The following is a 247,311-nucleotide window of genomic DNA, read 5'->3' as shown; positions in this document are numbered from 1 at the left end:
AGTTGGATCGTGAGCGTCGTGAACCAAGACCAGACTCTAGGGCGTAGGGAGAAATGGAGGACTTCCGGCCCTTCTGGTGTCGGGCAAGCTGTTCCTTCTCTTCGAGTTCCTGCTCGACCTCGGCCATCTCCTCGCCCACACCGTCGTCTGGGCTCATGGCAAGACCCTCTCTTATAAGCTTGACACCGAATACGAGGAAGAGAGCGGCGGCCGCGAAGTGGGTGAAGCGTTCCGAGAGGAGTGCGGGGACGGCGTGGCCCATCACGGCAGAGAGGACTGTCATGACGACGAGAGCCGAGAAAGCAGCAGAGAAGACGAGGAGGCGGGGGTGTCGCATAGCCATGAGGGCTGCAACGAGGAATGTCTTGTCTCCGATCTCTGAGAAGATGATCATGGTGAAAGCGAGTATAAAGGAATGGAAAGGCTGTACGGCGCCGGCGTCGACATCGTCAAGTGTGGAAGAGGGGGTCTTGGGCGGGGTGGTGTCTAGAGGATCCTTTGTGGAAACGGAGCCTGGCACAGGAAGCGGATTGTCATGGATGGAGTCGGGAAGATCGGTGGGTTTCTGTAGTCTGATCAGTGCTGAATCGTCAGCATAAAAGTGTTGTAACTAACCTCAAGCCCACCAGCACCGAGCACACGAGTGGTGCTCGCGGTCTCTACTGCCTCTCCGCCCAATTGCTTCTGGTCAGCAGGATGCGGATGTGCCTCCTTTGGTGACGCGGGAACCATTTCCTTCTTCTCGCCCGTCTTCTCCTCGTGTGCCAATCGCTCCTTGTCCTTTGCTGACACTCCGCCCTCGGTGCCAGTGGTGCCCGTGGCCGGTTTGCGCGCGGGATCTTGCATGACGCTCTTGTCGCCATCTTTCACGTCGTCTACCAGAACAGTTTCTGAAGAAGCGCCAGGCTTCTTTGCCGATCCAAGATCTTCTACAACATTGGGGGCTTTCTTCCCTTTGTATTTCGGGTCGTCGTCCACGTATGGCCCAGCATGCGGCTTGCCATCGAGTCCGTCGAACGGTGCATCTTTGGTGCCTTTCGCAGGAGCTGTCGGGGCAAGTGAGGCATCAGGCGAATAGGTAGCTTGGGTGTAGGCAGGTACGACGGCCCGCGCGGGCAGCCTGTCGTCCGATGTATCTACTGCGACGGATGTGGCAAGAACTCGTAATGCGGGTAGGAGGAGGAGCAAAGTGTGCGGCCGTGGCTGTCGTAACCTCATGATGAATGTGATTGAAAGGTGAGCAGGGGTGCAATGCGATGTCGAGAACCGTCAGCGGCGAAAATGAAGCGCCCAGCAATAGACCAAAAAGGCTGCAGGGAGTGACGAGAATGGAAGAGGTTGTTGTGAAGGGAACGTAAATGTGTTGTCAAATTATTGAACAGAACGGTGTAGGGTTCACACCAATGTTTGAGCGTAAAAGCAAGTTGAAGACGACAGAGATGCGCGCAAGGGGTGCGTGCAGACAGCCCACGTAATATGTCCAGGGCTGCGCAAACTCAAGGAGTGCTAGTTAAGGGGTCTCTCGTTCAGTAAGCCTGTGGAGAAGCGCGGAAACATGCTGCAAGTGCCGTAGTTCCGTCTCCAACTCAAACACTTCGTATTCACCTCTCTTGTGCACTCTGGCCCCTTCTCCGTGCTGAATGCTGAGGCCCACCTGAGCCCGCGAACGGCTAAGGCGATCCCGGGCTAGTCACGTGAGTGCCCGTCGAGTAGGCAGCCTTAGTCAGCCACTATCGCGGAGCGTTGGCGTAAACAACGGCGGGACTCGCGTATGCACACCAGTAGTTCCGCCCGACGGTCAAGACTAAGCTGAGTCTACAAGCCGCATCAACACGACCAGCAACATACCATCCGCAGACCACGTCGCATGTAACACCAGTCGATATCACGCGTCCTACAATACTACAATGGACGACCGCAGGAGCGTGCGCTCTATAAGCCGGCGCAAATCACCTACTCCCCAACCACCTTCCAAGGCAACTGCCCAGCAATTGGGACGCGCATCGCGAGCGAGAAGTTTGCGCAGTGCGAGTCGCGAAGTTGAGGGATTTGTCGACATCCAGAAACCCGCCCGCCGAAGCGCGCGACAAGCAAGCGTGACTACAAATGATGAGAGCGGATACGAGCCACAAAAGGCGCGCAAGACAAAGCGCAACTCCGCAAAAGAGCTACTGGGAGGTTAGTAGTCACTTGCTCTCACTTGACCACTTGCGCCAGAACCGTTCCTGGCTAGGCAGATCCCCAGGCTAATTCATGTACATGCGCCAGACCTCACAGTCGTTGAGGAAATGGATACCCAGATTGACCTCGAGCAAGACAAAGAAGCCCCAGGTACACCTACGCGCACCGATACCGAGCCCGAACATGCGTCCTTTCAATCACCCGGCGCTGCATCCCAAATGTCTGGGACCACGGCGATCTCCTCTTTCAGTATGGTCGAAGCCGAGTTCCTGGAGCCTAGGTTTATCCTGAAGCATTTGCGCAAGTTGTGTGACTCTGCTGAGGAGTTTTTGGAACACATTGCGCCTGATGGAGGAACGATGGCAGACGACTTGCAGAACATACGAGAGATGCAGAAACCGGGCTCGACTTATACGGAAGATTATCTGGATCTCAACGACGAGTTGAATGTGCATTTGAAGCACTTCAAGAGCGAAGAACACAGCTACATACATATCAGAGCGCTTCACCGCGCTCTTTTCAAGACGAGTGACGATGTCGCGGCATCGCAGAGCGGGCTGAATCTGATTCTCTACCTCGCCAATTTATTGGTGTTGGCGAAGCAGATGATCCATTCGAACCGGGATGATAAGAACATCTGGGATGTGCTGCGACAACTGGATAACACTTTTCCAGCCCAATTCATGCAGGACCTCGACTATGGTTTCCAGCCGACAGAAACAGGCCAGAGTGGGCTATACCAAGAAACACTTGATCTTGCAGTAGAGTTACGGACCCAGTTGGCAATACTTGTGCTTCAAAGGTCCGCCGAAAGCCCCGAATTTAATGTCGAAGAAACGCTGGATGAAATTTTCCTCCATCCTAAGTCGTCTGATGGTGTATGGGCGATCCGTGGGTGGAACATGCCAGTCTTGGGAGATGACGATTCATTTTTGTCCCAGGATTTTGAACGTCTGGTTAAGAACCGAGTGCAGGAAATCCAAGAATTTTTTCGCGAGGGATCGTCTATTGCTGAACTGGACGACCTAAAATCAGCCTTTCCTTGGGAGCCAACTATTCTTCGCCTTTTAGACTGGGTGCGTCTTCGACGGAGGGAACTCAAAGCTGTTATCGACTCTCTTGGTGGATCAGTGGAGATTACGCGGAACGTTAGACAAGCTGTGGAGGATCCTCAGCCTGTTGTCGAAAAAGATCAACGAGAGTCACTGCGCAAAAAGCGAACTTCGATAGGTCGCGACCGAAGACGTAGCAGCCGCAAATTCGATCCAAACGCCGGTGTCGATCTGCATGCTCTCAGCAAACTGAAATCGAGAGAAGGTGATTCGGGTGTATATTTAGAGCCTACAGCTTCTCGGCAAAATCGGGAGAAAATTCCGCCCCAGCAGCCAATTGAAGGAGTGCAAGTGCAAATCGAGCAGCCGGAATTGGAAGATCAACAGCAAGATGGACAAGGAAGCACGACTGAACCCGACACTGATTCTCAACTGGATGTTGAAGAGAGCTCTGAAGCGATCGAAGGAGTGCAACATGAACAGCCGGAGAGAAACGACCAAGAAGACGATTCAGAATGGCAAACATTGATTGGTAGCGAAGACCAGCAACCCGAGGGTGAGCACTCTGAAAAGCGCTTGGAAGAGAAGCACATCGACCACCAACCAGCGGTGGAAGACGAAGAGGAACACCAGATAGAAGACTTTGAAGAACCTCAACCATCAGCTCCGCCGCAGAGTCCTGCATCTCTACTCAGGGCTCTCAAGGCTTTACAGAAGCCGCAGAAAGAGAACCGCCCAATATCAATCTTCGATCGTCAAACGACAGCACAGCGCATCGAATTCGGTGACGGCTTCGAGGACACACAGCGAACAGCCGGCCCGTCAAATACAGCCAAAGGAAAACAAACCGCGGAACCTTCCCCACGCAAACGTCGCCGTGAAAATTCGGACGATTCGGACTCCGACGCTTTCGAAACCAAAGACCGTGGCGACCATGCCCCAGTGCGTCGTCGCGCGATGCCTTGGGCAAAAAGACAGCGCACTGAAGGACCACCAGCACCTACATCCTCCGGTGCACCACCGAGCCACCAACCCCCTCCCCGTTCTACACAGCCACATACCCGTCCCTTGTCTGAACAAGAAGAATCCGTCTCTGAGGCCTCCTCTCCCTCCATGACCGAAGAGCCCGAGCTTCCACCTTCCTCCACATGGCGCGACCAACGCAAGCTCGCGCAAGAAAATCGCGCTCTCGAATCCACGCAGTCTCGCAACAGCCGCAATGAGCGCAAATCCCGCGAAGCATGGTCGAACGAAGAGGAAGAAGCTTTGATTGAATACATGCGCAAATATCCTAGCAAATATTCAAGGATACTGCAGTATGATGAGCAAGAAGGGGGTGGCGTGTTGCGAAACAGGAATCAGGTCAATCTAAAAGATAAGGCACGGAATCTGGCGATTAATATGATACGGTACGTTATATACTCACTCCTCCGTTGGGTATGAAATGGCTTGCTAATGGATAATAGATCAGGAGCTGGTCTTAGATCAGGGTTTGAAAACATCATACACCCCGGCGAAAAACAAGGGAGAGCTCTCATGGCTGCTGGATGGGTAATGCACAATGATGGGTCGTGGGAGAAAGTCCAATAGAACCAGGATAGTTCCTTGGCATGTGTTTGGATGTGAATGAAAGGACACAAGGACGGCGTTTATTTGTTGATTATTCTTGATACCCCATGGTGCGTCCGCTATATCAGCGCTTTTTATCCAGTTCAATCGTACAGTTACAGTTTCTCCTCTAGCTAGCAAAAAAATTAAAAAAGTGCAGTTAAGGAAGAAAGCTTTGTGGTAAAATCACACACGTTCCCTCCACCTAACTCCCCATTCCCCTTTTGCAAAACTACTCTCTACAACAACACCTTTCATAACAGCCTCGCACTTCCTCTTCTCCGCCTCGTCAGGTACGGTGAAACCAAACGCACACCCCCGTCTCGCAGCTTGCCGTACCTTCTCCCTCTCATCAGCCTTCCTCTGCCCTTCTCGTCGTTTAAGTTTCATCTCGTCAGTCTCGTGGATCCGTTCGGCCCAGCCTTTTTCTCCGCCGACGCTGCCATTGACGTCGTTTTGGTCTTGTGGTGGCCGCACTTTTCCACTGCCGTAGCCGTACTCTACAACGTCCGGAACAGGGTCTGCTGACTTTGTCGGCTCGAGAACAACGCCGCCTTCAGCTTCGTTGTCTGAATCTGACACCGTGTCCTCCTCGTCGCTGGTGTAGTCCTGTGATGGCGGTTTTGTCGCTGCTGCTGCTACTGCTGCTGCAGATGCGGTTGCTGTGGTGGAAGCAGGTTGATCGACCATATCTACGCTCTTCCAATCCTCAGGTTTCTCAACTACGAACCTCGCTTTGCGATTCTTGCGTCGTCCATATACTTTCTCGGGATCTTTTTCGCGTTGGAAGACTATCTCCTCTACCGTGCTACATTCGACGATGATCCTGTGATCTCCTTTGATGCTATTCTTGGAGAACTTCTTCTTATGTCCATTCTTCCCCTTTCCACCTTTGCCACCTTTCTCCTCCCCCTCCTCATGCGCATTGCCCGTCTCCGCAGTCCTCTTAATAGGATCTGCTCCTGCATTCTCTTTCAAACTTTCCGGACTCGCGCCATCAAGGAGCGCAGCAAAGGTAGCTTCGATCTTTCGGTCGATAGGGCCCGGTTTGTTATTTCGGCATCGTGTGGAACAGTACTTGACTTCTGTTGCATTTTGCGTTTTGCGGCGCTCACTGATGACGCGGCCGCAGCTATGGCAGTAGGGCACTGTGTCGCCAACGGTTAGGTAGAGGGGTGGTGGGGTTACGGCGTGCTTAGAAGGCCGGGACCAGGAGTCCATCCACGACATCTTGCTGAAATATTTGGCGGGTTGTTGTGGTGATGATTGGTATGGCTTGTTCGAGATTGGAATCCGACTTTGAGCTCGGGTGTGTATTAGGTAGACGGTGGTGTTTATGAAGTTGGGATATTTGAAGGTACGAGCGCACGACGTCATCAGCCCTCTCCTGGTACGCGGGTGCATGCAGGTACGAATTGTGGCTCACGATGGCGCGAATGAGGTGAAGCTTGTATCGTGTCCATTTTTCTGCTAAGGTTTGGAGTCTTTGATGACGTATTTGAAGTTTCCATTATGGTGCATGGAGCACGTGGATTCCCAACTAGACGACTAGTGATGGTCCCTTTAGACGTACCTATCGTACCCATCTTCGATTCTCACAACTGAAACTACCGAGTCGTCTAGTTCACTAATATGCATCGACGTTTTGTCAGCAGTCATAGGCTATCTCCACAAACTTCCCCAGTCGGTCCTCGGATGTACCCCATCATGCCTCATGTCGGTTGCCGAGCTTAACATTGCACACCATCTCGGTAACCGACACGCATCGCAAGATAAACAGTCTCCATTCCGCCGAAAAGCATGGCTCAGATATATGTTCTTCTTCGGCGCTCCACCCTTTGCCGTTTAGATAGGGGACCCGGAGATTTGCTTAACCTTGGGCTCTATTCTGCGCAGAACTTCAGGTCACGTCTTCCCCAGGGCATAAGGTCCGTTACAAAGCGGACAAATGGAACGTCCATCGCTATCAGCAGCGACTCCAGTGCCCCATTCCCCCTTCGCACAGTCACACCAACACTTCAACTTCTTCGCTAAACACCGTCGTCCTTTGAGTGTGCGCCATCGCTGTAAGAGGGCGAAGCTGCAGCCAAGACCCAGAACATCAGAATCCATGTCGCCTGCATTGGACCCCGCGACGGGTGAAACCGGCACCAAAGGATCGCGTGCGCATCCTATAGAGACATCGTCGACCCCGGAGCTGGGTCGCCCGAGACGGACTACCGCGCAAAGCGATATTCAGGATACCATACAACATCCGGGCAATGTGCGCATCAACGTTCAGGGGGCTTTCATCGTAGATGAAGAGCAGCCAGGGACGCCGCAGAGCGAAGACTACGAACACGATCCGCACGACATTAGACTGCCGAACCACACTTCGGTAGTTAGCCATGTAGCCGTCGATGTGAGTATATATGCATGGTCGCGTGCGACTGGTTGTAGCACGCGACCAAACCCCTTACAGAGTCACAGCATGCTAACGCGCTGCGCGCCCTCGTAGATTGGAGGCTCCTTGGCCAAACTTGTATACTTCTCGCGCGAACTCGGTGACGACTCGACTGGCGGACGTCTAAACTTCTTCAAGTTTGAGACTGACCGGATAGATGCATGTATAGAGTTTATGCGCAAGCTGCAGGCCGACCAGAAGCAAGACAATGGATCGAAATCGCCAGACTTGTGCATCATGGCGACTGGTGGTGGTGCGTTCAAGTACCACGACAAGATAAAGCAAGCGTTGGATGTAGAAGTCATAAGGGAAGACGAGATGGAGTGCTTGATCATAGGTAAGAACTTGGTGCTGTCTGTAGTCGAGGGATTGGTATGCTAACACCGACATGTAAAGGTCTCGACTTCTTCATCAACGAAATTCCAAACGAGGTCTTCACCTACAGCGAAGACAGCCCCATGACCTTCATGCCACATCCTCCCGATCCGCCGAATATCTACCCTTACCTCCTCGTCAACATCGGTTCCGGTGTATCCATGATCAAGGTCTCAGGACCCCGGCAATACGAGCGTATAGGCGGTACATCACTAGGAGGAGGAACACTCTGGGGTCTCTTGTCGCTACTTACCGGCGCCCGAAGCTTCGACGACATGCTACGGCTAGCAGAGAACGGGGACAACGGAAACGTCGATCTACTCGTCGGCGACATTTACGGGCAAGCGTACAACAAGATCGGGCTGAAGAGCACACACATTGCATCTTCGTTTGGCAAGGTCTACAAAATGAAGCGTGCAGCGGAACGGGAAGCTGAAGATGGATGTAACGGCGATCTCAAGCGCAGAGAAGAAGCAGAGCACGTCGAGGGTTCTTCAGAACTATCTCATGATCCTGGTTCCTTCCGCCCAGAAGATATGGCACGTTCGCTCCTTTACGCTGTCTCGAACAACATTGGTCAGCTGGCGCATCTGCACGCTGAGAAACATGGACTGCCTAGGATATACTTTGGAGGCTCCTTCATTGGTGGTCACTCACAGACGATGAATACTCTGTCCTACGCTATTCGCTTCTGGTCCAAGGACACCCGACAGGCTTATTTCCTGAGGCACGAAGGTTATCTGGGTGCTGTAGGTGCGTTTTTGAAGCGGCAACCGAGGAACTGGGGGAGGAGGGAGAGTGTTGTTGGTTCCGTTAGGCCGGCTTCTAGTTCTTGAACTTTGACACCTTGAACTTTTTTTTGAGAGCGGAGGTATCATAGCGAGCATATAGACGTAAGCAGATTTATTGTAATATCGTCAATTCAACATATTGATCATTTTAGCCAGGCGGCGCCGTGCTTGATTGACTGTTTCCTAGATCTCCGCTTACGAAGACTACGAGGACGGCTGCGTATGCTGCTGTTGCCGCGAACAATTCTGCTCTTCGTGCATTCGTCAAGAGACCCACGCTGCCAGCGAATAAGGTGGTGAATGCCGCAATTAACCCTAATCTCCAATCCGACGACGTCACTTTGTAGAGCACGACAATGGCGCCTATCAACAGTACCGCTGCTAAGAAAGTGCTGAACCATGCTACGAAAGAGCTAATGGCTCGGTCCGAAGCGTAAGCTATCCCATGGCGGGAACGCTTCCGATCTGGAAATAGGAAGGCTAAATGCTCTTGCGCGAACGTCGTCAATCTATCCTGGTCCTCCTGGACTCGTAATGCGACTAGATCGTCGATGTCGTCGTATAGTCCGGCACTATGCCCACCGAGGGTAGGAAAAGGCTCGCCTTTGCCTTGAGTCTGGTTGTAAAACTCGGCTTGGAAGGCGCGTAGAACTCCTTTAGACGGTCTCGGAAGTGTTGCTAATGTGCTCTCGAATAGTAATGCTTCTCGGTAATCTTTCAAAGTCTCTCGAATTTGCTTTACCAGCTCCCATCGTTCTATTTGCTTTGCGTTGTTGGCTTGCGCTTCCTCCTGGAACTTCGCGAAATGTCTTGCGCATTGCTTCGTGGGCATATCAGCTATAAGATCCTCCTGGTCGAACTTGCGTTGCTTGGTGTCGAGCTCTGCGAGCTCACTTTGTAGATAGAGGAGGTTCCTAGCAGCAAGTTCGTCATAGCGCTTGTAAATCAAAGTTGTGCGATCGCGATCGTTAGCGATGAAGTTTGCGAGAGATGGAAAGCCGGAAAGGTAATGCCGTCGTGCTTTGGGATCAGTCTTATCGTCCGGCATGTCCGTACAAGATCTGCTGGATGAGTTTATACAGCTATACCCTGAGGTTGAAGATGGCTGCGCATGTGCGTGTACTGCTTGACCGGTCGGTGGCTTGGGCTGTGCTGTGACCCCGCAAGCGTATGCACAGCCCCGATCGAACACCTGGCAATCATCACTACCGCCGCTGTTTTCTCCCAAAAGAACTTATCAGCGCTGTGAAAACTGCTTCATCACGGCTATCTCACACATCTGCGGGCTCGCGAGTTCCGCCTTGTAGCCTGATATGGAAAGCTATGCCTATACTCCTTGGTCTATCTATAAGGGTGTCGATACGAAGTTCATAGATATCGACATCAATGGAGTGCCTATAGTAAATATGGAGATCGTCAAATAGAATTCACTTCTAACGTCAGTTTAGGATGATGCTTATTTCGCGGCTGCAAAAGAGCGGCAAAACTTAACGAAGTCGTATCAGCCTTTCATCCCAAAAACGACCTTGATGAACCAGGAAATGCGTAACGAAGCTCGAGTCAACCAACCTGCATCGTCTTCGGCCGCATGGAATCATGAATGGCCATCAGAATCGCCTAGCTATCACCTGCCTTCTCAGCATAACACCGGCGATATCGAAGTCACAGCTGTGCCGCTGCCTCCAAGCATATCAGAAGCTACGGTCGAACCACGTAGACCGAGGAAAATGCGACTAGGCTTGCCTATCACAGTTCACAACCAAGATGTTCTAGCTACAGTATTAGCTTGCGCAGATACTGGCGCAGATGTCAACATCATGTCGGATGATGTGGCAAAAAAACTTGGATACTCAGAGTACAATGTGCTGCCGGAGAGGAAACAGTTTACACTAGCCAACGGTAAGATTATAGAAGCTATAGGTCAGATCGAATCGGTGTGCTCTTTCGGCACTGAGACAGTCGTTGGCGACAATGACTTGTATTTTCTACATTCTGCTCAAAGCTGCGACCCCCATCATCATGGGTCTCAATTTCTTGGAGCAAACCAAGACCATGACCGAGCACAGGGACAGACTCGTGCGGGTTCCAAGACCAGCATACCAAGCGCTTTCCGTATGCTCTTTGGACAAGCCAAGGCGTTTGTTGACTTGCGAACTGGACTCCAAGCAGACACTAGCGACTCCAGACTCTGGATCAGAGATTGACCTAATGTCGTTCTCTTTCGCATCTGAACGTGATTTCAAGGTCTATCCAGGGGAGGAGATAATCGAAGTAGCGGATGGTAGCATATCCATCACTAGCGGGTTCGTACGTACAAGCCTTGCTATCACTCCGACGAATGTGCCAAACCTGTCGACGATACCAAGAAACTATGTCACCGTCGACTTCTTCTTGCTGGATAGTCTATCTCATGACCTTATTGTGGGTGAAGATTCTTTGGATCGGCTCCAGGTTTTTACGGACCATCAGTCTGCTCTCGTTTGCCTACCTGATGGCTCAGGACCTCTGGGTTTAAATCGTATCCGGCATCTCGGGGCAATAGATCGCATTGTTTCCTGGATCAAGAAGAAGATCAGAGGCTCTGGCTCTGACAATGACAGTACGTACATTAGCCGATGTAAGAAGTCACATTGAAATTACCAGCTAATCAGTCACGTCATAGCAAACATGGACACATCTTTCGGTTCTCAAGCGATAGATCAGCATGAGAATAATCGTAGAGAGCGCGAAGCAGCTCGGATCGCAATTCTGCCAATCGACGAACAGCAAATCGCTATAGACGCTGAAGTAGTCAGACAACGAGCCTACAAAGGTCAAATTCGACTTCCAAAGTTGATCTTCGATGAGACTGTCGCTTCAAGGGCATCACCGCCGCCGTTCAACTTCGGCTCCCCATCCACCCCAAACAAATTGGGTGTTTTCATATGCGAATACCCTGGTTGCACAGCTGCACCATTTCAAACACAATATCTTCTCAAGTAACTAGCGTCCAACAAACCGATGGCTTTGACTAACGAGCGCAGCTCACATACCAATGTTCATTCATCCAATAGACCACACTATTGCCCAGTGGCCGATTGCCCAAGAGCCAAGGGCGGAAAAGGCTTCAAGAGAAAGAATGAGATGATACGACATGGTCTTATCCACCAGAGTCCAGGTTATATTTGTCCATTTTGTCCTGATCGTGAGCACAAGTACCCGCGACCAGATAATCTCCAGCGGAACGTCAAGATAAAACTTCATCCTGCTACTCCGAGGCTTCTTACTGATTTCTGCGTGCTAGTCATGTACGTGTGCATCATACAGACAAAGACCAAGACGACCCTCAACTTCGGGACGTATTGGCACAACGCCCTGAGGGCGGAAGCCATGGACGTAGAAGAAGGATAGAAGGTGGAGGAAACTGATCAGAGCGCTTGTGGTAGATATGGCGAGGATGAGTGTGTTCATGTACATAAACTCGCGCCATCGCCATCCAGAGATATGTCATGCTTTCACTTCAAGTGGTACATTATGCGCGTGTATAGAATATTGCATGAACTTAGACGCACAGCCTAGGCGAGATGAACTGCTATCGAATAACTGCTATCGAATCCTTGTGTAGGGCTACTTTGGGCGAAAGTGGCGCAGCTGCAGCAAAATGATTTGTTGGAAGGTGCTCTCTTTCGCTTACCCTTACATATCCTGTCTCAATAGGGAACCGGGCAGTTTGTACAGCCTCAAGATGAAAGAATCTAGATTGGAAAAGCACTGCACGCCGAAAAGATGGTATCGTCTGCTGGTGCCTGGAATGAACTGTCACTCTTCCGCAAATTCAATCTCAAGCAGCGCGTGATTGACAGCGAAGTATGCATGGCTTAGGTATATTGTCTTAATGCACTGTTGACAGACTTGCCTAACGAGCCAACCGCCTTACTCTACGATCTTGAAAGTCGCTACTTTGTCTTCGTCTTGCGCGATCATCTTCAACAGCCCTGGCGGTTCTCCGAAAACCCACCCTTCCTCCCTCATCTTCTTAATATCCGGCTTCTCTTCTCCTTCCACGGCGCTTCTCGAAGACAACTTGTTCACGTTATGCAAATCAATAAGATCCTGCATCTTACTAACAGCCTCTTCGCTTTCATCTGCTCCCTTTTCCCTATCCAACCCCAGATCGTCAGAAAAGCTGAAGCGCGAGATTTTCTTGCCTTTCAAGCCTTCCGGGTTTTCCAAGGAGCCAAATGACCACCATCGAATCGAAAGATCGCCGGGCCAGACATGGTAGGTGTCGCCGACTCGTAGAAAATGTTCAAGCTTTTCTTGGAGCGAGGTTGAGTCGTCGCCGAGACTCGACACAAGCCGTTCAGCAGAGAGCTCCCACGCAACTTGTACAGAACCTTTTCCTACCGGAGGAATTGTGATGAAAGTGAATCCAGGGGTATCGGGATCCTCAGGGCGTTTGGCAAGATCTGGGTCGCCCGATATCCGGTGGAACGTAATGCGCTTTGTGGGCCGGAGGTTAAGCACTTTTGCAGAGCCATCTACTTGTCGGGTGGAAGAAAATGCGAGTTCCGGTGAGTGCATATCGCCCTTGCGGAACGCATCCTCACGAGGCGTAGTGTCGAGACATGAGTACTTGGTCAAGATAGTAACGGGTCTATCTGGGAAGACCGAGGAGGTTTGGTGGATGGTGGCGATCAGTTTTAAAGGTGATGCCGAGGGGTTAGAGATTGAGAGAGTGGCTGGTGGACAGAAGTTGAACTTAAGGCAGAGCTCGACTCCGTGGTTTTGAGACGACATATGAAACTATTTGATATGGTGTTGTAGTAGGAGACTGAGAATGCACAGGTATGCACAATAGAATTCAACCGACCCGCGTACGACTAGCAACGGGAAAGGCTTTCTCAGGATTGCTTGACAGAGGTCTTATGAGCGTTCGCGTAAGCACTAAACCGGGGTTCTTCAGTCATGATTGGGTTCAAGCGTACGTTTGGGTAGTCTATGCGAATAGAGGAACGGCGCCAAGGAGCCATCGGATTTGACTACAGATCCGGGGCGGAGACATGGATGTTCAGGAGAGGAGAGGGAAGGATGCACGGTATTCTTGTACTATGGCACATCTACTTGGCGAAGCGGACTAAGCTACACATGAGGGACATGCAAAAGTTACCAGCACCGCCTACGTAAGTGTTCTCAACAAAAGTGCCATCATGACGTCATTCCTCGCGTCCGGTGAGCCTTGCACCCTACTTTTTAATTTGCCTTTCCGAGAATTTAGGCAGCCCAAAGGTGGAGAAGAGCATTTGATCAGGCCTAGGCTAGGCCAAAACTAGATGCGGTCAAGCGTGAGGCAGTTGCATGAGCGTTCGTCGTTACATCGCAAAGCCCAGTTCGTATCTAGTGCGGAATTTCATCCTACTTGTATACAGCTCCAACTCAGAATATTGAGCAACATATGGGCTCGTAGACTGACCGGGTGGCAATATGTTAGAGATTGTCTTGCATTTCTGTAACAAAGTGTCATGAAGGCGATCCTTCACGAACCAGAGCTTCTGAACTTCAGAAACACTGGCCTCTTTGTTAGCAATGGGAGGCATGACGCTGGCGTCTTCAGCCTCATGCATCCGCAAAGAGGTGAGCACAGCCTCCAATCTTGCCTTGCATGATCATGCACGACACCAGCCACCTAGTGTGCTGTTGGCCAGTTCTCCAAAACTCTTCGCAGGCTTTGTTTTCTTCTCCCCTGCATCGTGGGATGCCTCTTGGAATGCCTCTCGGGTGACTTTAGCATATGACCTACGGGAAGCAGCCTTCTGTCTCTTTCCCGTACCTACTTTTCGCAGCGGCCGTGCCGTCTGTCGAAAGTTACTTACCATTTTACACTTCGCCCACACACTGTCGTTATCGAGTTCAACTTCTTTGCAATCCCTAACTAGTCGCGCGACCATATTTCCTTAGTCACACGACTCACACCGTTGAAGTGTGTCATTTGGTGGAGAACTTCGTCTCTACGACATCACGAGTGTTGGTGAAGATCTTTGTGTTTTCTGCCCTATCCTTAATCATGGATCCTTCTCAAGATCCTCTAGATTCATTGTACTCTTATTTAATCGATCCAGATTCGTGCTGGCAGGGTCCATACGAAGCCTCGACAGTCCAAGATACAGACACATTCAACGACCAATTATTCTCACCATTCGCATTCGAAACCGAATTTGACCCGCCAGTGCATCGCCCTCATATCAACATCTCGGAGTACATCGAAACCGTCGATCAAGATATCGCAGTGTCAAGTGTTTATCGTACGGCTTTGAACGAATCTTCAAATCTTAGCACCGTCCAAGATGTCGACGCCATCTCGTTTACACCTTCCACTCCGCTTACGCCGCCCTACGATGCGTGGACAGATTGGCTGGAAGCTCCGGCTGCCGATCTTTCGGCAAACACACCACCATATTCTCCGATTGCAGATCCGCCTACGCAATCCGAAGAATCAAATTTCATATGCCAGTCTTGTCCAGAATACTTTCACCGCCGTTGCGATCTCAAGTAAGTGGAACTCCATCACATTCTCAGGTATCAAGCTGACAGTGTTGGAGCAAGCACATCAATCGAAAACACAATAAGCGTGCTAAGTGCCCGTACGAGGGCTGCGCGCAGAAGCCGTTTGGTTTCGAGGCGGACCTACAGCGACACATTGTAGCAAAACACAGCGCTGAAAGGAAACCTGAGATCGAGTGTGTGATTCACGATTGCGTAGAGAAGTTTTCAAGGAAAGACAACATGCTGAGACATGTGAAGAAGAAACATCCTGGAAATGAGCCTTCGCGCTGATGTTGGAACAGGAGCACTTTGCGACGAACTTTTTTACTTAATTCTATAGGAACTAGCTGGACTAGAGCCTGGTAGTACTAGAAGCTAGCTGGACTAGATTCTAGCTGGACTAGACACTAGCTGGACTAGATAGATGGATGTCTTCATTGAAACACATGTTCGATTCATGTTTGCTATATCAACCGGGTATAGTATGGCACTAGATGAAGCTTGGTATGACATCTCGCGAGCTCATTACCAAATTTACCTTGTGAATGTACTCAAGCTCGCCCTCTACACCAAGGTCATGTTGAATCCAGGCTGTCTGTACCAGTCCTTTGGCTTCGAGTAGACTATTGAGGTGGGGAACCTGTTCCAATCTCGTGAAGAAGTCAAGCATGACCAACCGCTCTTCGTCTGTGTGAGCCTCGCAGCCGATAACGAACATGGTGAAAGATGGTGGAGACGTTTTCAGTTTGGCGAGTATGCATAGTGCATCTTGCTTCCAATGGTCTAGCCGTATTGATTGGCCCGAGAAGTTTCGAGACACGCGCTCGAGGTATATAAGGCCTGCTAGTCTGGTGAACTGCAAGCAATAGTACTTATCGCCTTCTCCTTCTTCATCCCTAGTGACGAGATCAACGCCGTTTAGTCGGGACTTGAGGTCATTTAAAGACTGTTGATAGTCATTCGAATGATACAGTGGATCAGAAGCGTATAGTCGTGTTTCGAAGACCTCAGCGAGAAGTTGAAGTAAAGGGTGAGCATATATTGCGATACTCGACATGTCCTCTGCGAAAGCGATGCGAGCGATACGATATTGCACCGAACAAGTGTGATTAGCAGCTTTGAAACCAAGCTCGTGTGAGGTTGCCCGAATCATGTAGGTGCGCCAATGACGGAAGCTGAAGCGGGTAAATGTGACAAAGTAGTAGAGCCACCCGAGAATGATAGCTTCGTCGCTTCCAACGGAGTGTGCTTTCTTATCGACGGTAGGAACGATGTTTCTCGCCCCGCATAAATGGCCTATCCAGTCGCAGTCGAGATCTGTCTATCATCATGATGATATCACGTTAGTCTTGCACCATTCTCTTCAAAATGACGGCTTACTTCTACTAAACACAAAACAAGACCGGTGGCGATGTGTTCGATGCTGGCGTCCGAGTCCAACCCAGGGCTCGTGGCGCTTACGAGCGCCTCTATTGCTGCATTTTTGGCACGAGCCGCATGCATCATATCGTTTCCACGATGGCGAGAAGCCAACGCGACTAGGGACAGTAGTAGAGCCATTGATGATATGGAACGCCCCGATAAAGCCATTCGTAACAATAGGCGTCCGACTTCATTTCTTTCACGACCCACAGAAGGAAGAATCCCGACGACTACGTCTTCGACTACAACTAGTTAGCATCGGGCAAACTCACTTTCTGCAAGTAGACTCACAATACTGTACTAGTTCCGCGTCGCTAACCGCCACCTTCGTTGTTACCGAAGCCACGGACCGGGTAAGCTTAGGCAACGCAAGCTGATCCCTTTGGACATGCTCACCCTTGACTGAACACTTGTTAAATTATGCCACAAAGTTTACTTCAAGAGATCCTACCTCCGCCAATAGTAGCTTTAGCAAGGATGTGGAGACGGATATCAGTAGACGAGACGTTGATCCACTGCTCAGATTGACGCCGAATTCTTGTGTGTTGTAACTCTCGATGTACAGGTTCAAGAAGCCACTTCTTGTGATCATTGTTCTTGACCCATGAGAGACGGATGCCATAACCACCGCATACGCGCTTGGATTTCGAACACTTGTTGCAAACTGGTACAGCGCGGTCACATGAGACCTTGCGATCTAAGGACGATATCAGTATCGCGTAGTATACGAGCATTCACGAATCCAACTCCTACCCTTGCATGTCCAGCAGCCCTTTGTTGCAGTCTTTGCTGCAGTCATTGCTCCGTGCTGAGCTGGGAGCAGGCGTCGACGTGCACCTTCTGGGTAAGCGTTGCGAAGAGATCGCGACGCATCCTATGGGAAACCAAGGATATGAAGGTATGTCAAGCAAGCCACTGGAGGGACTAGGCACGAAGCAGAGTCAGATGTTACCAAAAGCATGATAGAGCCGAAGGACTTGGAGATCCTCGCTGAAGGAAGCCGGTGGGAGATCTCCTGTAATGCGCCCCGCCCCGCATCTGCGACGACCAGCGAATCACGCCAGAGGTCGCTAGTTCTGTACTATACCCGAACTGGACGCGAAGCAACCATCTGCGAGCTTTCTGTCAGCCTCAGTCACCGCCAAGCATCCAACGTCGTAACCCTTTTCCATCCCTTATGTCTCCGAACAGAATTGTGGTCAAAATTTGCGAGCTCTGCATCGTTGATTATGAAGCCAGGCTGGTATGCACGTTTCCGCCGCACCAAAACGGAGGGACAATATGTCTCATAGAGATGATATAAAGAACCTCGCCCGGCTTCATAGCATCGACATCAGTTCACTACCAACTACTCCAACCTCAAGATATTAAGACACTCAAACCATTTCAACTCTTAAAGCAGCCTTAGCTATCAGACCAACATGCCTTCCTACCTCGTCACCGGAGCGTCTCGAGGAATCGGTCTTGCATTCCTCGACCACATCTCCAGCAACCCGGACAACGTTGTCATCGGTCTCGTCCGCAACGTAAAAGACACTGAAGCCAAAATCGCATCGTGGAGTAGAAGCAACGTCCACCTCGTCCAAGGCGATCTCACCAACTACGAATCACTAAAGAGTGCCGTTGATGCCACATCCAAAATCACCAACGGAAGTCTGGACTACCTCATCGCAAGCGCGGGTCTTGTGTCTGGTGAATTCGATGAGTTTTCCGTTCTGTAAGTCTGCTTGTCATTAGTTATAGTTCCAGTATCTCTAACGATACAAAAGAGGCAAAGACCCGGCCAAAATGGAGGCCAGTCTCAATCAGCTCTTCAGCGTCAACGTCGTTGGCAACATCCATCTCTTCAACCTTTTCATGCCGCTCGTTCTCAAAGGAAATGTCAAGAAGGTCGTTACCATCTCCAGTGGCATGGGTGATACGGAATTGGTACGCAAGTACAACATATCCGAGGATGGACCGTATGCAATCAGCAAGGCGGCGGTGAACATGGCCGTTGCGAAGTTCAGTGCTGAGTACGCCAAAGACGGAGTGCTCTTCCTGAGCATATCTCCAGGAGTAGTAGGAACAGATGTGTATGCTGATCGTAAGTCTTGGTCTCTTCAACAAGAACGATGAATGCATAAGCTGACCAAAGACTTAGTATCGGAAGATGATCAGCGGAAGCTCGGAATCATGTCGCAGAAGTTCATGGATTACTCACCAGACTTTAAGGGGGCTATCACGCCAGAAGAGTCGGTCAAGGCTGTACTGAGTGTTGTCGAGTCCTCGAGTGTTGCTAATGGAGATGGCGGTGCTTTCTTGTCGCATCTTGGCAAGGGCGAGAAGTGGATCTGAGGGAATGAAAATGGAAGATTTGAATGAGAATGGGGTAGGATCTTGTTTCGTTGCAATTTTGAAATTCGTTCGTTAGTTGAATATATACATGGAAAGTATGTTCAAGAAAGCATGAGCACCATCGGTATCAGCGATAGAAACCGCGCCTCGTTCTCATCCTCATCTTTCTACAAGCACTTGCCTGGAATGCTTGCTGTCGCGTTCTTGACGAATCCCTGCAGGAAACCGCCACCGCCACACTGCAGACCCTTGACAAAAGCCTTTGCAACGATATCCGCACCAGCTGGGCTAGTGTGGGTGTGATCTTGCGGGAAGATCGCATCGGTCTTTGCTTTGCCCATAGTCTTGAAGATATCCGCCGTGTACGCTCCGTGGTCAACATACATGGCATTGCTTCCCAACGCCTTAGCGACGTCCCGCGCGTAACCGACGAACCTTCCACCATCGGTGTACACGAAACTACCGCTCTCCCATGGGTTGTTTGGTGTTTGACTGCTAACGATGACCTTGGCGCCCTTGGCAATGAGCTTCTTGCCAGCCTCGGTAAGGTAGTAGTTGTATGTGTGGACGGTAACTGCTTGACCGTTGTATGTAGACTGGCATGTCTCAGAGCCAGTACCAGGGCAGACCGAACGTCCGTTGTCGCTGCTACCGAGGCCACCGCCGTCGTTGTGACCGAATTCCATAATGACGATGTCGTTTGGCTTTACGAGGTTGACGATCTCGTCGAAGCGGCCTTCTACGGTGTAGGAACGGGAGCTGCGGCCACCGATGGCTTTGTTGACGACTGGGAGAGAGACAGAGTATGGGAAGAAGACACCCCAGCCTAGTTGCGATGGTTAGTAGTGGCCTTCCGGTGCGTTGATGCACAGCAATGCGTACCTGTAGTGACTCCGCTTGCTCTCGCCATCGTCGAATCTCCTGCGAGGTATACTGTCTGCGCACGCTTCTCAACATGGCTGCTAGGCGCACCCAGAGCCGTAGCAGCCAGCGCGACTACCGACAAAAGACTTGAAGTATGCATGATGAAGAATTCTGTAGACTGGCGACCTTGAAGTGAGGAATACGAAGATGATGCAAAGCTGGTGAAACCAAAATCAGTGTACAAACACCCTGTCTATATACCTACTCTTAACCGCCACTCCCTCTGTATTGAGTACCATCCAGCCGGACGCAAGCAGAGATTCTCCGTAACCTCCATCTCACCATAGTATCATAAGCAACGAAGTACTACCGTGATCACCATGAAACATACCATATGAAGTCTAAGTACCCCAGATTATATTACTAGCACTGCGGGGGCAAGTCCGGATACGGGACCGCTTCCTACCTAGCTACACATATATTGTATCTCGTGGTACCGAGGCCGGCACTTAGGGCTCATGCAAGCCTGCAAGGTTGGGTTTGGCGTAGATTGTTCCGGGGGAATACATGGGTGAGCAGCTGACGGGCACGGACGAATTGGGCCCGAGGCGTCAGGGGAAGCCGAACGTGCTTGGCACTGTTGTCATGAGGCTCCGCTGTGTTCCGCTCGTGCGAAAGGTTGTCGGTGGTGGAATGCGATGTGAGTTGTAGTCGTATATGACGATGCTAGGATGGGTAGATCATCTGGGCATGCATGTCACACATCGCGCTAGCGCTGGGCGGGCTATCTCTTTCCGAATTGCCCGGGCCATCAGCTTGGCGCTAGAACATGTGTCTTCGGTCCTCAAGCTTCAACTAGCATTTTATCAAACCGTGCCATAGTAATCTTCTTTCTCCCAAGCCACATGCTCCAAATGCTTCAAACATCTCCTTGCACTCCTTAATCTTGTCTTCTCGGCGCCCGAGCTTTGGTCTGGACCGTTATCGCTGAAACATGAGCTTATTCTCTAGTCGCCGAAGCAGACGCTCTCTCCGTTGTACGCACTTGAGCTTCAGGCCATGACTCAGCGAAATGTTTGTCTGTGACGTGATTGCAGATGTCTTTGCGCAAGTCTTTCTACCGTTGAATGGTCTCGTCTCCAGTCCACACCATACCACTCATCGCTCGAGGGGCAGGGCATGGAAGTAGCTGCCACGTCTTCTCGCGAACTGTTCTATGGAGAAAACGGTTGCACACACACGCTCTTTTCGAAGCCGCTGAGCTGAGACGGTCGTTGATCTTTCCATCTCTTCTGGTGAATACCGTCGTTGTTTCCAGTCTCCTACCCACCTACACTATCGAATTTCCGTCGTAGTTCTCAGTCTTCAATTCTCCGGCCTGCTAGATGTCTTTGACATCCCCGTACCGTCCTTGGAATTTTATGAGGTGTCCAAGCCATTGTCAGCAAGTATGCACAACGTTCATCAGGTTCCGCTTCTTATGTGCTAGATTTGGTGATTCCTGAGTGTCCTTCAGCAAAGCACTTCAGACGTACTGGAACGTTCTCGCGGTGTTCAACTGCAGAGAATACAAAGAATGCAACATTGGTTGTAGTGACCTGACAACTAGGGCCAGGCGAAGACGTTCAGTACGCCGGTGGTCTAAGCTACGAGCATAGGTCATTGTAGTTTCTTGAACCGTTTGCGGTTGCCCTTTTCAGTTGTAATGTCGTGACTGCGTCCTTTCTTGCCATGAAGTCGCAGTTCTTTGAAGGCAGCACCGTCGTGCCTTCCATTTTTACCGTCTCGAAAACAACATCACCCACAACGACACCGCCTGAGTAAGTCCTTCTCATCCACGCACGCCTCGTACCACGCTACAGCCATGCTAACATATCCAGATCGACAGAGATTCGAACAGGTTCGTGCTCGGTGGGAGACGATTCGGTTAGCTGAAGGCCAAGCAGCGGCGATGGTAGGCTGGAGAGAAAAGCCGGCAGCTCACCAGGCGGTGAATGGCGAGCCTCATGAGAACGGCGCGACGAAATTTCGGAGAAAGCTCAGCTATGGCTTCGCGTTCATCTCAAACCCCCTCTCGCAGCGAAAGACGATCCCAGCTCGCCAGCAGGTGAGTGTGCCGTTATTGGCAGCTACCGAGCCCTCCGCGTCCGACATTACTACCGAGGAGCCTATCTGTGAACCTCCACTCTCACCAGTGCTGCCTTTCACGCCACCCAAACTCTCTAATGGTGCGTCCGAACAGCCCGTGACAGTCCCGCTGAGCAGGACCTTGCCCATGAGCACCGATGTCGACGTCACACCCAAACCATTACCCCGATCGCGCACACTGAGCTTCATTCCACTGCCCGTCAGGTCTGAGCCTAGCTCGTTCGTCGCAGACGTGGAGGGGGCAGTGAAATCCCATTCCATTGCGGCAATGCCCCGGCCAGAGCCTAACTCTGCACCTTCGAAAATTCCTACACCCAGTCCGCCATCAGTCGAGCGCCGTCGCTCTAATTCACGTCTACATGTCCATCAACACGCTTCATACCGTGCTTCACAGCAGATCAAACACATCGCAACAGCGCACGCGTTAGCAGCCGCCAATAACGGTTCGCCGGTGAGGCATTCATATCAAGTGCGCTCACGTACAACGCCCAATCTCGCGAAGGACTCCAACCCGTCACAACCAGCGCGATTTATGGCCCCAAGACGACCAGGACCTAAGAGGACTGCGAATGCTTCAATAGCTCAAAAGCCAATGCTACAAGAGAATATACCTGCAGGTAGGCGCATCACGCACAGGCGGTCGCAAATTCAGGAGAGAACGTTGAAGAGAGAGTCGTTGGCAGTGCCTGGTACTTTGAACAACAGGAGATCGTTTGTACCAGGGGCACTACTTCCCCAAAGTAGGGAGCCTAGCTTCGCGACCCCATTGCCAGTAAGAAAACGGATGAGCTCACAGTTCGCACAACAAACGCCAGTGACGGTCAAGCGAATACAGCCGCAAGAAGAGACAAAGATACATACGCCGCCCTCGCCACAGGTATCGGAGGTCACGATTGACCAGCCTCGTGATATAGGTTATTCAGGATTAACCCCAGTGACAACCGAGCTTGTCGAGCCAGTCATGCCCCGATCACACACGGATAGAGGTCTGCAAAGGAAGACACTAGGTACACCCAATGGTTTGGGCGGCGTATGGCGGTCGTCACGCGCTTTGGCATTGACGACACATGAGGTGAGCAAACTTCCACGTTCTTATACCTTCCACAACTTTGGAGCCAGGCGGGAAGTTGCTCCACCAGTGCCTCGAATTCCAGAGCAGTACAGAACAGTATCATTTCCAAATTTGATCCAACCAGTACGCATGGACCAGAAGGATACCAATCAATCTCACCAGGACTACATCGTATCCGACACGAACTCCTGCGAGTCGATCCCCGAAGAGACCGAGGATGAGAAGAACACTACTCCCGACTATCCGCCTTACTATCCTGGAGGAGGGCTCATAGTGTCCGTAGAATCCAGCGGATCTAATGCCAGTTTTGCGGCATTCCCCTCAGTACCAACCACAGCACCGGAGACTGCGAGAAGCACGTCGGGTTCTTCATCAACCAGGCCATGGAGTGTCTCGGAAGAAGGAACGTTGGAAGTTGCTGACATTGAGAAGGTCAAAGACTACATGCCACCACTTTACTGGGCCGGACGTTTCCAAGCCCGATGCGACAAGTGGCGTACCGATGCAATGGACGCCGAACTGAATCCAGACTACCAACCAGATGGCCTCTTGGGACGATGTAAATTGAACCAAGAGAAACTCACAGCGTGCTACATATTGGGACAACTGCGCGACCTATGTACCTCTGATCAAGCAGCGGATAGTCTATGGGTATATCGATACTCTCTTGAGCCAGTTTTCATATCTTATTAACCGTACCCAGGAGTTTGAGTACAAATACCGAAAAGACAACAAACTCCTTGGCAACCCACTCGATATCCCGCCGATGTCGCTTCGTAAACAAGAAGAGAATGCGACATCGGCGGGGACGGCAGCAGGAACTGGACCGTTTGGACGGGCTATCAGGAGATTGACTCCGAGAAAGGCTAGTCTGGTCAATTTGATGAAGGGCAAGGGTTGGAACAAATCCGATGAGGCGAAAAGTGAGGATGTAGCAGAAAGGAATCAGGAGACGGAGTCGGAGTGCTCGTGAGGCAAACGGAGAGTCGACGATGTTACGACGATACGGATCTTCTGAATCAAACGATGTTATAATACGCGATGACAAGGATAATGCAGAGAAGCACAGCATCACGAACTGAGAAGGTAGCGCCTGCGAACGAAAACGTGCATATCTATAGCATATAGTTAGACGTCACATGCAGCTTAGGACATTCGTACCAAGTCTTTGCATTAGTGCTTTACCTAGTCCTTCTTCTCTGGTTTTGGTGAAAGTTCCTCGACGATGTTGTTAGGGTCCTTCCAAGCCAACGCAACGTATTTGGTGTGACTTCCTCGTGCGAAGACTTCGCCTTTGTTATTACTGAAGGCGATGGATGTGAAAGCTAGGGTTTTGCCGACTGTGTGACATGTCAACCAAAAGTCCTTTCCGGGTAGCAGTCGTGACTACAGAATGCTTACATTTATCACACGTCACTTCGGCTTTGATCAAATCCCCGATCTTGCCGCCTGAAGAGAGGTAGGTCACGTTCAAGTCAGTGGAAACACCAGTTGCGAAGAGGCCGCGTGAAGCTACTGCTAGGGAGCCGCCGAGATCGACCATGCTGGCTATGGTGCCGCCGTGAAGGATGTTGAGTCTGTTTGTATGCTCTTTCTGGATGTCCAGCTCAAACTTGACACGTCCTGGGACTGCCGAGGTTACTCGTAGCTAAACTCAAGGTCAGCCGTGAGCCTTTCGAATGATGAATACCTACTCACGCCATCTAATAGTCTGAGAAAAGATGGTTTGTTAGTGCTGTGGACATGTTATCAGGGTACGAGAAGTACCTTGGCTCCAGGCCGGAGTTGGCTCGGAAAGATTCCCAGACCTATTCAGCTGATCAGGATCGATTTTCGATATACCTATATCACTCCATGCGTACTCACAGATCTCACAAACTTTAATGCTGGCATATTCGGTCCTTACTCCTAGATGTGCGAAGAGTGATGTCGTGGTTCCGCTCGGCAGTTACCTCACGTACCTCGGAAGCTAGACAGGGGTGGAGCGGAATTTGTGGGGTCAGCTTTCCGCTTGCTCGGCGCGTCATCCAAGTACTTTCTTTGGTTGCTTGCCTGCAACTTCACTTTGCGCAGACTCAAGGCGCGACGTACGCGTCTCTTTTGCTCGATCTCGCGATATTCTCTCCTCCGAATATGATAATACGGCGGTAGACCGACATATTCTCCTCCACATCCTTCCACGATGTCGGCCTCGTCGTCTGCGCAGGCGCTGGAATACTTGGAGGGCCTGCCTATTGCTACGCATAAGAGGCTATATGAGCAGCCCTCGACTGTGTTGGCGGTGTACCGCTGCATGCTGCCGCATCTTGGTGAGTGCGTACAATGCAGCCGTATAGTAGAGCTAACAAAGTCGCAGCCAAATCTATAGTCATGGCAATGCTCTACAGACCCTCGTCCTTCCCCGTAGCCGACCTCGACGCATGGTTCAAGCCCTCCGCCCGCAGAGAGAAGGAACAAGCCGTCTTTACTCTCGAACGCCTGCACGTTATCGCCCAAGTGAAACAAGATGACGGCACTATGGCATGGACAATCAGCACAGGTTTCCAGAAGAGCCTACGAAACGCCCTCGAGGGCTCTGGTACGCACCGCTCGTTTGGTGTCCCAGCAACTAGAGAAGAGAGTGGCGGAAAGCGATTGAGCGTAGATTTCCTGGACGAATATTCGAGATCTCAGTGGGAGGGTATATTGTACTATCTGGTTAGCGGTGCGGCTGGACTCAGCAAGGACAGTATCTCGCGAGCCGAGGTCGGTCCTGGAACAAAGAAGCTGCTCCATACTGGTGATCTTGTGAGGACTATACATGGGAGTCCGAGGATCACGAAGGATGGTTTCTCATTTGTGCTGCAAGAGACGAATGCACAGGTCTGGAGTTTATTGATCGTGTATCTGAAGATGACGAACGAAGTAAGTGTTGAACCTCACCCCTGCGACGACTGTCCTCTTCGGAACCAGTCAACACCTCCAGAAAACGATTCTAACATCAACACCAAGCTCGGCATGTCCGAAACCGAAGTCCTGTCCTTCCTCTTCATGCTCGGCTCCCTTGAACTAGGCCAAGATTACTCCACATCCACACTCTCACCTACACAAGCCCAAATGCTCGAAGATCTGTCCTCAATGGGCCTCATCTACCGCTCCGACAAGAACGCACGAACCTTCTACCCAACCCGCCTCGCCACAACCCTAACCTCCGACTCCGGCAGCGCCATGTCCGCCTCCTCCAACGACATTGCACAAGCCAACCAAGGCAACGCAGGTCCCTCGGCCGCCGCAAACAAGGGCTTCATCATCATCGAAACAAACTACCGCCTCTACGCCTACACAAACAGTCTGATCCAAATTGCCATTCTGAGCTTATTTACCAAACTCCAACACCGCTTTCCCAATCTCGTCTCGGGTAAGTTGACAAAGGAATCTGTTCACAAGGCTGTACAGTCGGGTATCACTTCTTCGCAAATCATCTCCTATTTAACTACGTATGCGCATCCCCAGATGCAGAAGACGGTTCCGTATATCCCGCCTACGGTCATGGATCAGATTCGGCTGTGGGAATATGAAGGCGAGAGAGTGGAGACGACCACGGGGTATCTGATGCGCGAGTTTGGTAGTGATGCAGAGTATAGGGATGTTCTGGGTTATGCGAGTGCGCTTGGGGTGTTGGTTTGGCAGAATGATGCTGGGAGGTGCTTTTTTGTGTCTCATGTCGAACAGATTAGTGCGTATTTGAGGAAGAAGAAGGAGAGTAGGGAGAGTGCTAGGGCGGGGAGGTAGGGTGTGGAGGGGATGAAAGGATACAGGTGGGTGGGTAGGAGCATTGACATGGGGCGTTTAGAAGTAGCAGTTATTGGCGTTGGGGGGTAAGTTGTCGATTGACCGGCGTCTGGGGTTACACGTTATGAAGTCGAGTGACACTGTGGGAGAGATATATACCATGATAAGCATTTGTTACTTTTCGTGCTCGTGTTGTTTGAGAGAGAGCAATCTTGGTGCATTCTTACGACCTTGGCTAAAGGATATTATCGTGCGAGAAGAGTGCCCTACTTCCTACGGCCCGATCAATGATCTTGGACATGCATAACCTTTTATTCCACCACTTCGCCAGGTTCATCATGCTGAGCCTCAGGCCCTCTTCTTCAGTGTCTCAGGTTGCGCCAAGTCACCCGAAACCCTCTTCTTGCTCTTTTCCTTGGGGCCTTCCATGCGTCCACCGGTTAACATATGCGTGAGCGCCGGCCGCGCTCCGTCCTTGACTGCGAGCTTCTCTTCCATCACCTCTAGCATGTCATTAGGGAATTTGTTGTACTAGTGTGGTTAGCAGCAGTTCACTCAAAAAGGCCTTTTCGTCACGTACCTTTATATGTACGCCTGGTACGGTATCGAAAGGTAGTCCAAGCTTTTTCGAGTGGATAAGTTTCAGCGCTCGAGCAAGATGAACGTCCTCGTCAAGGTCTTCCTCTGTGTACAGGCGGCCGTGATCGTCCAACAGCTTGGTTGCTAACTGTCTTGCCGCGTCGTCCATAGTTGGTCGGGCCTTTCTCGCAGCCTTGGAGTCAAGCTTCGCTCGTTGTTTATCCGTAAGTGGACGTTCATGCGTCTCCTCTTCCAAATCTGGATTGAATGCCGAAGAGTCATTCTCGTCGGAATCGTCGTCGGAATCGGATTCTACCGGGCGCCGAATGCCAACGAAATCTCGCCATGCATCGTAGTCGCGCCGGGTCATTCCTCAGAAGTCCCCTTCATCATCGTCGCAGGATCCGTCTTCCTCTTCTCCAAGAGCGATCGCTTCATGCGTGCGAAGTTCCTTTACTGAGATTGTTGCACCGCGCTTTCTGGAATTCGTCCACTTGATTTCACTGAAACTTTCTGGTCTCTCCCTTAGTCTTTTGGATTTCGAATCGACGATATTCTTGAGATCAACGTGCAAACCCTTCTTAGGGACTACCTTACGCCACTGCGGAGTTCATCTTGTGCTTCTCGCTGCTTTTCCTGGGCTTGCCGTTCGTTCCCTCTTTAACAGTCTCAAAAGCTCTTGATTGGCGGGATCTTCTTAGGCTTCGCGCACTTCCACATGATACTCTTTGAGTATTTCGACAGCAAGCTTACGGATCTCTGGGTCCTGAGCTCTTGTGGCCAACTCAACCACATATTTGTCGGACTTCTTCGACTCCCGATAACCACATAGTGAGTTCTTAACGAACATCTTAACGATTTTCACCGTTTAGAAGTAGCAGACATTGGCGTTGGAGGCTACCATGGATTGACTGGCGTCTAGGTTGCACGTTTGGAGTCGATGTATCGGTCTTCTCTGAGTAGTGACTAATGCGATATGACGTTCCTCATTTTCTGTGTTCTACTGATTGTGTAGCGCTTACGGGAAAAAACGCCTGCTGTTGACTGTCTCCTCACAGCCCAAATGGATCAAGGCTGCTCTTACCTTGCATTGCTCACTCTTACCCTCCACTATCATCCCCACGACAACCGAGATATCCATGTATCAGTATCACTACATCAAAGAGAGAAACTAGACACCTCTTAGGGTAGAGTAATTCTGCCTACTGCATTAAAGTATATTAGATTTGTATAGATATAAATAGAAAGCTTAGAAGACTACAATTCTATTTATCTCTATAAGTTTCCTTATTAGAGGATAATGTAGACTATAAGATATACCTTGTTATCTCTATATCAGTCTAGTGTTGTCCTTGTATGAGGTGGTATTTTCAGTCCCTTGTTTTAAAGTCTCGCGTCCCAACAAGACTCTGAATAGTCCAATCGCTTCAAAGATACACGGATCCGACTGCGCCTATGGGTGGTCTCCTATATTGGAGAACTTTAGATAGTGCAGAAACAGAGATAACTATCTTATCTATTAGGTAATTAAGAAAAACTTCATTGTTTCTTTGTTCTAATGCCCTTACCTCGTGTTGACTGTCCGTTTATTACATTACTGTGGAAACTACATCGGCTTTGAAGATCAAAATCATGTTCAATCGGCACACTACTTTCCTGTATGATCTGGACGGAAAGTCATCGAATTCAACAAGAAGTTTGGTCCTACCCCGCTGAGCATCTACATACTGGGCTGATCGTCATTGTGGTGCACATGCACAGCCTGCCAGACAGAGTGCCACGTACGCTGACCGCGGAAGGCTAGACGGTTTTGGGTTTTGTATTCTTGAAAACGACACATTACCACGACACGCCCTAAGTTACCCCGGGTATTTTACCATCCTTTTGCATTTACATTCCTGTACCAAGACGAGCAAGGGTGACACAAGAGTGCAAAGTCAGAAATGGAACAGAACACGTGATGATTGCGAGGCTAGAACGGAAAGCCAGTCATCCAGTCCGAAGCACTCGCTTATCCGAGTAGTCTTTCATCACGGTATCGATGAGGTTAACCCGCAATGACCATCCAGTGTTCGATAGCACCTTGCCCTACCGACGCTCCTCGCCTTCGTGACAAAACCACAATTTACTGGCCAGTGTCATCCTCAGCAGAGCCATGGCGTCTGTGGGATATTGCTCGTTTTCGCGCAAAACGCCTAATTGAAACTTACCGGTGGACTGCATAATTGGAAAAGAGGGGCATCACTCCAGACCAGTCGAGTGGAAATAGCTTGACGCCACGGCTGATGCGCCCTCAACGTATGCAAGGTGATGAGAAATCCTTCTGCGTTCCGAACACGTAGTCCAGCGAATTTGCGAGGCATACTCGAACACGGCAGTAAGGCAGACCCTGGCAAGGTGGAAGGGCAATAGGGCTACACTTCGTCGGGCACCAGTGCAGACTCAATGGTGTGCTGCGGTATCAACGTCCTTTCCGATTGGCATGGCACTGGAAAAGTTCGACAAACGCAGAAGAGGCAATGCAGTGTGCATAGGAGCGAGATTGTAATCACCCTGGAAGTAAGCTGACTGCAGGGAAAAAGAAAGCACACGATGGCGATAATCCGATCTTCGAGGAGACAGACGATGCAGAAGGCAAATCCATGTTTCATGAGGGGTATCGGTGTTATTGGGTGTTGTACCTAGGTATACTGAATTTCGAAATACTCAGAGCAACCAAGATGTCTAATGGAAGTGTTATGATATAGAAAAATGCTGGATGGAAGTTTCAGGATATGGGAAAGTGACAGTGGAGCTAGAATGGCCGAAAGGACTTCGCAGAAAAGGAAAACGCTGCTGTTGATCCATGGGTTTCGATGCGAATGCCAGCCTTACTCAGGCACTGAGGTACTACCAAGTGGAGTATCGGAGCCTAGGGTGGTCGGTAACAAGAGGCAGAGCTTCCTAGACTAGTGCAATATCCTTCGAAGCGCGCGACAGGCCTGTTACTCGCATCCACCGATGAGGAGCACCTACGACTCCTCTTGTAATTATACCCTGAAGCGTTACAACAGCGATTGAAGGACGTTCTTGACGACCACAAGATAGCAGAAAGGTACCCTACTGGACTGATAACCGAAGGTAATTCAAAGAAGACTGTGAGCATGCTTGAAGGCAGAAGCCCAGTCCTGGGTTCGGCGAGCTCACCACCGTTAACCTACGAATCCAGACCAAGATGACAGCAGAGCCTAGGAATCTTTCTGGTGGGGCGGGATGGTCGAATGGGGACATCTTCCAGTTGATAGCTCTACTCATAGGCATTCCGGCAGCCATAGTAGCGGTCATCATGCTGGCGATGTATTACAGGCGAAGAAGTCTGGGAAGGAGAGGTAGGACACCTTTTCCTCAGAATAGTCGGCGACAAAGGCCGCTCGGAGCATCTTCTGCGGCACACACAGGTCATCTCCCAATCGCCGATGTGTGACTCATGCTGGGCTTTGAAGGCAAAGACCAGTGATGAGACTGCTATGCCACACTCAGTGTCGGTAATGGGCGATTGTGTAGTTCCGCCTGGAGCTGGAGCTGAAGGTGGCGAATGGAGTCTACTGGCCTGTGGATAGGATTGGAGACAGAAGTGGTGGTGTGGGTCGATTAGGCTGACTATTACCTACAGACCGCGTTCTTGGAGAAGCAGCCGGTAATAGGGATACGAATCTGTTTGAAGGTGAAGACAGCCTGTAGAGTGTTCTACCTGTGGTGATACTAACGAGTAGTCAGATGCGGTCCATATCCCTGGCTCGACGATGGGTGTTGCAACAATAGCATGCCCTCGACGAATATGGCATTCAACTGTACGGCAAGGACGTATGACATGGCCATTGACCAGGTCGCTGCAGACGAAGGCGCGATGTGTTCCGGCCGAGGCATTGGGAGGTTTTTTGACTGCACAGACTTCGACGTCAGACATTCCGCTTGCTAGGAGGGAGACTGGGTCTCAGCAAAAAGGAACAGAGTTTCGTGACGAGGTCGATGCTTATGTCGAGCAAGAGCGGCGAGACTGGCTTGAGGAACTAGTATGATGGAAGATGGTTGCTCTGAATAAATCTCAAGTGCTATCATTGCCGGGAGACGGCGTGAAGAGCAGTAGAAGGTGGGAACTGTAGAGGGTGAAAGGAGAGTTCTAATTCAATCATGGAATAAAGTCAATCATGACAGCAAGAGAGATGAACCATCGTTTTGCGGAAGCAGTTGGAATAGAATATGATAAATAAGCGTTGCGTTTGGCTGTGATAGAAAGACACAAGGGGGACTGAAAGAAGGCAGTCATTGCCTGTTCCTAGGGAGAATTGAGGCTGCCTCACTAGTTCTTGGCGCTATCCGCATGAATGCTGACTGCAGCCTTTAGTGGGGCTAGCAGCGACTGGCACCAACTGATTAGACGCCCTCCAAGAGGCGCCGCCTCCAAAACGCTAACACGGGTTAAAAACTGGATGACCAGGATCAGCGATGACGAAGGCGGTGCTTGGCTAGACAAGTTGAGATTGACAGCATTTGCTTCACCGATGGGACATGGATGACCCTGATTTACTGAGGCTAATTGAATTCATACAGTAGTTGCTTCACCGATGGGACATGGATGACTCTGATCTACCAAAACCAATGGAGTTCGTCCTGCGTGCGAGCCTATTCGACTCAAGTCAGAAGTGCCAACAAACCAGACGATGCATACTTCAATATCTGCTCATGTTACTTACCGACGCGTCAGTCCGGTAATGTCACTTAGAGATGGAACTTGGAAGATAATACACTCGTGCCATGATTCGCTACACCTCTCACAAGGATCTTGCAGTACAATGTCAGTCGTGACGAAGATGGTAGTGACGCTTATAAGTTTTCTTTCTCTAGGTTGTGCTTGCTCGCTACCTTGAGAACCATTGGATGTCCAGCTCTGATCAAAAAGAACGAGCTTCCTTTAGCCATCAATCGCTGATTTTCTGTGATAAAGCATACCGTTGACTGTTTCTCCAGAGCCTCACCTTACTCAGGAGACGGCGCGACCAGGATTGCCGGTAATGCTAACGACGACTAGGAGCCTATACATCTCTGACTACACGATACTATGTATCGGTGATGCAATATGATTGTTGACGATCGCCTTGGACTTCAGCGACAGGATTGTGTGGTTTAGGCCGCTGCTGCGGCGATATGACGCATTGCCATACGTAGGTATAGCAAATTTCATCCTCCACAGAAGTTACAGCCTACGCTGTCTTTCGACAAGGAAACTTACAAGGACAGATAGTGTTGTAGTCTTCTAAGTTTTCTAGATATATCCTTATTGTTCTTAGTATGCTCTATTGTAGTTGCGCACTGCTAATGTTTTTTTCACATCAAGATTGCCATCCAGCCTTCTATTCGATCAGTACGGAGGATGGGACGGTCAGAGTAAGAGACGTGGTGACATCAAGCCAACCGAGTGAAGATTAGTGACACGATAATATCCAGCAGCTCCAAATACAACGTGGACAACGCATAGATACGGCGTAAGACGCCTGATCTCCAGACTAGTCAACAATCAAGCCAAGCAAGCTGGGACGACCAGCTTGGTTTGGCTTAATAGCTCTCTCGAAATGACCAGACTGAATTGATTAGATTAATAGAAGCCACCTTCCTAAGTAGGTAACTAACTAGCCTAATTAAGTAATAGATCTACAAAATTCTTCAGCTTGGCTTGATTGATCCAAAATTTCGGGAAAAAATCTTGAGATTGGCTTGATTGTTGACATCTCTGCTGATCTCCACACCGATTCCTTCTCATTCGGCAATACTTGAATCAACATCCCAACCATAGTCTGCCTGTATCAGGTTCTCGGCCTTTCCAGATCAGTTGCGCAGTAGCGAGAATGGTTCAGGCTGGTGTTTCGTGGGATCCACAATGGTTCATCTTAGCGTGCAATGTAAATTCATACTTCAATGAAGTATCCTTGCCTTCGTCCTAGCCAAACACACATATATGCACGTTATGGTCGTTCTCATCTCTGAGCTTCCCGCCCAACATGTGGCGCAAGCAAGGTTGCTCTCTTCCCAAAGTTAACAAGTGGATTTCACAACCACAGTACCACGCCGAGAACCACGGTAGCAAAGAAAGTCAGGTATGAGAATGAGTGACTTCAGGCAATCGCTATAAATCAGCAGCACCTCACATCCAGATTCTATAAAGAGAACAAGAAACCTTCTATACAATAACTTTGAACCAATGGAAATTCACCACCCAAACTTCTCCACCTGAACATCAACATCCCTACCCTTCCAAATCAACCCCGCACACGTATTCCTCACATCCCTCACCAACCCATCCGGCCCACTAACCACAACCCCACTCCTCGCACCCTCCTCCTCCGCTTCCACCCACTCCCCAACAATCCCACCCGCATCCGGCCTCCCCGCCAGACTCGTCGGCGGCGAAATAACCACATCAGCGCCCCAATCCTCCAACTCCTTCAGCTTATCTTCCGGAATCCAAAGCCTATGGTCAGGCGAATGTGTTATCCACAGCAACTTTACTTTTCTCAGAGGAGTCTTTGATGACGAAGAACAAGTCGTCTCGGAGTCATGTTGTGATGATCTAGGCTGTAAGAGAGCGTAGAGGAGGGGATAGGCAACTGCTATGCCGGACCCGCCTGCGACCAGTATAGCTGTTGAAGAGGATTCCAGGAGATCGAGGGCGTGGGACGAGCCGTAGGGTCCATCGAGGCGGATACGCAGGTGTTGGGTTGAGAGCTGGGATTGTCGTGCGTGCTGGAGGAGGGTGTGTGTGAAGCCTGATGGGGCCTGTGGGCGAATTAGGAGGGAGAACCAAGCATGCTTTTCTCCTTCCTGGTCATCATCTCGCGTTGACATTGACGGAGTCTGTGTGGTTGGCGCGGCGGAGAAGATGGTAAAAGGGTGAGATTGGATAGCGTGTTTGCGGGACAGACTCGGTACAGAGATGAAGATGTGTTCGTTTGGTTTCCAGCCTTGCTTCATGTTGTTGTTGCCCAGGACCCCGGCTATCTTATTCTTGGTATCGACTTGCCAGTTTGCGGATAAGAGGAGTGTTTCGTCGTCTTCGAGAACCGTGAGCGTAGCAGCATGTGTGCTAGATTTCAACCACATGCGATAAACCACGCGGTCGACAATCCAAATGGCAAGGGACACGCCCACGTACGGCCGCGAAGTATGGTGATGGAACCATAGGAAGACCAGGCCAGCAACTTGGAGCACAATGTGCAGACCCAAAAATACCTCGTACCACCTCTTCCTGAAGCTGCCCAGACTCGTAAAGTAAATCACCTCATACGCGACCAGCGCTGCCAAACCCAACAGCACCACCCGGTTGAACAGGAATTTCGCCAGCGTGAAACCCAAATGTCGCAGCATGCCATACCATGTGGCCACCATGCCGAGGAAGTGCAGGAACGCTTCCAAACACACCAGCTCCCCTACTCTTCTATGCAAGATATTCAGACTCTCGTACGAATATCCCGTCAACCGTTTTATCGGCTGGTTCTTCGCGGCGAGGAGGTAGAGGAGCGGGAGGTTTGCGATGAAGATGATTCCGCAGCGGTCGGCAAAGACGAAGAGGTACATGAAGGAGAGTGGCATGCGGTACAAGTTGTAAAAGATGTTGAGGGCTATCCAAGCGACGACAAGTAAAGAGACGGCGTTTGTAGGGAGGGTCTTGTTGACGACGGGGATGCGCGGGGGTTGGTATTGGAGGAGAGATTTGACAAAGTAGTATGGAGTCCATACTCCAAGTCTCTTTCGTTGCGGTCGCGATCGCTCGGGGACGGGAAGGAGAGGGCTTGATTCATCGGCATGGGCGGAGTTTAATTTCTTCGCGGCGGCGGTGGTATCCGGGGGTGTCGCGTTTCCTTCAATCGTACTGCTCGAGCTACTCCAAACTTCATCTTCTTCGTGCGCGGCCCCATCAGCTTGCTTCGCTATCCGTTGCCTCTTCCGCCTGTACAATACAACCTTCTCCCCCCAGTGCCACGCCGTAAACACTCCCAATACACCCAGCAACACCAGATTATACGTATTCAGAAACCTCCGACTGAACAATATAGCCTCGACCAGTTTGCGGAACCGCGGGTCTTTGCCCGGGTCATCAGGATCGGTAAGGTCGCCGCCGCCGCCAGCCGCTTTAGAGGCGTCGTAGTCGTGTGCGAACCACGGGGTTTCGGTTGACGCAGTCGCTGTCAGAGCGAATCTGAGGGCGTCGCGTAGCCATGGCGGTGTCGTGTCCATGGTGGGTGATGTTCTACATGTGGGGTGCAAGATGTTTGGATGAGCAGCGGCATGGCATGGCATGTCAGATGGTAGTGTTCCAGTTTCCCCACATGCGACCCGCGTCATCTACGCACGCGCGTGCGCGGGTTATCATGTGGCTGCCGATAAGCTTATCGAGAGGTGCCGAGGCATCCATAGTTCCATTTCGACGGCATGTACTCTTGCGAATGGAAGCTCCAGGTCCAGATTTACGGTCTTCTATACGACGGTGCTAGAGAATAGAGAAGAAGGCTCTGTAGTCGACACGATTTTATTCAAGATGACGTCGATCCATGTCCGTCTACTAACTTCACAACCATCAACATCTATTTGTTTGCCCAGTTGGCCTTCTCCTTTGCTGCAAATGCCGTCATTCCAATCTTCTGATCCTCGCTTCCAAATAGTCCATGGAAAACCCTCCTCTCATACTCGACACCCTCCCGAATACCCAGTTCCTGACTCTTATTCACGACTTCCTTGGCCGCCTTGACAGCAATCTGGCTATACCCCGCAATCTTCTCCGCCGTCGCAATAGCACCATTTACACACTCCTCAGGCGTCTCGAACACCTTGCTAACAAGCCCCCACTCGCTAGCCTGCTGCGCAGTAATGTTGTCGCCGGTAAGAATGACCTCCATAGCCCTCGACTTTCCAATCGCCTTGGTCAGACGCTGTGAGCCACCCGCACCGGGTATGACGCCTAGTTTGATCTCGGGTTGTCCAAAGACGGCTTTGGGGCCTGCGTACATGATGTCGCCCATCATGGCGAGTTCGCAGCCTCCACCCAGCGCATATCCATTCACAGCCGTGATCAGAGGCTTCTTGAGGAAGGTGATGAGGTCGGACCAGGATTCTATAAAGTCTTTACCGTATGCGTCGCTGAAAGTGAGGTCCTTCATTTCTTTGATGTCGGCACCTGCTGCAAAGGCTTTTTCAGAGCCGGTGAGGACGATGGCGCCGATGGACTTTTCGGATTGGAAGTCGCGGAGGGCTTGGTTGATTTCGAGGATGAGTGGGGTGGAGAGGGCATTGAGGGCCTTGGGGCGGTTGATTTGGACTTGGGGGCGTGGGTCAGATACTATTTTTCATAGAGTATGGCGATGGCAACATACTCAAGCCAACGCCAGGCTTAGCCTCCGACACAAGCAGATGCTCGAATGACCTCTGCGTGGCATATCCCCTTAGGAGTCTGGGTAGACCCGTTGACCGGAATTGAGACGCCGCTCTTGGTGTTGATCGTAGTGCCTGCATCTTGAGTGTAGTGAATTGAGCTCCGACTTGCAGTCCAGCTCAGGCAACAAGTATTTACATCGGAAGAGTGGATGTGTGAGCTCAGAAGCTACCATACAGGTGGGTAGTATCGGCACCTCGGCAAAGTCGCGCAACGCCCGCCAAAAGATGCCCGTCATCCCACCTTGCGCTAGGGGAAGCTACGTTGGTCCAAGCGCCGGGGCGGCGATCTAAGCCCCAGCCTTGCGACGTATTGATGTTCGCCGTTGAACTTTTGACACGATACCCTCAACAAGAACGTCGCCTCTTCACTCACCCGCATCGCCCCGCGCGCACACACTCGACTCCCCGCCGTCGCCATCTCCATCTTACCACCCCACACCTCCAAGTGAGACAGCGACAGCAGCCATGGACTCCCCCGAACCAGACACCCCTTTCAGCGCCGTCACGGCGCAAACCACAAAATACGGCCGCATCTTCCAGACCTACCTCGACAAGTCAACGCCCTACACTCCCTACAGATGGGGCGGCACAGGCTTCCTCTTCTTCCTCTTCGGCCTGCGCATCTTCTTCGCACAGGGCTGGTACATTGTTGCCTACTCGCTAGGCATCTACCTCCTCAACCTCTTCCTCGCCTTCTTGTCCCCCAAGTTCGACCCCGCGCTCGAGCAGGATGAGGGCATGGAAGACGGGACCGCGGGTGCAAGTGGACTGCCTACCAAGGAGGATCAGGAGTTTAGGCCCTTTGTGAGGAGGCTGCCCGAATTCAAGTTTTGGTACTCAACCACAAAGGCCATTGCCATTGGATTCTTCTGCAGCTGGTTCGAGATATTCAATCTGCCGGTTTTCTGGCCGGTGCTGGTGGTGTACTGGTTGATTCTTTTTGGGTTGACGAGTAAGTGGGAATCGGAGATGCATTCACACGAGTATTGGGCGAGGCTAACAGCGTTCTAGTGCGACGACAGATTCAGCATATGATCAAGTACCGCTACGTCCCTTTTACCGTCGGAAAGACACGGTACTCCGCCAACTAAGTCGTTCGACTTCGACCGACCGTCTACTTTCACTTCGTCGGATTATGGTCCTCTATATTGGGAGGGAAGGCTATTATTCAAGACATGGGCGCTTTTTTTCTTTAGGTCGGCAATAGACTTCGGGCTCTCATGTCCGCAACTCGGGGTTGCTATGCTATAAGGAGAGGGTGCTGGCACGATAACGGCTGATGTGTACACGTAGCAGGAAGCATGCCAAGATGCTATATCTTTAATATTGAGAAAAGATAAACACCATTATGCACGCGTGCACAGTTGAACATGGCACGCAAAGAAATGAATTCTAGGTATCTAGCAACAAGATCGACTAATTTGGGGGGAGAACAGCTCTGATGTGCAAAGAAAAGGAACGATGGATAGCCCACCCATGCTATGAGACAAGGCCACAAACAAGAGGCCGAGAGAGGCAGGGAACCAAGCCTACTCCATACGCAGAGCTGGAGCCTCCAGTTTCAACTCAGCCAAACTCGTTTTCCTCAGCCGCGGCGACCCCACTTTGACATCCTCATGTCCAATCCCCGCCTCCTTTGTGCATATCCACGTCGACGCATACATATTCACACTTATCGAAACGTTAGCAAACTACCCTCCACCGCTACCAAGGATCAAAACTTACCGATCGATACAACTACCCGGCACCCTAACCGCCACCCTCTTAGCCCCAAACCCATTCTCAGTAAACACCTTGATATACCACGGCTCCAGCCCCGCACTCCTCAGCATCACCCTTCCCTTGACCTTTAACGCGCGATTCAGTGCTCTAATCTGCTTGACCGCCTGGTTCCCCTGCGGCGGGAACCAATCCATACTATCCATGACGACGACAATGGTCAACGTCGCCGGTCTCATTCTACTAATCACCTCTGAGATTTCATCCGTGTGGATGCGCAGGCCGTTGAAGGCGGCTGGTTTACTGAGCTTGACGTGGGATTTCGGGGACAGGTAGGTGGGGTGCGAGGTGGGTGTGTAGTGGCCGAGGAGGGTGAGGAGGTAGTAGTGGTTTGATGTGGAGAGGAGCGTTGTGTTGATTACGGGCTCGAAGGTGTTGAGGACGTATTCGTAGATTGCGTTTCCGCTGCTGCTTTTCAGGGCGTCATCGGAGGGTTCTTCGTGGAAGGCCATGTAGTCGGCCGCCGAATCCTTTTTCGCGTGTTGTTGTGACGGCGATGATGGCACGTCGAAATCGTCCGTCTTTTTGAAGTCTGCTTCGATGACGGCTCGTTGGGCGGGCGGTACGCCGAGGGCTTTCCAAAGCCACTTTTCGTTTCCGAGTATGGCCCAGGTGAGGATTTTGGAGTGGAGAACGGTTTTGATGGAGCGTTGCCAGATTTCTCGTTGTTCGTTTAGGGTTTGTGCGGTGCAGAGTTTGCGGACGTCAGATGTCATGCCTAGGATGTGGAAGAGCCAGGCTGACATTGTGATGGCGTTGCCCGAACCACCAGAGTAGTATAGACCCTTTGACGAACGAGCTGAGAAGACGGAGGGGCCATTGTGCAGCCAGAACTGGAAAGCTTCGGACGAGAGGTGAGGGCTGAGTTTCTGGATCAAGAGGTTGTGGAAGTCCGGGTGCTTGCCTTCGCCAAAGAGTTTCCAGACGTCTTGGTAAGGAAGGGCTGTGAAAGCGGCTACTTTGAGCTCGAGAAGGTGGTTTTGGCTGGGGTTAAGGTCGACGGCGTGGACACGCCGGCAGTTTTCTAGACAGAAGGCTAGGATGTTGTCGCCGGCTGAGCCAATAGCAAGGACGACGTCGTTGGAAGTGGGTTTGAGAAGGCGCATATCTGCTACGTCGTCTTCCCAGGTGAAGGCGTAGATGTAGGAGTTGTTGAAACGGGTATGCTTGGGAAGGGCGGAATCGTAATGGATGCGCCAGTGGTGATTCTGGTACCATGTTGCTGGAAGAGGTAGACTGGATTGGAGGTTCACGACTGCGGATTCGTAGGCTTTTGAATGTACTTCGACGTCCGCCTGTGTAGCTCCTGTTTGTAGGTCAAGAGCCGTAAGGTAGGGCGATTCGGTAGCGGCCGCATCGATCTCAGCAAGCTTCTGTGTAGACGCGCCATGTTCTTTCGAGCAGCCAAGCCAGATGAAGTAAGGGAGCTTGATGCCAGTGCCGAAGAAGTTGTTGCGAGCATTTATACTGAGGACCGTGCCAAACCGGTACTCAAGATAATCCTACGAACTGTCAGAAGTTGTTCTTGTATCGCAGAGAATCGACATACTCGTCGCGCAGGCTCAAGATTTACGCGGTCAATTTCAAACCATGTCCGCCAGAATACACGTGAGATCCACATGCAGTGACGATCGATAGCACCGCCCATGTAGTTTCTACCCATGAAGTCGACCTGGTTCTGTACGTAGAAGTCGACAACGCCGATAACGCCATTAGGACTCATCAAGCTATCAATCGAGTCGATGACGGGGTAGAACTCGGGTATCATGCTCAAGGCATAGCTCATGGTGACGAGTTCAGCACCACCGGCATCTGCGTTCTCGTCGAGGTCGCGAACAGTTTGACCTTGAGAGATTATCTCCTTGCGCTCGTAGGCTTGCGGTTCGTGTTCATGAAGGCGAAATGCACGCGCATCCTGGCAGATGACCTTGACATTTGTCCAGCCGAGGCGGGCAAAGCGTTTCCTGGCCATCTCACACAGTGAAGGAGAGAGGTCGACGACATCTGCGATCATCAGTAATGCTCTACTTGTTGATTTCAGCCTGACTCACACACTGCGCGGAAGAAGCTTGCTACTGGTACGAAAGCATTCATCTGCTCAACACTATACTCTTGTTAGGTAGCAAATCTCAAAGTTGATGACTGTGCGATTACTTGTGACCAGTTCCTCCGCCAATCTACTCTTGTCAGCATACCAACCAACCCGAATCCTTATTGCTACGTACATCAACCCAGACAGGGCGCTGCGAGATCAAGTTCGCTTCTGTACGGTGCTTCAGTTGCGCAGCGACCAGCCCCAACATATCCTCACGACCCCGAAGAAGCTTAAGGCGCGTGGCATCGTAGACATCAGCCTGAGCTTTGTAGAAACTTTCCTATCCATTCGGTTAGACAATATCCAAACTTCCTCTGTTCCGTCAATCTCACCAAAGCATCCTGCTGGCTCCCAGATCCGTCGCCAGTGTGCGGCTTCAAGAAGCACCCATAGATGAATTTGAGGTATGCTTCAAACGTGCTCGGCGCCTGCTCTTTACTCCTTGGCCTGAACGCAAGAGCAAAGACGACGGCAAGAAACACGCCGACGACACACAGAGTAACAGTAAGTTGGTGAAACGGGTCACGCGGAACAAAGGTTGAAAGGCCCAGCATAGCTGCGACGTTGCAACAAGACAAGACAAGACAGCTCGAAGCAATGATCAGACAAGAGACGAAGGGAAAGAGGTAAACACAACAAAGCAAAAAAGAAACCCCACAACCACAATGGAGGGGTTATATGAGAACGCATTCCGAGAGACATGGGCATCATTCCGACTTCGGGTTCGTCATACTGCATGTCCAAATGATGGTAGACCAGTCACCCCATTGGGCGAGGCATCGTCTTCATGTCTCAGACAGCTATCAGCCAATGGAGCTCGCCACATGTTCTGATGATCTCGAAAAACGGCGCCTGGCAACCTGCCCGCAGATTCACCAATATTCTACCATAATGTTACGGAACTGCCTCTCGTAGACAACCCCGCTAGAGGCGGCTATGCAGGGTCTGGTAGAACCGAGAGTTTCTCCAGATCTCAAAGGGACGGAGACAACGGTCGGCCTATCAAAGAAAGGTGTTGTTGCGCGTGGGTGTGAGGTGCCTGGTGTTGAGGTAGCATTGTAAGGATGGTTGAGGTTGGGTGGTTGGCATGGGAGCCAATGAGGAGTGGCGAGGGAGGGCGTGCCAAATCCACTGACGGGAATGCAGGGACGGGGTTGTTGCGCTTCGAGAACGTGTGGGCGTAGCGCGACTCCACGACATGGCTCGGCCTTGTTGCCTCCATGCAAGTCACTTTGGATTATCTGGTGCGCGAGGCGACGATCCGGAGGATGTCGGCATCTGCGAGCCTTGTGCAATCGCATTAGCTAAGATCTGAAGCTCAGGCTATCAATCACCGTTGGGGGTTGAGACCAGGAAGATATCCGTCTTGAGTTGGGCTTCGCGAATGTCTGAGATGATAATCATAAGCAAGAAGCAGATGTCGTTGAGGCGTAGTGCTTGTGTGATGCTCCAGCACGCGGTGATTGTCATCCACCCAGGTCCTGCAAATGTCAGCTTTCATTCTGTCACATTCTTTTCGGGTGACTGTCGTGTTGGAAACTGATTCAGTCATCGTGAGTATCATGATAGAAGTAGGCGTACTGTGTGCGGCCCTCGTTCTTCATGAAGTGTGCTGTTCACGAGGCATCCAACCCAAAAGTCACGCTAGATGACTGCGACCCAACCTTGTTATTCGTAATCGTCATTCCCGCTATGGTACTATGCTGAAGGTCTAAGTATTATTACAAGCCTGGCATTCGAGTGCAAGCCACCACCATTCAACCACACCTTAAGCGTAGAAGTTGACCGTGTCCTTCTTCTTAGCCTGCACCTCAGCAATAGCATCAACGTAATGCTCGTGACTAATCTTCTGGTGACCAGTCCGGAGAGCGATCATACCAGCCTCGACACACACAGCCTTCAGCTGCGCACCACCGAACTCGTCGGTACTACGCGCCAACTCTTGCCAGTTGACAGCGTCGTCAACCGTCATCTTCCGCGAGTGGATGCGCATGATCTGTGCACGAGCCTCCTCGTTGGGTAGCGGGAATTCGATCTTCCTGTCCAGACGTCCAGAACGTAGCAGAGCGGGATCCAAGACGTCGACTCGGTTCGTCGCAGCAAGGACCTTAACACGGTCGTCTGAGGCGAAACCATCCAACTGGTTCAGCAACTCCAACATGGTTCGCTGAACTTCCCTGTCTCCGGACTTCTCGGAATCGAATCGCTTTGTACCGACGGCATCCAACTCATCGATGAAGATGATTGAGGGGGCCTTTTCTTTCGCCAGAGCGAAGCAGTCACGGACCAACTTTGCACCGTCACCGATAAACATCTGTACGAGTTGTGGACCGGCGAGCTTGAGGAACGTGGCGTCGGTTTGCGCAGCGCAGGCTCGCGCGAGAAGAGTCTTTCCGGTACCAGGAGGGCCGTACATCAGTGCACCTGTAATGGTTAGTTGTAGTCGCGGAATGAGCGTAGGAACTACTCACCCTTTGGCGCCTTGATGCCAATCTTCTTGAATCGCTCAGCCTCCTTCATAGGCCAGACTACAGCCTCGACAAGCTCCTCAATCTGCTTGTCCAGACCTCCGACATCAGTGTACTTCTCAGTCGGCTTCTCGTCAACTTCCATAGCCTTCACCCGACTGTCGTACTCTGCGGGTAATGTATCGAGAACGAGGTATGAGTCCTTGTTCACACCAATGAGGTCACCGGGCTTGAGCTTCTCGTGATCGACTAGTCCGATGAGGGGCAAGAAGATGGTCTGTCGCGTAGAGGTCTTGATAACGGCCGACTTGCCGACGCGGGTGGCGTCTAAATCGATGTTTGCTCCCTCCTCAGCGGCTTCTTCGGTGACGTCCAGATCGAGAATCTCGACGACGTTTCCAACGAGATAGGGCAGTTGTCTGTGAGATGTAAGTCTGTTGTTCGAAACACCGCCACGCGGGGCCGACAGCGGTCACATAGATGTCATACCTATTGTTCTCGATCTTCTCTAGGTTGTCCTTGATCTTCTCGTTCATTGAGGCCTTTTCGTGTGTGAGTCGTTGGTACTCGCTCTTCATGATGCGCATGTCATTCTCCAGTAACCGCCTTCGTGCAACGATGTCTCGTGTGCTTGAGTTGAGGATCTCCTCGTCGAGCTGCTCCTCCTCTGGCTCTGCATCCTCCATCTCTGCATCGCCATCGGCCTTCTTTCCTTGTTTGTCTCCGTCTTTCTTATCATCGTCCTTCTTCTCTTCCTTCTCGTGGCGCTCGATGTCGTCGAGATCTTCGAGTGTAGACATGGTGGCGGTCTTATCTGGGTGACTTTACGCGGGTGTGGTGAGAGGAGATGGATGAGCGAGTGCAAGAGTGGTTGTGGAGAGTGACGCCGATAGTGAAGTTGTTGTTGTGCGGCGGTGATGTGGAGCTGTAGAGGCAGCTATGGATTACGAAGGTACGCACGGTGAGCACCTTAGCTCCGATTGTCTTGGCATCTGTCACGCCGATCCGTCGCGAAACACGTTGCAGCAATAATAGTGTATTACAGATGTCGCGTTCGTCTGCGAGGGTGATTGCTTGATGAGCTATATCTGGTATATGATGTGCGCATGAGATTAGGGTTCGACGGTGTGCTTCTCTACAACGAAAGCGCGTGCAAGTATTCATTCAAGACGTAGTCGCTGGTGCCTTTCGAAGAAGAAACTATACCGACTACCTCCGGATTCCTGTGCATAACTATAAATGACTCCTGTCACCCTCATTTTTATACTGCATCACAGGGAAGAAGTGAACATCTCTTTTCACGGTAATAGTTCCACCTACTACAGTAGAGCATATTAAGAACAATATGGATATACGTAGGAAACCTAGAAGACTGCAACTCCACCTGTCTTTATAAGTTTCCTTGATGAAAGGAAATACAGGCTGTAAAATAGAAAGTGTTAGTTCTGGGCCATTCTAGACTGTTCCTTGTATGAGGTGTGTTGTTCTTAGGACATAGACAGTGGGGCAAGCCGGAGCACTCAACCACACTGCGTTTTTTGTCGGGTTATATTTTACATACGTCTTCAAAATCTCATCCATCTCCCTCGGGCACCTTGGCCTAATGGTAAGGCGTTGCTTTCCGGTGGCAAAGATTGTGGGTTCGAGTCCCACAGGTGTCGTTTATTTATTTTTTTGCATTTTTTTTGGGTAGTCCGTCTGATCATGGACCGACCTTTGCGATTGCGCTTGTTGTTTTGGGCTTGGTGGTCCATGTCGTTATCGCCATCGTCGTCGACTGCGACACTGCTCGTGGATCGACTCTTACGCTTTTTGCAGTGAGTTACGGCGACATCTCCGTCACTATCGAGAGCACCTAGTCGCTCGTCTGGTGCCTCCGTTGCTTGGAATTGATTGCGGCTGCGCCTGGCAGAAGTAAATCGCGTTCCCAACAAGACTGCCTTGACGACTGACGTAGACTTCGCCAATTCGACAGGGAATGCTGTGTCTTGAATCATGTTTGCAAGAGCTTTGGTTGGAGTTTCGTCTGATATGGCGGCTCCAAGCAAATCGTGTTCGGTCGCGTATGCAAGCACGTACTTCCGCACGTCCTTGCGCTCTTCCGTACAAAAAAAATGTTAGGTCACTGCATGGCATCGGTGCTACGGCTCGGAAACTTCATGATCTATTCTACAAGGTGATGTTGGATAGTCGTTGTGATTTTTTTGGTCGTTGCTATGTTGAATCTCGTCTCTTTTTGCCTCTCATCGATGCAAAGTACTTCTTGCTGCTACAACAAATTGTATTAGAGCTGTATAAATATATACAGAGAGTCCAGAAGTCTACAATGATTAATCTTTATAATCGATCTTGTTAGAAGCTAGTGTACGCTGTAAGGTAGAGCTTATTATCTCTACCTATTCGGTTTTCCTCTGGTATGAGGTGCGAGGACATTGGGACTAGCACAAATCCAGCATAGCTTCAACAATGTGGCTGAACGAGATTCTTCGTATCCGACTTGTAGCTCCAAGATATGGCCGAGGTCACGTTAGGTGGTTGAAGAGCATACCCGTGCTAATGCTACTTCGCAACCACCCGACCTCCGAGCTTCTTCGCCAGTACACACAAGTCTCCAAGCTCTACTTGCACTTAGTACTGCTGCATCCTAGCGCAATTCTTGTGCACCACAAGTCTCATCTCGCCTTGTTAATACCCAAGAACTGAATGTCATGTTCTCGGCAAGAGCACTCCGGTGCGCTCATGTTCCGAATGTCGCCCGGCGTACTGCGCTTCATCCATTATACAAAAAGGTCGGTTTCAGCGCGTGTTCGAAGTCTTCTACAACGCTAATCAGACGACTAGACTTCAATCCGTCTGAGTTCGTCATCCAGTACTGGCGCGACTGTAGGGAAAGAGCAGAACACTCAAGTTGACGCACAAACCGCATCTGCCAGTTCCACAGCCCAAAAGCAGCGCACCCAAGATGTTGCGGAAACCAAAACTCCCCAGCAAGAAAAAGTCGAAGCACTCAAGCCCAGAACAGACCGTCTCGACGAATACCTTGGTGTAGAGAACATGAACAAAGCCAAGGAATTGAGCACATTCACTAAACTGCTAGCCTATGAGCTCAACAAGATTTACGGTCACCAACGCTTTCTCAAGAGACTCTTGAGAGGCATGTACAGAGTGCGAGATCATCCCTTCACGCCTCCAGGCGGGCGAGTGAACATCCCTCGGACAGAGTTCCGTGAGGACAAGCTCTATGTCGACTCGCGACTAATACCGAATATTTGGTTGCGGGATAATTGCCAATGCGGAAGTTGCATGCACGACACTACCAAGCAGCGACTGATTGACACGTTCTCTATACCCAAGGATATCTCGATCAAATCACACTGGATCGAGGGTGAAGGAGAAGATCCCACATTCAAGATTGAGTGGAGTGACGGCCACGAGAGCAGATACCTGCGCTCTTTCCTGGCTCAAACCACCACTACTGAGGACTTCAAAGCCATTCAGCGCCAAGGACTTGTCGAACTCAACCTATGGGATTCAAGAATCGCCTCCAACCCCCCAACACAGGCATACCACCACGTGATGAGCCGCGATCCCAAAAAACTTCTGAGGAAGATCCGCACACATGGATTTTGCTACGTCGACGGAACACCTTCTGAAAATCCTTTGTTCACAAAGATGTTACTGGAGAGGATTTCTTTCATTCGTGAAACGCATTATGGGGGCTTCTACGACTTTACTGCGGATCTAGCATCAAACGACACAGCATACACCAACATCGCTCTCGAAGCTCACACAGACACGACCTACTTCTCCGACCCCGCGGGTCTGCAAGCCTTCCACTTGCTCTCGCACACCGACGGCGAAGGCGGCGCGAGCTTGCTCGTCGACGGATTCAAAGCCGCAGAGGAGCTGAGACAAACAGATCGGAAAGCATACGAAATCTTGTCCACGGTGAATGTTCATGCACACGCAAGTGGAAACGAGGGTATAAGTATACAGCCCTACCGCGGTTTCCCCGTCCTAGAACACGACACCGCTACCGGTGACCTCCTCCGCGTTCGGTGGAATTCTTCCGATAGAGCCTCCATCGAGCTGCCCATCGAAGAAGTCGAGACGTGGTACGATGCAGCCCGAAAATTCGACGCCATACTCAAGAAAAAGGAGAATGAGTATTGGGAACAGCTTGTCCCAGGGAGGGTACTTATCTTCGATAACTGGAGGGTGTTGCATGGGCGGAGTAGCTTTACAGGGAAGCGGAGGATTTGTGGAGGGTATGTCAACAGGGACGATTGGATAAGCAAGTTTAAGATGCTAGAGTTCGGCAGCGAAGACGTGTTGAAGGGGTTGGCTGTGAATTAGATGTGAAAAAGGAAGAAAAAAAAACTTGACAAGGTAGAAATACTGTACACAGGACATGTTTTCAGGAGCTGGTAGTGGTGTGCAAAAACGTGATGTCTGGTTCATCAGAACTTATATACACTCTGGATACCACATTGACCGTTCCCCTACGAACCCCTCGCAGCCCTTTCCTGTTCCAGCTCCAACTCGGCTTGGCGATAGTACTTGGCCGTGTCCACACCGTGGTAAGGGTGGTTGACAAAGTTTGGCCACGTGAGGACATGAGCAAATGTAGCCGCGTAACGCGAGTTCCTGTGCGCAACACCCTGCATGTACTCGGTCATCTCAGTAGTTCCGTACAGAGGCTCGCCCTTCTTGACTTTGTCGACCATTTCCCGCATGTCCATTTCGACTTCGCGGCGGTTCTCGCGGGCGCCGTAGAAACGCACTAATGTACGTGTTAGTATCCGATTCTGCGCACAGTATGGAAAGGGCACGTGTGATTTGAACTGGGTGGGGAAGTGGTGGACGTACTGCATGACCTCGAGTAGGCGAAAAGAAAGGCGCCGGTGACACCGACGGCACCGCTCAGTCGCATGATGGGAGCGAAACCGCCCTTGCCGACCATGGAGGGTGAGACCCTCTCCCAGTAAAGCATCAGTCCAGGACTCAGGGCTCCGAGCGCGGCACCGTAAGCCCAGTCCGAAGGGCGGGTATACCGCATGACTCGTTTAAAGTGTCTTCATCTAGGGTCAGTATGCGCGTGCGTTGGATATGGTAGAGGGGGCGTACGGGTCATTGTCGATGAGCTGCCATGGGTTAGCTACTGCCGTCAATTGCAGAGGGCGTGGGAGCGCAATTGACTCACAGGATACTCTCCCGTGGGGATCTTGTCCGGCACAACAGCCTGGTGCCTGACGTAGGCGTCCTGCGAAGACATGTTGGTGTTGACTTGGGTCGTCTCTACTGCCGAGTATCTTGTTGTTCGCGAAGTGAGGTTCCGACAGGCGGGCGGCAAGTGCCGCATGCGGGCTTTGGCCCTTAGTGTGGCTCTGAGCTTCGGCGCGACGCCATTGCAACTACTTTTATTTCCTTGGCGCGTCACACCCGCAACACCCATTCTCGGAACTTGTCTTTTGCGACAACAATGCGCGCCGGCTCCTTTACGTGCGCACTACAACCATCCCGACCGCGAACATGGCTATGAAAGTTGACGATATGGAGGACGTCAAGCCAACCGGCTTGACCATGGCCAACGGCGCGTCCGATGCGCCCACCGATTCGTCAAGCGTACACGCCCGCCCTACTGTCGCCGACTTGCACGGGGAGAACCATTTCGCGCAGGTGGCGAGGAAGAACTGGCTGTCCGCCAAGAAGACACCCAAAGTGCGACCCGAAGTGGTCAAGAAAGAGCTGTGGGACGAGCTGGAGAATGTCGACTTTGCATATTCGTCGCTCTTGATTCTGGAGAACCTGCAGCTGCTGGAGAGATATCTGTGGCCTGGCTTTACTGACGAGGCATCCAACTATCATGTCCTGCTGGTGGCGCTCATGGTCAATGTGAAGAGGAGGGAGAATCTGACATCCTGGGGTGAGTGCATGCGATTCCAGGTTATCGACAACACATGCTAATGGCCGCAGACCACTTTGCTAGCAAGCCCGCCGAGTTCTCCTCCTTTTTCCGCCGCATACTGTCCATGACCGTAGACCCGTCGCAGCCAAGCAAGATCCGGACACAGCTCATATCCTTTGTCATCGGCGCCTTCCAGTCGTTGGACAGCGGTCTTGTGCGAAAAGAGTGCGCCCCTCTCGTTGGCATATCGATATGGCAAAACCTCCACTCCGACGCCGTGCGCGAACAGTATTTCGAGGAACACAGCATGTTGCGCAAGGCATGGAGAGCTGCGTCCAAGCGGTTCGATGCTGGCGATGAAGCGCTACAGGCCAGGCTCCGATTCGAGCGGTCATGGATATATACACTTTTGCTCGACTTCATCGACCGGCTGTACAACACCACCAGCAGGGACGAGGCTAGGGATAACATGACCTACTGCGAGCGCTTCATGGAGCTTCTGGTAGACCTGCAGAGCCAGCTGCCAACGAGGAGATATGTCAATACGCTGCTTCAGGACTTGAATATGCTGCCAGCTATCCGATTGTCGCCAATGTACACAGACGAGGACAATGGCCTTTTCCGGGACCTGTTCGACTTGCTGTGCCACTTTACCAACTTCCCCATCGAGGACCAAACAGGGAGGCAACTGTTCAAGCTCGAGTACGATCAACAGCATTACGACACTCTGGCAAAGTTGCAGCGGACGGGTTATGCTGCCTTCCAGGAGAAGCTTCAGCTAATGGCTCTGGCAAACTACAGTAGCATTGGGAATCGGGAGGAGCTGGACGGCCATCTGCGCACACTGAGCGATAGTGAGCTCGTCGAGCTTTGCTCTCTCATGGGCCTACGGACAGAATACTCCACTACCACTTACCTGGTGCGGGATCGAGCTTTCTACATGGAGACCCTGATCGCGCTTGTCGAGCAGCGCCCTACCTTCAAGGACAACGTTCGCGAGATGCCAGTATTGCCAACTGAGAAGGTTCTCTACGAAACCACATTCCTGCGAAACGAGTCTTACGACGGATCAAGACCGCTCGCTATACCTAAGCTGAACCTCCAGTACCTGACCATGGGTGACTTTTTGTGGAGATCCTTCATTCTGTACCGCGCGGAATCATTCTATGGTATCCGAAAGGACATGGAGGACGTAGTCAAACGCGTAAAGCCCAAGGGCAGAGGCGTCAACACCAAGTTTGGCGGTGTGTCCAAGATGTCACTGCCCATAATGAAGCCCGCCATCGTCGATGTTGCACCGTCCAAGGTCGGCGAGGAGCACCCCGCATACGTTCGTGCTGAGATTATACTGGATGTCAGCCGCCTTCAATACCCAGTACGAAGGGACTGGGAACAGCTCAGGCCAGATGATGTCGTCTTCCTGCTTGCTGTCGAGGGTAAAGATGACGTACCCATGCGCAACGGTCACCGCGAGGACATCACTACTGGGGAGCAGCTCGGCCTCCACCGGATGAGATGCGCCCAGGTGGTTCACGTTCTGGATGACAAAGGACGGCCTCTTCGCGAATCAGCCCACGACAATGGGTTTGGACCTCGTGTACGCCAACGACGACTCCTCGTCAATATCGACGCCAAGCAATACAAGACCGACATGGACCAGACTGCCGAAGGAAGGCCTAACGTTTACGAACACATCAACCTCATCGTCCGTCGGAAAGGACGGGAGAACAACTTCCTGCCTATCCTGGAGTCTATCAAGCGCCTGACGCTCTCGGACATCCCAGCACCATCTTGGCTTCAAGAGGTGTTTCTAGGATATGGTGATCCTGCATCAGCAACCTACAAGCGCCTTCCGAATCGACTGAACAAGATAGATTTCCGCGACACCTTTCTGGACTGGCAGCACCTAATCGAGTCCATGCCCGGCAAATCCATCGAACCCCACGAAGAAGCACAGACATCCTTTGGGCCTCCATACGTCGTGGAATACGCTGCTGCATCCGAACCAAAACTCGCACCCCCTAAAGCGTCCAAAAAGCGGCGTCGCAATCAGGTTGAGGTAGCACAACCTCTGCATGAATCGCTTCATGTATCCTCGTACAAACCACCGAACATGGGGCCTTACCCCGCCGACACACCGAAGACGAATGCGGTCAGGTTCACGCCAAAACAAATTGAAGCCATCACTTCGGGAACGCAGCCTGGTCTTACGGTCGTGCTCGGACCACCTGGTACCGGCAAGACGGACGTTGCGACCCAGATTATATCCAATATATATCACAATTTTCCGGACCAGCGGACTTTGCTCGTTGCGCATAGCAATCAGGCGCTGAACCAGCTGTTCCAGAAGATTGTGGCGCTGGACATTGATGAAAGACATCTGTTGCGGCTGGGTCATGGCGAAGAAGACTTGGAAACCGATGTGAGCTACAGCAAGCACGGACGTGTGGAGTCGTTCCTCGAGAGGGGACAATACTACCTCTCTGAAGTTGATCGCCTAGCGAAGAACTTTGGTGCGCCTGGTGCGCATAGCAGCTCATGCGAAACAGCAGACTACTTCAACCTTGTGTATGTGAAGCCAGCGTGGACGCAGTACTGGGACTCCATCACTTCCGAGGACGTAAGCGTCGAGCAGATTGTCACCGAGTTCCCATTCAAGGACTACTTCTCCAACGCACCACAACCTCTTTTCCCCCAGGCCGCAGACCGCGAAGAGATTCTTGAGATTGCACAGGGATGTTACCGCCACATCGAGAAGGTCTTTGCCGAGCTGGAAGACATCCGTCCGTTTGAGATTCTGCGAAACCCACGCGATAAAGCAAACTACCTGCTCATAAAAGAGGCTCGCATCATCGCCATGACATCAACCCATGCCGCGATGCGCCGACAGGAGATTGCCAACTTGGGTTTCCACTACGACAACGTCATCATGGAAGAAGCTGCTCAGATTACCGAGATAGAAAACTTCATCCCGCTCGCGTTGCAAAATCCGCGGGAACAGGAGGACGGTGAGAGAGAGTTGCCGCTTCAGCGCATTGTTCTTGTAGGTGATCACCTGCAGAACAGCCCGGTGATACAGAACCTCGCTTTCCGACAGTACGCAAATCTTGAACAGAGTTTGTTCCAAAGACTGGTTAGACTGGGTGTGCCGACTATTATGCTCGACCAGCAAGGTCGTGCCCGCCCTTCCATTGCGGAACTGTACAAGTGGCGATACCCCGCCCTCTCCAACCTGCCTTCCCTCCTTTCAAACCCAGAGTTCCAAACAGCGAATCCCGGGTTCAAGCACGAATTCCAGTTCATCGATGTGGGCGACTACAAGGGCAAAGGGGAAGACCAGCCGACGCCGCACTGGATGATTAATCTGGGCGAGGCCGAGTATGCGGTTGCGCTGTTCATGTATATGCGTTTACTGGGTTATCCTGCACACAAGATTAGCATTCTCACCACGTATGCTGGTCAGAGGTCGTTGATTAATGATGTTTTGGGACACAAGTGTAAGAACAACCCGCTTTTTGGGCGGCCGAAGCATGTTAGTACCGTGGATAAGTATCAGGGTGAACAGAACGATTGTAAGTCGCTATTTTATATTCTAGAAGAGAGATGGACAGACCGCTAACATGATGTGTGTTTGCAGATATCATTTTGTCACTTGTACGAACGCGCGCCATTGGCTACTTGAGAGACATCCGACGCCTCACCGTCGCCTTGTCGCGTGCAAGACTCGGTCTGTACGTCCTCGGTCGTCGCTCCGTCTTTGAAAGCGTTTTCGAACTCAAACCGGCGTTTGACGTCTTACTCCAGCGCCCGGATAAACTCACCTTGGTCACGGACGAGATGTTTGGTGAGACGAGGCGGTCGGTTACAGAACAAGCAGAAGGAGAAGAAGAGGTGCAAGGTGCTGCTGTTATGGAAGATGTAGAGCATCTGGGCAAGTATGTGTATGAGATGACAAAGGCAAAGGTGGAGGCTATCAAGGCGAATGGCGGGCAGATGCCGAGTAGGGAGATTACTATGGGGGAGGCGGGTGTGAATGGTGGCGTCAAGGGTGAGGACCACGATGACGACGATGATGATGATAGGCCGGAGAATGTGCTGGTTCCTGAAGAAGTACCCGAGGACTTTGAGGACGACGACGATGATGATGACCAAGTCGTGGTTTAAAGCGTAGGTGGGGTTCTTGACGTTTGTGGTGGATTACATTGCGCTCGCTGGGTTGCATTTCAAAAGGCGTAATTTGTACATGTAGTTTGCCTGCAAAGTTCTTCTTTTTGGTGTGTTCGTGTAGTAGTAGTAGGAGGGGGATGCTATGATCAAGATACCATGATATCGATGCCAGTGTGGCATGCATATTTCTATTCGCTGCTTTGCTTGGGTGTATGGCATTGATGTGCAATGATCCTATACTTGAAGTGAAGTATCTCGGCTTAGTATCTATATTTGATATGGAGCTGGAGATTTAGGATTGAAATGAAGCGCTCGTGTCTGAACTCAGAAAGAAATAAAGTGTGTTACGATACATTCATCGTTCTTGAATCGCGAATAACTTTGTGGATTGCGTGGTTAGATTCGCAACATCTTCTTCAACACCAAACTTATCTACTCAGATGAGCGACATTTAGACCCTGTATCACAGGAGTACTATATCTCTGATTGAGAATGATTCGTCTTCACACGCCTGACCATCCATCATGCCGTGCACATAACACTCGCCAATAAACTCATGATGGCCATCCTTACGGGTTCTCAACACATAGCAAACCTTTCCTCCTAGAAGAAGACAGATTTCGTCATCTATTTGAGCGGCTGCCGGTCCCAGTCCAATAAAGCCTCGACTAGTTTCGAACAGCCTTCTCCCGAACGTTGCCATCTTTGTATCGACAAGCATCCAGCTCTGCCTCCGACGTTCTTCAGCAGTCAAATATTCTCTGTCCTGCCCAACTAAGTCCCAATCTATGGCAAATCCCCGCGATAAGTCAGAATCGCTTAGAGGGTTTCTTCGTCCGATATCAGCTACGATAGTGTGATTGAACGCTTCCATCAACGTCTCTCCGGTGAAGTACAGTTTGCCTGCGTTTTCTGGTATCCATGATCGCTCCATGTCGAGCCCTCTATCGACTAGACTCCACTCGCATATACTCGATACTCGGGTTATGCGGTCAAGTACTGATCCTTGAAGACATAAATGCGAGCCGTCAACGTAGCAGTGTCCATTACTCGTCCCGCTAGCATTGTAGGCACTCTTACTTTCTCTGTACTCATCTGAGTTTAGAACCTTCTCAAAAGGAAACAGGGATGTTCGGAACGTCCAATCCGGTGTCCAGGACGGTAATGTCATGTCGTGTTGGTGCGCAAAGGCTGTGCCTGGTGCTGATCTCCATACCTCACCGAGGACATCCAGAGAATGATCGGTCGACTTCGAGATGTAGAAACGGACGATGTCACTGTAGACCGCCGAGGAAGGTTTTGTATAATCCGGAACTATATCGTCCCCGTACACGTCCATGGCCATTCCTAGGACTGAGTATAGCTTGTCGCGAGGATCTTCACATTCGTATGCTCGGATAAGGTTCAGGACGCGTAACAGCGAGATGTTTGCACCATCTTCCCTGTCTTTCCGGAAATCGTCAAGCCGGATAGCCGAGCCTTCGTCGAAATGAACACTCATACCGGAGCTTTGGTAATGCGTGGTGTGATGGGTGATCTGAAGGGCTGCTCGTATATAGGTCCAGTCAATCCTACGGCTCCCGCAAAATAGGATCGTACGCGCAGGGTTGGCAATGGTCCCCTCTTGAACTATCCATGCTCTTCTCCACCAAGGCCGAAGACATATCATTCGTAATGCTTCCAGCGCCCTCTGTTCTTGCGAGCCGCAAGGACCAAAGAAGAAAGGGTCGTCAGAAGAGATACTCGTAACTGCTAACTCCTCGGATGCATCGAATTGTTCTTTTAGTTCATCAAATCTCACCTTCCATTTCTTCATTGTATCGAACGCTAGATCGCTATCATGTGCAGCTGGGCCAAGCCAAATCGCAACCATTTCCGCTGAACGGTATATTGTATTCATGAGTCGGACTTGGCTGCTGCGCTCATGAACGTCTGCCTGGTTGATACATATCGAGTCTGCCCAGAACATCATGTTTCTTTCTCTTGCGAAGATGAAAATGGCATCAATAGCCTCGGCTAAGTTTGCAGTAATATGAATCTCGGCGCCATTCGCAAGGATAACTCTTGATAGATTCTTGCATCCCCATGTGTACGACAGCGCCACATATGGCGGGGCTTTCTCTACCTCGACTGTGACTATCTTGCAGATTGGAATGGGACCGGGTAGGAACTTGACCAGTCTAATGGCTCGGTTGGATTGGAGAGGCTCATATGAGAATCTTCTCATTTTCTCGATTCAGGGCGTTGTTGACGGGTTCTAGCTTTCACTCATATCAGGCTGGATGATTGGTAGCGTTTGGCTGTCTTCGTCCGTATGTCCTTCGAGAATAGCAGTGGTAGCTAACGAGATTGCTGGGGCTATCAGTGGCCAAATTACACCATGTTGCGTAGGAGAATGTATTGTAGAAGAGAAACGGTGCGAGAGGTGGGAGATTGGGACGGATTACGGTTGGATCATGTTGGTGGGAGGCGCAGCCAGGTTGTGGCGGAGCAAGGCTGATTGATAAAACTCATTCCGCCTTTGCAACACCAAAACTTCAACGCCTCGTAACTCCATCACCATGAATCCAGTTAAGGACATAATTGCAGGTACAGAATCGCTAGAACCAGAAAACCTTGTATACGCGCAAATTGCGAGATATTTAGCCTACAATGCTAGCTAGGCGACACAAAGGCGCATCAACCTCAAGTTGTCCCTAGCGCGATTTCGTGACCCAGTCAAAGATACTATCAGGCTTCCGTGTATATATTATTGTCAACCGCCCATACAATCAAAGCCCAGCTACCACCGCGGAAGTGTTGAGTCTCGAAACCAATAGCAAGCGTATCTTCTCCCAAAGACCCATATGTCCTTCGCCACCACCCATTGGTATCATCTTGCCAACCACTCTCAACCTGTGCTCCAACAATTCGGCGTCCAGGGAGGCACATGGACACCTCATTCTTTAGACACACAGGCATACCATCACGTTTACTCTCAGGGTCCCAGTCCTCTCGATACTCTATAACTTCATTACAGAGACTTTCGTGCACATCATCAGGGCAGATTCCGATCTTCCATTGTGGGGTGCTGTGGGCTTTCACCCATTTGTTTCTGCAAGTCAATCAGTCTCACGTCAGCCATTTGATAAGAGAGACGTTTGCTTACAACTTCCACTTCTCGGTTTGGCCTTCTGTTTCAGTCATCATCTTTGCCAGCTTTCGACGTCGATCCCACACTCCCCTTAGGTCTTCTCGGACGTTCTTTAGAGTCGCCACGCATTGTTGAAGGGCCTTGTCATCATCTTCGGCGTATACGTGTATATCAGCCAACTTCAAAATCGTCGATTGGACGGATATCTCTAGGGCTCGAGCGCCGACCAGACGATTGGATCGAGCGGCAACCTGGAGAAGCTGGGCAAGCTCAGCTGCATTCCGAAAGTCTTCTGTGATAGACAGCGACCCTTCCGGATGCTTGATTCTGATGTCAATATTGGCATAGTGCGTTATATGCGCCAGGACTGGTATAGGCGTGTAGTGCTCAAGGAAGTCGACCCAAGCTTTCTGAATATCGATTGTGTGGAGCCGATGTTGCAGGTTCCGCGAACTGCATCCAACGACGACGACTTCATGCGTTTCCCTGATACTACCGGACATATTGGAGGAACCCATCTCGAAGGAAGATGCAGCTTCGACGGACACCGCTTTTCCGTTGAAGTCTACCGAAAGCGTACTGGCAAACCGGTCGAGTTCCTGCTTTGTATCGGCCGAGTAGGTACTTACGGCAAAGAATGTGGATTGACGAGTTCTTCCAGTGATGTAGTACTGGCCGTACCTTGTCTTGAAGGTTCGTGCGTTGTCCTCCCCGTACCAATTCAGCCGCCCAAAACAGGACTCTGCTTCGTCAGAGAGCTCAAGCAAACGCTCATAATGCTCAGCAGGCAGCGTAATAGTGCAACGCTTGATCACTATCATGGACGTCTTGCTACATTGAGCGGTCTTGAGTGCCTCAAGGGAGGCTTTAAGATTGAAGACAGTAAAGACCGATGCAAGTGCCCGTGTGTCAGAGGTCATGTATTGGAGTAAAGTTTCCTCATCGCGCAATATCTTGCTGCTGATCTCCAGAGTGTGCAGGTCCGTACTTGGAAGTTCAGAGGAGGGATGACATGGCCAAAAAGGCGAGCGCAGCAGTTGCTGTTTGTGGAGATCGTAGCCGGAGCCAATTTTCATATAGTTGTCGTCCCACGGTATGCTCCCGTGTTCGCGAATATTAGACGAGAACATAGAGTCCATAGTGGGCCTCAGTCGATAAAGAACTAAGCGAATGTGAAGAGATGTTATAGCTGTTAGCTCTAGTCATGTCTAAGGGGAAGGACAGTCTACTCGCATCCATATCGACGATCAATGACGTCGGCCTCACCTTGCGTCACGAGCATGAACAGCGAACCGCGAACTCTGAGATGCGAGTGCCTAAATTTGGGCTTAGCTTCGCTCAGAAAGCCATCGTGTCTGTCGCCGCATATCGAGGCGTTCACCGGCCCATATCTCGCTCAGCACTCAACGCAATGGTGTTGTAGTTCGTGGTCCGGAGCTACACATTCTAATTTGTGCGGGGTAGAGAACGAATGAGCGCGCGATGTGAGTGCACCGGTCGTGAAGACGCGTGCTCTGCAAGCCACCCCAAACAAGCCGTCTGCAAGCCTTCGTGAACATATTTTATTGCAAGCTTCCTTGTATGCATTGAGTTTATTGTATTGCGGCTGACCAGCCCTCCAGCCCTGCGATGTCTGACCAGGCGAGTCCGCCCCACATGTGGGATGGCACGGCCGGGCGCGTCCCGCTTCCTTCTTTCGCCGCAGATGTATACAACATACCCAGAGAAAGTGCAGTTTGCAAGCTTGCAAACCATGCTATTCATACGTCAAGAGCAGCCTCCTAAAGACGGGTAACTTGAGAGGACGTCGCTTCCCAAATTCCGGTGGTACACATCGCTCGTAACACGCAGCCACAATGCGGTTGCATACGTCCCTGATAGCCAATCTTGGTACAGAGATACAGCATGAGTGTAGTCCGTCGAGTCTTCTAGGTGAGCAGGGGGAGAAGAACTCCTATCATTCATCTTGGTCATGGCAGCCTATGGGGAAGAAGAGGACGTCTCTTATGCCAGCACTCGGCGTGTTGTTTGATGCAGGCAGACGACACAGTAGCATTGAAGACATGTTTTGAAGAAGAAAAAGGCAGGAAAACTCTACACTTCTCATCAATTTAAATGAACTGGTTCTCGAATAAGAGAACTCGGCGCTTACGCGTACGTGGAAGTTGTTAGCTTCCTTCATCAACCCGATTCGAGTCGAGTTTCCGGTTACTAGCACTAAGAGCCACGCCTGGTGCTGATGAAATGTGCAAAAATAAAAATACATACAAGAGCGGGGATTCGCTAGTGGTCACCCACCTGACTACTAATCCGCCGGTACACTGCTTGTATATGGCTGAGCGGACGGGAAGCCTAATTTTCAGTGTCCTATGGTCGTATGTACTGGTTTTCACATCCGCTACTCTATAAACAAGGACGAAACGTTGTGAAAAATGTAAAGATTTTGGTCTTCAATAGTAACAGGCGCCGCAGAGATGCCTCTCTATGCCTGAATAAAGAGGATGACGCTGACGCTGACGTCGACAAGATCAAGAACCATAGTCCTAAGTTGCATTCAGCGCTGCTGAACCTCTGGAATCACGCAATCCAGCCAGCCTTGCAAGCATTAAGACTCCTAAGGCACGACCCCAGGCCCAAACCATTACCTCGCGTAAGGTGGGTTGTCAGTGGCATTGCATCATTGCTGCCGCTCCACGCTGCAGGACCACACACTCCCGGGTCAACTGACTGATAACACTATCAGTCATGTTGTCTCTTCGTGTTCTCCAAGTCTTATGGCGCTAGACTCGCTTTGTCGAAAACCTCAATTTGCGATACATGATGAGAAAGCAAATGTTGTTGTGGTGTCCATGCCAACAAGCCCTCGACATACGCCTTTGGCTTTCGCTTAAGAAGTGGAGGCAATTGTGACACATGCCATGTTTTGGGCATCCACTGTCTGCCTCGAGCAGCCAACAAAGAAGCGAGTGTTGTATGCATTAACATCCTGCACAGTTGCTCACTTTGCGTGTCACGGTATAGCAGATGAGAACAATCTATTGCAAAACGGGTTGATTATCGAACAAGAAGCAGACGAAAATTTGAGTGTTGCCGACCTTGAGAGTGTAACGTGTGAGCATTCTAGAATTGCTTAGCATACTACGAAATGTTAGATCCGTAGCTATCTCTGTAACGGTCTTTTCATGTTGTAATAAAGCATCAAAGTTGTCATTTTTTCTGGTTCACGGAACTCTGCACCTGCTTAGTCTCTGTGGCTGCTGCTACACGATAACGCTTTCTTCCTCCCGCGTTAATCACCTCGCCTCCTGCTTCATAATTTGTCTCGTACGCTCTTCCGTTGTTATGAGATTAGGATAGAAAAGGAAGGCAGCCCCCCCTTTATTTGCAAGTAGCTCGCGCTCCCGCCAAATCTTTCTAACGCTCTTCTACTACACACTCTTCTACTGCACGACTTGCTCACATCGGTGCCTGAAGCCATCTGATCTTTACTGCAGATTGCCTTCTTAATCATCGCTATCCTCATTATTCTCGTCCACTTCTGTCACTGCGCGCCCAACTTCCACCACACTTTCTCATCGGCCATGGACTCAACGACCACTGTGGACCTCAGCTAGTGCCGAATACTTCCAGGTATGACTCGCTCTTCCGTAGCGAAAGATGAAATCTAACCCAGAAATGTAGGCATCATGTCATCACCGGTCCTTGTCTCGATCCATACTCCTTCCTTCCTCGAAACATCCCATACACAAGGGTAGACAGCGTTCTCAAATACTCAACCTACGGCCTGTCTCCAGAACGGTGACAATGACTGTGGTTCGACTATCAGGATTGCGGTATGCCTGGTGTAAGGGATGTTCTGAGGCAAGGTAGGGACCCCCTGCTCAACCTCAGTGAAGAAAATTGTCATCCTTCCGACAGGAGTCCCTCGACAAGAGGGATACCATTTATGAAGATATATGTGCATATAGAGAGGCACTGAAGGGGGTCGGGTCTTTTCTAGTCTTTCCACCGCGCTCTGCTCAGTCTTTATGGCTGACAAAGAAAAACTGCAGGGCGATTCAATCTTTGGATTGTTGGGACAATGGTTTGGTGGTCATCACTGCTAGTACCATGGTTGAAGTGAGTGGTTACTGGGCTATGCAGTCCCAGAGTTGCGGTACCATTGAGGGGTTGAGGGGGGCCGCGTGAGAGCCTTGGTACGCTCGTCCATGAGATGACTGACGAGCTATATTTAGGTGTTGCGGCCATGGTTAGAAGTTGGGTCAGGTCCTCGCTGGTTGCTTGAATGGGTAATCTCCAAATTTGTCAGGTGCAGTGGGTGCATGGACCTTGCTAGCTTGCATACACTTGTCATAGCGAATTGATCCCGTGTTTGTATTCTCAATGCTGGATTAGATGACCGGAAGAGCCGACTTTACTGTGGTTCGAGATATGACTCCCCTTTAGACCGTGGTACGTCGTTGTTGAGGTGAATCCTATTAATGAGCCGCACTTTGGCTATGAGAAGAGCGGAGGTGCATGGTCTAGAGCCATGCGCTCATGTCGTTATTCATTCACACTACAACCCACGAACCACAACGCGACATGTGTATCCCGCAGCCCTGCATCATCAAGGGCCTAGTCCCGGCCCTGTGCCGTGCTAACAGAGCAACTCAACAACAGCAAAGCCATAACAAACGATGGGAGCAATTTTCTGAGCCATATTGAGACCTTCTTTGAAAAGCAGGGAGGCAAGTACACCCTTCATCTAAGGCTTATTAAATATTTATACTGTATAAAGCTTACTAGAATCAAGGGAGACTTGATTTTCTCTAATATCACTTGCTAGTCCTTAGGCTCTTGTGCGAGCTGTTATAAGTTATTATTGTTTATTATATTCTTCTGTCTATTGCAACTTGTTGTGTAAGCGTGGATGTGTATAGTTTAGGTATGTGTAGGTTTGGACGTGTGTACATCACGGAAGAGGGACTAAAAAGTGGCAAGACACACGGAACAGCGACGATGTGGAGGAGGCTATGTGTTAGAGGCCTGTTATTGGCGATGTCGCACTAGATGAATTATGGCTTAGCGTGGGAAGGACAGGAAACTGTCCACGGTAAACAAGAGTAATACTTCCACAAACAGTACCGTGGCAGATGGCGACTCGGACGAGTGATCTAACTCCCAGTGTCCTATGGTCGTATGCGTTGGTTTTGTACATCTGTTGTTTTCTATACGTGTTGTTGGATTCCGCCAAGCCACTAGGTACTTTTCAACGATCATCCCCTCAGTCACCAGCGTTAAGAAAAGCAAGTTCCGGTTGAGCATCAGAATGGCGGCACCGAGATCGCTCAACCTCTTTGGCTCAACCGGACGTTATTATTCCTTCAAGAGGTTGATCCAGGAAAGACCGCACCTGGGTCGTGTTTGGTTAGCGTCGTTCGGCCAACCTCCCATATTGTATGCCTCCAGACACAACTAACAATCCTGCAGATCTGCAAGTGATGAATTTGTATTGAAAGACATACCTCCGAACATATTCTCAGCATTTAACGAGAATATCCGACCAAAACTTGCTCAAACACTCCGCATACGACTACCAGTGGACACCATCCCAGATCAGTGCATATTCGTGTATGAATACCTGGATGATGACTTTTCAAGTCTGGTTCGGCGTCAGATCCCAATGCGAGCTCGGAAGGAGATTCTTAAAGCTACTTTGCGGGGCATCGCAGATATGTACGACCGCGACATTGTTCATCCAGGTGAGTCCAATGATTCGGCTCTTCATACAGTCAATAAAAACGACTAATCTTCTTTAGATGTCAAACCTGACAACATTCTGGTTAATCACCGTAATGTTGACCAAGACGTTGTGGTCGAACAGGTACAGATCTCTGATCTTGAGAATGCAGCCCATCTCCCGAAGCCTAGGTGTATTAAGGGTATGCTAGCTGGGAATGATGACTGGCGCTGCCCTGAAGGTCACTTCAAGGGAGAGCTCAACAAACCTTCTGATTTATACTCATTCGGACTGGTCGTAAGTGCTTTGATCTGAGGAAAATTTTCTTCATTACTAATATACCAAGTGCATCTACGCTGTTCTCGGGTGCGTTATACTAGGACGTGATGATGATTTCAGACTACACGTATCGAAAGGCGCACTACCTGCATTCATTCGCCTGCAGCGCCAGATCTCATATTTTGTAGACAAGGACGGGTTGAATGGGCTCATGAAGCATGTTGGTGATGAGGAAGCGAACTGTGAGATTCTTGCAATGCTTTGGGAAGAGCGAGCAGCAGATTATATCCCATATGTGCCGTTCTCAGAGTGGGCAGGTATCGACTTGGTATTCAAAGACTTGATCCAAGGATTGAACAATCTGGACCCCTCACGGAGACTCACAGCTTGCCAGGCATTAGACCAGCCCTGGTTTGAAGGCGTCGAGTCCGCTTACTAGTAGTACAACGATAGCGATGGAGATGATGGCACACAATAACTTGCTTGCAGCAGATACGCTGAGATGTTCGGTGCATAAATTTAAAATAGCATTGAGCTCCCCGGTTATAGTACCGTGGTTTCTTAGACTTCCGCGGTAGGAAGACGACGAAGGCATGGCTACACGCTGCCCACGTTCTTGCCGATTTGTCTCTCCAGAGAACAACGAGGCATCATGCCTTTGGGTTGCCATAATCCACAACAGCAGTAATATCGTCCGCGTTACTGTCCATGCTTCTCGTTACTGTAGGTTTTAGCTCCGACATCTGTAAAATATCGTCCACACTTAGATTCAGTCCAAAGAAGCGAACATTCAGCCGAATCGTGTATTCGAGAGCGCCTTCATGAGTCTGAACGTGGCGTGTAAGGCTGAGCAATGCAGCGATAAGTTGCAGCATCGTGGCCTTGCAAGGCTGCGACAAGGCTGAATGAACCGAAGCTTTCTACGATAGAAGCCTGGAGTTACTTGTTATACTCTCGAGCTTCAATAGAGTAACGCAGTAGTAGAGTAGTATACTAGCAGTAGTAGTAGGAGTAGTGGTGGTGGCGGTGATTTTGTAGTAGCGAGGCAGTGTAGTAGTGGGGCAGTGTAGTAGCGGGGCAGTGCAGTAAGGCTGTGCTTCCCAAACCAAAAGCTCTCCTTTATCGACTGGAAATTTGATCTTGTCTTTTGATAAATTCCTGCTACCTCTGAATTCTTTCTCTGCTTGCATGCGGTTCAAGTGTGTTACGTGGTGTCCACAAATTGCACCATGTCCGGGGCGTTCGAGACAGCGGCTGGTGCGTTTGCCGTTGTTGGAGTCGTCGACGTCGTGTTACGAACTGGTCGCGAAATCTTTGCCTTCCTTTCTGAGGTGAAAGACGCACCAAGTAACATTGAAAAGCTATTGAACAGCATCAACGACACAGTACAATTATCTCAGGCTGCTAAGGCATGTCTCAAAAGTCTTGACACTGGTCACTCTTCACTACCTAAGGCTGAAACTGTACTGTCTCTGGAATCCGCTATCAAAGCTCTCAATCGTGAGCTGCAAAGTCTCAAGGGTACGACCGCAAAGTTCAGGGGAAGCAAGACATGGAGTCGAGTCAAATACGTTCTCAACGATGCCAAAGTAGACAAAGCGATCAGAAACCTGGAATCGAACAAGCTACTTCTTTCTGGTGCTTTGACACTGGCATGCAAGTATGTCTGGAACACGCGTTGCGAATCCACTACTACAGGGCATGGACTGTGCTGACTCTGATTGCCACAGTGAACTGTCTGCACGTGGACAAGTGGAGACTGTTCAAAGTATAACCAGCCTCTCAACGACTTTATGCACCAAAGTGGACACTCAGACTCAGGAGATCAAGCAAAAGCTCGATGCACATCATCAAAGCATTCTCGCAATGCATACCAACCAGGAGCGAAAGATCGTGTCCACGCTCAAAGCTCAACATAGCTCGCAGAGCAAGCAAAACGCGGACGCTAATCGGAAACTCTTGTCTAGGCTATCTTCCGCAAGCCTCGAAGTCATCGCTCGCCAAAAGGAGTTGAGACGTCTAGCTAAGCAAAATTCCCGCCATAATTTGACTGTTGACAAGAGAGTAGCACTCTCCACTCAGACTGCTACACGCCAACACGAAGATACCAAGGAGTCAATTTCTATACTTACGTCCGAGATCATGCAACTAAGAAAATCACTCGGAATTCGTGCTGCGCAGCCTATCCAGTATCATCGTAACATTCTCTTCTTTGGAGAGCATCGCGATATGATTATGGCGTATCTATTGCCCCTCCAGAGTGACTTGGACGTTGCACTTGAAAGTCTAATCGTTGACCACGGTCAAGAAATTTCAGTGGACCATGTGCACTGGCTTCAGATGGAGTTTCGGCGACTTATTGCTTCAGCAGCGCAAGAAAGCGCGACTCGCTTTCCAGAATCAACAGCGACATCAATTGATGAATGGTGTTATCCATTAGAATCAAATAGCAGTAGCTCGAAGATGAGTGTCGAACAGCAACTCCAAAGACCTTACTCAGGCCATCAGGAGGAAAGCCTCCACGCCAATCGGACGGCTGTCATGCCGCGCTCACACGTAACTTCATCGAATCAGATGTGGTCAACGAACACACCTTCTGGAGATGTCTATATCTCTTTACCACCTGCACAATCGGCTGGGGGCCATGATCAGACCGGGACGGAAGTTGGTCTGTCCTGTATGATCACTCAAAATCGCTCGACATTTGCTGTAAACGCACGATTCCGCCGCGTTTCAGATGGGACATCTCAGCCAAAGGTGCAAACACAACTCAGCGTGTTCAACAGGGTTGAAGGTGTGTACGATGTATATTGGCAACTTTTTAGGCGTGGAACCATTGCCGAGATTGACTTTGCTTATCGTAATGGGACGATCTCACCTTTCCATGTGGACGAACAAGGCTCCAACTACTATTTCAACGTATGTAACTCCGTCATTCTCCCCGTAGCGAGCAGCGAATTCGGGGCATTATGCTAACAATTTGGATGCTAGACTGCTATAAGGGAGGTCCGGGTCGATGCACTTGTCTATCTCTATACTCATGGCATTCGTACGAGCCAAATCATCCATGCTCTTGACCCCAACAAGTCGAAAATTTTCTTGAACAATTTTCTGCTCTTTTCAGAACACCAAGTCACACACAATCCAAAAATGCGAGAACTGATAGAACACATCAGTGAAGAAGTAGGATTTTCTGCTACCACGTTTGCCAATGTTGCCCTCACACTATCTATTCAGGCATATGCTCGAAGAGACTGGGGTAAAGCATGGCCACTGTTCGTCACCTGCATTGAGACGCTACAAAAGGAAAGACCTGATCTGCTAAATGGATTGTCGGCTGAATGGCTCAATGGCGATAATACGATGCACAACCGGATTTGGGAGTACGTTCCACCGCAACAACTACTCTCGCTGTTGTTTACTGCTGGAGCGGATAACGAGAAAACATATACCGGAGGGCGAAATGCTATAACGTATTTCATGTTTCTTCGACTTGGTCGAACGGTTCAAACAAACCCGAATGCCCATTTCCGGACGGATGCAGACTTCCTTAGTGCCTTGATCGCGTGCAACGTATCACGCACTGGGGCTTTTGTAGAGGCTCAGCTTAGCAGTTGTTGTGATGAATGGTGTGAGGCACTTAGACCTCATGGAAATGATATCGCAGATGCCGTCGATGAAGGACATGCTAGTTTGCTTCTCGAGGCATACGAGGACAGATGGAAGGTTAATATTGGTGGAATTATCAAGAGAAAAAGTAAGAGAACAGGGTACTACTATACTGATGATGAGGACGATGATGAGAACGATGATTGGGATGACGATGATTGGGATGACGATGATTGGGATGACGATGATGGGGATGACGACGATGGGGATGACGATGATACGGATACTGTTGAGAACAGCGATAATAACTAATTAGTCTAATAATCTGTATCGTTTAACACTCTTCTCTTAAGATAATTCAATAGCTTTGAAGAACAGCAGTCACAAAGAGTATGATCGGGATGATTCTGGAGAAATACTAATGGTATGCGTGGTAAATAAGGACAAGTAATACTGAAAGACAAGACAGCTTTGACACTCGCAGTCACCGTCTGTTAATTGCTTCCAAGGGAACCTACACACACATGTAGTCATCAAATAGGACACTGCTCTACGACAATAAGACCGCTACATACGGTAACACATTCCACGATTGCTTACCCCACATGCATCCGGATGCGATAACGATAATGCAGGTGCCCAATTTCCTAATGCTTATGCCACGCCCAACGTCGGATCCGACTAAAAGACGGAATGTGAAACCGATAAGCGAAAGCCGGTCGATCCCAATGTCCAGATGGCGTGACTCGCGCATCATCACAACAAACGGGACAAAAAAAATGTCTACAAGGCCCCACATCCGTCCCGTCAGAGAACTAAACTAGGACCTGAAACACATAACCCCACCTGGAACACCCAAAGACCAGGATACGCCTGTGTCGCGGTTCTGGAACAATACTTGTGCCCCATTTACAGGTACAAGCTTGCACAGTTGCAAATGTCCCTGTTTCAAACACTTGTCAGTTTACCCATTTCACACACATAATGCACCCCAGCACATAACAGACCCAAACAACGGGCCAACGCGTTCCAAACACCCAGGGCTCAACCCGCCGGCGCGGATACGGGACATGAGGAGAAACTAAATGGGAGGAGCACATACCGTTTGATGAGTTCCTGACACGTCCCCATTTTTTGGAACAAAGTCGGGTCGCCGATAATCCGAGCCGCGTTCTTGACCTCCCGGCACGTCTCGTCTAGCCGGGTGATGACGCGGACAATAGTGCCTTCCATGACATCTGTCAGGTCCGTTATGCGATTGAATGACATACCCCTCGCCCACTCATACACGACTTCGACCATGCCGAAGCGGGGTTTGCTGACAAAGTCGTTCGAGTCATCTGCGGAGAGGATGACCTGATGCAGAGTTTGGATCTTGTTGACCTTCTCAGAGATCTCAACGATCTTGGCGACACCGCGTTCCAGATTTGCTGTTAGCGTAGGCTCTACGTCGGTCTTCTCTTGGAAGACAAAGGCCGAGAGTAGTGCGACAATTTCTTCCGGTTCGTACTCGGCGAGGACGTTCTCCAAAACGAGTTCGGTAAGGACCAGCTCGTCGGCCGAGTGGATCTGAAAGCTGTCAGTGAACGGATAGGCCTGGTTGAGAGAGACAGGCATACCTCGCAAGCTACCTTGCCCTTCAGCTCCACGCGAGAACCTTCATCAATAAAGCCGAGATCCTTGAGTACGTGTATGCGCTGTTCATAGTCAGGGAGTAGCTGTAAATTCTGATCTGACATGAGCTGGCGGAGGGCAAGGATGTTCTCTTTGATAAGCCACTGATCATGCTCTTGAGCAAACTACGATGGTTAGCTTGGGTTGAGGACACAGCCAGCCACGAACACGTACGTGTTTCAAGAAGTTTGGACACTTCAGGCATTCTTTGCTAACCGCATTCTGACCCTCCTTCATGCGGGCTTCCGCCAGTTCGCGGAACTTGAGGCTCTTGATCTTGCTGTAGTCGTATTCATCCCAGTCTTCATAGTCCCAAGATCCACACAAGGGCAGGAACTGATCTTGGGCCAACTTCAAGGTATCTGGCATATCTGTTAGCGCCGGATTCAAACCGTAGCGCACCCACTTACCCTTGGATACCTTCCGACCCAGGTTCTGAATGGATTCGGGCACATCGATGATGGTCTTGGTAAAGCATTCGATATCGTTCAGGGGCACGTAGGCTGCCTTTAGGATCAGATCCTTGGGGTTGTTCGGTAACTTGCGGAACCACTTTGCAAAAGGACCGACATATGGCAAGAGGTCGTCAGGCTTGCGATCTTGGTGCTGCGCCACCTCTAAGACTTTGACCGTGGGCTCGTTGCCTTTGCTAGTACCATCTTGCATTAGCATACCCGCGGTGCGTTTATTGTCCTGGTCAAGTTAGCAATAAGTCACTCTAGGAGCGGTAATTAGCGACGCACCCTCTTATAGACAATCAATCTATTCTTCGCCAAAGCCCGTCGTCCAATAGGGTTAATGAGTAGACTCAGGTGCATCTCGTTAGTGAGTCTCTTGTAGTCTTCACAAGACTGATGGCAGGCCTCTAGGTCGATGTCGCAGGTATCACAAGGCTCGCGCTTGATCTTCTCCAGCTCAGCCTCCGAGACTTTGACCTTGCCTTGATGTTCAGGTAGCAGCGCTTGGGTGGCATTCTCGCTGAAACTTCGCTTGATCATCTCTTCGATCTTCAAAGCCTCTACACGCAAAAGGTTGAGCATCATGTTATACGTCAGACGAAACTGTGATCTGAGCTTAGTAGGCTCACCCAACATCATCTGACGGAGTCTGGCTGCCGGTGGTGCCTCGTCGGCTCCGGGCGCACATATGATTACAGTGCCGACTGTGTCGAGTCCTCTTCGTCCTGCGCGACCAGCCATCTGAGTGTATTCGCCAGGGAGCAAGTCGCGGAACTCTCGTCCGTCGTGTTTGCGGAAACCAGAGAACACTACGGTTCTAGTGGGTAAATTGAGACCCATCGCGAAAGTCTCCGTGGCAAAGAGAACCTTGACAAGTGTCTTTGCAAACAGAATCTCTACAACCTCTTTGACGATGGGTAACATTCCACCGTGATGGACAGCAATGCCTCGGCTGAGCAACTCTCTTAGGCGCTTGATCTGAGGAAGGTCACGGTCTTCCTTGCTCAGTCTAGCCAGCGACTTCTCGATGGTCATGTGTATCGCGCTCTTCTCAGCAGCGTTGCAATAGTCGATGTTTGAAAGCGCCTCGGCATTCTCCTCGCAGCGCTTCTTGGAAAAGACGAATATACAAGCCGGCAACAGGTCTTTGTTTCGAAGATGCTGTATGAGGTGGACCCAGATATTCCGATCTTGCGCGGCTGTTGTTCGACCTCCACCACGACCGGTTCTGGCGATGTTGCCACGACCCCTTGCAGCCGGTGGTCCTCCGCCTCGAGGCGCACCACGCCCGCCACCTTGTTGACCTCTTCCACGTTGATTCTGGCCTCCCCGGGCGGGCGGTCCTCCGCGACCACCACTGCCTCTACCAGCTTGGGCTGCATTCGCAGGAGCTTCTTTGATCTTGTCTTTCCCGGACAAGACATCGTTTGCAGCTTTCCAGCCGTTGTCGATGAATTTCTTGTCTGCTGTAACGATCTTGTGGATGTCTTTTCCAGCCCAAAGATAATGTTCGAGAGGAATGGGACGCTTTGGGGTGGAGATGACGTAGATGTCCTTCTTCTTTGTGCGACCAACCCATGACGCGAACTCATACGTGTTGGGGACAGTTGCGGATAGTAGGATGAGAGTCACATGCTCTGGCAACATGATGATGACCTCCTCCCAGACAACGCCACGCTCCAGATCATTGACGTAGTGTACTTCGTCAAATATGACAAACTCTACATCTCGGATAAGATCCGCTCCCCGATACAACATACTCCGGAGGATCTCGGTGGTCATGATGAGACAGCTAGCTTCGGGTCTGATCTGCACATCTCCAGTAAGAATGCCGACATCGTCGAATGTTTGGCGGAAATCGCGGAACTTCTGGTTACTCAAAGCTTTGATAGGAGATGTGTAAATAGCTTTGGTCATGTGCTTGGCAGCGAGTGCGATCGCGTACTCTGCGACCACTGTCTTGCCAGCGGACGTATGTGCGGCTACGAACACTGAATCGCCATTCTCAAGATGGTAGACCGCTTCTTTCTGGAAAGTATCGAGCTCGAAGGGCCACTCGCGCGCCATATCCGGCACGAGTTCCTTGAAGTTGGTGATGTCGCGATCGATGTCAACCATATGAGCCCACTCTCTTCCGCCTTTCCTTCCAGAACTCATGGCAAGCGGGCCGTGAGGAGCCAACGCAGGGAACTCTACTGGTAGCAAGGCGTCAATCTCGTCGTCTCCAGGCTGGTCTTCGTCAGGTTCTTGGCCGTTCGCGCCGGCCTTCTCGGTGGTCTCTTCGTCATCGGCATCCATATCTCTGGGGGCTGCACCCGCCTCTGCTAAGGTGTCTTCGACCTCTTGCGCAGCCTTGGCATCTGTGGTGGGCTTTTTCTGGAAGTCGAGCCCACGAGTAAACCCAGGCGGTACCTCCAACAGGCCCCCTTCAGCACTGAAGTTGATGACTCTGTCAAGGCCACCAACCCGTTTCCCATTCGCATCCTCTTGCTGTTGAATTGCCTCATCTTCGATTGCAGCTACCGCTTCCACTCCATCAAGACCGCCAGGTGCGAAAGGAAAGAAGCCTGCTGCTCCACGCACGAATTCAGCTCTGTTGGCAGGCTTCCTGAGAAGAGACGTCGAGTTCTTGGCTGTTGCCGAGTTTGCTGGAACTGTGACTTCTTTGTATCCCGTGACACGGCCCTCTAGCCCCTCGCGCGTGAAGCGGATGATGGTTCGGGTCTGGGTTGGGGCGATCTGGAACAGGCTGCGGTAATTGGTGGGTGCATCCCAGCGCTGCTGAAGCTGGTTCAACCACTGCGTGTCGAAAGACTTGGAGGGTGTCAGGAATTCTTGCTCTAGTTCCTTTTTGATGACATCTTTGGTTTTGCGTTGTCGCTTCGGTGGCCGTTGTTCGCCAGCTATGGAGTCTATCCCATCTTCGCCGAGGCTACTGCTGTGCAGCCGCAGCTTCTCCAATTCTCCAGACAAAGCTTCCATATTCGCGGGTTGAGTACGAATCTGGTAGATTGCTATGCCTGGCCAGGTGCGGGATTGTGGCGCGCCGAGTGAGAAAATGGATGACGTTGTTTGTTTGAGACGCCAAGCCGCATCGGGAGGACCCACTTCCCCCGCTATACACGGGGTGACAGCATTCGGTGCTTATATCGTGTGCGATCAACAATCTGTACCTGCATATGTATTACGAGGAACATGGGTCTTATCAAAATTTGGATAGCTCCGAGACATTGCGAGACAGCCGAACCCGAATAACTCTGGTTTGTAGATCTCACGAGCACATGACCCGCAGACAGAGCATATCAGGGTACGCAGAGAATATATTGTAGCCATTTGCAATCGCACATGGCAGGTCACCGTGATGTCGTAACCTAACGCAATTGCCTTGCTTGTGAATGATTCCCCAACGCCGCGCTATGAATGTCCAAAATCAGGATGCTACGTTGTGTAGCTGTTCAATCCCACAAGTCGTCCATATCCGCCATCGCTTCCATCTCGTCCGCAAAAGGATCGTCTTGTGTAGGCGCGGGTCGCGTTGGGAGTGTCTTTGGTACGGTGGTACTAGGTTGGTTGCTTTCAGCCAACAACGCATCTAATTCGTCGTCGTCGGGGTCGCCGCTTGCTACTGCTTCTGCCGCATGATCTGCTGAATTGGAAGTAGGATCCTCCCGCTCTCCTTGTCGGCTCGGGCTGTCTTGCCCGACATGCTCTACGCCCTCCATCTCCTCGGTGCTTTGTTGTGGAGTCTTGTCCCGAGTTGCGTCGTCTTCGTCGGCGACGTCGTGTCCCGTGTTGCGACGTGGTTTGCCTTCATCGATCCAGTCTTTCCGCATCATGTGCATACGCTTTGTATGTCCAACCTTTTCGATGATGGCCAGGGCGTCTGCAAACTTAGCGCGGGGGTAAAGGTCGTCGAGCCACAATTGATACATGTTCAGCATGCGAGCAATGTCTCCATACTGCGACTGAGTTAGCCTGGTACCGCTTACTCGTGCGGAACAACCATACCTCGTGGCCTTTGCCTTTGAAGCGAAGGCGCTCTTTTGAGATCTTGCGTAGGCGGGGAATGCCAGGATCGGACAGCAGTCTTTGGTCGTCGAGCTTCGGAATAGGAATGCGCTTCTTCGTGATGACGATCTCTTCATCGACGCCTAGGGCGCCGGCATTGTCGCTTTTGTTGCTCTTTCGGTACTGTGGCTGCGTTGGGTTCTCCGTCGATTGAATGGGCTCTTCGGGATTTGTGACATCTTTGAGAATGTCGTCGAGATCATCGTCAGAGTCATGAGCGCGTACTTGCAGGCTGCTGTCTGCCATTGTGAACCTCTTGAGCCTTTGCGACAGGTATCGAAGGTGTCCTGGGTTCTAAAGTGTTGAGCGCGACGCGTTCGACGCGTTCAGCCACAAGCACAGACACTGCTTGCACTTGCCGCTTGTGGCGCAACTTTAGCTTTGTCCAGGCAAGGGTCCAACTCGACTTTGGAAAGCAGCTTCTGTATTCAATCACCGCCTTTTCTACCCAAGTATATATTACAACAACTATCGTCTCGCCGACTCATCCAGTCTACTGCGACTATAGATCCGTGGTCTGGAGCTCCTACTTCGCCAACGTAGTGGTGCTATTCCCTTTGCGCCAACGGGTCGTGAGCTCGTGATCGAAGCCCAACGCGCGCCAAACCTCTTAACATGTCGCCGCCTAACGTGCTTCCCGCCGACGCGGTAGCCCCAAGACTTGACTACTTATTGCGACGTGCCCGTGACGTCAAGCAAAGTACGGCGATTGACCCTCCACTCCAGGTTTCCGAGCTTGTACCGGAGAACGAGCCTCTTCTCGGCGAGATCGAAGGAGGGAAAGAAGTACGGACGCTTGCTGTCGAGAGTGCAGCTAAGAGTGTTTTCTATGCCAACCTTGTCAGTTGCTACGCTGTCGTCTTAATTCTACCAGTCTGCTCACATGATTAGGGTTCGACTCGGATTGAGGAGCCGGCCTTTGTAACTGTTTGGAATCTACTGGATATCCTGCAGTATTGCGGGGATCGAGGTATGTTACTCGCCAGTACGGCTGCATCTCGACTGACATTCTTAGACCTCTGCTCTCCGCAACTCGTCCTCCTGCTCATTGAAGAGTTGCTTGACAGCCAGTCAATCTCAGGATGTCGTGTGGTATTCAACTTTCTCGAGTCGAGGAGAGAAACCATCATCGCGGTATGTCATCCCTACCAATCTCGTTGCCCTTTCTCACCTTGTTTCAGATCAACTCCAAGAATAAGGACCTTGTTATCTTGAGATTGTGCAATGAGCTGCTCCGCCGGCTATCTCGCGCGGAAGATCCAGTCTTCTGTGGGCGTGTCTATATATTCATGTTCCAGAGCTTTCCCTTGGGCGACAAGAGTTCGGTAAACCTGCGGGGAAACTTCCACGTCGAAAACGTAACGACATTCGAGGACTTTCTGAAGGAATCAAAACCGGAAGAGGACTCTATGCAAATCGATATCGACGGGCCTGCTCCTGCTACCAAGGAAGATTCGAAGTCAGAGGAGCCAGCCATCCTGTCTGGCGATATCGACAAAAGCAAAGATGCGAAACCTACCACACTTGATACCGAGTCTCTCTACCCCGTGTTCTGGTCTTTACAGCACTCTTTCTCAAATCCACCAAGGCTTTTTGAAGAGGACAATTTCAAGCAATTTCAGAAGAGCTTGGAGGCGACGCTAGCCAAATTCAGGGAGGTGCCAAAAGTCATACAGGCCGGAGATTCAGAGCGAAAGAAGGGACAAAAATCACGGGAAGGCGACGACTACGATGCATTCGCCAACTCCTTTAATCCTAAATATCTCACAAGCCGTGACCTGTTCAAACTTGAGGTACGCAAGATTGCCACTATCAGACCTGCGCTATGACTGACAATTTGCAGCTGAGTGATCTCGCCTTCCAACGTCACATCCTGGTCCAAGCACTGATACTCATCGACTTCCTGTTGACCCTGACCGAGGGGTCCAAGAGCAAGCCATTCTACCAAAATGCGCAGAAAGCGATGCAGTACAATTTCACACTCCGCGAGGAAGACGTAAGTCCCCATCATTTGCCACATTCTCCTGCCTCAGTCACGCTCCCATGCTCGCTTCGCCATCCACGATCATCATCTTCTCGGCTGACCACAAAGCACAGACCGAGTGGGCATTGGGCATCAAGACCGCCATCGCAAATTACCTGCAGGAAGGCCCAGATGGCAAATTCTACTACCGGATGGTGGATACCGTGCTTTCCCGCGACAAAAACTGGGTACGATGGAAGATGGAGAACTGTCAGCCGTTCACGCGAGATAGAGTGCCCCCAGCAGAATTCCAGCAAGCCAAATCTGGGGCACAGAAAGCTGTTGTTGCTAAGAAAGCCTCGAAGCCTATGGGGGTACCTAGTACTTTGAACTTCCTCCACAACAACGATGCAGAGAACGGACTCTCTCAGCTACGACAACGTGACAGGTATGTGCTCCGCTCGTCCGACTAACATTGATTTCAGCCTCTGACGTTCAGTCAGGTTCAATGTGCCAAATGCAGAGTCATATGCAAAAAAGGTCAAGATGACCGACTTAGACCTGGAAATGACTGACGCAGAGGAGGAGAAGCGGCAAGCGGGGGACAAGAAGTCTAGCTATGTCTGGCGAGGCCTTCGTCTTGCTTCAAAGACGCAGCTAAGCTCCTTTGATAGAATTGAGCATTGCAAAGGGCTGGAGGCTCTTCAGCCGGCCACCTCTTCCATTGAGGCGACGGGTGTTGACGCTGCACCCACTACTTCGGATGACCAGGGGGTAATTCCGCAAGACGAGCATCAGAGCGTCGAGGAGCAGCGGCCCGACCAACGCAGTCAAGTGACTGCGGAACCAGCGGCGTAGTGGCAGTGACAGGGGCAGGTTGTCGCCTGCACCAGCTAGGTGTGAATTATCGATGGCCCTGAGGGACATACGAGCTTTTCCCCATGGGTTATCGTGCAGTATGGGGAGCATTGTGGCGCTTTCCCATCGAATTTATCTCTGCAAGCGAAGAGAACATGGGGTTCTTCTCCCCGAGCCACTCTCAGCGTATCGATAGATCGGAAGCCATCCACAGTCTGAGCGACCGTACATCCGGTCGCCAACGGCGCCCCTCAATTTGCAACGCCACGAGGGGACGTCAGAAGGCTGGGTTGAGGCGCAAGCAGGCTGTGGAGATGAAAGGTTCCACCTTGGTGAATAAAAGTCTTCACAATATAGCATCGCGTGGGCATGTCCACCATTCCCGGGTCTCATTCTGATGTAACAATAACGATCGAGAGAGCTCTGGCTCTCATCCCTGGTAAGCATCGTCATGCTTCCAGGCCTTTGACAGGAAATGTTGTGATCTCAGATGTGCCGTGGTGCGCCGGGGTGGGGCCGTCTTCAGGCTCATTCAGTGTGTTGTCAGCACAAAATCCACCTACGTGGGAGATGCTGCATCCTTCCGAAATGAAGGGACCTGTACTACCTGACACCACCGTTCAGCGCAGTCCGAGGCTTTCCAAGGTTCTCTGCTGTGGTCTGGCACGCGGTGGGACCACCTCATCATGTCATGACAAGTTGCGAACCACAGCAAGGCCACAGGCCCAGACTGCTGGCAACGGATCGTAATCATATTCAATGCATTATGTTCACGAGATGGACCGAAGCATGATGAAAAGAGGCAGGCATGTTCTGCCGACAATGGACAGGCACCCATGCGCTCATCAAACCCACAGACGTGTTGCGTCCCCCCACCAATGACCCGCCAGAATATCCGCGGTTTCGCTATCGCTCGCTCCTGTCATTTCCACAGGCCGTCCTCATCCGCCATCCGGGCGGTCTTGGCGTTGTTTTGGAAATCGACCGCGACGCCCTGTTCGGCATTGCGTTTTGGAGATTGCGTAGGCGTTGGGAGAAACTGTGCTTTTCTTCGTTGCGAAACATGCCAAACGCTGGCGGTTACCCGCGTGCTTCACAGCCGGACAGCAAAAACAACAACTTCCGGCCAGTTCAGGCAATGCGACCGCGCGAGGCGGACGGTGTACATCATTCGTCAGTCCATAATTCGTCACGGGCTCAGCGCGCGGTATCGGCTAGAGGTTCATCTGCTTTGGACACGGGCAATGTCGATCACTACGGAACGGCGTAGCATGGGTGGCTTGCGCATCGCCCAATTTTTCCCTGCAGTGCGGCCGAAAGACAGTCGTTGCAGCCTCGTCTTCGATGCCATTCGCGCGCTCCAGGACAGTTTCAGCGCGCTTGCTTGGACACGCATTTCCAAACACGTTACGATAATTCACCGCTGTCACCCAACTACCGACAGCCCACCAGTGTTGCACGCAGTCGCACTACAGCGAGAACAGGCTTCGAGAAACAGCGCCTTTCAGCATTTTCCCGGCGCGGGCCGAGCTTTTGGCCGTTAGATCGTTGTCAAGCCCAGCCAGATCTGTTGCTCATTGGCGACCCCCGCTGCTATTGGCGACGGCGTCATTGCTAGGCGCTCGACTACTCACCACACTTGATCAAGCAGGTGTGCAGCAGGAACACGCAAGTAGCTAGACGCGGTTCCTTGGTTTCCGGCAAGCATCATGGGTCACGGCTGAAGGTGACCAAGGTTCGTTGTTCATGCATCTGAGCGGGCGCGATGGGCGGCTCAAACCACACGCAAGGCTGATGCAGCGCGTTCCTGACGCATACGCAATTTGCGGACCGTGGCCATTAACATTTGACTTGACAGCTGCCAGAAGACGCACTTGGAAGCCACCGGTCCAGGGCGGAATGGCCCGCCATAGCACAATTTCGTGTGAAAGTCATGGTTCGACGACAGTAGCATCATGGTAGCATGGAGTACACGAGCCTGGCGGCACCAAGTCCGACCTTCACCACCACACCACCATCTCGTCCGCACACAATCCACACTAAAAGCAGCATTGACAGCGACACCCCGCAACAAGCCGTGCAAGCGTTGCCGAGCCCTGTAGCATCCCTGTCCTCTCTCGCTGCGGGTTCCTTGGACTTCCCGCATCGCATCTGGCCAATAATGGCGCCGCCGCCTGCCTCGACGTTCGACTGCGAGACGCCACGGATTAGTCCTTGCTCGTCGGCCATTTTTCTACACGGGCCCTGGTCTATGCATGTAGCCTGCAGCCCACCATGTTCACGCACCGCTCGCTCCCCTTCTCTTTCGAGGGGAGGGCACCCTGGCATGCAGCACACCTGATCCAGAGCCTTTCGATTCGCCCGTTCCCGCTCCGTCTCTCCTTCGTAGTAGGCCCACGTCCCGAGCTACCGTATCCCTGTGCCCTGAGCCTTTGGGGTCTGCTAGCCCTCGACGTTAGTCACGCTTCTCGTCGTGTAACAAGCTGCTTCCAGATCCTCGAAGGATATCATGTTTCCCTAAGAGGCACCGCTGTCCATGCGTAGTCTGACCCTAGTCTTTCGCACTTGTCTTAACCTCGATTTTATCCGGATCGTCGACAGTAGAGTACCGTCAAGCCTTTCTTGTCTGAATGATCTGATTCCCCTCCCCTGCCGCTATCGCTGATATAGCCTCCGACGGTTCCTGACCCTCTTTACAAAGGGCTACCCACCGCTGACTATCAGACGACGCTTTCACTCTTCTAGAGCAAGCCGGCTGTTCATCACCTCGCTCTTGTCAAGCATCAAGCGCCCACTGCCAGCGTCTATCTTTATTTGGCTCACAGTATCACCTCCCTGGTAGCTTCTATTTCAAGCTTGAAGTTGCACCAAAACTCCGCGCCCCAATCCTACTCTCGGTGCGACATCAGCATTCAGCCTACTCGCATACCCGCCCTCCGTAGGTTCATCAGCACGACCACCTCGAACTGTTAGTTCGTAACGGTCTTGCGACTCTAACGCGCGCTGGACTCGACGTCAAAGCATTGCGACTACCTTCTCTCTTTATCGCTGATCACCCGCATAAACCCCGCACAGGGACCGGGCGACGATCGACAGTTCACCCCAAACTCCATCAGATCTTTACTCCTTGCGGAATCTCGTGGTTCGTTCGAACTTCGAACGAAGTCGCCGACATCATCAGTGTTGAGGCCTTCCTAGTGACCAAAGCAACTAGGTAAGCAGCGGTTCAGTTCGTGCCCCCTTCTTCGCTAACAGCGAGGCACAGGAGAGGTATCAGCCACAGAGCTCAGCCTACATCTACACCACTACAACAGTTTCAAAAGCGCCAATGGTCGACGGAAGCTTCCTCGTTCCTTTGTCTCCTCCCAGTTCGCCACACATGTCTGCGTATAGCACGACTTCAGCAGACAACGAGTGGCAATCAGCAGAACTCAGAACTTTGGAACACACTCCACCACATTCAGATAACGACATGGCTATGCTCCAAGCCGAGGTCTCCGGACACAACTTCGACTTGAAGCGGCCGTCAATGCGAACACATAAGAGCTTTCCCTACCTGCTCGACGGAAAGAGCCACCTGAACAGCGGTAGCAACACACCATCTGGACTCGATGAGATCGAACAGCATGACATCCCAAATGTAACTTTTGGAGGCTCTGCTCCTACTAGTCCTATCTCAAGGCTGACGCCACCTTCCACCAACGACGGTGGCAATGTAGAGAAGCGCGAAGAGGAGGACGATGATCTTATCCTCGACGATAAGGACGACTGCGACGAAGACGAAGAGAAGGGTGAAGACCGGCAACCTATGACAGCCGCAGAGATTCGCGCGGCGAAGCGAAAGATGAAGAGGTTCCGACTTACCCACAACCAAACTCGGTTCCTGATGAGCGAGTTTGCTCGTCAAGCACATCCGGACGCTGCTCACAGGGAACGACTCGCTCGGGAGATCCCCGGTCTCAGCCCCCGTCAGGTCCAGGTTTGGTTCCAGAACAGGTAAGCCTACCTTCTACCGCCGAAGCAAGGAGGTACTAACACTGTGTAGGCGAGCGAAGTTGAAGCGATTAACAAGCGACGACCGTGAGCGTATGATGAGGTCTCGCGCTTTACCAGATGACTTCGACATGGCATCAGCACTTCACTCTCCTTTCGGAAACTCCCATGGTCTCGGCACACCGCTGGCTTCCCCTGGATCTTACAACCCAAGCTTCTCTGAGAGCAACATGATGAGGCCGCTGAGCATAGATACCTTCAGACGAGGACCGCTTGACTCGCATATGTCGCCAACTGGCATCAGCCCTGCTTTTGGCGGGTTCACCTTCACACCACCTCAATCAGCGACCGACACCATCTCACCCGTCTCAGCTCACGAGGGATCCCCCTTTGGCTTCCATTCAACACCAATCGACACTAGCCCTAGAACGTCCAACCCCTTCTCCATGCCTGTCAGCAACCCAACCGCGTATGCTGCACAACATAGCATCCCTCGCCTTTCACTTCACGCCGACCGAATCGCAAGGAGCCGTGCAGAGTCTCTACAGTCACCTTTGAGGACTAGCATGAGCTATACTGGCTCCCATGACAGCTCCGATAGCCATGACAGTCGGTCCTATTCCAGCTCAATGATGCCGTACGGTATCGGCTACTCTTGTAAGTTTTCCTCGCCCACGTGGCTCATGGTCCTGCCTTCTAACACTTCCAGATTCCCCAGTACCAGGCTTCGGTACATCAAGCGGCAACAGAATGCGGTCCTTCTCCAACGGCGTTCCCCGTCGCATCGAGCTGAGCACTCACTACGCCCCTCAACGCAACGGGTCTACGCCACAGACCGCCCACTTCCCTTCCTTCTCTGGCTCACCGCTCGTCACCCCTTCGAGCTACGGAATGCCTCAAATGAGTGCACCGCACCACATGTCGTCGTTTCCTAGCTCATATATGCGGAACGACTCGGCGCACAATGACTCGTATTCTGCCGTTGGCTCTGTGCTGGGAGAAGTCATGGAGAACGCCAGCCAACACAGCGACGACCACCATAACGACCAGTACTAAGCAAGCGCGCGATGTCGTTTTGTTTTTGTTTGATTCTTGTTTGATTTGGCCGGTGCGAAGATTATGAACCTACAGCGATTTTTGTGTCTTGTGAAGAAAAACGGGTACGGATATATGTTTCGACTGGGTGGATGACACTGCTGCATTCCAATCTTCTCTGGCGATACCAGTCTCGCCTTCTCTCTCCTACTGTACGAGATTTTTTTGGTTTGGTGGTTGTTTCATCACACAAGTTCATCACCACTTTACGGCAACTTGCAGGCGATTACCCTCTTCTACTTCAAAACCCCCCTTTTCAACCAGCTTGAGCTATGGCAGCGCAGTATTGGTATTACCGTTCTATGTATCATCTTACAATTTACCCACATACATTCCTTGTGGCAATATCAAATGTTCCAACATACACTTGTACACACTTTGTCTTGGTCCTGTCGCCACTGTGCTTCACAGCCACATCCACGACACGGAAAATCTTGCCTGTACAAAGCAACTACTAAGGAGACAAGAACCACATGACGCGGCCGATCACATATACCCCACATCTTTCCAATACAATCTTGCATGGCGGCTACACCTCACCTACTGTGGATCTGCTGTCCTGCATGTGCCTGACTAACTGATTACCCACACCAACCGTTGACCGATTGAAAGAGAGATGGTGGCGCCAGCAAACATGGCAGCATCGCCAAGTAAACCACCGTCAAATCGTATGTACCTCTATATCCAAGCGAAGACTAGCTGAACCACCCATCCAGCTAGTCGACCCGATACCTGAGGCGATGTCGGAGCCTCTAGCAAAACGGACTATTGTGGTATGTGGAGCCCATGCCCAGCGTTCAAGCAACTTGACAAGCTCTCTTTGCAACCGTCGGCCGGACGGTGGTGGAACGCGATGTCACATCAAGGACCGTGAGTTCTGTCGCAGTGGTACTTGCTCCGAGATTCCGGGCGGCGGGAAAACTGGCCTGGAGCTGGGCGGATAGATCTAGACGGTGCAAGTGGATACTCCGATGTGAGCGTACAGGAAGTGTACTTCCCGCGTACAGCGCGGGCAAAACAGGCAGGCTGATTTCTCTCCAATGATGTGTGTGTGTGTCTGTGTGTGTGTGTTGATGACATGTGTAGGGCGTTTTTCTTCTGCTCCTCATTCCTGACACGGAGTTGGATTAATGCTCATGGCGTTCGTCACGCACACATGGTGATCCCACACAAACTCGTTACGCGTTGTTCATGCACACTAGAATCTTCTCCAGTCGAGAAAAAGCTTCCACCACCCCTCCACCCCTCCTCCCCATATCCACCAAGCCGGCCTCCATCCGAACCGCCACCTCCCGTCGATCCTTCCGCGCCCTCATTCCCTTAATCAAAGTCTCAAACCTCCACATGACCAGAATCTTGTTTATATTGCATCCTCGACCTATCCTGTGAGCGAAAGATGCGAGGGCAAACCGAAGAAAAGGATCTCCACACTTTCTACCCCAGACTTTTCTTAACCTGCTTCTCTTGCATGTCGTCTTGCATGTGTGGATACTTGGCAGAGACAGACTTGCAGGCAGCTGCAGTTAATTTCGGCTTCTGAGGCTCAGGAACCGATGGGTGACATGGATTGTTGTGCATGTGTTGCTTCTAGTGCCGTTCATGGGCTTCTGGCGACTGTGCTTTCGCTTTGTGGGTAGCGCAGGGCAAAAGGGCAGGGTTGGACATAGGCTAGGACGTGGTAGCGTGTGGTGGGGTGCAAAAGGTAAAGTGGTGTGATAGGACTTGGAGGAGCAATGGAAGATTAGAAAATCGGTACCATGCTTGATAGCTTCGCATATCATGGCAGGGAAAGGCATGGCAAGTATGGCTAAATTGCTATGAAGCACGACGAGTACTACGTACGTGTACCACTACTTACCTCTGGACCACGAACCTTGCTGGGTTCGGATGAAGGGTTCTTACTGCGGGAAGGCTTTTATTGTGGAGAGAAAGATGTGGAGGTTGTGCGATGGTAGTACGGTAGGGAAGCAAAATGTGTAGAGCATAACGGTTGAGGGACATGATAGTAGGATGCTTCCACTCCTGTCCTTGCGCGTCATGTGCATGTACGTTCATCGTATGCTCGTATGCTGATGACGATCGAGGATTAGCATTTTGCGGGGAAGTTGCATGGTACATCTTGGTGTTTGGATAGGCTTCGGTATTCGTCCGGCTGCAGAATACACATCAGCGAAGAAAGTATGGAACTATCGCCAAGGATCATGATAGCTTGAACAGGGAGGGAAACCAAGCCAGTCAGCTACGTGACACCATGGATATGAATCTCTTACACCGGTTGGCGTCTTTGAGTGGCTGAAGCAGGTGTTTCCGCTAAGGAACAGAATGCTAGGTGTGGATCTTAACTTTGTTAGAGTTATTAAACGGCTCCTGCTGGCATTGTTAGATTGAGGAGCCGCGGTACTCTGCAAGCAAGAACAGATCTTAGGCTTAATCTAGGCTGGGCATTGCCGGGGTAAAGGCTACGCGGGCGAATTGGGTGATTGAGAGAACGCCTTCTTCCAAGCGGTGTCCTTCGAGAAGCTCATGGTACATGGTTCAGCTAAGGCGTCGTGTGAATGGGCAAAGGATATGCTGCAGCTGCTGGGTACGGAAGCATGAGCGTGTGATCTAGGATGATCGGCTGTTCGACGTGTGCGATGAGGCTCGCCGTGCATGGCCTCGCTGGCGGTGTGATAGGCGCCCTCTAGAGACGTTCCTAGCAGCTTGTATCGTGAGTTAAGCTCGCTAGCTTCGGCCACTTATCGACAAGGGCCCGAACATGTTACTCCAGACGAAAGGAAAGGTTACCGCCAGGATCCGCGACTCAGGGCGGACCACACCGAACCACAAGCGAGAGCAACCTTGGAACCTTGAATGACAACGCAAACCGGCGCTGAAGTCGTCGTAGCTCACCCATGGGGTAAGGCCGCCGCAATGCGGTACGCCATTCCGACAGAACCCTCGAGGGCTACCGTTCACGGTTCACGTCCTGCGGAGCGCATCATGTGCGGACGAGCGTTGGCTAGCGTACCCTGTCGCTGCTTTTGCGCCAGACGCTCTCCACCTTCCTCCGCATTTCCTTTCACAAACGTCCTCGCATCTGGGCTAACCGCTGAGCTTACCGGACTGGACGTTAGGCAAAGGCGCTACCAATTTTATTGTCCGTCAGCTCGGTGGTGTGGTGCAAGGTACACATGAATCGCGCCATGACGGTCGCGAAGGAGTCCGGAACGACGTGCCTGAAGATGCGTAAGGGTACTGCGACTACCTGTTATCCCGGCTGAATACCCGCTGGTTCGACAGGAACTTTTTAGCCATTATAACATGCGGAGAAGGCTCAAGGCACAGAACAGCCCAAACACCCTATTGGTACTTCAAGAGCCGAGCAGGATTGTGCAGTGGAGCGAGGTGAACAAGACTGAATTTTTGGGGTTAGAGGGTCAGAGCTGCGTCGCAGTGTTGTTGTTGATGTTCGTGGTTCTGAGCTCCGCATGTGCGATTGGCTGGGAATACGTCAGGGTCGCTTTCCTGTTCCGGCGCGGAGTGAATTGCCAGTGTGGGAAGCGATTGGTGGAAGACTCACGTCACGTGGAGGCTGCACTGCCAGCATCTCGCCCCAGACGTCAGCAGGGATGCAATGTCTTGCGGTAGCGCTGGCATCATGATGTAAAGATACGTACCTAGGCGGCGCCTCGGTCGAGAAGCGAAATGCAGTAAGGTATTGGAAAGGGCTGATACGCATGACGAGCGTGAGCCCGTTGGGCATACTTGCTTCTCGCGACAAGTTCGCTCGTGGTGGTGGGTCAGGCTCTCGCGCCTTCGAGCATGACGATGCATGCCAGAAGAAGCAAAGGGCGGGACGGGATGATGCAGACAACAAAGACGGGAAGGCACGAAAGCACGACCTTCCAAATTTCTTCTTCCACCTGCATTATCATCTCCACACACACATGCAACTTCCTCATCTGCAGCCACGGCCGGTACCTGTAGCAAAAACAAAGGATGCACCACCACGGCAAGTTCATGCGATGTCGATTTTGACTCCAACTCAATCTCATGCCATCAACGCCAAAGGATTGTGAGGCGCTTTTAGTGCCCGAGGGTGGTTCCTCAGCCGTTATGCACCTGCGTTGATACGGCGCAGGGCGATCATCGAAGGATACGAGGAAAAGCCATGGCAGTCAGCGATCGGACGACGGCAGGCTTGCGCCATCGACAAACCTTCTGGCCCGCTTCTGTCCTGCATTCGGGGCACCGGAGCAGGATTACGAGAAGCGGAAGCTGGCGCAGAGTTTAAAGGCTGAGCTTGCCCCCAAGGATGCAGGCTTGGGGGCAGATGCGTTCAAAGAGGAGGGTCTGCGCACAGCCGGCGGCTTTTCTAAGCAGGAAAGTAAGAGTGGCACTTCGCCGAGGTTCATGTGGGTGTGGCTGACGATGAGAGGTGGAAGTTTTTGGATCCCGCTCATGGTCAAAGTTTACGCTGATGTGGCCGTGTGCGGCGCTCGATGCGACATTCGTTTCCTCCTTCATCTCCCCCACACCCCCAGAATGCGAATGCGCATACTCCGGAAACCCGAGATTATAATGGGGCGGATGCGATTGATGGAAATGCGATGAGAGAGCCAGCGCAAGAGGCAAGTCGGTCTGCGCAAGCATGACTATCCCCGTCTGTCGCAGCACGCAGCACAACAGGACCGGACGTCATGCTCCATTTTGCATTGAAATGCGCGTGTGAGTTCAGACCTGAAGTCTGAGGCGGCTGCCAATTCACGACTTGGTAACGTCGTACTAAACCGCCGACCCACTGTCATCGGTACCTGGCGGCTTTACGGCTCGTTGCATTACACCCGCAGCAGGGTTTCAAGATCGGTCGTGTTCGTTCCTTTTGCTACCACGACATTGCTTCTGCTCTGCTGCCGACGCACGTAAAACCGTCGGCTGTGCGCTACTAATGCTACGCGACATGAATAAGAAGGATCCCGGCAGCTGCGATCGGCTGCTGAAGGAGCCGAGTTCTTGTGGCACCGTTTCGTGTGAGTCATGGATGGCGGATGATTGTGGTGACCGTTGAATGCATAGGATGGAGTATGTGGCTGTAGTCTAGACGATGCGCAGGCGGTAAATAGACGGCCTGAAGGAGTCATAACGTCAGCCTTTGCAAGCGTTTTGCCTACAGTCAATGAACAGATGACTGTGTGGCTAGCTCAAGGTTTTGGCTGCATCCTGTTGCGATGTATCTGTTCACTGCTAGTACTACCACTGCCTCTTCTCTGGACCAATCTAATCTTCAATCCCTAAGTATCCACGTTGTCCTTTTTCTTTTTGCGAAGTTGAATGGACCACTCGCTTACTCTACAACAGTTCCTGGGTCGTGATCGTCGCTACTATGGGAATCCACTGGTAACACATCCTCTACGCAGGCAGTATCCGCAGTTATATGGTAGCGATGCGGCCCCACCCCTCGTAGTAGCCTGAGGTTCAGCCCACTACACCTCTCGTTTACTTTGAGATGCGCTAGTCGAATTTCTCTAGCTTAGGACAGCAAGCCGTATGTTCGAGAGATATGGTAGCGCTGTGGCCCGAACTGCACTCTCGCAATCCCATGAGCGTGGAGTTGGCGGTAGACCACTTCATATCGAGTGCCTTTCTTGTAAACTTTCAGGTTTGTGGCACTGGGAACCGTCGAATCCGCAAATTTGGCACCACAGTAGCGTCTCTATGGAAAAGGACCTCGATATTTCCACCATCTTATCACTTCGCATTGCCTCCACCATTGTCACGTATCCGCCATGTCAACCCTGTTTGCCATTCACTACTTCTGCTCGTACTGCGACAGGGAGGTGCAAGGTGCCACTCATACTCTCGCGTCACAAACGAGAACCATACATAAATATCCTCTCGATTGAGAATCTTTCTGGTTCATGTCTTCGGCTGGGCAATCCCCGCCTTTGACAAAAGTGTCGATGCATCGTCCAGTCAACCGGACAGAGTCCGTGTCAAGCTCGAGGCCCTTGCTTGAGTCAATCGGGCCTTGTGGTAATCATAGAGGTGCACAGAGTGGTCTGATCAATCGTTATCGATTGTGGCGATGATACTCGAAAATCTCACATGACAATGGAGTTAAGGCGGAGATGTCTTTCACGTGAATGGCCATCGCCGCGAAACACGCCGTCATTGTGCATAGACGCGCAGCAAGACGTCAGTGAGTTTACATTTTTTCTTCGATCTGCGCAGGAGGGGTGATGCGATTTTACACTGTATGGACGGCAAGGCCTGTGCGGCATTGTGGTACTAGGACTGCTTTGTCTGTGGATGGTTTCTTTGTCGCAGCCACGACTGTGCTTCATTGTGCTACCGGGTGTATCCTAAGAGACACAGGGCTGAGCTATAGCAGTGGGAACAAGAACCCGTTCACCTGGTCCCATGGTGCGCGTAGGAACAGGGCGTTTGGCATTGGGTAGACGCACATGTCTACAAGACGGCGGGGTTTGCTCAAAGTATGGATTGCATCTGCTGTCGCCGTCCAACCCAGCCCAGCGCAAGGCACCCCACGTACTAGAGGCTTGCCTCCGTTATGTGCCAACAGCCACGGCCTGCTAGTCGGAGTCACGACGAGGTCATTGGGGCGAGGTGCAGCATTGCGAGTCTTGTCTCGCTTACTGTGTATGTGATGACGGGCCCAAGTCATGGATTTGGTGAGGCAGCGTGGGCGGCCCCTCCGCTCTTGCCTGTTGTATCCGAGGAAATCACGACTGCGTACATGGCAACCACAGTTTGTGCGCGCCCGTCAATAAACCAATCGTGAACTGACTGGCCCGTGACTCTGAGCAAGCAGAGTCATCAGACAAGCCTGGCTTGATTGGCGTGGGCACTCCAGGTGTTGGGACTGAGCTTCAAGGACTCTCGGCTAGGCCAACATCCTTGTTGCGGCTTAGTCTGGCACTCAAACAATTTTCGAAAGAGCCCAACCGCCATCCCTCCACACACCCGTCTCTCCACTGCGAGAACATCCCATCACGACACACGCAGCGGACTCAGTGATCTTCACAGGAGCCGCCCGTCGATTTCACGAATTTATTCGGCGAAATCCACCTCTCCCGAATCCGGAACCTGTTCAGAGACTCCTTCATTGAAGCGCTCGGACAGCCCTCAACACCCTTCCTAAAGGAGTTGACCTCTTGCCTTCCCTTCGTCACCGCGGACGACACTCTTTTCTGCATCCTCCCGAGTCGCTGTCACAGCAACTCATTAATTCCGCAGAGTTCGTCCCCTCGCTCGAATCTGGGATTCCAGCGACACCAACGTCATCCGACCTCAGCTAGGTAGCGACTGCGCAGCCTACCGACCGCCTTCCCACATCCACCTCACCTCACCCACCACCGAGTCCATGAGTAATCCCGCCTCGAACTCGCAAACCCCGCCGATCGCCGCTTCCTCGTCTACGACCGCGAACAACTCCTCTACAGGATCGTCCGCCACCGTGGCCGCCGGTTCGGCTCAACCCACTGCCCGCAGCTCCTACGCCAACGCGACCAAGCCCACGATCGTGTCTAGCGCAGCGCCGCCCGTGGCAGTGGGAGGTCCACAGAGCGCGCAGCATGGAAAGAGCTCCTCTGTATCCCCGGTGAATGGCAACGGCGCCATCAAGCCTGCTATTCCCGCTATGCCCACCATCGTGAGTGGCGGCCCTAACGGCAGCGCCCACGAGCGCAAGTCGTCCGTCCAGATCAAGCAGACCCCACCTGTTGCGACTGCAGGTGGCCCGCCCTCTGGCATCAAGTTCGGCTCGCTCGCTGGCTCACCAGCGCCTGCCCACGCCTCGCCTGTAGTCCAGGGAAGCCTGAACCCGGCGCAGGTGCAGAACCCGCGCGTTGCCTCGCCTGCTCACTCACCTTCACCCATTCCCACGCCCATTTCCGGAGGCCCCAAGCCTGACGGACTGCCGACTCGACCAAACTTGGTCTTCGGTGGCCAGGGCGGTGAAAGCACTGAGCCTAACGTGAGTTTGCGCCCTTCTTGCTCTTATATACTGTTCCTCCGTCTCAGTTACTGACTCTGCTACAGGCGCGCCCTGCTATGCCCCCTCAACCCAACTCCCACTCCCTCCCGCAAGCCCAACACTTGCGCCGCGAGTCGTCTCAGTCCGCGCACAGCGACATGAGCAACGCAAACATGGGCCGCGGAGGCTCATTTGCCAACCGAGGCGGTCGCGGTGGATACACCCAGGGCCACTTCAACCCGCAGATGGCAAACTACTCGCCACAGCCACACCGCGCCATGCCTCAGATGGGTCGCGGTGGTCAAGCCCCACCGTTCCACCCTCAGGGTCAGATGCCGCAGCGCTCTCCCTACACTCAGAACCGTAGCCCCGCTATTACCCCCGCTACGATGCACCAGCAGCAGCATCTTGCCAACCCTGGTATGCCATTCTACCCGGGACAGCAGTATCCTCCACAGGCTATGTACGGCGGCATGCCTCAACCAGGCTTAGATCCCTATAACAACTTCTACCCCCAGAACTACGGACTACAGCAGTCGATCCACTACCCAGGTGTCCCTGCTAGCCCTGGCCGTGGCTACCCTCCCCAGATGCAGTCACCCTACGGAGTTGCTCCCTACGGTCATCAGCCACAGGCCCAGAGCATGTCACGCACTCCTTCCAACATGTCGGAGCGGCCATCATCTGCTGTTCCTCAGCCTTCCACACCGGCCATGACTAACGTCAACCACATCTCGCACACGCACACCCCGAGCATGACGTCAGCAAGCCCAGCGCCCAGCTCCACCTTTGAGCGCCCGAAGCGGGCAAGCAAGGCTATCACTATCAAGACTGTTGATGGTGAAGTTGTCGACTTCAAGCCCAAGGGTGCTTCACCTGCACCGCCTGCTGTCGCATCCGCTGTACCTGCAGCTCCTCGGTCTCCTGCTATTGCTGCTACGCCAACTCCGCCGCGCGCGCCAAGCGCCACCGACGCTACGAAGGCTGATGGCGAATCCAAGAAGGCTGAGTTTGTCAAGCAATTCCAGGAGAAGCTCCGTCTCCAAGAAGAGGCCGAGAAGAAGGCCAGGGAAGCTACTGAGGAAGAGGCCAAGGCCGAAGCCAACGCAAAGCTTGCTGCTAAGGAAGAGGCAGACGCTAAGGCTGCTGCTGAAGCCAAGGAGAAGGAGGACGCTGAAGCTGCCAAGAAGGCTGAGACTGACGCGGCCGAGAAGAAGCGCCTCGAAGATGAAGAGATGGAGCGCATGATTGCTGAGATGGAGGAGGAAGAGAAGAAGCGCGAAGAGGATGAGAAGCGTTACGCGGAAGAGAAGAAGAAGAAGGCCGAGGCTGAGAAGGCCAACGCTGCTGAGAAGGTCAAGCAGGAAGAGGAGCGTCTGCGCAAGCTTGAGCGGGAAGCCGAAGAGGCTGAAGCTGCTCGCGCAGCAGAGACTCCCGAGCAAAAGGCTGAACGCGAGGCCAAGGACAAGGCTCTCTTCGCAAGCCTGAAGAAGAACACCATGTTTGGTCCTGGTGCCTCTCAGACCGAGGAGGCAAACCCAGTCGAGGCTACTGCTCCTGTCGTTGCACCCGCACCATCAAAGACTCCCACTGGTACCAAGCCCAAGCCAGCCGCTCTCAAGCTCGAGACCAACAAGTCCGTTGAGCCCGCGCAGCCAACTGCTGGTATGCAGGCGCTCAAGACCGCACGTTTCCTCGAGGTTCGTGCTGAGGTTCAGTACCCTCAGGGCGTTGCTAGCCCCAACCCCGCTCTTAACAACAGCAACAGGAGCAAGGGACGCCAGTACGACAAGGACTTCCTCTTGCAGTTCCAAGATGTCTTCAAGGAGAAGCCTTCGGTTGACTGGGACATGAAACTCAAGGAGACTGTCGGTGACGAGCCTCAATCAGCTCGCGGCCCCCCGTCTGCTCGAGTCGGTTCTATGGGTCCCCGTCAAGGATCTCGTGGAGGTGCTGCCGGTGGCGGCATGGGCAATTTTGGAGCACCTGGTTCGTTCCCGCCAGGAGGGCGCACACTCCCGCCAGGTACGACATCCGAAGAGCGCTTCAAGCAAGCTCAAGCTGGACGTAGCTCCTCTATGACGAACCCCCTTGCTCATGTCGTTCTAGGTGGAGGTCGTGGCGGTTTCCCTATGGGTGGCGCTCCTGCTATGGGAGGACGCAACAACTCCTACCAGAGCGCCCACCGCGTACCCGATTCTCCTCGCGTTGGCAGCTCTCGTGGTAAGGGCGCCGGCGGCAGCCATCGCGGTCGCGGCGGCCAGGGCGGCGGCCAGGACGCCAAGGCAATGCCACTGACCGCTGGTAAGGAAATCGAGGGACTCAAGCGTTCGCAGACTGGTTGGGTACCTACCTCGCTCACTCAGCCTCAGGCTGTCCAGGCTCAAATGAGTGCAGGCCACTTGGCTCCCGATATGGTACAGCGTAAGGTCAAGGCTGCTCTCAACAAGATGACACCCGACAAGTTTGACAAGATTTCCGACCAAATCCTCGAGATTGCTGGACAGTCCAAGGACGAGACTGATGGACGCACCCTTCGCCAGGTCATTCAGCTCACTTTCGAGAAGGCTTGCGACGAGTCTCATTGGTCTTCTATGTACGCCAAGTTCTGTAGCCGCATGTTGCAGACTATGAGCACCGAGATCAAAGACGAGAACGTCCGCGACAAGCATGGCAACCCCGTCGTTGGTGGCGCTCTCTTCCGCAAGTACCTCCTGAACCGTTGTCAGGAAGAGTTTGAGCGTGGTTGGGAAGTCAACCTGCCTGAGGCGCCAGAAGGCGAGAAGGAAGCCAAGCTTCTGTCAGACGAGTACTACATCGCCGCTGCTGCCAAGCGTAAGGGTCTCGGTCTTATTCAGTTCATCGGAGAGCTGTACAAGCTGGGCATGTTGACCCTCCGTATCATGCACGAGTGTGTGCTCAAGCTTCTCGACTTTGAGGGCCTTCCCGATGAGGCTGCTATTGAGTCTTTGGTTAAGCTGCTCCGCACTGTTGGAGCTACGATGGAGTCGGCTGAGGCTGGTCCCAAGATGATCAACATGTACTTCGAGCGCATCGAGAAGGTCATGAACATGGAGGGTCTTCCGTCGCGTATGCACTTCATGTTGCTCGACACCGTCGACATGCGCAAGGCTGGCTGGAAGTCCAAGGACATTCTCAAGGGTCCCAAGACCATTGCAGAGATCCATCAAGAAGCCATGGCGGCTCAGCAGGCCGCCGAGATGGAGCGTACACGATCAAACCAGCGCGGTGGTGGTGGTCGTCTTCCCATGGGTCGCGGCGACGCTCGCTCGTTCTCAGGTGGTGGCATGCAGCCTCCTCCAGACACTGGCAGCCGTGTACAGATGGACGACCTCCGCAAGCTCTCCAAGGGTGCTTCTGGACGCAACCTCAACAACCAGTCCCTTGGCCCGTCCATGCTCGGTAGCCGCAGTGGTAGCGGCCGTCGCGGTCTTGGCCCCGGCATGATGGGCGGTCGTGAAGACTCCAACGCCTCCTCGCGCACTGGCACACCACCAGTCAAGAAGCAGGAAACTGCCCACGCGAACGCTTTCGAGTAAGCTTCCATTCCTCATGACATTCAAAGTTTTTACTAACAACTATTGCAGTGCGCTTGCAGCTCTTAGCAACGAAGACGCCGGTGAGGCTGGCTCTGCATCCAACGCGGCAGACGAATCTGCAGCCGACACGGAGGCCAAGCCTTCCGAGTGATTACCTCTTTTTCCAACCATTCGAGCGCGTGACGGTTCTTATACCCATAGACCACACCGCACGCGGTAATCTAATCGATCGCCTGTTTCTTCGTTGCTATAGAAAGGGGGGTTGCATCACAGCGCGCAGTCATTGTTTGCATGCATTTCGGACGCCCGGGGTTTTCATCAAAAGTTTCCTTGTTGTCGATGTGCATGCGCATGTTTTCATGTTTTTTACGGACCATGATGGCGGCGTTCTGGGACCTGCTTTGCAAGATGGATGGATGAGGGACGGCCCTACACCGCTGACGCTTCTTACGAGCGCTATGGGTGGTTCTTTGGGCACGATTGAGTTATTTCTCTTGACCTCGGTTCGTTCATCACCTTTTTCCTGCGCTGCTAGGGTAGGGATGGTCAAAAGACGGGTAGCAGGGAGTCTACCTTTTGTCCACCTGTGGAGGTTCTTTGCCTCTAATCCTGCACTTTTTCTCATGTTATCCTTTTCTTCTTCTCTTTCTTCTTTGCTTGCAACTCTTCAGAGAATGCGGTGGTTTGGCGATCGCATATGGTGTCCGCCCATGACAGCAGAACGTCCTTGCTTAGGCATGTCGTTGCTCAGGCATGCACACGTGCGACGATGCAAGAAGAGTACACAAAAAGATCTTGCAAATGCGCGAAAACGATGATGTACGGATGATGAGAATCATTACGGACTTCTTGTTTGCGATATCGATCCAGATAGAATGAAATGTGCTAAAAATGTATTCTGCCCTGATGGCGATGTTGTGATGCTGTGATACTGTTGCCTGGTCGGACCATCTTTGCGAACCTTGGCAGGTCTAGATTTGGTGGGAGACAGGTGCCCTGCCAATGATGTGACATGATGCAAACATGTCGATCCTTTCTGCGAGATATTCGCTGACGGCACGAGCGTTGCGCGTCTCTCAGCCCGTTGTTCACAAATGAGGGGCAGAACGGGTGGGCAGAGGGGTTGCTGCAGGGATAAGGAGGACAAGAGCGGGTTACGTCATAAGGACAGAGTAGCAAAGGGAAAACACATATGTAAAGCCCAGGAAAGTTGGCAGGCTGAGCACTTTTACACTACACTCACAGCGGGCCGAACTCTCAACCATTTTAATCAGTTCAAGTACAAATCTGCCATTTCCTAATCAGATTCAGAATCACCTCGTGATATATAACACACACATACACACACATCAACCATGTCGGACCAGAACAACCAGCAAAAAGGCTTCTTTGGCACCGCTGCAAGCGGTCTCGGTATGTTCCATTTACAAATTCTTTTCATCTATCCTCTGGCCCTTTTTTCCTTCCCACCAGCACCGCCGTACTTGGTAACGTCAGAAAACAAGCTAACAGTACAGGAAACACGCTAGGCGCAGCAACGAACACGGTCGGAAAGGGCGTCCAAGGCGTTACTGATGCTACTGGCAACGTTGTTGCTGCCGGTGGTAAAGGACTTGGCGATGCTGTGACAGGAGTTACGCAGGGTGTTGGGGATACTACTAAAGGTACGTTTACTTTCCCGCGTGTGGGTGGTTGGGGGTGTTTAAAAGAGAGAGAGGGAGTGGGGGTTGGGAAAGGAATGTGGGGAGAATCCTTGCTGACATGAGATAGCGGCTGGTAACTTTGTTGGCGATACGACGAAGGCTGGGGGTAAGAGCGTGGGTGCTGAGCAGAAGGGTCAGAATCAGACTGGTGGGCAGTAGAGTGTGGCGTGTCTCTTGAACATGCGGGATGAAGTATACATGACAGGATGAAAAGCCAAAGAGAGATATTTAGGTTGGCTTGATGTCAATCGATAATGACGAAGATTGATCAAGATAAGATCTTCAGTGTTTGAACAGAATGCAGGAACTTATGCCGACCTTTCCAAAGTACCAAGCGTTGGGCATCATGAGACTGACCGCTTGCACTAACCTGAGCACCTCGTCAATAGTACAAAAGCTGGCTCTTCTCTTCCCCTGTTTGTCTTTCTTGTCATCCGCCTTCTCAAGAATATTCTTCAAAAGTCGCTCTCTATCCACGTATGACTGGGCTTCGGAACTGAATTCAGAGATACACATCAGAAATGCCGCATGGGTTTTGCGCGTGTATAAAAACTCATGACGCTGTTACCAATGAAGTGTCTGTTTGGAGCCACTTCAAAACAACCTTATTCCCAAAAAGACAGCTCTTTCTACATGCTGTCGAAAACCGTGCGGCTTCTGGTTATGAGGACGCCTGGCGACTGCAATTGCGAAAAGTCAGCGAAAGATACACCTAACACTGACATGTATCTCTCCTCCGCCCTTTTTCTTATCCTTTATGATACAGTACTTCTCAAAACAACTTACTGGCCGCACATGATGCAGGAAAAACATTGTTCATTATGAATCCAGGGCGATGATGCTTGAACGGCGTCACATCTCACCTAAACACCGCGCCGGGTATAAATATCTCTCTTTCTTCGGCCTACTCTTACCTCTATCATCCACTTCCTTCTAATGTTTTTCCAAAAGTTACCGCTGAGTTTATCATGGAGTTTTCTGCTCTCCGCCTTCTCAAATACAAATATCGGTTGGACATGTTTCCACCTGCCACGAGGTCTTCCCAAAATCGAGCACATGTATATCATGAGAGCTTGTGGTCTGTCAAAAACTATACAATACGATTGAATGTTTGTTTCGTCTTTCGTACAAAGCAACATGCGTAGGCTCACATGCCCTGCGTTTTCGACCTCTTCTCATCCAATGTTTTGTTATTAAACTCGAAGAAACCATTTCACACGCAAATATGAGCAGTAGAAGACTCTTCTCATCTGCTATACGGTTAGAATCGATATCATAGGCAGTACGTGCCGTCCTTCCCTGGTCAACAAACCCAAATGGCTATCATGACATGTCGCTTTTGTGTGTCAGAAAATGACCATCGAAATCCACATGAGGACCAAGCGTCGAGCTGCTTGCATATGAAGCCTTCTTCCTGGGGCGTTGTTCTCTTCCTTTATCTGAACATCTCAAATACATTTAACCAAACTCGCCGAAGACCAACGCATGGTTCCGGGCTTCCACGTCTTCTCAAAAATCTACATTCATGCAAGCCAAGGCATGTTGAGGGCGTCTCAACCTCAACGTCAAATGTAGCCACCGGTATAGGTCTTTCAATCGAAGATGGAGTCAACATGTGTTGCTACTGAGTACATTTATTCCAAAGGTGTGGCGAATACAATGATGTGTCGCAAAACCCACATTCGAAAGAACATACCAGACTGAAGTCATGATGATATCTAGCGTTTCGAAACGAACATGGAGAAGAGTTATGAGAAGCTGATTGGAACTATCTCTACAACCTCTAGCCTAGTTCTGCCAAGCAGATTCACAAAACTACTAGATAACGCTTCTTGGATCTACTGGGTAGAGCGCTAGTGTCGGTATACTTCTTGCATGCAAAGCAACGCTTCTGTGTTGTGACTTGCTTGGGTAGCACAGCTGTCAAAACCAGAACACCAAAACTATCAGAACAATCCACATGTGGTTTTTCTCTTGCTGTTTTTCATCATAATCGAAAAGCTCCTGTCTGCCGATATGTTTCGTGAGACCGGTCGGTCTACAAACCAATTTATAACCTGTCCATGACACTTTTGAACCGAAATATCTGAAACATGCGGTAGACAACTGTAAATAGCCTACAAGACACGCGATGAACCCCAAAACCGGCTCAAAAAGCATTTGAAGACTTTCATGGACCTGTGGTTTGTTAGCAAATCAACAACAGCAGACTTGATATCTGGTTTGTCTAACCAAATCGCTTTACTTTCTACCATGAAAGCTACTTCACTTTATCTCAGTATCGACATATCGCTTCAAATAATACAGAGTCTTTTCTATGGCTGGCATGTCGATTTGGCATATGGCAGATATCTATGTAGTGTATTCGCGTATGGTCGCGGTGGCGGTAAGCATGACCTGGATCGAGCACAACAAGATCGGTAGCGAGATAGCATGGTAGAATGTAATGTAATTAAGCATAGTATGAAGTAACCCCTGAACCCCCCCAAGCCGATGATCCTTCCTCCGCCTGCTACATTATCCCCTTGTCCGCCTGTAAATTTAGATAAGTTCTTTGGGTTCCCTTGCAGTCGCTTTCGTTGTAGGAGTTTAAGCGCATGCAGTTCTATAGAAGAAATGGTCAGTCTCGTACTCCATTAGCGAAATGCCATACCATGCACTTACGCATCTCATTCGCTCAGCACTTGTGGCGACCTGCATATTTGCCAAGAGTGATGCACTCGTCAGGATACCATCCCCTGCTGCACTGGCAATGGCCCAGAGCAACACCTCCAGCGAAATTTTCGCATGCCAGAGCGCATCGGTTGCCCGGATCACCGTTAGTTCCTGCTTTGCCGCAAGAAGCGAAGCCTGAAGCGCAGAACCTGTCTTTGAACCAGGTGTTGACGTCACCAGCTCCTTCCTGGGCTGATCTTGCATCGATGGGCAGATCTGAAGGTGCTCGTATGTGAAGAGGTTCAGCTGGACCGGCGGCAGCGAAGCCAGCGAGAGTGCCGACGGCGGCGATGAGGGTGAGGAACTTCATTGTTGTTGGTAATAAATAGTGTTTGTAAGAACAAAGGAGTGTGAAGACGTAATGAGTGAGTGGTATCTACACTGGAGAGGATGCGATAGGTCTTTTATACCAGTTCATGCTCATCTTCCGTCTTACCCTAAACAGTGTACGGAACCGGAATCCAAGCACGTAGAAAGTAATCTGATATCTTCGAAGCCATGGCAATCTGACATTCGAGTCATTGACTACCAAAGGGCATACCCGACTAGTACAGTCGGATGAACATCTTTGAGCAGGGGTTATGGTAACAATGATTTCTTGTCTTATCAGGCTTCGCGAATTTGGTTATATACATCCTCGTAGCGATGTCAAGCTGTCTTATGTCGGCAGGTAACACTACTGTTCGCTGTGGTAACGGAACTTGGGTTTGTCGATTATGCTATGTTCAGATACCTGTAGGTGGTCTTGGAATATCTTCTATTGGGGAAGAAGATCTAAGCCACGGTCGCCAGCTTCTCTAAGCATCTCTGCAAGGGCTTCCAAATCAGACTATTGGATCTAGATGCATTCTTTTCGACTATGATAGGCAGCAATGTTGGACTTTCAGTAATCACAGGCGTTACCATCGTCGTTAGCACTTCATCTTCGGGGTCGGCCCGCATGCTCTTACTAGCTGTAAGAACCGTGCATTTGCTTTAAAAATCTCTCAGGGAGACTTTCAAGAAGTACAAGTATCTTGGCCACAGCTAGTAGATGGCGATCGTGACTACATACCTCGCACGCAACGACGTTGTTACTATCTGTTTAGGGATGGAAGGAGAACATGCCGAGTTGCGAAGACATGATTCTGTATCTAAGTTAACAAGCCCATGATTTTTTATTCATATTCAATGCGCTCAACTATTCTGTGTTTTGGTGAATTTTTTAGAAGTTCAATGTCAAAGTCGCCCAGGTAAGCTAAACCCCCCGAACTAGGCATGTCATAACTCCGCCCCGAGGTCCGATTCTAGCCTTTAGTTTGTCGCCCTAGCTTCCTCTTCTACCACACTGATCATCGCAAGAGTTATCAGCATACAGTCATCTTTTAGTATAAAGAACAACTCTAGCTCATTCGGGAGATAGTGTGCTCTTCGGAACGCTGCCCATTTGTTATTGTCTTCTTCCTGCAGCCCCTTTCGGGTGCGCGGCCTCGAAGAACAGTCTTGGAACGAGATCTAGCACAAAACTGATCGCGCCAAGTTCGAATTTCCGGATACGGCATTACTTACAGTACCGTCAGCCTCAAGGAAGGGCTTGGACCGACCGCCCAACTACAGCTTATCTACCAAGTATTTGCACTGCCTTCCTAACGTATCACGATGAACGGTGTAGGGAATCCGAGCAAAAGCCGCCGAAGATAGTAGTATGCAAGAAGTCCCACGTATAGCACTAGACAAAGACACAAAGTACTGAGGTATTGAGCAGATCTTCTTGCTATAGGGGAGCGACATTGTCAAAGAATGCCTGAAGAAGATAGTGTGAAGAAAGGTGCACACTACGAGCCGAGTCCGGGAGCGAATACGACATCGAGCCAGCGCTGACAATCCCGCTACGGCCGACGTCCGCTAGGTATTCGGTACGAGCGTTACGTCGAGCTGACGACTACTCCTCGATCAAGAGGAGAGTGGCCGAAGATTGACAACTGGGCGCATTCGATACACCACCGCGGAAGTGCTTTCGTGTTTCCTGTATCGGGGAGATACCGGATCTGCCTTCGCTTGCTTTGGCATGTCTCGAGCTCAACAAGGAGGCAGCAGTATTACAGGCTGCTCAATCTTCCATAAGAGTAGAACTCCGGCTCCACTCAGGTTCCTATAAGTGTAGAATGGCGCGCTCGACTACCGCCATAACGGGTGCGCATGCTTCCTCTCACAGGCCGCGATCGCCCGAGACCTGGCGAAATGGATCCTGGCGAACGTCCTTGAAGCATTACACGCGTGTGAGATGATTTTACAGGGACGACGATATCGCGGAAGTTGAGTAGATCGTCTTGTTGCCGCATCATAGATCCGTAACTGACGAGCAAGATCTTGAGCCGGGATATCCACTTTCCGGAGTTGTGTCGTTGAAACATAGCAGTCAATTGACAAAGCCAGGAGATGCCATTGAGATACGAACCTCCCACAGCCTCCAGATCAACGATGATGTAGAGCTGCGGGAAGCTCGCGATGGTCCGTGCTAGGAGGTCAAGCCATTGCTCGATGGAATCAGCTGCGCGAAACTGCGCACAACTCAGCGCAAGTGAGCGTTCTGTATGCTGTGAGATGTTGTGCTGTATAGCCTGACATATCAACCCTTTGATGATATCTATCGCTGATGCGGAAGTTGCGCCATCCGCCCGTACCGACTTCAGGGCCCAAAGTGTGGGCACGGTCCGATTGCGAAGATTGGTGATGACGTCGACGGCGAAATTCTGGACTTGGAATCGCGTACTGTACTCGCCTTTCACCATGATCATTGTCGGTGATGATGCTGACTCCCAGGCGGTAAACTTCGGATTTAACCAAAATTGCGACCCTGCGTCTGGTCTTGTTTGACGACCCTTGGTACGAGCACTCATAAAGGCGCGGTATTGCAAGGCTTTTAGCGGGTCCAGCGCATTGGCACCCGAGAGGAAGTCCATAATTTGGTTCAATTGGAGATCAGTCAGGCGCTGATTGGTGTCTAGATTCGCACTTGTTTGGATCGACTGGTATGCTGCGCATCGTTAGGACTAGCGCTAGCGACTGCAAAAGTGACCTACAGATGAGTAACCCTCGCATTTCCTGGAGTATTTGTTCTGAAATCTGAAGCCTCTTGTTCAACTCCTGTACTTCCAGGTGCATGTCGCGCTGCTCTGCTTGTGCCCCTGCATTCGCTAATACTTCGATCGTTTTGGTACACTCCCCTACCTCTTGAATCAAGTCGCTATAGTAGAGCTCGGTTGGCCGACTCAGAGCTTCCCACGTATGGCGTAGTTTGCTTTGCTGGAACCAACGCTCAGCTCGGAGAAAGAATCGAATGATCTTGCTATAGGTCTCGGATACTGCCTGTTGCATGCGGGCGGTGGGGTAGAGAGCATTAGCGAACTCTATACGTGGCAGCACATCCGCGATCTGGCTCAACCCTTTAGCAAGGACTCTAAGTTGCTTCCCGTGGTTCTCGACTAACTGCGCTCAATTATCAGTCCCTGCTTTGCACACAATCGGAAGCAGTACTTACGACGAAGAGAAATTTCATCGCTCCCCATGCTAGGCTGACGTACTCAGGATGATGCTGGACAAGAACATCGAAGATCTGACCGTAATGGCAGATGCGTGACGAGAGCTGCGACAACCACTTGGCGATCTTTTTGTCCTCATGTTGCTGTTCATACTTGGATCGCGCTTCGTTGAGAATGATTTCCAGGTCATTGAGGCTTCGAAGTTGCTGCACTCGGTCGAATCTGGCGCAGGTGCGGGGATCCAGCTGGAAGACGGAAATCGCCTCTTTGAAAGCATCTTCAGCTGAGTTGGTAGAAGAACTCGCCTGTGCTTTCGAATACCAATGACTTTGCGACTGCATTGATGATGGTCAATCTCAGATCATGCAGACCAAGGCGAATTTATCATTGTCTGGCTGATGAGATGTCACGTTGTAGAAGCCTACGACGAACGATACGTCAGAAAGGCGTTGAGGCGCAGTCGTCTAGCCCCCATATAAGGTGTCGATCGCATGCAATCAACAAGGCTCCCGCGAACAACCCCGCATCTCTGTGCAGATACCTTCACAAGACACACTGCATCACTCAGCCCATTGTAGCAGAGCACCATGGAGCAAACAGGAAGGGAACAGCTACAACAAGCTCCTCGCGATATGGTTGACAAGCCTCTCGACCACGCTTCTCGCCCCGCGCCTTGGACCCTCGACAACACACGTAAGGTACAAATGGGAGGACAATGGGATGCTGGATCTCTAGACGTGATAAGAGGTTATGCCCCTCTTGCACGGGACGCGGAGACTGCGAGAGGGTTGGATTGGCAACATCTGAGGCACGAAAGCAAAGAAGAGTTCACGGGACACCAAGACGATGCAGACCCTCGAAGAATAGATATGTTTCGCTCTAACACCCCAGATAGTCCGAGAGAACCTGATCTTGTTTCGATTCCAGCGCAAAAAGAAAACCCCATGGAGTATAGAAAGCGAGGTATGAGATTTGATCGTCCTGTAAGCCATATCAGACTTGAACGGGAAGGAGAATGAACTAAGATGTGCAGACCAAAGACCTCTCATTTGAGCAGTATTCTCGGCCAAAAATCCCACCTAGAGATGTTTCATGGGAAACCTCAGATGAAGAAAGCACCACGAGCTCATCAAAATCGATGCGGTACCGACAGCCACCAAAGCAGCAACGTTCAGTCCCGTCACATGGCATAGCCTTCGGTATAACCCCGTCGCGTGCGAAAAAGAACGATAACCCTTCGGAAGCAATATTGGCCGAATTAGAGGCCCTCAGAACGGAGAATGAACAACTACGACGGAGGGCTATTGGAACACCCGCTCCTACTCAGCTCGCGGTACCTGCGTATACCGGCAAAGTCTTCCACATACTTCAAGGAAAGGTGTATCTGGACGCGCCACGTTGGGATTCTGACGCTGGAGGATCTCACGTCGTGTTGCGGGCCAGCAACCCGGTTCCGAACATGGGGTACTATCTAGAGCGACATCCCGAAATAGCCTTCGCTATCGACAAAGGCTATGACGAGCGTCCACCCGAGGACTTTCGCGAGCTCGTCACCACGGACGGTTTGTACCGCTCTCCGAGACCAACGACCCAATCTCTCTCGCTCATTGCTCCTGCGATGCTGGACGCAGTCGACCAGTTGATCCAGCACATACCCAGGTTTGACGACTACTTCCCCAACTTCGATCTTCAGGAGGAAATTCCGGCACCGTATATGTTCATGTACTACAGCGCACCGTTTATATCTGAACTATTACCTAGACTCGACATACTCAGTCAAGACCTAATCAGACAACTGAAAGCGACTATCGAGCAGAGTCACGGCAGCGAGTACGAATCAGCGAAGCTGAAAGCAGAGCAGGGAAGGGTGACGCACAATCACCTTCATTATCTGTTTCGTCCTGGGGACGTTCTCGTCAGCAACGGTGCGGATGGCCACGCTCCTCAGGCATACATTGCTACAGGCTGGGTCCAACGTCGGGCGGCTGGCTCCGGCAACAAACAAAAGAAGTCGTCCTCAAAGCACGGGGACCGTACCAACGGTGGACCCAGTCGCAAATCAACTCAATATATCTGGGACATTCCAGTGTGGTACTGGGATTTCGACGGCAGCTTTGCGAAACACCAAACCCGTATAGATATTGTCATGTCTCTGGGTTACGAAGAGGATTCGATCCGAATCAGGGATCTCAACATTTACCCCATCCGATATGCGGACGAAGAGATTAGAACGCTGCTCGAGAAGAGGGGCAAGACGTTTTGGTCTCTTCGGCACAGGAAATTCATTTCTTACATGCGCTCTGAGGGAGATGAGCTTTACAATGTATGTCCGCGAAAGTGGAACTCTGTGGAACGTTCAAGTGATTAACGAAGTGACTCTAGATCGAGGACAGATATATGGTAGACACCGAAGCGTACAAAATGATATGCCCTGATACGAAGATCGCACAACAACATCTCAGAAACGCGTTTGGTGCTGTGGCTATGGCTCTCGATGAACCACCTGAAGAACGCGACGTGCTTTTAGTGGTTCCAACAACCATCATGGCCCACAATCTAGAGGAGAAACAATGGAGTGAGCTTCTCGTCGACCGCATTACCGATGTGACATGGAACAAGCAGGCCTTCAAGGACCTTGTTGCTGAACCAGAGACTAAGGAACTAGTTCAGGCACTGGTCATGAAGCAACTGAACGCCAAAAGGTCGACTGACTTCGTGGCTGGCAAAGGAAATGGTCTTATCATGCTTTTGCACGGAGCTCCTGGAACTGGCAAAACGTTCACGGCTGAGGGTGTCGCTGAATTTGCAGAGAAACCGCTGCTTCGTGTGACTTGTGGTGACATAGGAACAGATGCTGAGGTTGTCGATCAGCGACTTCGTGCCACGTTTCGACTTGGGAAGTTGTGGGATTGCGGTACGTTGTCTCCCATTTCTTTGACTACTGAAAGCTGCTAAAAAAAGTATAGTTGTGCTTCTAGATGAGGCGGATGTGTTTCTCGAAGAGCGTGATATGAAAGATCTCAAAAGAAATGCCCTAGTATCTGTATTTCTCCGCGCACTCGAGTACTACGATGGCATTCTGATACTGACCTCAAACCGCGTTGGCACCTGTATGTCACACTCATGATCATCGAGGTACAATAGTGGTGCTAACAATAAATCACAGTCGACGAAGCCTTCAAGTCCCGCATCCAGCTCGCCCTGCATTACGACAACCTCGGGTTCATCCAACGTAAGAAGATCTGGCGCAACTTTATCGCGCGTATGAAGTCTCTCGAAGAATCCTCAACAACAGATCTCGAGGACATTCTCGACCATATTGATGAGCTCAGCAAGGAACCTATGAACGGACGAGAAATCCGCAACGCGATCACCATTGCACGGCAGTTGGCCCAGTTCAGAGAGCAATGCTTTCAGTATTCACATCTTAAGCATGCTATCAGCGTGGGAAATCGATTCAGCAAGTACCTCAAGGATCTGAGGATGAACCTGACGGACGATATGATTAAGCAGGAGGATGGAATCAGGCTAGCGCCAGCCGGACTCGAATGAGAGATACGAATGCTTTTCTAATGGTTGATTGCGAAGCTGCCTGGTCCTCAGCCTCTCACAAAGTACTTCACAGTATAGCGAATGCGCGCTGAGATACTGCTTGATCCTATTGCTCGCTGACGCAGAATACATGCCGCTAGCCAGCAACCATTCACTCGCGACTGACTTCAACATGCCGACTAACAACAATACTATCCTTATTGTTATTCACAAACCGATCGTTCTTCTCCAGAATCTCCTTCTGGCTCTCGCTATCGCTCGACACGCTACTACGACCGCCGCGAACCTGAATCGAAGGAATATGCCCATCCTTGTTGTCCGCAATGGTGCCGAGCTCGACTTCGTGGTCGAATGGCTTGTAGCGATGCGAACGGCCACCGTCGCCACTGATGCCGTGCGGTGTACCTCCAGAGTGAGGCTGCTGAGAGCCGCTGGAGCCGAGGTGCAGGAGGCGTTGAAAGAGTGGGCGAAGGGTTGCGATGTTGCCGACAAGCATACCAAGGGCAGGTTCGGCGTAGCCCCAGATGAGAATGTTCGCGAGGCCATAGAGGTAGTCATGGCTGCTTGTCAGGCCGACGGTGTACTTTAGGCGAACTAAGCCAGAGACCGATGTGCTAAGGGGTTGTTAGCAACGAACCATAGCCAGAATCATGGTTGTCATACAAGATACCTAAGCCCAGAATGCCGGCAACTGAGATCTTGGTGTTTCTGTTCATTTGCACGTTCCACAGAAGAGCGATTGGCATGAGTGCCGTAGCCCAATCGGTGAAAATGTTGACCGATGTGCAGAAGAAGTAAACGTTCTGCAAGTAGACTGATGGCTCGCAGTGTGTCCCTTCTGCCATAAGATCGGCTCTCCAAGCAGCCCTAGAGGTTGAGTGATTAGCAGTGCTCGAGCCGCCGACGATCGCTTTGTACTTACTCAACAGGATGACATTGGAAGATGATGTAAAGAATGGCTGCTAGGTTGGTGGCTGCGCAGAGACCCATGATGGCGTAGTTGATGTAGATGAAAATCATCCTTCTTCCAGCTATCCGGTTCAACATGAAGGCGATGCTCAGCTTGATGAAGATGATGGAGGTGCAGTAAAAGATTTGATAGAAGAAGAACCAAAAGTACGCGGTCTCCACATATTTCTGATTGCCAGGCCGAGCGAAAGTACTGTCTTTGGCACCGATGCCGTAGTAAGAACCGATAGTCGTGACAATGGTAAGAGTCATAAGAGGCAACTGTGACGAGTGAGCTGCAAGATTTTTGATATTCGAGAAGGATGGATACGTACGCATCCAACTGCCATTATCCAATCCTCCAGAGCCCAGCTCCGATTGGTGATTCTGACATATGTGCGCATACCCATCGTTATGAAGGCCAGCAGTCCTGTCGTGAGGACCGTCGCCGTGAGGTTTGGGCCTAGATCCTTCTCCACAATCAGCTCTACATAAACACGTCTGATGTTAGTTCAACTCACCTCATGAAGCACCATAATGATGATTTTCTATCGATCAGAATGAGTGTTGAATTGTAATACGTTGGAGTTGGTTCTCTCAAACAACCCGCAACGCTGGACGGGCATGAAGTGGTGGGGGAGCTTTTAGCATTATTGGTGCCCTCAAGTACGGAATGCAAACGGTCTGGTCCAAGGCTCCAAGGGAGTGGAACGCTTTACCTTCACTGCCTCGTATAAGATCGTCCCAGAATTTCCCGGAGCCCCATTCACCCGCATGGATGCGCATCCTGATGATCGGCGTGCTGAGAAAAGAACATGCAGTGCGTCTCCACCATCACGACTTGTCTTGCTGCCCCTGATACTCGATATCACTTTGTCTCGTTTTCGGCTACGTGCATCGCCATGGATGCTGTCACACCTCAGGATTTCGCCCGAGATGACAGATCGCGCGTTGGAATGAAGTTTGTGTACGACTGTACGCATCTCTGGTCAAGCTTTCGAACGCGAACACGATTTGTTGGACGAGCAGAGTGATGCTAATGGAGGATCCAGTGGATTTCGGACCGTTGTGGAAATTTGGCGTTCTGCATTGATCTCAGGTGAGTGAGAAGAGCAAGGTCGGCGATCCTACGCTAATTCGAATAAAGATATGATCATCCCGTTCCTCCTCGCAATCATTCACGGCTGGCTTCGCTTGGGACGTTCCGCAACTTTAACGACCACTGCCGGGCTCCCCGCTACTGACGTGCCAACGCTTGTGAAACATGGATGTACTGGGAATACTTCCCGGTGCGATACGACGACGCGCAGAGGCGAGTATCGCGGCCTAAATGCGGGGCCTCATACTCCTGAAGCCTCGCATAAGTTATCGCTATCGTCTGGGTTCCGTAGCATCTCTGATTAGTATCCTTCTTGTACAGCATTCCACCATATCGGTCGTATCCTCCCGATCCTCCAAAGCCCAATTGCAACCACACCCACCATGGCAGACCTAAGCAAACTTCCGAAAGATTTCTATGTCACGTCCATGCAGTTCACCAAAAATGCACACCAAGACGTATACCCTGCAATCGATCCCAGTAGCCCAGAGCATAGCCTGGCAGGAAAAGTTGCAGTTATCACTGGAGCTTCGCGTGGTATTGGAGCCATGGTATGTTGAAACATTATTCACAGAGCACATCGCCTTTCACAACAACCTGGTGTCATGATTGCGTGTGCTAAGACTTAGTCCCGCAGGCCATGGTACCAGCCTTTGTAAAGGCAGGCGTAAAGGGTGTAGTACTCCTAGCTTCGAATGCCGAAAAGCTCACAGCTACCGAAAAGTCCGTCAAGGCGTCCAACCCCACCATCGAAACATTGACATATGCTCTCGACATCTCCGACACCAAAGCCGTTGAGGCTGCCTTCGAAGCGATCCGGCACAAGTTCGGCCATGCGGATGTCCTCATCAACGCCGCCGGTGCCATGACAGGAGATGGACCGAAACTGCACGACACAGACCCCGATCAATGGTGGAGGAACTTTGTAAGATCCGATCCCGTTCCTTAACCCGCAGTAAACTGAGTCGTTTTTGGATGGAGCTGACACCTCGGTTGTAGGAGATCAACGGAAAAGGCAACTATCTGCTCATCCGCTCGTTCCTGCGTTTGTTGCCGAGCCCCGATACACCTGCCAGTATTGTCAATGTGAGCTCGTGGCAAGCGTTCTTCACGGTTCCACCGCTCGGCGCATACTTCATGTCAAAGTATATTCTAGATGCCCTGGCTACGTACGTCGCTGCTGAGTACCCAAATGTTACCGCGGTGTCGATGCACCCAGGCCTAGTCGCTACTGATATGCTCCGCGAGCCCTTCCGATCGCTCTTCAACCAGGATAGCCCCGAGCTTGTTGGCGGTACTGCCGTTTGGCTGTGTCAAGAGAAGGCCAAGTTCCTGAGCGGACGCTTCATCGCGGCAAACTGGGACGTGGAGGATCTGCTTAGCCGCAAAGAAGAGATTGTGAAGGACGACCTGCTCAAGCTGACGCTCAAAGGCCAGTTTGGAGTATGAGCAATGTGATCAAGTGTATTGTAATGATCGAATTTTCAAGCGAAGGCTATCGCCGGACTACGGACACATCAACAAGTATTGTCCACCGATAGTTATTGGTAGTCCAATTGTAGATGCACGCTACTGAGATCCCTCTTACATACTATCCCGGAATTGTTAGATGATTTCGAGTCTGTCTTTGTTATTCGATCGGATGGTGAAACGCTCTGCAATACTTGTACAATGTGTAAGTGCTGCGAGGGATGAGCAGATTGGAAATGTGGATGAACAAGTTCGCAGTACAGTGATTGTCCACGAAGCAAGACAGCGCTCTATGTAAAAAGGACATTGAGATGAGACTGTTCTGAAACGCCAGAATTTTTGTCATTATATTTTTGATCCACAGAACGAGCTCTGGTCTTGTACGTGGAAGTCTGCATTTGCAGCGTGGTAAGGCGATACCTCGGTGGCACAGCTCATCAAAGCACAAGAAAAAGCACACGCAGGTCGCGCGGCACAGCATACACACACACACACACACACACACAACAAAAGCCATCATCATCGACCAAACAAGGATTCAGAACATCGGCTCACTGGCCGCTATATCTACAAACCTGTCATACTCGCACCCAGTCAGCCGAGCCCGCAAAAAGGGGAAACTCTAGCCTGAAAGTGCTCAAATACCAAGTGTAAACTCAACACCGACATCAATGTCTCTCGCCATCTTGACAACCTTGGAGAACTGCACCGACTTCTCGGCGGCGGCCTGTAGGTCATCGATGGAGAAGATCTTAAGACCAGAGTCGTTGAGCTAGATAGAAAATATGTGTCAGCATAATATCCTCTTCTTCGTCGAATCGAAGTGTGGAAAAAACAAAAGAACTTACAAGCTTGTGAGCAGCCTCCATGTTAGTACCCTGTAACCTAGCGATAACCGGAGTCTTGAGGTTCATCTCATTGACAACCTGAATCAGACCCTTAGCAATAGCATCGCAACGGACGATACCACCAAAGATGTTGACAAAGATGGCAGTAACCTTGGGGTCGCTGGTAATCAGGTCAAACGCCTGCCTGATAGCTTCGGGTGTAGCACCACCGCCAACGTCGAGGAAGTTGGCTGGCGCGCCGCCGTTGAGCTTGATAATGTCCATGGTGGCCATGGCGAGACCGGCTCCGTTGACGAGGCAGCCAATGTCACCGTCGAGCTTGATGAAGTTGAGACCGACTTTAGCGGCCTTGACTTCCTCGGGGTCTTCCTGGGTGATGTCGCGCCAGTCGAAAACCTCCTTCTGGCGGAAATCGGCGTTGTCGTCAAAGTTGAGCTTGGCGTCCATGGCGAGGACCTGGTGGTCGGTGGTCTCAGAGAGGGGGTTGATTTCAATCTGGGTGGCGTCCTTCTCCATGAAGACCTTGTACAGCTTCTGGATGGTGTCCTTGGCGTCCTCGATGCACTGCTCGGAGAAGCCGAGTTCGTTTGCGATGTTGCGGGCAATGTCGTCGGTGACGCCCTTGTGGATGTCGATCGGGGTGGTGATGATAGCCTCTGGGTGCTCCTTTGCGACTGTCTCAATGTCCATGCCTCCTTGCGACGAAGCGACAATGACGGGGCCTTGTGACGCGCGGTCCATGAGGATAGCGAGGTAGAACTCGCGGCGGGCAAACTTGCGGTCGACAATGAAGACGGAGTTGCAGAGCCGGCCGGCGGCTCCCGTTTGCTTGGTGATGAGCTTGTGGCCGATCATCTGGTCGGCGAGGATGGAGGCTTCGCGGGGACTGCATGCTATGTTAGAGGGTGGCCGCGGTGCGTGGGGTGTGGTCGTGTAGTAGCATACGAGTAGACGACTCTGACACCGCCCTTGAAGCCATTGTCAAAGGTGCCCTTTCCACGACCTCCAGCAAGAACCTGGGCCTTGATCACGGCGTCCTCTCCGCCTGTGCGCATTAGTCCAGAACAGGTGCATTCTACTCTTGTTGTCGCATACCAATGTCCTTGGCAATCTTCTCTGCCTCGGCGCCGCTGGTAGCGACACCACCCTTGGGCACGCCGATGCCATACTGAAATCCTGGTTAGACATCTGACCCGTGCTGCGAAATTGGGGGATATGCGGTGGAGGTGGACTATTTGCGTACCGACTCGAGCAGGGCAGCGGACCTGTATTCGTGGATGGCGAGCCCTCTCCTTTGCTGGGAGCGCATCAGTGGTGTCTCCTGGCACCTTGTTAGCCCATGGCCCTCATTTGTGGTGCACGCTGCGTAAGAGGCTTTCGCAGCTTTGCAGGTGGGCTAGGCCCGTGTGTATGCGTACAGCAGCAGCGCGAACAGCGCGAGCCAGCGGCCGGGCGCGGGCAAAGTTGTACATGATGTCTGAGCGGCAGACACACGTCGGGGTATATCGAGAGGTGGGTTGAGAGGGGGGGTTAAAGCTGGAGTACTAGCAGCTGGTGTTGCTTGCTTCACAGGGCTGTTGCGGACGTCTGCTAGCGCGCCGAGAATGAACCGGGTCCTCAAAAATATCGCGGCCGGGAACTTCAAATGTTTCCAATGTCAGGCCCCAGCTTGATCTATATCGAGCCCCCACATAGTCGCAAAAGACATGTCTAAGAGAACAAACGACGGCGATGTCATCGCCAACCGCATAAGTCTGCTCGAAGCAAAAGGACAGAAGCTCTTGGCGTCGCTGTACGGATCGCGCCCTGACTGGGACACCACATATGATGCTACCCAGTCACGGGATGAAGACGATGACCAAGATCTGAAACAAAACTATGCTCACGACAGGTAAATCCGATGCAACCGTTTTCATGTTCCATGAATTTATTTGCGATTCTAACTCCATCCTACAGAATCGGTCTTGGCGGTATACTCCCTAAGGATATCGAAGATGGCAGCTTTACCCGCAGGATAGTTACCTCGGACGATAAGCTTCTACAGCAGCTGATCGGGAAGAAGAAAGCAAAAGCCCATATTTCTGCAAAGCAGGAAGCTGCGAGACCCACTGCAGCAGCCAAAGCACAGCAGTACAGGAAGCAGGCTGCGAAGAAGGAAGAGTCGGATGACGACGACGAGGGGAGGGCCGCTATATTCAAGTCCAAAAGGCAGGCAAAGAAAGAGAACCAACAAGCCAAAAAAGTCGACAGCGATGACGAGGATGAAGAGACAAGGGCAAAGAGGTTAGAGGGCGGCGCGGTGAAGGAAGAAGAGGGGGCGTCGAAAGAAAAAGTAGTCATGGAAGTTCAGGCAGACGCGAAACCTGTCAAGCGAGAGGACGATGACGAAGAAGCGGAAGCAGACGTCACGCAACCAGCTCCCAAGAAAGCGCGAACCAAACCAAAGAGTTTCCTTGACGAGATCTTGGCCGAACGATCGAAGAAGAAGAGCAAGAAATCAAAAGCATGAAGGCCTACCAGGAGCCGCAAGACGGAATCAATCAGTGTACGATACAACGGCGTTGCATTTTTCTTAATTCGATACCCAGTGTACCAGCTTCGGAGTAGACCTACATACAACCCATGGCGAAATTAATCAATGAGCCTAATCTTTTCTTCAGGAAAGAGAAATAATTCATGAATTGAATAGACATCCATTCCCTCTATTCCCGCACAATCAAACTAGCCATCCCCATACCCGTCCCTATACACTTACTCAGCACACCAACCTGCTCCCCACTCCTCCCCATCTCACTCAACAGCGTCGCCAACATCCTCCCACTCGTCGCCCCAAGCGGATGACCCAATGCAATCGCGCCTCCATTCGGATTAATCCTATCCATCTTACTCTCCAATCCCAATTTCCTCACGCAGTACAAAGCCTGACTAGCAAACGCCTCGTTGATTTCCCAAACATTGACATCCTCCGCCGTAAGACCAGTATAATCGAGCAACTTCGGTATGGCCAAAGCGGGACCAACGCCCATCTCATCCGGCGAGCACCCCACAACCTGTGTACCCGCCCACTTCCCCACAATGGCGGATTCAAGACCGAGCGTGGTAGCAGTGGAACGACGCATCATGAGAGCTGCGGACGCGCCGTCGGAAACCTGCGACGAGTTTCCGGCTGTACTTGTGCCGTCTTTGCTAAAGGCTGGTTTCATGGCTGCTAGTTTCTCAATCGTCGTGGTCGGTCTGATGCCATCGTCCTTGTGCACCGTCACGCTCTTCTGTGTCTCGGGGACTTCAGGCTCAATCCAGCGCGTAGTGACCGGTACAATCTCATCGTCAAAATTCCCGCTAGCTTGCGCTTTTGCGGCGCGCTGCTGTGATTGCGCTGCAAATGCGTCTTGGTCTGCCCTGCTTACTCCATATCGCGAGGCGACGTTCTCCGATGTTATGCCCATGCTCATTATACAGTCTCGAGCTTCTTTTACCGGACTGTCCTTCATCTCGGGCCAGAGCTCCGTGGGAATAGCTCGTGACCCGTAGTTCCGTGTCATGCTTTCCATGCCGCCAGCAATGCCGACGTCTATTTGGCCCACGGCGATGGAATTCGCAATCGACGTTATGGCGCTGAGACCAGATGCGCAAGCACGGTTGACGGTGCTGAAGGACGTGGTGGTCGGTATGCCGACGTGGTTGGCAGCCATGCGACCGGCTTTTGAGCCACCAAGCTCAGCCAGGACGGTGCCGATGCATACGTCGTCTATTTTCGCGGGATCGAGGTTGGGGAACTTCTTCAGCGTGGCGGCGAGGACCTGGGGTGATGGTTTTAGTACTTGGACATGCATCTGTGTCTGGGTGACTATTGACATACGGCGCCTAAGAGTTCATGATCGTAAGCATCCCGCAATCCACCCTTCTTCGCTCGTGTGACTGGTGTGCGGAGTGCGGATAGAAAGACGACGTCGTGGGGATTCTTTTGGAGGATGTTCTTGAGACCCTTTTGTACGAATGCCATTGTCACTAACACTCTGCTGTGAGGAAACGCTAAAAGACAGATGTGAGGGTATCAACGAAACGGGAGACAGAGAGTAAGGTAGAGGCGAGCAAGGAACAAAATGCCCTGGCTATTGCCGCACAATGAAGCCATGGTCGTTGTGAGCTAAGCTAAGCTCCAGGTTCCTCGGAAAGCGTGGAGCTTCCACTTCGGCAAGTGAGCGCGGGGCGGAGAAACGGCGGCAAAGCTCTCTTCCGCCAAGTGAGCAGCGGAAAACAAACCCGTATGCAGGTGGAAAAGGGCTCGGTGCATATGCATGACATGAACGTAACGTGGGGTAGACGGACGTGTTGTAAGAAAGTGCAATGTCAATTTTAAATGATTTCAGCTCTCGACCCAATCATGTAGAACTCGTAAGTAGCTACGTTCCCCAAGGCGACTGCGCCACGCATCGGCTCTCAACCCCATCATCATCCGCCATCCATTTCCCCTGCCAAAATGCTCAAAACCCGTAAAAGGAAACCGCGTCAGTCGTGGCAAAGTCGCAAAGACCCCGCGATTCTCTATGTGCACCTGTAACCACCGCCATGAAGCGAAGCTGAGAGAAGAGAGAGCACTCTATGCGGCGGGGTATACGAGACGGAAAACGTCGTTTAGCACAAACCAGTTGCCCGCATCGTTCTTGAGCTGGAAAGCCTGAGTAAAGCTCATTGGCTTGGACTCGCCCCCAAGCTGTTTGATGTTAAAACGAGACGGAATGCAATACAAGGGATCGACTTACCAGAAGCGCACCAGTCACCAGAACGAGGATACCATCGTCAGCAGAAGGCTGAGCGTCGACGGTGTCGGTGCGATGTTGGATCTCCTGGAATGGCAGGTTCTTCTCCGAATTAGCCCCAGCCCCTGTTGCGTATCAGGGAGTCATTGTTACCTGGAGCTTCTCTACGATGGCGGCTGAACCCTGAGTTCCTTGTGCCTCAAAGGTGAGCATAGAATGCTCCTTCTGTATTTATTTGTCAGCCATCTGCTGCTTTTCGCGCATCTGCGTTTCATCTGAGTCGCATACGTAGAGGGCACCGAGACCAGCGCGGTTACCATCGAAGGTCTTGTAGTAGAACTCGACGAACTGCTCTGGAGCGTGGGTCAGTCGCGTTCGCGGTTTGGCTGGTGGAGCGTGCGAGGAGGATGTGTAGGCGGGGTTGTGCGCGGTGTATGCAGCGGGTGGTACATACGAGCAATGGCGTTGAAGTCGGCTAAGGTGGAGCAGTCAGTTTTGAGCGTGTAAAGAGAACGCGATACGAGAACGACATCGAAGGCGCCTGCTACGAGTTCCGCAAGTTTCGGTGTAGCCTTGCGATCACGATCCGAAGCTGTACACCTGCACCGCATGCGCATCGGAGCCGTGGTAGTGGGGTAGACGCGGACAACTTACACATATTTGCGGTTCCTCGACGTGAATTGTCTGATGGAGGCTGGAGTTGGTTGCGGAGTTGGGGAATGGCTACGCGACGGCGATATGACGATGTGACGTGGAAATCTCGAGAAAGTGTTTGGGCTTTTGCTGTCACTGCCCGCCATCGATGGGCTTCGTTGGTGGGGCACGCGCTAGTCCTGGTACGATCTCGGCCCGACCTTGAGCCGAGCGCTGTCATTTTCTTCCAAGCTCGTCGTGCTTGCTCTTCCACTCCAGAGCGCCATCGCCGGCCAACATCAAGCTTTATGCAGCTTGCAGTGGTCAGCGTCGCGCTCACATTCTACAGGTAAGCACTTCCCATTCATCTTCATCTCCTTGCAACATGATGATCAACACAAACGATAACTTCCGAGTGGCTTCGTAAACCACGGTGAAGTCCAAAATAATTCAAGCTCAACAGGCTGATTGCTCATCTCCACTTTGTATTCTCTATCGTTCGAGGATTTCAAATGCTGACATCTCGTCTTCTAGATCACTATGCATGCGACAGATGCTTTTGCGCTCGATCAAGCGCGCCGCCTAGATAGTATACATAGCGAATCGAATCGTACCAATATTTTACGTCTGCCATTACGCGCAATTCGCGTTGATCTCTACAACCCCTTTTTCTGGAATGACTTGACAGAGTCAACGATTGACTGCTCAAAAGTCTTGTACTTTAGGCCAAGAACGTCAATGGAGCGCTTGTTGTTGTATCCATACAGACCCTTCTCAGGAGTGCCTTCTGGGTAGTCACCGCCAGGTGTGTCGTCGCTCGGCAGGTCTTTGAACTCTGGGAAGTTCTTCTTGATGATTTGGCATAGCTCCTTGTTGGAGAAGTAGCCAGCCGTGACGAAGAAGCGCTTGTTGGCAGCGTCTGGCTTCTCGAACGCAGCTACGTGTGCCTCTGCAACATCGCGGACATCCACCCACAGATGTACTCCACTGGCAGGGATTTCGTCCTTGAATTTGCCCTGTGCAGCCGACAGGATTCGCTGGTTTGACGTGTTCATGTTGTCGAGACTGTCTAGAGCGTGTACCTGTCTTCTGTCAGTGAAAGTGTTTGAACGAGCCTTCTGCAACTTACAATTGGCCCGAACACCATCGGGGGGTTGATCGTAGAGATGGTGAAGTTGGGCTTCTCGTTCTTGACAAACTCCCATGCCGCGTTCTCAGCAAACGTCTTACTCGCTCTGTATCCCATCATCGGGTTCTCCTGCGCCTCATCTTGTGTGATAGGGTTCCAATCGTCCTCTGAGTACGAGTGTCCCGGCCAGAAGCCTTTGCTTCCGTTGACGATGGCGGCAAACGAGGATGTGATGACGACACTCTTGACGGAAGGCTACATGGTCATGTCAGCATGCGCGCAGAAGGTGCCTCATGCATATCAACGTACCGCGCTCTTCTTGATCGACTTCAAGATTCCAGTTGTTCCAATGACAGCAGGGTCAATCAAATCCTGTATTTCATTAGTGGACAGCCCCATCTCAAGGCTTCAAAGTGTACTCACCTTTTGTACGTCTGTAACATTGAAATGGAACGGACTAGCAGTGTGAAGTACAGCCTCGAACGGAGGGTCTGAGATGACTGCCTTCTCAAAAGCATCCGGCTGTGCAATGTCCGGCACAATTGCGAAACTCAATTGACCCTTGTCGACTGCGCTCTTGTAAGACTCCTTAATCTTGTCCGCCTTCTCCTGCGTGCGCACCGTTGTAACCACGCTGTGTCCGTGGTCTAGCAGGATATCGAGTGTGTGTGCGGCGATGAAGCCGCTTCCTCCTGTGAGTAGAACTCGCGTCATCTTGCTTGTATTTCGATTGTAGGTGTTGCGTGGATGTTTCTTCAGGTCAATGTCCGGACTTGAAGCCACGGAGGTAATGACAGCATATATGTAGCTATCGACATCCCACCTAGCGCGGGGTAGCGCTTTCCCGAAACTCGGAATTTACTCTCTTTCGCCGTTGTAACTGCCGCCGTTGCTTACGAAAGCTGTTCTTTTCGTAGTTATATCCGCGGCTCGATGATGCTGGGTCCCCAGAGCATTGCGTCATTCTCATCGATGCGACACCTTTGGTGGGGCATATTGTGTCTTTGTGTCGCCCTCTCGTGGCACGGCAAACAACTGCTGGTCTGCAGCTTCAGGTCGTTTTGGTTTGCCAAAGGGACTGTGAACTTCCCAGTACACCCCACAGCATAGCCAGATCTTCATGTTCGACTTGTTCGAATCTGCCTCCGCACACGCCTTGCGCCTCAAAGTACCCAGAACAGAACGTATTCGCGGTATCGCTTTTTCTCTGCGACAAACTTAGAAGCTATTTGCGCGCATCCGAAAGTATGTGATTGTGGTAAGAAGGGCATCATGGAAGCGAAACCTAAAGACGCCAGCTTCTTTGACCACATGGCTCTCGGCGCTGACATCGGGCGGCGCCTCTCTTATCGATCAAAGGCCCCACCATAGCTCGAGCTGCATCCCACATTGCCTACCCGCCACCTTCAATCGCTCTTCCAATCCCGTCAACGCTCTATATACTAAGCCTCGCTTACTAGCTCTCCGGCGTCTGAGCATGGGTCTTTCGGGGTTGATGAAGGGTCCAGCGGTCCTTAATGAGCGGTGGTGATTGCGGGGCAAGTGGACAAGATGAGGGGCAAAGTTTTCTCCTGCCAATTGCTTCGTTCTCATCTCATACTCTTTGTCTGAGCTATCCATACTATCGCATTGAAAATGTCGTCGTCCCTCAAGAGAAGCCCCCCGTTCCGCGCCGAGCACGTTGGCTCATTGCTCCGTCCCCAGGAGCTTGTGCAGAAACGTTACGATGTCGCGTCAGGCAAAGCTAAGCCAGAGGAGCTCGTCCCTCTAGAGGACAAGACTGTCGCAGAGGTAGTCAAGTTTCAGCAAGATTGCGGTCTCAAGGTAGTGTCGAGTGGAGAGTACACCAGGTAAGGCGGCTGCATGCTGCTAGTCCAAGTCTAGACTGATTGTTTATGCAGGCACATGTTCTGGGGTACCTTCTTCGAAACACTGCATGGAATGAAGGAACTCCAACTCGGCGTTTTGAAGGGCTACACTGTGGACATGTTCCGCGCGTATGCGCCTGATACCAAGTCTTTCATGGAAGCGAAACAGGTCCCTAACCATGTAACTGTCTGCGTCGACAAGATTAAGCACCCCGGCACGTCGAGCAACCAGCGCGAAGTCGACCTTATGAAGAGCCTTTTGCCTGAAAGCGAGTGGAAGAACATCAAGATTACGTTGATTTCACCATCGTGGTACCACTTCCGTTACATGAACGGAAGAGCCTACCCCAAGGACGTTTATGCAAATGACGAAGAATACTTCGAGGACGTCGCGAAGGCATACCAGGAGGAGCTGAAGATCCTCCACGCGCAGGGTATCAGGAACATTCAAATCGACGACCCAAACCTGGCCTACTTCTGCTCAGAAGATATGCTTGCAGGCTGGAAGGCCGACACCACGAACGACAAGACTGCCGACGAGATGTTTGATGCATATGTCAAGTTCTACAACAAGTGTTTCGTACGTCCCGATGACATGCATCTCGGCATCCACTTGTGCCGCGGTAACTACGTCGGCAGCCGTCATTTCTCAGAGGGCGCATACGACAACATCGCCAAGAAGCTGTTCCAGGTACCCATCCTCCCCCATGTGCAACATCTCCTTCGTACTGACCATATCAGGACCTGAACGTCGACACATACTACCTGGAATACGACACCCCCCGCGCAGGAGGTTTCGAGCCACTAGCACACCTTCCCAAGGACAAGAACGTCGTTCTCGGTGTCATCACATCCAAGTTCCCTAAGCTTGAGGACAAGGATGAGATGATCGCAAGGGTGAACCAGGCTGCTGATTGGATCGCAAAGGGTACCGGCCAATCTCGTGAAGATGCCCTCCAGCAATGCTGCGTCAGCCCCCAGTGCGGCTTCGCGTCACACGCCGAAGGTAACAGTCTCGGCTACGAGGATATGAGGAAGAAGCTGCAGCTTGTAAGGAGCATCGCCGACGCTGTATGGCCTGGGCAACCATAGAATGAAGGAATAAGAATAGTTTCGGGGCGGATGGGATGGAAGGGAACAACCTGGTAACGGATAGGAGAGTTCTCGGACGAGGCGCAGCTACCGGGCGGGAGAACGCAGGAACGTACGCCTTAACGCATGCGATTGGAGCGAGTGGAGCATTAAGGAAAAAGGTGTTGTGGAGTTAGACCCGAATGCCGAATTCAACATGGCGTTCGCATGGCGAGCAGTTTGGTGGGTAGAATATTTGAGTCAGTCCCACTTTTGGCCTCAGCCTCGTGGGCCAAGGAGACAAAAAGCTGGTTCCTGCGTCAGTTCTATGACTATCATCCCACGTGGTATGCTTCGTCATTTGTTCCTCGGCGATGAAGTCGGCAATCTACAGATGACCACGTTATTTCCAGTGTCCGCTCTGGCGATAATCGTTACCTGGGTGCGATGCTGGGCGCCTAATGGCGAAAGTCCAAGCCCGTCCAGGTGCAGAGGGTTTTCAATGCACGTTGACGCTAATCCACGCTAGGTGCTAGCGCACGTTTGTCCCTGGCCCGTTTACTCCACATCCGTTGTAGCCGTGGAGGTCCCTTCCGAAGCGGGAGGAACGTCCGGCAATTGGGAATTGACAGACCAGGGTAAGCGTCCCTGACAGGAGAAATTGGAATTGACAGACCTGGGAAGAGACATGGAACAGACTGGATTCTGAGGTCGGTGCGGGAGCAGAATGGGGAAGGCGTCACCTTTCCGCGGACGTGTCTTGCCACAAGATCCATACCTTGATGCAATCGCAAAATGTCTGGATGAAGAAGCCTCTCAATCTAGTGGTCACTTTCGAATAAATTCTTCGAATAGATTCGAGGTGCCAAAAGCAAGAATGTCCAAGTTCTCTCAGCTAGCACAGGTACGGACCGTCGTCATAATCGTTCTGAGTTCGACGGTACCCTCCCGTGGCGCAAATTGCGAAGTACAGGGTATCCATGGAGGACCCGTATGATCTACGCACCGGACCGACTCAAAGCATTGCTTTCCAGACCGAGAAAGGATCAACCACCGCAACTACTGAACACCATCTGTTTGGTAACCGCCTTCCAATGAGTTTCGTCCGAGGTCGAGGTCGTTCGGCATTGCAGGCCACCACCGGTAGATATCCCCTATTCCAGGGGAAAGCCGACATATGCGATCGACTGATGGGATGCGGGAAATTATAAAGACTGGTGAGACTGCACGATATGGGATCAAGCAGGCCACTTTACAGCCTCTGTCACATTCTTTCTTTAACTACCCACCCCGGACAGCAAAGTAATACCTAATCACCATGTTCTTCCCTCGTCTAATCGGCCTCGTCGCCGCCTTCCCTATTCTTGCGGCAGCTGTCGATCTTACCGGCTATGAGTACGTAGTCGTCGGTTCTGGAGCTGGTGGTGGTGTAAGTCAAAGTATACTTGGATGGATTGGATCATCACTGACATACTACAGCCTCTGGCCGCCCGCCTTGCCCTCGCTGGTCACAAGACCCTTCTCATCGAAGCCGGTGACGACCAGGGCGCAAACGCCAACTACACCGTTCCCGCTTTCAGCGCGAGGTCCTCGGAAGACGCCAACTTGAGCTGGAACTTCTTCGTCAAGCACTACGCTGATGAGGAGAGGCAAGCTCGCGACTTCAAGACTACCTACGAGACACCCGATGGTGGTGAGTACACTGGTCTTAACCCACCGGAGGGTTCTACCATGAAGGGTACGCTATACCCCCGCACTGGTACCCTTGGTGGCTGCACAGCGCACAACGCTCTCATTGCCGTCTACCCTCACCGGTCCGACTTTGACAATGTTGCCACCATCACTGGTGACGACTCCTGGTCAGCCGACAACATGCGCAAGTACTTCACCAAGCTCGAGAAGAACCAATACCTCCTTCCCGGCCAAAAGGGTCACGGTTACGATGGCTGGCTAGGAACCGACTACGCCCCCATCGACATCGTCACCTCTGACCCCCAGCTTCTCAGCTTGGTCGGTGGTGCCGCTTTCGCTCTCAGCAACGCTACCAACGCCATCGTCAACCTTGGTACCTTGGTCGCCGGTGATGCCAACGCCGACACCGAGAGCCGTGACAAGCAGCCCGCTCTCTACCAGATCCCTCTCTCTACCTCCGATGGCAAGCGTGGCGGATCCCGCGAGTTTGTCCTCGCTGTCCGTGACGCAAAGGCCGACGACGGCAGCAAGAAGTACCCTCTCGATGTCAGGATGAACTGCCACGTGACCAAGGTCACCTTCGACCAGGACGTCACTCCTCCTCGCGCTACCGGTGTCGAGTTCCTCGACGGCCAGTACCTCTACAAGGCCAGCCCCAAGTCCACCGGTGCCAAGGGTGAGGCTGGTTCCGCTACCGCCTCCAAGGAAGTCATCGTCGCAGGTGGAACCTACAACTCGCCCCAACTCCTCAAGCTGAGTGGTGTCGGCCCTGCCGATGAGCTCTCTCAATTCGACATCCCCGTCGTTGTCGACCTTCCCGGTGTCGGAACCAACCTCCAGGACCACTACGAGATCAACGTCCAAGGTAAAGCCCCCGCCGACTTCTCCGCACTCAACGGCTGCACATTCGGTAACAGCCAGCCCGACGCCTGCATGGACCGCTGGGAGACCAGCGTCTTGGGCAACCGTGGTATCTACGCTTCCCCCGGTCTTGGCGCAACCATGTTCTACAAGTCCAGCGCATCCGAGCGTGACGAGTACGACATCTTTGCTTTCGGTGGCCCCGTCAACTTCCGTGGTTACTTCCCCAACTACGCTTACAATGCCACTGCCGAGCACGACTGGTTCACCTGGGCCATCCTCAAGGCTCACCCCCGCAACAACGCTGGTACCGTCAAGCTCGCATCTGCCGACCCTCTTGACATGCCTGACATTGTCTACAACTACTTCGACACTGGTGTTGGCGACTACGACAAGGATCTCACTGCCCTCACCGAGGCTGTTAACCTTGCTCGTGACTCTTTCAAGCGCCAGCTCGTCCCCATCGATGAGGTCCTTCCTGGCAAGGATGTTGATACCCCCGAGAAGATTGCTCAGTACGCAAAGGATGTTGCTTGGGGTCACCACGCTTCGTCTACCTGCCCCATTGGTGCTGATGACGACAAGATGGCTGTCCTCAACAGCAACTTTGAGGTTCGTGGTACTGCTGGATTGAGGGTTGTTGACGCGTCTGTCTTCCCTAGGATTCCGGGTACTTTCACTGCCATGTCGACGTACATGGTTGCTGAGAAGGCGGCGGATGTTATCTTGGCTGCTGCTAAGGCTTAGGTGACGGATTGAGGTGCCGGATGGCTTGTATATATGACGACGTAGTGATTTTTATCATGAGAAGAATATCATGTTGATTATTGAACCAAATTCCGTGCTCTTTCTAGACAGCAAATAGACATGAGACAAGTTATACCTATTTTCCCCTACAAAATTCTCCCACTTTCGGATATTTTCGTGCTGATTCGAGCCTCTAGGTACGCATTGCTGAGATATGTTTCGGAAAGATCACGCTTTATATGTCGTCAAACCTGTCTTGGAAGACAAGATCCTGACAACCATTTGTCAAAAACTCATTTCAATATATACTTCTAGCACTGAAGTCCTGCGTTGAGAGAGCGCCATGGTTGCGCCACGGTCATGTGACTAGACCCCCTCTCAAGCAGCCGCCAAGGGGATCGTGGGTTCCAATGCTCCGAACGCTCATCCAGCTCAGCGCCCTGAACCTCAACAAAAATGCAAAAAATAAGCCTCGATGCTCTACTGAACCTATGCCGTCTCTCCCACAGCTTTCAAAAACATTTTCCGATTATCTGTTGTTGTGTTGCGTTCAATTTTATACTCAGTTTGACCAGAAAAGGCTTAGCGGCTGAACTATGGACCCTGGGTCTCCGATGGCCGACAGGCATGCCAAAGTAAGCAATGCCTGCTTGGACGCTCTCGAAGGCCTGCCCCATACCTTCCCGCCCTATTCTTACGACGAACATTCCTCAGAAGTGATCCACAGCACAGGTATCGAGGAATCCGGCCAGAGGTACATATTTAAAGTCTTTTCGTTGAGCTCTGGAGAGAAGATAAGCGCGGGCGTTCGAGCGCGCATGCAGCGCGCACCAAGCTAGACAGCATTGTTTAGTTCCCCTGTTACGATTCACCCGCACAACGGCGCTAACAATGTTAGTTTTCTCCAAACACGAGTCGACCCAGAGGTGTATGAAACCCAATCTTACATCGACTCTTTTCACGATTCACCCGCCATCGTCGAGCGCTTCCCTGATCATTTCGTCAGTCTCGACGACCAGCAATTTGCTTGCAACGATGCCTTCCGTGGTGATACAATAAACGGACCGGCTTGGAGCGCCGCCTGTGTTGATGCACTTGCCTGCACGTCGGCCACACTTCGCACACAGTATGTATCTCTGCCTTATATCACTCCGGCGCCCTATCGATTCGTCGTCGCTTGATGATGAAATGATTGTTTCACATATAAGAGGGCCACGCTGAGTATTCCGCATCAGCAACAACGCAGTTATCTACTCGGCAGAGCCGATCTCCACCCGCGATGATTCATACATTGAGCAAGTCGAACAAGCATCAGATCTATCGATCGGATTTGTTGTGTGCGACACGCAGGCGGATGCTACCTCATATGCATCCGCTGAACCAAATGATCTCATCTTATGGGACGAACATACTCAACCCCTGCAGCCTGATTATGTCACGCTGTCCGACTTAGATGTGATGCGAAGCCAAACCGAATATGAAGACATGCAAGGTATTGAGTGGTACCCTGATGACGATCGTCGACTTGTAGACTCATACCCAACACCTGCAACCCAACCACGCAGTGAAGTGGGTTCAGATCTTCCGCTAGGAGCTCCTCCCTGCGGGCGATCGCAGACAGCAGAGACAGTCTCAGGATCTCAAGACTCGAAGACGAAATGTCCGCAGAAGGAAATCGACCCCATCAAGAAATGGCTTTACGACCATCCTCACGATCCATATCCTACTACCAAAGAGAAGGCGGAGCTTGCTGCCGCTGCTGGCATCACCGCGCTTCAGTTAAGGCGTCGCTTGATTAACCTCAGAGGGCGTGACAAACATGGTCAGTAGTACACACGCCCAATATCTATCGGAGACTGATCCGCTACCCAGTGCTTGACAGATTATGCAGCGGATCACCCGCTACCTCCAAGGCCTCTACCGCTCTACAGGGCCAAAGTACTTCAGGAACAGCCAAAAACCCGGGACGCAAGGGCAAGAGACGTTATCAGTCAAGGGCTTCATCCGCCGTGGGAGACGCTTCGATGATGCATGTCGCCGAGACCCCCAATGATAACAAAGTAAAGGCTACCAATAAGTATCACTGCACACAGTGCGAATCGAAATCCTTCAAGGACTCGTACTCCTGGAGACGGCACGAGACTGGAGTTCATCACTTCGGAGGTACCCGGTGGTACTGTATGCTCAACAACCAACACATCATGGCAGGTGGGAAGTGCGTATTCTGCTCCGACATCATTGATGATGTGAGCCACATCAACCAGCACAACGTCCAGATCTGCATGGGGAAGGACAAGGATGCACGCGTCTTCTATCGCAAGGATGGTCTCAAGCAACACGTTATATCAGCGCACCTACATACCGCGAACGACTACACCAAGAGGGGATTTAAACCTCCAAAAGCATGGTCGGAAACAGAGGACAGATACTCGCCGGACCCTGAAGGCCTTTGGTGTGGCTTCTGCCAGCGTTCGTTCAAAACTACCGCTGTGCGAATGGACCACGTTGAGCAACACTTTGAGGATGGGTTTCGGATGAGTGCGTGGGTTAGTAGGATGGATGCTTACAAGAGAACAGTCGCTTGAGATTGTTTCTGACGGATTTCCCGTCCGTATTGTCTTCCTGCCACAGTGTTCGCAGTAGCGGCGTACTCGGTGAATGACCATAGGCGATGTGTACATAGAATGTCCGCTACGGATGGATGGACTATTGGTTAGCAGCCTTCTCTGATAATTTTACGTGATTCGACTGTCAGCTACCCGTCGCGTTCAGGCAGTTGTGTGCAACAGCCGGATCACGGCTTGGCGTACGGCGTTCAGGATGGCATGCCTTGTATGGCTGACATGAGAATACCTATTCATGAGAAGACAACGACGTCTGTTTGCCAATCTGCCGTTCTTTCCTCGTCTTCTTCGAGCTTGTGGTGTTGAGTTTCCTTGCGAGAAGGCATGACTTCTCATAGATTTTATCGCACTCTAGGGTACAAGACATCATTTCTGTCAGCTTCGAGGCACAAGAAGGCTCACCAACTTTGACGAAAAGTCGCGACCGTTGGCATCCTATGAAACCCCAATATGACGTCAAAAGGGCCATCTCGCTTTGCTTCTTCGACACGTGATGGCGAAGTCGACTTGCCCGCTCTCGCGGTATTAGGTCTTGTTTAATTCGGGTTGCAGCTAGGAAGTCGATAGGGAAGGAAAGATATTTGGGTTGGAGAGCCTTGAAAGAGCAGACTATAGATTGATAAAATGGGGAGCAGCTGCCACGAGAAAGTCGAGCCCGGGAGAGTCAAGCCACAGGTGTCCAGGGGACCTAGAGGTAGAATCGTTAGCCTAAAACGACACGGACTGGCCGAGACAGGCAGGGAGGACAGAGTAAAGGCGTGTAGACGTAGCTAAACTCTAACAGTCACGTACTAAACAGCATGCGACGTACCTTTGCGGTCGTGTAGGACTTACGCGTTGTTAGGATAGATTCTTGACGGCGAGGCTTACAAAAGCAAATACCTTAGCACGCTAGCCCGGAGACACCCAAACATCATTGATCGGCCGCGCTCGGCACCAGTTGCTCTTGGGACTAGACAGAGAGCGACGAATCATAGTCGAAGCCGCCACGGAGCCGTACGACTGTAGAGGAGCCCCTTCTGCGCCGCGGTTTCCACCCAATAGCTGGCTTGGAATATCACCACCAGTCTAACCAGAATCATGCAACAGTAGCCCATCGAACTCGCATCTTCTTTACTGCAACGCCTTAAAACTCATTCTAATGGCTGGAAGTAAGCATTTAAAGTCGGCTGAGACTGTGCAGTCTTTTTCCCATCGTCAAAATCAATATCCAGACATATGTTGTGGTGTTGTACGTGATTTTGTATTTTACACTCGGTTGAGTAAACACGGGCATGTCGACGTCCACCTTGACCCCGAACTTCGACACTTCGCGCATTCTGCGTCCAGGATCGCAGTCGCAGTTGCCAATATCATCTGGCAGTGGCTTTGCCACAAATACCGATAGAGAAAGGTAAGCTTATTACACCCTCGTCCTTAGGTACAACAACGCGCGAAGGTCGTTTGATGGGTTTGGTAGGCTCATGTCAGGACACTCGTATCGCGCGTCAACCTCTCGGCTGGGAGAGACGTAGTGACAAAACCGGAATTGCAGGCCTTCAATCAAGCTACAGCTCTACAGCGCTGACATTACTTCTTATCAGCTACTGCTTGCACGAAACTTTGGAAGAGGTCAATGACGGAGATGTCTTGAAGCACAACGCGAATGGGACAAATATTCACGGCAACCGTTCCTTTCGTGGTAATGGCGACATTGCACGAGTAGAGCATGTCTCCGGCGACCTTACCTACTGGGACTGCCATAGCGGCGACGTCAGCCTAGGTGACACAGCACCCGATCGACTTCTTGATGTTCGCAACCCAGATACACAACAACCTTGGTCTCCACCTCAATATGAATGTGGTGAAGTCGTACAAGAGTACGAGAATACTAACAGCCCTTGGTCTTTCCATGGATTCCTCGGTACTGAGGAAAGTGCGGGAGATTTCTTGCATCAAGACGCTTCCGATGTCGAACTTTGGATGCAAGATCAGTTGTTCCTAAATCTAGATCTTATCGACGAGCAACAAAATCATTTGCAAACCCCACTCTCTCGGTGCGAAACATTGCGCGTCGTTTCCGAACGAACGGAACAACCGAAACGCCTGCGAATTATCCGTGGTTGGCTTTCACTTCACGCATCGAACCCGTATCCTACGTCAGCCGAGATTTCAGAGCTAGTCGAGGCGACCGGCTGCACTGAACGTCAACTCAAAACTTGTTTGACCAATCTTCGCACCCGGGAAAAGCATTGTATGTTCATTGTACTGCCCTGATCTCTTGACCTTTTCTGACAACACATTCAGTGTTAGGGGGCCGTCCTAACGAATGCCACGGTGGGAGCATTACTCGACCCCAGCCTCGGGACTTGACGACGGTACATTTGACTCATGTGCAGTCAAGCTCGATGGTCAACAGTCACGACATGCCGCATGCCATCGATACGAATGAGAACAGTCACTGGTTGTCTCTGCCCGCTGCAGGTTATCCTACACCGGACAGTGTTCCCGGTGTCATAATCCAGATATGCCAGGACTTCAAAACGGACTTAGTTTGTCAAAGACGTCCTGAGAAACCTGTCCCACGAAGCTCTATTATGCCAAAGCGCAAAGGCCGGAGGTATCGCGCCCAGACATGTCAAGCCGGCGTAGGTGAGAACATGTCCGACACGCAGCCAATACACATCGCACCTTCTGGTCTGAGCAAGCCTAAGAACCGGTTTTCCTGTACTGTGGTGGGATGCTACGGATCGTTCAAGAACGCATCTGACTGGAAGAGGCATGAGGCTGGAGTGCATGGCTACAGCGACCGGGAGTGGGTTTGCATGCTGACAGAAGCATTCAGGACGCGTTCTGAATGCGTCTTTTGCTTAGAACCGATGGATTCGGTCGATCATCTAACCAAACACCTAATTGCACCCTGCTCGGACAAGTGTATCATCGAGCGTACATTCTTCCGCAAGGACCTCCTGAAGCAGCACGTCCTGCATGTGCACCTTGCAGGCGAACCCGTCTCAGTGAAGAAGAACTTTACAGTTCCTCAAGGATGGTCGAGAGAGGTGGAGTCGTCGGCGATTGAACCTAACTCCTGCTGGTGTGGCTTCTGCGGGCAGTCCTTCGAATCTGTTACCACAAGGATGGATCATGTAGCGCAACACTTCCGTCAAGGTCTGGATATGAGAGCTTGGAATCGTATTTAGGGTGTCCGTGGCGAAGTGCCTTCAATCATGGGCCATTTTGGTAATTTTGCCGGACCAATCCGGGATGACGGTTTCTGGGAAACAGTAGATCGCCTTCATTCACTATCCGCTAAAATATCGCTTCTCAATTTGTCTGTCGTATTTCGGTATCATTTCTTACTTCTCTGCACTTGTTCAGTGTGGGTTTCTGGTTTCATAGCGATAGGCACATGCTGATTCTTGAGGGAAGCATTCTTGACATGCAAAATTCGGAATGCCAATTCTTTCGGTTGAGGTCCGGTGATTTCGCTTGCGCAGCTCGGTACGATTCGCAGAAGGCGCTTTGACGTGAAGTGGGGTAAGCGTGGAGGAACACGCGACGCGAGCCTACTCACCACCTAGCGATGTGCAATCACTGATACAGCCATGCTACCCGTGCTTCTTGTAAACATCACAAAACGAAACCTTCACAACGGTAGCGCACGTCGTGCATTGACCCAATTTTCTCGATCGCTCACCATTACATGCCGAGGTACACATCGCGCAATGTTAGTCGTGTCAGCAATCTAACAGACACAGGCAAATTCATCACCCGCGAAGAATTGTTCAGATACACGAATGGAAGTTTTCTAGCGAACGAGAAGGAAGCTGCCAATCGGAGATATGTCAAGTTTGACGTTGATCAGCTTTGCGCCGTAGCCGCGACCACGAATGGGAAACACTCGCCAGTATGCGCAATTGAGAAGATGGAAGGCGGGTTCAGTAAGGCACTATTACTGCGTAAAGAGGATGGAACAGAAGTTGTTGCGAAGATACCATGCACAATCGCTGGACCGCCGAAGTACACGACAGCATCAGAGGTGGCCATTCTCCACTATTGTAAAGTATTACGACTGTCGAAAAGGTTCCATGTCAAGAGCTGACTATACCGCCTCGTGAAGTACACGCACGTACTGCGGTTCCAGTACCTAAAGTCCTCGCCTGGAATGAAGATGCATCGAATCCTGTCGGTGCGGAGTACATCATCATGACCAAGGCTCCTGGGGTTCAACTATTCAAGGTATGGGGTGATATGGATGAGTTGGACCGGATCCAAGTCGTGAGACAGCTGGCCGAATTTGAGGGTGAGATGACGGATATCCGCTTTCCAGCGAGCGAAAGCCTTTACCTTCGTCATTCCATGGCGGCCGACGATACATGCATGGCCTTAGACCTAGACATGGATCCTGAGAAAGAGTTTTGCATCGGCCCCTCTTGTAATCGAGGATGGCACACCGCAGCCGAAATAGCGAATTCGCGCCACCAGGGACCATGTCAGTAGAGTATCTGGTAAGTAATGCAATGGCTAACTCTTCTTCGTAGGGTAAACCTTGTCTTCCTTTGGGACCGCCCTTGTCGAACGGGAGCTTGCGCGCTTGGAGAAGAGCTTGTCTGCGAGCACATCTGGCGCACAGCGAGGGTCTTTCGAGGAGCATGTCGCTGTCCTTGACATGACCAAAAAGGTCATGTCTCGACTCAACGAGCGAACGCTGATCGGAAAGGTTTCCGAACCAGTACTCTGGCACACCGACCTCGACATGGGTAACGTCTATGTGGCTGAGGGGAAACCTGCGCAAATCCTGTCGATCATCGACTGGCAGTCCATACTGGTATCGCCATTGTTCTTACAAGCACGCTTCCCCGACTTCGTTACTGTTGGTGAAGACTACCCCTTGGGTACGAAGGAGATCCCCAAACTCCCACCTGACTTTGATGAGTTGAACGTGGAAGACAAGAAGATTGCAGAACAAAGGCTGAAGGACAACATAACAGCGAAAGGCTACGAACTTAGTACTGGGTCAAAGAATATTCGGGGTTGGAAAGCTTTGCAGATACCGTTGTTCCTCCGAGAACTCTTCATACGCTGTGCAGAGGCCTCGGAAGAGGGTGTGATTCCACTTCGGGCATGTCTCATCGAGTATGCGGCAAATTGGAAGGAGATTGGCTTCGAAGGCGAATGTCCGATAAGCTTCAGCGAAGAGGACCTGCAGAAACACGAGCAGCAGTTTGAAGAGTACAGCAACTATCACAAGGTACATGAGTTGGCGAGGAACGTTCTTGGTACCGACTTCGAAGGCTGGATCTCACCTTATGTCGACTTTGAGATGAAACAGCAGCAGAACACGGCGCTGCTTGAGGAGTTAGTGCGCAGGAGTAGTCAACATGGCATGTCGCCAGAGCGGATGAGAGAGATTTGGCCATATCTGGACCGTTCGACGTCAAGTCCTAAGCAAGAGAGCGTTGCATACGGCTTCCGACATTTACTTCGCTCGCTCGGCCTTTTCTAGTACTGAAAGCCCTCCAGGTGATCTGGCTTGACTGCAGCATTTTGAGAATGTCACGCATTACTGTTAGCGATTAGTCCGCTTAGTCCACCTTGGCTAGTGCTGCTCGATTTCGTCAGGCAACATCTAGGTGCGCGTTTGCCACGACTGTCATCAGTGTGACTGACGTGCTCTGGCACACCTCCATATGTGGTCTGTCTTTATAGAAGGGAAGGAGTCTTTCTTGCCTATGTACAATACCCAGATCACTCCACTTATCTAGTCTCCGTCTTTCTTCTCTCATATTTTAATAAATGGCTGCTTTTACAAGCTCAACGTTCTATATGGCGACCATGGAAGACAGAGAGCTCGTCATATCATCCCGTTCTCTGGTTCTTCCTTGCGAGATGAGAAAAGTCGCGTGGATGAGTATTTATTGCAGGCAAAGACGGCCATAGTGTCGATTGATAGCAGGCCAAAAACACACCATGATGGCCAGTCAGCTAAAGCTTCATCGCATCAAGTGCATCTAAGGTGGTAAGGTTTAGTCCATCATATGTGCGTATTGTTGAACGGAACACATAGTTCTTATAAGTATTTGCAAGAGAAAGAAAAGATTATGTACAATGAAAACAGCTCCGCGCGAACAATTCGCTCCAGTATTTACACCTCTGAATGCATGCAATCAGGCTCGCCCTGAGAAAACCCTCTGAGTTACCCAGATATCACTCCCGTGGATGTTCATGCTCTGAACTTGGCTGACGCAGACCTCGCGCTAAGCGCAGAAAGCTTACCGTTGCCTGCACCGTTGGGGATCCTGGTGGTAATAGCAGAAGCAGCGACGGCCTTTGCAATGCCTAGGTTCTTGAACTCGCTGAAGAACGAGGTGTTCTTCTTGCTTGTCAAAGAGCTGGCGGTAGTTGTGGTGCCTTGGAAGAGATTGACTTCGCAAGACCTGCCGAGAGCAGTGCTGCACTGCTTGTTCGTGTTGGCGTCGGGGGAACCAAAGAGCTTGCCAGCGTAGTCGGCTACAACATTCTGAACGTTGTTGAAGACGTTACCCTCGAAGATTCCACGGGCGCCGGCATCACCTCCCTCAAGCAAGTGACCCTTGACGTCGAACCAGACGTTGTTCACAGCGTGAAGGAGGGTCTTGCCGCTGAGGGCAGGGCCGCGGCCAGCAGTCTTGGTGATGTAGTTGTTCTTCATGGTGATGGAGTCGCCAGTGCCAACCATCTCGAAAACCCAGTAGTGGTAGCCGTCGCAACCAGTGGAGTAGTCAGAGGCACCGTTGATAAAGTTGCTGGACAGAGTGATGCGAGTGCTGGGTGTAAATCCGAAGACATAGTGTTGTCGGCCGGGGCGAGCAGTCTGGCGTGATGTGAGCAAATGTACGTTGAGATATGAATAGGGGGACTTACAGTAACATGATCGATCCAGATGAGATCAGCTCCGGCAAAGGAGAGAGCATCTCCACCCCAGACGTACTTGTGGTTCAAGTCACTGACTTGGATGTTCTGGACAATGACGTTCTTGCCGGCAAATGAGAGTCCCTTTCCCTTGATGATGCCCTTGTTTCCAATACCCAAGATAGTCTTATTGGAACCAACTTTGATGGGCGTTTTCGCAGCTTTGTAGTAGGTGACGGTCTCCTTCACTTGACCTGCATCACAAGAGTCCAACAAAATGCGCTGGCACTTTGCTCCAGTTCCCCAGGATGCGCCTGTTTTGGTTAGTATGTGAGATATGCGTCACCAGCGTTTCGAACGTACAAGCAGTTCCAGTGACTGTGCCCTCGGATGTGGTGTAATCAAAGGTCTTGTCAAGGACGATGACACGAGCGGTTGCGTCAGTCAACAGCTTTGTGAGCTCGTTGATGTCCTTTGGGTACTGCGGTGTGGCACTTCCACCACCCGTGACTCCAGTTGCGAAGCCTTCAGCTTTGCCAACAACGCCGACTGCGCTTGCCATATGCGCCAGGCTGGCAAGAGCAGCAATTGCCAAGAACTTCATGGCGAATATAGAACTAGATCGAAAGCGGTAATGATAGAAGAAGAATAGAAGTAAGGAGTGTAAGACTTGGATGTGTGATGCCTCTCACACTCTGAGTCATCCTTGCACTATATGTCAAAGCCATGATTAGTGATCGCAATATGAACATGCCTACACAGCCATCGATCAAAGCAGAAGAGGATGTCTTTCCAGCCCATTCAGGCATTCTCAGGCGTGTTTCGAAACCGTGGCGCCCCCATGAATGAACCCACCTGCTCGAATCGAAAAAGTGGGCACAGTTAGCGCGAACATCATAGTATTCTCTGCTGCAAGTGCTAAAGATGGCCCGAGCGGAACCGATTTTCCGTGGGTACATAATACGGCATTTCCCACGTTCAGTCTATATCCGCGCGCTAGTCCCATGTAGGTTAAAAGTGATCTACAAAAGACCTCTTTTAAGCGACGTCAAACCGGTGCGTTCTATAAAGAGACGACATCTCCGAAAAGCTCTCCCTTTTTCCAATCTACGAGCCCCGCTCCCATCGGTCAAAAGTCGATTTACACCGGATCCAGGTGACTGGCTTCATCCCCTAATCCGTTCGACGTTTCCAGGCCGTTGGTCCGGGTATCCGCCACATATCATATCGCCGACACATCTCGATATCCCAAGTTCTGAGCTCCTTGACGTGTCAATGTTTCTTACGCACTGGGCAGCCTATATCATCTGCACAGGTGTGAAGGTTATCCTTGCACGACCCAGAGTCGGTTCTCGGGAATGAGTGAGTGCCATGGTCAGGTGGGTTGTACTAGCATGATTAGTAGATTGATATAATACCCCAAGACTTATATCAAGTACTAACATTTAGAAATTCCGAGTACATTTACAAAGTTGAACATAATAAGCTATATGAGCTCGTTGCCTACGAATATATACCGATGAGTGCTGCGCTCTTGTACGAGCGTGGGTAATTGTAGCAGAGCAGTGATGCACTCTATGGTTATTAGCTGACTGTTGTCGCTCGTGGAAGAGCATTTGCTTATGGTTTAGCATAACCTACTCGCGGAAAAGCAGTTACATGGTTGCAGCCTAGTCGCTGTGCCACAATTCTTTGACTGTGCCTCGTGTTCCTTCAAAGTGCTTACGCTGACCCCTAAGTACTCCTGGTATCAATTGTAACAACAGGCCGCTCTTGTTGCCTCCAATGACTACCTCCGCCAAAGCATGGTTGAACGAGCTTCTCATCCCGTCAGACGACGATAATTACGCCGGCCACAGAAACTGGGGCTTTACCATTTACCGTACCGGATACGGATCTTCCTCCTCCGATCAGCAATGGCAGCGACTCCTCGAAACGATCCAGACTAGTGCGCACGAGGAAGCTTTCGACGCTATCGAATCTGAGGGAGAAGACCCTAAAGAGGACCCTGAACTCCAGAAGTTGTGGCCGCTTTTTCGTCTTGATGCACGCTCAAACCCAGCTCTAGCCGGCCTCGACATAGATCAACTTCGCCAGCTATACAACAGTGGCGAGGGTGGCCAACCAATGAACGCGGACTTCAAATCGCACCGGATATTTCTCTTCGCCGATGTCGAGGTTTTATCAGGCGTCGATTCGATTGTCAAATGTGTGGATGCCAACTACCGTGCTGAGGACTATCTTCCGCGGCACACGAGAGGACAACGTTATTCTGGCTGGATGCGAATGAACGCTAGAAGCATAGCAAACTTCTGGATTGAATTAGGTCTTCACTATATGTGTGACATCGCTCCTCCGATCATTGGAGGAATTCAATTGGTGATCTGGGGACATGATGTTCCTTATTGCGGATAGCAGGGGATCATGGATTGGACATAGAATGGCTATAGCAGAATAGCTGTCTATTCAGTTGCGGGTACTAGCGGCGCTTGCAGGAGCACGGTGACAAAGTCAGTCCATATTAGTCCACCAGTATACAATGCCACAGGCAACATAACCCATCTGCTTCCTCACTCAAGGTCCCGAAACGACAGGTATGTGTCACCAAAAGATGTATCCTCCCCAACCAGTATTCGGTACGCAACTCTTGCATAATGTTTCGCCTGCTTCGACTTCTCTGACAGCCCTAATTGTTCCAACGCCGAGCGTGCGTGTAAGAAGACTTCTACTAGATGGTCCACTGTGTGACCCCATTTCAAGACGACTAGAGCTTCTGAGGTACGGTCGAGCCCAGTCACGACGAAACCCAGAGTCTGTAGAGTCTTTCTAGCCGATTCCAATCCCTTCGTAAGATCAAGCTTTCCCATGTAGATCCGTGTCAACAGCAGCTGTGGGTCCCATAGCGAGAGTCGAGGAACTTCTTCCGCTGGGCGAGCGTAGGTCTCGTTCAGCGCCTTGAGTAAGCGCTCAAACTTCGTTGACATATCCTGAGGTATCATTCCAAACTTGCAGAGACGGTCCAACTGAGCCAAAAGATTCTTCCTCTTCGTGACTTCCGAAGGCTTAGTGGCTTTGATGTCTTCGCAGAGCGCGCACGTGCACACGAAGCCCCAGTTCTTGAACTTTCGCTCGGTCTTTGAAGTATAGATACCCTCTGGTGCTTCATACGGGAACATCAGTTCTGTGCCAACATCTAGGTCCTTGGCCGCGCGCACTATCATCATATCCCCGATGAAAGAGCGACGGACATTGCCGAGACAACTGTGGTTGATGTACGAGGCCTTAATCCAGATGCCACATGAATGGAAGTTGGCATTCTCTTTCGAAAAGTTGTTGGAAGTCACCTCTGTGTGGCTCTTCAGTGTCGTGACCGGGCAGCCGAACACGTTGAGAGACATTGTTCGTTCGACAAGAAATCTGAGAATCTTTAGCGTCAGTCTACCGAACTTACTAGTTCATTGCATGGAAGGTACACTCACGTGTCGATTACAGGTTGTCCATCAACGAATTGAACATCGACTGCTTTGTAATCACCATGATGCAGATTAGTGAAATCGGGAGCCATTGATGGGTTCTTGTAGAGCTTTTGCGTTATTGACTGGATGAGATCCGCTTGGCCTCCCATGAAAGCTCTATTCGTCTCTACATTCACCAAGAGAGTGATATTTGCATTACCTTTCTCCCTATCATCAACGTGAGCATGACTGAAAGCTTTCTCACACAGCACTAGATCCCCGGCTTTCATGGGCTTAGTTGTAAATAAGCCACGACCTTTCCCGGTCACTTTCCGAACCTCCACTGGTCCGATGTACGTAGCGTGATCTAGATGGGGTGGGCTGTACCTCTTTGCTTCGGCGTGGAGGAGCTTGAAGTCGAATTGCCCGGTACTACCTTCGTCGCAGCGACGTCTGGCGCGCGTCAGCGCAGCAATCGCTTCATTATTGGACGGGAAAAGTTTGCATAGCTGTTCAAGCACTTCGTAACAGTCTCCATACTGTCTGAGATAATAGAGAGCCTCCGCTACACGAAACAATGCCTTCTCTGAGGCTTCTTCACCGAACTCAGGGAAGCCTGTGTCGGACAATGCAGCGTCGTATTGTTTGGTTTTGAGATATGCCATCGCTCTATTTCGCTTGATTACGTTCATTTCGCTCGGCGCAGATGAGTACACTAAGGCATTTGAGTACCTGGCAAAGTTGTCAGTGTAGCTACTGGCTGATCATAGGTTTCACTTACTTCTCGATCGCCTGCCAGTACTCTCCCTTTCCCACATGGGCATTGCCTTCAAGCTTCAATGTATTTGCGCATTTTCCGATTTCTAGTAACCGCGGCCGCCACGACTGTGGTATCCTGGTATCGTCGCTGTTCAAGAACACGATGTCGGAAAGATGATCCGCTCGCAGACTGTAGTCTCCAGATGCTGTGACTTTGAAGAAAGGTTCCTTTACTATGAGGACGATGCCTTTGTCGACAACATTGGTAGCTGGGCGGCTGACTTCATCTTCTTGTTGGTAAAGTTGCAGTATCACAACGTCTCCGTATTCATCTTCCACCAGAACGAGGATTCCTGTCATACGATTTGGCGGTGTGACTACTCGCAGAAGAAGGAATCTGCCACGGTGATGTGTCTCAAGCCTCAGTTCTTCGATCTTGATAGGTTTGAGATTCTTGAGTGCAGTATTGCAAGGCGGATATGCCGGTGAAACGAACGATAAGTGTATGTTTTGTGTGTCCTTCTTTCCAGTCCTTTGTGCGGTACTCATTGACACCATCATGAACTCGAGCAACATTACGTGTCTGTCTTTGCGATCGCGCGGACGCTGGCCACGTCTCTTTTTAGCGTCTTGTAGAACACGCCTATGCTGTTGAATGTACTGCATGTAATTGTCGACGTCTTTGCATACATCCATGGCTGTGGGGTGGCGCAAAGATGGTGCGGGGGCAGGATGATGGTGTTAACGTTGTTGCGGAGAACTTGACAAGTAGTCGTTGTTTACTGAAAACGGGATTTCTGATATTCTTGATGGCCTTCCTTCGGGAGGTTCAGTTACGTTCGATCGGGGTACTGATTGCGACTGTCGTTAATGGCTCTTCTGCTTCGCGTCATCACAGTATCAGCGGATGAATCGAAAGACCATCAGGGGTGATGACCAAGTTTTATCATCAAAGGCTTTCACCCTGCATCACATTATCGTTTGTTTGTACGCGAGGGGTTTCATTGGCTGTGAGCGTAACACGTAAGTCTGTACCACGCCGCGCATGCACATAGACAAACGGGACTGGATGCGACACCAAAAAGGTATTCAGAGCTGCATGTTCGGTCCGGGATACTGAACGCATAATCACCCGGGTACTTGATTAGGCTGTTTTACTTGTAAATAAGCTGTCTCTTCAACATCTCTTGATCTGAAAAGAAGATGCCACTACTAGGCCGTCTGCACGTTCTTCCTATGTTTCAACCGTAGGCGCAGGCCGCTGTGCCGGCTCCAGTCATGGCTTTGGTTTAGCGTTGCGAATCCGTGCGCTTTTTCGAGTACAGAAAGTACACCAAATCTCTTATTGGCCAGACGTGAGATGCGTGCGTTTGTACATGGCGCGCCTGCACGTGAATGGGCGGGGCTGGAGGTCGGAACCAGTAGGTTGCATCGGCCATGGTTTCAAGTCGCATCTCAAGAACCTGCAAAACTACTTGTTACGCCTTAGCGATGTCTAAACTGTAGAAGTCACTCTACACCTTCGCGCATTCCGAGCCACTAACTAAACACGTAGTCCTGTGAAGGAAGACCCATAAGCTGCCATAGCCCTTTCACCTATCCAAGTACTCGCAGATCATGGCCTTAGTCACTAGAGAGCTTGGTATTGGCCGTTGAGACATTGGCGCGCATCGGCTATCAAGGAAGTCTTTGCATGCTAGATTGGCAACAATGATCTGATGTTTTCCAATTCGAGGAAGAGCGCGACACCAGTCGAAGACGCCGGTCCGCTGCGCGACGCGTACGTTCGGCCCGCATCTTGGGTTGCATTCATAACTGCCAATTCTGTCGACAGATTGAACGCTGTTAGGGCATCTAGTTGTCATCGGGCCAGTTCACGAACAAGCTGTCATCCAGCTCTTCCAAAAGCCGTCGTCTCAATGACATCTCATCTTGGGAGAGCACTTCTTCACTAGGGCCAGCGATAAGCTGATCGGATCCCTCAATTACAGTTGCAGGCGGTATCAGCTCCGTTCGTGGTAAAGGCTCTGGACTCTCCTCTTCGCGTGGAGGAAACGTCCGATTCACGCCATACAACGGGATGTGTCTTCTCCACTGCTTCTTTCCGCCGATGTATATGCCTGGTATCCTCATCTTCAGATAGCCGTTCCCCAAAAACGATATGCCAAGTCGCACCTCCGCGTTTCCGGACCCTGTGTAATTTTTGCGGACACCTGTGAGAGGTACTAAGTCCAAGGACGCCAGTTTCGGGACATCGAGAGGAATGTGCCAATCGTTCTCAAGGTCGGCGAGAGAGAGTGACGCGATAGCATCCGTTGAAGACAGCGCAGTGTTGTTGGTGTGATCTCCGATGACCAAAGTACCTGTTTTCCATTGACGAAAGTGATAATGTATCTCTCCTCGGTGCTCGGCCTCGCGGAGATCCAACAAGTTGGGAGAATAAAGGTCCCATTGGCCTTGCACATCACCTGCTTGGATTTCTTCTTCGCGTGCGGATTTGATGGCTAGATATCTATGGGCCTTCTCGACGCTTCTCTCATACTCCTCTTCTACCTTCATTGCTTTCTCGTAACCATCGTCGACCTCAAAGTCGTCAAGGTCCGATGCGCTAGAGTCCGATTCGTCAGAATCCTGATGGCCGGCATCAGTCTCAACGACTGAGTTGAACAAGTTTCTTATGCCTATTCTGGCCTCATAAGGTAGTTCTCTACGTGTAACGAACTTCTCATTTTCGAGCGCGACTCTCTTGGCGGTGGCCGCGTTGCGACTGGCTATGTCATCATCGGTCGCCTTGCGTTTGGCAGCTAGTCATGTCAACTTGATGATTGCTGAAAATCCAGATGGAAGACGCACCTTTCTTGGGCGGCATCGCGACGCACGAGTGCCGAAACGCGTGTAAAGAGCGGTGGTCGCGTCCATACCTAATCGCGCTTGTCGATCAACGGTGATTACGTCATCAAGTTGAAATCCGCATATCATGGCCGCTGTAGCTGAGGCACGCCCAGAAACGGCATGCTTCAAGAAACGAAAACTTGCGAAATTTACAGCAGAGTATCGTTGAGTACATAGCAAGTTTACAACTAATCAATGTGAGCCAACACCAAGCCTTTGCTATCGGGCTGGGTGTCGTCATCGGCTCTGTTTGTGCTCGGAATTTGCGACATTCCGCTAACCGTGGGGTCCATGAAAAGCCAAGGTCTTGACCCCAAGCTCGGCTCCGAGATCCACTTCACTCCACTCCACTCCGTCCGGCTAGAAATCCCCGATGAATAGATCAGAAGATACTAGGTTCTGATTTTGATTGATTGGCCAAGTCGACCGACGAACAGTTGATTAGTGATTTCTTATGTTGAGTTCGTACGAGTCAAATCTTGGAACGTCTCTAGATGTTAGATGTGAAGCTGCTGTATAGGCATGGGCAAAGGTAGAGGGATTGGAAGGTCGGACCTTCTTCGGTCAACAGCACAAGAACGCTATGTTAAATAGCTCTGTCATCCATTTCGACGAATTGGATCACTTTGTAGCACATTCTCTCTTGTCTCAACGTATCATATCACCAGTTTCTTGAACTTCTCATCATGTCATCCCAGAAGCACACCAAGGTTCTCATAGCGGGTGGGAGTGTTGCTGGACTCACCTTGGCCAACATCCTCGAAAAGCTTGGAATAGACTATCTGGTCTTAGAGAAGTATGGAAAGATTGCTCCTGATCTAGGTGCGAGTATTGGCATACTTCCCTATGGCCTTCGTATTTTCGATCAGCTTGATTGCTTTGACGATGTCAAAGCTTTACTCAAGGGTGTGGATGCTGGTGAGCTATTGACTCAGAGGGACGACAATGGCAAGGTTGTACTACTCTTTGAGGGAGCCAACAAACGCATCACCGAGCGGTGAGTTACAAACGTCTGCATGACCTCATTGTCTTGAAGCTGATGTGGACAGTTTTGGATATTCGCCGGTCTTCGTGGACCGTCAGATGATAATCCAGGTTCTATATGATAAGTTGCCTGACAAATCGAAGGTCCTCACCAACAAAGGGGTCACCGAGGTCAGGCAGTCTACTGGCGGGGTTGAAGTTGTCACCGCAGACGGGGAAACCTACCACGGTGATATCCTTGTTGGCGCGGATGGTATTCACAGTACAGTGCGCGAGGAGATGTGGAGACTGGCAGATCAGGAAACACCCGGATATTTCTCTGTCAGCGATCGATCGATACCAACAGAGTACTGTTGCATCTTCGGCATATCGCGACCAAGCGAGAAATTCCCTTGTTCGACACAAAATGTACAAGGTCGAAACAATTCATACCTCGTCTTGACCGGACCAGATCACCGCATCTACTGGTTCCTGTTCAAGAAGCTTCCAGTGACGGCCTATGGCAAGATCCCGCGCTACACCAAAGATCAAGAGGACGCGCTGGTAGCGGAACACGCGTCCGATCATATCACAGATACTCTGACGTTCGGCGAACTGTATGCATTACGCAAAACATCGACCCTACAAGCTCTTCCGGAGGTGGTGTTTAGTAAATGGCATTACAATCGCATCATAACCATTGGAGATGCCGCCCATAAGGTAAGCCTAGCGGGTTTGAGGGGGATCACCAAACTGATACGTCTCGTAGTTCAACCCTATCAGCGGCCATGGCGGAAACAGCGCAATCGAAGATGCCGCAGTTCTCGCAGACCAACTCCACGCTCTTTTCAACCGTAAAGGCGAAAGCATCACCGACGCAGACTTCGTCAAGGCTTTTCAAACAACCCAAAGCCTCCGTGTTGACCGCGCGACCGCTCTTCTGAAGTTCTCTCACGCCCAACAAAGTGTACAGGCCATGGACACTGTGACATCGAAATTCATAGCAAGATATATCGTGCCCTTGTATCATGCAGAGAAGATGATCGACGTGCTTTGTGGCACCTCACGTGGGGGTACGCATATCAAAGCGCTGCCGTTGCCAAGTCGGCCGCACAGCGATCTTTGGGATGATGAGAAGGAAGCAAACTTGGTTGATTGGAAACGTGTGGGCTATGTTTTCTCTGCGACTGTAGCTGCTTTAGCTGTGTTTTCGACTCAGACGCAGTTGCTTCCCATCGCTTCGATGAGGAAGTTGCTGCTAAGTTCCTAGTCAGAAGCGTAGACCAGGAGATTGATCAGTACCATTAGATATGCCAACAGAGTTGGGTTGTTTACTATACCGCAAACATCCACGGACAAACTCGCTCCAGAATCACAACAAGCAGGTGCATACAGTTGCATCAGAAATAGGCCTCTTATCTCATTCAAACTGCATTGAATGTGAACTCTAACCAGTAAACTAAACGAGATACCACCAACACGTCAACAGACCAGTGAGAAAAACGACGAATGATCCACTTGCATCGCCTCTCTGAACATCGCATCATGGCCAGGCATGTGAGTAACTATAGATCTTGCGCCCAAAAGATCCACCTAGTCATCTTTCCCACTTCATGACCCCTCATGCCGATTCACTCCCGAAACCTTTGATCTATAACATTTCCCTTCGTTAGCCTAGTCTGCGGCCTAACTTCAGTTCGCAAATCTATGAACTAGACGTACCTAAGTAGGAGGCACGGCTGGAAAGTGTTTACGGCAGAACCCGCCGACGTCGCACACAGAGGGAACATAGACATCATAGCATGTTTCAACCCACTCCCACTTCCCGTTCTTGCATTGCTGAACGGTGTTGTCTTTGGCGGGTGAGCATCGTCTCTCGCCCTCTTTACAATCTTTAGAACGGTCGTTGGCGAGGGTAGGAAGCGTGAGAGAGAGGAGAGTTAGGGCAGTGAAGATGGAGGAGGTGAGCAGTTTCATCGTAGTCGTATTGTTTTCGCTCTTTATTTGGGTGGCAGCGAGATATCTTGTTGATTGAGATGCTGGTGTGGTGATGTGGATGTGGTGGTGGAGAGTAAGAAGTAGAGCAGCAGCTCGCAGGTTATATAGTCCTCAGAGAAAGCTTCAAAGGTACAGTGAATGTTCGCATGTGAAGAGTACAAGTGTGAAGACTTCATTTCGCCTTCAAAGCAACCTACAACACAATGAAATCATTCATAACATCATTCCACCTAGAAACTATGGTACTTATTCAAAGCAACAAAGGAACTCTTGATCAGATTTTACACAAGCTAAGACTCTACCACGTGTTTAATTGCTAACAAAAGGCACCAAATTTAAATTCACAAATATGTCACGATACAGGTAGAACCATAGGAGACAGCGATATTCCAGTTCCCCCATGTCTTATCGCCCAGAGAGCCACAGCTACCCTCCCTCTAATCAACCTGCAGTCGTCAGCTCACTCTGTCGGCAGTCCGAAATTATCGGATCCCCAACCAAACTTACAGTTCCTAGCAATTCACTTGTTTGGCCAATGACATTTTCCGTCGGCTTCGCTACACGCTCCATCCCCACTACATTCCTCCGCAAATACCCATACTGCGGGGGCGATAAAGTTTTCTCTCTTGCATTCCTGGGGAGCGGCCCCATAGCATGACCTTGCCCCCACTTTGCATTCGTCAAAGTCGTTGGCGAGTGTGGGGAGAGCAACGGCCAAGAGAAGGAGGATGTTAGAGACGAGACGCATGGTTGACTTGCTCGTGTCAGTATTTAAGAAGGTCCGTCTCTGAAAGCTGTGTAATAGCAGGTGCTCGGAGATGCTGGTGTAGCTATGCAGACGTCGTTGAATATAGAGAAGAAAAGACAGCCGTATCCTAGATATACTTATATAGTCCTCATTGGATCGATCGACACTATGTTCAAGTGAACGATTCAAGTGCTGAGATTCAAGCGGCTTCCGATCGATAAGCATGGTCTTCACAAAGACAGATCATTCAATGCAACGCAATCACGACATCAACACATCTCCATTCAAGCCAAGTCAAGTAAGAACTTCATGATTCGATTAGTGAATTATCGAGACTCAGCTATAGGCTCAATCCGATGAAGACTCTATGATCCCATGATCAGCGGTGGTTGGCGTGTCCATCCGCGAATCTCATGTCCCATATGCGCTACTACTGGCTGCATATCCATAACGCATCTTGTACTTGTATCCCTTGGTGACACCGACGATCAAGTTGTCCATCCAAGTCAAAATGGCGATTGCGACAGTAACTCATGCATGGCCCCCTGGCGTGCCTGGCCATCGCCCGCCTTCCGGCACCGTGTCGCGCCACCCCGCATCCTCGGGATACTTTTCCTCTTGGCCAATCGGCTGTCCAAAGCAGCCGTACACGCCTTTCTCGTTGTACTTGCATCTTGGTCCAGTGGGCTTCCAGGCCCAGGGATCCATCATCCTAGGCTTGTGGGCGACGACCTGAGGGTTGAGATAGGGATTAGCATGATGATAGCGGGCTGTGAATTGACTGAGGAGAGGAGAAGACTTACGGTGGGGATGAGTGAGGCCAAGGCGGCGACGAGAAGGCATGAGTACTTCATGATCGTGGAGGAGAAGAGACTCGAATGTATTGGTGAGGGGCTGCTTGATGAATAGTTGGTAGTGATGAGGTGTTTAACGTATGATCGGCGGTGGGGAGATGCTCGATGTATGGTCGACGAAGGTCGAGAGACACGAATGTATTAGTGCGGTGGGAAGGATACGTTGGTTGTAGGTGTCGGTCTGTGGTGGTGTAGATGTAGTTGTGGACTTCTAGCTGTAGGCCTGTGGTTGTAGTTGTGTTAGCGTTAGGAAGACGATGAGAAGAGAAACGTACCCTGTTCTTTGCTAGGCGGTGATCAAGCTTCTCCCTGGAGCTTCGGAGCAACGATGAGAGACTGGAGCTTTCCAGCAACAATGAGGAACCACCAATGAGGGATTGAAGCTTGAAAGCAACAATGAGAGATGTAGAGTTGAAGAGATGTAGAGTTAAAGAGATGAGGAGATGAAGAGATGAGGAGATGAGGAGGATCAGGAAGAAACAGCGGGTATTTATACTTGTGAGAAGCTGCCATCTCATGTATTGTTAGTGGTGCTTACCTGCCCTCACTGGTACTTACCGCACCCTTATTGGTACTTACCGTGCCCTTACTGGTGCTTGCCACATCCACTAGCGTAGCGAATTCTCCATGATTTCAATCCATTACAATTATGTTTCAACAATACTTACGAGTAGATGTATCCAGAGTTCGTTTCTTCAAGATTGTTGAGACTTGTAGACGCTGTGAGTGGCTTGTTAAGAAAGGGTTGTTGCGATACCACGTGTCCCAGCAAGCGTTTCTCACGAATGCGGTATGTCCAATATTGGAATTTTTCGTATACGTGTACAGTAGGGGTTACGGAGGACGTAATTGTGTTGTATGTGTGGGGTGAATATATGTATGGAGTAATTTGGCGAACACGATGAGGCAGCGCAGCTGTCGCCCTCGAATGATATGACTACAAAATTGCAGGCTTTCGCTTGCCTGCAATCACGAATGGCTCGAGATGTATGGGTAATTCTACCGCGCTGACTAAAACGGAACACGCCCACTACTTGCTCCGGCATAGGCCATGCTTGGTATCATGTGACAAATGGCTCGTTGCTGAGAGAGCGTGGCTGTACCATGGAAAGAGGTTGATAGTGACTAATCGATCTAGCAGATAATATGGTAAGCATCCGCGATGACCATGAGTCCCCTCTTCAAGATTACTTCCACCCAGAGATCTGAGTTATGATCACATATATTACCCGTCTTTGCGATAGATCTCGATCAAGATCTGATCTAGCGTATGGAGCGATAAGACTGAGAAGTCATTAAAAAATCGCGCATATAGTAATACTTACATGAGTATAGGACGCATCGTAGATGCGAATGTGAAAGCGTAGGAATGACGATGGTACTGAGCCATTAATCCACTCGTTTACTGAATGTATAGTGTATTGCATACGTATATTTGTCCCCTACCAAGGATGAAAAAACCCACCATACTTGCAACATCAGTTAATCGAGTCCACCATCCAAATATGAACGAGCGACGCATCCACCTTCCGATATCGGCAAACATGTTCCCCCCTCTCAATTTGTGCCCATCTCCAGCCCATGTCCCACCCCGTGCACAGTCCGCGACCCTTCCCATCCATAGCGCAATATCCACAGCCCCCCTCTAACAGTTTCAGTTCAAAAGAAAAATCACCGATAAGGCTCCACCACAGGCTTCAACCCATGCTCCCCCCACCAATACTCATTAGGAATACACGTGACGTTGATCCCCAACTCATCATAATCACCACAATACCAGCTGCCCTCGCAATCTTCCCAGAACCTCCAATTACCTCCCTCGCAGATCTCTACCTCACCGCGGTAATACGAACAGCGCTTTGCGCCGTCGTGGTACATGCTGCAGTCGCGGCTCAGTCTGTGGTCGTTTGCTAGAGCCTGCATGGAATTAGTTGCGGGTGTTTGGGATGCGGGTGCAAGGTGAGAGTGAGGAGGATTTACAAGGTGGAAGGAGCTGGACGATAGAAGGTAGGGAGATAAGGATGGAGTGGGACTTACAGTAGGGAAGCTCATCGTGAGGATCGCCGTCATGGCGGAGAGGCACGCGGTGAGGTGCATAATGCTGTTGAGGCGATGTTGTAATGAATTCTTTTGTCGCGAGTTGGAAAGATTCGGTGGTGGAAAGTGTGTGTAGCAGTAGTAGCTTTGGTATACGTCCGGGAGGCAGCTTGGTGAGATGTAGAACTTGAGAATGTTTGAGAGACGAAGAAAGAATTCTGTATTTTATATATTTGTTGCTTGAATTTGCAAAGACTGAAATTCGGTAGATTCTATAATTTGAGACGTTATGAGTCACTTGTTAGTTCTGGGTCGCCGCTGTACCACGGTTGTCAGTGATTGAGCGAGGATTCTACTACACCCATGCCTCTAGGCTATAGCAGTAGAGGCAGCTCTCGATATGCGCGCGGTAATGCGTCATGCTACGAACCCGGTATATTTTCCATCTCCAGAAGCTACAGGGGACGATACGAAACACTTCAAACATTATTGTTAAGCCGCGGCAACGAGGGCTCGACGCTCCCCAATCGCCAACATACATGCAAGCCAAGATCTACAAACCATCCCTCCATCTCGATTTACAATCAACCGGTCAATCACTGTCGCCTCATTCGAGATTCCAGCCTACCTACCTCATTATATCAGCAGTTGACCCTGATGTCTCTCTTTCTTTGCACGCCCCGAATCGCTATCACACCAGTATCTAAACGCCTCAAATCATAGCAATGCGCCAGAGTCACCTGACCATGACGATAAGAATAAAAATCGGAAGCCAGCGAACCAAGGACTCTTACACCATCCTCATTTGCTTACCTCCAAAGAGAGACCTTGCAAAAGCCCATCGTACAACAAGCATACTAACTTCAAGAAATGCTGCTGTGCTGGTAACTACCGAAAACGATAATAAAGAAAGAACGAAAGTTCCAGCGAAAACAATCGTGGTCAAAATTCTTCCTGGTATAAACTTTTATTTGTTTTCTCTCACCATCCTTTCCTAATGCTAACAAGCTTGATGCATATATATCATTCATCCAACGTCCAAAAACAGCCCCCAATCCTAATGTTCTCTCTCTCTCTCTATTTACGCCCCAGCACCCTCCACAAGCCCCGCAACCTTCCTCGCCAAATCCTCCGCCTCAGCCTTCGTCTCCGCCTCGGCATAAACCCTAACCGCATCCTCCGTCCCACTCGCCCTCGCAAAGCTCCTCCCCTGCCTAACCTTCTGCACCTCGCCATCAATCTTCGCTTGCAAACCCTCCGGGCTCACCAATTTCCTCTCCGCATCCGTCGTCTTGAAAACATATCGATCTTTAACCAACACCTTCAACAGGCGGTTGGGCAGATCAGAATACGTCGACAACCATTCCTGCGGTCCCCACCGCTTATGCGCAAGCACAACTTCTACGAGCAAGAAATCTGAAAGCGCGTCGCCCACGGCTTGGTTAATTAGCTCGATGCACGCCCGAAGCACATCAAGCGCCTCCTTCTCCCCCGGGTTCCTCGGCTCATGGCTCGCAATCGTAGCCAACGTATCGTGGCTAAAGATGACCGTACCATGGCCATTCGCTTCAAAATAGACGCCAATGTCCAGTTTCTCAGCCGCGTGGTGCAGGTACTTGACGCCCGTGGGTGTGCAATCGACCTTGAGTTTGAGATTGTCTTCGACGTACTTTGTCGCAGCACCGTTGGCGTAGGCCGTCTGGACGACGCCAATCTTCAGCTTGTCGGCTAGATTGCTCTGTCGCACGAGGTCGCCGAGGAAGCTGGCGACGAGCGTGGCGATGCGGTCTCCGTCTAGGAGCCGGAATACGTTCTTCTCGTCTTTGAAGTAGTAGACGACGCGGTCGGCGTCACCGTCGAGGGAGCAGCAGCGGTCGCCGGGTCCGGCTTTGGAAGAGGGAGGGGCGCGTTGGTTGGTTTTTACAAAGTCTGCTCCGCACTGGGGAAATGGATTAGCGTTTTTGTCTTTTCGATGTTGCATCTTCTGTGGACGGGAGGACTTACGTCGACGTTGAGGCTCTCGGGCTTGATAACGTTGTCGTTGATTACAGAAATGTCGAGACCGCCTTGGTCTTTGGACGGAAGATACTTGACCAGCTTGTTCAGCGCTGGCCCGCCGACACCATTGGCACAGTCCACTGTCAGACTGCCAGAAGGCTGCTTTCCCTTGAGTGCCGTCTTGAAAGCCGCACTGAACTTCTCGTAGTAGCCCTTCTCCGTTGGCTCACCGTAGGCATCCTTGGTGCCTTCGGTGTTCAAGCACCGCACCATGTAATGTAACTGCGGCGTGGTCAAGAAGCCATAGTCCTTTGTCTCGGCACCAGCGCTGTTCAAGCCGTCCTTGAGGCACTCGAGAAGCCTCGAGCCGGACGCTCTTGTGTCTCGGGCTACTACGACGCGGGCAGGCGTATCGAGGTCGATTTTGTACTGAGCGGCAATGTCGTGGTAGTATTTGGACACGTCGGCGGGGGTGGCTTGGTTGGCCATCTTGGTGCTGATGACTTCCCATTCTTCTTGGAGCATGTTGCCCATTGGCTCAACAAGCTTCACACCGTTGTCCTGGGGTGGGTTGTGCGAGGCGGTAATCATGACGCCAATCCACTTTCCCTTGAGCGCTCGCGACCGGAGAGCCGCAATGAGGCCGACACGGGTCAGGACGGAGTCGAGGACATCTGCTTTTGTCCTGAAGCCAGCTGTTCCATACGTATACACAAGACCCTCGGGCGCAGGGTGCTTTTGCGCGGCGTCAGCGACGGGGTCGGACATGGTGGGGGGTAGGTGGATGGATGGAGTGGTAGTTGATGGGGATGTTGACAATGGAAAAGATGCGAATGCTCCGTATTGTATAGCTAGCTGACGGTAGCTATGAGGCTCCTCACGACCCCGCCAACCTTGCGCACTAGCAGGGATGGTGCATGCAGGGTTGTGCGTGCCTGTTGATGATGATGCGTGCCTGACTAACACGTTTTCACCTTCCAACTGACGAGTCCTATTATTAGGTCTTGTACCCATCCGTTGCTGTTCGCCCCTTTGCTCGACCAGAGTGTGAGGCTGCTACTGAAACCTACTTGTCTGAACGCCTGTCAAATGCCAGCAAGATGATTGTCGCTTTCGCCGAATTTCTTTTTTGGCGTGCCGTGGCCATGTCGCAATTGCGGGGTTTTGTGTCACTGGTACCAAGCGGAGAGCTTGACCGCTCCTCTTACCATGTCGTTGCAACGTGCGACAAGCAACACGTTTCCGGTGATTTGAGGTGGAGTCCGGAGCTTTGTCCGACGCTACCCGTCAACGTAGAATAACCTAGAATTCGATCACATTCTTCTACTCAGCCATCGCTTTTTGAGTGAAGCAATGGTATCATGCACCATAATTTCGCTCTAGTCAAATCCTAGAAGATGTCAGCTAGTACCACAGCCGTCACCAGCAGAGGCATATGAAATGGTTGCCAGATTTACTGCTACTGTTGAGCATAATATCACATCACCAGTTGCAAGCAGAATGGGCAACATATCTTGACACACTCGAACCGACTCAATTACCTCCACTTGCGAAATGAGACAAGGGAAGAACCAGACTACTTGAAAAGAGCCCTAGTCAATCAGAACGTGACTAGAAAACCTGCCTGACAGGTAATAAAAAAGGTAGCGCCACCAGAATTTCAGAGGTTCAAACAGTTTCCAATACAAGAAACGGAAACAGTCAAAAAGGTCAGAGGCACAAAAGGGATACAGTCTCAAGCAACTAAGACGTCCACTAGAACCCCCCCTCTCCCCTTACTCTCTCTCTCTTTCCACTCTGCCTTCCCCTTACGCTCCCAAATCAGAAGCCCTGAGGCCCAAGCCCAGGAAACCTGCCACCAAACCCACCCGCAAGGACGCTATGGCCAGGAACGGGGCTACCAATTTCGCCCAAACTAGAAGGCATCGCAGTTGCAGGCGCACTCTCGCTGAACCTAATCTTCTCCACCCTCCCATTGTCTGCCTCCTTGTAATCCAGAGTGCCACCACCATTAGTATGCGTGACGTCAAGGATGTCGCAAGCTTCCTTCATCTCCTCCATAGACACAGCAGCAGGGTCCATGGCCCCTCTTGACGCTTCGACTTGTCTGTGCACTTCGCTTGCATCGACATAGCCTTCTGCGTCAGCGGCACGCGGGCCGAGGGTTTTGCATGCAGCGCAGATTGTGCGGCGGAGCCAGACTATGCGGTGTTCATTCGCGTTGCGCTCCGTTCCCCTTGCGTTGCCTCCATTCAGAGAAAATGGCGAGTTGAATATGTTGGATGTGGGTGAGTTGCCCCAATTGCCACCACCAGCAGGACCTGGGTGGAAACCTCCCAAGGGAGGTGTACCCCAGATACTACCCCCACCAACGCCTGGTGCACCAAACGACCCATATTGGCTTCCGGGAATATCCGCAAACCCAAATGATGGCGCTCTCACGGAGCCATGTTGTTGCATGCTCGGCCGTCGATTCTCGGGTAACTCAGGTATATCGTCGTCGTCATCCAGTAGTGCTTTACTGCCGAGGTGGTTCGCAAGTTCATCTACATCGCTCCCGTTTTGTTGACCGTCTTCCTTTACACTACTTGGACGCTTGATGGGCGTAGGTCGTTGAATGGGCTGTGCTGACGGCCCCGTAATAGGGCTTTCGTTTGAAAGTCTCTCAAACGATCCGCTTCCTTGTCTTGAATGCGTCGGCATACCCATTGGAAACGCGGTGGGCATTGGGGCGGTAAAACCAGGGGGTGCGGGAAAACCTGGTGGTCCCTCCATTGGAAAACCGCCACGACCGATCGGGAGGGCGCCTGATGTGTGCATTCCTGGTGGTGGGAAACCACGGAAGCTCTGGGGCGCAGGCTGGGGGTAGAAGGGCATATTTGGACGGGGGCCCATCATCCCGGGCATCATTGAGGTGTGACCAGGGAAGCCATTCAGACCCGGTGGCATGTTACCCATCCCGAGTCCTGGTGGTCCTTGCATCCCCGGTGGTGGTCCCATGGGAGGCATCGGAGAAGCTGGCTGGCCATGCGGATTGGATAGACCTTGCTGTGGGATTGGTGCTTTGGTCAAAATGGACCTTGGTATTGACTGATTCGGCATCTGAGAATTCGGAGATGTTGACTTGCTCACCCCCAGAGTCGCGTGGGGAGTCTTGGGGGATGAACTGTGAGAGGTTTGGTGCGATGTCTGTCGTGGTCGGTTAGGTGTTGGAGCCTTTGGTACAGCTGGTGTAACAAGTGGCGAAGGCATTCCAGCAGACGAGTTCTGCTTCAGCAACTGGGGAGGCACCGCGACTGCTGGCTGTGACGACTTTTTCGCCGCACCAGCTATAGCATTGTGAGCAGCAGCGGCGGCGGCTTGGTCTTCCTTGGCCGTACGGTTCTTGTCGACCTTTAGTTTTGAGTCGCGTTCCTTGCGCTCTTTGTCCTCTAGTGCCTTCTTCTCTTTTGCCTCTTTCTCTTTCGCTTCTCGCTCTTCACGTTCCTTTCGTTTAGCCTCGTCTTTGGCCTTTTTCTCGAGCGCTTTCTGTTCTCGTGCTTTCCTCTCAGCTTCCTGCTGTCGCTCGCGTTCTTCCTGCTGTCGTTTCAGACGCTCGGCTTCTTTGCGTTGCTTCTCTTCCTCTTGGGCTTTGCGCTCAGCCTCTTTCTTCTTCCGCTGCTCTTCTCGCTTCTTCCGTTGCTCCTCGAGTCGTTTCTCTTCTGCAGCCTTGGCCTCGGCCTCTTTGGCTGCTCGTTCGGCTTCCTTCTTCGCTTCCTGCTCCGCCTTCAACTGCCTCTGCTTGTCCTTCTTCTCTTTTCGCTTCTGGGCTTCTTTTGCTTTCTTGGCCTCTTTCGCGTCTTTTCGCACATCCTCTTCTGCTAGTTCTTCGAGCAACTTCTGCTGCCTCTCTGCGGCTACCTTTTCTCGATACGCTTGGAGTACCCTTTGCTCAAACATTCGCGCTGCGAAGATCTGAAACATTCGGCGGCCCTCCTCCATCCGTTGCTCCTCAGTCATGGCGCCCTGGCAGGGTTAGTTGCAGACAGACACGCCAACTCAAGATACGCACTTCCTCATCCTCTTCATCCTCCTCGTAGTCGTCGTCATCGTACTCGTCCTCATCCTCGCCCTCGTCGTCGTAATCGTCTTCGTCGGGCGGCGGAGCGTTGTGACTGTGACCGGTATACGATCGATGCTGCGCACCTGGATGAGCCTGAACTTGAGCATCTTCCTCTCTTTGCATTCTACGCTCGGCGAGCTGCTCCATCATCTCGATGAACTTCTTCCCGTCGTTCTTGAGCAAATCGTCAGCAACCGTAAGTATGCCACCTAAAAGGATGAATCAGCATGCTCCCAGCACGGGTATAGGAAAATGCATACCTTTGACCTGCAGACTGCTGCCAAACTGGAGGAAGTCTGAGGGCTCGGGCGGCGGTAGACTTGGCTCGCCGGAGCTGTAGTCGCCTTCCGACGAGATCTCGCTGTCGTATTCGGAATCTTCGTCGTCTTCCTCGCCCGAGTCGTACTCTTCTTCTTCTTCTTCGTCGTCGTCGTCGTAGGTGCCGGGGGGTGGATGGGGGTGGGAGTTGAGCATAGGGCGTGGGTGATGAGGAGCACTGGACGCATAACCATAATTAGCCTCGGGCATGAAACTACCGATGTCTTGCTGGTGGTGCGCGTACTGCTCGAGTTCTTCATAATAGGCATCATATAGAACCTCCAGCTCCTCCTCGATGGCTGTGCGCTTCCGGCCGCACACGGTGCAGCTGCACGAGTGCTTCTGCTGCTCCTTCATCTTGCGCAGAACCGCCTCCTTTTCAATCTTGACAAGCGACTTGCGCTCGTCCTCGCCGAGGGACAGCCAGAACTCGCGTATGCGATCCCTCTCGTCCTGCATGGTGGTGTTCCATATACGGTCCTGTCTGGAGCCGGATCGCGCGACAGAGTGGGCGGGCGACATGGAGTGTCCGGGTGCGGGGCTGAGGCGTGACGCGACGTGCTGGGTGTAGTCGAGCGGAGGAGGAGCGGAGGGCGCCTTCTTCTTCCGCCTGGACTTTTTGTTTGTGCTCCCTCGCATTGGCACGTGGCTGTAGGCTTGCTGGTAGTCGCCATTTGCGCCGTACGCGTGCTCATACTCCTCGTCCGAGTAGTACTCCCCCTCGTCGTAGGCCGCCTCGTCCAGCTCGGGGTCCGCGTACTGCTGGCCTGGGGGAGGGGGAGGAGGAGGAGCACCGTTTCTCACAGGCGCGGGCGCAGGCGCAGGCGGTTCCTGTGCGGCTCTCTTGGCGGCCTCCTTCTCCCGTCGCTTCTGCTTCTTGCGGTTTACGGCGGTCGGGGTGGGATCGTGGGTCGCGGTGCCGTTGGGCGGCATAGTAGCCGGGGTCGGCCCTCGGGTGCCCTGGGCCATGTATGGGGATGGAGTGGCAGCTGGAAGACGTGTTAGAGGGCGGGCTCGCTATGTCGTGGGTGACAGCTCCGATATGGCGCGGGCAGACTAGCGTGCAGCCACCCGGGGCAGCAAAAGTGAGAGGAGAGGTCAGAGGTGGAGGAGGGGCCGGCCACGCACAGCAGGGTATGCGATTCGAGTATGGGGAGAGAAATCGAGTGTCGGGCGCAGTGTCTCTTCGCTGGTGTGTCTGGCTCGTGTGCTCGGGCGGCGTCTTGCTTAGGTCATGCCGAGATGTCGTAGCCTCTTGTTGATGGTCGACGGCCCATTGTGGTACCGACGTTGCGATTCGCACCTGCCGCAAGTGCCACGTCTTGGCACCCCGGCAGCCTTCTGGAACCAAGGGAAGCTGGGAGAGAGAGGCTGTGCAGGTGCTCAGATTCCCATTCGTATCTCAACACCCACTCCCACACCGCACCACCACCGACGCCAGTGCACCCCGTCCCCAGTCCAGCCGTCTGTAGCTTTAGCTCGTGCATGTCTCCGCCGTGATCGTCCCCAAGCTTCATTATTAAAACGCCCCCCGTCACCTCTCCATCACACCCATCCCCATTGTCGCAGAGGCATATCACCACACCACTCACCCACTCACCACCCTCTCACCACACTCTCACCACACTCTCCCTCGACACACTGCCCGTCGCTAGTCTGTCGCTTCATCCTGCGCCTGCCCCCGGCCAAACCATTGACGTTTTTTGACGCCCGTCGACTCGATACCCGTCGCATCCACACCCGTCGACGCATCACTCGACGCATTCGACGCCTTCACCACTCGCTCCGGGACACGCGCTCCGCCGACATCACACTCGCTCCCCTCGATCCCTCGCTCCCTCGCGCGGACAAGGCTACTTGGCTGTATCCTGCCCACCCGCGCACCACCGCATCCTCGACACGCACCATCCATCCTCGACACGCAAGCCGGCCCAACAACACGCCCAACATCTCCCAACAACCCCCCGCTAACTGCGGTATTTCACCCCCATAATGGCACAACAGCAGCAGAATGGCGAGCCCGTAATGCGCAGGTACGTTTGATCTTCACTTTTTGGACCCTGGTCACACTTCACTTTATCATGTCGATCTTTCACCACCGTTTTCCCAAGTGCGCCCTTTGCTTTTTCCCCAACTCTATTTCATCCCGTCCGAGTCTCTTTCGACGACATGACTTCTGCATCCTCTGAGCATCTCCCCCCTTCAGACTTTGCATGTACGTCGCAGGAGAATATTCCGACTGCATCAACATGCGAGCTGAGGCACCCCGGCTTTTGCGCCATAGCTTGCATTGGCGCACCCGGTCCGACGACACGTCCGACTAAAAATAGGCCACCCTACAGGCTCCCCATGTCCACTTTTTATCGACTCGCGCTCAATTCTTTCTCCTTCTGGCTATTCAGTACATGCGAACTTTCTCTATCTACTTTCGGTCATTCGCTCACGCCGACACTGTCACACCATGACGCTCATACATTATGCCACACCCATACAACATGCTGATCCTGTGCCTCTAGGAAGCTCGTCATCATCGGCGACGGCGCCTGCGGAAAGACGAGTCTTCTGAGTGTCTTCACTCTCGGTTACTTTCCAACTGTAAGGTTCCCAAACACGTGACTGGCCTTTGCAAAGTATCTTCCTTTTCTAACTTGGACAGCGCTACGTCCCAACCGTCTTTGAAAACTACGTCACCGACTGTCGAGTAGACGGCAAATCTGTGCAGCTCGCCCTCTGGGATACCGCCGGCCAAGAAGACTACGAGCGCCTGCGCCCCCTCGCCTACTCCAAAGCGCACGTCATCCTCATCGGCTTCAGCGTCGACTCGCCCGACTCCCTCGATAACGTCAAGCACAAGTGGGCGGAAGAGGCGCGCGAACGCTGTCCCACGGTGCCCATTATCCTCGTCGCTCTCAAGAAGGATCTCAGAGACGATCCGTTGGCCCAAGAGGAGATGAGGAAGAAGAGTCTGAGGTTCACGACGACAAAACAGGGCACGGATATGAAGGAGATGATTGGGGCGAGAAAGTATCTCGAGTGCAGTAGTCTGACGGGTGATGGTGTTGATGATGTCTTTGAGGCGGCGACTAGGGCCGCGCTGTTGAGTGTGGATAAGAAGGAGAATCCGGGGTGTGGGTGTGTTGTTCTTTGAGAGGGTTTGGGACTTTGGGGGGCCATGGGAAAACACGAGATGGTGTTTCTCCTCTCTTGGCCTCTTTTTCTCTCTCGCTCTCTGTCTCTCTTTGCTTCCGCATCCTGATCTTCTTCTGCTTCTGCTTCTTCTTCTTCCATCACACATCACTGCATTGGGCGGAGTAAACAACATGGAGTTGGCGATATATCTTGGGGTTTAACTTCAATTCTTTTCTGTTTTTTTGTTCGTTTTTATGTTTTTTACATCTTTTTGAGCGTAGCTGCATTGTAACCTTTCAAGTTGGAGAGAAGGAAAGCTATGCTGGCTTGTTGTGTGTAGCATTTGGGGCGACGAAATTGGGGGCTCAGAATGAGGAAGCTCAAGACTGCTCTCTCTCTTCCTTTCTTTCTACCTTTCTCTATGCCTGGCCGGAAGATGATATGCGATGGAGAAAGAACAAGATTTGCGAGTCCTACTATATCTGCGATGTTGGCTAATGATTTGACGAGAAGATCCGCCATCATCATCCACTCCTTCCCTCACCTTACAAAGTTGTACATTCCAAGGGGTTTTCGCTGTATGCGTCTAGAAACGCGCTGCTCTAGAATAGCGACATGTAGTAGTCTGTTTAGCGACAATCGACAGCTAAGCCATTGAACTTGTCTCCCGCTCATCAATGTACCGTTATTTGATATGTTTGCCGCCTGGACGTGTGGATAATGTGGTGATACCATGTTGTGCCTTGTAACTGCAGATTCCCGGAGTGGTGGAGGCTGTACGATATATATTTACACATTTCCTCCCCCAAAAAAAAAACACGTCCCCCTCGAAAACCTTCATAGCCCATGAAACCAGCACAACAACAAACAATGCAATGACAGCATTTCTCTACTATTCCTACTGATTCCTAACCCACGCATGATTCCACCCCTCCCTCGGCGGGAAATCCGTCTGCACCCTCCCATACTCAACCGGCACACTCCCCCACACCCCCCTCTTAAGCATCGCACTACGATACAATCGTCCCACCTCTCTTCCTTTACTACCTAGACGACTCGGATCGGCGCCCTGTCCGCCCGCCTCGTCCTGTTGCACGAGGTTACCGTTGTTATCCATGAGGCGGAGGTGCTCGCACGCGGACCGCATGGCCATGTATTGGCGCTCTAGCTCGCGTTCTTCGGCCCAGCGGCGCTTGCGTAGGAAGAGGAGCCAGGCGCGGTGGATGGTCCAGTGGCGGAGGGAGCGGTTGCGGGAGAAGTGTAGGGGGCGGGGGGTGAGGGGGTGGGAGAGGTGGTAGCGGATGTTTGCTGTGGGGGAGGGGAGATGTGTTAGCTTCTTCTTCTTCTTCTTCTTTTGTTGCTTTCAACTTGGTGTTCTAGGGCTGGGGTGTTTGCGCGAAAGAGGGGAGGGTGATTGTTCCGCGACGGGTAGAGGTAGGCGTGGGGGACGTACTTATCCTGGGATCGTTTCCGGGCCCTTTTTTACTCCTCTTCTGCAGGCACGGTGTTGTGGAAAAGGTTGCTCGTTGCGGCTTGGGCGGTTGCCGACATGTTTGTTGTGCGGTCCGTTGCCAGATGTTGGTTGACTGCGATGGCGGTGTTGCTTTGTAGGGCCGGAAGACGGGTCGGAATATCGAGAGATTCATGGTTGCGGGGGGTTTCTGTGAGGCGCAATGGCGGCTTTGGTGGTTGCGATGTTGGTGACGATGGTCGAAGTGGAAATTCGCGATGCGCGGAGAGACCCTTGTCTCGCCAAGAGGAGCTAGTGGGGTGGGAGAAGACGTCCGGTTGCAGACGTCGTGGCGCTTGAACACCAGATGTCGTGTAATTTACTTCATTACCGATGAGATTGTTGGTGTTATTTGAATGCCTTGGAGGTGCTTGTATTAGTTGATGATGATGGCTTCGCCTTCTGTCACCCAAGAACTACTTGGAAACTGTCAAAAGTAGGCAGTGGTGGTGACTTTCGGTACAAATAACATATTACACACGAAAGCAATCTAGAGAAAATAGGACAACAACAAACATCGTGGGGAAAAAAGTGTGGAAACCAGTTTCTGATTCTGGCATCTATACAATACTCCCCATCTAAATGCCACTTTCGCTTCCGCAAGGCCTTTCCTCGCAGAGCCGATGTCAGCCTAAGATTCTATAACATCTTTGTACCCAAAAAAGGAAATTCGTCTCAATATGCGTGTGTCACCCTCCGCTTTTTCCTTCCCTTCACCGCGCGAAGTAATCCCTCGCCCCATCCCTACTAGGACTATACGGCGTATACTGCTCCTGCCCCCTATTCCCTCCAGCACCACCACTACTTCCCATGGGCGCCGCCCCCGACACCAACCTCCCTTGGTCAGAATGATTGCCCGCGCCCATCTCATAATAAGGACTCGCGTCTCTAGAATCCACGCCCCTCAGATCAAGACTAGGACTGGGACTGTACTCCCTCAGTGCACTAGGCGTCTGGTGATACCCCTGGGGATACAAGACACCAGGGTTGTCCTCTCCGTTATTATTAAAAGTGCGCTGTGAGTCCTGACTGGAAGGACGCCCTCTCTCGCTACCGCGTCCCCAATGGCTACTACCAGCAGGGCTATCAGGTCTTCCTCCTCCGCCACCAACTGTGCTGCCGCCGTAGACCGAACCCTCGCCACCATGTTCATCGCTAAACTCGGGCCTATTTTTGTAATTCTCAAAATCCATATTCGACTCGGACACAAACTCAAACGGCGCAGGCGCACTAGCGGCGGCAGTTGTTGATGTCGCCATCTTCCCAGGATGCTCTTTGCTCATACGCTTCATGTAAATGTCGCTGAAAGCCGCACTGTCGCCGATATCGCCGTCGAGACGCCCACGGTAGATTTCCGCAAGGAGGTGCTTACTCTTCTCATGCACCATTGGCACAGTCAACTTCTGGTACAGCGCGGGGTGCCCAAAGCGCACCGCGACACGGTCTCTGCGGCGAGACTCCTTGTCGATGGGGGTCGGGGCTTCGGTGCCCTTTGCTCTAGTGCCTTGGGTGTAGTATTTGAGCGAGTGGTCAAACGTGTTCTTGCAGTAGAATTTGAAGGCGATGAGACCAAGGGGCAACGGGGCCATGGCAGCCAGCATCTTCCATTTGTGTTCGTAGCCGCGGGCGACGACGAGGAGGGCGACGATGCAGTTTGACAGAAAAGTACCGACAAGCATGCGGTTGAAGAGAACGCGCCAGAATGCGCCGCCGGATTCATTCTTCGTGCAGAAGACGTACCTATCCCACGTTAGTCAACACACTGCGTTTTCATGTTCAAATGCTGAGAGGAGGACTTACATCAAGAGATACTTCTTCATCCAACTATCCAACGTAAAGTAAATGGCAACGATAACGAGGGTGATGGGTTGCAAAGGCGCAAAACACAACGCCACCGTCGAGTAAAACAAAAAGTAATTATAATAACTCGCATAATCAAACGGCGGCGGCGCAGTCCTCGAGATAAGTTCCCTGGGCGTCGGATTCAAAAACTTGCGCGAAAAACTGCCCCAGGCGAGATTCACAGCTTGCGCGAGATCAATCGCAGCACCCAGATTGCGCTGCACAAGCCATGTAACCCAGAACGGACTAACTTCACACAGCGTGCGCATAGTCGTGTCGAAGAAAGCAATCTGACGCAGGATATCCATAAACGGGACGTGCTGCTCAGCCGCGAGATTGACAATCATGACGACCATGCCGAACACGGCGCTGAAGAGCGAGAAGACGAAGAGATTGTTGAAGACGAAGAAGGCGTACAATTGCGCCGTCACGTGACGTTCCCGACTCGTCTTTGTCAAATCACCTGCTTTGATACTCAAGCGCCGGAAGATAATGGGCAGGAAGTAGTAGAACAGCGACGTTAGAGCAGGCGCAGCGAGACCCTGTACCACGGCCCAGAAATCAGAGTGTTTGCCTAGTTCGACCTGGAATTCTGGCCATACGAAACCGAGATTGCTGAGCTTGGAGAGGAAAACAGCGATGAGGGCGTTGGGAATGAAGTATAGCAGTGTAAGCAGCGTGATCCAGAAGTTGTTTACGATACGCCTCCAGCGGCGCGTTTTAGGATCCAGGGTCAGGTTCTTCCAGATGATATCCTTGGGCTTGGGAGCAAGGCGCACAGTGGTGCCCTTGACGTGTTTGCTGCGGGCTGCGAAGGCGACCATGTGTGCGGAGTCGATGGTCTCGTAGCTGGCGAATCCATACGACAGAGCATCGCGCTTGTCGATTGTTTCGCGGACTTCTTTGATCTGGATTTCCAGGCGCTGGATGCGTGCTGTTAGGTATTCGATTGCGTCTACCTTTTGCGTTCGATCGGTGTACTCTGGGTCTTTCTTCGAGGGGGTGCAGAGTGGGCGTTCGGTGGGGAGCTTATTCGGGTTCTTCAGGTACTTGGCCAAAATCTTCTCCAGCTCAATGACCGCTTCTTCGTGCGCCTCGATCAGGTCTGGGATATCCTTCACATTGCGTCCAACGGACGCGCGGGGCACCTCGGGCGTAGTCTTCAAGCTATCCGTGATCTCTACGATACCTTGGTCGCTACGAAAGCTGCGGCCAACGTCCGTGATCATCAGCGTGCGTGCATACAGACTGTTTTGGTAGTCCGGGTGCTCCAGGTACTGGCGTCTCAGCCGATGTACAGCACGGTACATCCACCACAAGAAGCCGCACACAATGATGTCGATAACGTATGCCAAGACGACGAAAGCCCAGAAGACCTGACCGAACAAATCCCTGGGCGTCATCAGGAAAATGGCCTTGCTCGACATGTCTCCGTCAAAGTTCTTCTGGAACTCGACCGACTTTATTACGTTGACGGGGACTATGATGGCACAGGCGACAATGGCCAGTACAACGAACATGTTCCTGCACATGCGCGCAAAGCGTAGGAAGATGGTCGCATCGAGCCCAATCTTCTCGACATACTCGGGTTCGTTTGTCTTGAACACGGGGTGATACCACGCAAACAGTGACTTGTCCAGCGGCGGCGGTCGGTGTTTCTCGTCGGTATGTCGGAGACGGGGCGCGTAAACAATGGTATTAAAAGGGCGTAGTAGGAGGAAAAGTACGAAGATGGCGGCGGTGATGCCAAAGGATGTGCCGATAGCGATAAGGACTGAATCTTGGGATACCTGGCCTTGTCAGAGGTGTATGCAATTGACCGGGTTTTGGACGTACCGAGGCGCCCAATGGATTGTCCGACATTAATTGCTCAAACTTTTGCTCTATGCTCAGGTCCCGCCGGAGCAGCGTATTCGGTAGTGGGGATGCCATGGTGAGTGTGGCGGGCACAGTGGAGGTCGTGTAACGTGCGCAGCGAATGTGGTTGTAGTGTGTAATGAGCGTTGTGAATGCCGTGGGTGTAGCACGTGTTATGTGTGCACGTTGACGGCCGTTCGTATCGAGGGTCGATCTTGGGTCAGACAGCTCAGCGCATGTCTTCCTGCGGCGATGCTGCTCTCACAGTATCTCTCTATCGGAAAGTTGGCTGTTGGTCGTATTCAATTCCCCTCTTGCGGTCTCAGCAAACAAAGAAAACGTGGGTGGGTATATGCGCTAAAGAGAACGAGTGTACAAAGCAGACAAGTAACAGCAACAGCAGTGAGAGATACGAGTTGTCGTCGCGTCCCTCGACGTGGAAGAGGATAGCGCAGTGGAAAGGAAAAAGGGCCGCTGATCCCTGTCAGGTCGACTGGACCGCAAGGGAAATCGGCAAGGGTCTCGGCTGGCGAGTCGTCATGGCGTCTCAGGTACGTGCTCTGATTGGCTGCCTCGACGCGCCGTTTTAACGCCGGGTACGCGGCTCTCTCGCGCGCTGGCGCTGGGCAGCTCTGGCGGCTTGATTTTATTTTTGGCTTCTAGGCCTGGCCATGGATATGCGAGCTGTTGGGCAGGGTAAAGAGGACATGATCGCCCCTTAGCACTCGGAGTAGTTTGTGGAGGAGCTTCAACTTGCGAGCTTGTGCGCTAACCTTTCGCACTGCCACTCCGCTCTGCCGGCATCCATCAGCTTTGTTCAGCATTATCGAGCATGCATAAATCGATGAATGATGTGGCGATGCGCAGGCGCCTCTTCGGATGAGGCTGCCCACTTGCTCGTTTCAAATATGCATGTTTCGGCGCATATGAGATGGGCCACGTTCATGCTTGAGATTCGTGGGCAACATGGACTTTCATTGGGCAGAGTTGGAACGGAAGCACCGATACCCTTGTCGGTGTTGATACTGGTCGACGAGGAGAGTGGGGTGGATGAGGGGATAAAACCACAACCATTTAACTGCTTCTTTGAATCCTTTCGCTCTCAGCGTGATGACTTCGAGGCAAATTCGAGGTAGAGTACCTGGCTGATGATATAGGTTTCTCGACCGCGAGATCCTCTAGTAGAAACCTGGAAGAATTATCGCGTTATGAAAAGCTGTTCTTCATGGGTTATACCCATCACCATGATGTACTGTAAAAGTATACACAGTGGTTTTTCGTTTATGATTGTAGCATACACTACCACGCATGTCTTTAGGGTCGGTTCTACGTAGGCAGTACCTAGCGAGCACAACTCATTAGACCAAGCTTCTTCGTAGACCGAGCATAAACACACAGGCTAACACACCGTTGAAGAGTATCTACGTAACGAATCTAATGCAGATATATTATCTTACGAGGCTTAGTCTGAATAGTAAAGGTCGTAATCGTCGATGATGTCCCTACAGTTGGTCGGACCGCCATCCCAATCATCTGAGTCGCCGGACTTGGCGAAGTACTCGGCGAAGTAATTTCGAGGAGGCACATTATTCCACTGATCCAAAACCATGTTCTGTCCTTTGCTCCATGGAGCCATCACCTTATCGGGGCCGTGGGGCTGGTAGTCCGATCTCTGAGACGTCACAACGCGCTTTTTGGTTTCTTCACCGACTAGGTCTTGCCACCGATAGGCCCTCGACTTGTAAAGCCTATCCCGTAACTCAGGGAGGTACTGGACATCACCGACACAGTAAGATGATATATCCTCTGGAATCGGTCGCTGGTTGAACACGTCATACGAGCCGCCATATTCGGCCTTGAGCAATCGCTCGCCTTTCTCCTTAGCTAGCTTCCAACTGACTAGTCCGCTGCCAAAAGTGGGCATGGGCAAGTTGTTCTCAACACATTTGGTCAGGCCGTTTAAGAACTTCCGAGATGCCGTGGTCTTCCTTGTCGCACTCTCCATAAGCTGGACGTCCTCGACCCCCTGCAACGCCACGCCGAAATGCGCAAATAGCGCATCTGAATCGTTGCGAACGTCAAAGAAGACCTTTGGAATCCTTTCATCTTGGAGGATATCCTTTAGCGTCGTCCCCTTTAGCGTCCGTTTGGCACCAGCAGTGTTGAACGCTTGTGCGCCTAGTGTATGCACATCGATCAGGTAGACGCGCCCGGTCGGAATGCCGGTATCGATTAGAAGGGTGAGGATGGAAATGGAGCCCTCACGGCAGAGGTTAACGCCTTCGAGATCTATGTACATGGTTGGCGAGTATTGAAGCCTATCATGGCGGAAGACGAGCCAATCGACTAAATCACCGATTCGCTCTGTCGTGTTTATGATCTCTGTTTCGATGTCCTCCATACTAGGTATACAGGTTGTTTCGCTACAAACTAGCATAGACTTGAAGAGGGAGGGAAGACTTGGTTTACAATTGTCATGCTTTTGCCTAGGTTCAAGTAAGGCAGGCCCATGATAAGCACATGAGGCGTGGTGCGGGGTAGATTACAAACGCTTTTTGGATTACGCTTTGCGCTTTTGTTTTTCTCCCCACGCTATCTCCAGACATGACAGTCTTTCGGTATGCTCCGTATCCTTTGGCCTCTCACCTCTACTCTGATGTATCGTTGATGCTTCGAGTAATTGTTTTCTTGGCCGCAGTAGACGTCGACACAGTATCCACGTTGATGAGATTCAGCATTACAACAGGTAATCAGGCTTCGGATGAACCCAACTAAGTGTTATCACTATTTGCAGTTTTCCCAGTACTTATCCTTCCAAAGTTGTATCTACACAGCTCCAGCCTCGACGCATGCATGAATCAAAACTCTCCGAGTAAGTCGAGAGTATCAGACATGCCTTTTCCAGAGAAGGATGTGAAGTCTTGCTCACAGACAGTACCTTCTTTGGGCATAGTTCCATTTACGAAATGATCAGCGCTAGCAGCGATCGCGCAGATCCCCGGGCTATACATGACAGTATGCTATCAGTCTCGTTAGCGAACGTCTCACTTGGGGATTCTTCACTCATGCAACGGAGTGAGAAAAGTGGACCGACTTACCCCCAGACCGTTGTGTTGTAGTACCACACTTCCTTCAAGAGTCTTGTTCGCTGCAAACGCCCCAGAGATTGGAGTGCGACCGTCATATGGCGAACCGATGAGTAGTACGGGATTTCTCGTTTTCGCTCTAAAATCACCCTCGTAGCGTTCTTTTGCCTGGATCTTCCACTGTGAACATAGCATGTACGAGCTTATGATGTAATCACTGTTCCAATCACCCAAGTCCGTTAGATTTTGGACGTGGTGCTCGATATCGGCGAGCTCTTCAGCACGTAGCATGGCGTCAGAGCAACGAATGAGTTGCGTACTGTCTGCATTGAACGTATTGTCCCGCACAATCATTGATCGGTTCGCCACATACTGGGTGTGGTTATATTCGGAAGTATCGCGGATCATGATACTGTTGAGATAGCCAGCCAAGTAAGGCCCGAAAGCTAGACCAGAACGAAGCGCTGTATCACTGGCCTCTGCGATTTCGTCGTAGGTGACAATATCGGTCGTGATGTTAGGACCCATGACGATCGGGACGTGTTTAGCACTCTCTTTTAGATCCTGAATTCGTTTGTATAATGCATTCGCGGAGATATTGGGGCGGAATAGGGCACAGACGGGCCCAGCATCGATGCACTGCTTTGTGAATTCTTTTAAGCTTACTGATGCTGAGACAGATGGGCCCGTCTCCCTAGTCTCTGGTCAGTTTGTGCCACCTTCATCGGTAGAAATACACGAACCATCCTTGCTGATATTCGAGCGGGTTGAGAACTCCGTCAAGCATCATTCTTTCGACCTTGTCTGGGAACATAGCAGCGAGAATCTGCCCGAGATATGTGCCGTATGATATCCCTAAGATTGGAAAGTCAGTACGTGGTAGCTCTACAGTTGGAAAATCCCTGCATCTTACCCCAGTACCGCAGCAGCCCGTCTTCGCCTTCTAAAGTAAGGGCATCGACTATCTTCATAAAGTCTCTGGCAACGAACGCTGTGCTCATCACAGATCCAGCCACCCTTTCGTTCTGGAAGCAATGTTGTGCGAACTGTTCGTTGTACGACCAAGCAGCACCCAATGCTGCGTCAGATGAATTAGTACTCGCGGGTGTTAGTAACCAGGCACGCGTTCGTTCCTCCGAATCTTTGTAGCAGTCGACGGACAACGTCTTTCCTGTGCCTCGCGGGTCAGGACCAATGATGTCATACTGTCCGCCCGTCATACTACGTACATGATATCGTTAGCAGATTCCTCTTTAGCATAACTCTGGGATGTATACACCGTAAGGGAAGACTTACGCGAGGACGTAACGAGCCTGGGAAGACAGCCAAGACATCGCATCCAACCCGGGCCCTCCCCAGTTCGTCAAGACGCTCCCTAACCTAGGCTCTTTCGTCGCATCAACTTTCAAGATATCGAGAATGAGCGTGTTGTTCTCCGATTGTGGCGAATTGTAGTCGAGGGGAACAGCCAGCGTTCCGTAAGAACCAGGTCTGCCCAAATCGTTGGATGCATCTGTCCAGTTGATAGCGACTGTCTGAGGATCACCAGAGCTCCTGATATGTTGAGGTGATGCGTACTGTGCCGTTGCTCCGATAGTCAGTGACGTGTAAAACGTAAGGACAATAATTCTTCGTGGAAAAATCATCATGCTTTCTCAAATTGTTCTTGTCTCTTGTTCTGCAATAGTCTTAAGTGTTGGCTGCTGAATTGTTGATTCTTAGATCGGGTTTCCATCTTGTCATATATATATAGCTCTCCGAGAGGTACTTGTCACTACCAGTAAAATATCCTTGCTAGGAGTATTAAGCCTTGCAGCTGCATTACGGAAAGAGGGCCTTAAGTTTCCACACTACCGGTCCGTGCCGAATCCAAGATTCCGCGACCGCCAGACATATTCTACAAAGATACAGGGAACATACACCCACAAGATTGTCGTCACAAGATCTGACGTCAGCGTCTGATCATAGTCGGCGTTATGTAGTATGAACAAAAGTGAATCGCAGATGTGACCGTTGTGATTGGTGTGTGCGGTTGGGGTACCACTGTATCACGCTACACTGGAGCAGGCAGTCAAATGGCCAAGCTGAGCCCCTAACGTCTTCGAATAACATAGCGCATCTATTGAGAGTGCCCGTCATTAATTTTAACCATTTTAGGAAACCAACAGGGCCAAGACTCACAACCACGAATCACGGAAGAGATCGCGTCGGATGATCAGATGCGACAAGTGATTATTGCTTTTGTCGTGCAGGTCAGTTTGCCTTACGGGCTTGCTGCCAGAACGAGTAAGCGTGCCTTTCCTTCGGCCTCTCGGTGATGCAAAGCACTTGCGGGTTTCTTGCTCAGAGAAACATTGCATAAGCAAACGAAAATCGAAAGGCTCACACTGTGCCAATATCACGGACAACTGATCATACAACAGTGAGGCTCTTTCATCGTTGGACCTACCACTCAAGGCGTGCATACACGAATTCTTTAGATTCTCCAGCTTACTATGATGTCCGCCTATTCAGAACAATCGCAATGAGTGCCAGAATCTACATATCAACGTAATAATATGCATAAGTCTGTTGCCGACAAGGGTGTTGGAAATAATGAGGTTGAGAGATTCAGAGTAGCGTGCGTTATGTATACTGATGCTTTTCTGGTAGAAACAGTATAGTCAACTGGCTCTTCGCTGTTGCTTAGAAAAAGTCTGCATATATGGATCCTATCGGCAAAACAGCTAGCAAGCACCTGCTGGCACAAGGATCGTAAATCTATAGACATGATTAGTTCTCCAATCTGGAAAAAGATATAAGGAGCACATACGGTTCGTCGAAACACTCATTCCAGCCAGGCCTCTTCCACCGCCAGTACCGCCTGAGTACCGCCCGCGCTTTCAAAGGGCTGCTAGTACCAAGAAGTCGAGCGTGTCCTTCTAGTTGTCGTTCAATCCACAGTCGAGTACGTTGTTGGTCGTGATACCCCGCTTCCACTCCAAGTACACATAACGGAAACATCGCAATTTTCTTCAGCTGTTTCAGATGTAGGGCAGCCTTCATATTTTCCAATAGATGCTTCGCGTGGTCAGTTCGCGTGCTGTTCATTTCAGTGCTAGCGGGAAGAGCCACAAGAGCCTGCAGTGACATGATGCAGTAAAGTGCTGTGGCAGATTGATAGATTGAACCAATCAGCTGCCAGTCATCTTGATTCTCACCGGCTTGCGCCCAATCTCCGGGGATAAAACCCTCGATACGAGCGAGGATATTTTGTGCATTCAAGCTATGCTGGTACTGGTCTGCAAAGGACGAGAGGGCGACTTCCTGACGTAGTCGATTAATGCGAATGATGTCGATGAACAGCGTTACCGGACACAATGTGTAAGGAAAGACAAGGCTATACACCTTCTCCACTTCCTTGATGTGCTGCTCAAGCGGCTCCGTGATATTGAGTTGACGTGATACCGGACCAAGAGTGTTTGAAAAGGTTACAATGCTGCAGGCCATCAGCCACAACTCTCACGAAGGCTGGGCCATGCTGACATCACAAATACCACTAGCGCTGAGGTCAGATGAGGTGCTGCTCGTAGGAGAGATTGAAAACCACCACGTATATCTATCAATTGCTTCATACCGTCCGCATGAGACCTCCAGTCTCCATCTTTGGAGTCGTGTACCTGAGTGTGGCAGTTAGCACGTTTATATCTTCCGTACCGTCAGAGTCTACTCATTACCTCCATAGCCATAAACATGAGTATGCTAGTAATAGTGAGATCGCTGCTGCGAGTCTCCTTACGCGCTATGCTCTCATTAAGGGCACGGATGGCAAGGCCCCGGTAGTTGTAAATCTTCAGTCGCTTTTCTCCAATCACCATACCACTCGATCCCGGGGGTAACGAGTGCATATAATGATTTATACTTAAGCAGACAGTGGTATAGTGCACCGCAGGGGGCAAGACGTGCAATGCCCATACGGGAAAGCGGATTATCGCTGGGTTGGGTGCCAAGGCGTCAGTTTCCTTGATATATGGGTATATCCTGGTGTTAACTAGCGAGTTAAGTATGAACATACTGTCTGCGTGGGTACACGTACAATAGTTGACAGCATGCACTACCTCGCATGTTTCATCCGACAAGAAGTCATACGAAGGTAGTTTGTTCGCCTGCATGACTCGAAGCAGTCGTTGTATCTTAGCGAGAGGATCCCGATTAGACTGCAACAATGCCGCAGCTTCCCAGTACTGGCCCCTTTCTACAACTTCCTTGATCTGATCTTGGTTGCCGATCCGCATGATACGTTCGCCCACTCCAGACGCAGCTGCAGCCTCGGTAGCCATCAGTGTGATGTGCTTCACCCGCTTCTCAACATCAAGATCATGCCACCATGCTGCTCTGTCTTCTTGCACCAACAAGCTTGCGAGATGACTCTCGTATATTTCGATAGCCTCTGAAGTGATCGAAGATCTTTCGAAAAGCGGGTATGCGAGGGTCAGGCACGGTTCTTGCGAGATTGACTCCGCTAGACCAGGCTCGCTAGGCTCACAAGGAGCAGCGACTGGCACGCTCGCGACGATTGCCGCGCTCGTTCCGGAGGTCCTTGGTCGGAAGATGAACTTCTTTGGTGGACTGTTCCTCTTCCTCGGCCGTAGAGACACTTTGCCCGGCTCTAACCACTGCAATGGCTTTTGTTCGTTATATCCGGGACACTCCTTGCCAGCCTTGGGACACTTCTTGCATAGCGGCAGGGTACGATCGCACACCAGGCGTCGTTTGAGACATTCCCAACATTGACGGTCTGCTATTCTTTCTCCACTTCCAGCTTCCTGCATGATGTGATTAACGCACAGAGGCTTCGTATGTTGCGCGATTTGGACTCAGAACGACACGATTGTGACCTGGCACCGGTCTGAACGGTCGATGCATGTTTCCCCGCATCCCGATTGTTCTTGGATTGCAATGTAAGCACTGACGTCGAGCTCAAGCGATGTCAGCAACCAAGTTCTTGGCCTCCATTCCACCCAAATTTGGACGAACTAGGTGGAAGCCATAGCTGCCGCATTTCCGATGCGGGAGTTGGTGGGATGACCCACCCGTGCCCATCGGCCTTGGCAGCCATCCGCGCCTCGTTTTCACCTTACAGTAAATGCTCGACATACAAGGTGTTTTTTGTCAAGAGGAATCCAGTTCTTTAATTCGTTGACCTACAGATCTCAAGAATGGGCGCATGAACTCCGACGGTGACTGGAGACAACGATCAGCAATTGTTCGGCTACCTCGCTGGTTGGTTGGACACGTTACTTACACAAGACTTATGACAGGTTTTCATCTGACAACGCAAAAAGGACTACATGACATGGGCGAGGATGGAACAGGACTTGTGAAACGTTGTTTCGCATGGAGCGCCTCTGTGCACAAACTATAGCAGATGGTCTAGAACTGTCGGTTAGTCCCAGTTGCAAATCTCCGTCGATCGATAAGCCACTCACAGCATGTGCAAAGGTGGGTCTCTAATGAGAACTATCTGCCATAGGCCCAGCTAACGTCCGTATCAATGTCTTCTGCGCATTCGGCATATCTCTATCTCCGGAAACATTGACCTTGTGAGAGGATGGAGGGAAGATAAAGTGGAAACGTAGGCATACTTGGTCAGAAACTTCGGCATACAGCCAATCATCCTCCGCCCTCTCCGTACTACAACATAGCGCGCGACGCAACCAACATCAGTCACCACAACATTCCGGACGGTTATAACATTTCCACTGACGATGCCATCGAGCGCAAATACTGAGGCCGATTTAGAAGAATTGCTTTCTCTCTCCAGACATGGGGCGCAACGCGAGTCCCGCAGCACCAAGATACGGAGCTTAACCGATGAGGATATAGCGCAAGTCATCAGTATTGGTACAAAGCGCGAGGTTACAAGAGAGGGATTAGAAAGGATACTGTTGGTCGTCCTCGATACAGCTGCGCAAGAAGGGGATATCGCGTCTGGTACACCGATTGATCGTGCAGGCGATGTCAAAGTACAGCTTGAGGAATGTACGGATGATTTTGACTCCATCGCGTGTGAAAATGCGCGTCCCGTGCTACTACTACTGGAAACTAATCTGATCGTGTAGTGAGCGTCGAAGAACTGCCATCGTCTGCGGGTTCATCACCAACAGCATCAGCGGCATCCGAGCACTGTATCAAACGTGATCCGGGTATTTGGGAGGCTTTCGATACCACGGTCAAGCGCGCGAGGAAAAACAAGGATGTATCTGCCAACTCTGACACACTTCAACAAGCTGAATCAGCTTGGTCTGTAAGTCTGACAGCACCTGGACATATCCTTTTCGGCCCTACTGTCCCAGAACATCTGCTCTACGTCGATCCTACCCCATGGCACCCAGAATTCCGAGAAAGCTGGGCTGGCATGAGTAAAGACCCAGATCATCCTGCGTTCTTTACAAAGGACGAGTTAGGATTTTATATCCCTAAGGAGATGCTATCGACACAAGAAACGAATGACGGGCTGGAGCCGCTTCCAAAAATGCCACTCGAGCTTTCCGTCCAGATCCGCCGTAAGATCGGTGCAGACTTCATACAAGGATGGAAGAGTATAGAGCGATACGGTGACATGATACTGTTTCAAACACGGAATTTTGGGACGAGCAGTCATTGTTTGAGCGACTTCACGATTAGACGAAAACGTGGACCGAGCACACGCGTGCAGTCTAAAGGAAACGTATGGAGCGCTTGCGACTTCTGCATCGATACTCGCCGTCTTTGTCTAAGGATGATCAAAGTGAACCACCAAGAAACAGAGAAGGTCGTCTTTCCTCTGCCACCTCAATTGCGCGTTGGCAGGCACTGGACAGAGATGGGGTTCTGGGTCCGTGATGCTACGGAATCGGCAGGTAGAAGAACGGCTACTGACACTTAATGAAATTCTCTTCACTACTTCGCGCATTCCGTTTGCTCTTCCCTCATGCACGTGCTTTCAACGGCGATTCTCTGGCGCCGCGCCTAACAGACACCGATAGTTGTTTCATTTGCTCCGCTTCTCATAAACAATCCACTGTCGCATCTACAACGCCCGCCATGTCGACGATCGATTCCTACCTCAAAGCCTTACTTGCGCTATCGGGCGGCGAGCAGCTCGTAAGCCCTCGCCGCGCTTTACTACAAAGCCTCAACGATGAGGACCTCGCAGGAATTGTAACGAAAGCTATAGGACGCGAGTTCGCACGAGGTGATCTAGAAGACATCGTCAAAGACCCAGCTTTAGTCTACAGTTATGATGCCGGCGAAGATTAAGCGACTTAGGTGAAGGTCGAAAAAGATCTTTCTCGGGAAACAACTCCGGCGTTAGGTAAGTTAGATCCATGTCGCATTCCAATAGTATACTGATTGTACCAAAGTTCGTTCTAGAGGAGCAGTATCTCTCACACCGCCAGCTCCTCGCTCGACAAGCCAGGCGTCTACATCGGGTGCGCAATCACAAATTGGCCACGCCTCCCACACTGTAGCAGTCTCGCTGCGATGTCAGACCGAGCAGGTTATAGCTAACAAGGTCGTTCCGCCTATCCAGTACGTTCGCTGGGACCAGGTGTCAGGCAAATACATCGACTTCTATTTTGGCTCCCACAATACTGCAGAGGAGACGTCTCTGGCAGAGAGATTTGATAGGGACTACCTATCCACTGAATGTCACATTCAAGAGTGGGGAAAACTGCTCAGGCTGCTGGAGAAGGGAGTTGCCAGTAGGTGCTGTGTAAGTGATACTGTCATTGGCGGGTCCAAGCATCACAGTTTGCGTGTGGGTTTTGCGACGGCATGCAATCGCTGCATCAAGACTAAGCGGCTTTGTGCGCGACTCAGCAGGATGGCACCTGGAGTTATCAAGCTTGCTCTCTACCCTTTGCCGTTGTCACTTTGGGACAAGGACGATGTGAACCCGCTTAGTCAGTGGGTCTGTTCATGAAGTGGTGTTGATAGATCAACGACGTTCTACCAAAGATATCAGCGCTGAGTCGCTCCAGGTGTCCTTTATTCTGAGGCATAATACATACATATGCAGGGTTATGTATCGATGCTCGCCCTCCAAGGCTAGCGCCATGCGCAACACCTCATAGCAATAATGGTTCCTTTTCCACTCTACTTACTTCCCGCAAAGCCACATCCAATCGCTGTATTCAAGATTCGCTTTTTGAATTGAGAGCTTGGTGACTTTCTCGTGAGTTGTCGAGAAGCCCTGTCCATATGCTCGCGTATGCTTAGTCACCGCTGGGAAGTGGTTACATAACGTCGACGCGAACTTTTAGCGAAACAAACAAGACCCCATACACGTACCACTGCATCCCGTACGCTCAACATACTCAACAAGGATGCCCATCACGCCTTCCCACCATCCACACAGCACCACCTAACAGTCCCCCAACAACGCAAACCCACTCCCCTCCAACCTCCCCTGCGCCCTCACCTCAGCCTTCTTCTTCTTCCTCTCCTGTTCCCTCGCCATCTTCTTCTTCTTCTTATTACTCACTCCATCCCCGCTCAGCACCTGCGCCCCGTTCGACCGATAAATCTCTTCGACCAACCCCTTCAACACATCATGCTGCGCCACCACCTTCTTCGCCTGCCCAGGCACACCAAGTACATCGGGTATGCAAGGGAAGTCGGCCATGTGAGTTGCCAGGCTGGATAGGGTAGTGTGTAATTTTGACTTTTCAGTCGAGTAGGTGGGTATCGTGGGGTGGAGAACCAGCCACACGCCTATAATCTGGGTCAACACGCGCAATGAATAAATAGCTGCGTGCATCCTGGCAGTCAGATGGACAAACGCCCAGCTGTTATCGAACTCGCCGTTGAGTACGCGCTGGACGAGAAGGATCGCAGGCGGCGTGTTGAGTTCTGCAAGGACGAAGCTGAGTCCGAATAACGGCCATAGAAGTGCTGGTTTGACAAAATCCGATTGCGCTGCTGCCCATTCTCTCAGGGTGCGCAGCTGGCGCTCTAGATCTGCTGCGGAAGTTGCAAGATCCGTGGAAGAGTAGGTAGAGATTTCTTGAACGCTAATACCTTGGGCTTTTCGCCGATACTCGTGTACGATCATGTTTGGCTTTCGAGCGAGGAGAGAGTATGCTATTGTACGAATATCTTGTCCCACGTTCCATGCGGACGCTTGGTTGGGGTCTTCAACCAGCAGAGGCATGTATACGAATGGAGATTCGAGTCCATTGAGGGCTTGGTGGACGTATTCTGATATCCGAACATCTGACATTGGTAGATTAGACGTCGCGCTGGGACTCGGAGCCTTTGCAACGTAGCGCCTGGCGAAATCGACATAAGGTGTCGAGCTCTGATCTATTGCCTGGGCTGTGTGAGCTAGGAGCTTTGAGCTGTCTTGTGGGCCATCAAGGAGAGCATATGCAAAGGGCACCAGGCTTTTGAGTTGTAGTTGCTTGCTAATCTCGTTGGGTGAATATGCTTTAATGCCCGTGGTCACATCAGCATCGTGGAGGAACACAATCAGTGTGTCGAAGCTGTAGTCGTACAAAACAAGATCCGTATCGCTCGTAAAGATGATAGATTTTGCATTCTCCTTTGCATGCAATGCGCACCAATCATCTGCTTCTCCAGGTACGGTCTTCGTCTTGGAAGAAAACGGCGAATCCAGCAACGCTTCTTGGAGTGCAGGTGCAAGAAAGGCGTACGATATCGAGCCTAAATATGTCGGAATAGGACATGAGACAGTAGCATAGTTATTGCGAAATTGCTGCACCCGTCTGTTGTTCGCTTCCGTCCTGGACAACCGCTCTGTGCGCTTTGATATGGGGAGGGCTCCGTCAAAGTAGATGGCAGACCTGAGAAGGTGCGATCAGCAGTGGACGGCAGGAACATCACATGGCACCTGCATAAGGTGCATTCAACGGTCAAGCACAAAGCAATGCCTTCACATAACGACTTTGCGATATGGAAGAGTTTGAGACCCCTGCGCTAATGGCGGTGAAGTGAAGAACATATGTGCGCACCTTATTGGCTTGCCGTGGTGGTTCCGTGCGAAAAGCAACTGTGGTCTACTCACACCTTGATGTCGCTCTTCTCCAACGAGGCCAGCCAGTGTATTGCTTCAGCAACGATGTCCGCATAAGACGGTATTCTGGACGCGCTAGCGGCCGAAGCGAGAGCCAATTTGTGAGCGTAGTAGGCGAGCGCAGGGCCGTCTACCACGGCTGAGTAGCCGTCCAGCTGCTCGGAGGAATAACGCGTCGCGTAGGGCTCGAGACGCCTAGCCAGTCTCTGGATACCCATTTTGTCTGCTGGTCGAGGTGGCGGATCCAAAGAAGGAGACTGGGACAAATGTTGAGAAGATGGACAATGTTCTCGTCGCAACGGGAAGGAAATGTAGTATGCACACAGCCAGAATACCCCAGCAAAGCGTCTGGGGCGAAGCGAGGCGGGGACTGGTCAGCAAGAGGTGTTGTGCAGCGTCTCGCCCTCAATTGCAGGATTAGCGCATGGGCGCAGCGACTGTTGGGACATTGACGAGGGAAAAACTTGAGATGATAGCCAGCGTGGCGTTGTTCTTTCCCGTTGATGAGCTAGCGCCGGCGTCATCCCGCGTGGTGGGGGAAGCTGGGCCCCTCAGCAGCTCAAAAGTTGCCCTGCTGCCACCTTTCTAAACTCTGCAATTGCTTCAATCTCCCTCCAAATCAGCTTCCAGCACATACACAGTCAACATGAGCGTCCGAACCGTCGAATTGAAGCCATTCCAGGACCAGAAGCCCGGAACGTAAGTGCAATGTCCCCGGACGAGCTTGGGAGGGCGCATGGAGCTATGGCGTCGAGGCATGATAGCTGACTTGGATTGCTGCAGTTCTGGTCTCCGCAAGAAGGTCAAGGTCTTCCAGCAGGAGCACTACTCAGAGTCGTTTGTTGCCAGCATCCTCCAGTCCATCCCTGAGGGCGCCGACGGCGCCTTCCTCGTCGTCGGTGGTGATGGCCGTTACTGGAACCCCGAGGTCACCCAGACCATCGCCAAGATGAGCGCTGCCTACGGCGTCAAGAAGCTCTTGATCGGCCAGAACGGAATCATGAGCACACCTGCCGCCAGTCACATCATCCGGATACGAAAGGCGACCGGTGGCATCCTCCTCACTGCCAGCCACAACCCTGGTGGTAAGTTCTCCCAGACGCATCGACTCGTTCCCCTCACCTGACGCATCTAGGCCCCGATGAGGACTTTGGCATGAAGTACAACCTTGCCAACGGTGCCCCAGCTCCCGAGAGCGTCACCAACAAGATCTACGAAACCTCCAAAACCCTCTCGTCGTACAAGATCGCCGACATCCCCGACATCGACTTGAGCACAATTGGCACACAAAAGTATGGAAGCCTCGAGGTTGAGATCGTCCACTCAACAGAGGATTACCTGAAGATGCTCAAGGACATCTTCGACTTTGACCTCATCAAGTCGTTCCTCAAGCAGCACTCGGACTTCAAGGTCCTCTTCGACGGCCTGAGCGGTGTCACCGGCTCATACGGTGTGGACATCTTCGAGAAGGAGCTCGGCATCCCCAACAGCACACAAAACTGCGTCCCCAAGCCAGACTTTGGCGGCCACCACCCAGACCCCAACCTTGTCTACGCCAAGTCGCTGGTCGACGCTGTTGACAAGAACGGGATCCACTTTGGTGCTGCCAGCGACGGTGATGGTGACCGAAACATGATCTACGGCGCAAACTCGTTCGTCTCGCCTGGTGACAGCTTGGCCATCATCGCACACCACGCCGAGCTTATCCCGTACTTCAAGAAGCAGGGCATCTATGGTCTCGCCCGCAGCATGCCGACCTCTGGCGCGATTGACCTGGTTGCAAAGAAGAAGGGCGTCGAGTGCTACGAGGTGCCTACGGGCTGGAAATTCTTCTGCGGTCTCTTCGACTCTGACAAGATGAACATCTGCGGTGAGGAGAGTTTCGGCACAGGCAGCAACCACATCCGTGAGAAGGACGGTCTGTGGGCTGTCGTTGCCTGGTTGAACATCCTGGCCGGTGTTGGACAGCAGACGGGTACCACACCCAGCATTGCCTCGATCCAAAAGGACTTTTGGAAGACATATGGCCGCACATTCTTCACTCGTTACGACTATGAGGGCTGCGAGACTGAGGGCGCAAACAAGGTCACCAGCCACATGAAGGAGCTCATCACCACCAAGAAGGACGAGTTCATCGGCTCCACCGTCGCTGGCCGCAAGGTTGTCGAGGCAGACGACTTTTCCTACACCGACCTGGACGGTAGCGTCAGCAAGAACCAGGGTATCTTTGTCAAGTTTGACGATGGAAGCCGTATCGTTGTTCGTCTGTCTGGCACAGGTAGCAGCGGCGCCACCATTCGTCTCTATATTGAGAAGCACACTAGCGACGAGTCTACATACGACATGGACGCTCAGGATTACCTCAAGGACAACGTCAAGCTTGCGACTGACCTCCTGAAGCTCCAAGAGTACGTTGGCCGCACCGAGCCCGATGTCAAGACGTAAGCGCGTTTGTTAGAGTGGAGATGTAATTAGCATGATTAGACGACTTGTACACGAGAATACCAGTAAAAACAGATTTGTTTTGGTCGACAAAACGGTAGTAATGATGATAAGTCGCGTGGCAATATGTCATGATCCCCTAATGTGTTTGCGCGTGTGGCTTAGCAGCACTAGCTCGGCGACGTCATTTCCCAATCTAAACATGCCTCCGTCTCCACCCCATAACAATACCGTTCCCCACCCAAGTTACCTAGATCTCGACAACCCCCCGCCTTTCACACATCCCTACACACGCGCATAGACTCCCGTGAGAGGTTTCCTTGGCTTTTCAAACTCACCACCTCTAATTTTACATCGCCATCATGGCTGAGAAAGAAGGCTCCGCTGTGCCACCCCAGGCAAAGGGCTCTTGGTCAAGCTTCCTCAAGGTATGTAGCTATGCGCTGTACAGAATGGCGGTCGACTAACATGCACATAGTCCATCGCATCCTTCAATGGCGACCTCTCCACCATGACGGCGCCTGCCTTTATCCTCTCGACAAAATCTCTTACCGAGTTCTCGTCATACTGGACCGAACACCCCTCCGTCTTCGTCGCACCTGCAGCCGAGAAGGACCCTGCCAAACGGGCCATGCTAGTGCTGAAGTGGTTCCTGAGCACATTGAAGCAGCAGTATGCGAGTCGGTCAGAGAAGCTGGGCAGCGAGAAGAAGCCGCTCAACCCTTTCCTGGGAGAGCTTTTCTTGGGCAAGTGGGAGGACCAGGCAGGCACAACCCAGCTTGTCAGTGAGCAAGTCAGGTACGCGCATCCAAGACAAGGCGTAAACTACGGGAATGCTAATGCAATGCGCGCAGTCATCACCCACCCGTCACGGCTTACTCTATCTGGAACGACCAACACGGCGTCCGCCTAGAGGGTTACAACGCGCAAAAGGCGTCGTTTAAGACGACCATCAATGTCAAGGTAAACACACCCTGACAGTATTGGCAGTATAATACTAACACGTTACCTCCACAGCAAATCGGCCACGCAATGCTGCACCTAGACGCCTACAATGAAAGCTACCTCATTACCCTCCCTGCGCTCCACATCGAAGGCCTCATCACAGGCTCACCCTACGTCGAGCTCAACAGCAGCACTTACATTCAGTCGTCTACCGGATACACCGCGCGCATCGATTACAGCGGCAAGGGCTGGGTCTCTGGAAAGAAGAACAGCTTCACCGCCGTCCTGTACCCAGAGGGCAAAGAGAAGGAGGCCATCTACAAAGCCGATGGCCAGTGGACCGACTCTTTCCAAATCAAGGATGCCAAGACCAAAGCCGTCGTCGACACTTTTGACCACAAGGCTGTGAAAACGACGCCCCTGACCGTCGCAGACATTGAGCAGCAAGACGACTTTGAAACCCGGCGCGCATGGAAAAAAGTCAGCGACGCGATTAACAAGGGTAATATGGACTTGACGTCGTCGGAAAAAACTATCATTGAGACGCGCCAGCGCGAGATGCGTCAGCAAGAAAAGGATGCAGGCAAGGAGTGGGAGCGCAAGTTCTTCTCGCGCGCGCCGCAGTACCCCTTGTTTGAACAACTGGCCAAGAAGATTGGCGAGGGCATCAATGATGGCCAGACTAATGGTGTTTGGAGTTTTGATAAGCAGAAGGCGGATGCCGCCAAGTCGCCATTCCACCCGGATGTTGTGCCCCCGATTTATGAGAGAAAGTAAAGAGTATAAGCTGGCCGTGGAAAGTCGTTTTACTTGGCCGCAAATGAGTAGTGGGAGTGTGAACGGGGCTGTGATGAGACTGGGAAATGAAAGCTCTAGTGTAATGGTACTGATGGAGGAAAATGGCGACTTACAAGAAACGAAGTTATGTTGGCTTGACGACTGAAAACGTGGAATGGCATGGAAAGCGGGGGCTGCTTATGCCAAATGTATGGACTGTCGGCATTAGGGTGTTTTCCATTTGGAGTCTAACTATCCCTACGCTCGTCTTCTGGTTCTACAATAGTCATACACTCCTTTTCCATTTTTGCTAATAACATACAACTTGATCTTACAATCGGCTTGTGCGCAAAACCGAGATTGCTTTTTCTCTCTCTCCCTCTACTTATGAAGCATCTTTGGAATCAGTCCTCTTATCGTTGCCATGACGCTGCCAGCATTGTCGGAAGACCTCCATCTAAAAGGCGTGATAATCGTGTTTTGTCAGTTGATGATTTCTCTTCTTCTTTACACTCGCAAAAAGATTCGGCTTCTTCTCGGGCTTTTGAACGAACCGAGAGCCTAGAAGCAGCGCAGAAGCAATGTGTGGTTTTTAACCACTGGGAACAATAAACAACAAAGACGAAATAAAACTCACCTCCTGCTTGCACGCTCGCCAGTCTTTCTTGTCGTAGTAGCAGTCTGTCAGTTTTGCATTCTCGTCTGCGCAGCCGGTGCTGAAGATACGCTTGTCCCTGTGTTTGTTGGTCTTGGGTTAGCTCAATTGGTTTACAGCAGCAACAAAGTTGCAGTTCTTCGCTCCTCCGACCCGGATCTCCGCATTGTGCAAGACTAAAGGTTCAAAGTAACGCACCAGTCATCGGGTTCATCGTCAATTACCAACTGCGCTGCTGCCGCGCGCGCCTTGTCTTCGTTGGACATATCTCAAGAGGGGTTGGGAGAATTGACGAGTATTGTGTAAGTGTGTGTGTGTGTGTGTGTGTGTGTGTGCAAAAGCGCAAAAGAGTCGGAAACTTGCGCAGGGTCTTTTGAACAGAGCGAGAGAGAGTTACTTTGAGCACGATCGGCACAATCTCGGTCCGCGCGCCTCGCTCATCGGTTCTTCAGCGTCACCATTCAAAATCGCGAATATCGTTATTAATCACGACATCATCATGGCAACCAAGCGGATGAACATCTTGGTGTACTCTGGTATGCGGCCATTTATAGCGTAGTCGCAAATCCCACAGTCCACCCCCACTAATCCGCACCCCTCCCCTTTAGGCAACGGAAGTACCACCGAATCTGTCCGCCACTGCCTGTACACCCTGCGCCGTCTGCTCTCACCTTCTTACGCTGTCATACCTGTGACTGGCGATACTCTGATCAAAGAACCCTGGTTCAGCACCTGCGCTCTTCTCGTCTTTCCTGGCGGCGCTGACCTGGGTTATTGCCGTACACTCAATGGTGAGGGGAATCGAAGGATCAGCCGGTATGTAAATGCCGGGGGTTCGTATCTAGGTTTCTGTGCAGGCGGGTACTACGGAAGTGCGAGATGTGAGTTTGAGCTTGATGATCCCAAGATGGCTGTTGAGGGGGAGAGGGAGTTGGCCTTCTTCCCCGGTGTGTGTAGGGGACTGGCTTTTGAGGGGTTCAAGTATGCGAGTGAGGCTGGGGCGAGGGCTGCTGAGATAAAGATTGAGAAGGAGGCGTTTGAGAATGTTGATGAGGGTGTGGCGGAGACGTTCAAGAGCTATTATAATGGTGGGGGTGTGTTTGTTGATGCGAAGAAGCTCGAGAGTAGGGGTGTGCAGATCCTAGCGAGCTATACCGAGGATCTGCACGTCGAATCTGGAGAAGGTCAAGCGGCTGTTGTCTATCGTAAGGTGGGTGAGGGTCATGCTGTGGTTACTGGGCCACATCCAGAGTAAGCTCAGATTCGACATTCAGAACACCTTCGCTCGCTAAGACTGTATAGATTCGCACCGCAAAACCTCAGCAAGATCCCCAGTCTGCCATCTTACGCGACCATTATCAATGATATCGCTGCCACGGACGCAACACGACTTGCCTTTATGCGCTTGATCCTCGGAAAACTTGGTTTGCAGGTCAACGAACAGGAACAAGCGGTACCGTCCCTATCCCGCCTGCATCTCACCGCTCATAGCTTGGCAGACGTCTCTGACCTCGTTGCTACATGGAGCGAAATCATTACTGTGATGGACGGCGATGAGTATATCAAGGGCGAGAACGACGTGTTTCGGATTGAGAAAGAGGGAACGGCGTGGAGCGTAAAGGAGCTGAAGAGGGCTGTCAGTGCCATGTCGGAGAAATTGCCTACACTAGCGTCAGTGACGAACAGTAGCGAGAAGAGTGTTGGAGAGCAAGGCCAAGAGAAGGAAGATGACAGCAAGAAAAAGAGGGCCAAGACACCAGAAGAGGAGATTTACGACTGCATCGAGTACACAGCCAACACCTCGCCAGACGAGATCGTCGACTACGCCAAAATCGTCAAGGTCATCATACCCCACGAGAAAGCCCTTCCATCGGCTCAAGAGACACCATTCCACCATGATGCCTTTTACGCAAACCTCCATCACTATCACACCAAGCTCCGCAACCCGGACGCTTCTTTTGGAAAACACCTCATGTATGGTGAAGTCGTAACATCGACCAACACTCTTCTCGAAAAGAACCCGTCTTTGCTGCGAAATCTGCCCAATGGCTTCACAATAACAGCAACGACACAAATTGCAGGTCGTGGTCGCGGAAACAATGTCTGGATCGCACCGCCTGGCGCATTAATGTTTAGCACTGTGTTGCATCATTCTTTCGCACTAAGTCAAAGTGCACCGGTAGTGTTTATCCAGTATCTCGCTGCTCTGGCCATTGTGCAAGGCATCAAGAACTATGCGCCCGGGTACGAGAAAATCCCTATAAAGCTCAAGTGGCCAAACGACATCTACGCGCAACTCCCCGGCTCGAGTGCAAATCCCATCGTCAAGATAGGAGGCATTCTGGTGAATAGCAGTTATTCCGGTTCCACGTACGATGTCGTACCAGGTATCGGATTGAATTTGAGTAATGCGCTGCCGACGACGACTTTGAATCAGCTTGCCAAGGGCATGAATCCGCCGCTCAAGGACTTTACGCCAGAGAAGCTGCTGGCGAGTATCTTGGCGCACTTTGAGACACTGTACTCGACGTTCTGCCAGGAAGGATTCAACCGCGACATGGAGTCGTACTACTATGAGAACTGGCTGCATACTGATCAGCTTGTGACGCTTGAGGATCAACAGGGGGTGCAGAGTGGGTGTAAAGCGAGGATAAAGGGTATTACGAGGGATTGGGGTTTACTCCTTGCCGAAGAGGTGCGAGAGATTGATGGGCGAGGAACGGGCAAGATTATTCAGATTCAGAGTGATGGGAATAGTTTTGACTTCTTCAGGGGGTTGGTCAGGCGCAAGGTTTAGTGTTGGACGTGTATGGAATGGCGCTGTGGAAGCTCCTCACAATGGTTAGGCTATGCGTAAAACTCGGAAGGCAGGTTGAGAACATCCGCAAATACTCCACTCAGCATGATATCGTTCTCACATATGCAGCTACATATAGTGAAGCCAAGTGTTTGGGAACACGCTTCTACTGCGATACAATACAGTGTAACTCACCAGCGTTGTGCCTGCGTCTTATCACCAGCACGTCAATCAAATCAATATCGTTCTCATTACCTTGTCGAAATCTTCTCCTACAGAAAACCAAGTCCTATCACAGTCTCGAAGTCGTCTCTTTCAAGCTCACAGTGTGTGGTCGGTATGTCCAAATCATGCTCTTTACAAAGCTCCTCCAAAGCTTATCGCGCGGCATTCGTCTTCCTCTTCCTCAACATCTCTTTACTCTCTTCTCTGTATACTTCGACACCTTGACATCGTTGAGCAGATCCATAGTGGTTATCCCTTTTACGACCACTTTCTCCAGCTCTTCCCAGTCGAGGCCATCGATGAGCCTCATGAGCACATAAGCGAGCGATCCCTGACCCGAGATAACGAGCAATGCTTCTAAATAAGAGCCTGTCATTGTATGGATGTCAACAAACGCTGACGAACCGCGTGATGAACGAAGCAGCCACGGCAGGGTAGCTTCAACGAACAACAAAAGCCTTTGCATTCGCCTTATCATCTTGAGCACCTTTCACAGCCGCACATATAATCACAACATTCATCGTCAGGTAAATATTGATACGCCGTCTCGCGCAGAGTACCATTATCAGATAACCTACTTTCCATCTCCCATCTCTTCCTAAGCCGAGGATAGCATTCTAATCCAATGCTTTCTAGCGCGCGAACGAGGCTTCGGAAGCAAGACTTCCTCCTTCTTGTGGCGACGATTTGTATACAGAGTTCGATAGTAGAACATGTTGACACAAAAGAAACTTATGATACATGCGCGGATTCACATTCTATGGTTCGACCAGCTTAGTATCCCAGCCACTAAACTTGATCTGACCTTCGATAGTGTAGATGTCGTGGATGCCAGCAGGCTCATCGAAGTCGATGTCTTTTGTTTTCGGTACACCTCTGTCCTCGAGTTTCTTCACGGGGTCGAACTTGGTGTTCAGCAAACACTCTGGCGATTTGTTTTTCCCTTTATCGCCTTGGTTGTTGCATGGAAGGTATTTCGACTCCCTTCCAGCTTTCCAATGCTTCTCACGTGCTAATCTCTTTAGGAGAGAGTCGTGCAAAAGCGCCCCCTCGGGAATGTCTCGTCCCGATGCCAAATTCAACGGCCATGCGGTATAGACCCACCCAAACGCATTCTTCGCTGCGTTCCACTGCAGTTCCCAACGATGAAAGGGCAGGATTTCTATTTCGATATTGTTAGTCACAGGTCATCTTGGAGTGTGCGCGTGTACTTACCCATGAATTTCCAAAGCATGACCTTGAAGAAAGAGGAACCGCCTCCTACCGTAAGTGTATCATGCATGGGGCTTTCGTACGCTTGATTGATCTTCTTGAAGAAGCTCTTCTTAAATCCATCTTTCTTCGGGTTCCATTTGATGGCCGACTTATCGTCAACTGCTCCTAGCTGCTCCAATTCGCGGATCATCCAAGCCAAAGGCACATCGCTCATCTGATAGGGATCTTGGCTCCGATCAGAGGGCTTACCGTTCTTGTCGGATGTGAAGTATCTTTGCCACCAGCTAGGTTCTTTGGGTTGTGGAGCAGGCCAACCCCCACCAACGTCACCGTGGTTTCCGGGGAACCAAACTTCCTTGATGACTTCGTTTAACGCTTTAGCATCCTTAACGTCTTGATGCATCAAAGCTGCTTTGAATTTGACGCGATGCTCGTCAACAGCGACTGCATGGCGAACGTGATGGGCGGTTCCGAGGACGGAGACAGCTTTGGGGACCTTGCCAAAGGGGCTGTCTAGAACTGCGACACTACTAACGCAGTCAAAGAGTCCCAAGAAGTGTACTTTGATACGCTGATTCTTAATGCCTTCTAAACGGCAGAACGTCGATGTGAAAGCTTCAAGCTTATGTCTCTTGAGTTGTTGCTCATCGGGTTCGTCATCCTGGTGAAGAAGAGGCTGACGTTCCTCGCTGGTGGGTGCTGCTTTCTTCGACCCCGTATCCTTTGGAGGATCCTCTTGCTTCTGCTGAGCATCGGGTAGCAGTCCTTTCTCGTACTGCTGGTACAGATCATATGCGAATGGAACCATCTCCTCATTGCCTTCAGAGAGCAGGCCGAGTCCATGAATCATGCGTGCAAGAAAGCGAGCAGTAAAAGCACCTCTCGAGAAGCCGAACATGTAGATCTTGTCGCCTTCTTTGTAATATCGCATGATAAAGCGATAGCCCGCGATGACATGGGCATCAAAGGTGGTGGCATAACCACTGTCAATGGTTTTCGAGATCTTTGATTTGATGTTGCCAATGAAACTTTTGTTGATTGGTCCTCCATCAGCACTGTATGTTCCAATGCCGGCTTCGAAGTTGAACACTCAGTTAGATTCTTACTACCGAGGGTTTGCCAGTTACTTACGTTGATAGTAGTGGTACTGCATAGGGTCTTTTCTGTCGAACTTGTCGTACAGTTTAACTATGTTGGTATCCGAAGTGTTCCCGTTGAACACATTTCCAGTGCCATCGAAACAGAGAATAAGCTTCCTGGGAGTATGCGTGCAATCTTTATCTGCCTCGTCAACAGAGTGAGACATGGTGGTTGGTGACGCAGTAGCGGAAAAGTAGCAGGGTGGGATTGAAAGAACGAAACGCTGAAGTCCCGAAGCACACGATTACCAGGAACGGTACCAGAATTATTAGAGAATTGGGACTTAAGACGAGAGGCGTTCGATCATCTATTGGGTGCAATAAGAAAAAGAAATGCGGAGAGGTAGGGATAGATATATTGCAGAGCGGTGTGCCAGCATGGAATGTAGGGGCTATCTGCACACCCACATTTGGTAGCACTGCTGGGAGAACGAAGAACCAGAAGGGCTTCGGACAACGGCCGCTACGATTGCGCCTCCACGTTCTGGACTGCGTTCTTGGGATAGCTGAGGGTTCACGAACCCACAGCTGACTTGGTGTGTTACCCCATCAGGCGGCATAGAAAGGCTAATTGTCCCAATCCAGTGCTAGGACAGCGGACACTATTGATGCGATAACTGTAAAGGGTCTTGGTAGCAAATGCAGTTCAGCCCCAGAGCTGAGCACCAGACTGTGGCTGGCGGAAATGCCGCGCTTGTGGCTGGCTGAGATCGTAAGTACCGCCTTGGCCGTACCTTATTCGGCGGGCCTGCCGTGGTTGGCGCATTTTGGTGCAGACACAGCGAGATTGGGACGCCATTTGCAGGAGCACATTGTTGCAAGGAGTGATTCAGCTCAGCTGTGCGTTGATCCGTCGGACAGGACGATGAATGAACCATTGCTTTGTTCGCTTAGATAAAGTGGGCTGAGGCCCGTCGCGCACCCCGCCTTAATTAGCGCAGTCCAGTCTGGACCTCGGAAGTAAAGGACACCCAAACTCTCCTAAACACCGAATCCGCAAGGACCATCGTTACAATTTTGCTCTTCGATACATCTGCTTCCTAGCTACCTATCCTTTGAGCCGGTAAGGTACAGTCACGGATACCTCCTCATAAATGCCTACTACCACCCGAGGTTTGGCTGCGCGACAAAGTCATACACAAAAACCTGCTCGAGCAACGGATCTGTTTCATTCTTCTCTGGCATCAGCTCAACCCATGTGAGATAAGGAATAGAATACCCACCTTCAGTGTATCATGTCCAGGATCAAGGTCAAATTTCTGTCTCGATGCTTCGTCCTAGTCACCGTCAGGATTCGTACTCCATCTCCACCGTTCCGTCACCCTCACATCCCCCACTATGCCATCCAATCGCATGACCACTCCACCCTACGTTCCACACTGCACACCCCGATTTCTACATACCTTAAACTTAACAACGAAACCCAAGTCCCAGATGCTCTCCCGCTTCACATTCGTCAAATTCAACGGCGTATTCAACGGTCTCCCTCCTACAGGTGCTTCGACCAGCAGTTCAGGATGCTCGGCGTAAAGTGCGAGAAAGGCGGATGCGCGGTCACCTTTTTGCTCTGCGGTGACGTTCGGGTGGAAGCGGAAAGTCGCTATGCGCGTTACTGGGGCATAGGCTGTGGAGTCTGGTGTGGATGATGCCGGGGGTTGATTTGAGGTGGCCATGTTGGTGCAAATGGTTGGGTGAAGGTTTAGGAGGACCGTGAGGAGAGAGAAAGAAAGACGCATGGCCAAGGCAGGCAGCAAGATCTATCCGGCTTACTTCACAGCAAGGTACTGTAGAGGAGGGTTGAAGTATGCATGTAGTGGTGATGCTGACCGCGTATTCGTGCGCCAACGTGACGCGCATGCGGAATTCGAAGGACACGGGCGGAGAGCCGAGATCAACCCGAGCCACATCACGCAGTGGACCTGATGCGCGACTTTTACAACGAATTCATTGCTTCGAACATACTATTCGCAGCTGGATATGAACTGGCGTCTGGACATCCAACGGATGCAGACCCAAGTAAGGTTATAGTGCAAGCTGGCAGAAACAGAAAGAACTAAATGAACAATTAACCATGCATCCCACTAGATGTCCAGGTGGGCTACAACCTCGACGCGTCTCACCTGCTCTATGGCCGTGCCATTGAACCACGGTCTCGTCTATCGCAGCAATCATGTGCTGTTGTGGTGCTGGTCTATGGCAAAGCCCTTTGAGCTTCCAGCCATCTTAATCACCGGCTATGGACTGTTTTCGAGCAACATCCACACACCTGCACCACCGTGTGACCCACATAGACATGTAGTCTAGAGGCCATAACGTTCCAGCGCAGTCCTCCGATCGCGCCCATCACCACCGCGCTTCGTCGCGTTACCTCTCGACTCACGCTGCCTTTCGACCGCTACCTTCGACACAACCTTCTTCTTACGGCCACTGTCATATCCTTCCTTCTCGTAATCATCCTCATCCTCTTTCTCAGGAGCTCCTTTGCGGCGGCGCTTCGATCCAGGGTTAAGCACTAGAGATAGCAAAAGAACGTTTTTCGCAGTTGGTCTCGGCGCCTGTCGTTCTTTGGTTGCAGTAGTTGCGGATGCGGGTTTAGGCTTGGCAGCCAATCTCGCAGAGCGGCGAGGGTTGATTTCCACAGCGGCGTCCTTCTTTGGAGCCTTGAGCGCCCGCTTCTGGCGTCTTGCCATCGATGAAGTGGGCGGCTGGAGGTCTTTTGGGTCGATAGTTCGAGTGATGGTATGGCCCAGGGACTGGGTCAAGACTTCCTGAGATTGACTAAAGAAGGTAGAGTCAGGTGTGTCCTGTAGCGCTTGTTCGGTTGCTACGGAAGACGGAAACATAGAGACACCTGAAGACTGGCTTGAGTTCAAGGTGCTGGAAATAACAGTAGCAGTGGTGTCCTTCGTGATCGTGATGGCAGCAACCGGAGAAGAAGTCGAGTCGTGTTTGAGATCAGGGTAGGTTTTGCTGACGTCAATGGTATTGTCCGCCTGGGTTTGGAACGTCGTCTCGTCCTTGGTATCGGCGAAGATATGCTCAGGACTTTTCACCACTATCTCCACCGAAACTGATGCATCTTCAGGCTGAAACTCAGCTTCATTGACCAACTCAAGATTCTTCTTCGAGATCTTGAGGGCAGGAACGACATTATGAGCTTGATGCCGAACCAGGTTCTTGCTATCGAAGGCGGGAAAATCGTTCTTGGTGTTGAATGTGGGCTCGTCCTTGACAAGGGCATCTGCACGCTCCTCCATCTCCACTGGCTTGCTATATGCAGATTGATCCACATTGGGAAGCATTTGTGAGAAAGCCGGGGCGGTATTGGGAAAATAGAAAGATGAATTTGTGTCTTCCGGGGGGTGTTCGAAGGTGTGTCTCTTGGAAGGCGGCCGATCAGTGAGACAGGCGCTGATCTTAGTCTTCTTTGGCGCTCTCGCTCTTGCGGCTCCCAGAAGCCTGTGTTTTAATGTAATGTCGAGACCGGATATGAAAGACTCTTGCGTGTCGCGCGGGACATTTAGGTGGTTATGCAAAACGGCTGAAGGCACCTTGCGCGACTCAACGCTATGTTGTCCCGCTTCCGTGATTGCTAAAGCTTTGTATTCGTCTGCGTCTTCATTGTTAGTTGCACCATCTAAAGGTATGAACTCGCCGTTCATACGAGACTCGTCACCGTCACTTGAACCGCCGAATCGTCCAAGGCGGACATGTCGAACGACTTTAGAGTTCTGATGGAGCTCCGATGTGTGCTTTGAAGTCTTGGTCCGTTTTACTATTCGATATGGGCCTTGTGCCTTGATATTTCGAAGGCGGGCGCTTTGCGCCATGTTGATTGCGCGATCAGGGTCATTGCGGTCGTGTGGTATTAGGGTGGGCTCTAGCTTGGCCATCAAACAGTCTCCAAGTCTGTCGATGCATCGGGAAGATAGCGTAAGGCGTTCGTTCTGGAGAATGTCGGTAATATCGTCCAAGAGTGCCATGCGGTCTTTCTTGAGGACGTATACTGCGCACGATTAGTAAGATAGAAGACAGGAGTGGGAGTAGGCGTGTATGGGCTTACCCGTGACAGGAGGCATTTTGCGAAGAGGCATAGCGGTCGAAGGGATGTGGCGGGGATACCGATATCAATGCACTTGGGTAAACGTATCGAGTCGACTGCTTCGATGGTGATTTGAAAGGAACGTGGGGACGTGAAATTAGTTGGGATTGATACACTTGTCAAGCGCGTGTTGGCGTATCGAGATCGCAGGATAGTCAATTGATAGCAAGGACTAGAGTCAGGGATTAAGTGAGAAGGGTACGTTGGGTAAGAGTGGCTTGGAAACTCTCCCGATCTAGTCTAGTTACGTAATGACCATCGCGTGAAGGGAGTATAGGTAGTGCTTTGTTAGACCGTATTTTCACGATGCGAAGACAGTGCGCGAGAACATTGCGCAGTGCAACACTTCGACGATAGCAAAACCCGAAGGGACAATTGATAGATTCATTGGTCAAAAGGTTATGACTGGACTCTGTCGCAAGCAGTGCTGGTCTTCGTGGTCCAAGTATAGGCGGTTGTTCCGGAAAGGTAGCCACTTCAAGTTAGCGATACCCAGAACGAGGTTCAAACTGGTGTTCAATTAGTTTTGGATGATCGGTTCGACCATCTTCTTGATCTTAATTTCGCAACTCTGTCCATCTGCTGAATGTCATGACGAGGTTGTAGCATCATAACGACTAGGATCCGTTCCATGGATTGTACATCACAACAACTTGACAAGATCTTCTTGACATGAATGGGTTTGTATCCCGGGATATAGTTTCCTATACTACGACGATCCAGATAAATCTCTCCCTCATAGCCATGTCTTCCAGAGTGGGACTTGTTCCTGATAACGGTGATCGCGACCAAGACATTTCTCTACCGATAGGATAGACTCAATTACTGCCAATGTACCTTCATCTCGGATCCTACAATACTTAGTGTTTGCATTCCAGGTACGTCTATCAGTCGCCTTCATACTTACCAGGGAACATGCCTGGTGGCATGGCACGAACTAGGTTTTCCTGGCCGGGTAGCACACCAAGATGAAACCCTGTATCCAAGTCAGCCATTCATGTCATCACCAATCTCTGTCACGAAAGCTTGACATACCACTCGATTCGAACACCGTGGGCGAGTCTTCCTCCCCAGCATAATTGCACTGCTGCACCATCTCCCGTTGTGGGATCCAGTAAACGGGCATCGGCATAAACGCAAGCGGCTCGATACGGAAACGACCAAAGTGCATAGGGGGTCCTAGTCCGCCAGCTTTGTGCAAAACGCCATTATGGAGCTCGAAAACAGCGGCATTCGCACGGTCACCGATGCTGGCTGGGATGCGGCCGTCGAAAGCCATGTTGTCGTCCATTTTGGGGTTGACCACGAATTGGCCGTTGAATTCGATGAGGAATGGGCGTGAAAGGTTTTGGTTGGCCATCGTGGTGTTTCAAGGAGCTTGAGTAAGGTAATGATGAGGAGTAGGTAGAGGATATAAGAGTCGATGCTCTCTTTCTGGGTGTCTCTCTCTCTATTTATGTACTTCTGTTTGCTCATGAAACCTACATAGCTCACGTGCATGGAAACAACCGATGCATTCTGTACCCCATATCGCAGCGGGCAAAGCTTTCATTGGCCGCGTGAAATTGGACTGCATCAAAAGCAACAAGCATCATCGTATCAAATTGTTATTTCGGCGACTGAAGGTCTCCGCGTACTATCGCATGCTTTTTGAAGAATGCAACCCGTGACCTATATTCCTGACCGCTTTACCGAACAGATCTTCACTTGATTGAGCTATGTTATCGTGGATCAAACCCAGCCTCCTGTTTTCATGGAAGGAGAAGGTATCTTCTCGTTTTATATTGGTATACAGAACACAAGTTCTGTGATGCCTAGTAGGTAGAAGTACACCAGGCGTGAAATATAGAACGCAGCGAGTGTTCCTGCTCTCTCATCTAGCGGCTTACGAAGATTAGATGCATTGCATGTCTTACAGATGCAACAAAGAGCTTCTTGCATTGGATGTCCGTTGGAAAGTCGTGTCAGCAGTATGGATGAGTATTCAGAATCGTCTTTGGGTGTGCTGGAGGCTTAGTTGGTATTGCCGAACCGGGAAAATGGGCTGGAAAAAGAAATCATTTCTGCAGTAATCGAGGCGAAAAGGTGGGGAAATCAGCGCACCACTTGACTTTCGCAGCAGACAAACCTCGCAACACCGGTCCTTCAAGATGTACAGTCCAGTTGGGGCAGCCTCGTAAATCGCTTGCAACGGCAAGTACAGCTCCAGGTTGATCCAGTCAAGCGTACTACACAGATACGCGAGTGTTTTGCTATTTCATCCGCAAGATACAGCACATGCCACCAGTTTGCTGCGGTCCAACCCGAGCATGTGCGCAGTCATGCTTTTTGTAGCGTCGGTCCGGTCCTAGCTCAACAGCCAACGGCTTCCCCATGCTCAGCCGCGTGCTGCCCTCCATGCACTCAGTTTTCTAAACTCTAGCCTCTAAGCCAATTCAGGTGTGGCGCCGTCAAAAATTGGTGACCTTGAAGGTGTACACTAGGTGCAGGTTGCTTCTTCGGCTGGTCACGTGCTCCTAGCGTACCCTGCGCAGTACAGATGCATGGAAAGTACTGGTAAGTCTTGGTGGAGTTGATTGCATCACTATCTCCTAATCCGAAAGAAGAGTCGTTGGTGCCTTTTGGAAGATTGCTGCTCCATGAGAGATAATGGACATTATGTGAGGCGACCAACATTGGCGGTTCTACACTGTGATGAAGTAGACGAAGCACATGTGTATAGTAAGCAAAGCTGCACGCCTTCCAACCTCCATTTTCCTCCGCATAGCATCATGTGCTCTCTCAACAAGATTTCCTCCATATCGAGCTAGTCTTCGCATGCATAAGCATCTGTCTGTACACGTCAATCTACGTGACCCTGATGGCTCTTAATCCTCCTGAGTAGAAGAGGTTTGTCTCTTGGTTCCATGACAACATTCCCGTGCTCGACCATTGGGTACCTAGCCTCTATTCCCTCAACATCCCCTGGCATCTTGATATCGTAATTTTCGACTATTCTAGCAAAGATAATCTTGAGCAGATTATGCGCATAGAATCTGCCAGGACAGACATGGTTGTCATAGCCCCATCGGAACTCAATTTCATTTGCAATAAGCCATCGATGGTTAGGCTTATCCTTTTGCGCGCTGGCCTCGCGTAACTTGTAGTGTCGAAAGCCGTCAAACGTATCGTACTTGGAGTCTGTGACGAGCGGGTTCGCTATGACTATAGCTACGCCGGGGGGCAGGTACTGCCCATTTGACAGAGTGAAGCCCTTGCGAACCCGGCGGAAATACGGTTCTGTTGCAAGTTTTGTTTAGCTTCGCGTAAGAAACGAGATCGAGCAAGCAAAGGCACGAGGAAAGCACATACCGATAATGACCGGAAAATGCATGCCCACCTCCTTGAAGTAACTATCCATTTTCCCGAACTCCTTCATCGCACTGACTGGAATCGATCCGTCGCTGTTCAAAGTATTTCGAATCTCCTCTCGAAGCGGCTCGACATACTCGGGAGTCACTGCTAGCGTATGCAAAATGGCAATCAAAGTCTGCATCGATGCATTGATCGTTCCAAGTATAAGAAGAACTTGGGCAGCTGTGCAGTCTTCCAACGTGTCCTTTTGGCGGTCAGCTCGATCAAGGAGCCATTGCATCATGTCGTCCGGTGGTACCCAGTCCGGGTCCTTGATCTTGGCCTCTCTCTCTTCGATCACACGCTTGACATAGCTTCTTAGCTTTGTCCTCGTCTCGAGAAGACGTTTCACCTCTGGCAGTCGGGGAGCTAGGAAGGGTCTGAGCCACACCCGCGTGACTTTGATTGCTTTGGTGGCCTCACCCAGATGGACGGTAAAGTTCTTTGTACATTCGAGATAACCCGGGTCGTTGGCAACATCGCCTCCGATGAAGAGGTGGGCTGAGACTTTTGCAATAATATCCAGAGCTGTTTTTGACACATTGATCTCCGTCCACTTGCCGTGGGAGGGGAGATATGTGTCTAGTGCAGCATCAACCTCATCACAAATCTTTGAGGTGATTTTCGCTGTTTTCATTAGCATGATACGCATACTGGAGCATCATGCCCATGCTTACTCAGCTTGGGTGTAAGATCCCTCTTGATTGTATCGACAACCTCGGGTAGAAATTTGATGTCGACATAAGTGTAGGTTTCCTCCAGGCCCTGGGTGCGCGTGAGCAACTACGCCACTCATGTCGCATGGATTACATACTTTGGAAAACATGTCGTAGAAGGATAGCACCTCCTCAGGGGCTTTGCGAAGTTCTGTCAATGCGGAAAGAGGCAGGACAATCTGTTGCTCTAGAAGGATTTAGTAAGAATAATTGTAGTACTGTCAGACCTCGCTTACCATCTAAAGTTTGCATTCTGTAAGCCATTCCCCTAAACTAGGAGCGAGTTAATAGAATGAAATGTATCTGCTTATGTCGAAATACCTTCTGAGAGCCATCCTTGTAGAGTGCCTTTGCTCCTGCGAGAAACCTTGCTCGCCGCTGCTCGCTACTTAGATGCTCTAGGATGAGTGGAAATCTCGCCATCTGCGACTTGAACATGAACCGTGGGAGATACATAGATGCTAAGAGGATGAGACCAGCAAGCACTACCGACATTGGGGTTTGTCGCAGTATTGCAAGGTTTCGACGCATAAAACCGATTGCCCTTGGGTCTAGAGGCTCAGGCTCCATTTTTGGAGTGTATCAGTCTTCTCCAGAAAGAAGAGGAAAACTGTCGTATTGGAACTACCAGAAGTCACAGAATCTCTTGGGGCAAAAGTAATTTATGTTGAAAGATGCTTCCAGCATTATGCGGAGTTGACAAGTCTACATGCAGTGCAGACTAGGAAACCCAATCTCGTAAAGATCAAGATGGAGAAGCCCCCGTTGTCTATTGGTTCGGATTCGTTTATCTGCGGTTCATCGTAACATCCAAGATATACTAGGCTGAGATGAGGAGTTACGGTCAAAAGAAGAACACATACGTGTCGCACTGGCTGGGCTATGCTTGATGACATGACGCGTAACTTCGCTACACGGTACATTTAGTAGATGTGCTCGAAAACTTTAATTGGTGCCGAAACCTGCATCGGAAAGGTGCAGCCGTTGCGTGTGAGTTTGTAAGTGGTTGAGTTGACCGTAGTTACGCCGGCTGAAGTACCGAGTCTGATCGATGATGGGCATCTTTGATTTCCAATTCTCGTCTACATCGCGACTACTTTCGGGTAATACGGGGTAAGACATCCCGCACGGCCCGAAAAGGGACGAGTCGAGCCGCTGGGGTAATTAGTGCGGGAGGACCCCATTCGTGCGTCAGTGGTGGGGGAAATGGTTTCCTATCCTTAGCGTGCTTACAAGCGGTGGGTTTTCGGACAATGTGCATTCGAGAATCCACGTTATACTCTTGGACTATATTTTAATCCCTCTTTCGAAGCCGCAAGTGCCGGATGATGGACATAGTATAGACCCGCAAAGAGATCTCTCTCAGAGGTCTAAGGAAGCCGTCCCTTCTAGAAAAGCTTCTTTCGGGCAACCATCATGAAATCCATATGGCGAGGATATCGATGAACAAGTCGAAACTTCGAATGCCGAGGAGTCGCTACGTTTTGCCAAACTTAGAAAGGGAGCTATAAGCATGTCGACATATCGTTCCCTAATCACTCAAACCTCCGCGTATCCACAATGCAAGCGTATCATGTTGTAAGAAAAAGTACGTGCGATGTCCGACTTGATCTATAGGGCCATAGGCTACTTTCTCGGTGGAACGCGTAACACTCGCTGACACGAGATGGTCCGAATAGTAAGGGTACTTCATGTATCCCAAGCATCTAGATTAAGAGGTGGAATCTTAGCGGCAGACTTAGACCATTGTAGCCAAGTGGACGATGGAGGAGGCAGTGAGTTTCGTCAGGTAGATACCTTGGTGTTGTATCTAGATTGTACAAATCTACTAGTCTCGATCTGTGAAGCGACGCCTGTGAGCTTATCTTCTGACATAAATATGCTCGAAAAATAGTCCTGAATCTCAAATTACAGCTTTTCATACACTGAGATCAGCTGACTCATCATCTTCCCATCTGAATTCTGTTACACGGAAACTTCATTCAACAAGAGTCGACATGCCGGGATCGCTACTGTTTGACGTCAACAAACTCGATGTCGAGAAGATATGGGAGAGAAACCGCGGACCTTTGCGAGCGGTCAATCGCTGCGTTCACAGCCTATACGAAGAGCAAGCTATAGCTCGACCGAACGCATGCGCCATTCACGCATGGGACGGCAACATGACCTACGAGCAATTGAATCAGCATTCAACACGATTGGCAAGCTATCTTGTCACTCAAGGCATTGGAACCGAGGTGATGGTACCACTGTGCTTTGAGAAGTCGATATGGGCGATCGTAGCTATGTTAGCTGTTCTCAAGGCTGGTGCCGCGTTCGTGCCACTAGACCCAATGCATCCAAGAGCCCGCCACGAAGAGATATTCAAGCAGACCAATGCGAAGTTGGTCCTTACTTCCGTACAGCACGCCGCTCCCTGGCCAAATTCGGGTCTGCAGTTTCTGGCAATCGACAAAACCTTTGTTGATCAATTGCCATGGGAAACCAAGATCCGGTCCAAAGTCAAGCCAATAGATGCTGTCTATGTTATGTTCACATCTGGTAGTACTGGTGTTCCGAAAGGCGTTGTCTTGGAGCATAGAGCAATCGCAACAAGCTGCCTTGCCCATGGAATGGAAATGAAACTTGGATCTGATAGCCGAGCACTCCAGTTCGCAGCTTATACGTTCGATATTTGTATCGCTGAGATTTTTACGACTTTGATATTCGGCGGCTGTGTCTGTGTCCCTTCGGAAGACGATCGACGTAACGCCTTATCCGAAGTAATCAACAACAATAACATCAACTGGGCTCAACTCACGCCGACTGTTGCTCGTCTACTAGATCCCAGCACGGTCCCTTCTCTGAGAGTGCTCGTCCTTGGAGGAGAACGAGTGGATGAGGCCGACTGGAAGAGATGGGGTGACGATATCGTGAAGGTGAACGTTTACGGCCCGACGGAGTGTAGCATTTGGTGCACTTCGTATTCCAATACCGACCGAGATTTCCGATCGGGAAGGATAGGCACGTCAATGGCTTCTTTTAGTTGGGTTACCGACCCGGAAGACCACAACAAGCTAGTGCCATTTGGCACAATTGGCGAACTTCTGATAGAGGGACCAATCCTGGCACGCGGGTACCTCAACGACATTTCGAAAACTGAGGCTGTTTTCGTTGATGGCCCTCTCTGGCTGAGGCAAGGCAACCGCAACGATGAATCCACTCGACGACAGGGAAGACTATACAAGACTGGTGATCTAGTCTACTATGATGCAGACGGTAATCTGGTTTACGCGGGTCGTAAGGACAGCCAAACCAAGGTGAGGGGTCAAAGAATTGAGTTGGGCGAGATTGAACATCATCTCAACCAATGCATGTCAGGCATCAAACAAGTTGCGGCTGAAGTCATCCTCCCATCAGGTGACCAAGCAAAAGCGATGGTGGCAGCATTCGTGCAGCTAAGCGAAGAGCCACGCCATGCACTCGTCCAACAGACTTCTAACGGTGACTTGGAAGTGCGAGTCATCTTCCCAACCTATCTGGATGAGTTGCTGGTTCAGTGTCTGCCAAAGGACATGGTGCCTGAGGTGTACTTTGCCGTAGCGGAGCTTCCATTGACAACATCCGCTAAAGTGGACCGGCAGAAGCTGCGCAAGATTGGCGCCTCCTTTTCTGCACAACAATTGGCCCAGCTTCGAACGTATAGCGATGACCCAAAGCGACAACCAGAGACTGAGAAAGAGCAGATCTTGCATCATCTCTGGGCACAGGTCCTAAGCATTGACGCCAGTTCAATTGGTATGGATGATAGCTTCTTCGATCTAGGCGGCGATTCGATAGCAGCTATGAAGCTGGTGGGTGAAGCGCGCAGATCAGGAATATACATCACTGTGGCAGTCGTCTTCCAGAACCCCACGCTAGATAAGTTGACCTCTGCAGCGATCCCTTCAGTCGATGTGTCTAATACCACCATTCCACCTGTTGGCCATGACGGGTATGTTGCACAATCATTCGCACAAGGTCGGATGTGGTTCTTAGAAGAACTTCACCCTGGTCTTACCTGGTACCTCATGCCGGTTGTTGTGCGTATGAGAGGCCCGTTGGAGCTGACAGCGCTCCAATCTGCGCTGAATGCAATTGAGAGCCGCCATGAGACCCTCCGGACGACTTTTGAAACCATTGGAGATACAAGCATGCAGCTGGTTCATCCATACCATGCTAAGGAGCTGAGTATCATCGACATAGACATCAAAAGCCTCGAAGAAATACTGCATCGGGACCAGATAACTCCCTTTGACCTGCGCAAGGAGGCCGGTTTGCGAGTGTCAATCTATCGCATCGGCAGCGAAGAACACGTTCTGTCTGTCATCATGCACCACATTATTTCTGATGGCTGGTCTACTGATGTATTTACGCGCGAGTTGGGCGCGTTCTATTCAGCCTCAATACGAGGCCACGACCCTCTTGTTCAAGTCCAACCTCTGCCTATTCAGTATCGAGACTTCTCTGTGTGGCAGAGGCAACAATCCCAGATCGACAAACACCGGAATCAGCTCAATTATTGGTTCAATCTGCTTAATACCAGCAGACCCGCTGAGCTGCTTTGCGACAAAGCTCGACCAGCTGCTTTATCTGGGGAAGCTTCCAAGCAGACGATCCAAATCGACGGCCCGCTATACATTCAGCTGCTGCAGTTCTGCAAAGCGAAAGGAGTCACAAAGTTCATGGTGCTATTTGCGGCTTTCAGAGCTACACACTTCCGCCTCACTGGCCAGAACGATGCCACCATTGGCACTGTGAACGCCAATCGGGATCGATGGGAGCTGAAAGATATGATCGGTTTCTTTGTCAACCTACAGTGCCTTCGGACTACGATTGACGCGGACGAATCGTTTGAAGAACTGGTTCAGCAAGTCTATGAAGCAACAATTGCTTCACTTGCTAACGCAGACGTCCCGTTTGAGAACATTGTGTCCAAGCTCAAGAACAGCAGAGACTTGTCTCGTCATCCCCTTGTACAGCTTGTCTTTGCTATGCATTCCCAGCGCAACTTGGGACAACTGAAACTTGAGGGCCTGGAAACAGAGAGCCTGGATAATGCACCGAAGTCAAGATTTGATCTTGAATTCCACTTTTTCCAGCAAGAAGACAGCCTGAAGGGTGAAGTTGTCTATTCCACCGACATTTATTCTCCAGAGGCGATCGACAACATGCTGTCGATCTTCCAAATCGTTCTCGAGGGGTGCCTCCAAGAGCCGAAAGCTGCGATTGCGTCCTTGTCATTGTTATGCGACGTCGAATTATCGAAGCTCAATAGCATGGGTCTGATCCAGGTTGAAAAGACGGATTATCCACGAGAGTCGAGTGTAGTCGATCTGTTTCGCCAACAAACTTCCCTCTGTCCGTCCAGGATTGCTGTGAAGGACGCATCAGTAACCATGACTTATACTCAGCTGGACAAGGAATCTGACATTCTTGCTCAGTGGTTAGCCAAACAATCGCTCGCTCCGGAGACACTGGTCAGCGTATTAGCAGGGCGCAGCTGTCAGACTATCGTCGCATTTTTGGCTATTCTGAAGGCGGGTCTAGCATATTTACCGTTCGATGTCAGGGTTCCGGCCAAACGGATGAGTACAATTCTTGGCTCACTCTCAGGCCCCAAATTTGTGCTTTTAGGCGAAGACGTACAGCCTCCTTACGTGGAAATTAGTGACATTAGATTCGTACGCATCACAGAAGCGTTAGACGAGCAAACTCACGAAGGGTCCGCCTCTCGGGATATTGTCAAGCCCACAGCCAATAGCCTTGCCTATGTTATGTTTACGTCAGGGTCAACCGGTCAACCGAAGGGAGCCATGATTGAACACCGTGGTATCGTGCGCCTAGTGAGGGACAATAACTTTGTGCAGCATTTGCCGGCTTCGCCAGTCATGGCGCACATGACGAATCTGGCCTTTGATGTCTCTACGTGGGAGATATATGCTTCTCTACTGCAGGGCGGGACGCTAGTATGCATCGACAGACTGACAGTGTTGGATCCAGAGGCTGTGCTACGAACTTTTCGTCAAGAGCATGTCAGCACAGCCTTCATGACACCATCTCTCTTCAGGACTTACGTTCAGCAATCGCCTGCACTGTTCGCTGGTCTCGATATGCTTTGCGTTGGGGGTGAAGCACTTCAATCAAACGACATCCTTTCTATGAGAACACTTCGCACAGGCAAGATCATCAACGGCTATGGGCCAACCGAAAACACAACGTTTAGCTCAACTTTTGTGCTTTCAAGGGAAGGGCAGTACCCGAACGGCGTGCCCATTGGCCGTGCACTTAGCAACTCTGGCGCCTATGTCATGGATTTGAAGCAGCAGCTTGTTCCGCTAGGGGTCGTTGGGGAGCTTGTAGTCACGGGTGACGGCCTGGCACGTGGATACACCGACCTTGAGCGCAACATAGACCGCTTCATAACGATACAAATTGGGGGCGAGGTCGTGAAGGCTTACCGTACCGGTGACTACGTGCGATATCGTCCTGCAGACGGCCAGCTAGAATATTTCGGCCGCATGGACGGACAGGTCAAAATTCGGGGACATCGCATCGAGTTGGGTGAGATTGAGCACGTTCTCCGTAGCCACGGGTCTGTAAGAGAGGCTGTAGCTGTGGTGCAGCAGCAGCAAAATGCAGATGAGGCTGCTCGACTAGCCGCTTTTGTCACAGTCTACGAGGGTTACGAATTGGTTGAGGAAAAACCAAGTGGTATCGACGAATCGGAGCATGTCGATGTATGGGAAAACCAGTTTGATTCCAAAGTCTATACGCCAATCTCCAAAGTGCTTCCTGAGGCCATCGGGCGAGACTTCATCGGATGGACATCTATGTACGATGGCAGCGCGATCGACAAAGTGGAGATGAACGAGTGGCTAGACGACACGATCGATACGATGCTCAACGGTCATCCACCTGGCAAGGTCCTCGAGGTAGGCACAGGTACCGGTATGGTTCTTTTCAACCTGGGAGATGGTTTAGAAAGCTATGTCGGGTTGGATCCATCTTCAAGAGCTGTGGAATTCGTCAAAGACACAGTCAGATCAGTACCCACGTTGGCAGACAAGGTCAGAGTCTACAAGGCCACAGCGACAGAGATCGATCGACTAGAGCCTATCGATGCAAGTCTTGTCGTCATCAACTCAGTCATTCAGTACTTCCCAAGCCTTGAGTACCTTTTCAAAACCACACAACAACTACTGGGACTAGAGAGCGTCTCTACCATCTTCTTTGGCGATGTGCGGTCTTATGCGCTACACCGAGAATTTCTTGCAACTCGAGCCATGTTCATGGCTGGCGACAGTGCGGACAGGGCTGAAGTCAGTCGTATGATAACTGACATGGAGCTGGTCGAAAAGGAGCTCCTGGTAGATCCAGCCTTTTTCACTGCTCTGCCTGAGCGCCTGCCAGACCAAGTAGAGCATGTCGAGATTTTGCCAAAGAAGATGAAGGCAACAAATGAGCTAAGTTGCTATCGTTACGCCGCGGTTATCCATGTTAAGCCGCGAGATGGGCGAAAGCAAGAGCAGAAGATTCGACACGTGGGGCACGATGAATGGATCGACTTCAGGGAGCACAAGCTAGATCGCCAATCTCTCTTGGCACAGTTGCAAAGCAATTCCAGCCCATCCACCATGGCCGTGAGCAACATTCCATATAGTAAGACGATCGTGAGTCGGTGTCTGATCGAATCGATAGACAACGCAGTGGCAGAGTTGTCTGATCCTCAAGACTGGTACTCATCCGTGTGTCAGCGGGCACAGTGCTCTTCATCCATGTCTGCTACTGACCTATATGAGTTGGCGAGGGAAGCCAACTGCCGCGTTGAAGTTAGTTGGAGCAGGCAGCACTCACAGTGCGGTGGTATTGACGCTATATTCCATCGATACCCACCGCGTGGGGGAGAGAACAGGGTGATGTTTCAATTTCCCACCGACCACGCAGAGCGACCCCTACACACTCTGAGTAGCATGCCGTTACGGCAACAAACCCTACAGAGAATCCAAGGACAACTCCAGGAGATGCTTGAAGCTCAGCTGCCTGCCTATATGGTTCCCCAGACAGTTACATTCCTCGAAACCATGCCAACCAACCAGAACGGCAAGATAGACCGGGATGCCCTCACACAGCGAACCGAGATCCAGGTTGCAAAAGGCCAGGAGTTCCAAAGAGAGCTCACTAGGGCAGAATCAAAGATCCAGCAGTTAATCGCGCGCGTACTTCGCATCGATTCGGACCGCATTGGTCTAGATGATAGCTTCTTTCAGCTAGGTGGAGACTCAATCGCGGCGATGAAGCTGGTTGCTTTAGCTCGAGACGAAGACATCCGACTCACCGTGGCAAAAATCTTCCAATATCCCAAACTTATCCAGTTGGCTGCCGTAGCGCAAGAGCATGTTTACGTTCCCAATGACAACATCGTCCCATTTTCTCTCCTGGACGACGGGGTTGATGCAACGCAGACACACCACGAGGTGGCAGTCAAGTGCGCCATCGATAGGGGTATCGTCGAGGATATCTACCCATGCTCGCCGCTTCAGGAAGGCTTGATGTCGCTGACTGTGAAGCGGCCGGGGGATTACATCATGCAGACCGTGCTGGAGTTGCGGGAGGAAGTAGATGAGACAGCCTTTAAGATTGCATGGGAGAAGACGGTTCAGTCTTTCCAAATCCTGCGAACAAGAATTGTCATACATGAGACCCTTGGCCTTTTGCAGGCTGTCATAGCGGAAAAGATAAAGTGGGCAGATGCAGACGACCTCGCTACTTATCTAGCTCGAGACAAGCTGTCATCTATGCAACTTGGCAAGCCGCTTGCACGCTACGGTCTTGTTCGGGACACTCGCAGAGAAAAGAAGTGGTTCGTATGGACAATTCACCACGCCATATACGATGGTTGGGCGCTCAATCATATCTTGAGTGCTGTGCAAACAGCATACAATGGCACGGAACCGGGAAAGCAGCTTGGTTTCAACAGTTTCATCAAGTATCTCCGTCAGATGGACGAAGACGCTCTCGCAGAATACTGGCGAACCACACTGAGCGACTGCGACGCGAATGTCTTTCCACCACTAGTGTCTGGGGTGCAGCAGCCAGTTGCGGATGCAACAGCGGAGTATTGTTGCCCACCACTTCCCAAGAGAACCTCGAATACTACTATCTCGACACTTGTTCGTGCTGCATGGGCAATCGTTGCTAGCGGCTACACCAGCTCAGACGACGTTGTGTTTGGGGCGACAGTTACTGGTCGAAACGCACCAGTGGCTGGCATCGAGTCCTTGGTGGGTCCTGTTATTGCAACAGTGCCTGTTCGCATACGGTTGCAGAGAGACTCGACTATACTAGAATTTCTTGAAACAGTACAGAAACAGGCAACTGAGATGATTCCCTTCGAGCAAACGGGCCTACAACGAATCGCCAAGCTTGGGCCAGACACCGAGCATGCGTGCAATTTTCAGACGCTGCTGATAGTACAGCCTGCAGAGGACGCCTTCCAATCAGACGATATGTTTGGGACGTGGGAATTCGGCTCGGGTCTGCAGGACTTCACGACGTATGGGTTGATGGTGCAGTGCAAGCTGGCTAAAGAGGGTGTCAAAATCACGGCCAGTTTTGATGCGCGTTTGGTCGAACAGTGGCAAGTTGAGAGAATACTAGGCCAGCTAAGCTTCGTCATGCAGCAGCTAGCGCGAGGAGATTCAAGAACAAGAGTCATGGATATTGGAATGCTTACGCAAAATGATGAACAGCAGCTCTGGATGTGGAACCAGAGGCTACCACCAGCTATCAATCGCTGTGTCCACGATCTTTACTCGGACAACGCGAAATCACAGCCTGAAGCGGATGCAATCTGTGCTTGGGATGGTGTGATGACGTATAAAGAGCTTGACGAACGATCATCGCGGCTAGCGACCTATTTGGTCGACATCGGTGTCAAACCAGAAACCATAGTGCCATTATGTTTCGAAAAGTCAATGTGGATGGTCGTAGCCATGCTGGCTGTGCTAAAAGCAGGGGGTGCCTTTGCGCCCTTAGACCCGAGCCATCCGGTATCTCGACATCGAGAGATCTTCACGCAAACTAAGGCCAACATGATGCTCACATCATCTCAGTACGCCAATCTCTGGTCTGAACATATCCCCACTGTCGTGGAAATTACCGGGCACTTTATTGACCAGTTGACGACAAAGCCTTACAGCACTGGGACAGCAGTGCAGCCAGGCAATACAGCGTATGTCATCTTTACCTCTGGTAGCACTGGAGTACCTAAGGGTGTTCAAATGGAACATAAGGCCGTTTCCACGAGTTGCTCATGTCAAGGACCAGCGTTAGGTATCACGGAGGATACACGGGTTCTTCAATTCGCTGCCTACACCTTTGATGCCTGCATCTTAGAGATCATCACAGCTCTCCTACATGGCGCATGTATATGCATCCCTTCTGAGACGCAGCGCCGCGACGATCTCGTCAACACAATCAATGCGATGAAGGTGACCTGGGCGCTGTTAACACCAGCCGTGGCGAGGATTTTAGACCCACAGAAGATAGTATCGTTGAAAACATTGGTTCTTGGCGGCGAGAAGGTCAACGCTTCAGACTGCGATATTTGGAGCGGCCGCGTACGACTGATCAACGCCTACGGGCCCACTGAATGTTGCGTCTCCTGTGTCGCAAGTCCTGATATGAAGGGTCTCGATCCGGAACCCATTGGGAAGCCGATTGCGTCAGTTAGCTGGGTGGCTAATCCTAATGATCACAATAGACTAGCACCGCTAGGCGCAATTGGAGAGCTGCTGGTTGAGGGACCAAACCTAGCCCGCGGCTACCTGGACGATGCGAAGAAGACAGAGACAGCTTTTATCCATGATCCTCTTTGGCTGCTTCAAGGCTGTGAAGGCTACAGTGGGCGGCGAGGTAGATTGTACAAGACAGGCGATCTGGTCTACCACACTGCAGATGGTGATCTGGTCTATGTAGGCCGCAAAGATGGTCAGGTCAAAGTGCGGGGCCAACGCATTGAGCTTGCTGAGATTGAGCACTGTCTCTACCAACATATTCCAGATATCAAGGAAATAGCAGTTGAACTCATCTCGCCGACAGGAGGAAAGCCGATGGTTGCAGCATTCCTGAAGGCAAATCCCGAGCTGCTCGATGGCAAGCTGTCCGATGGGGACTCTGGAGTATACGTCGTACACCCAGCCCGAGTAGACAACGAGCTATCTCAGCGACTACCCGGAAATATGGTGCCTGAGGTTTACTTTGGACTCACTGAATTCCCGATATCAACCTCTGGTAAAATAAATCGAAGGCGACTACGCGAGATCGGAGGCTCTTTCTCGACCGATCAACTAGCACGTTTACGAAGACAGGAAAACGAGAGCTCCAATCGGAAACCGGAAACAAAGCATGAGATGGCGCTGCAGAAGCTATGGGCTCAAGTGCTGAATATCGATGCTACCTCTATCGGACTGAACGATAGCTTCTTCCAACTAGGGGGCGACTCAATTTCGGCTATGAAGCTTGTGAGCGAGGCGCGTAATGTCGACCTAGTGTTTTCTGTTCAGGACGTTTTCCAGGTGCAGCGACTGGGTCAGCTAGCCAACCGATTGGTCGACCCTCCCATTTCAAGTCACAGTGCAATCACCAAAATTGATCATCGGCGACCCGTCCTTCAATCGTTTGCGCAAGGTCGACTCTGGTTCCTAGAACAACTGCACCCAGGACTAGATTGGTATCTCATGCACCTTGCAGTACGCATCAAAGGTCCACTCCAACTCCCTGCACTTAAGGCTGCATTACAGGCAATAGAGCATCGTCATGAAACACTAAGGACAACATTCTCCACCAACAATGGCGAAAGCCTACAGGAAGTTCATCCTTTCTGTGGAGGAAGAGAACTCAATGTCATCGACGTTGGTTCAAACGATGACAAGATTCTGCTCGAAGCACTTGAACGGGATCAGAAAACACCATTCAATCTTCGGTACGAGCCTGGCTGGAGGATATCAATCTATCGTATCAACGATGTTTCTCATGTTCTATCGATCGTCATGCATCACATCGTCTCAGATGGCTGGTCAGTTGATGTTCTGAAGAAAGAATTAAGCGCTCTATATGCTTCTGCCATCCGCAACGAAGATCCCATCTTCTGCTTGCCGCCTTTACCCATTCAATACAGAGACTTTTCTGTCTGGCAGCGACTACCAGAGCAAGCTCAAGAACATCGACGGCAGCTGGACTACTGGATCAACCAATTAGACGGAAGTCGGCCCGCAGAATTCCTCTACGATAAACCACGACCAACGACTCTGTCTGGTAAAGCAGGAACGCAGAGACTCAACATCAGCCATCAGCTCTATAACAGGCTGCAAAGATTTGCTAGGCAACGTGGAATGACTCCATTTGTCGTCCTCCTTGCCGTATTCAGAGCCACACACTATCGTTTGACCAACCAAGATGATGCAACTATCGCAGTCCCTAATGCGAACAGAAGTCGCCCAGAGCTCGGAGATCTGATTGGGTTTTTCGTCAATATTCAGTGCATCCGAATGAAGATCCAGGATGAAACCTTCGAAGAGCTATTGCAGCATGCCTACAAGACAGTAGTAGACTCCCTTGCCAACCAGGACGTACCTTTTGAAAGTATTGTTTCTGCATTGCAAGGGGACAGGGACTCTTCACGCAACCCTCTCGCGCAGGTCGCCTTCGCTGTTCACTCACAGCAAGATATAGGGAAGCTCGATTTTGAGGGCGTCGAGACAGAAGCCATAGAAGGCCTAGCGACCTCACGATTCGATCTCGAGTTCCATTTCTTCCAGGAAAAGAATGATTTCCAAGGCTATATATATTTCTCGGAGGAGCTGTTTGTCCCGGAGACTATACATTCGCTAGCATCTGTCTTCACCAGCATCCTCGACAACTGTCTCGACAAGCCAGAGACACAGATCGCCGTAGTGCCACTCATGACCGTTGAGGCTCACACTCAGCTCGACCAAATGGGGCTCCTCCGCATGCATCAAACAGCCTATCCCCGGAATTCCAGCATCGTGGACGTCTTTCGCCAGCAAGCCGCTATGCAACCTTCAAGGGTGGCTGTAAAGGACACATCAACAGACTTGACTTACGCACAGCTAGATTCACAATCAGAAAAGCTAGCAAAGTTCCTAGCCACGAAGTCATTTGCCCCTGAAACAGCAGTTGGTGTTCTGGCACATCGTTGTTGTCAAGCAATCGTTGCTTTCATTGGGATCCTCAAAGCCGGCTTGGCCTATCTACCATTCGATCATAAGGCGCCTGAAAAACGGATGGAGTCCATCTTCTCGACCATTGAAGGCAACAAATTGGTCTTGATCGGCCCAAACATCTCACTGCCAGGTACTGGACCCAAAGATGTTGAATTCGCCCACATTCCCGATATCTTAGCCGCAGATGAAGATTTTGAGTTTACAAGGAGCGAACTGGATCCTACTCTCAGACCAACTGCCTCTAGTCTGGCTTACATTCTCTTTACGTCTGGCTCTACTGGTCAACCCAAAGGAGTTATGGTCGAACATCGCGGCATAGTGCGTTTGGCACAACATGATCAGATGGAGCACTTCAAGTCTTCCGGAGCGATGGCTCATATGGCAAATCTTGCTTTCGATGGGTCTTCCTGGGAGATCTACACATGTCTTCTCAACGGAGGTACCCTCGTTTGTATCGATGCGACAACCGTGCTAGACCAGGATGCTTTGTTACGCGCGTTCACAGAATCCCAGATTCGTATCGCTTTCATCACACCTGCTCTGCTGAACTACATCCTGGCCGAATCCCCACATACAATAGGCAACTTGAATACCCTACTTGTAGCAGGAGACAGAGCTGATGTAGACGACGTCTTCAGGGCACGAGATCTCGTGAGAAACAAAGTCGTTGCCAATGCATATGGTCCAACTGAGAACTCGGTCATGAGTACACTGTACATTCTCCCCGAGGATGAGAATTGTGTCAATGGTGTGCCAATTGGACGAGCTATCAGTAACTCAGCGGCATACGTGATGGATTCAGAACAGAACCTTGTGCCACTTGGAGTTGTCGGAGAGCTCGTTGTTACTGGAGATGGTGTTGCCAGAGGATATACCGATCCTAGGCGCGATGTTGATCGTTTTGTGACTGTCACAATCGGACACCAAACAATGCGAGCTTATCGCACTGGGGACTATGTCCGCCAGCGGCCTCGAGATGGAGAAATGGAATTCTTTGGTCGCATCGATGGGCAAGTAAAGATCCGGGGCAACCGTGTCGAGCTAGGAGAGATTGAGACTGTCCTTCGTGGGCATGAGTTGGTGCGCGACGCAGTTGTTGTAGCAGAACAACGAAAAGACAAGAACCAGCGGCTTTTTGGCTACATCACACTCAAAGAAGACTTCGAGATGATTAGCACGCAGAACAGCGATGACAACTGTATACAGCATGTGAACGCGTGGGAACACCGCTTCGATACCGAGACATATGCTCCAATCATCGGTATTCAGTCTGAGACAGTGGGCCAAGATTTCATCGGATGGACGTCAATGTACGATGGCACCGACATCGACAAGACTGAAATGAAGGAGTGGTTGGAAGAGACCATCGGTTCGATCCACGACAAGGTTGGCGGGCAATTGGAAAACGTTCTTGAGATCGGATCAGGATCTGGCATGATCCTGTTCAACCTCGGGGATAGTTTGAAACACTATACTGGATTCGAGCCGTCAAGGAAGGCAGTCGACTTTGTTACGGGAACAGCCAGGTCAATCCCCTCGCTTGCCAACAGAGTGGAGATGTATAAGGCTACAGCAGCCGACATCAGCAAAGTAGACCAGCCGCTCCAGGCCGACTTGGTTGTTCTGAACTCTGTGGTTCAGTACTTTCCCAGCCAAGGATATCTTTTCAACGTGATTCGAGACTTGCTCAAGGTTGATGGGGTTAAAACGTTATTCTTTGGGGACATTCGTTCTTATGCCCTGCGCCGGGAATTCTATGCAGCCAGAGCGCTCTTCATGGCTGGCGAAAGAGCTAGTCAAGAGGACCTACGACGTCTGGTCGAGGATATGGAACAGATCGAACAAGAGCTGTTGGTCGATCCTGGCTTCTTTACTTCACTGACACATCGTCTCCCTGATCTGGTCCAGCATGTGGAGATTCAGCCCAAGAGAATGAGAGCGACAAACGAGCTTAGCTCCTACCGCTACACGGCAGTCGTTTACTCTCAATCCTGGGAGCCACCGTCTGGAGGACTCCGAACTATCCCTGACAATGAATGGATTGACTTCCAGGAACAGGGGCTGGACCATGACTCTCTCCAGCAGCGCGTCAAGGATGTTTCAAGCACACATCCTCTGGCCGTGAGCAACATATCCCACAGCAAGACGCTCTTTGGAAACTGCCTGCTGGGCGCACTGGGCGACGGTAAGGCCAGAAAGCCAGTCCATACGGATTGGACTGCTCACATAAATCGACAAGCTAAGGGGATACCAAGCCTCTCTGCCGCTGACCTTGACGAGATGGCTAAAGCAGCAGGCTCTCAAGTGCAGATCAGTTGGAACAGACAATACTCACAGCATGGCGGTCTGGATGCTATATTTTACCCTCGTCAAATCAATGGTGGGAGTGACAGGGCAGGGTTGATGTTTTCATTCCCAACCGATCATGCCGACCGTCGACGACAGACCTTGAGCAACAAGCCAATGCGACAGCAACTGGTCAAGGAAGTCCAACAGCAACTGGATGAACTTGTGAAAGTTCAGCTACCTTCATACATGATTCCGCAATCTATCCAAGTGTTGAATCAACTTCCGATCAACCAGAATGGTAAAGTAGATCGGAAAGCTCTCATACAAAGAACAAGAACGCAGACAGAAGTCAGCCAGGAAGGTCTGCAACGGGAACTAAGCACTGCAGAGCTCAAAGTACAGCGCATACTATCGCGGGTACTTGGAATCGGAGCTAGTCGTATCGGGCTAGAAGATAGCTTCTTCCAACTGGGCGGGGACTCGATTGCTGCAATGAAGATAGTCGCTGCAGCGCGCGAAGAGGAGATTCACCTTACTATCGCAAACATCTTCCAGCACCCTAAGCTCGTCAACCTGGCGACTGTGGCTCAGTTTTCTCAACATGAAGGTGAACAGAAGTCAGTTCTGCCGTTCTCCCTTCTCTCGACAACCCAAAGAGACTATCTTCTTCACGCCATCCCTGAGAATACGTCCAATGTGAATGGAAACGACATCATCGACATCCTTCCAACCACATGGATGCAGAATCTTTTCATCTCTCGGGGTGTCAACATCCAACCCCTGGCGTTCAATTACTTCTTCCTCAATTTGGGGACCCGCGTTGACGCCTCCCGTCTCCGAAGCAGCATCCCCACTCTCGTCCAACACTTCTCCATTCTCCGAACAAAGTTTGTTTACGTCGACGGGGTACTTTGGCAAACTGTCCTTCGTAAACCACACGTACCTTTTACGGAGTTTCATCTGGATATGTGTCTTGAAGAAGCAGCTGACACTGTCTGCTTGGAGGACAGTCGGACCACGGATCCCCTGGAGTTGGCTACTGCCTTCATGCTGATACGAGGCAACTCCAATGAACACCTTCTGGCAATTCGCATCACGCACGCTCAGTATGACGGTGTTTGTTTCCCGTCGTTCGTGAAAGCACTTTTTGCCATCTACTCCGGAAAGTCTGTGGAGCCTGCGCACAACCACTCCACCTATCTGGCTTATACTCGGGGCAAAAACTCAGTCTCAGCCCTGCACTGGCGTAATGTCCTGCACGGTTCGCGAATGACCAAAGCCACCCCGTTGCTCGGTCCAAGCATTCGACATGGCATGACTCCAGTTGAGGTTCAGACAGAAAACATCATCGACATGCCTCATGTCCCGACTGGTCTTACTCTGGCTTCGCTCGTCAGCGCCGCCTGGGCAAAGGTTCTCTCACAAATCACTGGAGAAGAAGATGTCGTCTATGGATACATGGTCGCTGGCCGCAATGCTAATATCCCGACCATCTCCAAGATTGTCGGCCCGTGTCTAAACATCATCCCAGTTCGCGCACAGTTGCATGCAAAGACAACTTCGACTGAACTAATACGTTCAATTCAAGAACAGTACATCGCACTCGGCGAAGCAGATTCGATGGGGTTCGATGAAATAGTCCGCACCTCTACAGACTGGCCGGCCGATACAGAGTACGACTCCGTGTTCCAGCACCAGAACCTGAATGAACATCCCGAATTCGACTTTGAAGGCACCAGCTCTAGACTCCATTGGTTTCAGAATCCCGATTCGGTGCCTTGCATCCTTACTGTGGTGTCCTACCCGCTTGAAGACGGGCTTAGGATTGTGGTTAGGGGTAACGAACACATCATAACGCCAGAGAGTGCGGAGAGAATCAACAAACTGCTCTGTGAGACGATCGGGGCGCTGTCTTCTTCGCTCCAGTAAAGAGGTACTCGTGATCAGACAAGATGGTCGAGTGCACAGAGGTCAATAGTGGTTTATGTCGTTGCTGTGATGGACATGTGTAACTAGCTCTATAATTGCAGCTAGATACGGGAATCCTCTTAGACAAGATCCTGAAACAATGCAATCCATGAACAGTTGTTTAGTAGTTCACCAAGTTTCATGGCCCACAAGTACACGGCTCATTTATTGGACAGGTGGGGCGCTATGCGATAATCTGCAGCTCGTTGCAATGAAATATCATGATAATCTAAATAATACTACAGCTTTGATCCATCCCCCACCTGCAACTTGGTGAAAACAGTCGGCACACTTCCGCCCATCTCCACAAGCGTGCTCTTGTTCCGCACCCAAGCCTCTAACCCCTTCTTGCCATTCTCCACACCCACACCACTCTGCTTCCACCCACCCACGCTCATCTCAGCCGGACTCTCACCCCACGTGTTGACCCAGGTGATGCCAGCTTCCAGTTGAGCAATGACTTTATGCGCGAGATTAAGATCCTTGGTGAAGACACCTGCCGCAAGACCCACGTCGGTGGCGTTTGCACGCTCGACGACTTCGTCAACAGTCTTGTACGTGAGGATAGACATGACCGGACCGAAGATCTCTTCGCGCACAATCTTCATGTCGTCGGTGCAGTTTGTGAAGACGGTGGGTTGGACCCAGTAGCCGTTGTGGTAGGCCTTGTCGCTGTGCGAAGAGACCCAGGAAGGTGTTTCTGGACCGCCACAGAGCAGCTTCGCTTTGTCGTTGTCGCGGCCGTGCTTGATGTACTGAATCACCTTGTCGTAGTGTGGCTTGGATACCAAGGGGCCGAAGTTTGTGGCTGGGTCGTGCAGGTCGCCGGGGCGGATGTATTGCATCTTCTCCAGCAACCTCTTCTCGAACTCGGATTTGATGCTTTCGGGAATGAAGACGCGGGTGCCGTTGGTGCAGACTTGACCTGTGGAGAAGAAGTTGGCGAGCATGGCGCCGTCGACGGCTTGGTCTACGTCGGCGTCGGGGAGGATTACGCAGGCGGACTTGCCGCCTAGCTCCATTGTCACGTACTTCATCTCGCCCGATGCGCTGCCTGCGACTTTCTTGCCGGTCGAGACTTGTCCGGTGAAGCTGACTTTGGCAATGCTAGAGTGCTTGGTGAGGTATGCGCCCACTTCGCCGCCACCCTGGACGACATTGAAGACGCCGGGCGGCACACCAGCTTCGGCGTAGATATCCGCCAGAACAGTCGAGTGCAGTGGAGTGAACTCTGACGGCTTGTAGACCATGCAGTTACCTGCCGCCAGACAGGGCGCTGACTTCCATAATGCAATCTGAATAGGGTAGTTCCATGCGCCAATTCCTGCACATACGCCCAGCGAGTTCTTGGTCGTGTAGACCCACGCGTCTGGTCGCAGTTGTGCCGTCTCGCCGTTCATGCCACCGCCTCCAACGAGGTTCGCAAAGTACTCGAGCACATCGGCGCCCGTCACCACGTCGACGGTGGACGTCTCGGAGAAGGGCTTGCCCGTGTCGCTAGTCTCGATGCGTGCGAGCTCGTCATTGCGCGCGCGTAAGAGGGAGGCGGCTCGTTGGAGGATGCGCGCGCGCTCGATTGGGGGCGTCGAGGACCAGGTTGGAAAGGCGCGTTGTGCCGAGGCAATGGCAGCGTCGATGCCGGCGTTTGAGGTGGTGTGGATGTTTGCGACAGGCTGGGCGGTCGCGGGGTCGATGGTTTGGAAGGTTGAGGTGGACGAGCCAGACTGGAGCTTGCCGTCGTAGTAGGCTGATCGGGGCGCATATGGGAGAGACATGGTGAGGGTGGCTTGTTGGCGCAATGGATGAGCCAGATATCTGGGTAGGGCGCTTCTGGTGATGATGTGATGCTGCACGAGTCTGGTCACAATGGGCGACATGCACCGATGGAATCTTTATGCACAGTTGGATCTACAGTCTGTCAGCCAAGGGCTCAAAGACTGGCGCGGTGATGTAACCTCGACTAACATTTGTATACAGCGATAGCAGTGGCGGGAGCTGTGATGCAGCTGTTGCGCCTCGTTTTCCTTTAACGGCTGTACAATCCTTCGGAGTGTCGCCGACGAGATGCGCCAGCTGATAAGAGCAAGGTGCAGAACCAAGATTTGTTTCAGATACGGTGAAAGCTGGACAGACACGACAGGCTCGCTTTCACGCGGAATAGCCCTCTTTCTTGTCGATGCTGGTGTCTGGCATAAAAAAGGTGGTCCGATGGCTGCCGCGCTCACCGCCCGAATATCGGGGAAGGTGCGGCATAGGCAGACAGGGATCGCCTGCTCGGAACCTGCAGCCCAGCGGGGTCGTACTAGCGCCAACGCCGCCATCACATCATCGGAGTCTTTTACGACGCCTTTTTTTCTCTTGACCTGGGATCGCGAGCGACACCAGATCGTCGCAACCGTGGCGTCAGTCTTCTAGAAGGCATCAATCCATCAATCACATCCACGCCCTGCGCACAGCGTACAGTGTAACCGTAGTTCGGCTTCTCGCCAATCTTTCCTCGCTTCACTCTCGCAACGTCGCTGACGTACTGGAGCGTCGGTTGAGCACGTGCAAGCGCCTGGTCCAACCGCGCAAACGGGCCTATTTAGCACAGTCTTATCTGGAAGGCAAACTACATATCCTGCAGCGGCCACACGACTCTCAACCCGTACCCCAACCTCCCGTACAGCTCAACTTTTTGCTTGTCCGACCTTCTGCCGACCGCCCGATTGCGACCCCCGGCTCGTCTAGACAACATCGTCCCCAAGGGCGATAGTCCGGTATAGATATATAAGCTTGCCTCTTACGTGAAACAGCCCTTCTCCAGCAGAATTGTATTCTTGAGTATAGTCTCGCCACCACCCCAAGCTACAACACCCATACGCAACTATACAATGGTTTTCGAGACCGTGACCTCCATCCCCAAGGATGCCGAGTATGACTTTGTCATTGTCGGAGGAGGCACAGCTGGCTGTGTCATTGCCTCGCGACTCACAGAGTACTTGCCCAACAAGAAGGTCCTCATGATTGAGGCCGGCCCAAGCGACTTCATGGACGACCGTGTATTGCTGCTCAAGGACTGGCTCAATCTCCTTGGAGGCGAGCTCGACTACGACTACGGCACCACCGAACAGCCCAACGGCAACTCTCACATCCGTCACTCACGTGCAAAGGTCCTTGGTGGCTGCTCATCACACAACACTCTCATCTCCTTCAGGCCGTTCGAGTACGACTGCAAGAGGTGGGAAGCTCAAGGCTGCAAGGGCTGGAGCTTCAAGACCTTCATGCGCGTACTTGACAACCTGCGCAACACTGTTCAGCCCGTGCACGAGAAGCACCGGAACCAGCTCTGCCTCGACTGGATCGACTCGTGCTCAACCGCCATGGACATCCCCGTCATCCACGACTTCAACCACGAAATCAAGACAAAGGGCGCGCTCAAGCCCTCGGTTGGTTTCTTCTCAGTCTCATACAACCCCGACGACGGCCGACGAAGCAGCGCTAGTGTTGCCTACATTCATCCTATCCTTCGTGGCGAGGAGAAGCGCGACAACTTGACTGTCCTCACCAACGCGTGGGTCAGCAAGGTCAACGTCAAGGGCGACAAGGTTACCGGCATTGACGTCACATTCCAATCCGGCGAGAAGCGTACCCTCAACCCTAAGTGCGAGACCATTCTCTGCGCTGGCGCCGTCGATACCCCTCGCCTGATGCTCCTCTCTGGTCTTGGCCCCAAGCAACAGCTCTCCGAACTTGGTATTCCCGTTGTTAAGGATATTCCTGGTGTTGGTGAGAACCTGCTTGACCACCCCGAGAGCATCATCCTTTGGGAGCTCAACAAGCCCGTACCCGCGAACCAGACCACCATGGACTCTGACGCTGGTATCTTCCTCCGCCGCGAGGTGCCCAACGCAGCGGGCGGTGACGGCGACATTGCTGATATCATGATGCACTGCTACCAAATCCCCTTTTGCCTAAACACTGCTCGGTAGGTTCTTTAGAATGCAACCCCCATCAACTTTGCATTAAAAACTAACGTGTTCATCAGCATGGGTTACGACTCTCCCATCGATGCCTTCTGCATGACTCCCAACATCCCCCGCCCCCGCTCCCGCGGCCGCATCTACCTCACCTCATCCGACCCCACTGTCAAACCCGCCCTCGACTTCCGCTACTTCACCGACCCCGAAGGCTACGACGCCGCCACCATCGTTGCCGGTCTCAAAGCCGCCCGTGAAATCGCAAAGCAAGCCCCCTTCTCCAACTGGATCAAGCGCGAAGTCGCTCCCGGACCGAATGTCAACACGGACGAGGAGCTGTCCGAGTACGGTCGCCGCGTCGCACACACTGTATACCACCCTGCTGGTACCACCAAGATGGGTGATGTGACCAAGGACGACATGGCCGTTGTGGATCCCGAACTCAAGATTAGAGGTCTACAAGGTGTCAGAATCGCGGACGCGGGATGTTTCCCTGAGATGCCGACTATCAACCCCATGTTGACTGTACTTGGTATCGGTGAGCGTGCGGCTGAGCTGATTGCGCAAGAATGGGGCTGGAAGGGTCTGCAGAAGGAGAGGTTGTAAGCGTGCGAGGATGTGATGAGGGATTATAATGTCTGGTGGTAAGAGTAGATGTGTAAGTTTTCTATTACATGATGAAGTGAAACCGCCTATGGAGCGGATAAGATGTCCCAATGCGACAAGGAATTAGTACCGAATGCAACAGATACCCCCATTTGCAGCTATGTGCCCAATCTCGGAAATCAGTTACGGGATGGTTTGTTTCATTGTTGTGAAAGGGATTGTGGTTTGGTGAGTTTTCGCTGGTGAGTAGCGGAATATATTGCGAAAGCTACCCAAATGCATTAGACCTCGTTGTCATGATCAATCTTCAATCGGATCATGTGGGTAAACGATATACAAGGAGGTATGTGGAGATGAACATGGGCTGTTGTGGGAGACTTTAAACTTGGTATAGCTCGGTTCCCCCACACTATGATCGGCATGCTTGAATGCATGTAAGCACCCGCACTTGAGTCTCGTTCTCAACACCATGCTGAGTTGTTGGCATGTCACGCGTAGATTGTTATTACATGTCCCAACTATAACGTATTCACCATCTCCTATCTCAGCAACGTGGCTCGTCTTATATCTACATTCATATCCATTCATCTGCAAATGATCGTTTTCATCGGCAAGATCGAATACCTTCGTTAAGCTAATTCTTTCGTATACATTTTCTACCTCTCTACCTGTTCGACCGGGAAGTTGAGATCTACGAGGAACGTTCAAGAGACATCATCTTGAACGTTCTAATAGAATATCAGCTTGGCAAGTGAGAAAAAAAAAGACGAAACAAGGAGAGGAAGGTTGCAAGGCACCAAACAATGCGCACACCATTAGTGATAGAAAAAGCAGATCCTTTACATCTATCTATCCGTTAGGTATCAGGCCCGGGTCTTCGTATCAAACCCCTCAGGTCACGGTCAATGTGTATGTCACACTGTCGCATTTGCCGTTGATGATTGTCCTACCACCACTTGCCAATTGTAGTAATCCTCTCCACGTACCGCCATGCTGCATATTGAAGCAGGCTTGGTTGATATTGTGGGTTTGCATAAACTCCAATGCTCGAGCGACGGCATCATTCATCGTCTTGGTCTCAGCTGTAGTGTCGCAGTTCTTGCCTGTTGTTGCCGCATGGTACTGATAGTTGACACTTGGGCAACCACGTTAGTAGCCATCGAAGAATGTAGAGAGCAAGGGTAGAGTATCGAAACTTTGGATATGGTGTCTGAGATGGGGGAGAGAGGACAAGACATACCCGTCGACTGTGCCAGATATCACGCCACAGGTGTTGGCTTCGCTCTGCGCCTTCATCAAGTTCGAAACGTATGTGGCAATTGCGTTTACGTTGAGCGCCACCATGGAGCCTGCACCGAGGATGGCTACCTGTTCTTCGATGGTAAGACGTTTGTCGAGACTGTCACTACGGGGCAGCTGTCAGCAAGGTGAATGAGAGACGGCGTTACAGCTCTGATGCACAAGAATCGAAGATAGAGGGTGCTCCTTCGCCGTACCTGTTGTGAGGTTTCTCGCTCAATACTGGCAGCGCCTCCCGCTCTGGAAGATGGATAGCCACTGCGTTGTAGCTGAGGCAGAGGGCAGTAGCAGCAATTGTGGAAAGACGCATGATGGATGGTAGAACGGGTCGGTAGTGGAACTATCACAAACTGTAGAAGCGTAGCAGAAGTGTGATTGGCGAGTTATGAAGGTGTTGTACGAAAACTGGGGTCTACTACCAGCTATATATGCATTCACATTCCAAGTCGCCCCGACTATCGAGATACTCATAGTCAAGTATGGATTGACTTGATGCACGCCTGAGGCTATAGTGTTCAACTGCCCGCCCTCATGGTACGCCTGACGGGGTCATTGGCCGGAAATCATGTCCAAGGCTCACGATAGGGCGGCAGCATGCTTGAGAGACGCAATATGCATGTCTCTCAAGTCAGTAGACTGATTCGATTGTACCTGAGAACTTGCGTATCCTAGATCGGTCCTGTTGTTCTACTTCGCCGTCTATCAGGCGTTCGATCTCTGGTCTGTGCAAAGGGCCGAATTAGGCTGTCTAGCCCACCTTTACCACCCTTGTTTCAAACACTCTAGCTTTGACAAAGTTTCAAGCTTTTGAGATTAACGTCTCTCTACATCGATCATCTACATCAGTGTGGCTTAGGCATCCATTCTTAATTTGTTTTTCATAGCCGCACGGGGCTGTGAGTACAAGGCGTTCCGTCTTCGGTCCGTATACTACCCATGCTCTTGCTCCGACCGACTCTCCGACTGTTGGACCAAAATCTCATGGATCGGCATAAGCTTTGTGGCTGGCGCTTAGTTTTGTACTGTAATACTCGATCGTGTTCACTCATCATTCTTTAGGCGCCCAGCATCCATCACTGCCGGTTTGTCGAATCGACTCTACTACATGGATTCACGTCGCCGTCTCTCAAGATGACCTTCTTGACTCTTCCTCAAGGCCACCAGTCCTTTGGAGGCCCTATCGGGCTCGGATCAACGAGGCATAATCGTCGTCGAAAGCTTGAACTTTCTGAGAAGGGGAGGTAGACCGCGGGCCTTTTGTAGGTCTTGTGCTGTATCTATCTACTTATATAAGACAATTGAAGCACCTGAAAGGGTTTTCTTCCGCCAGATCAATAGTTCTTTCCAACCCATATATCACGCGACTGTAAAAATCTTCAACAAGACTCTTGTTCCAATACAATTCACTTATTCACGATGCGCTTCCAGCTCGTTCACATACTCTGCTTGCTCGGAACTGCCGAGGCACTCGCTATCGGTGATTACGAGAAGCGGCATAGCAGTGGCGAGGAGTATGTTGTTGCTCTACCAACAATGTATATTGGTTATTGCAACTCGCTAACCAGAAAGCTGTAGATACGGCCTCGGCAAGGATATCGCTGCTCCCCTAGAGGCTCGCCGAGACATTGAACTCGCGGCCGGCTTTGTGAGTCAAGGCGCGACCGCCACTCTCGCCATCGTTTCTATTGCCAACTACCTTGCTGTATACATCAAAGGCCAATCCGATGTTAACAGCTGCTCGGTGATATCTGGAAATGTTGACGGCGCTGCTTGGCAATACTACGCGACAACGTCTGGCCCGAAATGCGACACTACCTCGGAGACGAAGACGATTGAGAACGCTGTGGAGCGCGAGCTCAAGTGGATGCAGGAGAATGGGTACGACTCGGCGTGCTTCAAGATGGATCATGGGGGTACGTGGGAGGGACATCTCAAGATTGCATTTAACGGCAAACCCATCGCGTCAGACACACAATGTAATTCGTTAAAGTACATTGATCTTTGAGCTGCAACTGGCGGAGCGAAGTTATAGATGACCATTGGAAATATGAATATCTCTTCGTTATTGTCCTTCCATCTTACTCTCTCACGCGATGTATACGACTTCAGACTCTACGTGTCTACCGCTCTTGATGGTAACGCTACGAACTTTGATTTTATTCCATGTCTGTATACACCGATGCCTTTCAGGTAGGTTGAAGCTTCGCGGAGAGTTTCAAGGTCGAGCTAGCCGAGAAGAAACGTGCGTTCTTCGCCATTCTTCTTCCAGTAGGTACCGTCACCATATTCCAGAAGCGGATTGCCATAGGTAAAGTCCAGGGGAAAGATCCGGCCTTTCTTCTCTCGGGCATAGATATGACGATGAGACCAATGCAAATTGAAGCATCCAACGCGTTCGTAATGTGTGCTGTGCTGTCGCATGATGAGTAGTTGTGACTCTTGCTCGCATCTCCAAGTCTTTTGCATGAGTGTCCTGCGCCGCACGGCAACAGCACAAGGCAGCTGTATACTGCCCTGTCGCATATCGTCTGCATCCCAAAACGGCAGAACAAAGAGGTCGAGGTTGGAGGTATACGGAACCCTCACATAAAATCCACTGGGTATACCAGGCTCGTGGTCGAGATATACGAAATCTAGCATTACCACAGTGGTGTTCAGTCTGAGGTACCTCTCTTGTGTTGGCCTGTGTGCGCGATGGCCTTCCGATAATTTCCCGAAAGCGTCGGAAACATGCCTAAATCCTCCGTCGTGCCAGACTTCGAGCGAGCAGCCGGATGAGATCGTGGTTTGGTAGTCGAGATAATCAATTTCCCCTCTCCAGCCGAGAGGCGACCAACTGGGAAACCCTTCACGCCGGGAACAAGGCAGATCGTGACACCAGTTCAGAGCCATGTACGTACTAGATGTCTCGGAAGAGTTAGATCTTTGGATAGTTACCCCCTCTGTATGATCAACACCTTCGAGAGTTCCTAGCGCGCCGATGATAGCGTTGAGAGCATCTCCTTCGTATGTAAGACTTCGTCCTGCGAACTGGCGCATCATGTGATTTGCACGATCCCAAGCATTCATCTTACTAGGTAGCGAGGCAGCAAGTTCACTTGCAATCAGGCCGCCTCTCAGGTCTTCATCCTGAAGGTCTTCATCGCAAATGTAATCTATCCCGTGTTCTACAAAGAACAGTCGCCTTTTCGAGAGGTAACCTTCCTGCAACGTCCATGCTCGAGAGTACCAGGTGGATGCTGAAACCGATCGTGTGACTGATTGAGAGGCGTTGACCAGACATAGATTCTTGGTAACGGAACACGATTCTGGATAGCTGAACTCTCTGCTGATTCCTGGTAGACCAAAATTGGCATCTGTGCCGGCCGCTGCAATAAGCGTAACCTGGGCTGAAGAGTATATGGCCCCCATCTGATTAATTTGGTGACTTTGGTCGTCGGCGTTATGTTGGTCAATACACTGTTTGATCAGCTTGTGCTCATTAAGCATTTCAGGAACGTACGTATCTATCCACCCATAGGTATTGGAAGCCAAGCGCAATGGTTGTTACGATGCTGTCCTCTACGGTGCGAGGGAATACATCTAAGAGCATTGGAAACTGTGGTCTATCAATCGATTCTGCCTCCTGTGTAGGTCGACCCCACACATAGGAGAGTGCAACGAATCGACAGCTCTCTGGAGCCAAGACGACAGTCCGCTCGTAGCAATCGATGACTTTCAAATCTCTCAAACTATCGCATGGCTGCGGTCTACACTGTTTGTGATTATCTATGCAATCCTCAATTCTCCCCTTCATTTCTAGTGCATTGACATATCCTCTTTTATCGATGAAAGCTGAGGATCTGTCAAGAAGAGACGGATTTTCTTTGTGGATGATCCTCAAAGATGATGGATACCAATACTTGTCGTGTTTGTCTCTAAATCGAAGGTAGTATCGATCTTCCATACTCAAGAAGGTGACACCAAAACTTGGGAGGTTGGAGCCAAGAATTCGACAACTTGGGCAGGCAGAGACTTGCAATTCTTCTAGTGGCTTCGTCATTCCAATCAACTGAAATTTCACCTCATCCCCCGCCGTGACGAGTTCAACCCATGGTATTTTGGAGCAACGTTCGCATAGATTGCTACACACCACGTCCGAGTGGGGTCGCAGCCGTGCAAGGTTTCCTTTCACCTCTTGCATCCCTCGCGCAATTGCATCTCTTGTGCCTTGTGAGATCCCATGTCCTATGCCTCGCGCGATTGAATTTGCTTTGCGTTGCTTGGATCCTTCAGTCCGATCTTCCAGAACTTGCTTCCTCAACACCAATGTATCAAGATAGGGTAATCGACGTGGAGCCATTGGTAGGCTGTTCTTCGCGTTCTAGGGTAGAGATAACCCTGTGCGGGCGATGTAACTCGTGGCTGTGTCTAGCAGGTGCGGTAAGACGTATGACGCTTGGATGCCACTTGAGAAAGAGCCGTGTGAGGTCTGGGCCAGAGAGACTTCAAGCTGATGCTACTGAGATCTCGTTGATTGAACGGGGGTGTCGAAAGATGGAAGGTTGAATTTGAGCAATCTCGGTATTATGCGCACTCCACGTCTTATAGGATTATGTACCGTAGTAAGCGCTGATCAGAAGCGGTACCGATTGATCGATGCGAGGGTTCCACGAAATGAATTGCGTTTCTGCGAGAGCCTCAGCCGATATGGCGAAGCTTGAAAGACCATGAAACGCAGCGTATTCGAAACGAAAGCAGGTCGCGCAGTAAGGGATAGGGTCGCGGTGTACCTAGGTAATTACCAGTGACCAGTTGCGCCCTTGATGAACCAAGAAATGTGGGGGTTTAAAGTGCTCAATCAAGCCCTCAAGACTGCTGAACGCAATCTAGTTAGGCTAGGTAATAATGCTGGAACACGTTTGGAACGATTCAACACATGTACGAAGTGTTCCTCGATTCAGATTAAGGTTTTATCATCCATCTGCTGACGCGATCAAGTTCAGCGCACCGAGTTCAACTGTTGAGAGGCGAGGCTACCGTAGCGCCGAGGCTCGCGGGCGCATGCGCTGTGGTAGTGTGAAATCCACTGAAGAAACGAGGTCAAGATAGTCCACAGCGCGTAGGTAACTGAATTCAACGCTATGATCGCCGGTTTGCGCGGTAACCTTGAGAAGAACAAGATGTGCGTGTTAAAAGATCGCGAAAGGCTTACCCACCTTTTTGCACGTGCCGTCGCCTGATGCTAGCCTTATTTGGCACGGGTCAAGCTATACCAAGCAAGGCCGTGACCCTCAAGACCCAGGGTAAGGTCGTACAAAGGATAGTGCCGGAGGAACACTGTATGCCTCACGGATTAAATTAGTTAATACAAAAGCCGTATGCATCACGATGACAGCAGAACACGGTCGCCGACGCGCTCCCGCGCCGCGAGTCGCTTATGAGAGCGGAGACAGGGTTTGTCCGCATGGTTTGGCCCCCAAAACGATGACACCTAGCGCGATTCTTCAAATGACATTGATGGATAATCTGAAAGTGATGAACCAGAGGTACAGGGCAGACTTGAGATCCGTGATGATCGGGGCATAATAGGTGAAGTTGTGTCGACTGTTGTTGCGATGTTGTAGGTTGCGAGATCGGGATTGTAGGATTTCAGGATAGGTGGGTGTGTATACAGTAAACTGTCAAAGATTTCAAGATAGTCTGGTCCTTCGCCATGCCCGCCATGAACAATTCGACCGATTCTCCGATCCTCTCAGCACGATCAAGCCGACCGCTAGACATTATCTCTCATGGGCAACTTTTGATTTAGTCGTTGTCCCTGCTCATTGCATATCCTCAAACCTGTCTTCCAAAGGTGGTACATAATCAACAAATATGCTCGTTGTGGTCGATGCTCGCTGTACTGAAACTTTTGACCTCACTCGCAGCAAGTCTCTCATTCGTTCTTGTTCTTGAGCGATCGACGGTGGTGAAAGACTCGAGAGTTACGAACCGTTTCCCAATCAATGCGTTCTAAAGCTGTGTCGCTTTGTGGCCACTGTGGTCGTACTAACCTAGGAGGAATGTATCCCTCACACCGCTTTCCATCCAGGATGTAGCGTCGCGATATCTATGGAGATCAGCGTCATAGGGAAAGGTAAGTTCCACGGGCCTGCCTTGCTTATCACGGGCAAACACACTGCCTCGTTTATGGTTTTGCATGGAGAAACGCCCGATACACTCATAGTGACTACCATGGTTCTGCAATATGAACAACACCGATCTTTCTTCAAAGATTCGTTTGCCTTCATGTGTGACTCTCTCGAGACATGAGTCATCCGGATGTTGCAGGATGACGACACATGGCAATCGCATCCTAGCCTTGTTGAGACTCCTTTTGCTCTTATAGTCGACGTCCCATGATGGCCACACAAATAGGTCGATCTCATGACTATACGGAACCTTGACATATAAGCCGGCTGTGTTTGTGTGGCCGTCTTCCAGGTGCTCCAGATCTAACCTCAGCACGGTGGCTGTCAGTTTAAGGAGCTTCGAATCCTCTAGTAAATCACTTGAACGTTCGGCTAGCCTGCCAAAGGCTTTGCAAGGTAGTTTGAACTCTCCGTCGTACCAGAGCTCGACGGAGCATGTTGATGAAACGCTTGGGACAAAAGCGCAATGATTGACAGTGCCGCGCCAACCAAGGGGTGACCAGCTTGGGAAGCCTTTGCGTCGCGAACATGGCAGTAGGTGCTCCCAATCCAAAGCCATGCCTACCTCAGGTACTTTATAGCTCCGTATATCCTCTCCCCGTGCAAGACTCACCCCCCAGATATGATCAGTTCTCTCCAGGGTTCCAAGGGCACCCAAGATAGCGTTGAGCGCGTCTGAATCATAGGTGAGTTGGCGTCGCGTATATTCACGCATGATTGCTCCCACTCGGTTTTGTATCTCTGCAGAATTCGGCAGGGACGCAGCAAGTTGATCTGTAAGCTCTCCTGTCATGTTCACTCCCGAATCTTCATCGCAAAGGTATAAGTCTTGGTCTTCTAAGAAATATATCCGTTTTCGAGAGAGATAACCTTCCTGAAAAGTCCACGCTCTCGAGAACCAAGTTGACGCTGCGACAATTTGACGTGCTCCCCTTATCTTAGGCGGCAATTTTATGACTAGCAGTAGACGATCGGTAACAGCATGTGTGAGGAGTTTCCAACGCTGGCGGTCACGCGTGACGCCTGGTAGACCGGAATCAGCGTCTGAACCGAACGCTGCGATCAAAGTGATCTGAGCTGAAGAGTAAATGAGTCCCATCTGTTGGATTTGCTGTCGTTGAACATCATGATCTGCCTGATTGATAAATTGCCAAGTCAGCTACTTTCTCAAAGTAATATCATGTGGAACTCACATATCGGTCGACCCATAGAAACTGAAAACCCAGCATGGTAGTAGCTTCTATACTGTCCTCCACCGTGCGAGGAAGTCGGCTTGGTAGGTCGGGGAACTGCGTATAGTCCTCCAACATCGACGGGCCCCAAACATAGGAGAGTGCAATGAATATACAATTCTCTGGAGCTGGTATGACTCTTCTGTGATGACAATCAATTACCTTCAAGTCATTTATACCTGACGTTGGTGAAATATTGCATTTCTCGTGCATTTTACAATTGGCCATCCAATACTTTAAGGACTCGAAATCAACGCGATTGAAAGCTTCAGCCTGTAAGTCGGTGAGGTATGGATCATCTTTCTCACCAAGCTTCAAAGACAAAGTGAAGCTGGTTCTTATATGGCTGGTTTTCCGCCGGAGGGAGAATACCCCGCGTGAGTATACTAGACACAGACCAAATTCCTTCGCATCTGGCATATGTCTAGCCAACTGTCGAGCTTCCAAAGCAGTTCCAAGCACGCGACAAGTGGGACAGGAAGACTGCTTTAGTTCTGTAACGCTTTCCTCGATAGCGCAGACAAGTACCCTTTCATCGAGTTCTGGTCGTAATCTTTCCCAATCGATTATAGAACAGCGAAAACATTCAAGTCCACCTGTTACGTTCATGCTTCGGTTGCGCCACCTATCCCAATGAACCAAAAACTGTTGTTCTGTTGATATCCGGGCGCGGCTTGCCAAATGTCTACACAGACCCGCTCTCAGCAGCCTCGTCGTTGATCGACGTGATCGGGTTGTTGATTGTAATATCAGGGACGGTGATTCGTAGCGCTTGGGACGGTGTTTCGAGAAGGAGGAAAAATTAGGACAGAAAAACGAGAGGCAGTTTACGTATGTAGCCCAGGCTTCTAGCTGAACTATAGTTGAAGCTGAAGTCGCTCGCTCGTTAGGGCACAATCGATATTCGGAGAGTGTGGAGGTCGAAGCGCCGAATATGCCCCGCCTCTATCACACATGCTGACGCCTGACGCTAGCTTGAAATAGCACAGGCTAATCGACACCGATCTCAGCCGTATCTAGAGAACAGTAGTAGCTTCTCCCCTCACCTATGATCGAGTACTGCATGCCGTCGAATATCGATAACTGAGATGCACGGGCTGAGCCATGTCAAGGGCATGTCAGACGAAGGCTGCATGCGCCGTGGATTGAATGGGTCGATGCAACGCACATGTGATGGCCCTTAACACCATTCCCTTGCCCTTAAGCGTATGCATTACTGGACCTGTCATTGACAAGCTCGCACACATCCTTCCAAATGCATTATTACCTAGCAACTACAGTTGTACTTCACATCCCGATCTGCTTGAACGTCGACCACAGTCGCGTCTTGCTACATGTGATCTTGTCGCTCGATCACATTGTTCCAATCAACCGACATCCATAGCTGCCACATGCTAAGTGTTCCATCAGGAAACGATGTAGTGGCGGCGTCGCGAATCGTGGAGGTGTGCGCGCCAGTAGTGGGACGTTCCTATGCGGCTATTGGGAGGGTAGCTATACCAAAGCCCTGCCTGAGGTCGTTCGTGAGTCTCCGTACGGTGGACGGATCCGTGAAAGCGCCCTTCGATATCGTGAGGCTCGATCGAAACGAAGGACTGCTAGCGTCTAGCAGCTTCCTGGTCACGGCTGCATAGCCAGCAAGTATATATACGAGCGTCAGACCTGGTGTGGCTGACTCCCGATTGTGTGCTCGGCGGTGTCGGAGAGTGGTGGACTGGAGGTCGAAGCCCCACAGCGATCCGACCCAGCATCTGTGCACGTGATGACGCCCGACGCTAGCTTAAAGTGGCACACGTTCCGCCTGGCCAACCATTTCTTTGGGAACGCTTTGGTGCTGAATGCGACGAACCTCTACCCTCGCCTTTCTCATCGATGTTGTTCGGCCACAGATTATCGCCCTTTTTCACATGGAGGCGTTTTCTGTTCGTCGTTATGTTGGACGCTGTTACGATCATTCAGCACACCAAAGCACAAATCTCATCACTGTCGCGACGCCCGCTAGGCAATAGTAACATCTGAAAGCGACATCAGCTGCTCTTTTGGTCATTTCAGCGTTCACCTCGAGCAGACCCTTCGGATTTGTGGGACACTTTCAGCTCCACAGATTAGATCATTGGCGCGGGTAGCGGCATCGTTGCTAGCAAACGAAGATGGAAAATCCTCGCTAACTGCTGCCTTGCGCCACGGTTTGCTGCAAGGGGTATCACGTAAGGCAACCACCCAAGAAGAAGCGCGCCTAGTGTTTCTTCTTCCCGCAGTCAATTGTCTCACGAACAATTTTGTGCACGCTGCCATCTCTTCAGCAGTCTGTCGACGCTGCGCTCGTCGACCAACACTCACCCTACAGCTGAACGCGGTCTTTGGAACCTGCTCGACAAACTGAACATGACGTAACACCTCGACGTCACACTTGCGCCCACATCCAACATGTTAACAGGTTCGCGCCGCTTCCAACGGAGTGCTGATCATTCTCTGAACGAGCGCACAATCGGATGTTCACCAAAAACAACTTGTAACCACCATAAATGGCTTCGTTTACTATGCGCTTTGGTTGGCATAGCCATCTGTATCAATATCTTTGTCCTGTTCAACTGGACTTACGTCGAAACCTTACCAAGCGATATCCTGGGAAATCAAGCTTTCCACCCCAAGCCTTTCGTATCGACAGCGCAGGGCTCGGAGTCGCAAGCCGACAATGGACTTGACTTCTGGACATGGGACACAAAGACGCAATTCAAGACAAGAGAAAATGTTGGCCAACAGGGCGGCGTCGCAGACGAATGCGCTCTATTTCCAATGCACCTTCTCGCGAAGATTCAGGTGGTTCTGAAAACCGGGGCAGCAGATGATGAGTCGCGGACTAATGCGCAGCTTTCGACAGTCATAAAATGCATCTCCAACATCCTGATCGTTTCGGACGGAAATCATACCTACGGTCGTGACCACCAAACTATCGACACTCTCGCAGATCTGCCGCCGAACACGTACTTGAAACCCGAGGATTACCTCGTCTACGAGGCGCAAAAGAATGCAAGCCGTGAGGGCAGGAAGCTGCAGCAGGGTCATAAAGGCTGGGTGATCGACAAGTACAAGTTCTTGCCGGAAGTGGAGAAGGCGATTGAGCGCAACAATGCGGCCGAGTGGTACGTGTTTCTTGAAAGCGATACGTACATGTTCTGGGACAACGTTTTCCGTCTTCTAGAGAACTATAATAGCTCAGCGCCTTACTACTTCGGATCGCCATCGCCTGGCAGAAAGTACCAATCTGGTTCGGATCCTGAGAACGAAGGGCAGGTGTGGTTTGCATACGGAGGCGCTGGCTTCATACTCTCCACGGCCGCTGCGCACCGACTGGTGGATCGTCCAAGCAACAGCATCGGCCTCAAGGGTCCCCGGCTTGCTATCGAATACATGGAAGACATCAGAGCCGATTGCTGTGGCGACAGTATACTGGGATGGGCTCTGCACGACAAAGCTGGAATTAGTATCGGTGGCCTCTGGCCCATGTTCAGCCCTCATCGGCTCGAGAACATCCCGTTCGGCAAAGACTACTGGTGCGAACCTGTCATCAGCCTACACAAGACTCATCCATTCCTCTTTAAAGACCTTTGGTCCTGGGAGAACGAACGACGATCAGCCAGTGAGCACCCCGTGCTCTATCGTGATCTACTTTTCTCTTTCCACGGCAACTTCTCTCAGCGCGAGAACTGGGATGCAGCATTCGACGCAGGCTTTCAGCTGCCTGACAATTCCACTGTTCACACAAGCCTCGATTCTTGCAGAACCGGGTGTTTTCAACACAACGATTGTATGCAGTACACCTGGCATGGACGGCACTGCTATTACGCGAAAGCGTTGTATATTGGTAATGCGAAACAGCCAGATGGCCATCACGACCCGGAAGATAGGAAGTATGTCAGTGGTTGGGATAACACGAAGATACAAACTCAAAGCTTTGAGAGAACCTGCGAAGAGGGAGCGCATTGGGTGAAACCAAGCATCGAAAGAAAGTATTGAACGCATGGGGCGTCGAATTCGTGACCCACATTGGGTAGGATGTTGGAAGCATAGCACGTAAACAACTCTAATTCTTCCATACACTCAGATCTCCGTCGTGCAAATAGGTCGATCCTGGCCGAAGTTCCGTAACATGCAAGTAGCGCGATCCAGAGGCACGCTCACGTTGGGCACAAGGATTCAGTTGATGGCTGTCATACCCTGTCGACCAAGGCCTGGCCAACTTTGCTACTTGGGTTCGCTTATCGAAGTCAATACAATCAACTAGGCAAGAGGATCGTTGGCCAAGACGACGTTCGCAAAGTTCTCGCAGTCTATATGCGTCGACAGTTGTTCGATGAGAAATTGTTCTATGGCGTTCAATTACATGTGATTTGTTACATCTCCGTTCATGCCCTATAGCAAGACCACTTATCCCACCCACCGGAACACCAAGCATAAGTACCAGGACCATACTGCCTCAGGCATGCATAAGGAGTGTCCACGCTGGAAGAGCCGGGAAACCCAGCAACACAACGCCAGTCGTTGCATGTATTTCCTACCCGGGAGGCCTTGACTTCGTCATAGTACAGATTGTACTGATCCTTACACGCCCGATTCATGTCGATGCCGCCGAGCCGCTTGCCAGCTGCAGCAGCAGCAGCAACAGCAGCAGGTGCAACGAGGGCTGCTGGAGCAGCGACTCCTGGTACCGCGAAGAGGCTGAAGCCCATGATTGCGGTGAATATAGTGGTGTGAGCGACCATATCGATGAGTGTCTTGGCGAAGTTAAGTCAGCAAAAAGAAAGAGAAAGAGAGATGCTCATGTGTAGTAGGCTGCACTAAGAGGAGATGTTGTAACTGTTACACACCTGGATACTCGATGAGAAGTAGTGAGAGTGGTAGATGATATCAGGGATTTTGGCATGAAAAGAGGAATGTGGGATGATCGTGTGCTGAGTGAGGATGGAGAGAGCTTATCTAGAGTGAAGAAAAGCTCTTTCTATAGCAGCTCGTCGATACTTGAACACGTTCCGTCACGGAAATCTTCTATGAATAGCTCCATCGTTAGCCACGTCGAAGCATTCGAACAGGTCATCTTGCTTGTAGGCTAGGCCTCTGCGGGCTACGAAGGAGCTGGTATGCATTGAGCCAATAACACTAGGCCTCTCCTCGTGACAGAAATTGCCTCAATACATATCAGCTTCTTCATGTGTGTAAAGTGGTTTATGCCACCATGCGGCGCAGCTTAGTGGGGTCGATCCTTGGACAAGCGGCCGCAACAATTGATTGGCCGTGAGACCGCTGCTTTACAGAATTATGGGTAGACCAGACCGTGAGGTTAATCTCGGTCGAACGTTATTGTTGTCGAAGACTCACAGTGAAAGCGGGACGACAATATATACGCTACTCAACACAGTTAAAGCAGACATTGATGTGGAAGGTGAGAGTGGAAGAACAGATAGCACTACTAATGTCGACATGGTCTGGACACAGTGAAAACTACTCGTAATCGTCCCTATGAACCGCTTGACAATGCTTGCTTCAAGATGCAGAGACACCGATCCAGTCTCCATTATCACGTGCAATTTTGTGGGGCTATGATGACGCAGTTGACGAATTGATGATACCGTCGGCATCTCAGACATCGTTAACTATACAAAGGTTGATATGCTGGGTCCATGACTACATAATCTATATCAGAGTTTTTACCTCATTCCTTGATTCGAACATCCTTTCAGGCCGCCTCACGTAGTCCAGAAGGTCTTCCAAGCATTTTGCCATCGCTCCTCCTTCAAATCAACAAACCATTCTTTCACAGTGATCTCTCCATCGCCAATCCAGATGATACCACTTTTTATCTCTTTCCAAGTCCTGATTGGGGCTTTGGTATAGTTGTGGTTTACACTACAGAAACTAAGCCATGTCTCTTCCGTTACATAGTAGTCGCAGGCTTGACGAATCGTTCCAGAAGACACTGTCTAGAAGACCGCAAATGCACTTAGAAGACAGCTCGTTGATACGAGTCTGGTATTTTTTAGCAGGACCCATAGTCCGCAGCGAGTTCGCTCGCAGCATATTCACATGAAACTCCCGTATGTCGTCATCGGCTTTTGAATAGGTAACAGACAAATGCTTCAGCTCCTCTATAATTACTTCCTTCTTTGTTGGATCTACAAACGACTGAAAATGATAGAGAAAGACATCTGCAAGCTGCATGCGATGCCTAGTCTTCCTCGTTCGTTGTGTATCAGTACCATGGATCCGTTTTGAGTGTCATGGTCAGAATTTCCTGTCGTGGTGCCTTGACGTTCTGAAGATCATCCGGATTTGGATAACAAATGTCTATAATTGCGCTTCGGACAATGAATACATAAAGAGCTTGCATTGGAACAGTCTTCGCCAGGACAATCAACCAGGCAAGTAAGAGAGCTGTCTCCCTAGTCAACTTGACCGCTCCTTCCATACGATTCACTACGGTCTGAGTCACCCGGTTCTCGAACCGAGGTAGGTCATGTCAGAATCGAGAGCATCATCTTACGAAGGTTGTCAGAGTGATTAGTAATCGACTATGATCATCGAACGCACAGACACGGCAGTATAGAGCACTAATCAGCCATGGTCGATTGTGACTCATATTGCGAATAAAGCCTCTTCACTTGAGACTTATCAATCTTCCTTCTATCTACATATCTCGAGAAAAGCTCTCTAGATGGCGAGCACCACAACTACGACAGAGCACATTGAGCTCTCAAATCTGCGCAACGAGTCGCCGGTTCCACTTACCAACTTTACCCCCGCAGATTCACGACAAATCTTTATCAATCAAAATCCAGACGAGATACCAGAGGATACTCCCTACTCTACGACAGTGATTCCAAATGGCGGCTACGGGTGGGTCATTGTCGCAGCAGGCTTCATCACGACTTTCTGCCAGAATGGTATTATCAACTGCTGGGGCGTGCTGCAAGCAGCACTGCTTAACTCAACTCTTAAGGATGAAAAGGCCTCAACGTTGACCTTTGTTGGTTCTTTCGGCCTCGCTGGAGGGGCGATGTACGGTCTTCTCGTCGTCCGCTTCATGCGTTGGTTCGGCGCTCGACTGACAGGCATGCTTGGAGTTTTCCTCATGGGCATGGGCATGATCAGTGCCAGCTTCTGCGCTTCTAATGTCGCTGGACTCTTCGGTACGTTTGGTGTAATTGGCGGTGTCGGCATGGCAATGAGCTACACATGCTCGAATGCGCTCCCAGTGCAGTACTTCAGCTCTCGACTAGGACTTGCGAACGGCATTATTAAGCTGGGAGGCGGTGTGGGAGGCTGTGTAATGGCTATCGCGCTCGAAGCCATGTACCAAAGAGCCGGTATTGAATGGACATTCCGCTTTCAGGGCTTCCTTACGCTGGCAGTAGGCATGCCAGCTGCCTTCCTGCTCAAAGACCGCGTGCCACTAAAGACCGCACCATTCTTCGACGCTAGCATGTTTTGTTCCATTCCTTTCTTGGCAACCTTCATTGCTAGTGCAGTCGGAGTCTTTGCTCTTTACATTCCCCCTTATTACCTGCCCTTATTTGCGCAGTCTATCGGCCTCAGTTCTGCAACAGGTGCTGCTCTAGTCTCTGCTTTTAATGCGTGCAATGCTATTGGACGCTTTTGTGCTGGGCCACTTTGCGATAAGGTCGGGCCTCTGAACATGTTTGTTATGGTGATGGTAGTCAACGCTGTCAGCATGCTTGCCATCTGGCCTGTCTCTGACACGCTCACACCCCTTATCATATTTGCGACGGTCAATGGAATTGCCAACGGCGCTTATTTTACCACGCAGCCTACTGTCGTAGCCGGCATCTTCGGGCCTGGTAGAGCTACAGTCGCGATGAGCATGTCAGTGACGGGCTGGTCTGCAGGTTATCTGATGGGTGCGCCAATTGCAGGTTACTTACTTCAGGCTGCAGGAGCCGGCAAACAAAACGCGGGTGTTGGACAAAGTGTTGAGGTGTATCGACCCGCTATCTTCTACGCAGGTGGAATGGCTACGCTTTCTGCTCTGTTTGTGATCCTGGCAAGGTTGACAGTGGCAAAGAAGGTTTTTAAGCGAGTGTAAGGATTAGAACTAGAGTTGCGATGCTTAGGCAAGCGAAGAAGTATGTAAGAGGTAAGAACTCCGCCTAAAAGTGCGTATTGTTACGAGAGGTGGTATGGGGTTCGGAACGCATGCAGCTTTGTCCACTATATACATGTACCACATCTTCGTTACCGTAGCGGCAATGACTTCTCTTCCACGACCTCACTCGTATCCTTCACAGCCACAGCCTCCGGGCTGGCGGCCGGTGTAAGCCACGGTGCTGGCGCATCACTCTGGACCCCCTTTATTGTATCCGTCTTCCTCTTATTGACGAATCCCGGATCAGGACTCGACCACGCGTAGCCAAAGCCGTCACCAAGTACTTCCTGTACACCCTCGGCGAGGATCTGTACTGCCCTCTTACGATTCATGCTCCACTCCCAAGCGCGATACCAGCGACCAGCTTGCACCGCAGTCTCCTTGCCGCCCTCCAGTCCATCCAAGATGGATCGCCAGACAAGCATGGTCTTCTCCAGCTCCGGGGCGCGCGACACACCGATGACGCTGACGCCCAGCTTGGAGCCTCCGACGTCGTCTATAGACTCATGTTTCCAAGCGACACCCGATGCGGGGTCTCCGCGGGATCCACACAGCGCGCCAGATGATATCCAAGTCTCGAGCGCGAAGCGGATGGCGATGACTTCGATGCGCTCACCATAGTCGTCGCAAAAGTCGCTTGCTTTCCGCACTGCTTCGCGCAGTGAAGAAGGGGCAGGATGGAAGTCACCTAGGGCGCCGACGGGCACACCTTCGCGACGGAGGAGACCCATGCCCAGAATGGACGCGTTTGGTACGACGTCGACGCCCGCGTTTTTGAGGCGCAAGATACCGCGTGGACCGGCGAGCGTCTGGTTCTGAAGCGTGAAGTTGGCATACGACTGGACCGCGTCGAGCGGCTCGCCAGTCTCGCGGAGGATGAGCTCAGCCATGTCACCCAGTACATCGAGAGGGTACCCTGAGATACCAATGTACCGAATTATGCCCTCGTCTCTGAGGCAGCGGAGCTCCTTGATGGCTTCCAGTACCTCGGCCGGGCTCACAAACTCGACATCGTGGCAGTATACCAAGTCGAGATACTCTGTGTTCAGTCTCTCCAGACTCCTGTTGACGCTGTCGCGCACCCATTTCCTGCTGTAGTCGAACTCATCGCTTGCTATCCGCCCGACCTTGGTTAGAATCATGTATGAGTTGCGCGGGAACGTCTCCCGGACGAATGGGGTTGCGAGCGCATCGCCGAGCAGTTGTTCGGAGGGGCCGTAGTATGGGGACGTGTCGAAGGCGCGGATGCCGTGGGTAAGCGCCGAGGTGACGAGACCGGTGGTGTCGAGCGCGAAGGGGTCGCTGTTGTACTGATGGTTGAACGTGGCAGTACCGAAGACGAGGGGTGGGAGGATCGAAGAGAGTGGGGTCCGCCTTCCGTCGGCGAATGTGTAGGGAATCGGCTTCTGGCGCGTGGGAAGCGTGCTGGTGGTTGACGCGAGTTCGATGGGCGTTGTCGCCATACCTGCGACTATCCAGGCTGCGTATGTTTCAGAATGTAGTTGGCGCGCGCGGGTTTCTGTCGCGTTGATGTTGTTGTTGTTGTTGTTGTTGCTGCTGCTGTTGTAATGTTTTTAGTGGGGGTTGTCGCTTTGCGGAATGATGCAAGCGAATCGCGCAATGCGGGAAGAGAGCAGACGGTAGGTTCAAGATTGTCTCTTTAAGATGTGAAGCCAGTTCGGCGGAGAAGAAGCAAGAATCAAGCAGGGAAGGGATCGATAGCCTTCTTGTTAGCCCTGCGCATGCCTCGCGCTCCGAAAGCGTGAAATCTATGCTTCACCATAAGCCGTTTCGGCTCAGGTAGGGCCCATGCCGCGATTGCAGGAACAGATGGACTAAGGATAGACATGCATGACGCCATCTGCGCCTGGAACATGTTTGCTGGCGCTGTCGGGATGGTCATTGGTTGAGATCAGAGAGTCGAAAGGATGATTCATGGATGTTTAGGAATCAAAGAAGGGTCCACCGCCCAAGGCCGCTCAAAAAGACCCTGCCTCGGCCGCCATCCTCGTTTAGCTCCGAAGAGTCGGGCGCATCTCAACATGCGGACACCGCCAAAACATTTCCACGACGCCTGGGGAGTGTAAAAGTCTACTGGCTTACTGCCTTGGCCATCTCGATACTGTCCCAGCTTTTGATGGAGCTAACCGACTGTGATAGCAAGGCGCAGCTAGCGCATAGCGTTTTCGCAAGAAATCGGGCCGCGACACCTCCACAAAATGGTGCAAGCATGCGGCAGGGATGAGCATCGCGGACTTCCGTTCGCGTCTTCATCATCTTCAAATCACAGTCTCCAAGTCGCGCAAGCCTGTGATCTAATCTTCTTACGCTTGAGTTGTTACTATGGTGTTGCTTGGCGATTCTCTGCAAACCCACGTCAAATTCCTCCTACACATGCAGAGAGCATCTTAGTTGAGTATTACACCCACCGCAGACGTCTTCGACTGCCTAAGCATCCTCTTATACTCCTCAATCTGCGCAATCCCAACCACGACAAGCTCCTCCATAGTCTGCCCATCCAGCTTCTCCCTCCAAACACTAATCCTACCATTCGTCTGCGTTTGATCAATTTCCACAACCATGACAAGACTCGTTTCATCCCGCAACTCCCACGACGCTGCGCCCGCTATCTGCATCCCCGTTGCCTTCCAGTGTAGCTCCCCCAGCCCACCGCTCGCATCAAATCTGCGCTTCGCCGTACTGATGTCCATGTGGTGGTCACGTAGAGGGAACTTGATGTCGTAGTGAAAGGCGTGGAAGTCGATGAGGGCGATCTCTTGGTCGGAGTTGGTGGGGACTGTGACGGAGCATTTGCTTCCCCATGCCCCCATAATGGACTTCCGAGTCACTACATAGCGTGACGTATGTTCGCCTGGAGCACTCAAGACGCGCCGGTGTTCTGCGAGCGCCGAGTAGTTGAGGGAAAGAGTTGGTTGCGATGAGGCACGCAGGGGGTCTGGGATTGGTGGCTCGCCACGCGTAATGAACTTCTCCATCCAGGACGGTGCCATGATGGGTCTTGCAGGATCGTTGGCGTTGGACAACCAATTGATCGCAAAGACGGAGATGTTTTGGTTTTGGCGATGTGAGTCGACGGAAGCTTAAGAGGGCAAGCTGAAGTGCTTACGCATCATCACGACGAGCTGTTATCTTTTTATACAGCGCTCAGCCTCAACGCCCAATCCAAGATTTTCCGTCTCGCGATGGGCGTCCAGAGGTATCCAGGGTGTTGCTGCGACTTTCGGAGGCCAAGAAATCTGGACTGACGAGCGCTCGGACCTGTGGCGCAGCTTGGAGACATGTCTTCTACTCTGGGGAACTTGAGCAGGATATTTACGTAGTCAACGACGCAGCGTGAGCGGTGTGTGCGGTTCTTATCGTGTTCAGCGCCATCGTCGCGTGCACGCGTGACATCTTCAGCCCTAACGCTATGCGCAGGTACCCGTCCCACAGCGCTCTAATGTCTCAACTCTCCCGAACCCTCTCGCGATATCCCGTGATATCTCGCGATCACTCTCGGCGCTCGGCGGTACCCCACGCCTGGGCGGTGTGGTTCAGCCGGCGACTTCAAGCTGTATTTTTTGCAACGACGAAGGTTGTGTTCGACGAAGCCGAAGCGCCGGTGAAGGGCGCACAGAGACGGAGGTCTCGTCAATCTTGACGCTCGACTTGTTGTGAATTGTGGTTAAAACGTAAGTAGTGAACGACCGTTATGCAAAGTGTGCCTGGAAGCGCCTGGTCATGCATGTCACAGACCATAGCCTAAATCAGCCGTTTAACCGCAGGTTCTTCTGCGTCTCATATCCTCCCAAGGCACATGTTTGAGAAGGCAGGAAGTGTTTCAAGTGCAAGGCAGCGCTTCAGTTTGCTTGTCAACTCGGATTTGACGGCACTTGCAGCTGTCTACCATTGGTGCAAGATTGACTACAACACGCTTTTGCCCACCATCAGGGTGCAAGTCCATCCCCGAAGCTCAACCATGGCATATTGGATGTTGCTCATCTAGAAAGAACACGATGCTTCGTCTACTGACAAACTCCTTGCGCGCAATAATCATTGTTTTGACCGCGATCTACTTGATCCGCCCGGGCCCGGGCATGGGTTTTAGATGTGCATGATCGACTGCCTCAGGATCGCTTACCCAGCATTCCTTTAATGGAAAGCGATATAGTATCAATGCTGTTCAGAAGTCGCAGTATAAAGGTAGCGCATACGCCTGCCCAAGGTTGTTTTCCCAAGCCAGTCTTCCAATTCACTCTACATTTACTTCATTCACTTCCCGCTGCGCGGATCACTTTCACCCATCAACACTTTTCGATAATCAATTGTTAATACCCCGAACCGATACATTTCGCAACTCAAATCGCCAATATGCAGTTCTCCATCACCGCCGTTCTCTTTGGCCTTGTCGCCATCTCCTCTGCCGCTATCACCGATGTCGAAGGCGTACGCAACACTCCTCGCAGCGAGCTTGAGAACCGCCAGGCAGCCAACGGGGCTTGCTGCATTCCCAACCAATCTCTGAAGCAGGATGCCTGCACTGTCAACGGTGCCGCTGGCAAGTGTGTGCCTGGAGGCCCGGCTGCATGTAAGTGAAATACCTGGAAATCTCTTAGGACAATACTGACACACATTTTCTAGGCAACGGTGCTCTCAACTGCGTTGCAAACAACCAGTTGGTGTGCGACAACAACGTCAAGGAGCGCTCCGGCGTCCTGTGCCGCTTCCAGGCAGCCAATGGCAAGATTCAGGACGGTGCTCAGCAGATCAACAGCCTTGCTCAAGCCAAGGTCAACTAGAATGGAGATGGGGATTGGGTGTTAGGTTGAGTTTGTGAATCTGTATAGGAGTTCTAGGTTTATAACAGTTTGTTGCATGGCTAAGTGCAAGAGTAAGTGTCTTTGACAATAGAGGAATTGTATGCCACCCAGATGTTTCCATAATGCCGTGAAGACTAACGGCTGGATTTCCGATCTCCTAAGTCTGCTGAGGCAAGGTCGTAAATTCCATCCCTGTCAAGGCATACAGCCTTCGTCGTATCTCGCTTGTTCCTGGGGATGCTACTATACACGTATATGCGGGGTGTGGCGCCACTTCAGGGGCTGAGATATCGGACGTCAGGGCTATCGTGCTCGTAACTCGCTCATTATCACACTGAAACCTCAAATACGTATAGCTAGATGAAGAGAGTGGGATTGAGAACCAGGATCTCTCAGCGCTGGGATTTGATACTGGAGACGGCAAGAGAGAGCAGGTTTATCTAAAAGTTCAACAAGCTTAAGACTACAGGGTAAACTGTTTGAGACTGCGTCCTAGAGACGGCTTGCGATAGTCGAAAAAGCTTACGGGTTTTTCGAGTTAGTAATCTAAAAATACAAATTGCAGTCACTAAATTATATCACGCATGACGATTGAGGAACTATACTCAGGAGAGACGCTGTTATCTTAGTATCAGGTAGGATATTTATCATCGCACAAAGCGTTTCGAGTTCAACGACAGCATTATGGTATCGTACTACTAGGTTCTGGTGCTATTGCTGGCGGGCTGATCAAATGCAGGGTTTCGTCTACCTAGGCATTCAACACTAGTACACCTGTCCTATGACACGCTCATTGCGCGCATGTTGATGACGCTTTATGTTTTGATACACGAGCGCTTACTGCTAGATCTACTATGTGCTAGATTTGTAGGACTGTGTCTGGATAAATATGGCTGGAACGCTGAGCAGTATTGTCGATCACAGAACATGGCCTCAGTCTCTTCGCTTGCTGTTGGTAGCCTGCATCGCTGACATACAGGCTGATTTCTTGTATTTGTCGTTACAATGACTCTTATACTCATTTCGCTCATCGTGTCGTCGATGGTTCGTGAGGTAAGAGGTTTAGTTGCAAGGCATCGGCCTATCGCGCCCCGCCCCGCCCCGCCCCGCCCCGCCCTGCCCCGCCCTGCCCCGCCGATTCAGATCAGCGACAGGCTATAGCACAATACGCAGAAGCCGCGGCGCGTCTGCGCGACGTGGTTTTGCTAATTCGTCAGCGTATAGTGTAATCTCACTATGCGAAACACTTCGGCAATTAGAGAGACACTCTAGTTTTCGCCTGTTATCGAATCGAATAAGCGTGACCTTACGAGACATCTCTGACGTATGTGTTCTATCATTGCGTGGCTGAGCTGGGAGGAATTGGCATGGTAACTCCCTGCACTCGTCGATGGAGGACACTGCGCAATGAGCTTATCGAAAATGCTTCCAGTGTATGGCACCTGTACTGCGACACCGTCGCTTAGTCCGACGATTTGTGGATAAATCCAGAGCTCTCATCTTCGTCCCGCCGTCATGCACGTGGCTTTCGAATTAACTGATGTGATTCGCAGATCATGCAGCCTTCTCAAAGACACCCATATCGTGCCTTAATTCCCAGCCTTGTACATGGTTCTACCTCAGCCCGTGATGATTCATGGTCATAAATTGTTCTGTTTCGTTGTTCTCGCACCATGCTACGCAAGGTTCTCGCTTTCATCCGATACGGGCTGCTCCGATACCTACCCTGTTATCTTTTATCATCTCTTGGGGACCGGCTGAGATTTCCGTGGCTTGAACCTCGACCAGTTGGCACAGCGTCCATAGCGCTCAGAAGCTGGTGTCAGCCTGCTCATTCTACGCAGCTTCCTAATCAAGCATGCATATGTCTCAACAGTTACACGATAAAGCGATGTCTCAGGCTCCCAATCTCCCAAGTATTCAATAACATCGAGGACACCTAGGCTATTAGTTTTCGAGACCTTGTCCTTCTTTTAAGTCTCTTTACCGCACATTCAGCGTGCAACCCTTCCGCTATACGTCTAGCTATAGTTTCTCAGCCGATATCTCGAATACTGCGCTTCCGTGCTTTGTGACATCGAATGGTTGGAATTCCAACACCGTGGCAAGTTTGCTCAGCTGCCAAACCACATGTGGCGTACTAATGGTGCTGTTGCTCTTTTCTTGTTGGCCAAGTAGATCAAGTCCATTGACGTTAAGCAGTTCGTTTCTGCGATTCTAATTTCCGCGTCGTGCATCACCTTGCCAATCAAACATTTTACGCCGTTGTAGCAGCTCAACTCTAGATAGTCAGAAAGCAAATACAATGAGTTAGTACGAAGTATAAGAGCTACGCTTCGAAGTCTTGATATCTTAGCTGAAAGGTGCATATGCTACATTCTGCAAAATCTTCAAAAAATTACTTATTAAGTACAGTATCCCTCTCACTCCAACCTACCTCTGTAGTAAGAATTCTATCGAGCTCTCTCCTAAGACTCCTTTGATGTTCACGCTGTCACAGTTAGCTCCCTCTCTTTTCTTGAATGCAATCCATTCTTTCTGAGGGCTACTAGGATTTCCCAGTTGTGGACACCTAGAAAAGAAAGAATTGCGATACCAAGAAGGCTTGGATTATTCCCGCAACTAGAGAGAAAAGAGAGCTCCACTCTGTTGGTATGTAAAGGTAGAGGGGGATTGCCACGATAGAACAAGCTCCTGCAAATGCAGCAGGAATAACCCAGCGCCATTTTGGGAGGCAGCCACGACTCCGTTCAAGAAGTGCAGAAACTGCTAGCCCTTGAAGTTGGGTCAACGTGGCTGCAATGAGGAACCAGAAATCTGCATCGTTTGTTGTCCCTCGGAGATGATGTGAATCAGTGTATCCAAAACAGAACAGCGGAATGGGAGCTATAGCACAGCTGCAGACTACTAGCGCTGAAATAGAAGCTCGCACGTTCTTTGACCCGGCTGTTCTATCAGGCTCAGCTGTGTTCCAGGACCTGTCAGCAATTTGGTTTTGCATAAGCTCTTTGCGATCTTTTCCCTCTCTAGCCTCCTTCTGTACTAAGCTTTGAACTTCAAGCCTAAAACATAATCAACGTTCGCATCCTATGTGATATCTGAATTCTGCATCAGCAACTTACCATGTGGGTGACTGACGACGAAAACTGAACTCCTCGTCAGCATCGTGATTACACAATCTATAATGTAGATCTATAGTCTCGTCCAGCCGCAGCCAGCGCTCTTGAATTGGGTTCAAAAAGACTGGATCGAAGAGACCCTGACCAGCGGCATGAACCATTTGTTCCTGCAGGCGCCCTGCTTGACTCTCGTAATCTAACAGAATACCCGCAAAGACATTCCGCTTGTTTGACTGTTCGCTGGAAACTTTTTTACTTCCAATGACCTCTTTGATAACGCGCAAGCCTTCCTTCCATATCGGAACCAACAGATCATTCGTCATGTACAGCTCGCTGAATTGACATTTGCCTGAGTCGATGTCTCTCCACTGCTGTCTGACATCGTTACAATCTTCTAGCAAACGAAGAACTTCAACTTTGCGGGTTTCATCCATAGATGAAGATGGTTTTTGGTGGAACTTTTGGACACGCTTGACGAGTTGAAGGTCGAACAGAGCCAAAGTCCGTGCGAGAGAGACCAGGGCTGGTTTAAGTGCAGGTCCAGGTCCATATTGGTTAGATATCACAATCCTTGGAGTCTTCAACCCTATACCGCGTTAGAAAACACCAGATTGTCACCTACTTTAGATACTTTGACTTACCAGGCATGCAATAGGCTGGGTTAACAATTCGTTGACGAAGTCGTTCCGGGGAATTCTTCGCATCATACGCGGAACTTGACGTCATTATACGTGCAGCTGTCTCAGCTTGTGATGCGGCGATGCGGTGATGCAGGGATTCAAGGTTCACTTAGGTGGCAATATTCAGATTACACGGAGCACTACGTAGTTCAGCCGAAGCGACTCTTATCTAACATTGATTGCTGTTGAGGGCGAGGCAAGTTGAGGAAGAGCAAAGGTGGCAGTGCCCTGTTTGTTGAGGACGAGGCAGAATTGACGAAACGCAAAGGTGGCAGTGCTCTGTGATGCCGTCCCCTTACTGGTCGGCTAGCCGCCTAAGCCCTGTTTACGATAAGGTAGGCAGCAACGTTTGTATTAAGGACATAAGCGCCTAACAACCTAGATTAAATAGAATGCTAAGCGTATAGCAATTTTTTTTAGAAGTAAAAACAGAGAAGTAACTTTCTTCTTTGTATAGCGAGAGACCCCTACGTTGCGATAGAGGTAGTAGGTACTTTAACTTTAATTTAGAGTTATCTTTTCTCTATAAAATATTAGTAGCTAGGAATCTTATAGCGCTAGCTATAAGTAATTTTCTAGCTAAATTAGAATATATCAATGCGATTGTAATTTTCCAGATCAGATAGGTGCAGAGTATCATGAGAAGGTGTGGAAATTATTCCGGTACAAGTACCGTGATTATTAGCTTTTATGGAAGGACCATCGTCTCCTAAAGTCGAAGTACCTATGTTTTGTCCCATGACACCGTGCGTCCCGCGACCCCGGGATTGACCTTACATGATTACAACCTATTTATTCTTCTGCGTCTAATGAGTGAGAGACTTCCTTGGGTAGACTATCTACAGATGTTCCTCAAGGAGAAATGTCGACAGTCTGACGCTCAACAAAGTCTTGACAAGCTTCCTTCTGCTCTTTGTCGACAGAAGCAGAATACGATTTCCATCTATCCATCATGAATTGCGCTTCATAGTACATGTAACTTATATCGCATCGTACTTCTCGCTAAGCAAGGATCTGACGTCTCGATAGTATGACCCCATGACACCGCTTGAGGCAGAAGATACAATGCGCATCAAAACAGGTTCCAGTGCAATCAACGTATTCATGTCCATCAGGGCCCATGACAACATGGTCCTCATTATGAGTTCAGAGTGCAGTGAGGATAGGGAACATTGGAAGCTACCCGAGTAGGTTGTTTGTGATTTTGTGAGTTCTAACCTTCCATGCAAATCTCGTTAGCAGACACAAGAGAGCCTAGTGCTGAGACAGTCTGGTAGTTCACTCACCAAGGCATGTCTATCATATCTCTGTAAGCTATCCTGGCGAACTCGCTGCTCTGTTGGATCTGAACCGTTACATCTCCGTTGGAGGGTATCTTGGTAAACACTTCTGCCCACCACTTCAAGCTAGACCAGCTTCGAAAATGCAAGACTTCCTGCATGTATTCCTCTAAGACAACCTTTTCCGAAGATGGAAGGCTGGGCGGGAAGTTGACGAACCAGATGGGTTCGTAATCGTTTGCAATGGCTTTTGCGCGTATGGCAACCTGAGCTATGATGTCATTCGGTGAAGTGATCGGGGCAAAGCCAATCAGTCCTCCTATGATACTCGAAACTGTGGCAGGGCTCGCATACGAATATTCGGCATTCTGCAACCCTTTTGTCGTGCTTTCCTCAGCAGCTGTCTGCTTTAGGAGACCATCGGGAACTGCCATCAATGGCTTTGTTGTGACGAGGACATTTGAACTGTTAGCCATGATCGCATTTGTGGAAAGTTTTCTGAGTTCAGGGTTTCGTTGATGTGTTACTCCTTTTTTCGAAGCTTCCCCTGCCTTAATATGTAAGATGCAACCACGAACGCTAGGTAGAATCGAGTTATCGGTCAGATGATTCTGGCATCAAAGTTAGCAATAACAAATATTCAAACATCCCCGCGATTCCGGATCTTCCCGTTGGCTCCTGAGTCAAGGAATTAGCTTATCACCCGATTCTGCTCAGACTTTACTAAAACTATACGAGGGGCATACGGTGTGTCACCTTCGCTGTACTTCGCATGCGTCTTGTTAGTTACTTTTTCTGGACTATCCAAAACTGCACACTGTACCACGCACATGATTTGTGCTAACATATGCAGGTAAGCACAGCACATCATGCATCTCTACACTGCTAGCGACTGCTAGGCTCTATAGGGAACACACCTTTCTAAAATGTTATCTAGCATAGGGGTCTTAAATGTCGCACCGGTAGTTCCCTAAGAGCATAAGGTATCTAAGCATCCTGCTTCAGACAACAGCTTTAGTCAGTCGTGTGACATGATCCTTTCACTAGAGTGTTATGCACGCTTGCTGAAGCTTCGCACGGCCTGAGATGCAACGTACATTAGAACTTCCTGTAAATAAGTATGTGCCAGCACTCGCATCGCGCTATCACGACTCCAATAGTGACATCTGAGTAGACTTGATATTGCATTCCTCAGTCAAGGATCTTTGTATGAAACACGATAAAGTATCTGTGATATGATCGCTTATCACGCAACAATATCAACAGACATCCGGTCCACCAAGGCCTTACCAACCTCTAAGATCTTTGGGTCAATCTCTGTCTTTTCAAGCAGATCCTTGTTCAAATGGCTTCATACGATGTGCTCGTCTTCTACAACATCGTTCCTCCGTCCTTTTCTGACTCCGTCCGCTGCAAGCCAATCACGATGAGCTTCATGGCTGCACAGGATCTTTGGAACTAAGATCCAATGCTGAAACCCCTGCCCGAAGGCGAATGAGAAATGGACGTGTTCTTCCAGAGATTGAACCTAACCGGTACACCACTTTGGCTCGACTGTGTTTGTTTACGACGCCAGGTAAAAGATATCCCTCGGGGTGCCAAGGTATATTGAGCAAACTCAGGGCGATTCGCTGGGCGTCTACACGCCTGATATAGTATTCCTTACGGGAGTTGTTTTGTGCATAAGATGGTACATCTAGTCGAACCCAGGGTGCGGCGGCTGGCACAAAAGTATGGTCAGATAACCTTTGTAGTTCTGATTGAGTCCTTCCGTCGAGTCCCATTTCAAAAAGTGCGAAATACTTAGCATTTTCTTGTAGGGGCAAATGTGCTAAGATTTTCGCTTCAACCAAGATGATGTCCCGTAGCTGATATGCAATGACCGTGATTGGTGGCTCGTTCGGATCGATGATGGACTTGAAGCGTGCGGGCGTTTTTGCCCTGCCTACTGGCCGAAGATGGTCTGAAACGTCATCATGGTCTCCGTCATCCCTTTCTATTCTCCTTGTGCCTGAGACTATTCTTGTGTATCTCGTATATCCTTTTGCAACCTGATTGGTCTCGTCGGTATCACGATCCTCGCCCCTGCCATCGTCGTCTTCTAATGGGTCAAGAAAGTTGATATAATTGTCTCCACAAAAGGGTAGAAAGCCCAAAGACAGCATAGCAATGTCCTCAAGACTGATGGGGTTCGGAGGAATCTCAAGCGGCTCCAGGGTGGACTCCCCGTCAAAGGCAACCGACCATGACGATTTGACAACCTCGCCAGCAACAGGTTCAAGATTATCCTCATCCAGCATCTGGAAACTCAAAGTTCCAGTCAAATCATGAAGTTCTGTGATCAGTCGACGACCGTGTCGTGGCCCGAGCTCGAAATCATACTTTATGTATCTTCTGACATTGCGTCTATCCCACGTCCTAGCCCCATCTCCTTTGATCTTGCGCCTTCTATTTGGCTCGTCAGAAAAACGCCCCACAAGAGCAAAAGTCATCAGGAACGCTTTGCTAACGGGTAAAAAGGCCAAACTACTGCTGACCGCAATGTCGCTGTTCGCCTCAGATTCGACGGCGTAACCTTCCAGAAACGCTCCAAAAGATACCCAAGATGCAGATGACTCCAATCCTTTGCTATTGTCAGGTTTCATCTGTTTCGAGTCGAATTCGATCCACTCCTTATCCTTGAACTTCCGAGCTATGTCAATCCGTGGCGCGCGGACCCTTTGCGCCAGGCGCACGCCAGGCCAGACATGGATCCCCTTGGACACCTAGCCACGATTTCGTGGTCCGATGCCGATTATCGCTTTGTGCCGTTCTGTTCTAGATGCACGCAAAACCAGGATAGGCCCAACGACACCGAACAAGGCGATGACGGCAAGGCCGGCGGCAACCCAAGTGCCGACCACGCCAGCGATGTCGAGAGTTGGTATCGCCATTGGAATCTCTGAAAGTCTCGAGACTTTGTGTTCTATTCGACGTGGTCTGAAACTGAGCAACGAGACGACAGTGGGAAGTGAATGTTGTTGTATCGTAAAATAGGTATCAAGAGTAGGGCATTCTGGCGTAGGTACATGATCGAACACAGAACAACTTAGTAAATAGTGCTGTTGCAAATCTGCTCAGCTGCGGCTGAATTTGAGTGACATGAACACGCGGAACGCTAGCGCTTTCAGCTGCTCTATCCTGCATGAGGCCAAAAGCAGGTTCGACCGTGTGGGAATGAAAGCAACACTAAAAGAGCTGGCTTTGCATGACCTGTCGATCGCTGAAACCGAAAGAGTTGTCGTATCGTATTATCTTGGATGATACAGTACATAGAGGAAGATGATGCTACCTGACACGTTTATATGATGTCATGAAAACCGAATCCTAGATCACAAGAACTACAGGCCGCCGATGCACGATTATACATTCTTTCTCTGCTGAACATCGTGCTCCTTCGTGGTTATAGATTCTAGTGAAAGCAGGTATCGCTTGGATAAATATACGTACGGCTGAATAGACGAGCAGTACAATTGGTCGGAGAACTTAGCATGCGTCTCTCGAATCGCTGATCGAAGCCTACATCGCCGGCATAGGGGCCGACCTCATTCTGGAACAAGCACAACCAGTATCTGTCGTTGTGATAACCCCTTTGGCCATCTGGCTCATCGTATCTTCGATGGTTCGTGGGGTGACAGGTCCACTTGCAAGGCATCGGCCCATCGCCCCACTTCGCCGCTTGAGGTTAGCGGCAGGCCACCGTACAACACGTAGGTACCGCGACGCGTCTGCGCAACACCATTCCGCCGATTCTCTAGTGCCTGATACAGCCCTAGAATACAGACTGCTCCTACGATCAGGTGAATAAACCGATCTTTGCCTGCGCTTCCTGTGGAAATCTTTGACTTTATTGGACGTCGCTGCAGGGCGTGTGTGACCGTTGCGTGGCTCGGCTGAAAGACACAGACGAGGTAACCCCCCACACTCATCGTCGGGCAACGCCATGCAACAAGCGTTTTTGACATGATTCCAGCGTAGACCAGCCGCACTGCGATAGAATTGATTAGTCTAATCACCTACCCATGAACAAGAAGCTCTTATGATCGTCCTGTCATCATGCTGGTACATGCGGCTCTCGCATCAATTGATCGTGTTGGCGGGCACATGGCCTCAAAAAGAGGCTTCCAGCTTGCTACGCTTGCGCAACTTCCTAATGCAGTCGCCTGCTATTCTCAACACATACAGTCACTGCAGCGGCGCTCTCCTTCGAGCCCTGCATACCAATCGCGCCTTACAGCCATTTGAAGCGTTCGCGTCGTCTGGCCATAGACGATAGCCGTTTCTGGTCCCCAAACATCGGCACACAGATCACTAGGCAGACACATGTCTATGGGACCTCGCACTGGTGGTGCTTGCAATCGATGAAACGGAGTGCCTTAGCCTTCCAATACTTACTATGCATCGTCGCGTGACAAGAGTAGAGGGTAACTCGTACTTCTGTCAGCTTTCCATCTCCCAGCTAACTTGACACACCATGGCGACTTGGAAGATATCGGGTGCGAGTAAAGAGGTAAGGACTGTGATGATGATCATGTGTTCATAGACCTTGTGTATCAACAAAGCTGCACGCCTTCTAACCTCTATTCCTGTCCTTCTATATTTTTAAAGAGGCATATCGACCTCATACGTGCCAATTGGGTACATGGCGCTCGGCATGGTCTGGCAGAGATTCTGGAGACGAAGCAGTGATGCGCCCAGTCTCTTCGTCGACAGCGAGATCATCCAGCTGTACGTAGTTCCCTTGTGATCCACGTCCAAACACTTCCTTTACAGAATCTCCACATTCTCCACTGACCGTTATGTCTGGCGTCTTCTTGCTCGATTGTCTTGTGCTCATTGGGTTTCCCGAACTCGTAGCTTTGGAAGGGTACGATCGTGATTTGGTTCGTGATTTGGTTCTACTCGAGCCTGTGTAGCCTTCGAGCGCAGAGTTGACCGCATGCTTGAGGACGACGCGAAGTACAGGAATTGAGGTAGCGACGATGGCCATGGAGCACTCTGCCACTGCCCATATGATAGCATTGTATGATTCATCTGTACCTGTTAGCAAGGACCCGTACATATCTTGGAATGTCTTACATGATACATCCTGTGTAGTCAATTTCGCGATGTATGTGGATCTGACAATCGACGTGACTCCGGCTCTTCGGTCAAGTCAGCTCAGTCTGCTATTCGATCAAGCAATGCATGAACTCACAGTATTCCCAGACTCATGGCGACACATGCACCGATCTTCTCTGCGGTACGCATTTGCAGCTTCCAAAGGATCTTCCACGGCAACACAGCAAGAGAAAGATCCATAAGTGCTGACCACACTACGTCGCGTCGCAAGTCAGCAAGGGAATGGAGGTATTGACTTGAGAGCTGTTTGCTTACCAGCTTGGAAACGCCCATACACAACAGAGGGTTGCTTGTTGATGCACTCGCCCGGTATGAAGTCCACAAAAGTTTTGGCTAGCGGTTTGCATTGTACCCATGGTATGATGGTAGCAGGGATTGCAAAGATCGCTAGGGTAGATATTGCAAAGTAGACGTAGAGTCTGACCCATCCGTCCGTCAGCCGAAGCAAAGTGAGTCCGAAAGAGATCTTGCTCAGGGCGATCGCGATGGTGTATATCGTTAATTCTGCTGCGCCGATATACATCATCTTATCAAGATTGCGCAAGTCGACTAGCGTAAAGATTAGCGATCTGAGGTGTGAAATCCAAGACTCTGCTTTGGTGTCTTACGGTCAAGTGTATGTCCTCCGTAGCCCATATTGATAGACACTTGGTTGATGGAAACTTGGACCAGAAGTAAGATCTTTATCGTATAAGCGAACTGCTACTTGCATCGAGATGTTCTGACACTTACCCAAGCGACGACAAGTGTGCAGTCGTCTAGCCACAGCTTGCCTTGACGCCATCGAATATAAAGCCGAGGGAATAGAAAGGCAGCAGCGACGGAGAGCAGCGACCAGGTGACCACGGACATGAGTGGTCCATGGGTCTCTTTCGGGTTGCTAACCCAGTTCTCGATGCCGCTCATTTGGTTTGGATTCAAGAACGGCGAGAAGGAGAAGGAATTGAAGGATATGCTCCTTAGCGCTATATCAGAATCCAAGAGCGGTCATGACAGTACGATGCTGACGTGGGACAAGGATCAAGTTTATATCCAACGGCGTTGAGGAGAGGGTTGAGGATAGGGTTGCGGATGGATGTCATCCGCGTCGATAGTGGCCGGTGTTCACCCTTTTCCTTGAGTAGTGGGTACTCGGCTGAGAAGCCGTGTCCCATAATGCAAACTAGAACAGTGCGACAGCAGTTCTGAAGAGTAAGCGTTGCCAGATGGCTGTGGGGACGCTTAGAACTGTACGTAGGCATCGGGCAAGTTGCAACATTGGCCGGGCTGTTGGGCGACGTTAATGAAGGCGTCGTTCGCCGCCAATCATGCAGTGCGGGCTTCTGTGCGCGACGTTTGAACTGGCATACGCCTCTACTAAGAAGTCCGCGGCGGGTAAGGCAGCCTGCATAATCAGAAATTGAGATCATTTTGGGCTGGAATAGACGCAGTAGTAGTAGTCCATCTGTCAGTCCACTTGTGGCAGTATGTGCGACTGTTCCTGCACGTTGGTAGCATAAACAACAGCCTAGTCAGCAGATCAGCGCTGAACAGATCATGTCCGCTAGACCAGAAGCGCTAATTTCGGAAACGTCTTGGCCCGATCGATAATTGCCGGCGGGTATACAGAGAGCTCTCGCAGGAACGCGGAGATGGGATATAAGCTAATCGTGGTCACCCTTATAATAGTATGACAACGTACAAATTTCCGAGCTGTAAAAATGCAGTAGTACTCGCACCCTGGTTTTGTATCTGTCAAGTTGTTCTTATTCTTTTGTTGCGACGTTGTAGTGCGTGGGTTAGGGGCCCAGACTTGTGGCAAGCCGGGTTGGTGTTCTAAACTTTAATTCCAGCTTCTGCGTTGCTGCCAGAACAGAGAGAAAGAGAGAGATGCTAGGCACCGTGACGAGCCACAAGGGCCCGCAACAAAAGCCTCGACGGTCGAACCATGACGCTGGGGCGCAATATTCTCCCTGACCCGAGTCACTAGATCCAGCAGATCTCCCTGACCCGAGTCGCTAGATCCAGCAGATTCAGGAACGGACTGAACCCTGTGGCTGGCGCGAGCGGATCGCGGTTGTTTTAAGCCCTTGCACGGAAGGCACCGCGCGAAGATCTGCAAACCCTTATAGATTTGGCCCAATCGCAACCCGCGCCGAGAAAGCACACATGTCGATCACTCTGACCCAGGCCCTCCCCTTCTACAATTCCGAGCAAGTAAACCGGGTTGTAAGGACTGTGCTGAAGGGTACCTGACCCCAGATTGGCATCTCTGTCGGCGACATTTGGATGAGAATCATAGCGCCTCACGTGTACGCAGCACTCATTTGCCACTATGAAAGTTGAACAATTTCTACCTCTCGCCGACCGGACATTTCTCGCTTTTACTTCTCATCCTTTCTTCACACTCCTTCACATCTGAGATTGTTTCCGCAAACATGAAGGTCTCAGTACTATGCGGCGCGACTCTCTTCTCCTTGGCGACCTTCGCCTTTCCTGCGAGCATGCTCAAAGGTGACATCAGTGACGCGACCCTTGCGGAAATCACTGCTCTGACGGAGAGGATTGCAAGAGATTTAGAGAGCAAGCGATCGGGTGCCCACGTCAAACGTGCATTCGATGCAGAGGCTCAGCGCATCAGTACTACTGGTGATCACAGATACGTGAGTAGCGCTATTGGTATGCGCGACATGGAATCGCATTCGCTGATGGCTTCGTTACCAGATTGCGCCAGGCCCTAATGATCTCCGTGGACCTTGCCCTGGTATCAATGTTTTGGCAAACCACGGTTACATTCCCCGGAATGGCATCTCTACAATCACACAAATGACTACGGCCGCCAATGAGGGTTTGTGTTCCTTTAGTCTCTTATCTGCAGAGTGCTAACAATGTCAGTGTTTGGTATGGGCCTAGATCTATCAGGATTTCTAGCAGTCTACTCCGCCGTCATGGCAGGTGATCTCACCTCTTTTTCGATCGGAGGTAAACCCAAGTCAGGCGGGCTCCTAGGTGGTCTTACCTCATCACTCGGCCTTCTCGGTGAACCACAAGGCCTTAGTGCGTCACACAACCGCTTCGAGGTTGATGGATCACCCACCCGATCGGACTTGTACTCAACGTATGCTACCCAGCTTTCTCTCCCTTGTTGCATGGCCAGCTTAACTCATTACCCGTAGTGGCGACCCCGTATCCCTCAACTTGAGCTATTTCGAGCAGCTCCTCTCTATGCCTCTTGGCAAGAACGGCATTGACCCCTCCGTTATAACCCAGTTCCGCCTTGATCGCACAAGGCACTCAATCGCTACGAATGGTCATTACTTCTCAGGCCCGCTACAGGCCCTCGCGTTGAACCCCGCCACGTATCAATTCACCTACCGTTTCTTCGCCAACCACACTGCTGAGAACCCTGAGGGTTATCTCGATGCTAAGACGCTCATGTCGTTCCAGGGTGTTACCGGAGAGAAGGGTAATTACAAGTGGGCTCGTGGGCAAGAGAAGATTCCCGAAAACGTGAGTACCCATCGTGACACTATCTGCTTGCATACGCTAATGCCCATAGTGGTACCGCCGCGTTATCGGTGACGATTACAGCATCGCAGCGTTCGCTGCTGAAGCCGTTTCAATTGAACTACAACACCCCGAATTTTACCGGTTTGGTGGAAACACCGGCCAACCAAACACGTTCACTGGAGTCGATGTCGACGACTTGACAGGCAAGTGATATCTTTGTACAAAGTTCATGTGAGACAAATACTGACTTTGCAC

General features: G+C 51.1%; 95 protein-coding genes and 1 non-coding gene across 96 annotated transcripts in view; 41 read left to right on the top strand and 55 right to left on the bottom strand.

The window, feature by feature from the left end:
* The window catches only part of CC77DRAFT_997510 (transmembrane protein PFT27), a 2,288-nt gene extending 653 nt beyond the window's left edge, over positions 1 to 1,635 (bottom strand). The window contains exons 1-2 of the mRNA XM_018536516.1: positions 616 to 1,635; positions 1 to 565 (exon numbers count right to left, since the gene is read on the bottom strand). The exon at positions 1 to 565 is cut by the window's left edge and continues 318 nt beyond it. Of these exons, the coding sequence (XP_018381661.1) occupies positions 1 to 565; positions 616 to 1,218 (1,168 nt within the window). The 5' untranslated portion in view covers positions 1,219 to 1,635. The remainder of the gene's footprint in view (positions 566 to 615) is intronic.
* Positions 1,557 to 4,823, top strand: CC77DRAFT_1078352 (hypothetical protein; the record flags this gene model as incomplete). The annotated part of the gene is made up of 4 exons (XM_018529280.1): positions 1,557 to 2,178; positions 2,269 to 3,584; positions 3,717 to 4,642; positions 4,700 to 4,823. Exons 1-4 carry the CDS (start codon positions 1,908 to 1,910, stop codon positions 4,821 to 4,823), a joined length of 2,637 nt encoding a protein of 878 aa, XP_018381660.1. The 5' UTR covers positions 1,557 to 1,907.
* A 204-nt stretch (positions 4,824 to 5,027) lies between these two features.
* Positions 5,028 to 6,071, bottom strand: CC77DRAFT_1034292 (hypothetical protein; the record flags this gene model as incomplete). The annotated part of the gene is made up of 1 exon (XM_018526860.1): positions 5,028 to 6,071. One exon carries the CDS (start codon positions 6,069 to 6,071, stop codon positions 5,028 to 5,030), a length of 1,044 nt encoding a protein of 347 aa, XP_018381659.1.
* Positions 6,072 to 6,951: 880 nt separating this feature from the next.
* On the top strand, positions 6,952 to 8,495 carry CC77DRAFT_944910 (pantothenate kinase 4; the record flags this gene model as incomplete). Its single annotated transcript, XM_018534992.1, has 3 exons — positions 6,952 to 7,242; positions 7,339 to 7,621; positions 7,681 to 8,495. The coding sequence occupies 3 exons, from the start codon at positions 6,952 to 6,954 to the stop codon at positions 8,493 to 8,495; spliced, it is 1,389 nt and encodes a 462-aa protein (XP_018381658.1).
* A 98-nt stretch (positions 8,496 to 8,593) lies between these two features.
* Positions 8,594 to 9,498, bottom strand: CC77DRAFT_1034290 (hypothetical protein; the record flags this gene model as incomplete). The annotated part of the gene is made up of 2 exons (XM_018526859.1): positions 8,594 to 8,617; positions 8,650 to 9,498. 2 exons carry the CDS (start codon positions 9,496 to 9,498, stop codon positions 8,594 to 8,596), a joined length of 873 nt encoding a protein of 290 aa, XP_018381657.1.
* Positions 9,499 to 10,026: 528 nt separating this feature from the next.
* Positions 10,027 to 11,965, top strand: CC77DRAFT_393314 (hypothetical protein). The gene is made up of 3 exons (XM_018531512.1): positions 10,027 to 11,049; positions 11,113 to 11,428; positions 11,474 to 11,965. Exons 1-3 carry the CDS (start codon positions 10,422 to 10,424, stop codon positions 11,838 to 11,840), a joined length of 1,311 nt encoding a protein of 436 aa, XP_018381656.1. The 5' UTR covers positions 10,027 to 10,421; the 3' UTR covers positions 11,841 to 11,965.
* A 191-nt stretch (positions 11,966 to 12,156) lies between these two features.
* Positions 12,157 to 13,559, bottom strand: CC77DRAFT_1043468 (hypothetical protein). Its single transcript, XM_018527316.1, has 2 exons — positions 13,418 to 13,559; positions 12,157 to 13,354 (listed from the first exon to the last, which is right to left on the bottom strand). The coding sequence occupies exon 2, from the start codon at positions 13,227 to 13,229 to the stop codon at positions 12,363 to 12,365; it is 867 nt and encodes a 288-aa protein (XP_018381655.1). The 5' UTR covers positions 13,230 to 13,354; positions 13,418 to 13,559; the 3' UTR covers positions 12,157 to 12,362.
* A 793-nt stretch (positions 13,560 to 14,352) lies between these two features.
* CC77DRAFT_393145 (hypothetical protein) lies at positions 14,353 to 15,363 on the top strand. The gene is made up of 2 exons (XM_018531511.1): positions 14,353 to 14,978; positions 15,029 to 15,363. The coding sequence occupies exons 1-2, from the start codon at positions 14,494 to 14,496 to the stop codon at positions 15,261 to 15,263; spliced, it is 720 nt and encodes a 239-aa protein (XP_018381654.1). The 5' UTR covers positions 14,353 to 14,493; the 3' UTR covers positions 15,264 to 15,363.
* Positions 15,315 to 17,385, bottom strand: CC77DRAFT_1024123 (hypothetical protein). Its single transcript, XM_018525810.1, has 5 exons — positions 17,148 to 17,385; positions 16,846 to 17,091; positions 16,686 to 16,796; positions 16,353 to 16,636; positions 15,315 to 16,293 (listed from the first exon to the last, which is right to left on the bottom strand). Exons 1-5 carry the CDS (start codon positions 17,191 to 17,193, stop codon positions 15,463 to 15,465), a joined length of 1,518 nt encoding a protein of 505 aa, XP_018381653.1. The 5' UTR covers positions 17,194 to 17,385; the 3' UTR covers positions 15,315 to 15,462.
* A 149-nt stretch (positions 17,386 to 17,534) lies between these two features.
* CC77DRAFT_971427 (NAD(P)-binding protein) lies at positions 17,535 to 18,873 on the top strand. The gene is made up of 3 exons (XM_018535836.1): positions 17,535 to 18,111; positions 18,164 to 18,480; positions 18,538 to 18,873. The coding sequence occupies exons 1-3, from the start codon at positions 17,816 to 17,818 to the stop codon at positions 18,729 to 18,731; spliced, it is 807 nt and encodes a 268-aa protein (XP_018381652.1). The 5' UTR covers positions 17,535 to 17,815; the 3' UTR covers positions 18,732 to 18,873.
* Positions 18,874 to 18,898: 25 nt separating this feature from the next.
* Positions 18,899 to 19,755, bottom strand: CC77DRAFT_1034287 (SGNH hydrolase; the record flags this gene model as incomplete). The annotated part of the gene is made up of 2 exons (XM_018526858.1): positions 18,899 to 19,557; positions 19,614 to 19,755. The coding sequence occupies 2 exons, from the start codon at positions 19,753 to 19,755 to the stop codon at positions 18,899 to 18,901; spliced, it is 801 nt and encodes a 266-aa protein (XP_018381651.1).
* Positions 19,756 to 21,326: 1,571 nt separating this feature from the next.
* Positions 21,327 to 23,788, top strand: CC77DRAFT_1012406 (hypothetical protein; the record flags this gene model as incomplete). The annotated part of the gene is made up of 4 exons (XM_018523765.1): positions 21,327 to 21,415; positions 21,476 to 21,495; positions 21,527 to 23,466; positions 23,519 to 23,788. The coding sequence occupies 4 exons, from the start codon at positions 21,327 to 21,329 to the stop codon at positions 23,786 to 23,788; spliced, it is 2,319 nt and encodes a 772-aa protein (XP_018381650.1).
* Positions 23,789 to 23,924: 136 nt separating this feature from the next.
* On the bottom strand, positions 23,925 to 24,708 carry CC77DRAFT_1043464 (acyl-coenzyme A thioesteras-like protein 13; the record flags this gene model as incomplete). The annotated part of the gene is made up of 5 exons (XM_018527315.1): positions 23,925 to 24,155; positions 24,217 to 24,463; positions 24,514 to 24,526; positions 24,583 to 24,623; positions 24,682 to 24,708. 5 exons carry the CDS (start codon positions 24,706 to 24,708, stop codon positions 24,001 to 24,003), a joined length of 483 nt encoding a protein of 160 aa, XP_018381649.1. The 3' UTR covers positions 23,925 to 24,000.
* Position 24,709: 1 nt separating this feature from the next.
* On the top strand, positions 24,710 to 26,756 carry CC77DRAFT_1024119 (transcription factor Tfb2). Its single transcript, XM_018525809.1, has 3 exons — positions 24,710 to 25,124; positions 25,172 to 25,719; positions 25,807 to 26,756. The coding sequence occupies exons 1-3, from the start codon at positions 24,998 to 25,000 to the stop codon at positions 26,584 to 26,586; spliced, it is 1,455 nt and encodes a 484-aa protein (XP_018381648.1). The 5' UTR covers positions 24,710 to 24,997; the 3' UTR covers positions 26,587 to 26,756.
* A 3-nt stretch (positions 26,757 to 26,759) lies between these two features.
* CC77DRAFT_1053434 (hypothetical protein) lies at positions 26,760 to 27,535 on the bottom strand (the record flags this gene model as incomplete). The annotated part of the gene is made up of 2 exons (XM_018527750.1): positions 26,760 to 27,117; positions 27,167 to 27,535. The coding sequence occupies 2 exons, from the start codon at positions 27,533 to 27,535 to the stop codon at positions 26,935 to 26,937; spliced, it is 552 nt and encodes a 183-aa protein (XP_018381647.1). The 3' UTR covers positions 26,760 to 26,934.
* Positions 27,536 to 30,098: 2,563 nt separating this feature from the next.
* On the top strand, positions 30,099 to 31,285 carry CC77DRAFT_393030 (hypothetical protein). The gene is made up of 3 exons (XM_018531509.1): positions 30,099 to 30,533; positions 30,818 to 30,868; positions 30,922 to 31,285. The coding sequence occupies exons 1-3, from the start codon at positions 30,380 to 30,382 to the stop codon at positions 31,221 to 31,223; spliced, it is 507 nt and encodes a 168-aa protein (XP_018381646.1). The 5' UTR covers positions 30,099 to 30,379; the 3' UTR covers positions 31,224 to 31,285.
* Positions 31,286 to 33,408: 2,123 nt separating this feature from the next.
* CC77DRAFT_1034283 (hypothetical protein) lies at positions 33,409 to 35,433 on the bottom strand (the record flags this gene model as incomplete). The annotated part of the gene is made up of 1 exon (XM_018526857.1): positions 33,409 to 35,433. One exon carries the CDS (start codon positions 35,431 to 35,433, stop codon positions 33,409 to 33,411), a length of 2,025 nt encoding a protein of 674 aa, XP_018381645.1.
* A 347-nt stretch (positions 35,434 to 35,780) lies between these two features.
* On the bottom strand, positions 35,781 to 37,006 carry CC77DRAFT_1034282 (enoyl-CoA hydratase mitochondrial precursor; the record flags this gene model as incomplete). Its single annotated transcript, XM_018526856.1, has 3 exons — positions 35,781 to 36,511; positions 36,567 to 36,699; positions 37,001 to 37,006. The coding sequence occupies 3 exons, from the start codon at positions 37,004 to 37,006 to the stop codon at positions 35,781 to 35,783; spliced, it is 870 nt and encodes a 289-aa protein (XP_018381644.1).
* Positions 37,007 to 37,092: 86 nt separating this feature from the next.
* Positions 37,093 to 37,718, top strand: CC77DRAFT_1012399 (rer1 protein-like protein; the record flags this gene model as incomplete). Its single annotated transcript, XM_018523764.1, has 2 exons — positions 37,093 to 37,579; positions 37,639 to 37,718. The coding sequence occupies 2 exons, from the start codon at positions 37,093 to 37,095 to the stop codon at positions 37,716 to 37,718; spliced, it is 567 nt and encodes a 188-aa protein (XP_018381643.1).
* A 179-nt stretch (positions 37,719 to 37,897) lies between these two features.
* CC77DRAFT_392852 (hypothetical protein) lies at positions 37,898 to 41,214 on the bottom strand. The gene is made up of 7 exons (XM_018531507.1): positions 40,834 to 41,214; positions 40,632 to 40,781; positions 40,561 to 40,583; positions 40,458 to 40,510; positions 39,956 to 40,410; positions 38,353 to 39,908; positions 37,898 to 38,298 (listed from the first exon to the last, which is right to left on the bottom strand). Exons 1-7 carry the CDS (start codon positions 41,053 to 41,055, stop codon positions 38,157 to 38,159), a joined length of 2,601 nt encoding a protein of 866 aa, XP_018381642.1. The 5' UTR covers positions 41,056 to 41,214; the 3' UTR covers positions 37,898 to 38,156.
* On the bottom strand, positions 41,215 to 42,130 carry CC77DRAFT_392952 (hypothetical protein). The gene is made up of 2 exons (XM_018531508.1): positions 42,042 to 42,130; positions 41,215 to 41,982 (listed from the first exon to the last, which is right to left on the bottom strand). Exon 2 carries the CDS (start codon positions 41,800 to 41,802, stop codon positions 41,374 to 41,376), a length of 429 nt encoding a protein of 142 aa, XP_018381641.1. The 5' UTR covers positions 41,803 to 41,982; positions 42,042 to 42,130; the 3' UTR covers positions 41,215 to 41,373.
* On the bottom strand, positions 41,896 to 43,769 carry CC77DRAFT_1078324 (26S proteasome subunit P45; the record flags this gene model as incomplete). The annotated part of the gene is made up of 3 exons (XM_018529279.1): positions 41,896 to 42,925; positions 42,973 to 43,388; positions 43,459 to 43,769. The coding sequence occupies 3 exons, from the start codon at positions 43,767 to 43,769 to the stop codon at positions 42,270 to 42,272; spliced, it is 1,383 nt and encodes a 460-aa protein (XP_018381640.1). The 3' UTR covers positions 41,896 to 42,269.
* Positions 43,770 to 44,558: 789 nt separating this feature from the next.
* On the top strand, positions 44,559 to 44,630 carry CC77DRAFT_t91. The gene has a single exon. It is a non-coding gene; the product is annotated as a tRNA-Arg (tRNA).
* Positions 44,631 to 46,023: 1,393 nt separating this feature from the next.
* On the top strand, positions 46,024 to 47,603 carry CC77DRAFT_1078322 (Trimethyllysine dioxygenase; the record flags this gene model as incomplete). Its single annotated transcript, XM_018529278.1, has 2 exons — positions 46,024 to 46,134; positions 46,207 to 47,603. 2 exons carry the CDS (start codon positions 46,024 to 46,026, stop codon positions 47,323 to 47,325), a joined length of 1,230 nt encoding a protein of 409 aa, XP_018381639.1. The 3' UTR covers positions 47,326 to 47,603.
* Positions 47,317 to 48,293, bottom strand: CC77DRAFT_1024115 (hypothetical protein). Its single transcript, XM_018525808.1, has 4 exons — positions 48,173 to 48,293; positions 48,097 to 48,113; positions 47,839 to 48,044; positions 47,317 to 47,752 (listed from the first exon to the last, which is right to left on the bottom strand). The coding sequence occupies exons 1-4, from the start codon at positions 48,242 to 48,244 to the stop codon at positions 47,472 to 47,474; spliced, it is 576 nt and encodes a 191-aa protein (XP_018381638.1). The 5' UTR covers positions 48,245 to 48,293; the 3' UTR covers positions 47,317 to 47,471.
* CC77DRAFT_997461 (hypothetical protein) lies at positions 48,289 to 53,226 on the top strand. The gene is made up of 3 exons (XM_018536515.1): positions 48,289 to 48,895; positions 48,946 to 52,449; positions 52,515 to 53,226. Exons 1-3 carry the CDS (start codon positions 48,502 to 48,504, stop codon positions 53,039 to 53,041), a joined length of 4,425 nt encoding a protein of 1,474 aa, XP_018381637.1. The 5' UTR covers positions 48,289 to 48,501; the 3' UTR covers positions 53,042 to 53,226.
* A 115-nt stretch (positions 53,227 to 53,341) lies between these two features.
* Positions 53,342 to 55,460, bottom strand: CC77DRAFT_1053425 (HET-domain-containing protein). Its single transcript, XM_018527749.1, has one exon. The coding sequence runs from the start codon at positions 55,269 to 55,271 to the stop codon at positions 53,508 to 53,510; it is 1,764 nt and encodes a 587-aa protein (XP_018381636.1). The 5' UTR covers positions 55,272 to 55,460; the 3' UTR covers positions 53,342 to 53,507.
* A 204-nt stretch (positions 55,461 to 55,664) lies between these two features.
* CC77DRAFT_1024113 (hypothetical protein) lies at positions 55,665 to 57,469 on the bottom strand. The gene is made up of 3 exons (XM_018525807.1): positions 57,411 to 57,469; positions 56,193 to 57,357; positions 55,665 to 56,138 (listed from the first exon to the last, which is right to left on the bottom strand). Exons 2-3 carry the CDS (start codon positions 57,314 to 57,316, stop codon positions 55,775 to 55,777), a joined length of 1,488 nt encoding a protein of 495 aa, XP_018381635.1. The 5' UTR covers positions 57,317 to 57,357; positions 57,411 to 57,469; the 3' UTR covers positions 55,665 to 55,774.
* A 4,019-nt stretch (positions 57,470 to 61,488) lies between these two features.
* CC77DRAFT_944943 (kinase-like protein) lies at positions 61,489 to 62,617 on the top strand (the record flags this gene model as incomplete). Its single annotated transcript, XM_018534996.1, has 4 exons — positions 61,489 to 61,595; positions 61,650 to 61,921; positions 61,979 to 62,196; positions 62,246 to 62,617. The coding sequence occupies 4 exons, from the start codon at positions 61,489 to 61,491 to the stop codon at positions 62,615 to 62,617; spliced, it is 969 nt and encodes a 322-aa protein (XP_018381634.1).
* A 790-nt stretch (positions 62,618 to 63,407) lies between these two features.
* Positions 63,408 to 65,154, top strand: CC77DRAFT_944731 (hypothetical protein; the record flags this gene model as incomplete). The annotated part of the gene is made up of 3 exons (XM_018534980.1): positions 63,408 to 63,838; positions 63,909 to 64,230; positions 64,294 to 65,154. 3 exons carry the CDS (start codon positions 63,408 to 63,410, stop codon positions 65,152 to 65,154), a joined length of 1,614 nt encoding a protein of 537 aa, XP_018381633.1.
* Positions 65,155 to 66,653: 1,499 nt separating this feature from the next.
* Positions 66,654 to 71,137, bottom strand: CC77DRAFT_392504 (antiviral helicase). Its single transcript, XM_018531505.1, has 6 exons — positions 68,205 to 71,137; positions 67,872 to 68,154; positions 67,636 to 67,823; positions 67,407 to 67,586; positions 66,890 to 67,356; positions 66,654 to 66,730 (listed from the first exon to the last, which is right to left on the bottom strand). Exons 1-6 carry the CDS (start codon positions 70,899 to 70,901, stop codon positions 66,697 to 66,699), a joined length of 3,849 nt encoding a protein of 1,282 aa, XP_018381632.1. The 5' UTR covers positions 70,902 to 71,137; the 3' UTR covers positions 66,654 to 66,696.
* Positions 71,138 to 71,374: 237 nt separating this feature from the next.
* CC77DRAFT_944759 (Swi3-domain-containing protein) lies at positions 71,375 to 72,233 on the bottom strand (the record flags this gene model as incomplete). The annotated part of the gene is made up of 2 exons (XM_018534982.1): positions 71,375 to 71,878; positions 71,928 to 72,233. 2 exons carry the CDS (start codon positions 72,231 to 72,233, stop codon positions 71,375 to 71,377), a joined length of 810 nt encoding a protein of 269 aa, XP_018381631.1.
* Positions 72,234 to 72,602: 369 nt separating this feature from the next.
* CC77DRAFT_1034272 (nuclear matrix protein) lies at positions 72,603 to 74,808 on the top strand (the record flags this gene model as incomplete). Its single annotated transcript, XM_018526855.1, has 7 exons — positions 72,603 to 72,827; positions 72,879 to 72,957; positions 73,003 to 73,121; positions 73,169 to 73,780; positions 73,831 to 73,983; positions 74,085 to 74,398; positions 74,454 to 74,808. The coding sequence occupies 7 exons, from the start codon at positions 72,603 to 72,605 to the stop codon at positions 74,806 to 74,808; spliced, it is 1,857 nt and encodes a 618-aa protein (XP_018381630.1).
* A 418-nt stretch (positions 74,809 to 75,226) lies between these two features.
* On the top strand, positions 75,227 to 76,562 carry CC77DRAFT_392097 (hypothetical protein). The gene has a single exon (XM_018531502.1). It carries the CDS (start codon positions 75,645 to 75,647, stop codon positions 76,350 to 76,352), a length of 708 nt encoding a protein of 235 aa, XP_018381629.1. The 5' UTR covers positions 75,227 to 75,644; the 3' UTR covers positions 76,353 to 76,562.
* Positions 76,563 to 78,028: 1,466 nt separating this feature from the next.
* On the top strand, positions 78,029 to 80,013 carry CC77DRAFT_392622 (homeobox-domain-containing protein). The gene is made up of 3 exons (XM_018531506.1): positions 78,029 to 78,804; positions 78,854 to 79,458; positions 79,511 to 80,013. Exons 1-3 carry the CDS (start codon positions 78,137 to 78,139, stop codon positions 79,855 to 79,857), a joined length of 1,620 nt encoding a protein of 539 aa, XP_018381628.1. The 5' UTR covers positions 78,029 to 78,136; the 3' UTR covers positions 79,858 to 80,013.
* A 6,958-nt stretch (positions 80,014 to 86,971) lies between these two features.
* On the top strand, positions 86,972 to 91,650 carry CC77DRAFT_392109 (hypothetical protein). Its single transcript, XM_018531503.1, has 3 exons — positions 86,972 to 87,874; positions 87,940 to 91,430; positions 91,483 to 91,650. Exons 1-3 carry the CDS (start codon positions 87,263 to 87,265, stop codon positions 91,583 to 91,585), a joined length of 4,206 nt encoding a protein of 1,401 aa, XP_018381627.1. The 5' UTR covers positions 86,972 to 87,262; the 3' UTR covers positions 91,586 to 91,650.
* A 1,139-nt stretch (positions 91,651 to 92,789) lies between these two features.
* CC77DRAFT_1065236 (hypothetical protein) lies at positions 92,790 to 93,296 on the top strand (the record flags this gene model as incomplete). Its single annotated transcript, XM_018528799.1, has 3 exons — positions 92,790 to 92,847; positions 92,952 to 93,098; positions 93,205 to 93,296. 3 exons carry the CDS (start codon positions 92,790 to 92,792, stop codon positions 93,294 to 93,296), a joined length of 297 nt encoding a protein of 98 aa, XP_018381626.1.
* A 1,684-nt stretch (positions 93,297 to 94,980) lies between these two features.
* CC77DRAFT_392051 (hypothetical protein) lies at positions 94,981 to 95,343 on the bottom strand. The gene has a single exon (XM_018531501.1). The coding sequence runs from the start codon at positions 95,295 to 95,297 to the stop codon at positions 95,061 to 95,063; it is 237 nt and encodes a 78-aa protein (XP_018381625.1). The 5' UTR covers positions 95,298 to 95,343; the 3' UTR covers positions 94,981 to 95,060.
* Positions 95,344 to 95,814: 471 nt separating this feature from the next.
* Positions 95,815 to 96,255, bottom strand: CC77DRAFT_1078296 (hypothetical protein; the record flags this gene model as incomplete). Its single annotated transcript, XM_018529277.1, has 1 exon — positions 95,815 to 96,255. Exon 1 carries the CDS (start codon positions 96,160 to 96,162, stop codon positions 95,815 to 95,817), a length of 348 nt encoding a protein of 115 aa, XP_018381624.1. The 5' UTR covers positions 96,163 to 96,255.
* Positions 96,256 to 97,798: 1,543 nt separating this feature from the next.
* Positions 97,799 to 99,837, bottom strand: CC77DRAFT_391926 (hypothetical protein). Its single transcript, XM_018531499.1, has 3 exons — positions 99,373 to 99,837; positions 98,915 to 99,320; positions 97,799 to 98,868 (listed from the first exon to the last, which is right to left on the bottom strand). Exons 1-3 carry the CDS (start codon positions 99,712 to 99,714, stop codon positions 97,976 to 97,978), a joined length of 1,641 nt encoding a protein of 546 aa, XP_018381623.1. The 5' UTR covers positions 99,715 to 99,837; the 3' UTR covers positions 97,799 to 97,975.
* Positions 99,838 to 100,355: 518 nt separating this feature from the next.
* On the top strand, positions 100,356 to 103,029 carry CC77DRAFT_391961 (P-loop containing nucleoside triphosphate hydrolase protein). The gene is made up of 5 exons (XM_018531500.1): position 100,356; positions 100,414 to 101,696; positions 101,756 to 102,287; positions 102,340 to 102,483; positions 102,540 to 103,029. Exons 2-5 carry the CDS (start codon positions 100,512 to 100,514, stop codon positions 102,923 to 102,925), a joined length of 2,247 nt encoding a protein of 748 aa, XP_018381622.1. The 5' UTR covers position 100,356; positions 100,414 to 100,511; the 3' UTR covers positions 102,926 to 103,029.
* CC77DRAFT_391914 (hypothetical protein) lies at positions 103,001 to 104,715 on the bottom strand. The gene is made up of 5 exons (XM_018531498.1): positions 104,395 to 104,715; positions 104,209 to 104,343; positions 103,848 to 104,155; positions 103,589 to 103,792; positions 103,001 to 103,539 (listed from the first exon to the last, which is right to left on the bottom strand). Exons 1-5 carry the CDS (start codon positions 104,407 to 104,409, stop codon positions 103,077 to 103,079), a joined length of 1,125 nt encoding a protein of 374 aa, XP_018381621.1. The 5' UTR covers positions 104,410 to 104,715; the 3' UTR covers positions 103,001 to 103,076.
* Positions 104,716 to 104,942: 227 nt separating this feature from the next.
* Positions 104,943 to 106,574, top strand: CC77DRAFT_971361 (short-chain dehydrogenase/reductase-like protein). The gene is made up of 4 exons (XM_018535835.1): positions 104,943 to 104,972; positions 105,021 to 105,523; positions 105,610 to 105,897; positions 105,972 to 106,574. Exons 2-4 carry the CDS (start codon positions 105,356 to 105,358, stop codon positions 106,419 to 106,421), a joined length of 906 nt encoding a protein of 301 aa, XP_018381620.1. The 5' UTR covers positions 104,943 to 104,972; positions 105,021 to 105,355; the 3' UTR covers positions 106,422 to 106,574.
* Positions 106,575 to 106,996: 422 nt separating this feature from the next.
* CC77DRAFT_1024095 (succinate-CoA ligase) lies at positions 106,997 to 108,948 on the bottom strand. Its single transcript, XM_018525806.1, has 6 exons — positions 108,709 to 108,948; positions 108,534 to 108,611; positions 108,386 to 108,458; positions 108,236 to 108,335; positions 107,291 to 108,176; positions 106,997 to 107,214 (listed from the first exon to the last, which is right to left on the bottom strand). The coding sequence occupies exons 1-6, from the start codon at positions 108,760 to 108,762 to the stop codon at positions 107,080 to 107,082; spliced, it is 1,326 nt and encodes a 441-aa protein (XP_018381619.1). The 5' UTR covers positions 108,763 to 108,948; the 3' UTR covers positions 106,997 to 107,079.
* CC77DRAFT_1024094 (hypothetical protein) lies at positions 108,942 to 110,266 on the top strand. The gene is made up of 2 exons (XM_018525805.1): positions 108,942 to 109,181; positions 109,247 to 110,266. Exons 1-2 carry the CDS (start codon positions 108,997 to 108,999, stop codon positions 109,797 to 109,799), a joined length of 738 nt encoding a protein of 245 aa, XP_018381618.1. The 5' UTR covers positions 108,942 to 108,996; the 3' UTR covers positions 109,800 to 110,266.
* Positions 109,857 to 111,636, bottom strand: CC77DRAFT_1024093 (3-ketoacyl-CoA thiolase B). The gene is made up of 2 exons (XM_018525804.1): positions 111,150 to 111,636; positions 109,857 to 111,090 (listed from the first exon to the last, which is right to left on the bottom strand). The coding sequence occupies exons 1-2, from the start codon at positions 111,291 to 111,293 to the stop codon at positions 109,993 to 109,995; spliced, it is 1,242 nt and encodes a 413-aa protein (XP_018381617.1). The 5' UTR covers positions 111,294 to 111,636; the 3' UTR covers positions 109,857 to 109,992.
* Positions 111,637 to 111,665: 29 nt separating this feature from the next.
* CC77DRAFT_1024092 (putative nuclear transport factor 2) lies at positions 111,666 to 112,806 on the bottom strand. Its single transcript, XM_018525803.1, has 6 exons — positions 112,705 to 112,806; positions 112,505 to 112,525; positions 112,339 to 112,403; positions 112,204 to 112,275; positions 112,054 to 112,152; positions 111,666 to 112,004 (listed from the first exon to the last, which is right to left on the bottom strand). Exons 1-6 carry the CDS (start codon positions 112,706 to 112,708, stop codon positions 111,891 to 111,893), a joined length of 375 nt encoding a protein of 124 aa, XP_018381616.1. The 5' UTR covers positions 112,709 to 112,806; the 3' UTR covers positions 111,666 to 111,890.
* A 149-nt stretch (positions 112,807 to 112,955) lies between these two features.
* CC77DRAFT_391676 (NAD(P)-binding protein) lies at positions 112,956 to 114,635 on the bottom strand. The gene is made up of 4 exons (XM_018531496.1): positions 114,236 to 114,635; positions 114,122 to 114,184; positions 113,813 to 114,067; positions 112,956 to 113,765 (listed from the first exon to the last, which is right to left on the bottom strand). The coding sequence occupies exons 1-4, from the start codon at positions 114,524 to 114,526 to the stop codon at positions 113,340 to 113,342; spliced, it is 1,035 nt and encodes a 344-aa protein (XP_018381615.1). The 5' UTR covers positions 114,527 to 114,635; the 3' UTR covers positions 112,956 to 113,339.
* A 564-nt stretch (positions 114,636 to 115,199) lies between these two features.
* Positions 115,200 to 116,870, top strand: CC77DRAFT_391765 (5-methyltetrahydropteroyltriglutamate-homocysteine methyltransferase). The gene is made up of 3 exons (XM_018531497.1): positions 115,200 to 115,662; positions 115,714 to 116,371; positions 116,422 to 116,870. The coding sequence occupies exons 1-3, from the start codon at positions 115,448 to 115,450 to the stop codon at positions 116,770 to 116,772; spliced, it is 1,224 nt and encodes a 407-aa protein (XP_018381614.1). The 5' UTR covers positions 115,200 to 115,447; the 3' UTR covers positions 116,773 to 116,870.
* A 1,199-nt stretch (positions 116,871 to 118,069) lies between these two features.
* CC77DRAFT_944615 (alcohol oxidase) lies at positions 118,070 to 120,051 on the top strand (the record flags this gene model as incomplete). Its single annotated transcript, XM_018534975.1, has 2 exons — positions 118,070 to 118,180; positions 118,231 to 120,051. The coding sequence occupies 2 exons, from the start codon at positions 118,070 to 118,072 to the stop codon at positions 120,049 to 120,051; spliced, it is 1,932 nt and encodes a 643-aa protein (XP_018381613.1).
* Positions 120,052 to 120,647: 596 nt separating this feature from the next.
* CC77DRAFT_1053405 (hypothetical protein) lies at positions 120,648 to 122,923 on the top strand (the record flags this gene model as incomplete). Its single annotated transcript, XM_018527748.1, has 4 exons — positions 120,648 to 120,805; positions 120,950 to 121,177; positions 121,287 to 121,873; positions 121,924 to 122,923. 4 exons carry the CDS (start codon positions 120,648 to 120,650, stop codon positions 122,634 to 122,636), a joined length of 1,686 nt encoding a protein of 561 aa, XP_018381612.1. The 3' UTR covers positions 122,637 to 122,923.
* An 823-nt stretch (positions 122,924 to 123,746) lies between these two features.
* On the top strand, positions 123,747 to 126,135 carry CC77DRAFT_390909 (hypothetical protein). Its single transcript, XM_018531495.1, has 3 exons — positions 123,747 to 124,068; positions 124,259 to 124,908; positions 124,962 to 126,135. The coding sequence occupies exons 1-3, from the start codon at positions 123,950 to 123,952 to the stop codon at positions 125,852 to 125,854; spliced, it is 1,662 nt and encodes a 553-aa protein (XP_018381611.1). The 5' UTR covers positions 123,747 to 123,949; the 3' UTR covers positions 125,855 to 126,135.
* A 222-nt stretch (positions 126,136 to 126,357) lies between these two features.
* CC77DRAFT_1034260 (hypothetical protein) lies at positions 126,358 to 128,160 on the top strand (the record flags this gene model as incomplete). The annotated part of the gene is made up of 4 exons (XM_018526854.1): positions 126,358 to 126,712; positions 126,775 to 127,146; position 127,196; positions 127,260 to 128,160. 4 exons carry the CDS (start codon positions 126,358 to 126,360, stop codon positions 128,158 to 128,160), a joined length of 1,629 nt encoding a protein of 542 aa, XP_018381610.1.
* A 611-nt stretch (positions 128,161 to 128,771) lies between these two features.
* On the bottom strand, positions 128,772 to 130,335 carry CC77DRAFT_1098346 (pectin lyase-like protein). Its single transcript, XM_018529946.1, has 3 exons — positions 129,909 to 130,335; positions 129,558 to 129,859; positions 128,772 to 129,507 (listed from the first exon to the last, which is right to left on the bottom strand). Exons 1-3 carry the CDS (start codon positions 130,147 to 130,149, stop codon positions 128,878 to 128,880), a joined length of 1,173 nt encoding a protein of 390 aa, XP_018381609.1. The 5' UTR covers positions 130,150 to 130,335; the 3' UTR covers positions 128,772 to 128,877.
* A 995-nt stretch (positions 130,336 to 131,330) lies between these two features.
* Positions 131,331 to 131,960, top strand: CC77DRAFT_1065219 (hypothetical protein; the record flags this gene model as incomplete). The annotated part of the gene is made up of 1 exon (XM_018528798.1): positions 131,331 to 131,960. One exon carries the CDS (start codon positions 131,331 to 131,333, stop codon positions 131,958 to 131,960), a length of 630 nt encoding a protein of 209 aa, XP_018381608.1.
* A 155-nt stretch (positions 131,961 to 132,115) lies between these two features.
* On the bottom strand, positions 132,116 to 134,455 carry CC77DRAFT_1098345 (hypothetical protein; the record flags this gene model as incomplete). Its single annotated transcript, XM_018529945.1, has 3 exons — positions 132,116 to 132,962; positions 133,025 to 133,732; positions 133,782 to 134,455. 3 exons carry the CDS (start codon positions 134,453 to 134,455, stop codon positions 132,116 to 132,118), a joined length of 2,229 nt encoding a protein of 742 aa, XP_018381607.1.
* Positions 134,456 to 135,613: 1,158 nt separating this feature from the next.
* CC77DRAFT_1065217 (hypothetical protein) lies at positions 135,614 to 136,628 on the bottom strand (the record flags this gene model as incomplete). Its single annotated transcript, XM_018528797.1, has 2 exons — positions 135,614 to 136,563; positions 136,613 to 136,628. 2 exons carry the CDS (start codon positions 136,626 to 136,628, stop codon positions 135,614 to 135,616), a joined length of 966 nt encoding a protein of 321 aa, XP_018381606.1.
* Positions 136,629 to 137,337: 709 nt separating this feature from the next.
* Positions 137,338 to 138,922, top strand: CC77DRAFT_1065216 (FAD binding domain-containing protein; the record flags this gene model as incomplete). The annotated part of the gene is made up of 4 exons (XM_018528796.1): positions 137,338 to 137,648; positions 137,701 to 138,334; positions 138,384 to 138,838; positions 138,889 to 138,922. The coding sequence occupies 4 exons, from the start codon at positions 137,338 to 137,340 to the stop codon at positions 138,920 to 138,922; spliced, it is 1,434 nt and encodes a 477-aa protein (XP_018381605.1).
* Positions 138,923 to 140,714: 1,792 nt separating this feature from the next.
* On the bottom strand, positions 140,715 to 141,656 carry CC77DRAFT_1098343 (hypothetical protein). Its single transcript, XM_018529944.1, has 3 exons — positions 141,490 to 141,656; positions 141,164 to 141,437; positions 140,715 to 141,092 (listed from the first exon to the last, which is right to left on the bottom strand). Exons 2-3 carry the CDS (start codon positions 141,212 to 141,214, stop codon positions 140,892 to 140,894), a joined length of 252 nt encoding a protein of 83 aa, XP_018381604.1. The 5' UTR covers positions 141,215 to 141,437; positions 141,490 to 141,656; the 3' UTR covers positions 140,715 to 140,891.
* Positions 141,657 to 144,193: 2,537 nt separating this feature from the next.
* On the bottom strand, positions 144,194 to 146,198 carry CC77DRAFT_1024083 (Phosphoacetylglucosamine mutase). The gene is made up of 2 exons (XM_018525802.1): positions 145,256 to 146,198; positions 144,194 to 145,190 (listed from the first exon to the last, which is right to left on the bottom strand). Exons 1-2 carry the CDS (start codon positions 146,015 to 146,017, stop codon positions 144,333 to 144,335), a joined length of 1,620 nt encoding a protein of 539 aa, XP_018381603.1. The 5' UTR covers positions 146,018 to 146,198; the 3' UTR covers positions 144,194 to 144,332.
* A 565-nt stretch (positions 146,199 to 146,763) lies between these two features.
* On the bottom strand, positions 146,764 to 150,937 carry CC77DRAFT_1024082 (hypothetical protein). The gene is made up of 4 exons (XM_018525801.1): positions 149,914 to 150,937; positions 149,612 to 149,847; positions 149,301 to 149,560; positions 146,764 to 149,254 (listed from the first exon to the last, which is right to left on the bottom strand). Exons 1-4 carry the CDS (start codon positions 150,636 to 150,638, stop codon positions 147,071 to 147,073), a joined length of 3,405 nt encoding a protein of 1,134 aa, XP_018381602.1. The 5' UTR covers positions 150,639 to 150,937; the 3' UTR covers positions 146,764 to 147,070.
* Positions 150,938 to 151,661: 724 nt separating this feature from the next.
* CC77DRAFT_944970 (GTP-binding protein rho2 precursor) lies at positions 151,662 to 152,817 on the top strand (the record flags this gene model as incomplete). Its single annotated transcript, XM_018534997.1, has 3 exons — positions 151,662 to 151,702; positions 152,186 to 152,264; positions 152,326 to 152,817. The coding sequence occupies 3 exons, from the start codon at positions 151,662 to 151,664 to the stop codon at positions 152,815 to 152,817; spliced, it is 612 nt and encodes a 203-aa protein (XP_018381601.1).
* Positions 152,818 to 153,614: 797 nt separating this feature from the next.
* CC77DRAFT_390491 (hypothetical protein) lies at positions 153,615 to 154,586 on the bottom strand. Its single transcript, XM_018531493.1, has 2 exons — positions 154,252 to 154,586; positions 153,615 to 154,106 (listed from the first exon to the last, which is right to left on the bottom strand). The coding sequence occupies exons 1-2, from the start codon at positions 154,442 to 154,444 to the stop codon at positions 153,697 to 153,699; spliced, it is 603 nt and encodes a 200-aa protein (XP_018381600.1). The 5' UTR covers positions 154,445 to 154,586; the 3' UTR covers positions 153,615 to 153,696.
* Positions 154,587 to 154,861: 275 nt separating this feature from the next.
* CC77DRAFT_1043434 (DUF221-domain-containing protein) lies at positions 154,862 to 158,467 on the bottom strand. The gene is made up of 3 exons (XM_018527314.1): positions 157,987 to 158,467; positions 156,109 to 157,940; positions 154,862 to 156,048 (listed from the first exon to the last, which is right to left on the bottom strand). Exons 1-3 carry the CDS (start codon positions 158,080 to 158,082, stop codon positions 155,022 to 155,024), a joined length of 2,955 nt encoding a protein of 984 aa, XP_018381599.1. The 5' UTR covers positions 158,083 to 158,467; the 3' UTR covers positions 154,862 to 155,021.
* An 816-nt stretch (positions 158,468 to 159,283) lies between these two features.
* On the bottom strand, positions 159,284 to 160,534 carry CC77DRAFT_1024078 (hypothetical protein). The gene has a single exon (XM_018525800.1). It carries the CDS (start codon positions 160,406 to 160,408, stop codon positions 159,470 to 159,472), a length of 939 nt encoding a protein of 312 aa, XP_018381598.1. The 5' UTR covers positions 160,409 to 160,534; the 3' UTR covers positions 159,284 to 159,469.
* A 331-nt stretch (positions 160,535 to 160,865) lies between these two features.
* CC77DRAFT_1065208 (hypothetical protein) lies at positions 160,866 to 162,739 on the bottom strand (the record flags this gene model as incomplete). Its single annotated transcript, XM_018528795.1, has 5 exons — positions 160,866 to 161,027; positions 161,106 to 161,787; positions 161,837 to 161,948; positions 162,007 to 162,314; positions 162,390 to 162,739. The coding sequence occupies 5 exons, from the start codon at positions 162,737 to 162,739 to the stop codon at positions 160,866 to 160,868; spliced, it is 1,614 nt and encodes a 537-aa protein (XP_018381597.1).
* A 949-nt stretch (positions 162,740 to 163,688) lies between these two features.
* On the bottom strand, positions 163,689 to 166,167 carry CC77DRAFT_390393 (hypothetical protein). The gene is made up of 5 exons (XM_018531492.1): positions 165,169 to 166,167; positions 164,810 to 165,123; positions 164,619 to 164,752; positions 163,906 to 164,571; positions 163,689 to 163,853 (listed from the first exon to the last, which is right to left on the bottom strand). Exons 1-5 carry the CDS (start codon positions 165,902 to 165,904, stop codon positions 163,820 to 163,822), a joined length of 1,884 nt encoding a protein of 627 aa, XP_018381596.1. The 5' UTR covers positions 165,905 to 166,167; the 3' UTR covers positions 163,689 to 163,819.
* Positions 166,168 to 166,840: 673 nt separating this feature from the next.
* On the top strand, positions 166,841 to 168,000 carry CC77DRAFT_1053394 (hypothetical protein; the record flags this gene model as incomplete). Its single annotated transcript, XM_018527747.1, has 2 exons — positions 166,841 to 167,114; positions 167,195 to 168,000. The coding sequence occupies 2 exons, from the start codon at positions 166,841 to 166,843 to the stop codon at positions 167,998 to 168,000; spliced, it is 1,080 nt and encodes a 359-aa protein (XP_018381595.1).
* A 1,129-nt stretch (positions 168,001 to 169,129) lies between these two features.
* CC77DRAFT_1024075 (hypothetical protein) lies at positions 169,130 to 171,851 on the bottom strand. Its single transcript, XM_018525799.1, has 2 exons — positions 171,145 to 171,851; positions 169,130 to 170,923 (listed from the first exon to the last, which is right to left on the bottom strand). Exons 1-2 carry the CDS (start codon positions 171,369 to 171,371, stop codon positions 169,483 to 169,485), a joined length of 1,668 nt encoding a protein of 555 aa, XP_018381594.1. The 5' UTR covers positions 171,372 to 171,851; the 3' UTR covers positions 169,130 to 169,482.
* CC77DRAFT_1034248 (Phosphoglucomutase, first 3 domain-containing protein) lies at positions 171,800 to 173,598 on the top strand (the record flags this gene model as incomplete). Its single annotated transcript, XM_018526853.1, has 3 exons — positions 171,800 to 171,852; positions 171,937 to 172,238; positions 172,289 to 173,598. 3 exons carry the CDS (start codon positions 171,800 to 171,802, stop codon positions 173,596 to 173,598), a joined length of 1,665 nt encoding a protein of 554 aa, XP_018381593.1.
* Positions 173,599 to 173,957: 359 nt separating this feature from the next.
* On the top strand, positions 173,958 to 175,317 carry CC77DRAFT_1034247 (Oxysterol-binding protein; the record flags this gene model as incomplete). The annotated part of the gene is made up of 4 exons (XM_018526852.1): positions 173,958 to 174,023; positions 174,074 to 174,393; positions 174,450 to 174,558; positions 174,613 to 175,317. The coding sequence occupies 4 exons, from the start codon at positions 173,958 to 173,960 to the stop codon at positions 175,315 to 175,317; spliced, it is 1,200 nt and encodes a 399-aa protein (XP_018381592.1).
* Positions 175,318 to 175,618: 301 nt separating this feature from the next.
* CC77DRAFT_997378 (hypothetical protein) lies at positions 175,619 to 176,684 on the bottom strand. Its single transcript, XM_018536514.1, has 3 exons — positions 176,171 to 176,684; positions 175,955 to 176,051; positions 175,619 to 175,774 (listed from the first exon to the last, which is right to left on the bottom strand). The coding sequence occupies exons 1-3, from the start codon at positions 176,236 to 176,238 to the stop codon at positions 175,703 to 175,705; spliced, it is 237 nt and encodes a 78-aa protein (XP_018381591.1). The 5' UTR covers positions 176,239 to 176,684; the 3' UTR covers positions 175,619 to 175,702.
* CC77DRAFT_1024071 (class II aaRS and biotin synthetase) lies at positions 176,410 to 179,012 on the top strand. Its single transcript, XM_018525798.1, has 3 exons — positions 176,410 to 176,508; positions 176,581 to 177,223; positions 177,275 to 179,012. The coding sequence occupies exons 1-3, from the start codon at positions 176,472 to 176,474 to the stop codon at positions 178,767 to 178,769; spliced, it is 2,175 nt and encodes a 724-aa protein (XP_018381590.1). The 5' UTR covers positions 176,410 to 176,471; the 3' UTR covers positions 178,770 to 179,012.
* Positions 179,013 to 180,092: 1,080 nt separating this feature from the next.
* Positions 180,093 to 181,627, bottom strand: CC77DRAFT_389913 (hypothetical protein). The gene is made up of 2 exons (XM_018531491.1): positions 181,341 to 181,627; positions 180,093 to 181,283 (listed from the first exon to the last, which is right to left on the bottom strand). The coding sequence occupies exons 1-2, from the start codon at positions 181,513 to 181,515 to the stop codon at positions 180,175 to 180,177; spliced, it is 1,284 nt and encodes a 427-aa protein (XP_018381589.1). The 5' UTR covers positions 181,516 to 181,627; the 3' UTR covers positions 180,093 to 180,174.
* Positions 181,628 to 182,425: 798 nt separating this feature from the next.
* CC77DRAFT_1024069 (hypothetical protein) lies at positions 182,426 to 183,196 on the bottom strand. Its single transcript, XM_018525797.1, has 3 exons — positions 182,752 to 183,196; positions 182,572 to 182,625; positions 182,426 to 182,521 (listed from the first exon to the last, which is right to left on the bottom strand). The coding sequence occupies exons 1-3, from the start codon at positions 183,019 to 183,021 to the stop codon at positions 182,450 to 182,452; spliced, it is 396 nt and encodes a 131-aa protein (XP_018381588.1). The 5' UTR covers positions 183,022 to 183,196; the 3' UTR covers positions 182,426 to 182,449.
* A 452-nt stretch (positions 183,197 to 183,648) lies between these two features.
* On the bottom strand, positions 183,649 to 185,427 carry CC77DRAFT_1065198 (hypothetical protein; the record flags this gene model as incomplete). Its single annotated transcript, XM_018528794.1, has 2 exons — positions 183,649 to 185,354; positions 185,412 to 185,427. The coding sequence occupies 2 exons, from the start codon at positions 185,425 to 185,427 to the stop codon at positions 183,649 to 183,651; spliced, it is 1,722 nt and encodes a 573-aa protein (XP_018381587.1).
* Positions 185,428 to 188,197: 2,770 nt separating this feature from the next.
* CC77DRAFT_997367 (cytochrome P450 monooxygenase-like protein) lies at positions 188,198 to 190,090 on the bottom strand (the record flags this gene model as incomplete). The annotated part of the gene is made up of 6 exons (XM_018536513.1): positions 188,198 to 188,729; positions 188,802 to 189,470; positions 189,521 to 189,608; positions 189,658 to 189,746; positions 189,787 to 189,832; positions 189,881 to 190,090. 6 exons carry the CDS (start codon positions 190,088 to 190,090, stop codon positions 188,293 to 188,295), a joined length of 1,539 nt encoding a protein of 512 aa, XP_018381586.1. The 3' UTR covers positions 188,198 to 188,292.
* Positions 190,091 to 191,556: 1,466 nt separating this feature from the next.
* Positions 191,557 to 207,042, top strand: CC77DRAFT_1065195 (nonribosomal peptide synthetase 3; the record flags this gene model as incomplete). The annotated part of the gene is made up of 2 exons (XM_018528793.1): positions 191,557 to 200,303; positions 200,343 to 207,042. 2 exons carry the CDS (start codon positions 191,557 to 191,559, stop codon positions 207,040 to 207,042), a joined length of 15,447 nt encoding a protein of 5,148 aa, XP_018381585.1.
* Positions 207,043 to 207,263: 221 nt separating this feature from the next.
* CC77DRAFT_1024065 (betaine aldehyde dehydrogenase) lies at positions 207,264 to 209,229 on the bottom strand. The gene is made up of 2 exons (XM_018525796.1): positions 209,065 to 209,229; positions 207,264 to 209,012 (listed from the first exon to the last, which is right to left on the bottom strand). The coding sequence occupies exon 2, from the start codon at positions 208,854 to 208,856 to the stop codon at positions 207,321 to 207,323; it is 1,536 nt and encodes a 511-aa protein (XP_018381584.1). The 5' UTR covers positions 208,857 to 209,012; positions 209,065 to 209,229; the 3' UTR covers positions 207,264 to 207,320.
* A 523-nt stretch (positions 209,230 to 209,752) lies between these two features.
* Positions 209,753 to 211,796, top strand: CC77DRAFT_389829 (choline dehydrogenase). The gene is made up of 2 exons (XM_018531490.1): positions 209,753 to 211,048; positions 211,109 to 211,796. Exons 1-2 carry the CDS (start codon positions 209,955 to 209,957, stop codon positions 211,644 to 211,646), a joined length of 1,632 nt encoding a protein of 543 aa, XP_018381583.1. The 5' UTR covers positions 209,753 to 209,954; the 3' UTR covers positions 211,647 to 211,796.
* Positions 211,797 to 212,537: 741 nt separating this feature from the next.
* CC77DRAFT_944697 (hypothetical protein) lies at positions 212,538 to 213,047 on the bottom strand (the record flags this gene model as incomplete). Its single annotated transcript, XM_018534977.1, has 2 exons — positions 212,538 to 212,781; positions 212,887 to 213,047. Coding segments are annotated over 2 exons (405 nt in total), but the record flags the coding sequence as incomplete, so codon positions are not given.
* Positions 213,048 to 214,551: 1,504 nt separating this feature from the next.
* CC77DRAFT_944787 (hypothetical protein) lies at positions 214,552 to 214,950 on the top strand (the record flags this gene model as incomplete). The annotated part of the gene is made up of 1 exon (XM_018534984.1): positions 214,552 to 214,950. A coding segment is annotated over one exon (399 nt), but the record flags the coding sequence as incomplete, so codon positions are not given.
* A 221-nt stretch (positions 214,951 to 215,171) lies between these two features.
* On the bottom strand, positions 215,172 to 217,662 carry CC77DRAFT_1078206 (HET-domain-containing protein; the record flags this gene model as incomplete). Its single annotated transcript, XM_018529276.1, has 2 exons — positions 216,448 to 217,662; positions 215,172 to 216,416 (listed from the first exon to the last, which is right to left on the bottom strand). Exons 1-2 carry the CDS (start codon positions 217,285 to 217,287, stop codon positions 215,172 to 215,174), a joined length of 2,085 nt encoding a protein of 694 aa, XP_018381580.1. The 5' UTR covers positions 217,288 to 217,662.
* A 1,082-nt stretch (positions 217,663 to 218,744) lies between these two features.
* CC77DRAFT_389760 (HET-domain-containing protein) lies at positions 218,745 to 221,324 on the bottom strand. Its single transcript, XM_018531489.1, has 2 exons — positions 220,312 to 221,324; positions 218,745 to 220,253 (listed from the first exon to the last, which is right to left on the bottom strand). The coding sequence occupies exons 1-2, from the start codon at positions 220,957 to 220,959 to the stop codon at positions 218,976 to 218,978; spliced, it is 1,926 nt and encodes a 641-aa protein (XP_018381579.1). The 5' UTR covers positions 220,960 to 221,324; the 3' UTR covers positions 218,745 to 218,975.
* A 1,807-nt stretch (positions 221,325 to 223,131) lies between these two features.
* On the top strand, positions 223,132 to 224,358 carry CC77DRAFT_900596 (hypothetical protein; the record flags this gene model as incomplete). The annotated part of the gene is made up of 1 exon (XM_018533575.1): positions 223,132 to 224,358. A coding segment is annotated over one exon (1,227 nt), but the record flags the coding sequence as incomplete, so codon positions are not given.
* A 398-nt stretch (positions 224,359 to 224,756) lies between these two features.
* CC77DRAFT_1012342 (hypothetical protein) lies at positions 224,757 to 225,113 on the bottom strand (the record flags this gene model as incomplete). The annotated part of the gene is made up of 1 exon (XM_018523763.1): positions 224,757 to 225,113. The coding sequence occupies one exon, from the start codon at positions 225,111 to 225,113 to the stop codon at positions 224,757 to 224,759; it is 357 nt and encodes a 118-aa protein (XP_018381577.1).
* A 1,374-nt stretch (positions 225,114 to 226,487) lies between these two features.
* On the bottom strand, positions 226,488 to 226,829 carry CC77DRAFT_1024060 (hypothetical protein). Its single transcript, XM_018525795.1, has one exon. It carries the CDS (start codon positions 226,811 to 226,813, stop codon positions 226,598 to 226,600), a length of 216 nt encoding a protein of 71 aa, XP_018381576.1. The 5' UTR covers positions 226,814 to 226,829; the 3' UTR covers positions 226,488 to 226,597.
* Positions 226,830 to 226,894: 65 nt separating this feature from the next.
* On the top strand, positions 226,895 to 228,726 carry CC77DRAFT_389685 (MFS general substrate transporter). The gene has a single exon (XM_018531487.1). The coding sequence runs from the start codon at positions 227,060 to 227,062 to the stop codon at positions 228,446 to 228,448; it is 1,389 nt and encodes a 462-aa protein (XP_018381575.1). The 5' UTR covers positions 226,895 to 227,059; the 3' UTR covers positions 228,449 to 228,726.
* On the bottom strand, positions 228,523 to 230,209 carry CC77DRAFT_389714 (L-galactose dehydrogenase (L-GalDH)). Its single transcript, XM_018531488.1, has one exon. The coding sequence runs from the start codon at positions 229,969 to 229,971 to the stop codon at positions 228,598 to 228,600; it is 1,374 nt and encodes a 457-aa protein (XP_018381574.1). The 5' UTR covers positions 229,972 to 230,209; the 3' UTR covers positions 228,523 to 228,597.
* A 455-nt stretch (positions 230,210 to 230,664) lies between these two features.
* CC77DRAFT_389535 (hypothetical protein) lies at positions 230,665 to 231,729 on the bottom strand. Its single transcript, XM_018531486.1, has one exon. The coding sequence runs from the start codon at positions 231,517 to 231,519 to the stop codon at positions 230,917 to 230,919; it is 603 nt and encodes a 200-aa protein (XP_018381573.1). The 5' UTR covers positions 231,520 to 231,729; the 3' UTR covers positions 230,665 to 230,916.
* A 795-nt stretch (positions 231,730 to 232,524) lies between these two features.
* CC77DRAFT_389254 (hypothetical protein) lies at positions 232,525 to 233,538 on the top strand. The gene is made up of 2 exons (XM_018531485.1): positions 232,525 to 233,096; positions 233,150 to 233,538. Exons 1-2 carry the CDS (start codon positions 232,880 to 232,882, stop codon positions 233,305 to 233,307), a joined length of 375 nt encoding a protein of 124 aa, XP_018381572.1. The 5' UTR covers positions 232,525 to 232,879; the 3' UTR covers positions 233,308 to 233,538.
* A 2,204-nt stretch (positions 233,539 to 235,742) lies between these two features.
* CC77DRAFT_1024057 (hypothetical protein) lies at positions 235,743 to 237,319 on the bottom strand. Its single transcript, XM_018525794.1, has 3 exons — positions 237,089 to 237,319; positions 236,451 to 237,033; positions 235,743 to 236,390 (listed from the first exon to the last, which is right to left on the bottom strand). Exons 1-3 carry the CDS (start codon positions 237,171 to 237,173, stop codon positions 235,901 to 235,903), a joined length of 1,158 nt encoding a protein of 385 aa, XP_018381571.1. The 5' UTR covers positions 237,174 to 237,319; the 3' UTR covers positions 235,743 to 235,900.
* A 702-nt stretch (positions 237,320 to 238,021) lies between these two features.
* CC77DRAFT_1024056 (hypothetical protein) lies at positions 238,022 to 238,597 on the bottom strand. Its single transcript, XM_018525793.1, has 2 exons — positions 238,414 to 238,597; positions 238,022 to 238,345 (listed from the first exon to the last, which is right to left on the bottom strand). Exons 1-2 carry the CDS (start codon positions 238,566 to 238,568, stop codon positions 238,108 to 238,110), a joined length of 393 nt encoding a protein of 130 aa, XP_018381570.1. The 5' UTR covers positions 238,569 to 238,597; the 3' UTR covers positions 238,022 to 238,107.
* A 1,243-nt stretch (positions 238,598 to 239,840) lies between these two features.
* Positions 239,841 to 241,130, bottom strand: CC77DRAFT_944855 (hypothetical protein; the record flags this gene model as incomplete). The annotated part of the gene is made up of 1 exon (XM_018534988.1): positions 239,841 to 241,130. A coding segment is annotated over one exon (1,290 nt), but the record flags the coding sequence as incomplete, so codon positions are not given.
* Positions 241,131 to 242,981: 1,851 nt separating this feature from the next.
* On the bottom strand, positions 242,982 to 244,473 carry CC77DRAFT_1043420 (hypothetical protein; the record flags this gene model as incomplete). Its single annotated transcript, XM_018527313.1, has 6 exons — positions 242,982 to 243,480; positions 243,526 to 243,590; positions 243,644 to 243,761; positions 243,823 to 244,116; positions 244,176 to 244,248; positions 244,300 to 244,473. The coding sequence occupies 6 exons, from the start codon at positions 244,471 to 244,473 to the stop codon at positions 243,068 to 243,070; spliced, it is 1,137 nt and encodes a 378-aa protein (XP_018381568.1). The 3' UTR covers positions 242,982 to 243,067.
* A 1,478-nt stretch (positions 244,474 to 245,951) lies between these two features.
* The window catches only part of CC77DRAFT_1053372 (Cloroperoxidase), a gene marked incomplete at its 3' end in the record, with an annotated part of 1,524 nt that continues 164 nt past the window's right edge, over positions 245,952 to 247,311 (top strand). Inside the window, exons 1-5 of the mRNA XM_018527746.1 lie at positions 245,952 to 246,209; positions 246,271 to 246,394; positions 246,442 to 246,664; positions 246,723 to 247,056; positions 247,106 to 247,263. Of these exons, the coding sequence (XP_018381567.1) occupies positions 245,985 to 246,209; positions 246,271 to 246,394; positions 246,442 to 246,664; positions 246,723 to 247,056; positions 247,106 to 247,263 (1,064 nt within the window). The remainder of the gene's footprint in view (positions 246,210 to 246,270; positions 246,395 to 246,441; positions 246,665 to 246,722; positions 247,057 to 247,105; positions 247,264 to 247,311) is intronic.

Source organism: Alternaria alternata (genome assembly GCF_001642055.1).
Source record: "Alternaria alternata strain SRC1lrK2f unplaced genomic scaffold CC77scaffold_22, whole genome shotgun sequence".
NCBI classification, from domain to species: Eukaryota; Fungi; Ascomycota; class Dothideomycetes; order Pleosporales; family Pleosporaceae; genus Alternaria; species Alternaria alternata.
The sequence above is the reverse complement of the archived record's forward strand: the minus strand, read 5'-3'. Positions and strand labels throughout refer to the sequence as shown.

Excerpts from the sequence above, each read along its gene's own strand:
- CC77DRAFT_393314 (XM_018531512.1), top strand. The coding sequence starts at position 10,422 with ATGACTTGTATTTTCTACATTCTGCTCAAAGCTGCGACCCCCATCATC. Across the intron at positions 11,050-11,112 it reads CTCTGGCTCTGACAATGACA|CAAACATGGACACATCTTTC; the intron begins GTACGTACATTA and ends GTCACGTCATAG. Across the intron at positions 11,429-11,473 it reads CAAACACAATATCTTCTCAA|CTCACATACCAATGTTCATT; the intron begins GTAACTAGCGTC and ends TAACGAGCGCAG.
- CC77DRAFT_1043468 (XM_018527316.1), bottom strand. The coding sequence starts at position 13,229 with ATGTCGTCTCAAAACCACGGAGTCGAGCTCTGCCTTAAGTTCAACTTC.
- CC77DRAFT_393145 (XM_018531511.1), top strand. The coding sequence starts at position 14,494 with ATGGATCCTTCTCAAGATCCTCTAGATTCATTGTACTCTTATTTAATC. Across the intron at positions 14,979-15,028 it reads CACCGCCGTTGCGATCTCAA|CAAGCACATCAATCGAAAAC; the intron begins GTAAGTGGAACT and ends ACAGTGTTGGAG.
- CC77DRAFT_1024123 (XM_018525810.1), bottom strand. The coding sequence starts at position 17,193 with ATGACTGCAGCAAAGACTGCAACAAAGGGCTGCTGGACATGCAAGG. Across the intron at positions 16,797-16,845 it reads TAAAGCTACTATTGGCGGAG|TCAAGGGTGAGCATGTCCAA; the intron begins GTAGGATCTCTT and ends ACAAGTGTTCAG. Across the intron at positions 16,294-16,352 it reads TTGTTTTGTGTTTAGTAGAA|ACAGATCTCGACTGCGACTG; the intron begins GTAAGCCGTCAT and ends TCATGATGATAG.
- CC77DRAFT_971427 (XM_018535836.1), top strand. The coding sequence starts at position 17,816 with ATGCCTTCCTACCTCGTCACCGGAGCGTCTCGAGGAATCGGTCTTGCA. Across the intron at positions 18,112-18,163 it reads TTCGATGAGTTTTCCGTTCT|AGGCAAAGACCCGGCCAAAA; the intron begins GTAAGTCTGCTT and ends ACGATACAAAAG. Across the intron at positions 18,481-18,537 it reads AACAGATGTGTATGCTGATC|TATCGGAAGATGATCAGCGG; the intron begins GTAAGTCTTGGT and ends CCAAAGACTTAG.
- CC77DRAFT_1024119 (XM_018525809.1), top strand. The coding sequence starts at position 24,998 with ATGTCGGCCTCGTCGTCTGCGCAGGCGCTGGAATACTTGGAGGGCCTG. Across the intron at positions 25,125-25,171 it reads CTGCATGCTGCCGCATCTTG|CCAAATCTATAGTCATGGCA; the intron begins GTGAGTGCGTAC and ends ACAAAGTCGCAG. Across the intron at positions 25,720-25,806 it reads ATCTGAAGATGACGAACGAA|CTCGGCATGTCCGAAACCGA; the intron begins GTAAGTGTTGAA and ends ATCAACACCAAG.
- CC77DRAFT_393030 (XM_018531509.1), top strand. The coding sequence starts at position 30,380 with ATGACAGCAGAGCCTAGGAATCTTTCTGGTGGGGCGGGATGGTCGAAT. Across the intron at positions 30,534-30,817 it reads AAGAAGTCTGGGAAGGAGAG|ACCGCGTTCTTGGAGAAGCA; the intron begins GTAGGACACCTT and ends TATTACCTACAG. Across the intron at positions 30,869-30,921 it reads GGATACGAATCTGTTTGAAG|ATGCGGTCCATATCCCTGGC; the intron begins GTGAAGACAGCC and ends ACGAGTAGTCAG.
- CC77DRAFT_392852 (XM_018531507.1), bottom strand. The coding sequence starts at position 41,055 with ATGCTGGGCCTTTCAACCTTTGTTCCGCGTGACCCGTTTCACCAACTT. Across the intron at positions 40,584-40,631 it reads AGCGCCCTGTCTGGGTTGAT|ATTGGCGGAGGAACTGGTCA; the intron begins GTACGTAGCAAT and ends TGACAAGAGTAG. Across the intron at positions 40,511-40,560 it reads GGCGGAGGAACTGGTCACAA|TGTTGAGCAGATGAATGCTT; the intron begins GTAATCGCACAG and ends ACAAGAGTATAG.
- CC77DRAFT_392952 (XM_018531508.1), bottom strand. The coding sequence starts at position 41,802 with ATGCGATTGCACAAGGCTCGCAGATGCCGACATCCTCCGGATCGTCGC.
- CC77DRAFT_1024115 (XM_018525808.1), bottom strand. The coding sequence starts at position 48,244 with ATGTCTTCGCAGGACGCCTACGTCAGGCACCAGGCTGTTGTGCCGGAC. Across the intron at positions 47,753-47,838 it reads CGCCTACTCGAGGTCATGCA|TGCGTTTCTACGGCGCCCGC; the intron begins GTACGTCCACCA and ends CACGTACATTAG.
- CC77DRAFT_997461 (XM_018536515.1), top strand. The coding sequence starts at position 48,502 with ATGGCTATGAAAGTTGACGATATGGAGGACGTCAAGCCAACCGGCTTG. Across the intron at positions 48,896-48,945 it reads GGAGAATCTGACATCCTGGG|ACCACTTTGCTAGCAAGCCC; the intron begins GTGAGTGCATGC and ends TAATGGCCGCAG. Across the intron at positions 52,450-52,514 it reads TCAGGGTGAACAGAACGATT|ATATCATTTTGTCACTTGTA; the intron begins GTAAGTCGCTAT and ends GTGTGTTTGCAG.
- CC77DRAFT_1053425 (XM_018527749.1), bottom strand. The coding sequence starts at position 55,271 with ATGAGAAGATTCTCATATGAGCCTCTCCAATCCAACCGAGCCATTAGA.
- CC77DRAFT_1024113 (XM_018525807.1), bottom strand. The coding sequence starts at position 57,316 with ATGGACTCTATGTTCTCGTCTAATATTCGCGAACACGGGAGCATACCG. Across the intron at positions 56,139-56,192 it reads CAAACCGAGAAGTGGAAGTT|AAACAAATGGGTGAAAGCCC; the intron begins GTAAGCAAACGT and ends ATTGACTTGCAG.
- CC77DRAFT_392504 (XM_018531505.1), bottom strand. The coding sequence starts at position 70,901 with ATGGAAGCTTTGTCTGGAGAATTGGAGAAGCTGCGGCTGCACAGCAGT. Across the intron at positions 68,155-68,204 it reads GATTGATTGTCTATAAGAGG|GACAATAAACGCACCGCGGG; the intron begins GTGCGTCGCTAA and ends TAACTTGACCAG. Across the intron at positions 67,357-67,406 it reads AGGGCAAGGTAGCTTGCGAG|ATCCACTCGGCCGACGAGCT; the intron begins GTATGCCTGTCT and ends GACAGCTTTCAG.
- CC77DRAFT_392097 (XM_018531502.1), top strand. The coding sequence starts at position 75,645 with ATGCGCTCATCAAACCCACAGACGTGTTGCGTCCCCCCACCAATGACC.
- CC77DRAFT_392622 (XM_018531506.1), top strand. The coding sequence starts at position 78,137 with ATGGTCGACGGAAGCTTCCTCGTTCCTTTGTCTCCTCCCAGTTCGCCA. Across the intron at positions 78,805-78,853 it reads CAGGTTTGGTTCCAGAACAG|GCGAGCGAAGTTGAAGCGAT; the intron begins GTAAGCCTACCT and ends AACACTGTGTAG. Across the intron at positions 79,459-79,510 it reads GTACGGTATCGGCTACTCTT|ATTCCCCAGTACCAGGCTTC; the intron begins GTAAGTTTTCCT and ends TAACACTTCCAG.
- CC77DRAFT_392109 (XM_018531503.1), top strand. The coding sequence starts at position 87,263 with ATGAGTAATCCCGCCTCGAACTCGCAAACCCCGCCGATCGCCGCTTCC. Across the intron at positions 87,875-87,939 it reads GTGAAAGCACTGAGCCTAAC|GCGCGCCCTGCTATGCCCCC; the intron begins GTGAGTTTGCGC and ends ACTCTGCTACAG. Across the intron at positions 91,431-91,482 it reads GCCCACGCGAACGCTTTCGA|TGCGCTTGCAGCTCTTAGCA; the intron begins GTAAGCTTCCAT and ends CAACTATTGCAG.
- CC77DRAFT_392051 (XM_018531501.1), bottom strand. The coding sequence starts at position 95,297 with ATGCTTTTTGAGCCGGTTTTGGGGTTCATCGCGTGTCTTGTAGGCTAT.
- CC77DRAFT_391926 (XM_018531499.1), bottom strand. The coding sequence starts at position 99,714 with ATGCAGTCGCAAAGTCATTGGTATTCGAAAGCACAGGCGAGTTCTTCT. Across the intron at positions 99,321-99,372 it reads CGATGAAATTTCTCTTCGTC|TTAGTCGAGAACCACGGGAA; the intron begins GTAAGTACTGCT and ends AATTGAGCGCAG. Across the intron at positions 98,869-98,914 it reads AATGCGAGGGTTACTCATCT|CATACCAGTCGATCCAAACA; the intron begins GTAGGTCACTTT and ends AACGATGCGCAG.
- CC77DRAFT_391961 (XM_018531500.1), top strand. The coding sequence starts at position 100,512 with ATGCGGTACCGACAGCCACCAAAGCAGCAACGTTCAGTCCCGTCACAT. Across the intron at positions 102,288-102,339 it reads TGGGAAGTTGTGGGATTGCG|TTGTGCTTCTAGATGAGGCG; the intron begins GTACGTTGTCTC and ends AAAAAAGTATAG. Across the intron at positions 102,484-102,539 it reads CTCAAACCGCGTTGGCACCT|TCGACGAAGCCTTCAAGTCC; the intron begins GTATGTCACACT and ends AATAAATCACAG.
- CC77DRAFT_391914 (XM_018531498.1), bottom strand. Across the intron at positions 103,793-103,847 it reads TTCCAATGTCATCCTGTTGA|GGCTGCTTGGAGAGCCGATC; the intron begins GTAAGTACAAAG and ends CTCAACCTCTAG. Across the intron at positions 103,540-103,588 it reads ATTCTGGGCTTAGGTATCTT|CACATCGGTCTCTGGCTTAG; the intron begins GTATGACAACCA and ends ACAACCCCTTAG.
- CC77DRAFT_971361 (XM_018535835.1), top strand. The coding sequence starts at position 105,356 with ATGGCAGACCTAAGCAAACTTCCGAAAGATTTCTATGTCACGTCCATG. Across the intron at positions 105,524-105,609 it reads CGCGTGGTATTGGAGCCATG|GCCATGGTACCAGCCTTTGT; the intron begins GTATGTTGAAAC and ends TTAGTCCCGCAG. Across the intron at positions 105,898-105,971 it reads ATCAATGGTGGAGGAACTTT|GAGATCAACGGAAAAGGCAA; the intron begins GTAAGATCCGAT and ends CCTCGGTTGTAG.
- CC77DRAFT_1024095 (XM_018525806.1), bottom strand. The coding sequence starts at position 108,762 with ATGTACAACTTTGCCCGCGCCCGGCCGCTGGCTCGCGCTGTTCGCGCT. Across the intron at positions 108,336-108,385 it reads GAAGATTGCCAAGGACATTG|GCGGAGAGGACGCCGTGATC; the intron begins GTATGCGACAAC and ends TAATGCGCACAG. Across the intron at positions 108,177-108,235 it reads GGTGTCAGAGTCGTCTACTC|TCCCCGCGAAGCCTCCATCC; the intron begins GTATGCTACTAC and ends CATAGCATGCAG.
- CC77DRAFT_1024094 (XM_018525805.1), top strand. The coding sequence starts at position 108,997 with ATGTCTAAGAGAACAAACGACGGCGATGTCATCGCCAACCGCATAAGT. Across the intron at positions 109,182-109,246 it reads CAAAACTATGCTCACGACAG|AATCGGTCTTGGCGGTATAC; the intron begins GTAAATCCGATG and ends TCCATCCTACAG.
- CC77DRAFT_1024093 (XM_018525804.1), bottom strand. The coding sequence starts at position 111,293 with ATGGCATTCGTACAAAAGGGTCTCAAGAACATCCTCCAAAAGAATCCC. Across the intron at positions 111,091-111,149 it reads ATCATGAACTCTTAGGCGCC|GTCCTCGCCGCCACGCTGAA; the intron begins GTATGTCAATAG and ends CCATCACCCCAG.
- CC77DRAFT_1024092 (XM_018525803.1), bottom strand. Across the intron at positions 112,276-112,338 it reads CTGGTCTCGGTGCCCTCTAC|AAGGAGCATTCTATGCTCAC; the intron begins GTATGCGACTCA and ends AAATAAATACAG. Across the intron at positions 112,153-112,203 it reads CCATCGTAGAGAAGCTCCAG|AACCTGCCATTCCAGGAGAT; the intron begins GTAACAATGACT and ends AATTCGGAGAAG.
- CC77DRAFT_391676 (XM_018531496.1), bottom strand. The coding sequence starts at position 114,526 with ATGACGCGAGTTCTACTCACAGGAGGAAGCGGCTTCATCGCCGCACAC. Across the intron at positions 114,068-114,121 it reads AGTCGATCAAGAAGAGCGCG|CCTTCCGTCAAGAGTGTCGT; the intron begins GTACGTTGATAT and ends ATGACCATGTAG. Across the intron at positions 113,766-113,812 it reads CGATGGTGTTCGGGCCAATT|GTACACGCTCTAGACAGTCT; the intron begins GTAAGTTGCAGA and ends GACAGAAGACAG.
- CC77DRAFT_391765 (XM_018531497.1), top strand. The coding sequence starts at position 115,448 with ATGTCGTCGTCCCTCAAGAGAAGCCCCCCGTTCCGCGCCGAGCACGTT. Across the intron at positions 115,663-115,713 it reads TCGAGTGGAGAGTACACCAG|GCACATGTTCTGGGGTACCT; the intron begins GTAAGGCGGCTG and ends TTGTTTATGCAG. Across the intron at positions 116,372-116,421 it reads TCGCCAAGAAGCTGTTCCAG|GACCTGAACGTCGACACATA; the intron begins GTACCCATCCTC and ends TGACCATATCAG.
- CC77DRAFT_390909 (XM_018531495.1), top strand. The coding sequence starts at position 123,950 with ATGTCGACGTCCACCTTGACCCCGAACTTCGACACTTCGCGCATTCTG. Across the intron at positions 124,069-124,258 it reads ACAAATACCGATAGAGAAAG|CTACTGCTTGCACGAAACTT; the intron begins GTAAGCTTATTA and ends ACTTCTTATCAG. Across the intron at positions 124,909-124,961 it reads TCGCACCCGGGAAAAGCATT|TGTTAGGGGGCCGTCCTAAC; the intron begins GTATGTTCATTG and ends CAACACATTCAG.
- CC77DRAFT_1098346 (XM_018529946.1), bottom strand. The coding sequence starts at position 130,149 with ATGAAGTTCTTGGCAATTGCTGCTCTTGCCAGCCTGGCGCATATGGCA. Across the intron at positions 129,860-129,908 it reads CACAGTCACTGGAACTGCTT|GCGCATCCTGGGGAACTGGA; the intron begins GTACGTTCGAAA and ends TAACCAAAACAG. Across the intron at positions 129,508-129,557 it reads TCTGGATCGATCATGTTACT|ACTGCTCGCCCCGGCCGACA; the intron begins GTAAGTCCCCCT and ends ACATCACGCCAG.
- CC77DRAFT_1098343 (XM_018529944.1), bottom strand. The coding sequence starts at position 141,214 with ATGAAGTACTCATGCCTTCTCGTCGCCGCCTTGGCCTCACTCATCCCC. Across the intron at positions 141,093-141,163 it reads TGGCCTCACTCATCCCCACC|GTCGTCGCCCACAAGCCTAG; the intron begins GTAAGTCTTCTC and ends CTCAACCCTCAG.
- CC77DRAFT_1024083 (XM_018525802.1), bottom strand. The coding sequence starts at position 146,017 with ATGTCCGACCCCGTCGCTGACGCCGCGCAAAAGCACCCTGCGCCCGAG. Across the intron at positions 145,191-145,255 it reads CCGAGAGCCTCAACGTCGAC|TGCGGAGCAGACTTTGTAAA; the intron begins GTAAGTCCTCCC and ends CCATTTCCCCAG.
- CC77DRAFT_1024082 (XM_018525801.1), bottom strand. The coding sequence starts at position 150,638 with ATGGCCCAGGGCACCCGAGGGCCGACCCCGGCTACTATGCCGCCCAAC. Across the intron at positions 149,561-149,611 it reads CAGCAGTCTGCAGGTCAAAG|GTGGCATACTTACGGTTGCT; the intron begins GTATGCATTTTC and ends TCATCCTTTTAG. Across the intron at positions 149,255-149,300 it reads AGGATGAAGAGGATGAGGAA|GGCGCCATGACTGAGGAGCA; the intron begins GTGCGTATCTTG and ends TAACCCTGCCAG.
- CC77DRAFT_390491 (XM_018531493.1), bottom strand. The coding sequence starts at position 154,444 with ATGAATCTCTCGATATTCCGACCCGTCTTCCGGCCCTACAAAGCAACA. Across the intron at positions 154,107-154,251 it reads CGGAAACGATCCCAGGATAA|CAAACATCCGCTACCACCTC; the intron begins GTACGTCCCCCA and ends CCTCCCCCACAG.
- CC77DRAFT_1043434 (XM_018527314.1), bottom strand. The coding sequence starts at position 158,082 with ATGGCATCCCCACTACCGAATACGCTGCTCCGGCGGGACCTGAGCATA. Across the intron at positions 157,941-157,986 it reads ACAATCCATTGGGCGCCTCG|GTATCCCAAGATTCAGTCCT; the intron begins GTACGTCCAAAA and ends TGACAAGGCCAG. Across the intron at positions 156,049-156,108 it reads ATGAAGAAGTATCTCTTGAT|GTACGTCTTCTGCACGAAGA; the intron begins GTAAGTCCTCCT and ends AACGTGGGATAG.
- CC77DRAFT_1024078 (XM_018525800.1), bottom strand. The coding sequence starts at position 160,408 with ATGGAGGACATCGAAACAGAGATCATAAACACGACAGAGCGAATCGGT.
- CC77DRAFT_390393 (XM_018531492.1), bottom strand. The coding sequence starts at position 165,904 with ATGCAGGAAGCTGGAAGTGGAGAAAGAATAGCAGACCGTCAATGTTGG. Across the intron at positions 164,572-164,618 it reads GCGCTAGTGGTATTTGTGAT|CATTGTAACCTTTTCAAACA; the intron begins GTCAGCATGGCC and ends GATGGCCTGCAG. Across the intron at positions 163,854-163,905 it reads AATGAGTGTTTCGACGAACC|ATTTACGATCCTTGTGCCAG; the intron begins GTATGTGCTCCT and ends TCATGTCTATAG.
- CC77DRAFT_1024075 (XM_018525799.1), bottom strand. The coding sequence starts at position 171,371 with ATGGGTATCCAGAGACTGGCTAGGCGTCTCGAGCCCTACGCGACGCGT. Across the intron at positions 170,924-171,144 it reads GAGAAGAGCGACATCAAGGT|GTCTGCCATCTACTTTGACG; the intron begins GTGAGTAGACCA and ends GCACCTTCTCAG.
- CC77DRAFT_997378 (XM_018536514.1), bottom strand. The coding sequence starts at position 176,238 with ATGTCCAACGAAGACAAGGCGCGCGCGGCAGCAGCGCAGTTGGTAATT. Across the intron at positions 176,052-176,170 it reads GACGATGAACCCGATGACTG|GGACAAGCGTATCTTCAGCA; the intron begins GTGCGTTACTTT and ends CAACAAACACAG. Across the intron at positions 175,775-175,954 it reads GGCGAGCGTGCAAGCAGGAG|ATGGAGGTCTTCCGACAATG; the intron begins GTGAGTTTTATT and ends CACGCCTTTTAG.
- CC77DRAFT_1024071 (XM_018525798.1), top strand. The coding sequence starts at position 176,472 with ATGGCAACCAAGCGGATGAACATCTTGGTGTACTCTG. Across the intron at positions 176,509-176,580 it reads GAACATCTTGGTGTACTCTG|GCAACGGAAGTACCACCGAA; the intron begins GTATGCGGCCAT and ends CCTCCCCTTTAG. Across the intron at positions 177,224-177,274 it reads GTTACTGGGCCACATCCAGA|ATTCGCACCGCAAAACCTCA; the intron begins GTAAGCTCAGAT and ends AAGACTGTATAG.
- CC77DRAFT_389913 (XM_018531491.1), bottom strand. The coding sequence starts at position 181,515 with ATGTCTCACTCTGTTGACGAGGCAGATAAAGATTGCACGCATACTCCC. Across the intron at positions 181,284-181,340 it reads GCAGTACCACTACTATCAAC|CCGGCATTGGAACATACAGT; the intron begins GTAAGTAACTGG and ends TCAACTTCGAAG.
- CC77DRAFT_1024069 (XM_018525797.1), bottom strand. The coding sequence starts at position 183,021 with ATGGCCACCTCAAATCAACCCCCGGCATCATCCACACCAGACTCCACA. Across the intron at positions 182,626-182,751 it reads GTTTCGTTGTTAAGTTTAAG|GACGAAGCATCGAGACAGAA; the intron begins GTATGTAGAAAT and ends GACGGTGACTAG. Across the intron at positions 182,522-182,571 it reads CTGGACATGATACACTGAAG|AATGAAACAGATCCGTTGCT; the intron begins GTGGGTATTCTA and ends ATGCCAGAGAAG.
- CC77DRAFT_1024065 (XM_018525796.1), bottom strand. The coding sequence starts at position 208,856 with ATGTCTCTCCCATATGCGCCCCGATCAGCCTACTACGACGGCAAGCTC.
- CC77DRAFT_389829 (XM_018531490.1), top strand. The coding sequence starts at position 209,955 with ATGGTTTTCGAGACCGTGACCTCCATCCCCAAGGATGCCGAGTATGAC. Across the intron at positions 211,049-211,108 it reads TTTTGCCTAAACACTGCTCG|CATGGGTTACGACTCTCCCA; the intron begins GTAGGTTCTTTA and ends CGTGTTCATCAG.
- CC77DRAFT_389760 (XM_018531489.1), bottom strand. The coding sequence starts at position 220,959 with ATGAACGTAACAGGTGGACTTGAATGTTTTCGCTGTTCTATAATCGAT. Across the intron at positions 220,254-220,311 it reads TTCTATGGGTCGACCGATAT|GCAGATCATGATGTTCAACG; the intron begins GTGAGTTCCACA and ends TTTATCAATCAG.
- CC77DRAFT_1024060 (XM_018525795.1), bottom strand. The coding sequence starts at position 226,813 with ATGGAAGGAGCGGTCAAGTTGACTAGGGAGACAGCTCTCTTACTTGCC.
- CC77DRAFT_389685 (XM_018531487.1), top strand. The coding sequence starts at position 227,060 with ATGGCGAGCACCACAACTACGACAGAGCACATTGAGCTCTCAAATCTG.
- CC77DRAFT_389714 (XM_018531488.1), bottom strand. The coding sequence starts at position 229,971 with ATGGCGACAACGCCCATCGAACTCGCGTCAACCACCAGCACGCTTCCC.
- CC77DRAFT_389535 (XM_018531486.1), bottom strand. The coding sequence starts at position 231,519 with ATGGCACCGTCCTGGATGGAGAAGTTCATTACGCGTGGCGAGCCACCA.
- CC77DRAFT_389254 (XM_018531485.1), top strand. The coding sequence starts at position 232,880 with ATGCAGTTCTCCATCACCGCCGTTCTCTTTGGCCTTGTCGCCATCTCC. Across the intron at positions 233,097-233,149 it reads GCCTGGAGGCCCGGCTGCAT|GCAACGGTGCTCTCAACTGC; the intron begins GTAAGTGAAATA and ends CACATTTTCTAG.
- CC77DRAFT_1024057 (XM_018525794.1), bottom strand. The coding sequence starts at position 237,173 with ATGACGTCAAGTTCCGCGTATGATGCGAAGAATTCCCCGGAACGACTT. Across the intron at positions 237,034-237,088 it reads CCCAGCCTATTGCATGCCTG|GGTTGAAGACTCCAAGGATT; the intron begins GTAAGTCAAAGT and ends AACGCGGTATAG. Across the intron at positions 236,391-236,450 it reads CGTCGTCAGTCACCCACATG|GCTTGAAGTTCAAAGCTTAG; the intron begins GTAAGTTGCTGA and ends ATTATGTTTTAG.
- CC77DRAFT_1024056 (XM_018525793.1), bottom strand. The coding sequence starts at position 238,568 with ATGCAGGAAGTCTTGCATTTTCGAAGCTGGTCTAGCTTGAAGTGGTGG. Across the intron at positions 238,346-238,413 it reads GATATGATAGACATGCCTTG|GTTAGAACTCACAAAATCAC; the intron begins GTGAGTGAACTA and ends TTTGCATGGAAG.